Raw genomic sequence first — 245,747 nt, 5'->3', positions numbered from 1 at the left:
GTGGGGCCTCCATTGTCTGAGCTGAAGGATACTGGAAGCAGCAGGTGTGGGAGCAAGCCAAGTGTTCCCGTGTTGGCTGGACCAGGTTTGAGACTCCCCTGCTGCCTGCCCCGGCCCTCCCATGGTGTGACCCCCACCTCCTAACTAAGCAAACCCCCCCTTGATGTCCTCTGGCTGCTCACTGATTCCAAACCATAGCCCACCTTGGCGTTTTCGCTCCCATCCCTTCTAGATGCCCCTGTGCTGGCCCCGGGATTCAGTGGCAGCTGTGGCTACAGGCGGCGATTTTGAGAAGAGAAGATATTTCTCTAAGATTCTAGGAGAGGAAACTGAGGCACCCAAATGAAGATCTTTCCCTGGGATTGCTGAGGGCGAGAGGTTTGGGTGGGCTTCAAGAGAACAGGGAAAGATCCTGGGGGCTGATGCCCACCGTGAGGTCAGGGAGGCCCTTAGCGGGCAGTACGTGCACCAGGCTGGTTTCCTCTGGCCTGGCCTCCTAGCCTGAATGAGCAGCCCGGAATGAGGGTGTGAAAGATAGGGACGCTGTATGGGTTGAATTGTCTCCCCTAAAACTTATACGTTGAAGTCCTAACTCACAAGACCATAGGGTGTGACCTTATTTGAAAATAGGATCTGAACCCAATTAAAATGAGGACACCAGGGTGGGTCCTCATCCAGTAGGACTGGTGTCCTGATTAGAGGGAGAAATTCAGACACAGATGTGCACGTGGGGAGAGCACCACTTACACAGGAAGCCCCGAGTCTTGGTGTGGCGGGGAAGCCAGCAGGGCAGCTGGAGCAGAGCCTTCCCTGGCTCCATGTGGGATTGTGGCCCTGCCAATGCCGGGAGCTAGGACTCAGGACTCCAGAACTAGGAGACCATAAGCTTCTGCTACGGAAGCCACCAACCTGTGGCCCCTTGTTATGGCAGGAGACTGACACAGCCCCCAGAGAGAGTACCAAGGGCAGCTTCCGGTGGGAAGGAGCCACTGTCTTCTCATTCCTCCTGGACATAGGGAAAGAGGAAGTGAAGGGATGGAGAGGAAGATAGAGGTGAGATCCTTCAAACTGCTTCTGATACTAAGATGGAAACTTCCTTCCCTAAAATGGAAGTGGACAGACTGGCTTTTCTGGGTCAACTCTGATCAACAACATGTGGCTTTTTTGGGGGGGGGGGAAGCCTGGGGTTGGGAGGCATCTGAGTGGCTCAGTTGGTTAATCATCTGACTCTCAGTTTCGGCTCAGGTTGGGATCTCAGGGTGGTGTGATTGAGCCCCGTGTCAGGCTCTGTGTTCAGCTCGGGGTCTGCTTGAGGTTCTCTCTCCTTCTCTCTCTGCCCCTCCCGCTCATGCTCTCTCTCTCAAAAATAAATAAATCTTAAAAAAAAAAAAAAGGAAAAAAAAGCCTCTGAGATGATTTCTATCTGGAACCATTTAGGGCTATGATTTCTATTTGGAACCATTAAAAATTCTTGATCTGGTGCTACAGTGAGTACTTGTCGATATTTGTTCATTGCATCACAAAAGTGAAGCCTGTGCTCACGTGAGCACGCAGAGGAGCGTGGCATCCGTCGGGCTGAAGGCTCTTACAAATCGGTTTTAGTGCAGCCAGGCTCTCAGAGGATTTCAAAGCTGCTCCAGCAAAAAGTTGGAAAACACACCCTGTGCTGGGAGGCAGAGGGGTTTTGGTGTCTCTTCAATTTTTTTTTTAAACTATTTGAGCCCAAGTGGCATCTGCAGATCCAAGTGGGGGAGAAATGCCAATCTGTTCACTTTCGCACACATGGTCCAGTGCAGCAGAACCTCCAGGAAGCGAGCAAGCCGAACCAGGCTGCAGCCGGCTCCCCGCGTCTGCAGCCAGCTGAACACATGCCCAACACACACACAAAACACTAAAGATACTTAGACAAGCGAGTACTTTATAATTAGAAAATAATTGTTGCTTCTTTTGGCATTCTTTTTATTTTTATTTTATTTATTTTATTTTATTTTATTTTATTTTATTTTATTATTTTATTTTTGCATTCTTTTTACCATGAATCTATTGCAATCCTTCACTAACCTGGGGCTTTATCAGAAACGTTGGCTGGGGAGGTGCCGGCACACTAAGGTAAGGTGAAATATTACCGCGAGCCAGCCATCCGCACATCCACGATGAGCCTCCCTCCAGGACATGATGCCCATTGGCAAGAGGGCATCGGCTCTGCCATTCTCATTAGTGATAAAACCTGCTGTTGAAAACATGAGCCCGTTTCAATGAGACGTTCATTTATTTTTGTCCTCTGCCCGTCGCAGAGGTCCACAGTCGGGCCCTCTGGGAAATGGAGACACTCAACGTGTATGAGCAGCCTGAGGGCCTCGGGGGCAGAGTCGCCGGCTGGGCCCACGAGGCTGGCCCAGCTCAGTGCCTCAGCTTACCCACTTAGGAAGACAGGCAGGAAAATCATGGAAACTGAACGTGTTACAAACAGACCTAAGCAGGCAAGCAGGTTGGGTACTTGTGAGAGCCCAGGAGAGTATCTTTGCTGTATGGGAACCCGCTGCACACTTACCGTGTTCGTGCAAGGGAAGCAGCCTATCATCTCAAACAGAAGGTCAGGCTTTGGGTGGTGGACAGACGGCCACGCGGCCCCACAAAGGCCATCCATGGGAGCCCTGGCTGGGACAAACCCCACCGCGGGCTCCCTGGGCGCCCCTTCCATCCCTGGTCCTCCCAATATTTTCAGACAGATGAGATCAGATTATACTAAACAATAATGACTCTTTGAAAGAAAAAAATCTAGGAAGGAGGAAAGGACAGCTCCATCCAAGAGAGCTACCCGTGGGCTGACTGTGAAATGCAAAATCTGGGAGTAGAAAAGCTTTCCCTTCAATCGTCCAGATGAAACTTCAAAGCCAGCCAGAGGGGAAGAGGGTTACAGGGGGACTTTGACCTTTCATTTTGTACCTTACTGTAATTTTTTATTTTTTATTGCTTGTGTTGATGTGATGTGTGGGTTTTTTGTTTTTTTTTTTTAAGATTTTGTTTATTGGGCAGCCCGGGTGGCTCAGCGGTTTAGCATCGCCTTCCACCAGGGTGTGGTCCTGGAGACCCAGGATCCAGTCCCACGTCGGGCTCCCCATAGGGAGCCTGCTTCTCCCTCTGCCTGGGTCTCTGCCTCTCTCTGTGTGTGTGTCTCTCATGAATAAATAAATAAAATCTTTTAAAATATATATTTTATTTATTTGACAGAGACAGCACAAGCAGGGGGAACAGCAGCAGAGGGAGAGGGAGAAGCAGGCTCCCCGCTGAGCCAAGGGTGCCTCATGTGGGGCTCCATCCCAGCACCCTGAGATCATGACCTGAGCTGAAGGCAGACGCTTAACCGACTGAGTCCCCTAGGAGCCCCCCGATATTATGTTTATAATTCTAAATGATCACTAAAGGACGTATCCTGGTCTGTTGAGAGGGCTCTGGTCACACCACTAAGTCGATATGTGCATATATATGCATACACTCATTCTGATCAAAATGCGCCCTGTGCCCTTCTGCTGTTGTAGAACCTTCTAGAACTCCGTGGCTAAATGCACCTGTAGGATCTCTTTGGGGAAAGCAGGCTGCAGGCTGACTCATACAAAAATGAGCATTTTAGGATCTGTAGCCAGGGAATCACTTCAGAGGGATGGCTGGAGATGGCAGATTGTCTGAAAACATGAGATGTGACTGGTGGAAGGATTTTCTCCAAATCCCTTTTCAAAACAAAAATCTCATGTATTTTTTTTTTTTAATCCAAAGCTTGTGCCCAAGAACAGTATTTTAGAGCAGAAGCCAGGAGTCTTCTGTGGAGGCCGCGCTGGCCCATGGGGTGCTCGCCAGGCCCGGAGCCATCACCTCCCTGTGGTCAAGCTGCTAAGAAGTAGCTGGTGCTCCTCCAGGGGACTGTGGTTGGAATTCTAGGAGGTCCAGCGCTCCCCTCAACATTTTGGGGCCCTGTGGTAGTAGACACCCTCTCTGAGTGGGGTCCCTGGCCAGGGTGGAGAGCCCCTGGGAGTGTGCTAGAAATGCAGAGTCTTAGGCCCCACCCCACACGTATTGAGTGAGAACCTGCATTTTCACAAGATCCCGGGTGACCCGTGTGCACTTGTTTGAGCAGCGTTGGTCACGCAGCTTAGAGGTGACCCAACGGCAGGGTCAGGGAGGAGATAAAATCATCTTCAAAAACAACCATCTAAGAAGGCTGCGTGCTCTGGATTCCAACTACTGTCTACAACATTCTGGAAAAAGTGAAACTACAGGGACCCTAAAAGACCAGTGGCTACTGGAGATTGGGGTGGGGGGCGGAGGGAAGATGAATCGGTGGGGCACAGGCGGTCGGGAGGGCGGAGGAGCCGCTCTGCATGACGCTGCAGCAGTAGATGGACGTCCTTCCGTGTGTGCCAGGACCCAGGGAGTGTACAGCCGGAAGAGTGAGCCCTAATGTAAACCCTGGACTTCAGTTAATCACAACGTATTACACTTGCTCCTCAAGCGTGGTAAACGTGGCCCACTGATGCATGATGAGAGTAATAGGGCCAAACAAGGGAGTGGGGGAGAGGGAGCCTACGGGGACACTCTACTTGCCACTCGTTTTTCTGTAAGCCCAAAACTGCTCTCAAAAATAATCTGTTAATTCGACAACCTGTGCAACCAATCGGGGTGCGGGGGGCAGACATTCTCAGCTTGGGGTGCACAATCCCATCCCTGAGCTGTCTTTCTGTCATTTCTTCTTGCCTGGTGTCAACTGGTAGGCCCTTCTGCCCTACAGCCGGGTGGGATCCCCACTGGCAGGGAAGGAGACCCTGTGGGACGTGGGGCCCCCATGAGCTGGGGCGCGCGCCCCAGGCTGTGCACCATCCCCTGGTGCTACCCGGTGGGCTCAGGCCTGGCTCCCCAGAGCGAAGCCGTGATGCAGGAGCGGGGAGGAAACACGGATGCACCTATGTCCTGCTCCAGTAAACGGAGGACGAGGAGGGTATTACCAAGTTACTGAACCTGGAGGAATGTGACCTGGGGCACAGATGCCAAAGAGCAAGCGTCTGTGCCAATCTACTCATCTCACCCATTTTGTTTAAATGTGAATTTAATTAAACAGAGAGCTGTAGCCACATGTGTGATAACGAAGGAAATGGCCTTATGTCTTAGAGGCCGCCTGTGGCAGCAAGGGGCACACTCAGCACTAGCGTGACGACCTGACCCAGCGGAGGAATTCATGTTTTCTGTTGATACAGCAGCTGGATGCGGCTGGGAGTGCCCAGGTTAGGGACGGGGGGCGGGGAGGGCCTGGGCCCTGGACAGACCCTGCTCAGCACTGAGTCCTGGACAACACAGCCACGTGCAAAAACACACACATAGACAACGCGAAGTCGGTAAAGCTGGGCACAAAGATGGACTGTCTTTCGGGAGTGACAGCCGACTCTGTCTCTCCAGACGTCTGGTCACGAGTCCTGCCCCCCAAGTCATTTCAGGGAAGACAGCAGGTGATGGGTTTGGAAGCAGCTGGAAATCGGATTGTCAGATTGTCACACCACTGGGCAGGCTAGTGTCCTCTTCTTGGGTGTTTCCAGATTTCCGCCCACAAGACTGTGCTGTTAGCCGGCGGCCCTTGGTTCACAGGGGATGCGAGCTTCTCTTCTCTGCTGGGGTCCCGGACGCCAACTTCTTTGTGGTTGTGGAGTTTGGCTGAGTTTTGCTTTTGCTGACACCCGGCTTCTTCTGTTTCTGGCTGTTGTTTTGAAGGGATTTCAGCCCCAGCATTTTACAATACTTGTTACACTGGTGTAGTGCTTTAAACTGATCGATGAAGGTCATAGAACAGTTGCCTTTAAATCCTTTGTACCTGCGAGTTTGGGTAGAAGGACACATACTTTTTTTAAAAACAGGACACTTCACCAGTTTTAACGGGGACACTAATGGTACATGGAAAATATATTGATTCCCACTCTAGGCAGGAACGGCCCAATGTTTGCCACAGCTATTGACAGGAAAAACAAACCCTGTGGGACTAAGCAAAGGCAAAGACCCACTGGCATGCACAGGACGGGCCAACTGCCTGCGATTACACAAGTGTTCTAGATGCTTATGGTTCCAATAAAACAAAATATCATTGCCCTTTTATGTTTAATCATGGGGACTAGTGCTGGACCATCTTAATAAAAAATTAGATCTCTCGGTGGTCTGAGAGCGATCCCATCCCACCCAGAAGTTCTGAATAAAAGATTCTACAACTCTCTGGGGCTGGAAGAAATTATTTAGGTTAGACCTTTCAATTCATAGTTAGAGGAATGTAGGCCCAGAGACTCTGGCAGCAGCCCAGAAAACAAAGCAAGTTAGTACAAGAGCCAAGTGAGGATGCAGCCCCCTGAGTCTTCTTCTAGAGAAGATCTTGGTCCTGTGTCACCACCCCCTCTGCTCCCCAGCAGGAGAAGAATCTGGGCCTTTGTCACTGGTGGGCTCTAGAAGGGGCTATGCTGACCTGCTTCGGAGTAGTCTGAGGGGTTGCTCCTTTGGGTGGGGACACTGAATACTCAAACTCTAAATGACTGTTTTTTCTCATCCCGATCATAGAAGGTTAGTGTCCTCCTTGAGGGGACAAGGCCCTCAATCTCCCCACCCATCAAGAAAGCTGTTTGATGGGTTGTTGTGAGGATGAAATGAGAAAATCCACATAGACCACCTAGCTCAGTGCATGACATGCAGTACAGACTCAATGAACATTGGCCAAGTTATTAAATGATCAATATTATAACATCCCATCCCGTGGAAGGGATATTGAAGCCAAGACTGAAGGGTGAGGGAGAATGAGGGAGGTATAAATGGGGGAGCGGGGGTGAGCCCGGCACACAGAATGGGGCCGGCACAATTTGTAGGGTCCTGTACAAAATGAAACCAAGGGTTCCTTGTTCAAAAATTATGAAGACTTTTAGACAACAGTGGAGCATGCATTCATTCAATGAAGCCCAGGGCCCTTTGGAGTGCAGGTCCCGTCGCACCACACAGTTAGCAAGCCCATGAAACTGGCCCTGCTGGGTGAGAGAGAGCTCTGGCCACGTCTGATTAATAGGACCAACGAGAAGTCCGGCCTCTTCCATTTGCTGGTAGAAACCACAAAGATGAACGAACCTGGAATGAACGGGGACCAGGACTGTGTGCTTTTCCCTATGAAATCAGCTCTGTTAGGGGAGTTAAAGGACTTAAAGCTGCTAGGGGAGCAGTTAAGGGAGTTAAAGGTTCCTTTCATCTCTGGGGCCAGAGCATCAGGCAGCAGCTCTATCTGGACAAGTTTGTTACAAATCCCCCCTGCTCCCTCCTCCTCTTCCCTGCGAGGGAACGCTCTACCCCCGGGAGCCCACAGGCCATTTGCTTGTGAAAAATGACTCGGTTTCTAAAAGCCAAGCTCCCTCATTGAAGAAAAAGTCAGCTCGAGACAGGAGTTGAATCCAGCAGCGTAGAAAAAAATCCCACTGCCAGCCGCATCATCTTTACATCTCTATCTTCTGTAGGACACTAGAGAAAGGCTGAAATGTCAGCCCCACTGCATCTCTCTGGTCCCCGAGTGCTTCCCAGCAGGATGCAGCCAGGATGCAAGGCCCCCTGGGCCTGAGTTTGTCAGACCTGATGGAAAGCCCAACCCCATCCTTCTGCTGGAGGGAGGCCTCGCTCCTCATGCAAACTAGGAAGGTCACGGGCAGGGGCAGCCTCCCTGTCTAAAGGCCCTGGAAACACGTCCTGGTCACGTGTCTCAGGCTGCCTGGAGGCTTCTAAACATTCAGACAACATCCAGTCTCTGCAGAGGAAAATCACTAATTCACACTGGGACCTCTCAGAAAATTTGAGAGTCACTTTGTAAGCCCTGCCTGGTGGCCGAGTATGCGATGCCAGGTAACAAGTGAGCCCTTATATAGTGGTACCCAAGCTCTGGAATGGAATAGGCCGAGTGTAGACAAAGGGGCAGGACTTTTGCGCAGCCCAGCAGGGTCTGCCCTCTTGACTAGCCTCTGAGAGCTCAAGGCCTCTTTCCAGAAATCTGGTCCCTTCTTTTCCTCTACTGTCCCTCCTTCTTTAGAGTCCTCATGGAAAGCCAGAGTAGGGCAGCAGGGACTCAGATTGGGCTGATTTTTACTATGGATGGCCGTGGGCTTGCTGAGGCCCTAGAAGGATGGCTGCTTTGCTTGACCTAAGAGCCCCTCTCTCAGCCCCCAGCTCGAGGGCATTTCTGTGAAGCCTTCCCTAACCCTGTCTTCACCACGAGAAGAAATATCTCCAACCTCTTCCCTGCATCTTTAGGAAACTACATCTGCTTCTCAGAATTCAGGGAATGCCTCACATCTCTGCACAGACTGTGATCTCTCCCAGGACACTACCTGAGTCCTGACAGACCTGTCCAGAGGAGGCTCCTCAGCAAAGGTCAAGGAAACAAATGGAACCAGCTCCATCCTCAGAGCTGCTTCACCTTGGCCCAGAGGGTCCCCAGATCGCATTTCTGAACTTCTCTTTCTCTCTGGGTCTAATTTTGGACTCTCAGCTTAGCATGTCACATAATAACGAACTTCCGTCCCTTACCTGTAGAACTTTTCTGGCTACCTAGCATCTACAGAATTAAAAATCTTTCTCTGGGGCACCTGGGTGGCTCAGTTGGTTTAGTGTCCGACTCTTGGTTTAGGCTCAGGTTGGGATCTCATGGTCATGAGCTCCAGCCCCACGTTGGGCCCCCCTCCCCACTCAGTACAGAGTCTGCTTCAGATTCTCTCTCTCCCCCTCTCCTCTTGTGTATGCTCTCTCTCAAAATAAATAAATGAAATCTTAAAAAAAATATCCTTCTCCTTTCTCAGTTTGGTTTTGGTCTCAGTCAGGGATGCTGGGTTTCTGTCATGATTTCTTATTTTCTCAGACTCACAGCCATAGCTGATGCCTTAAAGGAAAAGAGGGCAACATCCTTTGTATTTCTCGATCAATTAACCCAGAGTGTTTCCAAGGACACAAAGCTCTCCTGGAACATCAAGCAATGGGCAACGCACTGCCTGTGGTCCACCTGGCATGCCATTGTGCCATCTGCCACCATCAGGAGTAGACGGTGAATCTCAAGGAGCCTGACATCTCACCAGCATTATCCCCACTGCACTCATCTCTGTTGTGTTTGTTAGACGGATGTACTAGGGCGAACGGTGTCCCTTCCAAGAGGCATATCCTTCCTGGAACCTCAGAACATATCCTTATTTGGAAATAGTGTCGATGTCTTATAGATGTAATTAAAATGAGGTGAAGCTGGAGTAGAGTAGGTCCTTAACCCAATATTACTGGTGTCTGTGCAAGAAGGGGAGAAAAGATACTGATACACAGGGAGAAAGATCACATGATGACAGGCTGGGAATGACCTTGGGAAGCCTGGAGAGAGGCATGGGGCACATTCTCTCTCCTGGTTCTCCAGAAGGAAACTACTCTGCTGACACCTACCTGAACCTTGGGTTTCTGGCCTTCCAGAATGTGAGAGAATATATCTGTGTTGTTTCAAGCCACTAGTTTGTTCCAGAAGTAGAACCATAAATTCATTCCACTGGACATCAGCCAATGGGATCTTTTCTTGAATATCTTTCCCCTCAGATGAGAGTGGTGCATGCAAATTACCCAGGGATCTTGTTCAAACAATGGTTTGGGCTCAGTAGGTCCGGGGTGGGGTCTGAGAGCCTGCATCTCCATGGAGCTCTGGGGTGGGTGGGGGATGCTGAGGCCACTGGTCCAGGAATCCCACCTGGAGGAGCCAGGAGATGAACTAAAGTGTGATGACCTCAAGTCATCCCTACTGACCTTGGAGACACTTTTATATTTAAATCGGAACACAGGCATATCATTTGTTCATGAAATTTATGTCGTACGGCATCCTGAAGCCTGTTTCTGGAGGAGCTAGGAAGCGCTCTATTTCACAATCCTGCCCCGACTCAGCACAGATTTATTCAGCACTCACTATGTGCTGGCAGCCTTGCTAGGCTGATTTTTTGCTAAAAAACGATTCCTCTTTTTCTCTCATCCTCATAATCAGACTCATACAGAAACCGCCAGCTGATGGCACGGCCGGCTCCTCTCTCGGCTCATCACGGCTTCCCTGTGCCGTGTGTGGCTTCCAAACACACCTGGGAGGGGAAGCGGGTAGAGCCAAGCAGCAGGAACTTCCAGATCTGGCTGTGGTGAGCAAATTAAGGTTTCTGTCTGGCTTCACAAGGGACCCGTTAAAGAAAACTTCATAGGGCAAGAAAAAGCAGTAGGGGATCCCCATACTTCGGGTAATCTTTTTAGAAGCAAGCCAGAGGCTATTTATAACAGAAATGTCAGTTTGATATCCCTTCTGAAGAAACTTTTAATTTATAGGGACAAAGAATTCAGATTGAGGTTGGGGGTGAGGAATTGGAATAAACCTCTAGTTTTGGGAGGAGTGTGTACAATAAAGCCAGGGCTGGATTTATGAACAGATAGAACAGATTCATGCCTACATGTACTAAAGGAGGGGCCGGGGAAGCCCCCCACTTGAACCACCTGGTAATTCCTGCAGTTCCATCAATACCCTCCATTTCTTCCTTTGTTTATTCACTGGGCACAGCTAGAGGGCAGACATGCCAGGGGGACCCCAAAGGATCAATAAGGCGCGTGGCCCTTTTCGGGAAGCTGCCCATCTTGTAGGAAAGACAGACACATTAACAAATAATTGCATTTTGCTGTGATAAATAGCTAATGAGGATCCTGAGAGATGGGGCTTTTCCCAGCACGTGGTGGGTCCTGAGGAGGACTCACAGGACGGATGGCTTAGGGTTCATGGGGCAGAGGGCCCGGCACAGGCAAAGGTTCAGAGGACGTTCTGAGGAGGGATGAGGCCAGAGGACATTTGCGGGAGGCTTCAGGAGCCGCGCTATGTGATTGTCCTTGTGGGTCAGCATTTCCCAAAATATGTTCCAAGGAGCAAGAATCCCACAAGATGCTTTGAACGAAAAATCATCCTGTGGTTTTAAGAACCGCGATCAAGGCTCTATGATCTCTCTCCCTCCCCGTTGGGCCTTGGAATCACCCACCGGCTCTTTAAACACCTAATGACGGCCCACCCTAAAGAAATCTCCTGCACTTCTCTGACCCAGGGTTCCCCAAGGTTATTTGGCAACAGGAATCTGGTTTTCACGCAATCCTTCTGAGAGATGCCTCTGTGAGAGTCCACCGAGCTCTTGGGGTGGGGATGCCGCGAGGTAATCAAATCTGCTTTTTCTGGATGAGTTGTACTCTGAGGCTGTCTGCGAGCTGATCCTCCTCCCTTTGGAGAGCTCTCCTCCCCGCCACCAACCCCTGCAAGGGCCCTGGGACCCTGGTCCAGCCGCCACCACCTCACCCCAGACCATGCTGTCCCTCTCCCACACCACCCCCGGGTAAGACGGATCACGGTCACCCAGCTGCTCCAGGGCTCCATGTCCCAGGAACTTCCCTTGGCCGACAGCCCACCCCCTGTCCGGCTGTGTCCCCGCCACCCCCGGCTCCTCCCTCAGGCCCCAGCCTGAGCAGTAGCCCAGAAGCCTCCATGGAAACCGGCCCTGGCACATTCTTCCCTGACATCCGCCCAGGCTGGAAAAAAAAAAAAAAAAAAAGGCAGAATCATAAAAAGAGGAGGGCAAAAGCAGCCCACGAGTCCGGTTCTCTGGTTCTGCTGGCAAGGCCATTCTAGAGGGAGCACCAAGCATCTACGACTGTCCCCACTCTTGAGACCATGTGGCCCATCCCCACATATGCCAGAAGCGCGCAGTCCTCTCCGTAATATCTGGAACATACACTGAAGTCAGGACACAGAGGGCCGAGGAGGGGAGCCTGGAGACCCTAAAACAGGCAGTCCGAGAGCCAGAGCCCAGCCGTGTGATTCCCAAGGCTGCCCCCCTCCTGAATTTTAGCTGCAGAGGGAGGAGCTACCTTCTAGCTTCTTCCAGACGTTTTCTTGTCTTCTATTGACGCACCTGTCGAGTCTGTGGCATCTCTGTGGCGCGTCCCCTCTTCCATCCCTCTAACCTGGCTCCACTGCACTTTGCTTGGACCTTCCTCAAGGCACGGATACCTTCTTTCTGGATGGTTCTGGCCCTCATCCCGCCTGTGCTCTGGGCGCCCCGTCCCCCTCATCGTGCATTTCCCTCCTCCTGCCTCCCAGGCTGTCCTGCAGGGGCCCGTCTAGAACCCGGCAATCTCTCCAGATGTTCTTTCATCTCTGAAGCTGGACGACAAATGACAAGGAGCCTGGCTGTGGGTCCCTCAGGTCCCGGGGGCGCTGGGCCGGGGGTAGCGCCGAGCAATGGGGAGAACACGGCTCCAACTGTAGTCACTTGGACAAAGTGTCCTTTGCAGACCTTTTGGGCACAGCCCAGGAGACTGCCGTGCTTTTCCCACTCGGTGGAGGGGGTATGTCCTTGCTGACGCGTGGGCCCAGGGGACTCTGACCACATGCCAGAGAACAGTGCTGGTGGCGCCAGCCGGCCTTGCCAAAATTATGAAAAAGGTAAATGCTCCCTTCATGGGCCTCCAGACCTCCTCGGTGGCCAAGAGTGGCCAAGCACAGCAGCCCCTGGCCAGCCCGCTCTCCGCGTAATGGCTCGATCAGATTAAAATGGGATGCAGGCTGCCTTCCAGGGCAGATGCCAGTGGGGCCAGTGGGAGAAAGCCGACAGCTTAGGGGGTAAAGTGTCTTCCTCTGGTCCCTTAGGCCTCAGAGAGGGGCCTCCGAAGCCTGCAGTGGCAAGTCGGCTAGAAAGTGTGGGTTCTGCTGCGAGAAGCACTTACAGGATGTCAGGAAATTCTGTGCCCAGGTCCCTTTGTTTCTTCCCCTCCTGGCAGATTCATGCATTAAGGAGTCCGCCTGGAGTCACCATGCACACACACACACACACACGCACACACACAGAACACGCACACACATGTGCACCCAAGCCTGTTGTAGGACTGTGTATCTTGAATACAAATCCTTCTTTGTCTCCACAAGCCTTGGCCTCTCTTGGGGCACAGCGGGGTCTCCGACTCGTGACCGCCCGTGGGCACACAGGCCCCAGGGTGGGCTGATCTCGGCAGCGAGGGCAGCCCATCTTCTGGAGCTCGGCTTGCCTGCATGTGAGAGTCTATTTCAATCTCTCCTCTTTTCATGGCTGGTAGGATGCGAGCTGGACACACACCAGCAGAGCCTCTTTCTCGGGGCGCTCGTCCTTACCAGGCTCCTGCCTTGACATTTGGGTCGCTATCGCCTCACCTTTGCCCTTCTGCATGGAGCAGGCCCTTTGGCATTCTGTCCAGGGTCTCCTGGATTTGGTTTCCGTGTCAGGGACCTTGGACATCGCCATGCATCTCACGGCTTCTTCTTTCTTTTGAGTGTAGAAACGTGATGCTGGCCGATGGCCACCCTGAGGACTGTCCTTTGGGACTATTCGTATGACACCTGCTTTGGTCCAGTGCTTACGGACTGTGAAGAAATCTGCTCAGGGCTCTTCTTTATTTTACTTTAATCCAGCAACATAAAATGTAGGGGTTTTTTTTTTGTTTGTTTTTGGTTTGGGTTTTGTTTTGTTTTGTTTTGTTTTTTTGGTTTTTTGTTGAGACTATAAAGGGAAAACGTATTGGCTCTGGTGCCCTCTGGTGGCTAATCACAATCACGCCATCTCCCCAGAAACTCCACTGCTGGCTGGGGAGGGGCCTGTGTTTGCAGGACCTACTGCGACACCTGCCCCTCTGCTCCCCTGCACGCATGGGTTTACACCGGTTTTGGTTTGGTGACGTTAAATTGCTAAATCTCCAGTTATAGAAGTAGGCATTTCTCCTTTTTCCCCCTTCAAAGAACTCTAAATGGCCAAGCAATTTCAAATTGGAAAAATATTCAGCTGTCCCGTCAGTATCTTGGGTCTGCCTAGAAAATGGGTTGCTAGAAGTTGTAACAGTGCTATTTGCCATGCTTCGTGACTTGAAGTTTTTGCACTCACCACTGCTGAAAGATTATGGGTACCGAGGTACAGGTGATGTGTTTCCAGACCTATTCCTATTTCTGGCTCCCAGGAGAAATATGACATACTTCTGCTTTTTTTTTTTTTTTTTGAATTTTTTTTTTAATTTTTATTTATTTATGATAGTCACACAGAGAGAGAGAGAGAGAGGCAGAGACATAGGCAGAGGGAGAAGCAGGCTCCATGCACCGGGAGCCCGATGTGGGATTCGATCCCGGGTCTCCAGGATCCTGCCCTGGGCCAAAGGCAGGCGCCAAATCGCTGCGCCACCCAGGGATCCCGACATACTTCTGGTTTAAGGATCATTTACATTTGAGTTTCTTTTCAAATTTCTTCTTGTGATTTAGTTCTAGTTTCAAAAGTATTGTGGTCTGAAAATATGCAGGGGACAATCCCAATCTTTAGGTATCCATTGAGGCCTGATTTGTGACCCAGTATGTGGTCTATTCTGGAGAAAGTTCCACGGGCACTTGCAGGCAAAGTTGCATCAAAACAAGTAAGTCCTGACAGCCCCTATTTTATTTCATGAGATTGTAAATAACTGCCCTCAACATAGTAACATACCCTCTGCCTTCACTAAACAAGAGGACGGGACAGGTTGCACTTACTGGAATGTCAGCAGCCAGTTATATGGAGCAGGTTGAGACAAAAGGGGAATATTTTCTTTCGGTGACACAATAGCTTCTCTTCCTGCAAAAGATCCTGACCACTGCTGACCGGAAAAGGCGGGCCCTAAATCTGGGAGATCTTTTTCTTGCTGGTTTAAACAATGCAATGCAGTGTTTATTATTTTTTTTAAATGTTTGGTTTTTTTTCAGTAATCTCTATGCCCAAGGTGGGTCTTGAACTCACAACCCCAAGATCAAGAGTCACATGCCTTTCACACTGAGCCAGCCAGGAGCCCTGTTTAGTAGCAGTAGTAAAGTAAGTCAGATTGGCCTCCAGTGCTTTTCCCATCATCCATGCCTTGTGTTCTTTCTAATGTGGTTAAAAGACCGTGTGTAATGCTGCCTACATGGAACATTGCTTTTTAGGATGGTGCCCCTTCCCCAGGCTCCTCCCTCTCCAGCAGATGAACTAAGCCCCCCTGGGATGCTTGCTAAGAGTTAAGAGACAGTGCGTAATGGACGCTTGGCCATCAATCCTCTCTCCTGCTCTCCTGAAGCCCTCTGGCATCTACAGTGCTCCCCAGTCTTCTCTCCCCCGCCTACGATCCTCCCCACCTGGACTCTCTCAGCCCCGTCTTCGAGCTGCCCTTGAACCAGAACCCTTTCTCAGGCTCTCCCCTTTTGAGCTCCATGTGGCAGCTCTGGCTTTCACTGGAGAGTCTCTTCAGCTGATTCTCAGCTCCGGACATGGAGGCTCTGCCCTTGGCTCAGGGGTGCCTTCTTTCACACAGCGCCTGCCTGCAGGCGGCATGGCCATTTCTCGGCACCTCTTGCTCCTCACTTGGAAAGAAGGCTGCACATGGTTGTTGGTTCTCAATCCAGAGCAGAGGGTTCCCAGGGGCCTCCGAAGGGCTCTCTCAACCACTCCTTACTTTCCAATCCAGGGTTCTCCCTTCTAGCACCTTTTTAAACTGAGCTTCTAAGAAATGCTTCTTTGGGGGGAAAATTGTGACTTGGGAAAAGTTTAAGGAAAAGCTTTTTAAAAACAATGGACATAAATAAATAAGTAAATAAATAAATAAATAAGTAAAAACAATGGACAAGATGATCTAATATCCTTTCCAAAACTCTCAGGTGCTTCAGAACTCCCTTCTCTCCCCATCTCCTCCTCTCTGACCACTGCTGGGGAGGAAAAGCCGTAAGTAACACTTTATAGACAACATTTTGCACTGGGGTCCAGCCATCTGCTCTTCTAATGGGTCTTGGGCAGCTGTCCCAGGCCAGACAAGTTACATTAAAGCTGAGAACAAAACCAAGGGATTGGATTTCTTTTCAAATTAGGAGAAAAAATGTGCAGTGAGTTCCCGGAAACTGTTAAGATGTTCTTAAAAGATATCTTAAATAATCATGCTCTTACATTTGTCTTAGTTTTTGAAGCTTCTTGGGCAGGTTTCTGTTTTGTTTTGGTAGAAAGTTGTTCTGAAGAATGGTATGAATTTTGCCCAGTCTGGTGTCAGGCTGAGGCAAGAGGAGGAAAGGAAACCGATATTTATTACCGCGTGCATACTGAGCTTCAGGGCCTGGAGGCAGATTAACGGGGCAGGGGGGATCCTCAAGACAGCCCTCTGTGTCCCCATTCTGTGGATAAGTGGCTTCCAGAACGTAAAGCCATGTGACCAGGGGCGCCTGGGTGGCCCAGTCATTAGGCTTCCACTTTTTGGCACCTGCTCGGCTCATGATCTCAGGCTGTGGGATGGAGCCCCGTGTTGGGCTCTGTGCTGCGCAGGGAGTCGGCTTGGCCCCCTCCCTCCTCCTGTGCTCCTCCCTTTGCTCACATGCTCGCTCCACTCTCTCTCTCTCTCAAATAAATAAATAAAATCATTAAAAAAAAAGTTTTTTGAAGTCGCATGACCCCATAGCTGGTAAGATGAGAACCCAGCATTCAAAGCAGGTAGGCTTGATGCTGAATTTGCTCTGAACCATGGAGAACATGGGAATCTGCCTTACTGGGGAAATGTTTCTGAGGTCCAGAGAAATCCCTTCATAAAGAGCAGCACCATATAATTTATTTCCTAAGTGGAGAACATTGTGCAGGACAAATGACTAACTAGACGGAGGCCAGGACAGCAGGCATGAAATGGCACCGTCCTGCACACACCGGGATGCACCCTCACCCACCTCACGGGCCACACTAGTGCCTGTAACGCAAGAGGCCAGGCTGCCCCGGGAGAGTCCGAAGTAAAGGCACGAGGGGTGGCTCAGTGGTTGAGCGTCTGCCTTTGGCCCAGGGTGTGACCCCGGGGGTCCTGGGATCAAGTCCCACATCAGGTTCCCTGTGGGGAGCCTGCTTTTCCCTCTGCCTGTGTCTCTGCCTCTCTGTGTGTCCCTCTCAAGAATAAATAAATAAATTTTTTAAAAAAGAAGAGGAAGAAGTGAAGGGCACAAGCAAAGTTTGAACCCAAGTCTCCCTCTACAGCCCGTTCTCCCCACCGCATCGTGCCCCTCCTGACGTGCTCTCTTTACAAGCCCAAGGCCACAACCAAACTTCTGGGCTCATCTGACTTAGGGGGCTCCCATCAGCACCGCCGACGGAGCGCGGAGAGAATCCCAACACAAAACTGCATTATGCTGAGCCGCTTTTGAGAAGGAAACTATCCAAGCTGCATCTTACTTCGAAACCCAAACCAGAAGCGCTGGGGAGTCCGTGAGAACTCTGAATCACAGTCAACGATCTGGAGGTCACAAAGCCCCTTTTCTACTTCTTTCATATCCCCCCTGCATTTCTCTCATGCTGCTTTGCTAACGTGGGAATGGGTATACCTGTTGGAAGCAGAGCTCTGATGCCCGTGGTCTGAAACCACCAGAAAGCTCCCAAGGATAAGTCCTCAGCAGTCATAGGACAGAAAGCTGTATCCATCCCGACTTTTGTTTTCTGTATTTCTGATGCTTTGACATCTGGGGTCTTGCTCACCCTGGAGAGAGCGCCCTTCCCAGGGCTAGCCGGGTCCTGGAGATGGCAAATGACTGGCCTTCATACGCACACTAACCAGTCCAAAGTCAGTTCCCACCACCTCCTCTCCTGGGGTCTCACACCTGCCCTGATGCACCAGGGCCAGACCACGAGGGCAGCCTCTCCACCCCAGAGCCTGCTGCCATTTTCCAAACTAGCCAATTCCAAGCTGGCTCTCCCTGCCTCACCCATTCCTTCCCTTGAAAACCAAATATAAGTTGTTGCTCGCATTTCCCCACACTCCTCTGCCCCCGCAATGACCTACGTGGTGCTTCTCTACGTGGACCCCACGGCCTGGCCCTCTTGGGAACCATGAGCAACAAACCCTTCTCAGTGGCTATTGTCTCCTCTTCGATCCAGAAAAGCATTGGCCTCCCTACACCTGAACAATAGCAAAACAGAAGCCATCCATCCCTTCTAAAACTCATCTCTCCCTCGCTTCGTCCTCATAACAGACCGTCTTAGTACACGGGAACGGCAGTGGGCAAATGCAGTGGCAGCTCCAACGCAGAACTTCATGCTCACCAAGAACCACAGATTGCCTGCTTTCTCCTCAGTGGTGGTTCCAGCAAAGAAGAGAGAAGCCACAGTTGTTCAAGAGATAAGTCAGTAAGATGTTACGGGGCCGCCCAGGCAGCGCCCACCTGGCACAAAGCAATACCCGACACCAACGTGGGAAAACAGCCATCACATCCCAAGGGAGCTCACCCCAGCTCCTCCCTAGCCGTTCGCGCCTTGAACCACCTCCAGGGAAATGTGGGAACCGCCCAAAGGACTTTTTGGGATAAGGTGGGATGTTGGAGGGGGGTGGGGGGAACATTGAAAATGTGCAAATTGAATTCAGGACACTCAAATGCCAAAAAAAAAAAAATTAGAAGCTTCTAATAGAGAAGATGTGAAAGGCAGAAAAATGGAATGTTCATAATTAGAAGAAATTCCAATGATGCTGGCATTGCCCCCCACCCTCCACGGCCCTCCTGTTAGTGATTAATCTTGAAATGTGTTTCCAGAGTCCTTGTTTGTTTCAAAGTTAGGAAACAAATGTGTTTCCCTGGGGGAACGAAGTCCATAAATATTTTATATAAGTCAGAAAAGTGAATTGAATTCGTCCCAAGAACATTTGTCATCCGTGGTTAGGACAAGAAATCTACTCCCCGCCCCCCCCCCCCCCCCCCCCCCCCCCCCCCCCCCCCCCGCATCAACTTCACAGCAGGTGTTTGGAAGCTCAGGATGGAACGATCTGTGCTGGGGGGGTTTTCTACTCACCCTTTAGCCAGTGTTGCTATGCCAACGTCCGTTAACTTCATTCCTACGCCTATAGGAAGAGAGAGCAGAGATGGGATTTGTGTTACCGGGAAAGCTCCTGGGGAGGCTCTGGCCATCTATTCTCGGGGAAGGGGTAGTGCCAGCCCCACCTTGCTTCCTTTCCTACATCAGCACCCTTCCCTCCCTGCTTTCACCAGCAGAGGCCTCTCTCTATGGGCACCCACAGCCTTTCAGACGTACATCCAGCTCGGTGGGGTGATAATGGGGGCCGGCCGGCCTCTGACGGAGGTCTAGGGGAGTTGTGTCTTATGGGCACCAGCGGTGGAGCCTGATGCCCCAGATGCCCCCAGCCCTTTGTAGCTCAGAAACGACGTCCTCTGTCTGTCTGGCCGCCCTCTCTGCTGGAGGAGGAAGGCCACTAGCTCTACGAACCACTCAGGTTTGTCGCTCGTCCCACCAGCTCTCTGCCTAGAAATGCTCCGACTGGGGCTTCGGTCTACTCCACTTCATCACTGAGTGTGGAAGTCCCTACACCAAGACCGGTGGTGCGGGCGCGGGCCTGGCCAGGGGCTGGGGTGGGAGAGGTCAGCAGCGAGAATGTTCGACATGGCATTTGTTCAGTTCAAAGCCACACTCCAGATACGTGATTTCCCATCTCCCTAGAGTTGGTTTCCCAATTGAGGATGGAAGATTTCCTGGGTTGGCTTTAGGCCTAAGGGAAACACTCCCGAGTTACGTGTCGACTTTTAACCACTGGCCTGAAGATGCTGACACATGGCCCCCATGGTCTAACCCTTTGACACCCACCTTGACCTCTACCCATTATGCCATCGTGGCGGGTGGCCACCAACAGCGAACAACCAAACAGCCACCCGAGCTCCGAGCTCTGGTTCAGCAAAGAGCCGTAGTGCCCCAGAACGAATCCCAAGCACATGGAAGTCTTTTCGCTTCTGCTTCTCCGGCAGGAGCAGGTCTGGGGAGCGACTGAAGAACCCAGGGATACACAGAAAAGGGGAGATCCTTCTGTCTTGCAGGGCGGGGAAGGGCAAGAGTTGCCAGCCCCTGGGGCGGTAGAGGAGAGCCATGCTCTCAGCCTGTCCCCATCTCCCTGTGCATCCTCAGCCTCTTCCAGATTTGGAGGAAGACAGACCTTTCCGACGCCCTGAGTGTGGATGGCTTCTGGCCTTTCCAGACCCTCCTTGCCAGACCACAGCCCAGTTCAGCTCCTGTCTCTCCAGGGTGGTGGCTATGGGTACCGGCTCCAACTCAGGCGGCCTCCTCTGCCTCAGGCTCACTCGTGCAATCCAGTGACAGGCCTTCTGTGGCAGAGCATGGGATCCACATGCTCCCCCCGTGCTACCCCGCTGGCCCGTCAGGCTTGCCTCCTCCTCTCCAGCTCCTAACTCTTGTCCTACCCAGGCCTGGGTTGCTGTGCTCCCCATGGCCGGCAGATGCCCCGCTCATGGAGGGGGTCACAGCACAGAAACCAGTCTAGGCTGTGGATGAAGGAACCAGCATCCTCTCCAAAGCCAACTGAGGTTAGATGTGATGGCAACCTAGCTCCATCCAAGGGTCTCTGCTCTTCCGAGCACTGTTTTCGGAGGCCGGGGAAAGGAACCCTAACGGGTTAATGCTCTGATTCAGCAGCATCTGCCTGGAGCACAGCAAAAATCCAGGCCATGTTGCTATTCAGGCTGGTTAGTCAGACAGAAGCAACGAGCCCTGCTTTTCTGCAGTGCACCTGTGAGCTAAATCAGACCCGGCACTTTGGGTGAGCCAGTGAGCGTTTTAAAAGCCTCGTTCACAGTGGGCAACTAATTCATCTCATTCTTGCAAAGCTGCTAACAACTAGAACATATGCAGAAAGGCTTCATGGAGCCTTTATTACAAGGACTGTGCTTTAAAAAAATAAAAATAAAAAGGCCCCAAATTGTAAAAGCCCTCTTTGGACATCTTGTTTTTTTGTGGAAACTTGTATTTAAAAACCACAGCTCTGAGCTGCATTTTTAGTTCAGCTTTAAAAAGTCATTTGGCAAAAGGTCTTTGACCCTGGGAATTGCTTTTCCTGCCTCTCACAATCATCAGCTATCACTTACGGTTTAGAAAAATAGGATGCAATTTTGAAAAGGAAATTTCTCTGTCTCGGTTTAGTAATTTGCCAGCAGTTCAACCAAGTCTCTATAGGATAATAATTTGAATTCCAGTGTGCTGCAGTGAAGTGGAGTTGGGGGATAACAGTCATCTACAAGTCGTTTCCCATAAAAGGAAGGAAGGAAGGACGCAGCAGCCTCTGGAACTTGCTCTCCAGAGCTTGAGTTCTTGGGTCTTTGGCGTGACGGCTTCTTACAACCCTAGTGGCCTCAGCAGTGGGCAGATCTCAGGGCCAAATCACAGGAGAGGCTTTCACCCCTAGGCTTGCAGAACCCACCACGATCCCATCAACAAGCAGATGCAATGAGAGAGGTGATGGCTTTCAAGAGTCTGAGAAGGTAACCGTTGAGTTTGGGTTGGCTTGATTTTTTCATCCTAATTCTAGTGTCTCCATAAAATTATAAAATGTAGAGGTTCTTTAGAGAAGAATGTGCCATCTTCTACACATCGGTAATGACAATGAAGAGATTTTCCCTAGCATGGTACACCGTGCCAAGATATTAAACAGCACAGAGCATTTACCGAGAGATGTAACATTCCACTAGGCTTGTTTACAAGTGCCTGGAAGCGAAATTAGCTGTGCACGAAGCTCCGGGGTGTTGCTTTTCTATCTAAGAACTATACTTATTGCAAAATTAATTCTGAAGAAGAATAGATGGAGGAGGGAATCCAGATTTACACAGCCGGAGTCTAATTAGAACAGATGACTGTGTGTTAAGACCTTGTGTGTGTGTCCAAGTGCGCGTGCGTGCGTGTGGCAGTGGCTTCTCTTTGGAAAGTGAGCAGATATGGCTGCCTTCAATATGCAGACTGTCCCCATCGGCAAGACTGTAACACCGCACCCTCACGAAGGTCCTCACTGGAAGATTTAGCTTCATCAGACACTTGGAAATCTCTTGCAAATTGGTGAATTTGTGGTTTGGTGGAAAGAGCTTGGGTTTGGGAGTTGGAAACCACAGGGTAGAGTCTTAGACCCCTCTGCCTATCAGCTGAGTGACAGAAGGCCATTAAAGCACTGTCCCTGAGCCTCTGTTTTCTCATCTGTAAAATGGATCCTAATGGCTTCCTTGTAGGGTCATCGTGAAGACCAAACAAGAATTACAGGGAAAAAAATGAATACATACAAAAGGGAGGGCGGGTCTCTCCAAACACTTTTGCAACTCCTTGTGTCTATGTGTATTTCAAAATAAAAAGTTAAAAGAATTGGGGAGCACTTATAATGTGACAGTTCTGTGCTAAATGCTTTCCCCACCTGTGTAACCCTCACGAGAACCCCACGCGTAAAGTACTGAGGCACGGAGAGGGAAGTAATTTGCCCAAGGCTAACAGCTAGGAAGCGGTGGGAACAGAACCCGGAGGCAGGCTAGCCCTTCACCACCAGGCCGGAGACAGAGCTGGAGATCCTCATATGTGACAAGGTCTGACACACAGCAGGCATACAGTTACAGTTCAGATTTTTCTTCACAGTATGATTATTTGGAAAGGAAGAGGAAAAGGAAAACCCTTGTGGTAGAAACTACTGGCGCCCCGCCCACTGCCCTCACCCTAACCGCTTCCGTGCACACAGGCTCCACCTCACTGTGCTACCAACATTTCTTGCCTGAGAACTTTCTCTGATCGCAGGAGCCTGCTTTGCTCAGCTTGGCTCACCTGTGTGCAGGTGGCAAGTGCAGGGGAACTAACACCCCCACCAGGAATAGCCTCCCACTGGTAGCTGAAGGCAGTTGGTGCATCAATACCCCTGCTCCCTCGCTCCTTGGGTGGGATGATTCTGAGAAGTGTGCTCTTCACAGGCTCCCAGAGTTTCCCCAGCAGGCAGGAGCTCCAGTAACCCACATTATAGGTACCCTACTGCCTGCCTTCCCGCTGCCTGTCACAGTTCTCTCACCTACCAGTGTTTCCTGGCATCCCCTCTCCAATATTTGTACCTGAACACTTGTGGGCAGGAAAGGATTAATCAAATAGAGTCAATCCTTGCCTAACTCCTGAGAGGTAACTTCTAAGCCCTGGAGTGACCTGCCCATAAAGAGTGTCTTTATCTGCCTGGGGCCTTGGGTGTGGGGTACCAGCTTGACCTCTGGAGAGGCTAGAGGTGAAGGACCATCTTATGGCCAGTTACGCCTAAGTGACAGACCCCCAATAAAAACTCTGGACACCAAGATTTGGGTGAGCTTCTCTAGAAGGCAGTTCTTCACGCATGCTGCCACGCATCATTGCTGGGAGAAGTAGGTGCTGTCTGCGTGACTCCGCTGTGACAGGACAACTGGAAGTTCCCACCTGAACTCCCCCTGGCTCTGCCCCATGAACCTCTTCCTTTTGCTAATTTGAGTCTGTATCCTTTCACTATAATAAACCATAACCATGAGTGTAAAGGATTTTCTGAGTTTTGTGAGTCTTTCCAGTAAATTAATGAACCAGAAGATAGTCTTAGGGAACCCCAAACTGCATCTTGTCTCGGGGCAGCCTCTATGGGCAACCTGATGATCAAATCCCCTCTTCATATGAGAAATGCATTCCCATCAATTTGTATATAAATTGAAAATGCTGTAAACTAGCCAGGGAAGCTTGAAATCCAACTGTGAAAGACCCTTTCACCTGTGACAAATGAATTATTAGATCTTCATTTATCTTTTAGTATAGCCAGATTTCTCTAGATGCTTCTGAATTGCACCTGTTGAGGATATAATAATAAAGCCAATCTTCAGTTACCTACGGTAAGAGGCAGGCATTCTTGGCGCGAGTCATTAAAGTGTACTTTATTACTCTGTCTGGCTGGTCATTTCAGGCTCCTCTGTCAGACCTTGTTTCTGATGAGACATCGGTAACACTTTCTGCTGATAAAGATGCTTAAGGGCATCCAGCAGATCTCTCCCTCTCCTCCCATCCACATCCCTAGGAACATTCCAGGCCCACAGCATCCCTGGATCCCAGGTCAGGCTGCTCTCCTCACCCTGCATGTCCGTGACCAGGAGGCAGCCACTTGTCTTCTGGTACACCCAGTGCTGGAAGGTACAACACTTCTGACCAGCCTCTGATTCTCTTCTCAAGAAGTTTATTTCCTTCCCATCCCTGATGGAATACTTCACAAATTCTCCAATCAGCTCCTCCTCCACTGTTGCATAAGGGATGTTGTTCTCAGGTCGGTGGATTAGAAAAATAGGAATTATCCTGGAAGGGAAGACAGCATGGGCACACATCACATTCTCACCTGGAAATAGAGACCAGGGGCATTCTTTCTTCACTTGGGGTAGCAGGGAGCTGCAGAACAAATCCCCGGATTCCATTAGACGCAGGCTGACCTCGACCACAACAATTGTTCATAGGTGAAAAGATATATTTCTGTCTTTCATTTGGGCTTAGAGTTGGTCAGAAACTCTTCCTTGGGATGGAGTTTGATTGCCATGTAGAAATGAATGTTTTCATTACAGTCATATCCCCGTGACCCATTGGCCATTCATCCACCCATCATATGTCCTTCCTTCTTTCCTTCCTTCCTTCCTTCCTTCCTTCCTTCCTTCCTCCCTTCCTTCCTTTCAGTCAGCAAATAGTCTTTCAGTAGTTGCTATGTCAGATAGTCTTCCAGATGCTATTCCAGAAAACAGTGAAGAAAACAGAGGCTCTGCTCTCAAGGATCTCACATTAAAATGAGGAAGGCGGGCAATAAATAAGTAAATGTAGAGTGCAATGTGCTATGTGAAAAAATAAAGCAGTGGAAAGGTGCTCCATAGCACAGGGGGCAGGGAGGGGCTGCTATTTTACTGAGGGCGGTCAGAGAAGGCCTTGCTAAGAAAGAATGTCTGAGCAGGACCTGTAGAAGGGAGATAGGGACCCATGAGGGTATCCATGGCTCTGAGTAAAAGGACCAACAAAGGGAAAAGGCACTGGGGCAGGAGCATCCTTGGTGTGCTCCAGGAACAGGGAGGGGCCGGTGTGGCTGGAGTAGAGTTAGCAAAGGGGAGGTGAGAGCAGGTGGGTGAGGACAGGGAGGCAACAGGAAGCCAGACCTTGTGGGGTCTTGGAAGGCCATTTGGAAACTCTGCCCTTTGTACCAATTTGGATAGAAAGCCACTGGAGGGTTTTGGACAGAGGAGTGCCACGATCACACACCATAACACTATGGAAGAGTCTGTCACTCTGTGAGGAAGGGGCTGTGCAGGGGCAGAGGCAGGAAGGCAGGAAGACCAGGCAACACACTGCACAACAGTGACGGTGTCTCCAGTGGACAAGGGATCACATCCCACATGCAGTTTTCAGCATGATCCATTCGTTCCCCCCCCTTCCCCGATGATTATTTCACCCCTGCTCCTCCCTCCTCACACTGCCCGCACCTCCTCCCCAACCCCACTCTCAGTGGATGACTCTGCTTCCTGTTTCATTGTGAAGCCTGAAACAGAGGAGAGCCTCTAAGAGCTGCCACTGGCACAGAGTTCAACCTCCTGGGGTCGGCACCCTGTAGCCTCCCTCTCCCTGCCTCCCTACCCCACGATGAACGAAGCCTCCTTGCTCCCACCTGCACCCCTTGTCCCACTGGTGTCCTGGGTCTGGCCAACCCCTGTAATGCTCACGGCTATTGCCCCAAGTAGGTGCTCCCACCCTCCTCCATCACCTTTTGCCTCCACAGAAGCACTGCCAGGGCACAGCGACACGCCCAAACAGCTCTAGGCAGCAGGTTGACCCCACAGCCCAGTCCACGGCGGACTCAGTTTTACCTCAAAGCTCAGATCGTTGTAGGCTCACTGTCTACAACCGTCCCCTCCCATTCTCTCTGGCACCCACCCAAGAAGGCTTTCCCTCTAATGCAGCTTCAGCCAAGGTCTCCAGCAGCACATGGGGCTGGGTCTACTGGTCTCTTCTCAGCCCTCATCTTACTTGTTCTCAGTGGCCCTGGACACCGCTGATCTCTTGAAGCACCTTCTTACTGCTTCCAGAAATTTCCTCTTGGTTTCCTTCCTGCTCCACCAGCTACATCTTTTCCTGTCTCCTTTGCTGGATCCTCATTTCCCCCCAACCGTTAGACTCTGGCATGCCCTGGGATGGCTCTTCTCTCTTTGCCCACACTGGCTAGTGACCTCCTTGCATCAAATACAGTCCGTATGTCGGTGAGTTCCATAGTTATGTCTCCAGCCCAGACCTCTCCTCTGAGGTCCTGACTCACATTTCCAGCCTCCTACTCTCTTCGATTGATGTCTAACAGGCATCTCAAATTTATTTTTTTTAAAAGATTGATTGATTTATGAGAGACAGAGAAAAAGAGAGAGAGAGGTAGAGAAAGAGGGAGAAGCAGGAGCAGGGAGCCCCAGGTGGGACCCAATCCCAGGACCCTGGGATCACAACCCAAGTCAAAGGCAGATGCTCAGCGTCTGACTCTTGGTTTGGGCTCAGGTCATGATCTCAGGGTTGTGGGATTGAGCCCCACTTTGGGCTCTGGGCTCAGTACGGAGTCTGCTTGAGACTCTGTCCCTCTCCCTCTGCCCCTCCCGCTCATGTTCTCTGTCTCTGTCTCTCTAAAAATAAATAAATAAATCCTTTAAAAAAATCCCACTTGCTAAGGTCACTCGATCTGATGGCTTTTAATGATTGCCTGGGGTCTTTCTGCACCCCCTGAGCATTGACCCTTTTTCCCCCTCTGGAATGACCCTCTCCTCTCTCCCCTTGACCCTGGGACCCTGCCCCCTCCTGCCTGCCGTTCCACTGCGCTGGCCTCTGAGGCCCGTGGGAGAGGTGACACGTACTCGCCACATACCCTGACCCCCGTGTGCTCGCGTTTCTCAGGGCTCCACCCCTGGGCCTCTCTTCTTGTTCTATATTCTACCAGAGGACTCCACCCTTTCCGCCGCTGCGATGACCACCTTCACGCTCGTGTCCAGCAAACCAGCTCACTGCTTTCCTTCCCTTTCAGCTCCAGCCTCAGGTGAACAAATGTCTGCGGGAGTCCGACGGGCCACGGCGCCCGCCCACCTCGGACTGGGCATACGCGGAGCTATCTCCACACCTTGCTGCACACCTGCCCGGGCCCCCTCCCTGCTCTAGTGGCAACGTCATCTCACTAGTTTCCTGAGCTAAAAGCCTTGGATTTATATCCCTCCTCCTCTCCCTTCAGTTTTGTTAACTATACCCACCTACCGAATGTCCCAACTCCCCATGGCCAGTGACCAAGTTCCACTACCACTGCCCTGTCCCTGGGCTGTAGCAACACCTTTCGGCCTGGTCTCAGTGCATCCAGCCTCTGGACCTCCTCTCCCACGGGCCTCTTCCTTCCTTCCACCCCCAGGTGGAAGCGTCTTGGTGGTCCTTGCACACGGAAGCATCTCAAGGCTGAGAAGCATCTGAATCGTCCCCACCCCAACACATACATGCTCACGTTCACTGTGCCATCTCCTCTAAAATCTTGCTTGCGTTCCTCTTTTCTAACATGGTTTCAAGTGTAGAACCTTGAGAAGGCAGTGTGTGTGTGTGTGTGTGTGTGTGTGCGCGCGTGTGCGTGTGTGTTTCCCGGTGTAGAGTCCTCTGATTTTGGTTCAATGAACACGGACTCAGGAGCAGATGCCTTTGTGAGGACCCCTATCCTTCCACATGTTATTCATGCGCTCACAAATTCTTCCACCGTAAGGAAGGGAAAGGTGTTTACACATCAAAATGTCCTAATCTATCTTGAGGCCACTGGCATATTTGGGGCGGTGTCAATGATGCTAATTAGCCCCTGTGTCCCTCACATACACAGGCCCTTTCCAAGTCCCTGCACCAATCTTTATAGTCACAATTTTGTGTTGTTCTCTTTAGAAAGCCCCCAAATTGTTGTGTCAAGTCACGCAAAACTTGGGTGTACCCCGCCTGAGGGTGCTGCCATTCTGCCCATGTGGACGGCTCACCCGGTTGACCCTCTTCTTCCTTGAGAAGAACTGAAGGGGGCAGAGACTGAGAAAGGAGGCTGGAGAAGAAAGAGAACCCGCAAGTTCCTATAACAAACAGTAACTCACCCCACATTTACCGGAAAGGCAATTGTGTATTTTCTTTGCATTATGTAAATTGATCTAGAACTTGCCAAGAAATGTCTGTGTACTAAGTAAGTCTGCTAGGCAATTCTTGTCATAGAGCAGAAAGCATTAGACTTCCTATATGATCTGCCCAACACACCACCTCAGGGAGAGAACTTTTCCCCCTTTGTGAGCTGACAGGGTCCATGGAAGCAATAACGCCTTCCTTCTTTCCTCTCCCAGTTTCTACTGATACACAAATGACTGTTTTGTTTGAAACTTCCAGTGTGCCCTGGCATACCTCTTTCTTTTTCCACTTGAACACACACATACGATCTCAACCAGATAAGCAGACCAGCAACCACAAGCTGCAGACACCCAAACAACTGCTTGGGTTAGTACATATTTAGTCAATGAGTAGATAAAAATAATCCATGTTATTTGTCTTTGTGGGGTTCCAGGAAGTGGGTACCATGTCCCTACACTGCTGCTACCCAAGTCACTCTTCTTAGACACAGCATCGTATTTTATTTTCATCATAGGGTGATTGTTTTGTGATATTCTTGTATTCTCTTGTACTTGCTTATTGTTGGGATAATGTAATATCCACGAAGTAGACACTCTTTCTCTTCTATTTAACATGATACATTTATCCAATTCATTTTCTATCCAATTCTTTTCTATTTAATACGATACATTTATTTAATTCATCCATCCGTCCATCTCCCCATCCTTCCATCCCTCTTACCATCTGTCCATCCATACATTGATTTAAAGAATATTTATTAAGGACTCCTGGGTGACTCAGTTGGTTAAGTGTCTGCCTTTGGCTCAGGTCATGATCCCAGGGTCCTGGTATCAAGTCCCATATTAGGCTCCCTACTCAGTGGGGAGTCTGCTTCTCTTTCTCCCTCTGCCCCTCCCACTCTGCTCATGCTCTCTCCCTCACGCTCTGTCTCTCAAGTAAGATAAGAAATAAGTAAGTAAGTAAGTAAGTAAATAAATAAATAAATAAAAAATAAAATCTTTTTAAAAAAGTATATTTATCAGGTATCTCTCTGTAAGCTTCTGGCAACCTAGTGAGGAACAGGATAGGAGCCGTCTGTGTGTGTTCTCATAACTCTCAGCCAAAAAGCTCAGGTGAAATACTTGTCCTATTGGTCTTTCTCATCCTCTCCTCTCTCCAGGTGCTCTAGGTCCACAGCAAACCAGGGGTGATGATACAAGAGAGGATAAACACACTTACTCTGGCACTTCTCCAAAGCCTTCCAGAGGCTGTGCTTCAGCAGCATAGATCTTGGCATAGTGTCTGGCAGTATTTTGGACATAGCATTCCTACATCACCCACACACATGGGAAAAACAAGTGATTAGAAGAAATTCAGAGTTGCCGGGAAGGCTAATCAGATTTCCTGATGTGGGTCAAGCCAATGGATTCCCCTGGTTGGAGGTACAGAAGCAACAATTATTGCATCCTAGAGGTATCTACCTGCAGAGGAGCTCTGAGACCCGAAGGAACTATCCAGGTAAAACTCAAGAGGTTTCTGGGGCCCTGATGTGCTGAACTATAAAAGTTCTAGAACTGCATGGCTGAAACTCACCCTGGGCAAAGGGACTGGCCCCATGGCAGGATGCCAGGTAAAGCTCGGGACCTGCAGGGCTGTGAGCTCTCCCATCTAAAGTCCTTCTTCAAGGGTGTAATGAGAGCCTTGGGTAGTGAACATCTCAACAAGACTTAATGGAAAGCAAAATGGACTCTGCTTCCCCCTCTGCAGGGCCTTTCCAAGAGGGAGTCTGGATGTTGGGAGGTTTTCCGGCTGGACCAGCTGGCACTAGAAATGGGAAGAATATGCAGTGAAAGAATAGAAAAAAGAAGGGTTGATTTGGAGGTGAAAGGAATACAATTGGCAAAATGCTATACTCAGAAGACGGGCTGCCTTCATGGGCACCAAGTGTCACATGCCATCAGTACATCTGAGACAATCGCAGATGGCTAGTGCTTGACAGCACCCAGGACAGTCATCAAATTCTAACTTATTGGGGATCCTTGGATGGCTTGGCGATTTAGTGCCTTTCTTCTACCCAGGGCATGATCCTGGAGTCCCGGGATCAAGTCCCTCATCGGACTTCCTATGGGGAGCCTGCTTCTCCCTCTGCCTGTGTCTCTCTGCTTCTCTCTCTCTCTGTGTCTCTCATGAACAAATAAATAAAATCTTTTTAAAAATATAACTTATTCATTTTACAGGTAACAGTTTTAGGAGGGCACCTTGTTTGTGAAAAAGCTAGACCCAGCGCTCCTGAAAGCTTGGCGAGTGCTGGTGGTAAGAGTGAAATACGTGGGCCAAAGTGGGAGGAAGGGCAGGGAGGGAAGCCCATGCTCCCTTCTTGCCTCAAGATCTTGTGACTCAATAGCACAGGGAGGCGGGAACTTAGCTGGAGTCTTGGCTCAATCTCCCATCATAGCTTATAGGCTGACATTGACCCAAACTCAGAAAGGCAGGAAAAAGGACAAATGTTGAACCTTCTGAATATATCCTACCCCCCTCCATAAACCAAACCAAACCAATCTAGAAGCTGCTACCTTGGGAATGTGTGGGAATCCTGGCATCCCACGCAACTTGGAATCTCCACTTTCCATAACATCCTGTGTCCAAGTGGTCCCAAACCTTCAAGAACCTCACAGGGCTCCCTCAGAGTGGAAGTAACCCCAGCCGAGGTCAGAACAGGTGAGGGCCCTCCAGACATAGGCTGAATCCCTCCCATCTGGCTGGCATGAGGGCAAGAAATTGCCCCCAAGAACTTAGCCAGGGTTCCCGGCTTTCGGGGCTTGGTCAGGGGCTCCCTTACAACCGCACCCCAAAGGGAGAGACACTCCCAAGAATTCTGAGTCTGACTTTCATCCCAGGCTCTCCCACATCCCTCTCACGCCCCCAGTGACTCTTTAGGGCAGGGGGCCCCACCTGGGCGGCGAGTCTGTAGTTCCTCTGGATGAGCTCAGCGTTGTTCCTGGTCCCGTAGGCAACGGCGTTGTGCACCTTGAGGACACAGGCGTGGCCGGGCTGGAAGACGGGCATGAGGCCCCGCATGACTTTGCTGCGGAAGGCTTTGCGGTGGACCCCTTCTCCAAAATGCAGCTCCTCCGTGGCGATCTGACCGCGCAGGTGGTCCCCAAAGTAGCTGTCGCTGAGGAAGTCTTCCCTGAAGATGAGTTGGCTGAATTCAATCTCTTCACATCCTAAAACACAGCTCACCTTTAGCCCCACGGAATACCCCCCCGCCCCCCAGCTGCTCCTTGGCTAACGGGCATCCTCACGCAGAAGACAGAAGGAGAGGGAGAGAGAGAAACCCAAGTGGGCTTTGTGCTGAGCATAGGTTCTGACATGGGGCTCAATCTGAAGACCCTGAGATCATGATCCAAGCTGAAACCAACAGCTGGTCGCCCAACCAACTGTGCCACCCAGGCGCCTCCCAGGCAAATTTTAAGGAAATCATTGTATCATAGGTTTCAGCCTTAGTAGTAGAACCAGGAAAAAAATTAATTTATGGAGAAAAGTATTTTTTAAGTTAAATTTTAAAATTGGATCACAAAACAAAGAAGGGATTCTTTTTATATAACCCAAATCTTCTCAATTCTAGTTACAGGAGTAATTTCATGTTAAAAATTTGGCCCTAATACCACTTAAAGAAAATAAGAAGTGTTCTATATGGACACACCAGAGCCCAACAAATATGAGCTATATTTACCCCATTCTGTTTTTCTTCATAATCCCCCAAATTTCTAAAACTCAATTATTCTTAACAGAAAATTGTGAACTGAGTGCTTACAAATGCATCAAATTTAACACAAAAGTTGTTCCAGACTACATGCCTAGAAATAAGAAGGGAAATTTTTTGTATATTACTATATTGGGTATAATTAACAGTCTTATCTATAATTTCCAACAAAATTGGCTCCTTAGCAAAGATAAAACAATGAAAGGGAGAGAAAAATAAATCTTAGGGCTTTTCTTTGAAAGCTCTGTGTGCTATCATTAAATTGGGCTAGCTTGTGTTTTACTTGGACCATCATTCATTTTGGGCTTTCCCACAAGCTTGGTTTTATTAGTTTCTTAATTAGAGACCAACTTGTAAAATATTATTTGTTCGTCCTCTGGAGAACTCAGCTAATGAAATGTTTAGTGAGAGGGACTCCTCCAAATAAGAAAGGTGGTAAAGAAGTTGTTTGAAGTTTCTTCACATGAAAGATCAAGGGGACAGGGAGGGAAGTATGGGCTCCCCAGTCCCATGAGACATGAGACTGGACCCCCCAGTCATAGGGGGTCTGATACTGGGAATAGGTAAGGTCATTGGGTCTAGACCCAAGCCCTCTGGTTGGAGTCACAGCGCTACACCTGCAGCACCATTTCCCCCCAGGTGGCCAGCAGCTCATCCCCACTGGGGTCTCATTCCTAACTGGTAAAAACCTAGAAAAATGAGTTTATGTGAACCTGAATATGAGCGGGGTCATAGCAAGTATCTGGAATGTGAGTGCCAAGCAATGCTAAGAAGCTGATGAAACAGAGAAAGCCTTCTGAAAGTCATTTTGTTTTCTTTTCTCTAAGGAGGAAAGACATCTTTTTTTGCATATTTAGACTTCTGGGGAGATGGGGGCAGACATGGAAAAAGAATCTAAAATTATACAAGTACACTGCATAGTAAATACATTTGAATAGGCTTACAAAGATCCCGTATGTGTTGTGTTGGAAAAACACCTTGATGCGTATTTGTTAGACCATTTCTAAGTCAGGATCCCAGCTTCTTGGTGTATGATCTATGATGCTCCCCCATCATAATTGCATTTACTGCTTTTTCTTCACAAGGATTTCAGGTGTTTTGTTCATCTAAAAATCCCTCACATGGGGTAAATTTCTTTATGACACTAAACCAACCGAGTTGTCGGTTTTCCTCACATCTCCTCTAAAGGACCAAAGCTCCTATGAGGTACTAAAAGCTGGGGTCGCGTGGGTGAGGGTGAGGCAGGCGTGCAGAGGGGGCTGCGGCCGGCTCACTCCAGCTCCTGAGAGCTGCTGGGGGTGCATCTCATCCTGGCTCCATGTTTTCTCGACATCACACTGGCAGTTTAAAATGGGCTGTGGTGAGAGTATTTACATCACAGAAATTAGAAATCAGGGCCTCCCCACCCTCACTTAACAGTGGGCAGGTTAAGCATTTCCCAGCACACCACTGGGTGGGGCTGGGCATGTGGGTGGGGAGACAGGTAGTTCTCCCTAAGAGGAAATCCATGCCAACCAAGCTTGGACTCCACCAAGCTGTACTCAGTGGGTGGCCCAGTGACGGTTCAGGAGCAGTTGTCTCCCTGTTGCCACACCAGCACCAAACCGCCAAAGGGATGCACCAAACCCCATCTTTCATCTTCATTAAGATGCAAATGAATGGGGATGCCTGGGTGGCTCAGTGGTTGAGCATCTCTATCTGCGTTTGGCTCAGGGTGTGATCCCAGGGTCCTGGGATGGAGTCCCACATCGGGCTCCCTACAGGGAACCTGCTTCTCTCTCTGCCTGTGTTTCTGCCTCTCTCTGTGTGTCCTCATGAATAAATAAATAAATTCTTTAAGAAAAAAGATGCAAACAAATGGAGATACTCTCCTCCACACCTGGCTGTCTTTGGAATCTGCTCTGTTCGTCAAACTACAAGGTAAGACACAAAAGCCTGACAACCCCCTGCAGGGGGGCTGGATGCAAATCTGAGGCCTAAAGGAAGACATCTTACCCCAAAGCCCCACCAGCATGCCCTCACTACTGCACACTACAGTCAGATCATAAACACTATACTTCTGGATATTTGTAGCCTCGTGCACTGACTACTGGCCTTTTAAGTAGCTTGAATTAGCTCATGAGTGGTCATTCATTTTCTCGGTCATTCCTTCGCTATCTCCTGGTTAGAAGAGGCGATGGGAAGACTGCTTCTACCATTGATCCTAGGAGCTATTACATGCTTTGGTGGAGTGCCCACGTCCTTGGATATCTAAATCGGGTTAGCTTACCTTTAATATCCTGGTGACTCTTGAGTTGTTTCAGAACTAGAAGACAAAGAAGAGAGTGCCTTTAGTAGGCATGGGCATTCTGAACTGGAGTGGGGGTACAGCTCATGGTTTTCGCCTGAAACGGAACATCTGAGGCTTACCTTCAGCTGTCAGGTTGAACTCAGTGGTCACCTTTCCATAACTGTTCTTGATGCAGCAGTAATAGATGCCCTGGTCCTTCTGACCAGCTTGAACGATGGCCAAGGACACAGTGGAGTTGTCGCCTGCACTGCAATAGGAGACATGAATATTTGAATGCTTCATCGTTCTGAGGTTGGATTTTTCTAATATATTTAGGGAGAAAGAAACACATGCTTCCCTGTCCTAATGGTTTGGGCCAGGGGGCTGGCTAAAGAACAAGATCTCGATAAGCTGTTTAAATAATTCATTTATCTGTAGGGGATGATGATCAGTCCAATTTTGGTTTAACATCCTCACTCACTCCAACATACAATATTAATACAGAAACATTTGGGATGTTTGGCTGCTGCTAGTAGAGCAAAGAACCAGAAATGCGAATTCTGGGAGCTGTCATTAACGTTTCTGGCTCAGAATTCACCTCAGTTATGTTACTAATCCCCGTGCCCTGTGCTTAAAAGAAACCTAAAAATTCCAAACCCAAATCTAAACACAGGGCCATAGGGATATAAGGGACAAAAAAAGGGGGTCTCTGCTGTAAATAAAGACACGTGGCTGAGGGCATTTTTTAAATAGGGAACTCCCCTAGTGAATCAATACCGTCTATCCATCCGCCCTCCCACCCACTCAACATTATTAAGTTCCAGACACTGCGCTATGAACAAAAAACCCAGCAGTGGTAGTGATGATGACAATGACGATGACGATAGCTAACGGGTACTGAGCGCTTGGTACGCGCCAGGCACTGTGCTAATGACTTACACGTCTACTTCATGTCATGCACAGATCAATCTAATGAGAGAAGTAGTATTACTATTCCCACTTCCCAGACGAGGGAACTGAGGCATATAGAGACCAGGTATATGACCTAAGGTCACATAGCTGATAAGGGTTGTGCTGAGACTTGAACCAAGAAAGCCTGAGTCTGGAGTCCTCATCTTGATCTCATTATGCGGCCTCCCCAGGTGGTTTGTGACCACCGCCCTCCCCACCTGGGATAATGGGAATTATGGCTAATGCTCCAATCTTTATTCCAAAGTCACAAACTAAAAACTGACTTGTAGCCCAAAAATTACACTAAATACAGCTGCAGCTTTGTTCTGTGTAATGAATGTGGTTAAACATTCACCAGGTGTGTGTGTGTGTGTGTGTGTGTGTGCGCAGGGTCTGTTTCAGTTTTGGATCATTTCACAGTTCAACCCCACCTTCCACTTGTCATGACTCTGTCTCAATGTCTCATTCAACAGAGTATTCACTATCGCTTGGTTTTTCAAGGGACATCAAGTCTCTGATTTACCCATGTTTCCTGCACCAATGGCTTAAAACAAATCCATGAATTCATAATACATTGTCCAATGTGGCCTCTGAACACAAGCTGAATGTATGGTTGGAAGAGGACGAGTCCAGTTATGAGGGGAAGATTTCCTGTTGGGCTGGGAAACACTGAGTCACAGAAGGGCTGGGGCAGTGTCTTTCTCTGTGGCCTCCTGGTCAGCACAGCATTTCTGTCCCCAAGACCCACCGGAAAGGCTGCGGGCTGAACTAGAATTGCCCCATGAACATCTTTCTTCTGACCCAGAAACTCCCTGATTCTCTGATACTTGATAGAGAACCTTGGAGGCCTTTTCCTGCCTTTCATATGTCACAGCTTAACGGGCTCACCCGAAGAGAATTTAATTATGGGAGAATGATCCTGTGGGGGACTTTGCTATTTAAACAGACGCCCTCACCACCAGGGACGTTTTTAACTTGCAATTTATAGGTTCTGTCTAGGAGAAAAGACAACCCTCAAGATTTATTACCTGTTGAATATTAACTAGTTTTGTATCTGTTTGCAAAAGTATTATTTATTGCAATTTGTTTGCCTGACTATACAAATCTCCATGCCTCAAATGCTCCTTTGAACAGCCATACCATCTTACTGGTTCTTTATTATCTAACCAGTTGAAAAAGATCTTTGCTGCATGTTTATATGATTCTTGTTTGAGAGATTTCAACTTCTTTAAAATTACGTTTTGACAAGGCAGTGAGATGCTTCTTGGAGGGACATGTAAAGGAAACACTCACCTGGAACTACGGGTGAGAGAAATTTGAAAACCTTTAAAAACCCACTTGAAATGATATAAGTAATTTCTTGATATACAGAGGATATAGGACTCCCAAATATTCTCCAGTGTCACCAGAGAAAACACAAATGAGTGCACCTGAGCCAGTGTTGCCAAGAAGAAACGAAGCCAACATCGCAACGAATGTAAAGGCCTGGCCACGGGTCATTAGCACGTGGCAAGCCTACTACTGTCATATGCTGCTCGGAGGGAGGGTAGGTTTTCTAAAAACATCTCAAATGGAAAAGGGACCCAGAAGATTCAGGTGCCAATTCTGAGCTCAGAACAAGACTGCGACAAACCCCACTGGTTAATTATCCTCGGCTGACAGCGAGAGAAAGTTCTTTAAGTGAATAATTAGTGCTTCTTTTCTATAAAGCTCTAGGGAGCGGCCTTGATTTAAAAATCAAGCCATTTCTTCTGCATTTCTATTATTCTGAAGCCATACATAAGCAGGATAATAGCAACATTTGGGGCAGCAAGGCCTTATTCTCATTCGTCACAATCCAGTTAGCTTTCCTGGAGTGATGTCAGGGAAAAGAAACTATAGCTCAAATCTGCCGGAGTTGCATTTGGGACATAATTTCCAGACATATGCTCCAAGCAGACGTGTTTCATTTAATTATACATAAAGCTCTTCAATTTTTCTTGCTTTTTCAGGCTACTTGTAATGAGATGAAGGGGGTAGGATCACCTCCCATGACTTAGAGCTGAAGGGGAGGGGGGGACCTCCTTTGGCAGAAAGACGCATCTGAGGACTGAGTTATAGTGGTTTCCCCTGAACCAGGTGATGTGTTTGAGAATGAGCCACGTCCCCTCAAGTGTGTCCGGTGAAGCCCAAGGTCACAGAAGCCATGCATCAGGTTCATTCCACACCAGTATTCTGGGCAAGGATTCGCACTCTCCTCTCTTCCCCCACCCCCCCACTCTCCTTTTACATCCCAGGGCCCCAGAAATAAACAGATTTTTCCATCTCAGAAATGGCTGCTTATCACCCTCCAAGCTGCCACTTTTTATTACCTCCTGGATTGATTTTTTTTTTCCTTTGGATTCACCTTCTTGGCATTGAAACTTGCCAGGCTTACAGGAATTTAAACAGAAAACACAGTCAAATTCACAGAAATACAGAAGAGAGCTCTGTAATCTTGGGACCACGGAGCCTCAGCCTAGAAGATGATCTGACCTGATCCTGATTCTAAAAACATCATGATCAAATATAAAAGCTCAAAAAAAAATAAATAAAACATTGAAAGGCTTCCTGGCTTCCCGAGGCCAGAAAACTCCGGGAGGGTAGGGCCCCAGGTAGGAACCCTCCACTACCTGTCCGGCCTGGACACCTGTCTTTGCTTACTTACTCGTCTTGGATACTTTGGGTGTGGGGTTTCGGCTTCAGCTTTCCTTTTTACTTCCTATTATTCTTTCCTTTTAGAACTACGTTGTGAAACAAGCAACAGCTGTGAAAAGTGACCGGGCAAATATCGCACCTTCTCTGCACTTGGGCTATTGCCTTTGAATCTTTTGTCCACCAGATAGTCGAATCTTCATGAATTTCCGCAAACTGGCAGCTTAATTTTACATTCCCGGAGAGGTCAGGGTACATCTCGGCTTGGATCTTTTTCAGTAATATCGGAGCTGGAAACGAGAGATTTGCAGGTCAGTGTCCTTACGACAGTCGTGACAAGCCTCACAAATGGGGAAAGGGCTTCCCCATTCCATCACGTTTCATTCCAACAACAATCCCAAAAATTGGGATAATAATAATTATTACCCTCAATTTATAGATGAAGAAACCAAGTGTCTGAGGGCAGGTGTGGCGGGCCTAACGGAGAATGAACAAATCAATCTAACAGAAAAATCTCACTTTTCATTACTTAAAACTCCCCAAGTGAGATCTATAATGCACAAAGTGGAAAAGAATATGAGAAAGTTCTTCTTCTTCTTCTTCTTTTTTTTTAAAGAAAAGGGCAGGGGACTGTGGATACGTAGTCTATAAAACCTGGGCCTATCAGGGATGCTTTTAAATGATCACCAGATGGTCCAGGTCGAAGTCAGATCTGGGGATTAGGGAGCAGAGTAAAATCCAGAGCGTCCAAGTAATTGTGGGTCAGCCCCAGACACGAAAGGCAACTTATCAGTAAGTTATTTATGAATAATATCCCTCCATCTTTCCCCTAATCGGCTGCCTTCGCTGAAGAGATCCTAATGGATTGCGGTGGTGTCTGATACCAACTTCATTAGCAGGAGAGAAGTGTCTTCTAGAATGAAATAGGAGCCAGCAGGAAACCATTCCCAGGGGGTTAGCTGTGCTCTTTGAATACCACCTTTTTAAACCATGGGTGGGAGCACCTCGGCCTGGTAAACGTGCCATTCCTCAGGGCAGCCCCTGGGCAGCAGCACTGACACTACAGCAGGACAAGGGAGGGCCGACCCCACCGGTGGGCTGAATGGTGTGGCACTGAGGTTACTGGAAACGTGGTGTCGGTCTTCTATAGACCAAGTTCCCCAACTCCGCAGCTGTGGTAACCCAAAGCATCACCTAATCCACTGTCAACCCGGGAGTCCTCAACACTGATGCTTTGTCTGTCCCTTTACCTCCGGTCCCACTGGCCGTGAAGTAGCCTCTCGTCCCTCCTAGAGGCCAACAGACACTTGGGCAACAGGATGCACACTTATTTATTCTTTTTAATTTTTATTTATTTATTTTTAGATTTTACTTATTCATTCATGAGAGAGAGGCACAGAGAGAGAGGCAGAGACACAGGCAGAGGGAGAAGCAGGCTCCCCACGGGGAGCCTGATGCAAGACTCGATCCCAGGACCCTGGGATCCCGACCTGAGCCAAAGAGATGCTCAACCCCTGAGTCACCCAGGTGCCCCAGAATGCACATTCAGAAGCTTATTTTCTTCCCAGGACATGGGATAATGGGCTCGGGAGGCAAACCTCTCAACTAGAAAGCAGCTGAAGATACTAACAATATGATGGGAGAGAGAGAAAAATCTACCAAGTGCTTATTGATGGCAAGACCTGCTTCAGTTCACACAGCCGTACGGGGTTAGCTGTGCTGGGCACCGAGGCCTTCAGCCTCAAACTCTGGGTCCAGAGCCTTGACTCAGCCTGCCTCCTGCTCCTGGCCCTTCCAGCACTATGTGGTGGCAGTCCTCACGATGATCTGTGGATACCTAAACGTTCCTGAGGCTGCCAACCCTGTCCGCCGCCCATTCTAAGTTCTGAACACAGAAAGTTGGGGGGACAGTGGGTAGGGCATACAATGGGCAGCAGAATGAAATGCGGGTCTTGGACAAGGGGCTGTAGGAAGATACCCCTGTTAGTGCGGGACAAAGAGGGGAACGGAGATGAAGGAGCTAGAAGGAAGCCCTGGGAGTGTGGCTAGGTTTTTCTTCTGTGCATATTCTGGCCAAGTGTTGAGGAGAAAGGCTAGAGCAGTCCCTGGTGAAAACAAAGCTTTGAACCCAGGAAAGGTTACTCAGCTTTATTAGTGGAGTCCTGAGTCACCCTCCAACCACCCCCCATACTCACTCCTTCCCTGTGGGGTCTCTGTATGAGAGCACCCCCCTCCAGAGCGCTGTCCTCACGGAGGCCGAGCAGACACCCCGTGCAAACTCCACCACCTGTGCTTTCCTGGAGAGTCCTTGCTCCTACGGTCCCTCGGATAACCACGGACAAGGATTCCAGATGGACCTTTCCCTTTGGGCTGAAACCACTTTAGGGATCTTTTAAAATATTGCTTCATTCTCTTTCTAGTATATATATATCATACTAGACACACACATGCATATATATATGTTTCAAACATTGAAAGAGTATAATATATATTATAATTATAATATATATAATATATATTAGAAATGTGTGCAAAAAATTAAATTAAAAATCCTTTAAAATATTGCTTCATTCTCTTTCTAGTATATATATATTAGACACACACACACATATATATGTTTCTAACATTGAAAGAGAATGAAGCAATATTTTTAAAGATTTTTAATTTTTTGTACACATTTCTAATATACATATTATATATAATATGTATATTAGATATCTGGCTGGATGCCCCCAAACTTTCAGAAGGGAGTTTTGTATCGAGTCCTGCGTGCAGCAGGGGCTGAGGGCCAGTGGTGTGCATGGGGAATAAGGAGCACCGGTGTGGAAGTCTGAAAACGGTGCGGGAGGAGCAAAGCCCTCGCTCCAGGTTAAAGGGGCCCCCGTTGGGCTCCTGCACACGCAGAGGGCATCACCTTGCTGTATGTGGTGTCTTCTCTTTTGACTCCTCCTACCCATGAGAAGGGAAAGAAAAGCTCTGAAATAAAAGAGGCTAACATTCAGGCTCAGGGATGGAGGTTGGGGCAGACGTGACACCCCCCACCACCGCCCCAGCAAAGCAGAAGTGACTGCAAGTCACAAGGGCCCTGAGCCTCACGCGGTCAGAAACCTGGACCGGAGACCCCTGGGCACTTTAGACTCAGCAAAAGAGGAGGGTGAGTTGGAAAGAAATCTTATGCTCAAATTTGGAAGAAACCCCAAGTTTCCATTAAGCAGTTTTTAATGAAAATCACCAATTAAAGAAGAGAGTCCCAAATTGTACCTAAATGTTTATTTCTGTAAATCCTGCTTAGCGTGTGGTCTGTTTAATTATACTAATTAGCTGCACTGATTAATGCTTCTGTTTATCTTTGTAAAATATTTTTTTACAGGATAATTAAACAGAAAGTCATCTTAATCACGCTCCCTCGATGAAACCTACCTCCAGGCGGCCCCTTCCAGTGGTTCTCTCTCCAGATCACCTGGGGAACTTGTTGGAAACACGCTTCCCCGGCTGGCCCCGTGAACCCGAAGCTCTGGGGGTGGGAGCCTGGCAATCTGCATTCCAACGAGCCCTCGGCCTGCATGCCAAGCCCGCCGGTCGCTGCCGTAGTATCTCCACCCGCGCTTACCCAGGGGACACTCACCTTAACCGCAGGAGGACTTGGAAGGACACAGGCACCGGTCGGTCATCTGGTTCACAAACCCAAGCTTAACCACAGAAAGCAGCAGAGCCTCACCTTTTCCTTCTCTTTTGCAAGGTGGTTTTTTCGCATCTTGCTTCTCCTCTGCACACGATGCCAATGTTTCAAGGTTAGGAATCCTTTTGAGAAAGCCTGAACTCCTTCTGACGTTCTCCTTCTCCTCCAGTCGCAGCCTCAGGGCGGCCACCCTGGACAGGATTTTCTTCTTCACCCCCTCAGCTAAATGTCCACTCGCTGAGGATTCTGGCTTCTGGACCTCCTCGCAGCCACTCCCCGCTGGTGGGGCCTCTGGGCGTCGGAGGGTCTGGGCCCCCAGGCGCCCGAGCATCTCCTCCCTTGGGTCTCGCCCACTGTCCAGGGGGGAGCCCTGTGGACGTGGGGACTGCAGGGTCTCGGCAGCTTTCTCTGCTGCACGTTCACCTGCAACGGATGCCAAGGCCACGGCCGGGCAGCCGGCTGCGCTTGCAGGCCTGGTCTCCCCGGTGCGGGGCTCTTCCATTTCCCAGATTTTGTGGCTTTTTGAAAAGTTTGTGATGTTTCCCTTAGATGAGGTAAAAGGCAACGGAGTGAGACTGCTGGAAGAGGCTGCATGTTTCCCACGCTCACTCTCAACGGCTCCTCTCTCCTTTGAGTCAGAAAATGGATATTGGCGGTTTCTGGGCTCAACGACGAGCTCGTTCTCAGGGACGTCATGACTCGGACCTGAGGACTTGTGAGTGTCCACTCCAACAGATGCGTGAGTTATCACTGCGGGGCCATGAGAAAGAGGTGCAGTGGGAGAAACGGATTCTGCTGTGTTGTTTTTGCCTTGCTCAGCCTCCCCCGAGCTTCGCTCGCTGCCGTCTTGTATTTGGCTTATTCTGCGTCGGCGTGCAAGGCTTTCCCCACCTTCGTCAGGACTTGGGCCTTGCAAGTTGGCAGGCTGGACTTCCAGGCTCTGGCCCGTGTGCCCAACACTCCGCTTAGCCTCCTCCCCCGTGGCAGCCTGGCGTGGATGCTGAAGGCCCTGCTGCCTCAGCCCCGGCGCCCGCCGTCACGCCTGCTTCGTCCGTGGGATCTACGGAGGACTCTACAACCTTAGAGCGGGTCAGAAACTGTTTAAAGAAGGCAGCATGATCCACCTTGATTTGGCTTTCCTCTTGGTTTCGACTCACAGTGTCAACATTTTCCCTCTTTCCGCTTTTGGAAGCCTCTGATGGCACATCTGTGTCATACATTTCCTTTTTGTCTACAGGATCCACAGATGACTCCAGGAGTCTGGGTTGGTTCAAATACTTGGGAGAAAGACTGCTCCAGTATGCACGGCTGACTGGTCTTCTGGTCCCATAAGTTTCTCTGTTTTTAGCAAGGGCTGAGCCAGACTCGGCCTGAGGGCCGTGAGCCTTGAGAACGTCAGATGCAGCCCGGACCCTGTCGGGAATTGTGGGACCAGCTTCCAACTCCTTGTACTCAGGACCAGTCTGTTGTCTTGGTGGCCAAACTTCTGGAATGGAAGCTTCCAGAGTTATAATCTTCAGCTTGCTGCCTGTTTTCCAAAATCCTGGCCCGCTCCCTCTGGACCCTTCCAGGGGGAGAGTAGACAGAGGCGGAATGTGGCGTGGAGCCTGACCCCCATCTTCCACGGTGGCTTCACCCACCTTGCAAATGCTAGTCCCCTGGGCCTGAGCTCTGTTCCTTCTCCTCCCTGGAGGTTGCTGATAAGTGGTCCAAGGACACTAGGTCTATTTCCCCTTGTGCAACAGATGCCATGGGCCAACTTTCTCCGCAATCATCTTCAGGAGGAAAACCCCGTTGGGGTAAGCTCTCCTGCTGGATCCTCTGTGTTGTTTCACTTCCTTTGTCTTGGAAATTCTCTTCAAGGCTCCTACTGTCTGCTGTGTCCACAGTCAGGCTCTTATCTCCAGAATGGTTATCAGTCTGAAGAGGGGAACTGGTACCGAAGCCCTCCACCTCTGGGCGCTGGGGAACATGGACGTGGGCTCCTGGTCCACCGGGAGCCATGCAAAAGGGCTCTTCTAGAGAATCGGTTGTGGAATCATTTAAAGTATGACCCAACTGTGCATTGGAAGGAAGCTGGCAAATATTTTTGTCTGGTGTTGGAGGTGAACTCTCCTCAGGACCATCTGTGTGACGGTTCTCAGCAATGGAAACAGGGAGGTATTTGGCTGGGTGGACTTTGGTGGCCATGGTGACTGTCGATGTGTCCCCACTCTCCCTGGTCACTTGAAGACACTCGAGATTAGCAGTTAAAGTCATTGGCTTCTCCTGAGGAAACATTACAACCGAGCCATTTCGGGCTGGTGTGGCTGTGGTGTCTGGGGCACTGGTACTGGGCCTCTTGTCACCTCCTGGAAGCTGCACAGAAGAGCTGTTCTCAGAACATAGAGGCTGTCTTTCCAAGCCTCCTGGGCCTCCGGGGCTTGGCCTCTCTTGGCCAGCCGGGACTACGGAGACCAACGTGGAGGTGGAATTCTCCATCTCTGCTAAATATTCCCCTGGGCCACCTTCACTGGCTTTTTGCGAAATGTTCCAGGTAAAAGTACTGGTAAAAAGAGGGGGCATGGCAGGGCTTCGCTCCTTGCTGCTCTCGCATGGAGCCCGTGGGAGCTCGGAGCCTTGTGTTTGAAAGTGAATACCTGGCGTCTCATCATCAGGAGAACATAAATCAGAGGGTTTGCTTGGCCGCTCGGCCAGCTCTAAGTCCAGGGAGCAAATTTCCTGAGGCAAGTATTTATCAGCTGAGGCTCCAACAGGAGAATCCACGGTTTCACATGTTCCTTGGTCACATGCTTCAAGATGCTCCAACACACTGGCCGCTTCCCCGGCCCTTGCCCCATGGCATGGGGCTTCCAGGGTGGAGCTGGTATCTGCGGGTTCAGGGGCAGCAGCAGAGAGAGCCTTGGGCTCCCTGGGGTCAGCACTGCCCTCCCGGGGGAAAAGCACTGACAGCTCCCAGGGGCATGTATTTCCCTGATTGGCATCTGGGATGCTCAGCTCATGTCCTGGGTCTTTCCAAGAACCTCCGAGTGCGTGGTCTTTCCTGTCTTGCTTTTCTCCATGCTGTGGGCATCGAGGACAGCTCTCCAGTTCCAGGTATTGGGCCAATGACACATCTTCCTCGTTGATCCCCCCTACGTCGGGGAAGGGATTTATTGTGGTCCCAGCAAATGCAGACAGCTCCCCAGCAGGCTCTGAGAAAGCAGGCAACTGGCTGAGAGAGTCCCTCTCCCCGAGCATTTCCTGAATTTGCACCTAGGAAGATGAAAGTGATATGAATAGACTTGTTCTGAGGAGAGCCCACAATTGGGCATCACTGCAAACCCAAGAATGTTAATCCTTGACTGTAATGATGGATAAGAGAAGTAGTGGAAATGACTAAACTCTAAACACTGGTCCCCAAACCCTCTCTAGCTGATAGGGACCTCCTGGAGAAAGGCTCATTTAAGCAACTATGTGTTCCAGGGGACTCCAGGTCAAATTCCCCAGTATAAGAAAAAGCCTTCTGACAGTCATTATTTAATGCTTTCTTTAAAAAAAAAAAAAAAAAGATTTTATTTATCTCTTCGAGATAGAAAGAGAAAGCACAAGCAGGGGCAGCAGCAGAGGGAGAGAGAGAGAGGCAGGCTCTTCATGCAGGCCTCAAACCCAGGACCCTGGGATCGTGACCCAAGCTGACGGCAGACACTTAACCAACTGAGCCACCCAGGCACCCCCATTTAATGCTTTCTTGTCTCTCTCAGGAAAAAAGATGGAAATAAATTGAATATAAACTTTCTTTTGATAGATTTTACTTATTTATCTGACAGAGAGCAAGTGAGAGAGCACAAGCAGAGGCAGAGGGAGAAGTAAATTCCCTGCTGAGAATGGAGCCCAATGCAGGGCTCGATCCCAGGACCCCAGGATCACGACCTGAGCCAAAGGCAGATGCTTCACTGATTGAGCCACCCAGGTGCCCTGAATGTAAAGTATTTTGATCAAATAAGTCACCAGAGCTTGTGTGCATCTCTCCAGAAAGGTACGTTTCACATGATCATAACAAATGAAATATACAGTGCTTGTAAGGTAGCAACGAACAACCTTTGTCCCCAAAATATGACAGGCTTGCTGGTTAATTATGTTACTAAAGAACAGAGAATGGCCTGTCCCTTGAGCCTGCCTCTAACGAAGTGACAGGGTTATGTCTGGCCACCAGCACTGCCAATTATTTCTGCCCTGGGAAGGTTATAAAATCCTAGAAGGCCTCTTCCACTTTAAAACAAATGCCCTGTGGCAGGCAGACCATGTCCGTTGAGAAGTAGAAGATTCATGGCAAGAGAGACACAGAAAGATAAAAAGGGATGGAGAAAAGAAGCAAGCAAGGAAGCTCACATTGTGAGGAGTAAACCCTGGCTGTTCTGGGACATCAGCTGTTGTTTAAGGGAAGCAATAGGATCTTGGACCACATTCTTGTCTCTTAAAACTTTTAGCTCATCGATTTTTCAACACACATCAAACTTATGCCCAGCCACCAAAAAGGGGAATTGCTGCTAAATTTTGGCAAGTACCTCCATCTCTGCCCCCAGGACCCCTGCTTTGGAGCAGCCCCCTTCAAATGTGCAGAAACCGATCACTGGGCTTATAGAGGGGAGGAGGCCGAGCCCCCCAGGGTATGACAAAGCAGACCTGGAATGTTCCTGTGCACAGTGTGGCTCCAAGTCCTGAGGCTCATTCCCATAAATCACACGAGAGAATCTTGGTCTTCTGGCCCTGCAGTCAATGCCTTTCCTTACTGCCAGGGGGAAACAGGACAACAGCATGACCACACCTTCCTCTGTACGGCACCCCCCACCCAAGGCTGCCTGCTGCCACCAGTGATTCCCCTCTCATCTTCTCCTTTAGGCTACCCCGGTGTTCATTGAATTCTGATCTTCTTGGCACACAAGTGCTAAATGAACAAGAAGAAATTTAGTATAATTTCCTGCGCTATAATCTCTATGAGGGCTGGGGCCATTCGTCGACTCAACAAACATTTATTGAATGCCTGCTGTGTACTAGGGGGCGTCCCAGGGGATGGAGATACACACGGGCAATATGCCCACCCATCCAGAAGGAGCTCCCATTCTAGGTTGTATTCAAGGCCTGTTATAGCAATTAGCGCCCAGCAGCTGTGCCACAAGCACCTGTTGAAAGGACTGAATGAACCACGCACCAGTTCGGACAGCTCAACCCAATGTCACCCATTAGACCTCTCAATCTTAAGGGCTTGGGACTTCCATCAGATCCTGACGTTGGGAAAACTTACTTAAAAAAAGTGGGGGAGGGACTTTTAAACCACAGCAGGGGGCACTACTGGTTCACATACTGGTGTTTCTAAAAAGAAAAATATATTTACTTTCTCTTTTTAAAAAGATTTTATTTATTTATTTATTTATTTATTTATTTACTTACTTACTTACTTACTTACTTGTTTATTCATGCAAGAGAGAGCATGAGAAGGGCCGGGGGGAGGGAGAAGCAGGCTCCCCACTGAGCAGGGAGCCCAAGTTGGGGCTCCATCCCAGAACCCCGTGATTATGACCTGAGCTGAAGGCAGACACTTAATTGACTGAGCCACCCAAGCATCACTGTACCCAGGCAATCATTTCTATATCCCCATCACATTAACATAGAAAAAGGAAAACAAGAAAGATAGCTTCTGTGAAATAAGAAACAAGGGTAGGTTTTTTGTTTTGGTTTTAGTGTCAAGGAGTTTTAAGCTGTATATGGTTTCACCTCCATCCGTGAACATCTATAACACATATAGAGAATCCTCTTTTCATCTCCTTTTTTGGATCATTTTTTTCCTAATGAGCTGTAGTACAAATATAATGAAATATTAAGCATAGAAAGTGTGAGCAGCTTCCTGGTCATGATTTGAGAAATGAGGAAAAGACTGTCCAGTTCAAAACACTGCGACCCTCTCCTGAGCCTTTTTCCCTGGCCAGAATTTCTACCGCCTATGTCAGTCCTTTATTTTAAGATCTTGTCATCATTGCTTTATCATCAGTGCCAACAGACATTTATGGAGTAGCTGCCTTGTGTAGAATTCTCTGGCAGGCACCGGACAATTTTTTTCCAAAGGGCTCCAGTTAAAAAGCCACTATGTTACTTATCGGCATGTTACCCACCCATTATTGCCTTTTACCAAACAACAGAGTTAGAGGCTGACACTTAGCAGACACTAGCCTCTGGAGAGGGTGAGTCACAGGACAAATAAGTTCTGATCAGAGTGAGTCTGGTCACTGTAATATATCAGCATATCCATGGTATTGTGCTTTGGTTTCCAAAATAGTCATGTTCCTATTAAGGTATACTCTCTCTTCTCTTCTCTTGCTTTGAAAATAAAATCCCACTTTAAAATAGCCTAGTGAAGCCCCACATATGTAAAAAAAAAAAAAGTATGGCAAATCCATATAAATTCATCCCCTTGACAAGCATTTACTGAGCATCTACTACGTACCAAGTTCTATTCTAAGCACCAGGGAAACATAAGACTGCTGGCTTTTCGGAAATTATGTCCAACAAACCACACCAAAGGTGTGCTGCTGATGTGAAATCCCATAAATCTGATCTGAAACAATGGAATTTTCTGAAAGTGGAGACTTTAACAGCCCAGTATGTACTTGTCAAGACTGAGACTCCAGGGGCAGGCTCCTTGGGTGTCATTCAGAGGCTGACTCAGAGAGAGAGGGAAACCACAGACTCACACTTTTCAAGTGAGTCAGGCCTTTCTTTTAGGAGGAGATCTCTCGGTGAAGTCATTATGAAAGAACTCCAATAAATGATTCTCTGGCTGCTCGGCTCTTCTCATTATCGACTGAGTGCTGGGACTCAGGAAGTTCTGTGAGTCAGAAAACTGTTCTCATTCAGGTGGAAAGAAGGGAAACGTCTGAGGTTCCAGAAGAAGGCCCAGTGTGGTGCATGAAGGGTGGGCTCATGAGGACTGGGCCCCTGAGTTCAGTTCAGTACAGTATTGTATATATGACCCCAAGTAATGTCGTGGGCCTCTCTGACCCTCTGTCTCCTCCTCCAAGGCTAACCACACATTTGTCCGTATCATCCCCTCCAATCCCACCGAACTTTGTTTGCCTTGTTCTCTGCAAAAAGAAAGAAGTGGCTAGGACAAAGAAAAACTGAGCCACACCGATTAGCAGAGGCTAGAGTTTCTCACTGGGTTGGCCAAGTAAATCTGAAATACTGATGCTATCATCTCTTCCTGAATAGCCTGACTCCAATCAGGAGACAGCAACCACACAGTACATCAAGTAAAGGAAGTTGAATATAAATAATGGTTAGCTACGTAGAAGGGTGACAGTACGATACAAGGAAACCCTACTGTACTCTAAGGGGAGGGAGAGTACCAAGGAAGGACAGCTTGCAAGGTGCTCAGACCTAGCTGGAGAAGGTGTAAACAGGTCACCAGACGACAGAGCTGTTCACTGGGTTAGCCAGGCCAGGGTTGGCCTGGAATTGCTGGGTGAGCAACGGATTGCCCTTCCACATGCAGGTGGGGAGCAGCCAGTCAGCACCCGGTGCGTGAGTGTGCAGCAGAAGTCCAGACACTGGCAGGGGCAGAGGCTGGGGCCTTCAGAGTGCATGGGCTGGGCTACATGTGGTGGGAGTAGGGATGGGGAGTGACAGCCCTGCGTATCTGGGGCCACGGGAGTCTGGATGTTGGTGCAGACAGGGGCCCTTCAGAGAGGAGGCCAGCAGAGCTCTGGTGTCTGAGTAGAAAGGGCTAGAAGGCTGCAGATGGGCCATGTTCTGAGCCCTGTGGTTGGAGCAGGTTCTGTGGGGTGGACACACACACACACACACACACACACACATCATGCTCAAAATGCCAAGGATCATCCTCCTCCTGCAGTGTCTTTTTGGCGCCTTCTGCTGAGAGCGCTCTACACCGGGCTTACTAGCTCAGAGAAATGGTTAATAAAATTCTGTTCCCAGTAAGCCTACATTGAAGGGTGCATGAGGACTGAGAGGCTGTAAACTGAGAACTGACACAGGAGGTCGCTGATGTGCAGGGGTTAGAAAACTCCCCAAGGTCCCCGAGCCAGTGGCAGAACCAGGCCTTAAAGCGAGTCTTTCTGGCTATAAAGCCCTTTCCAGTTCAAGGTTCCTAACAAGAGAAGTTAAAGCAAACACCACCCAAAGGCTGGGAACTCCCCCTTAATTCGAAAGCCAGCATTTCTGGGCTCCTCAGACACTTTGGGTAGAAGATTGTAATGGTCCCTGCTCTGCAACATGACCACTTGTTTATCTGTCAGCTTCCTCACAGGCTCTAAGGGGAGGGGCTCTGTTACTCATTTCTGAGTTTCCAGAACTTTAGTAGCCCATAGTAGGGGTTCCATTAATTTTGCTGAATGAATAAACATATGAATGAATACAAGGTTCAAGTGAACACATTTGAACCGAATTTAGTAACACTTCCAAACCTGTTTTTGAAAGCAGCACCGGCCTTGAAAACCTACCCTCTGCTTGCGCTGCACTTTCCAATCCCCTTTCTATTGACATGCCTCTGACTCTACAAACACATTGTTTCATTTGTTGGCCTTTGCAAAACTTTGGCCTCCTAAGTATGCCTGTCACGGATTCCACGGAAAGGTGTGTCATCTCTTCACACACCCCATGGTGTGCAAGGTTACACTCCTCTTCATTAACGGGAGCGTCCTGAATGCCAACAAAGTGCATGAGACTAATTTGAGTCACTAACAATAGAAGGTGGTATGAGATAAGATCCCTCTTCTCAAATAGCTTATAATCCAGCTGAAGAGACAAGATGTACATGGAAAAGATAAATAACAATTCTTGACAAGTTGAGCCAACGGCCAAATGGATGGATTTTAGCTATCAGTGCTGCTCTGGGAGAGGAAACAAGGTCACCACCGAATCCTCCTCTCCTACTCCACAGGTGCAATCCCCACAATACAAAAACCAGATGTTGCACTCTCTCTCTCTCTTTTTTTTTTTTTAAGAGAGAGAGAGTGTGTGTGGGATGGGGATGGGGATGGGGAGAGGGACAGAGGGAGAGGGAGAGAGAGAACCTCAAGCAGATTCCCCGCTGAGCACAGAGCCCGACGTGGGGCTCCATCTCACAACCCATGAGATCGTGACCTGAAGTCAAGAGTCAGATGCTTAACTTACTCCTCCACCCAGGTGCCCCCAGACGTTGCACCTTTATGTTACTTATATCAACTTTTAGATAGTTCCTGTACATTTCTCTGAAGTCTCAGGAAACCTCTCTACTGAGCAGAGTGTGGCAGATGTGGTAGGCACCGTGGTTGACTAACTCATCAGCACCCCAGTCCCCTTCTCCCTTGAAACCTCCAACCGAAAAAGCTGGAAGACCACATACCCTCCCATTGCTAGATGGGGACAAGGGTCAGTTCTTGCTAATGAGACACAAGGAGAATTCTGCTAAGGGACTTCTAAGGAGGCTTTGCTTTCCTTGGAGAAGGCACAGATATGGCAGGTACCTTGCCTACCCTCATCCTTCCTCCTGTAATGGAAGTGTGCCACCTGGGGCTGAGTTGTCATCTTCTGGTCAAGAGGCAACAGTCACACAAAAATGAAGGCCAACACACTGTGGCTGGTGGAGCAGAATGAGGGAACAGACTCGGGAGCTTGCAGGCATCTTTGAGCCACTGGAAGAACACTGACACCTTCTACCCAGACTTCTGGTCAAGTGAACAGCAAAGATCCTGTATCTGAGGCCGGTAGTTGGTTATGCCGTTAACTGCAGCTAAAAGCACTCCTAATGGATACGAGAGGAAAATATACTGCCGGGGGTTGAAGAAAAAGGCATATGAGGTTGGCCCTGGAGACCTTCTGGAGGCGTGTGGGTGGCTTTGGGTGGCTTTAGGTAGAGATTAGTCTGATGGCCAATGTCACAAAGGGCAAGGGGGGTGGTTCCTGGAAAGGGGACTCAAGGGACTAGTCCAAATGCCAGGGGATCAAACCGGCCTGAGGCAAGGTGAACTTGAAGTTGAGGGAGGGAGGGAGAATGGGGAAATGTGAGAAGATAGATCATCAAAGGAGAGGCCAAGGTTCTAAAGGCCAAATACAACCATGGGGGGGGGGGGGGGCGTCGAGCCACTTAGATCCTTGCTTTAACTGGGAACACTGCCAGAGCCTGATGTGTGCTCTGGCTGGTGGCTGGGGGGGTGGGGGGTGGGGTAGGGGGTGGGGGGGGTGGGCGCTGTAATTTTCTTTCTCTAACTCTTCTTTCCTTTTAAATGTTCTTTGAATGTTCTTTCTTCCTTATCTGGACTAGTCATAAATAGCACCATGTTCTTTGCCAGTTGTCTGCACATCATCAATCCCCCTCCCCCTGCCGTGGTTCCAGGAATCTTTAGGCAGGACCTTCCCCACTCCCAGCCATCCTGGGTGCTGCAGCCTCGCCCCACGGCTCACCTTTCCTCAATATCTGCTGAGCCCTCACTAGGCCACAGCGTCATTCAGTCATTTGTCATCCGATAGAGCAAATCCATACCACCTGTGGCGGCAACACTGCAATCACCCGGCTGCCCGGCCAATGCAAGCTTCCAGGCAAACTAGAATATTTTAGGAACTTGAGTTTATTTTTAGGAGCTGCCGGGTGGCCCAGAAAGGAGCGTCACTTAAAGGTTTTGAAGGGTAAAATAACAGAGAAGAAAGTGGAGGACACTCGTCTAAAATCTTCACCCTGAAACCTGATCCCGAACACCCCCTGTCACTTGACCTGCCCCTCTTCATTCCACTCTCTCCCAGGAGACAAGAAATCTTCAGCCAGCTGGCTTTACAATCCGGTCCTGATTTCTTGGAAAAGTGGTAGAGTCTGTTAAATGTCCATTTGATCCCTTATTGGGAGAGGCCTGGGTCTCCAAGATAAATGTCCTTTCCTGGGGCTGAGGGCCTCTTGTGAGATCAGTGGAATCTTTGCCTGGAAACACGGTGTCAGGGAAGGACCATTAGCTTGTGAGCGGAGCAAGTGGGGGGCAAGTGCCATTACTACTACCAATCCCTAAGCCCAGTGTAGCCCTTCACAGGGGGCAGATACTATTCTAAGTGCTTTACGTATGTTGATGTAGCTGACGTCTGTAAAATGCCATAGCAAAGCCCACCAGTGGGACTTTGGGTTGTATAAAGTTAAGGACAAATATACCAGCTACCCCAGCACACGAGACGACCTAAATGGCATGCACCTGCCAAGTACAATGGGTCCGAAAAGCAGCATTCATCCTTCCCCGTGCGCATTGGGGAAGTTGGCGGGGAGATACGCAAACATAAGGAAAACAGAATTGGGAAGGCCGGCGATTTTTCTCGGATTCCTTTGCTGAGTAGTCTCTTGGTTTGCTGCTGTCTTGGAGAGACTGGGATTGGACCAGGAGGTTCCAGGAAAGCGGAATCGGTGGTAGGTTGAGGAGTGAGCCTCAGGAACCCCGGGGCTCTGGTCCTGGAGCTGCTGCACCGTGGAAAGTGGCTTTGGAGAAGTCACCGGGGCTCTCGGAGGCTGTTTCTTCCACAGGAAAGTGAGAGGCTGCAGAGCATCTCTTGGCCCCGACGGCCCTGGTGTTCTGTGTCCCGCTGCCATGTAACCAACACAAACACTGGAATGGGCCTTAAAGCTCACCTCCTCCTTGGAGGGGATTTCTCTTGGACTCCTAAGGCTTCCAGACCCAATCCTCTCTATGAACTAGAACTATTAGAGAGAAAGACGCAGCCTGTCATCATACCCACCTACCCGGCCCAGAAGGAGCCTGTGGGGACCCCAGAGAAGGCCAGGAAGGAGAGGGTGGGCTGGGCACCGTGGGGCCCCATGTCCTCATTCTCGTCCTGCCCCCCCACGCTGCTGCCTCTCCCTCCCTGCCGTGAAGGCCTCGTGCATCCAGCAGGCTGCACTGTGCCGGCGGACGGCTCCTGATCCCCACCCTGCAGAGCTCTGGAGCCTCCCAGGCCTAGTCCAAGCCAATGAAAGCCTTCTGGTCAGGGGCTGTCAGTCCCCAAATCTGCTCAGCCTTTTTACAGTTGAGAAAAGTTATGGGCTCTTCCCCTCCAATTTTGTTTTACCTACACAACTTTGCAAATCATTTCAGGGGCTTCCAGGCCCCCTGGAGCCCAGAGATCTCTCCTCCTCGGAGCCCACGGGGCCACGGACTGAATTCCTGCCCTGGGTCTGGAGCTGGGGGTGAGTCGTGGGGTTTACTTCCCACAGCCTGAAACTTCTAAGTAGATTTCAGGTTGGATAACAGGGGGGGATTAACCCTTAGTCAGGTTCTAGGAGCGCATTTTCAAATCAGTCTCTCTCTTCACAGTTTCTAGAATTTGTGAGCAAAATCAAAACCAGCGTAGTAGCAATTACTGTACTCCACCGACAATAATACATGGTACAAAGCAAGTTCTTGTCAACTTTAGAAACAGGAAATACCTGTCATGGTTATTACGCTCCTACCCTGCCTGTTCAGCGTGGCTTCGTGATGCACACCAGTGACGGAATTTGGCGCTTGGAAAATCTGAATATAAACGTAAATATGGGCAGGTCACTTGTCTTGGATGATCATTGCCAAAAATGAGAAAATGCAAGCCTGGGGCCTGAAGAGTCCCTTCCCTTCCATCTGTCTCTTCTAGTAAGTAGCAGGATAGCTCTATGCTCACGTTTGGCTTCGAGAATGTCCCTCCAGAAAGTTCAGTTCTAGAAGGATAGTATAGAGACTCAGCAGGCAATACAGCTCCCCAATTAGATTCAGAGACAGCCTGGTTCAGCAGGAGAAGCAAAATTTCCTAGGGCGTCTTATTCACCTTGGTGCAAGGCACCCAGCGGGTGCTCAAAAAATAGGCCGAATGAGTGAAATCCATCGAATTTGTTCTTGGGCCAGTGCTTCTTTGCCAACACAGGCAGGAAAATTTTGCCTCTTCGGAGTAGGGTTCTCTTCTTGGTCTCTGTCGAGATGATTTGCTACCTGAATAGTTGCTCGAGGGGCCTGTGCTTTGGTTAATATATATATTCTCCTAAAATTTAAGTCTTCTTTGTCTCTAATCATTTGTTGCTTGCTCGGCCTCAGTCTTCTTTTGATCTAAACCGAAGCCAGCTGCTTTTTTTTTTTTTTTTTTTTTTTTTTTTTGCCAACTGCTCTTTTTTGAGGAGAGAGAGAGAGCAGAGAGCAAGAAGCACCTCTTGTTTCTACCATGAGTGACTGAGGTTCCAAATGCAGATTGCCGGGAAGACATCGGTACGTGTGCACCAGTGGGCACCAGGCACTGAAGGGGGCCACGTCCACGTGCCACGGGCACGGAGTTGCACAGTTACACCGTGCGCTGGAAGGCTCAGGTTGAAAGCCTCCGCACTGTGAAGATGAAGGGGATCAAAGGCTGGGTGGAGGGCAAGGAGGAATGTGGTGATAGGACCAGAAATTCACGGAGCCGTCAAAATCACCTCTCCCCTTGTAGCAGGGGAGGAAACAGAGAAGTTTCGGGAAGCTGAAGTTGTTAGGGAAATACTGGGAGACCCAAGAAAGAAAGACAATGTCTGGGGTTCAATGCAGTGATTTGAACCAGGAGAGCAGAAAATATGCTGAGCTGATATTTGCACTGATGACGGCTTGCAAATTCATATATTTCTTCCCATAGGCACGAGGAAATGCAAGCCCTGTACTATTATTTTTTTTCCCCTGGAACTGACCTTGTCTTCCTCTCTTTTTTTTTTTTTTTTTTTTTGACCTTGTCTTCCTCTTGAGCTCTCAATCACATATAGGAATTTGAGGGCTGTGTGGGGAGTCACAGCTTTCTCTCTGCCTAGGCCTGCCTCTGAGCCAATCACTTGACCATCCCTTTAAGGATGCCCGGGCCCTTGGTTCTGCTGGGCCAGGTGGGAGCTGGCGTCTGAGTTGTCCACGCTGGTAGGTGGGTGGTGGGCTACTCCCCGTGTTCCAGAGTGGAAGCAGGGGAAAGATCTGTTCTCGCTGTTTCCCTAGCTCGTGCTAGCTCGATCCTGACGCCAGGAGACGTGAAGCCTGGATAATGTGCCCCTCGAGACCCTGACTCTGTCAGCTTTGTTTGTCCCAGCATCTCCAAGGGCCCTTGCCGTGGAGGCAGCAAGGGCGTACTCTTGTTGAGACCCTCACGCACTCCCACTGATCGTGCAGACATAAGGCTCCCTGGCCTAATAAGAGGAAAGGAATTTAGAAAAACCCCTCTCTCAACAAAATCCAACTAAAAATTCTTGTCCTGCCTCAACAAAAATAAGAACAGACACCTTTTTCTTTCCATCTGTTTGCTTTCCTCTCCACAACCCTTATGGCCATCTTCACCTCACCCTTGAGGCAACCCTGGTCTCCTGAGCTACTTTGGAAGTGGACCCAGGAGGCAGAAATGGAAAAACAGACATTTTTCTTCCTGACATATCCCTGCACACACTGTTGGCAACCGTGTTCGTTTCCTGGAGCTACAGAGACAAATGACCACCAACCGGGTGACTTAGAACAACACACATTATTTTCTGGGATCTAGAGGCCACAGGCTGGAAATCAAGGTGTCCCCAGGGCCATGCTCCCTCTGAAGGCTCTAGGGAAAAATCCTTCCTGTTTTGTGACCTCATCTTTTTACATCCACAAAAACCCCAGTTCCAAATACGGTCACATTCTGAGGATCCAGGTGGACATAAATTTGGGGGGACAATTTTCAACCCTCAACAGCATCCCATTCCTTTCCCAGCCTGTCCTATGGGCCTTCCCTCCCACACAGTCCTCAGTTTGCTCAGCAGTGACACTTTGTCACTTGACGAGATGGTGTGCACGTGAGGTTTAGAATGAAGTCCTAGCAGCAGGATCTTATGGGAAGGCTGGCTCTCGCTTGGAGGTTCTGCTTGCTTCTGTGCCAAGTGGCCTGTTGGGAGAAGGGAATTCAGTACAACCAAAGGTCTAGCCCTCATCGCTGCCCGGCTTCTGGACCCTCTGATGGGTGCCAGCCGCTTGAGGACGTCCTAATGGGACCAGCCCAGGCCTGAGCTGGATGCGCTCCCACCTGCTGAGCGAGAGGCAGGGACTGGGGAATTCCTTATGTGTGTTGTCAGATGAGCTAGAAGTGTAACAGATGGGGCCACCTGGAGGCTCAGTGGTTGAGCATCTGCCTTCAGCCCAGGTCGTGATCCTGGGGTCCTGGGATCGAGTCCCGTATGGGGCTCCCTGCGTGGAGCCTGCTTCTCCCTCTGCCTGTGTCTCTGCCTCTCTCTCTCTGTGTCTCTCGTGAATAATAAATAAAATCTTAAAAAAAAGAAATGGAACAGATGAAGTACTAAGCGGTTCTCAGGAAGATTATTTTCCCTACCAACACCATCAGTTTGATGGTAAATGTGAAAGCACTTGTTTTTAAGCCATCACTTACACACACACACACACACACACACACACGCGCCTGAAATCTCAAGGCAGTATCAAAATACCTATGCTGACTCAGAAAGATAATTTTTCAAGCATCAGCAGAAAGGGGAACTTACAGAATTTGCAATTTTACCTCCCGCCCGCCCCCACCCCGCTCCTCAGCTCTGCAACTGCCGTGGAGGCAGCACATCGGAGGGGGTGGGAGAATGTGATTTTTCATGTTTGTCTTGCCTCTTTAATGAGATTTAATTCAGTTGAGCAGATCATGGTGACAGGCACTGTGTTTGCTCTGGACATTCACAGATGAATCAGACCCAGAGTCTGCCTCCACGTGCCTACGGGGTAGCAGCCCAGCTGAGCAAGCAAACAGGCTAGCAGAGAGGTAGGAATAAAGCATGATGGGGGAGGGCGCCTGGGTGGCTCAGTCTGATAAGTGTCTGCCTTTGGCTCAGGTCATGATCCTGGGGTCCTGGGATCAAACCCCACAGTCTCAGGTCACGATCCTGGGGTCCTGGGATCAAACCCCGTGTCTCAGGTCACGATCCTGGGGTCCTGGGATCGAACCCCGTGTCTCAGGTCACGATCCTGGGGTCCTGGGATCGAGCCCCGTGTTGGGCTCCCTGCTCAGCTTCCCCTCTACTCCTCCCCGCTGCTCGCTCTTGCTCTCTATTGTGTCCACTCTCTCACATAATAAATAAAATCTTTTTTAAAAATGTTATGGGAGAAATCAATTCTCCTTCAGGGAGAGGGGAAGGGACAAACATATGAGGGAAAGATCCAGAATCCATTTATTTGCTGCCTCTGCATTGCCATGCCTTAATTCTTTCATTCCTTTATTCAGCAAACACTTATGGAAAGTTCTCCATGTGCCAGGCCTCATCATAGCCGCTGGGAAAAGAGCATGAGCAGCCAAGGACTGTCTTCTTGGAATTTACTTTCTGTGTAAGGAGGCAAAGAAGGTTAAGGGTGGTCAGCAAATGTTCCATCAGGAGGGCAGTTCAAGGAAACAGCACGAATAAGACAGTGGGGCAGGGAACCCCCGGTTATCTGGAATGACGAGAGTATGGGGTTCGTGGAAAGGGCAAGGTGGCAAGGAGACAGTGGCAAGAGCCTACAGGCTGGGGACGCCTGGGTGGCTCAGTGGTTGAATGTCTGCCTTTGGCTCAGGCAGTGATTCTGGGGTCCTGGGATCGAGTCCTGCATCGGGCTCCCTGCATGGACCCTGCTTCTCCCTCTGCCTGGGTCTCTGCCTCTCTCTCTCTCTCTCTCTCTGATTCTCACGAATAAATAAATAAAATCTTAAAAAAGGAGAAAGAGCCTACAGGCTGGAGATGGAGAGCCATATGTGTTGTGCAAAGCATTCAGATTTAGTCCCATAGAGAGAGGTTCAGCAAGGTTTGGCCCGGGCTGGGAAAGTGTTGTCCTTTTAAACAAGGGAATGATAGTCCCAGATTCAGGTTTCAGGAAGATTGCTGCAGCCGCATGTGGGGAGTGTCTTAGGAGAGGATATTGCCTACATTCCCCGAGGGTGGGAAGGCTATGGCCGGAGCCTGAAGAACCTTCACCATTGCACCAATGATGTTGGAGGCCCAATTTGGAGAAAGATATCTGACCCCCTTGCCCTGGGAACTGGCCTGATACTGACCCTATATTGATGTATGGTTCTGACTGTGAAGGCCATGGGCTTATTTTTTTCCCCCATTCTTTACTTTATGTGAGTAGGTCATACACACACACACACACACACACACACACACACAGTAAGACCCTCACAAGGTGCACGAGGAAAGGGTATGAGTGACAAGCGTCCTTCCTACCCCTGCCACCTATTCAGTCCCCTTCACCAGAGGCAGCTACAGTTATCAGAGTTTATTTTTGTCCTAAAGACAGTTAAGGAACTCAGACCTAAAATGGAATGAGGGGACGCCTGGGTGGCTCAGTCGGGTAAGCACCTGCCTTCAGCTCAGGTCATGATCCATGTCCTGGGATCGAGTCCCACATCAGGCTCCCTGCTCAGGGGGAGTCTGCTGCTCCCTCTCCCTCTGCCTGCTGCTCCCCTCCCCTGCTTGTGTTTTTTTTTTTCTCTCTCTCTCTCAAATAAATAAAACCAATTTAAAAAATAAAATAAAATGGAATTAGGGGGCTATGTAACATGGTGAGGGCAGAGGGCCTGGAGTCAAGCAGACTCTGTTCAAGGCCCGGCTGCACCACTTCCCAACCCAGAGCCCAGATAGCCACAGGATTTATCTGGTTGGGTTGTTGAGATAATTAAATAAGCTAACCTACTGAGGTCTTAGCACAGTGCCTGGCACATATTTAAACTCAATAAACATCAGCTATTATTAACTACTGGGCAGTTGACTGTGATGGGGGAGGGTGGAAGGGAAGGCCAGGGGACATTGAATACTTTCTGGGGGAAGCCTTGGTTGCTCAAAGTGTGCTCACTGGAAATCCCTGGGAACTTACTGGAAGTGCAGGATCCCAGGCCCTTCCCTAGACCTGGTGAATGAGAAGCTGCTTTCCAACAACCTCCCAGGTGACGGGCATGCACGTGAGAGCATGAGAAGCACTATCCCACACAAGCCCAAAATCCCTGAGGGAAGGGGCCATAGATTCCCTGCCTCTGGGCAGATGCTGATGCTGAATCTTGACCTTCAGACCTAAGCCCTTTGATGTTTTATGATGAAAACTCACTTTTAAGGGAAATGCAGGCCCTCTCCCCTCCAGCTTTCTATTCCACATCTGATTTCCCAAGCCCAATAACCTGTGACCTCAAAGACAACTGGAATGTGTCCCCTTTTGTCCTGACGGTAACCTGATAGATGGCTCAGGGGCGGGGTGGCATGTTGTTTTTAAAGTGATATAAGAGACACAGTGGAGCCTGCCCAACAAGCAGCAGGGCTGCCAGGATGCCAACTGGGACGCAAGGCTCTGGCAGTGGGGGGCTGCCTTAGAACCTGGCCTTGAAAGTAGAGCCTACTTGGGGTTAAGGCTGGGAGGCTGGAGGGGCTCGTGGGGTGACAATTGCTACTGTTTGCCACTTGTTCCAAACTGGTAGACCACGGCCAGAAATATAGGAGATACAGGAAGCAGCCCTTTCTTTTAAAAATAGAACCACAGGGACACTTGGGTGGCTTAGTCGGTTAAGCGTCCAACTCTTAATTTCAACTCAGGTCATGATCTCTGAATCGTGAGATCGAGTCCCAGGTCTGGCTCCACACTGGGCATACAGCCTGCTTAAGATTTTTCTCTCTCCCTCTCCCTCCGCTCTCTCTCTCTCTCTTTCTCTCTCTCTCTCAAAAAAAAAAAAAAAAAAATAGAACCACACACCATAATGGTGGGTGCATGTCACTATACATTTGTCCAAACCCACAGAATTTGTCCAAATCCACATCAGATTTCACCAAGAGTGAACCCTAATGTAAACCATGGACTCTGGTGATAATAATGTGTCCGTGGAGGTTCATCGATCATAACCAGCCATGCTGGTGGGGGATGTTGATAGTGGGGGAGGCTGTGCTTGTGTAGGGGCAGGAGGTATATGGGAACTCTCTCTATCTTCTGCTCAATTTTGCCAAAAACTACCCTGAAAAAGAAAACTTAATTTTTTTTAATAAAAGGAAAATTATAATTTGTCATTGAATCAGTTTTAGGAGAGAAAAAAAAAAAAAGAAACCCAGGTTGAGGCCTGGGGCAGTATGCTTTTTAAAAATCACAATTGTAACAAAAATAACTTAGAGCTGAGATGTCCAATCCAGAAGACATCAGCCATTTGTGGCTAATGAACACCTGAAATGTTCCTAGTGCAACTAAAGGAACTGGATTTTAAACTTTATTTAATTTTAATTAATTCACATGTAAATTCAAAAACTGACATGTGATACAGTAAAATTTCTTTTCACACAGTAAAATTTTTAAGTGGGTTTGGAACAATTTGGGTATGTGAATTAACTCTTTCGATTGCTAATTTCATGAAATCTGAGTATAGCTCATTTCCAGTGAATAGTTAGCATCCAGATTGAGATACAATATAAGTGTAACATTTTGAAAACGTAATACCAGAAAAAAAGGATGTAAAATATCCATTTGTGTGTAGGGATTATATATTGAAATAATATTTTGGTTATATTTAATTAACAAAAAATAAAAGCTTACTTTACCTAGGTCTTATAACTTCAAAATATAGCTTCCAGAAAAGTAAAGTTATGTGTGCGGCTCACCCCTGTACACTACCGTAGGAATATAAAATGGTGCAGCTGCTTTGAAAACCAGTATGGTGGTTCCTCAAAAAGTTAGATGTAAAGTACACCTAGCAACCCCACTCTTGGGCATTCGCTCAAGAGAACCGAAAACATATGTCCACACAAAATTGCTACAAAGTGGAAACAGCCCAGATGTCCGTCAACTGATGAATGAATTAAAATAAATGTGGTATGTCCATACAGTGTGATCTTATTCAGCCCTAAAAGAGAATGGAAGTACTGATAGATGATCGGCATGGATGACCCTTGATAATAATATTCCAAGTGAAAGGAGGCAGACACACAAAATCCACATACGTACAATTGCATGTACATGAAATATCCAGAATAGGCAAATCTGCAGAGACAAAAGCAAATTAAAGTTTGCCAAGTGCTTGGGGAAGAGCAGAATAGGAAATGACTGTTCATGAGTATGGGTTTCTTTTGAGGATGATGAAAATATTCTGGAATTAAATGGTGGTGATGGTTGCTCACTGTGTGGACATGCAAAAAATTATGTGTATGTGGCTTGTGTTAGGTCTCTGTTGGGCAGTGCAGACTGAGATGACCTAGCTGTTCCTCTCCTGTCACTCTTGAGGGGATAGAGTTGAGCCACAGCTAATGGCCATGGGGTCATTTTTGCCCCTCCCCCAGGGGATATTTGGCAATGTCTAGAGGTATTCTTGGCTATCAGCTATGGTGGGGGTGAGAAATGGCCAGAGGGGTGAGAGGGTGAGATTGGCCAGAGATGCTGCTAAACATCCTACAGTGTGCAGGACAGTTGTCCCTAATACAGAGCTGCCCCGCTCCCAAAGTCAGTAGTGTCCCATTTGAGAGGTCGGGCACTAGAGCTGCTCAGGGGTCCACGCCTCCTCCAGGCTGCCCTGCAGTGGGCGTGGCCTTCTCTGGAGCCCAGCCCCGTGCAGGTGTGCTCTGCTCCTCTGGACACCTGAGGTTGTGCACTTGGAGATGTTCTAGGGCCCAGAGAGTCCAGGAAGGGCCCAGGAGTCCCAGAGGGGATTAGCTGTGGCATCCATGGCTCTGTCCTCACTCTCCGAGGCTTCCTGAGTTCCAAAATGTCATACTCATTTTAAATGAAGCTGGCCTCATTCTGGGTAGATTGCCATGGTTCTTGTTGTTTTCTCTTCCACATCAGATTTCCTAAGCCAGAGGCCACTGGAATTTGCAAAGCCTGTGTCATGAACGGGTTCCCTCTCTGATATCTAAAGTAAAAACCTGAAAAAGGACATCTCCAGACTTGGCTTTGAGGTATTTTGTTGTCGTGTTTTTTTTTTTTTTAAGATTTTATTTATTTATTCATGAGAGACATACAGAGAGAGGCAGAGACACAAGCAGAGGGAGAAGCAGGCTCCACGCGGGAAGCCTGATGAGAGACTTGCCCTGAGCCAAAGACAGATGCCCAACCACTTAGCCACCCAGGTGTCCCCAAGGTACCTTGATTTTAAGTTACCTTCTCTGTCTGCAGTAGTGGCTTGTGGCTGCTGCAACAAATTACCACAAACTCAATCCCTTATAAGAATACATATGTCTTACCCTACAAGAATACATACATATTACCATACAGTACATATGTATTACCTTACAGTTCTGCAATTCAGAAGCCTAACATGGATCTCATGGGGCTAAAATCAAGGTAGCAGCAAAGCTACATTCCTTCTAGGGGCTCCAGAAGAACATCTCCTTAACTTTTCCAGCTTCTGGAGGCTGCCTGCATTCACTGACTCATGGCCCCTTCCTTCAAATTCAAAGCCAGCGGAGTGGAGGTCTTCAGATCTTTCTTGGACTTTGACCTTCTTCTCTCCCTCCCACTTAAGAACTCGTGACTACACTTGGATCACTGGAGAATCCAGAGTAAATTCCCCAAATCAAAATGCTTAACTTATGTCTGCAAAGTCCCTTACACCATGTATGATAATATATTCATGAGTTCTAGGAACGGAGGTGATGGACCTAATCTTGGGAGCCATTGTTCTGCCTCCCACCGTGTTACCTGGGTCTGGACAATCTGCCCAGGTGGCCCCTCAGCCAGCATCCAGCCATCCTCATTTCATAAGAAGAAACTGGGCATATTTGCTTCTCTGGAATTGTGGAGTTTCCCAGTCTGAGTTCTGAGATATTTAAGTACTTGACTTTCCAGATCTTCATTCTTTTTGACGTATGCCCCAAAATGGTCTGTGAGAGATTTATAGACTCGTTCTGTGCTAAAAATGTCCCCTTCCCCAATTCATATGTTGAAGTCCTAGTCCCTGTACCTCAGAATGACATGATTTTTGTAGAGAGAGCCTTGAAAGAGGTAATTAAGGTAAAATGAGGTCATTCAGGTGGGCCCTAATCCAATATGACTGGTGTCATTGCCAGAAAGGGAGATTAGGACACAAACAGACACAAGACACCAGCAGGGAGAAGGTGGCCATCCTCAAGCTACAGAGAGAGGCCCGAGAAGAAACCTACTGGACCAACTACCTCCTTGGCTTTGCATGTCCAGCCTCCAGAACTGTGGGGAATCTAATTTCCATTGTTTCAGCCGGCCAGTCTGTGGCATTTTATTATGGCAACCCTAGTAAACTAAAACACCACTTTCCCACATTTGTACCACTGTATGGTTTGAGATGAATTATTACAATTCAAATCTTCTCTTATTACTTTGGTTTACAAAGTTTCTGAAGTTCTTGTCACACTGGCTGAGTTGGAACCCCCTTTCACAAGTGGGTTGTGATCAAATGCTGGGTTCAATGCAACGTTTATTGGGCATCTCTAACCATCGGGCACCAGACGTTCTCAATACGGCTTGTCCCTGACCCCTGCAGAATCAGTGTACTGTCCATCTAATCTAGTGTGATTTGCAGCAATAGCTCTAAAGTCGGTGAAATGAAGAGCCATAGGGCAGATCAGGGCAGGATGGTTAGGCGGGGACATTAGGATTCCGGAAGTGTTATGAAATGAGTGGCATTTGAACGCTAGGCCTTGAGGCATTGGCCAGACGCCTTCACACTCAAGCCTTTAAAGAGAGTTCCCTCTGTGTTCCAGGGACGGAAGATTGCACGTTAACTGGAGGCTTTAGGAGTGGTCTTCATTTGAGTCAGCCCTCCAAAACGCTGACATGAGACAAGAACGGGGGTGCAGTTAGTTTCTCAGAGAGGTGACGTCAGGGAGCACGGGAGAGGAGGAGTGTGAGTTAGGGGAGGGAGGAGCCAGCACAGGGCTGAACATATTGCAGCCGTGAACACAGGGGCCCGAATCCACGGGCCCTGCTACAACACTGTGTGGCACATGCCTTAGAGTCATCCTACGGGAAAGTGAGGTTTCCTCCTTCCAGCTGCCTTGTCACGTGTGGCCAGACAACCTCCCCAGCCACGAAGGAAATCTTCAGGCAGTGAGTAGCTGGAACCTGTCTTCACTTGTAGCTGCAGGTGACTCGGGTGACAACTAGATAATTTCATAGACCATCTGGATGTTGGAGTCAGTCAGTGGGGTTCTTTGACCTCAACGTTTCTGACTCTCCTGCCCATCAGAACACACTGGCCCTCACAACCATCAGCCTCAATTTGTGCTTGTGCTGATCTGCTTTCCTCAGAATGTGAATTCCAGGTTTATCACTTAAAATAGATGTGCTGTGGGCCTGTTAATTAAGCTCTTTGAGCTTCGTGGGCCAGCTCACACTCTGATCACAGGGATTAATACCAAACGTAGGGCATTGGCATAGTAGCTGGAAGATGCAAACACTCTATGAATCGTTGCTATTTTTATGGCTGACAACCCTTGTTTCTCTCTACAGTCAGTGCAGACGTTGGACCAGGTACAGAACTCGAGATGACGAGTTCTCCACAACAAGAAGCTCCACAACAGCTTCATCTTGATGCTTTTTAACTACACAACTGCCTGGTATGACTCGCTTATTGCTTGGTTTTGGTAAGTAAAAATGCCATTTCAGAAAAATGCCTTACTAGAGTGTCATGGAAGTGTCATGTCATGAACACAAAAATACCAAGATCATCATTCATAAGAACTTACAGGGGCACCTGGGTGGCTCAGTGGTTGACCGTCTGTCTGCCTTCAGCTCAAGTCGTGATCCTGGGGTCCTGAGATCGAGTCCTTCATCAGGCTCCCCACAGGGAGCCTGCTTCTCTCTCTACCTGTGTCTCTGTGTCTCTCATGAATAAATAAAATCTTAAAAATAGAAAACAAACTTACAAACTTACAGCCTCCCACTGAATAACCTCTGGTTTAGTCTACTGTAGACTATAGGGATGATTTTTGGTAATTTATTACATTAATGCACCAAGTAGTTCCCAAATTACGGGGGGCTCTGAATTCTGAGGGTGACCTATGTCTCAGTCTGTTCGGGCTGCTATAACAAAATGCCATAGCCTGGGCAGCTGAAGGAAGAGGAACGCTATTTCTCACAGTTCTGGAGAACCAGTGTGGTTCCAGGTGAGGACCCTTTTCCTGGCTTGCACATGTCTGCCTTCTCACGTGGCACAGAGGGAGCGAAGCAGGGGGGAGAGAGGGGGAGAGAGAAAGAAGGAGAGAGAGACACACACATATATCCACACTCAAACACAGAAGGAGAGAAAGAGAGAAGGAGAGGAAGGGAGAGAGAGGGAGAGAAAGAGAGGGAGAGAGAGAGAAGAGGGAGAAAGAGACACACATATATACATACACATGGAAGGGGGGAGGGAGAGAGGGAGAGATAGTAAGAGAGAGGGGGATAAGGGAGGAAAGGGAGGGAGAAGGAGAGGGAGGAAGGGTGGGAGGGAGGGCCAGCTGTGGTCTCTCTTCCTACGAGGACACTAACCCCATCATGGGGGCTCCACCCTCACGATGGCATCTAAACCTAATTACCTCCTGAAGGCCCCACCTCTAAAATCCAATACTGTGGGAGTTAGAGCTTTAACATATGACTGGGGGGGTGGGGTGGAGATATAAATATTCAGTCAGGACACCTTGCTTATCATCATAGAGTACTTCCACCCCCCCCCCCCGCCGCCCCCGGGTGTAACATCTCACCTAGTGCAGTCTCACCACATACGGTTCTAGGAAAGTGGTAAGAAAGGGGATTTTATCTATATTTACTGGTTCTATTTTTAACAATATTTAGGCCCCTTGGATGCTCATGGGGCCTCTATGCAGTATCTAACTTTCAGCATCAAAGAGAACTACTTTTCACTGATCAAAGAGAAAGGTTCTCTTGCTAGATTTGGGGCAGCCCCTTAAGGGATTTAGAAAAGCTGTAGTATTATCATATATACATACATCGTCTTTCAAGGAAAATGGAATGGAGCTTATTTATGTTGCAAAGTAGCTGGAAGACAAGAAGAGATTTTTATTTATTTTTTTTATCTTTGAGAGAGAGAGAGAGCTGATAGGGAATGGGGGAGGGGCAGAGGGAGAAGGAGCAGATTCCACGCTGAGCGCAGAGCCCAACTCGGGGCTCCATCGATCTCATGACCCTGAGATCATGACCTGAGCCAAAATCCAGAGTCGGACACCTAACCAACTGTGCCATCCAGGTGCCCCTGAGGCTATTTCCTTTTACTTATTTATTTTTAAATATTTTATTTATTTGTTCATGATAGACACGGGGGGGCGGGGGCGGGTGGCAGAGACACAGGCAGAGGGAGAAGCAGGCTCCATGCTGGGGAGCCCGACGCAGGACTCGATCCTGGGTCTCCAGGATCACGCCCTGGGCCAAAGGCAGGCGCCAAACCGCTGAGCCACCCACGGACCCAGCTCTTTCCTTTTAAAAGCCACCAGGTTTTGTCAGTTCTCTTAGGGAAGAGCTCAGTAAGTGATTTTGAGACTGACTCGTTTATGCTAGAATTGCAGCAAGGTGTAAAGGCACTGGACAGAAAAATGACCAGGGGTTTCCCTTAGGGTCTGGGGGAGCACAGGGGAAGAGCTGGAGCTTCCTCTCATGAAACCTCATTTTTCCAATAAAGAGACTAACACACACACACACACACACACACACACACAGATTGCTTCGTCATTTGTTTACAAGCATCTTTTCACATCCTTAAATGTCTTCAAAGCATGATCTGTGATGGCTGCGTGGTGTTCCAAAGGATTTTGTACCACAATATTTAACCATCCCCACCCCGCCTCCGCTCTTAAATATCTAGATTGGTCCCAAAGTTTCCTTATTACAAGTCAGGCCGCAATGAGCATTTTTGTCCACCTAGCTCTGTTGATAGCGCTGATCACCTCGTATGGCGAATTACTGGGCCAAAGTTCGCATTTTAAAGGTATTAGTAAGTATTGCCAATCTGCCACCCAGGAACAGGATAGCAATTTGCACTCCCACCACCAGCAGCATAGAAGAAAGCCTGATCCTTCACAGTCTTATCAGCTGGTGATATCATCTCTTTAAAAGCAAATCTCTGAAAACTGACGAAGGAGGGAAGGCAGGAAGGAAGAAAATCAGTTGATAAGTTTATGATGTAATTGTACTTTTTTTTTGTGAACTATTTGATTCCTTTGCCTATTTTGGATCAGATGTTCATCTGTTCTTATGCTGCTTTCTTTGTCTATACACCTCCAATATGTACTTTTCTAAATTTTTTATTTGTTTTTAAATTCTGCTTGGGGGTTTTCAACATGCAAAATTCTTACATTGTCAAATTTATCACTTTTTGCCCTTATGCTTAGAAAGGCTTTCCTCCTCCTTGAGATCCACATTTTCTTCCATTCTATTTGACATTTATTTGGGTAGCTGATGTGGAATTAGGGATTCACGGGACTTTAGAGCCTTGGAAACTTAGAGATCAAGTTTAACGCCTTCAGTTTAAGGAAAAACTGAGGTAAGAGGCCCAAGGAAGAGGAGAAGTGGACTCAGGGACACAGAGCTGGTTAATGGCAGAACTAGGCCCCAAATCACGGATTCCTAGACCTCAGTTTATTCTCTTTTTAAAACATACTGGTTTTCAAGAATACAAGTAACAAAGGAACAGTGTCCTTAAAAACTATAACATTACTAAACACCTATCCGAATACTAGTTTTCTATTCACATGCCCTCTCCTGCCAGAGTTATCGTGGTTGTCATTTTGGTGTGGATCCTTCTACATTTAACGAAGATAATTTTATGTACTTCTCTGTGTATGTACAAATGACATATATGATTATGGGTTGGTTCAGGGGGGAGCATACCTGGTACCATGTTGTGTGAATCATTCTGTAATATACTTTTCTTGCTCTACTTCATGGTACGTGTCTCTTGGCCCATGAAACTGCAGTATAGTGGGTAATGCCCCTTTTAATTTTAGAAGATATTAATTAATTTTAAAAGATATTAATTTTAAAAGATATCACCACGTTACACTCTTGTTGACAAAGTACCCATTTCTCCATAGTCTCAACACCTTGATATTACCTACCATCCTGTAAGTTTTTTGCCTATCTCATGGGTGAGAGATACTTTTTTAATTTATATTTTCCTAATTACTCATGAGGCTGAACATCTTATGTGTTTAGCAACCATTTGTATATTCTCTTCTGCGAACCTTGAGTTTATTTACTTTTACCTTTCCTTAAAATTCAATTGCTAGGAATATTTTTTCTTATCTGTTTTTTATATACTTTGGAAATTAATCTTTGCCTATTACGTGTAGTCCTACACATTTCTTCCAGTCTGTCACTTTCGTTTACTTTTGTTTCTGACATTTTTTGTTATATAGACATTAGCTCAATGTAACCAAAATGATCAATGTTTTCTTTCTTTCTTTTTCCATTCTTTGTGTCCCAAGAAGATCTCATGGTTTTCAAGTTCCTAAAAATAGTTTGCAATATTTTTTCTAGTAGCTTATAGCTTGGGGGTTTTAAATATATATAACTCAGAGATCCATCTGGAGTTTATTTGGGGTCCACTGCAAGATACAGGGCTTATTTCTTCCTCCACCCAGATGACTAATCATGTCAGCATCGAAGATATTGTTTCTTTCCTAAAGCTTAAAGGATATTTCCATCATAAACCAAATTCCAATATATTCTTGGGTCTAATTCTGTACTCTCTACTTTGTCTGGTTCATCTGGTGATCTACTGGGGACTGCTCCCACCCCTTTCTGCCACAGCTTTATCATTTATATTGACAGAGGGATGGTTAGTTCAACATCTTTCCTATCCCATTATCAGCAAAGCCAGTTCACTTTCTGTCATAGCCAAAAAAACCACCAATAAAGCATGTCTCTGGCACCTGGCTCCCACCCAAAGAACTGATGAGAGTTTTGCTACAGGGACTTAAACCCACCCAAGCAGCCAAGCGACCCTCCTCTCTCCGGCCTCCACTGCTACCCCTCAAATTCCTGTCACTGAACTCCTCCTTAAAATAAAGCTCAGCTGTAGATGGCACACCTGTTCTGGATTAGTTACAAGAAGTCAGGATCTGTATTTATTTCAGCGGCCGGACAGGTGAAGAACAAGCTGCGTTTATAGCAAGCCAACTAGAAAGCAGAGAAACATCCATCAAGAGGTGTTTTCCCCCCTCTTAGGGCAAAGGGGTTACCCTCGACAAGCCCTAAACTTCCTGTTGCTTCCCAAATCCCGTGATTCTTTCCGGGAATGCCTCAGGTGGTAGTAGTCACTCGGGGTCTCTATCTAACGAAGCTCACCGTTGGAGTTTTACTTGCGCAGGAGAACCACCTACGGTGCTCATTACAAGCGCAAATCCAACAAGCCCAAGGTAAAATTTAGAGATTTGTGCTCCTAAACAAGCACCATTGTGGATGATCCCAGTGCAGATAATCCAAACCCTTGCAATGGTGATGCGTGGTGTTGCGCCGCCCTGGGCCCCTGGGCCCCTGGGCCCCTGGGCTGGGGAGAGGCCTTGGGCCCCCTGTGACCCTGCGCTACAAGCACCTGCTCTGTAGGGAGTGCTCCCTAAGAGAGGAGTTAGTAGGGGGATGGTGTCGGTATAATGCAGATGCTACACTGCTTCATTCTTGATTTCTCCTAGGCCCAGGAGCCCTGGCATAAAGTAGAGAATCTTGAGCAGGAAAGGGTAAGAGACTGCAACCCAACTTTTGCATTGGCAGCAGAGACTCTCTGGGTATATTCGAATAAAGCTAAAAATGAGGCCTGTCCTGGCACTCCTCTCTCCTGAGACGTGCACTCCAGGCCTGTGTCTGAGCTCAGGAGGCACTCCCCACCCCCACCCCCAGGCCCAGCTCCCCAGCAGTTACCCACAGACACTCACTTCTGTCCCTGAAGCTGGGGCACCCTCAGACTTGCCCTACTAGAGGGCTACCAGCCTTTCCACTCAGTTAGCTTGTGTATTTTTTTTTTTAAGATTTTATTTATTCGTGAGCGACACAGAGAGGCAGAGACATAGACAGAGGGAGAACCAGGCTCCCCGTGGGGAGCCTACCAAGACCTGGATCCCAGGACCCCAGAATCACGACCTGAGCCGAAGGCAGATGCTCAACCACTGAGCCCCCCAGGTCCCCCTCTTGTGTATTTTTAATATCTGCCCCAGCAACCACCGGCCAACCTGAGCTGCCTCCCTGGACAGTCCAAGTGAAGGAACTTCCTGTGCACATGTTTTTGCTTTTGTCATTGGTTTTCAAATGACCTGTTTCTGAAGTGACCGGCAGGGACTGCTATTTTCCCCAGAGGCCCTGATAATTTAAAGTGTGTGATTTTTGCAGAATATGAGGTGTTTCAGGAATGTGGACATTGCACGAGAGCAGCAACATCTTATGTGCGGAGAATACTCATTGTGTGTTTGAAAAGGAGTGAATAACCTGGGGCTTTGTTACTCAGCTAAGACTGGAAGGAAATCAAGGGCAGGGGGCTCAAGAATCCCTCAAAGAATGCTTTCATGAAGCCTATGACCTTCAGCTCCCTGCAGCCCTGCTCTGTGGGTCTTCAACCTTCAACCTCCCGGGGGAACCTTCCAAGGGGACCCTTCCAAGCGGACCCTTCCATTTCCATTCCACTAAGGCAACAGGTGTACAAGCCTGACTTCAGGACTTCCAGGGGTGGGGCTTAGGCATCTCTACATGTAGAAAATACAGGGATGGTTCTAAAGCACAGCTACGATTCTCAAATTTGTAGATACAGAGAACCACCCAGGAGCTTTTAAAACCCCCAATGCCCAAGCCATACCCAGACCAAATTACCTTAGAATCTCTGGGGGCTGAACTCAGGAATCAGACTGTTTTAAGGTCCCAGCCAACCAGCCAGGCCACTGCTTTAGAGTCTTTTTTTAATCTGAGAAAGACCTCCTCTCTGTAGACCAGAGCTTCTGGAACTTCAGTGTGTATACGAATCACCTAGGAATCAGGTTAAAATGCAGATCCTGATGTAGCAAGGCTGGGGCAGGATTTGAGATTCTGTTCTTTGACAAGCTGGTCTGCAGACTGCACTGTTAGTAGCAGAGCTGGGGCTTCGAATGACTTTCCATTGATTATTTAACAATCACTGAGTACAATTACTGCGGCCGAGCCAGGGCACCCGCTAATCCTGCAGGTGCAGGGCAGTAATGGCATTTGGCAGAAGCAGCACAGCAGGCTTTGTGATTAAAAACAAAACAAATGTTTGTGTTACTTGCTGGGTCAGCCATGGGATGGTGTTGACAAGAGGCCTGACTGCTGCGTGCTAAGAGATGAGCGATTATAAACTTCGGCCCTTCCTCTCATCAGTAGAGAGCTGGCTTATCAGCCTTCTGGAGTCTGTTTTAATAGTTGCTATTGGGTGGCGGAGGAGGTGTTTGGAGGTGTTTGCATTTTATTATGCAGATGAATTCAAATCTCAGGTTGCTCTGTCCCAGAGATGAAAACTACATTATAAAGACGCTTAGAGGGCAGCCCTGGTGGTGCAGCGGTTTGGCGCCGCCTGCGGCCTGGGGTGTGATCCTGGAGACCCGAATCGAGTCCCACATTGGGCTCCCTGCATGGAGCCTGCTTCTCCCTCTCCCTGTGTCTCTGCCTCTCTCCCTCTGTGTCTATGAATAAATAAATAAAATCTTAAAAAAAAAATAAAGAGGCTTAGATTATCTGCTTGGTGTTTTCCTATGCTAAAAAAAAATTTTTATTGGAGACCTACTGTGTGTCCTGCCTGTCACTGGATGGCCATGCACATCTCAAGCTGCCACATACTGTGTTATGGTATCGCCTGCCTAGCTACGAGGCTGAACTCCGATTAGCATGAAGTGTCACACTGCATTTATCACATGAGCCTACACAGGTGATAAATTTTGGTAGACACACAACAAGTAAAACTGGGAAAATTTGAATGAGATGGCTAGATGGTATCAATGTCAATATTTTGGTTGTAATATTATGCTATAGTTTTTCAAAATGTTACCATCAGGGGAACCTGGCAAAGTGGGAAGGGGGCAAAGTGTATAAGGATCTCTCCATGTGGTTTCTTAGAACTGTGTGTGCATGTACAAGTGTCTCAGTGAAAATTTCAATTTAGAAAGGTATAAAACTACTCACAGCCAGCCCTCAAATATGTCTTTAATATGGGGAGGGGACATATGTATTAAGAAGGTAAATAATAGGGGGCCTGGTTGGCTCAGGCAGTAGAGCATATGACTTTTGATGTGGGGGTTGTGAGTTTGAGCTCCATGTTGGGTATAGAGAGTATTCAAAAATAAAATCTTTTTTAAAAAGGTAAATATTAAAATAAAAATGATAATACTTATTACATGCTAACTGCACCATAGGTACTGTGATAAGCATTTTACATGGAAGCCTTTAATCCTCACAACACCCTATCAGGCATTATTCTTATTTCTGTTTTCTGTATTTATTTATTTATTTATTTATTTATTTATTTATTTATTTTTAAGAAATTTTATTTATTTATTCATGAGACACACAGAGAGAGAGGCAGAGACACAGGCAGAGGGAGAAGCAGGCTCCACGCAGGGAGCCTGACATGGGACTCGATCCCGTGTCTCCAGGATCACGCCCTGAAGGCAGCGCTAAACTGCTGAGCCACCCAGGCTGCCCTGTTTTCTGTTTTAGATGAAGAAAGTGGACCCGGGAGAGCATAGGTGGTTTTTCCCAGGGTCACAGAGTCAGCAGGCAGTCAGGCAGGACTCAAACTCAGGCCCAGAGCTCACTATACCACACAGAGTATGCGAATAAGAATGCTATGTTTTGGGATCCCTGGGTGGCTCAGCGGTTGAGCATCTGCCTTCGGCTCAGGGTGTAATCCTGGGGTCCTGGGATCGAGTCCCGCATCGGGCTTCCTGCATAGAGCCTGCTTCTCCCTCTGCCTGTGTCTCTGCCTCTCTCTCCCTTTCTCTCTCATGAATAAAATAAATTAAAAGTGTTTTTAAAAAGCTGTGTTTCTCTGGAAAGAGAAATCATAGTGAAGGGTGAGGACTGTGCTTCAGGAGTGGGGTGCAAATGGAAGTACCTTGCAGGATCTTGGCCTTGAAAGAAGAAAGGAGTTGAGCTGGCAATACACAGAGCGAGGGCATTCCAAGGCAAGAAGACAGAAGAAACACCACACGTCTGAAAGAATGCTCCATTTTCCAGGTGAAGAAACCAGTGAGTTTGTCTGCTTTGCCACTCAGAGGTAGATGGAGGCAGTATGGCAGAGGGTCTTCAATGCGAGGGGCACGTGGTAAGGTCTCCCTGGGTCTGGCCAGCGATCTGGGCAAGCTAACAAGGCACTGATGGGACCAAGTTATATGTGAATCACCAGCACTCACAAGGGAAGCCGCGTGCAAGGTGTTTACAGTTTAGTACGTAGTAATCCATTCCCAGGGCCCAAAGAGCAATGGGAAGCAATTTGGTAGTGGAAAATTGGTAGGTGAAGGGAACCAGAGGGTCTACTTATAATACCAAAGGCCATAAAGTGGTTGAAACCATTGATCATTATGGAATTAATGGAATTAAATCTCATCTCGTATGGCTACTTACTCTTCCGACTACTGAGTGCCTACTACGTGGCCAGCCCGAACCCAAGGGCTTGGGACATAGCAGTGAACAAAATACAGTGACCCAACTCCCTGCCACCAAGGAGCTCACCCTCTGTGCTTAGTGCTGATTCCTGATCAAGAGGATGCTTAACTCTCAGAACCGAAGATTACACTTTCATACTGTACACTTGAGATCCCATGAGCCCAAAGAGAAATGCAAATCTCCCTGGGGTGAAGCTGGGCAGCAATGCAGAAGGACAGACACAGCACTTCTGATTTAAGAGTGAGGATGATCTTACCCCAGTGTGGCTACAAGGAAACTTAAGATGGGTGGGTCGTCAGGCCATGCCTCTGAGTTGGATCATAAAAGAAGAGCAAAACCAAGGTGAAGGATTGGGATTGGCAGTGTGACCCTTGAAGATGATTCAAGTTAGCCTGGGGTACCCTCTCAGTGTTTCCACTCCCAAACTGGGATTAACTTTGGAATCTTCCATAAACGTAGAGAAATTGGGGGCTTTCCAGTCCCAGCCTGGGTAAGTACTATTTCAACACAAATCAGAACAAGATGGCCTTGCAACATAAAAGCAGGAGAGGAAGACCGGAAGTAAGTACACCTGGAGACCTATGTTTAGGCAGGAGATACTCTACAATCTAGTCTTATTTTTAAAATGCAGAATTAGAGGTATGGACCCTTCCTCGGAATGCTAAAAGCAATATACAGATGAAGACAAACGACTAAAAGATAAGCTGGTGGTCACTGTTTCTACAAAAAGACACCTAAAGGTAAGTGCATCAGGCAAGAGTCAAGAGTGGGCAGATTTGTTAATATTACCCCAACCGAGGATTTGTCACCGTTTCATATCTTAAGTTCCCACAAGCTTCAGTTGCCTGAGAATAAATATTTAAAATATCTTTTCGACTTAGTTATAGAAAGATTCACCAATTTTTTTCTTCAGCAGTATTTAAGAAAATTAAAAGTCTGATTTAGCTCCCAGGGGCCTTCTCATGCTTTTGTATCACGTTTCCAATGATATTTAGCCCTTTGCTCTAGATTTGGCCATATTGTGTATGCGTGCAAGAAACACAGGCATCTCCTACAGTTAGATAGTAACTTTTTGCGTGGGTAAAAGCATCTGCACTCACTATGCCACTGGCCCTGTGGCAAAATTTTCCCACTTTAGTTAAGGGAAGATAAATGGCACAGATACAGAGGCTGCACAGGACGGTCCTCCATAGACAACTTCCATTCATGTTTCTGGGTGCCCTTGAGTGAGAGGCTGGCTCTGCCACGGAGCACAGCAAAGGGAGAAACAGTCCTACTACCTGCAGAATGCAAGCTTTCTAAAAAGTCACCTCTATCCTCTATGGGTCGGAGGCGATTGCTTTAGTTATGCCACAAAGCACAAAACACACCTTGGACCTCCAGCCGATGGCTGGGGAGGGGAGTGAGAGTCGCACAAGAACTCCGCTGGAGACAAGAATCTGCGTGAGGCAGCTGCCTGTGGTCCTGGAGATGGCCTGTTTTATTTTTTTATTTTTTATTTTTTGATGGCCCTTTTTATTTAGCTGCACTGAGCCTGCTGTCCCCAGGACTTCGGATCTCAGAATTCAGCTTAGGGTGTAAGCTGAGGAGGACTAAGAAGGCTCCTTCCTTTAGCTCCTCTCATTGTTGGCAGCTGAGGAAGCTAGAAAGCGCTTCCCCCAGTGGCAGGTCTGAAACTATCATTGTCACTAGTCTCCACGTACTCCTCCCCGGCCACTTGACCCCCTCACCCCCCTCCCCTGGAACCTTTGATAATGAGGATAATTTGCCCAGTGAAATGCTCAACGTGGATAAGCAACTGTAAAAAGGTTCTTAGCTGATCCAGGAAGAGCATTATATGAAAACAAAGGGAAATGCTATGTTTATGGATGTGAAAAAATGAACACTGCAACCTAATTTCATATTAGTATTGGGCTAAACCACCTCCATAAACTTATCCTGGGCACCCATCTGTGGTCACTGGCATGTGATCACCCTATGGTAGGTGTTAAACAACCAAATAGGATAAAGCAGGCTCTCCTGCAAAAAGTAAAGTACAAATGTGACTTTTATGTGGTGAGTTTGGCCAGCAGAGCAGACAATTTGCTCAGGAAAAAGCTACCTCAGATCTGGAGATTTTTAGATTGGCTTCTTTAGGACTGGGTCATTAGAAACCAATGTAGTACGTGTTTACTTTTTCACAGAGAGAGTGCAGTAACTGTGAGTGCATTTGGGAATATTCCGTCGTCTTTGGAATATGTCTAATCTCTAGGTTCCTACTATGAAGCTGAGGGGAGGGAGAACACAGATCTAGTAAAAATAATTGAAAAACCTTTTCTTAGGTAGTTATTTGCAAAAATAAAATCTTGGCCTCACAGCACAACATCAATGCAAAGCCCCCTGGGGAGCCTTTAAGACATTCGCACATCAAACACAGTATCTTTGGTGCATTAATTATTCCTGTTAATCTCTTTCAAATATACCCCCCAATCGGTAATAGGGTGAAACAAATTTATTCCCCGGCGGTACCTTCTTAGCCTCTTTTATACTTTGTGATCTAAGAAAAACAAAAACAGGCATTCGTTGAAAAATCTACTTTGATTTGTTGGGCGAAGGAAACCTGACTCTGTCTACTTCCTCCAACACCACTGAGTGGGTTCTACAAATCTTTGAGATGCACCGAAATCTTTCATTTTACGATGAATTCTGACTAAAACCAGCGCTTACCATTTTCAAAGAGCTCCCTGAGAAATTGCCAAAAGAGACTTTTCTTTTTCTTTTAAGGTCTTCACCCAAAACATTTGCTTGAGAACCCTTCTGAATAGAGACATTGCCTAGTAAAACACATGCGGTAGACAAAATATCAAATTTCTTTGTCCAGCTGTCCAGAATCCCATTAGTGCCTCTTACTTCTATCTGTCTTTTGCTATAATTAGGATGGCTTAGGGTTTATCTGGGCCTTTTTTCAAAACCAGATTTCCTTCCCAGCAGCAGCAGCTGTCATTCACAAGTACCCTAATGGTACTGGGAGACTTCTTTTGATTTACACTGTGGTAGAGTGATCAGGAATATGAAGGGAAGGGAAACACACACACACACGCACACACACACACACAAATACCTTTCATCTAGCAATTTTTAAAGAGAGGAGTCTTACCTGAGGAAGAGCACTCCAGCCTGGAACTCCGCTTGTTTCAAACAGCCTATGGACCGGCACTCCTTCCCCCTGGAAGTCTGAGTTCGCTCCTTGGGGGCCTGAGCCCAGTGGAGTTTGCAGGGTTTTTGCTCCTTGGTCTGCTGGCGCTGGAACAGCACCTTCTCCTGCAGGGAACTGGGAATTCCAATCAGCAGCTTCTGCTTTGGCACGAAGACCGGCTCTTTTATCACTCTGGGTTAGTGGGTGCTTAACAGGTTCTTTGGGATAGAGGAGATTAAGGGTGCCTTCTGTTGCACTCTCTTTCAGGTTGGGGCTCAGCTTTTTGGGTTTTCCTCTCACGCCTGGCCGCCTCACCCTGGGGGGTTTCTCAGAGCCCGTCTTGGTCAGTGACCCCCCATCCCCTTCCTTTTTGTCTGCTGCGATCTCCATCCACTGGCTCACCCCTGGCTTCTCTAACTCACCAGACAAGCGCTTCATCGCCGTCTCTATCACTGCTTTATCCATGTTTAGCAGATTGTCACTGGGGAATTCCTCTCCTGCTTGGTGGCTGTCTCTGGTTTCTCCTCGAATTCCTGGATAATCATTTTCAGCGGCCCCAGAAGCAGTGGGTGGTTTATGTCTCCCCTGGTCTGTCACCGTAGATGTCGTGTCTCGGTGAGGCCCCCAAGTCAGAATCATCCCCGTTTGCAGGGATGAGGGACTGTGGGTGGAGGCTTGGCTGCTCCTCACCCCCACTTCTTGGGATTGTGAGTGATAACCACAGAAGCCAGTGGTGGCATCCATAGGCCCCGTGTCATCCGACACCGAGGCCCACAACCCATTTCACTGAGGAGATGCTCACACCCACCCAGGCAACACGCACCGAATTCCATCTCTTCGTCATCGCTTTCTAATAAAAAAACATGCTCAGAGTCCTGCAGGTTCCTTTGCCAGACTGCATTAGAGTAATCCGTCATAACGTCGGAACATTCCAGATACTCTAGGTCATCATCTGAAAACTCCTCGGTGCAGGTTAGGGTTATCTCTGGGCAAAGTTCATAGTCACTGTCAGAGTCTTCGCTGGACACCTGTGGGCTGCCTTGCTGGTTGATCGTGTCCCTGTCACCTGGGCAAGCGGATGTGGTCGCCTCTGACAGTGGCAGGCTGAAGCTGATGTACTTCTGCGCTTTAGGATCCGGATGACCAGAGTCTGAGACTTCCTCCTTAAGGCCATCACTGCCTGAGGCACCATCCCTTAGCCTCGATACTTCGGAATGCGCTGTCCTGGGGTAACACACATTTTGTTTAGTGGGGATTGTACTTGAATCAGAAAAAAGCAACCCAACTGCAACTTCCTCTGTGTCATCCGGACCAGGCGCCTCTTCCATTGGCCTCGTTCCCGTAACATCCAAGGGATTTTCAGACCTGGATGCATTAGTGTCACTGTTGGCCAATAACTGGAGGGAGCACGAGGGGCTGAATTTGGAGGAGGGGGAGTCAGCAGACACGGGACTACCTGCCGAGACATACTCTTCGCCCTCACAAGGAGGTTCTTCCTCCCCCAGTTGATTTGTCTTGCCCTGCGCACACGCCTCTGTTGCAGGTGGCCAACCTGGGCCCCTGCCATCTTTCAGGTTAAGAGAGAGCTGCGAGTTCTCTGCTGAGCACCTGACTTCAACAGAAGCAGAGCAGCAAATCATTCCAGAACAGTTTTTAGCAGAGATCTGATACACGGCAGCGTCATCAGGGGTACAGCTAGGATGAAGAGAACACACAGGTAAGTTTGCCATGTTTTGGATGATGGACGTGCCAACATTTGTCACGTCATGGCATACAGAAAACGACCATGGTTTTAGCTGCACCCTCCAGGAGATCTTCTGTGGTCTCCCTGGAAGGGGGCTTGTGGTCAGAGGCAACCAGCCCCTGGGCTCCAGCTGCCCTCGAGCTGAGAATCCAGGAAGCTCAGCATTTTCCCTTAAAACTTTCCACCATCTTACCCCAACTTGAAAAATGCTTGAGAATTATTCAGATGAATGGGGAGACATCTTATAATCTGGTTTCTTCATCTCTCCTTTTAAGTCCTTTTTATGCTATGGGAATTTGAGAAAAACACAATTTTCTGGAGTGAGTCATTGTACACGAAGGACTGAAGAATCCTACTTCATGCAGTGGGAGCAGCATGAGCAATAACTCTGTGGAAGCCCATGCTAGGAAGGCCTGGCTCTTGCCAGGAGGGTGTCAAGGTATCACGCCGGGATTATGTGTATGGAGGATAGTGCCATTTCTCTTAATTTTGCATGACTCTGAAGTCTAAACCTCACCCCGTGTGCCCCTCTAGCTGGAAACCCAGGTCCACATGCCATCCTGACTTACACAGACGGAGCCAGGTGCTCGGCTTTGGCCCAACAGGGAAGAAACTGAATCCTGGATCATGCTGAGCCTGCTCTCCCTCCACCAGGAGAGACAGTGCTCCCGTGGCTCCTCCCTTTATTTTATTTTTTTTTTTTTATAAATTTTTATTTATTTATGATAGTCACACAGAGAGAGAGATCGAGGCAGAGACACAGGCAGAGGGAGAAGCAGGCTCCATGCACCGGGAGCCCGACGTGGGATTCGATCCCGGGTCTCCGGGATCACGCCCTGGGCCAAAGGCAGGCGCCAAACCGCTGCGCCACCCAGGGCTCCCTTTATTGACTGGAGCTCCGGGTAGCCTCCAGCCTGACCGGCTTCGCTGACCTTTCCCACTAGGGCTTGTCTCCAGGCTCTGCAATCCTAATAAAAACCCATTACACTTGCTTTATAATTTGCACTCATTTATCTCATTTGACCTCAGTGTAGCTATAACATTGCTGGTCTCACCCGATGCATTATCCAGCTCTTAAGTCAAAAAGCACTTTTCAGAAAGCAGCAGCTGTGGGTCTAGCCAGAATTAGAGGTGATGTTTAGATATTTATTGACTGATCTGAACAAAATGTGCACAAATACATAACCTGGAAGGATTAGTGTCAGGCCCTCAGTGGCACACAGTCTTTCTTGTTCTCTCTCTTCTCACTGAAAGCATCGCTCTGTCTCCCCAAGCTCACATGTGCTCGTAAGCCCTCAATCGTCAGATGCCTGCTCAGATACGCCTCATTTTCAAAAATAATAGACTAATTCCAATTTTGTTAATATCTTAGTTTTTTATAATCTGATTCGCAAGCAGGAGCCACCCAGGAGTGGCTGAGGCTGGCCACAGCCCATGTTCGATTTGCCTTGGCCAACAGCATGGGGAGATGAAATTTAGGGTCACTTTCTAGAGGAAACAGTGCCTGCCCCTCCTATCTGCTTCACAATGTTATTCTGAAGTTCCAATGAGAAAAATCAATGTGAAGGGGCTTTGCAAAACAGAAACCTTATGTCACATAAGAATGTGGAAATGATAATTATGTGATATGATAGAGATATTAGCTAACACTACTGTGGCAATCAGACTGCAATATAAATGCATCAGATCAATATGTTGTACACCTTAAAACATGCACAGTGTTGCATGTCAAATATAACTCAATTTTAAAGGGGGGGAGGAGGACACCTGGCTGGCTCAGCAGTTGAGCCTCTGCCTTTGGCTCAGGGTGTGATCCTGGGGTCCTGGGATCGAATCCTGGATTGGGCTCCCTGCAGGGAGTCTGCTTCTCCCTCTGCCTGTGTCTCTGCCTCTATCTCTGTGTCTCTGATGAATAAATAAATACAATCTTAGAAAAAAAAAAGATATGAGAGTGCTAAGACCAGATTACCTCTGGTTTTCAAGAAGTGTGCAGAAGAATCATCAAGAAACTAAAATTTTTGAATCAGAATCCACGGGTAAAAGGCCTGAGAATCTGTTTTTAAAGGTCCCAAACAGGGGGGCCTGACTCTTGGTTTCGCTCCAGTTGTGATCTCAGGGTGGTGGGATGGAGCTGTGTGTCAGGCTCTACGCTCAGCAGGGGTCTGCTTCTCTCTCTCTCTCCCTCTACCCATCACTCTTCCCTCCCCCTAACCCCACTCACCCACTCTTGCAGGCTCTCTCTTAAATAAATAAATAAATCTTAAAAAAAAAAAGGGGATCCCTGGGTGGCGCAGCAGTTTGGCACCTGCCTTTGGCCCAGGGCGCGATCCTGGAGACCCGGCATCGAATCCCGCGTCGGGCTCCCGGTGCATGGAGCCTGATTCTCCTTCTGCCTATGTCTTTGCCTCTCTCTCTGTGTCTGTGTGACTATCATAAATAAATTTAAAAAAATAAAATAAAAGACACACACACACACACATTCTGCTATAAGTTGTCCTTGGCCTGCCCTTGGAGACATCCTCATCCTCATCCTCATTACTTACATGTAGGTCTCCTCAATTGAGCTGAATTAAAGCTGAATGAAGACAAAGAGGCCTTTGTTTGAGCTTCACATGGCCCATGCCACTGCCTGCTTGCCTCTTTTCCATTAGTCCTTGGAGACCTAGCCTCAGTTAGGAACTTAGAAAGAGCATAAAACAATACCATGGGTTACTGGGAAACCCCAAATAATTGTGATTTCCTGATTTATCCAGACCAAATCCCTATGCCAGAGAAACCACCTGCCAAGACTTGTGTGGAAAGAACAGAAAGGAAGCGAGGAAAATAAGCTGGAGAGGCCAAGAGACCAGGCGAGAAATTAGCAAAGGCAGAGAACAGAAATAGTTCTCAAGAACCAAAGAGGGTAAAACCAAACAAATTTTAGAAAAATATGGAGAAAATAATGGGTTAAATAAATAAGCAAATGGGAGAATGTTATGATTTAGTAATGTATGATTTTATGGGGTATGTGTTTCAGGTGATAGAAGATTTACAAATCATCCTAAATCTACTAGAGAGAAAAAGCATAACTGACCTCTAAGAAGTAAATTAAGTATGATTCTTCTCACTAGCTAATGACCTCTTTTCAGAGACTTATGGTTTGTGGTTGACATGTCCTTGATCATTATCTCTAAATATCTTAAAGAAGAGAGGGAGAAAATCTGGCCAGGAGTACTGTGCTTGTTGACCATCCCCTCTAGTAAACAATGTGCTATGCTGCTCCCTGCGTCCAAGTGGAGACACAAAGGGGTTGATTGATTTCCCTGAAGTGACAAAGCTGGTAAGTGGTGGTGCTAGGCTAGGAAACCAGAGCCTTCTTCTCTGAGGTCAAGCTCAGTGTGTCATGTTAGAAAATTCACATTCAGAAAAAGGAAGCGACAAATGTAGAGAGATCATTTTTGCAAATAAAGTGTTTCTGTCCTAAGTCTTTATCTTCATTGGTCAACTGACACACTCATGAAGAGTTTGTTCTGGTGCCCAGTGTCAGGTTGAGTGCTGAGCGAGAGTCAAGGAGATGTGTGCCATGTCATGTCCAGCCCTAAAATGACTAACAATCTACTGGGGGAAACAATCTGAATCTCTGTGAGAACCTTGTAGGTCTGCTCTGTGCTAAGTTGTTCAGTGGAAACTGGAAGAACAAGAGAAGCTCAAAGAGGAGACTCCAGTGGTGGCAGCTGAAACGATGTCAGTAGGCTTGGGCTTTCGAATCTGCAAGATGCTGGCAGAGTGACCTGTGTGCCCCACAGTGATTTGACAGGAATGCAAAAGCATCCCGGAAGAAATTCCCTGAACAATTAATTGCGTTCCCTGCTTGCATATCTTTCCTTTTGGCTGAAGGAAGCAGCAGCATTCCTCTGCCTCGCTGTGAAAGTCTTGCTGGAATGCTCTACATTCTTTCTAAATTAATCATTTCCATATTAAAGAAAAAGACGTACATGTGACCTTAAGTGGATGGGGCTTCTTCTAGGCTTGAACCCCCTGGGTTGGTCTAAATCAGAGGTTCTTAAATATTTTGGCAGCAGGACCCCTTTATGCTCTCAAAAACAATTGAGGACTCCCAAGAACTTTGTTTATGTGGGTTACATCTTTCAATATTTACCATATTAAAATTAAAGCTGAGAAAAATTGAAAACTTTTGTTCGTTTTAAAATAACAAAAATAAGCCCATTACATATTAGCATAAATAGCATATATTTACGCTAAAATACCCATATTTTCCCTAAACAAAGTAAAATTTCACAAGAGTAACATTGTTTTACTTTTTTTTTTTTTTAGATTTTATTTATGTATTCATGAGAGACATTCAAAGAGAAGCAGAGACTAGGCAGAGGGAGAAGCTCTTGATCCCAGGACTCTATCCTAGGACCTCGGGATCATGACCTGAGCCAAAGGCAGAGGCTTAACCACTGAGCCACCCAGGTGCCCCTGCTTTACATTTTTTTCACACAGCTACTATCTGGCTTAATAAAAGACAGCTGGTCTTTTTTTTTTTTAACCTGCTTCTGTATTGTAATACGATAAGGCTTGGTTGAAGTATATTGAGAAAATCTGGCCTCACACAGATATGAAGTTGGAAAAGAAAGAGTATTTTAATAGTCTTTTCATATGATTATAGATCATCTTCTTTGTAACTATACAAAGAGTGGTTGCAATGTGGAATCTGAACCCCTATCAACTAGTTACATAAAATCCATTGGTTTAGACTACATTTTACAGGCATCTTTACCCATATATGATTTTGTAACATCATGTATTTGTTCATCTGGAGGAACTTGGTTCATGAGATCTTCTAAATAATACCTTTTTAAATCACATGCATTAATATTCCTACTGTTGGTTCCAAAATAATTTGGGAAACTGTTAAGCTTCTGATGAAGGATACAAGTTTTTGAAATTTCTAGTTAGGGAAATAATACAAATATTAATTAATCATAACAACATAAGTCAATTCTGTGCTAAGTTGCTTGGTAGCAGTGGAAGGGTGAGGGACATCTGTAATGGCAGAATTAAAACTTCTGGAAATTTTCTCCTCCATAAAAGCAATGAGAACACTGACACAAAATTTGCCAGGATCAACTTTTTCAGAATTCTGAAAATTAACCAAAGACAAATCTGAAGATTTATTCAAGAAAAATAACGGAATCGCAAGGAAAATAGCAAATTTTCTGGTGTTTAAACTTTCCCTAGTCCAATCCCTCATCCCCACCTCCATGTAAACCAAGTGTTCACAATCATGGCAGAAGTCAGGGGTCTGGCAGCCACCAGAAGGGGCAGAACAGGGTTGGAGCAGCTCCAAAGCCCCATTCTCAGTGAATTGTTATCCCACCTCTCTGGTGGCTCCCTGAAAAATCATACTCACAAGACTGTCTTTATGTGTTCTGATTCAGAGTTCAACTAGAGTGAACAACCTTTTTCCTGAGACATTTGTCAGGTAAAAATTCAGAGGCAACTGTTTCACATCACAGCTGCCTGAGGCACTGGATCACTGGTGAGACAAACAACGGGCTAACCAAAAAGATTAAGAGGGAAAGATAGGGAATGAGGTGCCCACAGGGGGCATTGAAAAGCTCCAACATGTTTCTGGGAATCTAGTAGGCTATGCACATGTGTGTGGCTTAGCATGTCCAGGGCTGTATGCATGCTCAGGAAAGACTTAAGAAGACAGTAAGCACTCAACTCTAACTGACCTGAAGGCTCTGTGCTAGCAGGAAATGAAAGCTAAGACAGAGTTGTCTACTGCTTGGCTGAGTGTTGAAGGCATGTCCCAACATGTGCACAGAGCCTTTCAACAAAAACTGAGAGACTTACTGGTTCCAGGCATCTAAGGAAATCTCTGTCTAATCATGAGTCAACTACTAAGCTAACTGAGCAGAGATTTCAGTGACCACAAACAATAAGGAATACTGGTTTTAAAGAATTAGTTCAGAAAAGTCACTAAACAAACACCAACAAGCACTGTGAAAGGGAGAGAATCTGCTTTCCAGAGTCGCCACATTATATGTTTAAAATGTCCAGTTTTTGCAAAACAATTAGAGACATGCAAAGAAAGATTAAAGCATGGCCCATACATGGGGGTTGGGGGCAAGGAAAGTAGTCAGTAGAAACCATCCCTGGAATTGCTAAAGACTTTAAATTAGCTATTTTAAGTGTGTTCACAGAAGTAAAAGAAGCTATGTCTAAAGAACTAAAGGAAAATGTGAGAAGAGTGTCTTAATAAAGACACAGAGGCTATAAATAAGAACTATATAGAAATTTTGAAGTTAAAAAGTATAATAATTGACATGAAAAAATTTACTAGAGGGCTCAAGAGCAGAGGTGAGCAGACAAAGTTGATGAACTTGCAGATGATTGATTGCATCTATCTAGTCTTCAGAATAGAAAGAAAAAAGAATGGAGAAAAGTGGACAGACTCTCAGAGACCTGTGTGTGTGGGATACCAGTGAGCTCACAACATATACATAAAGGGGGTCCCCGAGGGAGAATAAAAAAGCAGAAAGAATATCTGAAGAAAGTGGAAGTCCTTAGTTCAGAGAAGGGACTGCAATGATAACTTGAAAGCTTGGATTTTTTTTAAATTGAGGTATAATTGACATATAGCATTGCATTAGTTTCAGGTATATGACATAAGGATTCAATATTTGTATATGTTGTGAAAGGATCACTGCAATAGATCTAGTTAACATCACTCACTAATGTTGTAGTGAGTTACAAATTTCTTTTTCTTATAATGAGAACTTTTAAGATCTACTCCCTTAGCAACCTTCAAATACATGATACAACATTAGTAACTATGGTCACCATGCTGTACATTACATCCCAGACTTACTTATTTTATAACTGTAAGTTTGTACCTTTTTTAAAAGTTTGGATTTTTATCACTAGCACCAGATACTGTAAGTTTTCCTTGAAGTGGCAGGCCTACTTTGCTTATTTCCAAGACAATATTCACCAAATATCCAAGGTTGGATGATCATCGTTTGTCCATTGTTCTTTCAAGTAAAAAAATTGTACTTCATGAAAAAGTGGCTAGTTCAGCTTGTAACTTAAACAATAATATATATGCTTTCTCTCAAGACGACTATCATCTCAAGGAAATCCACCAGAGATGGATGGGCATATTTCCCATTTCCCATTTCCTTACAAGGCAGTAAAAGTGCTTCATCAAGATTTAATGAAATTAGCAGTTTTTACTGATGCATCAGAAACATTATCAAGTAAAATGTTTTGATTTTTAACTATGGCTGCATAACAGTGAACAATTCTATGACAACTAGTATAATTTGGGACCACTGCCTAGATTCATGCTAAGCCACCAACAGTTTTACCATCCATTGCTTTTTATCATCACTACATATGTCAACACAGTGAAAAAGACAAATAATGTTTCAGTACTTCTGTGATAATAGTTTTGATTTTGCAGATCCTCCGAAAGGTCATTAGGCACCCTAGGGGTCCCTGGACCACACTTTGAAAACCACTAATTAAAGCTATTCACCAAGGGAAGCTTTAAAATGCTCTCAGAAATTCTCTCACAACAAAACACCTGGCAGAGAAGTGCCCTTGCACTCTGGAAAATGGGCAACAGAATGCAGGGCTGACACGTTGCTCAGTATAATCATTTAGGTGCTGTCTTAGGCAGATGACTTCATCTCTTTGGGCCTCAGTTTCCTGATTTACAAAGAGGAAGAAGACCTATGTCTGGGTCCCACCCCCTAAAGATTCTCATTTAATGCTCGGTACATGGGTCTACACGATGTAATTTGGGGCTGGAGAAGGCTCGATCAATCAATACAGGAGTGGGAGGGGGGTGCTAACCTTAGATTTTCTAGAGATCTTGCACAAAAGATCATAGGATGGTTTTGTGCTTTGGGAACAAGGATTATAAATGCGAGTGAGAACTAGAACAGGGCAAATAAGAATATGAAAATAGGGGGTTGAGGAATAGAATGTAACAGGTGCAAAAAGAAGACAAGGAATCAATTTTTTTCTCTAGCTACCAGCAAAACAGACCTATCAGACCTGGTATTCTTTGAAATCCCTACAACCCCCCAAAAAATTAAAATAAAATAAATTAAAAATAAATTTAAAAAATAAATAAATGAAATCCCTACAACCCCCACCATTACTGCCCCCTCGGGGTGTTGGATTTGCACATTCATTCCTTCATACATCTATTCACTCACCATTCCACTGACAAATAAAATAGAATGACTTACTCCCGTGCAGACTGAAAAGTGGATTTCCCCGGCTCAGGTTGCTTCTCTTCTCCCTTTTGTCTCCTGGAGGTCATTCCCCTGCTCCCCAGAAAACTCTCCCAACCAAGATTAAAATTGCTGAAACAAACCCTGCAATCTGACCAGACACCCTGAGGACAGTGTTCGTGAGAGACAAAGCTGAAGCGATTGGCTGGAGGTAAGACAGGAAATCCTCCCTGGGTTTCAGGTATTGTTCTATTTTACTATGCTCTCCACTTTCCAGTGGAGGGAAACAAGACCTGGGAACAAAATGTCTGCAGTTGTCTTCCCTGGGGCAGCCAGGAATTCGGGTGGGGGGGTGGGGGGGTGGGAGGCCTCTGAAGCCCCCCTCCCATTACCTCCCCACCCTGCAGATTTTCTGAGCCTTGCCTGCAGCAGAGGGGAGGGAGAGCACAAGGCTCAATAAATACTTACATGATGACATCCATGTCCTTGCCCCCGTCACAGCACCAGGTGAAGGTCAAAGTATTTTCTTACACTAAGTGTCCATATCTTGTTACTTGCCTAACTGCTACTATCAGTTTGATTGATTGAATTATTCAGGATAACTAAAGGAATAAGAAAGGCTTGGGTTTTTTCGTGCCCCAAAGCTATGTTTGTTGAAGAAATGGGAGAATTCTAATTCTAGGAACACACGGAACTTCTTGATCATACTTTCTACGAGCTAGATACACCTCAGAACTGATGAGGAGTTTCTGCATACATTTACCTGTTCACTCATTTCTCCGATGCATTTATTGAACCACAAGTCTGAAGACTGAAAGGGGACTTGGAGCTGTGCCGCCCCTGGATCCCCGGTTCCCAGGACCACTGGCTTCCTGCTATATTTGATTACAGGGCAGCAGGAGATTGGAGAGGGGGAGGATGGGAAAAGTCACCCTCGGGTGGTCTTTCTTTCTTTCTTTCTTTCTTTCTTTCAAGATTTTATTGATTTTTTTGACAGAGAGAGAGAGAGAGAGCACAAGCAGGAGAAGCAGCAGGCAGAGGGAGAGGGAGAAGCAGTCTTCCTGCTGAGCAGAGAGCCCCACCCAGGGCTCTATCCCATGACCCTGGGATCATGACCTGAGCCAAAGGTAGACGCTTAACCAACTGAGCCACCCAGGCTCCCCTCAGGTAGTATTTCTAAAAGGACATCCCTTCTGTCCTCTTCAGTAGCTCCAGGTCTCACAGGACGGGCCCACCAGGGTTCCAGCTTCTGTCCTGTGACCCAGAACTAGTAGTCCCGCCACCTCCCTTTGACTGAGCAGCCTAGGGAATGATGGCTTCCTGCTGATGCTCATCTCTGGGTGACCTGGTGGCTCAATCACCCACACAATCCCACACTGAATGCGTGAAAATAGTTTTTGTCTTCCTGGTTAGACCCTGACTGATAGAGGGTGATTTAGTTCACTGACTCAGTTGGAACTGAGACCCGAGATGTGACTATCTTAAGTAACACAGTTAAGAAATTATAAGAAATGTCTACCATGCATAAGGCACCGTGTTAGGCTCTATGTAGAAGATAAAAATGGTAAATTCCTTGGCTCTTCCTAAGAGCTTCTCATCTAATAAGAGAAATGAGGCATCTATACCAGCGACTACAATACAGGACAGTACGTGCCAAGGGCTATCAAAAACATGCCTAACTATGGAGAGCCAGGTCAGGGGACACAAGATAATGAGAGAAGGTTTCCTGAGTATACAGGAAACAGGACATACACAGAAGGATTTTGGCGGGAAAGTTGGTATATGCCTGGGGTTGGGGAGGGAGCTGATCATTCCAGGCACAAGGAACAGCCTCAAGGTGAGATCCTAGGGGAGTGGTGGGCTAAAAGCTAGGGCCACTGCAGTATTCATTATTTAAACAGAACAGTTTTGAGAATGAAAAGGGACACTATTAATACTACACCAATACTGCAGGCAGAAACCAGGGCCATGCCAGGGAAATAGAGACTGACTCAGATAAATCAGGAGATGTGGTCACCCACCAGGGCTTGGGCAGGGCCCAGACTGTGGGGGATTTTCCACCTGAGACTGGGGAGTTTGGACCTCAGGCTCCAACTGGGAATCCCTGGGAATCAGATCAAAGCAGCCATTTAGAGGGGAACAGAAACCATACTGTAAGATGCTCAGCACACGCTCACAGTGTGCCAGGGGGAGGATGGAGGGCTCCTGCTCTCCAGACCTGACATGGGCTGTGGTCCCTGCTGGAGCAGAAACACCTCATTCTCCCATATGTCCTATTGGACCTACCACAATACATGCCCAGCCAGTGTGTGGGACTTGAGAAAGGGGAGAGAAATCAATGGTATATTGATGGTCTCCTTCCCCAGGGGAGCTCCAATTTTGCGGAGAGATGAGACTTTCAGGTGTTACACAGGGGGCAAAATGCAATTTGCAAACCCTAGTGTCACTGAATCCCAAAAGGCCCAATTAAGGCAAGGGAGCATTTCTGGTGCTAGGAGGGGAGAGGTCAGGGTGGCCTGGATCTTCAGACAACATGCCAGGAGCGTGGAACTTGAGCGTAGTGGAAAGGATTAAATTTTGGCTCCGGGTTTGGGGGGGGGGAAGTGGCAAGGGCATTCGTGGCAGATGTACCAGAGCTGAAATGAGCAGGTCATGTGGAAGGGACAGTAAAGAAATGAGCTGGTGGGGAAAGGGCTCTAAAGACAGAAGCTGTGAGCTGAAAGGCACAGAGTCCTGCTCAGGAGAACAAGGCACATGTGAACTGCAGTGGAAATTCTACTTTTCCTCTTCACCCGAGTGCAATTCTGAGCAGACGGGAGAGGCAGATGGCAAAGCCAGTATGGCACAGCAGTTAATGGACAGACTTTGCAGCAAGACTGCCTGGGTTCACACACTGCCCATTCACTGTGTGATGTTGACAAGCTACTAAAGTACTGTGACTGTACCTACAGCAGGGGATGACCTGAGGACTATAGGAGGTAATTCCTAGAAGTGCTTAAAGCAGGGCCCAGCACACAGAAAGCACTAAATCAGTAGTTCTCAGCCCAGGCTGAATGTTAGAATCACTAGGGGTGCTTTTCAAAAATAGCAGGGCCAGAGGATTTTTAGGGCAGTGAACAACTCCGTATGAGACTATAATGGTGAATACATGTCATTATGCATTGATCCAAAAGCATAGACTGTGCAACACCAAGAGTGAACCTCAATGTAAACCACAGATTCTGGGTGATAATGACAGCTCCACATAGGCTCACTGATGGTAACTCTACCACTCTGGTGGGGGATGGAGATGGTGGGGGAGGCTGTGTGTGGGGTGAGTCAAGGACGGGTATGGAAACTGTACTTTCTGTTCATCTTTGCAGTGGACCTAAAAGTACTCTAAAGAATGAAGTATTTAAAAGGAGGGGTGGGAATACCAGTGTCAAGACCCCTCCCCCCCAAAAGCAATTAAGCAGCATCTCAAGGGTGAGGAGCTTCACCATGCATATTTTTGCAGCTTCCCAGGTGATTCTAAAGGGGAACCAGAGCTCAGAAGCACTGAGCTAAATGAATGCTAGCTCCTGTGTGGCCCTGAAGGAGGTAGAGGAATTGGTAAGTTGATGGGAGAGGAGGGATCTTTGCTTAGGCATGTATCAGGAGTGATTTCTTGGCTCTATTTTGACACAAAAGTGCTAAGCTTTTGACAGCTTTCTGAGCCTCTGGGAGCAATGTAGGCTGACCAGATATTCTTTAAATAGGAAACAAGCAAACTGACTTCAGAAAGGAGAAAAAGAAAAACCTCCAGCATTACTACCATCAGGCTTAGTAAACAGACAACTGAACCCTCTTTTTTTTAAAAAAATTATTTACTTACTTGAGAGAGAGGGAGAGCTCAAGTGGTGGGGGGAGGCACAGAAGCAGACTCCCCACTGAGCAGGGAGCCCAACACAGGGCTTGATCCCAGGACCCCAAGATCATGACCTGACCCGAAGGCAGACACTTTAGCAACTGAGCCACCCAGGCGCCCTAACAGCTGGACCTTCTTATCAAATGAAAACCCAAGGGTAGTTAGAAACGGTCCCTACATTCCACCCAAGCTAGCAGAATGCCCAGAGTGTGTCCAGAAATCTCAAGGCACATTGTGACAACAGAAGAACTCCTATATTAAATTATAAATCTGTCCATGAAAGACATGGCATCTTGAGAACAGGCCAAAAACAGCACACCACTAGACACTGGAAGACCCAGAGTTCTTTTATAAAAGCCAGTTAGCTTATAAAGACCAGTACTGCTAACTCGTCAAAAACCCAACTGACCGCAATCCAGGCCTGCTTCTTGTCTCAAAAAAAATTGTGATTCCGTTCTACTAATCATTCATGGGGCACAGCTCAGAGTCCCGTTTTTCACTTCCCCTCGGCATCCAATCCAGCAGGAACTCCTGGCAGATGGATACAGAACCTGGTGGCTCCTCGCCATGCTCCAGGTCCACCCTGGATTGGGCCATTTCCTCTCTTGTCTGGATAATGGCTTTGCTGCTTGTGGGTCTTCCCCACTCTGCTCTATCTCCTCTGTAGCTGCAATGACCTTGCATGCTCCCACTTCCAGCTTCCTTCTGCCCCTGCTGGTCCTTCTGGAGAGAACATTCTGCCCCAGGATAATCCCAGCCCTCTCCTGCTCTCACCCTTCACACCCCTGCTCCTAGCACCTCAGCAGAGACCCCTTCTTCCCAAGACTCCTTCCCTTCCCCACCTCCTTTTCTGTTTGTCACCTGACACTACTGGTTTTGCTGGTGTAACTCCTTCTTTACCCCGCCCCATGAGATCAGGACTTCACTGTGCTCCCTACTGGGTCCCCAGGGTCTTGAATGGTTCTAGTGTACCATAGGCCCTCCATTAATCCTTATTTTTTGAAGGCAAGCCTCATGATCACTTCGTTTTGAGTTATAATCCAGCACACATGTTAGTAGATTTTGTTTTAGAAGACGGCTGATAGAGAGTAATGCAGTGAGAGTAATATAATAGGACACGAGTCCTAGGAGACAGACTTTTTCACTTCAAATAGTGGCTGTGTTCCTAACCAGTTGTTAAGAACTTTGAAGAATCCCATGATCTTTCTGGGCCTTGGGTGATCTATAAAGTAAAAAACCAATTGGGTTGGATTAATTAAATCAGCCATTCTTAGGTGTAGGACCTGAGCATCAGTATTTTTTAGAGTTCTTCGTGTGTCACAGAGAGCCAGGTGTGGGATAATCCTTAGAGCTGGGCTTCTCATGTGTCATTGTGCACAGGAATCTCCTGGGATCTTGTTAGAATGCAGAATCCAACTGGCAGGGGAAGGGGTCAGGACTTGGGCATTCTAGAGAGCTCCAGGGGCTATGGTGGCGGCTGTTGCTATGGCTCTGAAATCACCTTTGAGCGGCAAGTTCTTAGAGTTGCTTCCAGCTCCAGGACTCCAATGTTTCTAAAAAGTGAAAGTCCCTTTATTAAATTCTCAAAAAAATATCAGCTGTCACTTGACTCACTGCTCAATTTGAGCTGAGTTCCCAGTAATTGCTTGACAAGCTGCCCCCACATCCAGCTCTGTGGGTGTTGGAGCTAGTTTTGCTTTTTAAAAAAAAAACCAACCCCTCCACCCAGGCACAAAACCAGACCCGAGAACTTCTCTCTCAAAATCAGTCTGAGAGTCTGCGGTCAGGGAAGAAACTGTCACAATTCAATTGCTTCTCTTTGTGTCCTGCCCTGCCAGAGCCTCAGTGCATGTTATGTCCCTCTCTTTCATTCCTCTGGGCCATCTCACTGTGCCTCTGCCTTGATCCCATATTCTGGGACCCTGTGGCTGAGTAGGTGTGTGGCCCCAGGCAGCCACAGGAAAGCAGGGAGCCACATGGCACCTGAGAGGAGCATCTCATATTGCAGGAAGGCTGGCCTGGGCTGGAGAGCAGGAAAAACCCCTGCCTTGCTGGCCTGGCAACCCAGTGAATGGGAAATGATAAGAACAGAGAAGGGGCAGCAGCATAATGACCAGAAGAGCAGACTCCCGGGAGCTCAAATGGCCACAGGAGCTACTGACACAGTGGTCTGCTCCTATAGCTCCTGCCAAGGGCCTTTTATAATTACTTCCTATCTTCACAATCCCCTTAGACCGCACAGCCTCTAAAGTAATAGTTGGCTGACCACCAAGAAGCCATAGTAATTTAAATCAGGCCCCCCCATTCATATGGCTGCTCATGGAATGGTTCTGCAGGGGAGGAAAAAGTTTCCTCAACTATTCAGAGTCCCTGAACAGATCTGAAAATTAAACTGATGAAGACAGATTAGCAGGAGGAAAGCATACACATTTTATTGAATTTTTACAAGGGAGTCTTCACGAGAGAGTGAAGACCCAAAGAAGTGACAAGAGCAGAGTTGTTTGATACATTTTAGACAAAGAAACAAGAAGTTTGTGAAAAATTGGTAAGACAGAGGGATTTGGGCTAAAGGTAGCAAATGGTAAAGAAGTAACTAGGAAGGTAAGAATGAGTTTGACAAGGTTGTTTGTACAGATTTCCTGGCCCCAAATTGCCTGTCTCTGGTGATAAAGATGTCTCCCCTCCCCCTGGCACAGGAAATGTACCTGTCTCAGACGAGTTTTAAGACCTGTTGCAGGGAAGCAGGGAGAGGATGGTTGTGGGGGAGGGAGCACTCAGACCCTCCTCCTTCTGCCGTTTTTAATAATTCCTCAGCTTAAGTTATTTAATATGCCAAGGTGCCATATTTTGAGGTAATGTATCCTGAACCCCGTCAGCATTCCCCCCTCTCTTGGCAAAACTGTGGTGAATACAGCAAAAGCACTGAATGCATTATATAATTTATCTCATAGATCTTTACTGAATGTGTGATGATAACCAGGCACTGGGCAGGCTCTGGGGTACAGCAAGGAACACTGGACATATTTCTGCTCCCATGGAATTTACAATCCACTTGAGGGATCCTCACAATAAACACAAATACAAATAAATATGCATCATGACTGGAAACAATGCAAGTGTCCATCAACAGGTGAATGGAATAACAAATTCCGGTTGAGCCAAACAATGAAACACTGAAACACAGTTGAATGATAAAAAAGAATGAACTATTGACACAGCAAAGGACACAGATGATTCTCAAGATAATCATGAAGAGTGAAAGAAGCCAGGTACAGAAGAGTACACGCCCTATGATCTCATTTATATAAAATTCGAGAAAAGACAACTAGCCTCCAGTGATAGAAGGCAGATGGGTTGCTGTGTAAGGATGAATGGCCGAGACAGGCTGCAAAGGGACACCGAGAAATCGTTTGCGGGTGACAGACATGTTCATCTTGATGGTGGCGATGGCTTCATGGGTGTGTGCACATATCAGAGCTTACCAGATTGAACGCTTTAAATGAGCAGTTCGTTGTGTGTCAACTACACCCACACAAAGCTGTTAAGTATATGTATACACACACACACACACACACACACACATTATGTCATGTGCTATGTGAAAAATAAAGCAAGATAAGAAACGTAGGACGTGCTGGGGCAGGTAGAGCTATTGGTGACTGGTCAGAGAAGCTCTAGGTGATCAGGTGAGCTGCAGCAGATGCAAGAACTAGCCATGGGGCTACGTGGGGAGAGAACATTCTGGGTAGAAGGAAGAGCAAGTGCAAAGGCCCTGTGGGAGCAAGCCACTAGACCTCATTAACATCTTTGAGTTCCGAAGTGGCTCAGAACTTAGTTACTAAAAGTACAGGGAGGAGGGGAATGGAGTCAGAGGTAGGAGAAGCTCCCAGGCGTGATGGGGCAAAGATGGAGGTAAATTTCATGGGGGACTCTTGGCTGAGAGGCAGAAAATAAGGCTGTGCTGGCCAGGACAAGGACACATGTTCCCAAACCAAATTGTGTTCTTAGTCCTGCACTCCCCTGCCAACCCACTGCCCAACACCCCTTTCTTCAGAGTTGGAGCAAAGCCCATCCTGGGACTCATGGGGCCTGAGTTGGTTCCAGCTCTTCCCCCAAGTCGCCGTCTGTCCTTGTCAAGTAGCATCTTTATGACGTTCACCTTTAAAACGGGAGTCAGTCAAGTGATCACTAGCACTAATGCTGTGATTTCTACATCAGTGAGGCTCCCCATCTTGTCAATCATCAGAAGTGTTGGAACAAGATTCTGTGATTACGAATTAAGAATGAACCCCAGTTGGCCCCGAACTTCCTAATGTTACCGGTCTGCTCTAAGTCCCCAGAAAGTGTTGATGGAGTGGCATTTACAAAGACATTTAGCACGCATCCAATTTCCAGGGATTACTGCACTCCTCTCTGTCCCAACATTTGGGAGGGGCTCCTGACTCAGTCTGTCACCTGCTCCCAAACTAGCATCGATTTGCCCTGAGAGCCAGCACCGCAGTGGGAGCAAATGCTCAGGAAAAGATGAGTGTCCCACAGTGTGGCTCCCATAACCATTCACTCCTCTGACACACTTACCTAACCAAAGTCAAAACCAGAGTGTGAGGACAGGCGGGGGATTCTCGGCACAGACCCGTCACCCTGGGGACTAAATGGGAGTTTCTCGTCAGACCCTCAGGACTCATTCACGAAATGCTCGAGGCATGCTCTGAGGAATGCCCACGATGCTGAAATCATTCAGGAAGAACGCCCGCCTGGGCTCTGTGCTGGGAACACAGAGGCCTTCGGGGTGCAGAAAGTTCCGCCAGTCATCCTTAAGACTTGTTACACCTACTTAAGCTCACAGGAACACGAAGTTCACAAAATGCTTTCCAACCTCAGATGAAATGCCTTTTCTGTCTTAGCCAAGACATAGCAGGATTCAGTCATCTTTATTTCTACCCAACGGTCCCTTGATGAAACACATTAATTACATCTCATCCTCCAAAGGGAAATAGCCAAGGGAAAATACTGCCAAGCTCTGCTACCCGTCTTACCTCCAAGTTGCCCTATTTTTAATCAGGTCAAAAATGATAGTTCAGTGTGGGGGCATGTTCATTTGCATAAAATATTATTTGCAGAGAATTCTAAATCGCCCATCCTGATTTAATCCCCATACCAATCCCATAAAGCAGTACTATCATTATCCCCATTTTGCAGATGAGAAAACTGAGTCTTAGGCTAAGTAACTTGCTGAAGATGATACAGTATATAAGATCTGGGATTTACATCCAGACAACCTGGCTTCAGATCGTTGCTCTAAATGGTGGAAATAAAGGAAAACCTCCTTTCTTTTGTAAGTAACATTGATGGTGACAATTCTGCTGTTAGTGGGATGTGTGGCTTGAAGTGTTTCTTGCAGGGATCGAGATGTTTGAAACTAATTCTCCAATACTCATTTGCCCAGACTCATTTTTGACCAACGACTCATGTTTTTTAGGTATTTGACAAGGAGTCTGGGTTTCCCTGGGTGATCATGTCCAGAAAGAGGGTGACGGCCTCCAGAAACCAAAGTGTCTGGCTCAGACAACAAGAACTTATAAACAGCTCTTTGTGACAAACCAGAATGGCTTCGAGAATATAACAGTATCCCGGTGCTCCTGGCATCTGTCCACCCAGATGTGAGGAATAACTAAAAAGTCTAAGACATCACTACAGTCACAGATTTGACCATCTAAAAACCTTCCAAACAGGGTTTCAAGTACAAGCATATATGAGAAAAGCAGCTTCAACTTGTGGCTGGGTTCCAGCTCACCTGTTAAATGTCCACTTCTTTCCTGGCTTTGAAAATTCTCCAGGGACTCTAATGCTTTTCAAAACTATTCAGATAAAATTATCCTGGCTCTAAGTACAACTGCTGTCAGCTAGGGCAGAGTAATTCTTTCAGAGTAATTCTGGGACCACATTGCTTTCAGGGAGTGGTCGAGAAAAGGGCATCAATTATTAACTAATAACTGATACTTGTTGCATGCTTAATGCACACTTTGTTGACCATTTTGAATGAAAAATCTCATTTAAATGATCACAAAAGATCACTTTATGAAGACACCAAAGCACAGAGAAGTTAATGGACTTGCTCAAGGCCACACAGCTAGCAAGGGGCAGAGCATGGCGACAGTGAAAATGAGGACGTTGAGGCAGGACCTGGAGAATTTTGTCATCATTTACAAACACATGAGTCTGTGGGGATAAGAGATGACAGATATCCCACTCCCTGCCCCTAGGAGCTGACCTTCCAACAAAGAAGAGGGGGACATCAGTGAAGCAGAAGTCACTAACTTCGTGCAGCCAATATCGACTGAGCCCTGAACGAAAAGTCCAGGCTTCACAGAGCTTTCGGTCCAGTCAGGAGACAGACAGAAGCCAAGTAAAGGATAATGTGCAGGGGGCACCTGGGGGGCTCAGTGGGTTAAGCATCTGCCTTCAGCTCAGGTCATGATCCTGGGGTCCTGGGATAGAGCCCCTGCGTCAGGCTCCCTGCTCAGTGGAGAGTCTGCTTCTCCCTCTCCCTCTTCCCCTCTCCCCTGCTCATGCGCTCTCTCTCTCTCTCTCTCATATAAATGAATAAAATCTTAAAAAAAAATGAATACTCAATTTTTGTCCAGGTTCCTGGAACATGGCTCCTGAAACCATTGGAATCTCTGGAGTGATGTCTTTTGTGTGGTGATGGGATGACTGGTGCCTGGAAACCCCTAGGCAAGCTTCAGGAGGGGGCCTGGTCCCAGAAGGACCAAGGCACCATTACAAGGTTGGAACTTCAGCCCCAGGCCCAGACCTCCGGGAGGGAGAGGGGCTAGAGATGGTTAATCACCATTGGCCAAAAATTCTATCATTTCGTGCCTACATAATGGAAGCTCCAGAGAAATCCCTAAAGGACTGGGTTGAGAAAGGGCCCAGGTTGGTGACTATATCAAGGTTCCGGGAGAGGGGCAAACCTGGAGAGGTCACGAAGTGCTGCAGCCCTGACCCCACGCCTCGCCCTATGTATTGCTTCTGTTTGGCTGTTCCTGAATTGTGCCCTTTATAACAAAAGGATTATGGTAAGTAAAGTGTTTTCCCCGAGTCCTGAGTTGTTCTGGCCAATTACACAACCTGAAGGAGGGAGAGGAGATTGTGGGAATCCCCCGACTTTGTAGCCAGTCAGACAGAAGTGACCAGGGACCCAATACTTGCAACTAATGATGTCTGAAGCAGGACGAGGGGGTGATCTTGAGGGAGGGAGATCTTAAACCTGTGGAGTCTGATGCTACCTCTGAATATCTGGTTGTCAGAACTGAACTGAATTGTAGAACAGCCAGCTGGTGTCAGAATTGGTTGGTATCAGGAAGAAAAAAGATGACTCATTCTGCTAATTGTCTTCTTCTGTGTCTGCTTCCTCCGCTGGACTGTGAGATCACAGAAGTCAGGGGTGAGACATTTTCTTAGCCCTCTGCATGCTCCTATTTAGGGCTGATGAGAACCTACCAAGTGTGCTTGATGTTTGCAGAATAAATGAATGGATTAGGAATGGAAAGAATTGTCCTATAGGCAAAAAGGAGCCTTAGAAAGTTGTTTTCCAGCAGGATGAAGAGGCTTAAGTAGGTGATTTAAAAGATTAATTAGGTACGTGTTAGATGGAGAGAAGGTGTAGTAGATCACACACTTTGCCACAATTTCCTCCCGTGCATTTACGCGCGCCCTATTGCAATGTGACTTTGCCACTCCACTCTTAAAGAAGTGGCTTCTACTTTTGTGCTGCTTAAATCTGGTCCAGTGACTTGCTCCCACCAGGGGAATGTATTGGAATTGGTATTACGGTGGCAACCAAAAGGCCTGCAGATCCATTCCCCTGGAATGCTGCTCTGAGACCACAGCATGGGGAAGCCAGTTCTAGCCTCCTGGAGGAGGATAGGAGCCCATGTGGAAGAGAGCTGAGGTGGCCCAGACAACAACCAGCATCAACTCCCAGACCTGTTGGTGACGCCGTCTTAGACCTTCCAGCCCAACCAATCTTCAAACTCAAGTGGCCAGAGGGAGCATTGAGTGAGCCAGGCCAAGCCAGCAGAGGAACCACAGCCACCCCCACAGAACCATGAGAAATAATAAAACACTACCATTTCAAGGAACTCTGTTTTGTGGTGGTTTATTACATAGCTTCTCAGCCTCAACACTACTGACATTTTAGACTAGATAGTTCTTTGTTGTAGGGCGTTGCCCCGGGCAATGTCCAATGTCTGGCAGCACCCTTAGCCTCTCCTCACTGGATGCCAGGAGCATCCCCTCCCAGCCGCGACAATCAAAAATATTTCCAGGCATTGTCAAATGTTCCCTGGGGGCCAAAACACAAGTGACCCAGGAAATCTTCATATTGATCTTTCCTTCACAATCTTAAGTAATCAATATCCAGTTTGAGGCATAACTGGAAAAATGTTCCTTGCCCCTTGACTCATAGATGCCTCTCAGGTGGCCCAGGTGAATCCAGCTGGTATTTTGGGACCAGTACTACATTATCAGAGAAGTCAGTCACCCCTAAGTCAAGATAGGCAAATGGTAGCACTTTTTTTCCCTAAAATGTTCAGATATATCATGTTTTAGTTTCCTAGAGCTGTCATAACACACCACTATGAAGAGAGTAGCAAAAATAAATAAATAAATAAATTATTCTTTCACAGTTCTGGAAGCTAGAAGTCCCAAATCAAGGTTGTCAAGGCCATGCTCCCTCTGAAGGCTCTAGACAAGAATCTTCTCTTGCCCCTTCCTAGCTTCCAGTGGTGGGGGGCAGTCCTCAGCATTTCCTGGCTTGTAGCTGAATCCCTGGGGCTCTGCCTGTCTTCACATGGCTATGTCCCCATCTGTGTCTATTTTCTCCTTTTAAAAAAAACACCAGTTATTGAATTAAAACCCACGTCAATCCACCACCATGTCACCTTCAGTAATAATTACAACTGAAAATATCTTAATTCCAAATAAGGTCACATTCTGATGTCCAGATGAACATGAATTTTGGGGAGGACACTATTCAACCCATATACATCAAGCACAGACTGGTTCATGGTGACTGTGCGTGGCCCCCACCAGGTCCTCTGCAGGGCACGCCTCCAGCCTACCTCAGGCTGGACTGCTGAGCTAAGGAAGGGTGGGAGGAGCAGCCTCACCCCTGCCTTGGATCCAGGCTTTCTGACCAACCCCACTCACTCCAGCTTCCCCTCCCTCCCACCTCTCTCGCAATCCGTGCTCTCTCATCGTGGTGGGATGACCTCCTTGCTGAGGAGAGGAGTCTCTCTCTAGGTGTGGGTTCCTGGACAGATTATCTGTTTGGCTGCCTTAAATCGTGTTCACAAAAGACCACAATTCCTTGCATGTATATGCACTCCTCAAAATTCACTTTCTATGAGATAGAAAACATCTATTTGCATTTTCTTCTCCTCCTCCCAACCCCCACGTATTTTGAAAAAAAAAAAAAAAGTTTTCATGCTACAGTGCAAACCATGCTCTTATTAACGTCGCCCTCCCTTGGAATGCTTTCCTGGCTTTCCACTTCTCCCCTGCCAAGCACACTTGACCTGTGGTATGTAAAGGTCACAACAGCCCTGATCAATCTCCTCTAGCAATCTCACTTGTTCAAAGTACATGGTGTTACAAGATTAGAGGGGTATGTGGAGGAGAACCCAGGGACCAGGGATAGAGAAGGATGATGCCAGGTGAGGAAAGAGGTAAAATCAGAAGGTCCATTGATAAGTTCTTGACCAGAGTGGAACTGCAGATTGGGTTTATGAAGCCAGGAAAAAAAAAATCCTTGGGAAACACAGGAAGAGGAGCTTTTGAACACCTGAGAGTGAAGATTTAACGACCTAAAGACTAAACTCATGTAGATTAAAAACAAAAGTACTTTTCTTTGGGGAACTATGAGTTAATCTGGTGGTTTCTGGTGTCCTGATGATGGCAAGAAAATCTGAGACTAATATGATAACTGACAACCAGCTTTTTTTTTTAAGATTTTATTTTTTTTATTCATGGGACACACACACACACAGAGAGAGAGAGAGAGAGAGAGAGAGAGGCAGAGACACAGGCAGAGGGAGAAGCAGGCTCCATGCAGGGAGCCTGATGTGGGACTCGATCCCAGGTTTCCAGGATCATGCCCTGGGACAAAGGCGGCGCTAAACCGGGAAGCCACCCGGGCTGCCCCTGACAACCAGCCTTTAATCTTTGGAGGACATTTGCACAAAATACCATTCATTTGCCTAAGCAGCATTTAACACACTGGTAGAAGTCAAACTACACTGGCAGGTGAATGTTTTAGGATGCAAAGAATTTTTCATCTTGGGGCACCTGGCTGGTTCAGTTGGAAGAACATCAACTCTTTTTTTTTTTTTCAAAGATTTTATCCATTTATTCATGAGAGACACAGAGAGAGACAGGCAGAGACACAGGCAGAGGGAGAAGCAGGCTCCCTGCAGGGAACCCTATGCGGGGACCTGATCCTGGATCCTGGGACCACACCCTGAGCCAAAGGCAGATGCTCAACAGCTGAGCCACCCAGGCGTCTCCAAGCATACAACTCTTGATCTCAGAGTTGTGAGTTTGAGCCCCACGTTGGGTGTAAAGATTAAATAAATGAATGAATGAATGAATGAATGAATGAATGAATGAATGAATGAATAAATAAATAAATAAATAAATAAGAATTTTTCACCTTGGGCAATTACATTGGAATCACCTGGGGTCCAGAGTGAATTAGTCAAAGTTGAAGGCCAAGCATTACAGGGTTTTAAAAGTATCTTGGGGGATGCTCATGGGCACTTATGGTTCAGAACTTTACTGGTGTTAAAAAGTCAGAGTTTTCAAAAGATCATTAGTACCTAGCACATTCCTAAGCAGAAAAATACAACTGCATCTGATATCGTATTGCCCCATCAATCTTCCTTGTACCAGGACTGAATGCCTTTCCCAGAGGCTACTTTTCAAAATGGCAAAACAAGAGTTTGGAAAGAATACATTTCTTCAACTCGGGTCTTTAGTTGTTACAGTAAACCTGCTGGACTTCTGGGATGAGAATGAGGACTCCGTGCCCCGCCCACAGCTCAAGTTGTCTTCATAAATTTCTCTTCCCATTTTAACCTGCCCACCTGCCCCTGGGCTTCATCATGGTCTTCTCATTCCTCCATCCCTTAGCTCCCTTACCCCACAAACACTGGTTGTGCCTACATTTCTGGTCTTGTATAAACAGCAAATAACGTAGATAACAAACCTCAATTCTTAAGTGGCATTCCATCAGTCAAAGAACACTCATTAAGCCTCTCTCCTGGCTAAAAAAAGTGAGTATAATATTTTAGCTAAGTGTGAGACTAAAATTAATCAAGGAATATGGATTGAGTGCTCAGAGGGACAAAGGGAAGAATGGAAAACATACAAAGAGTACAGTATGTAGATACTCAAGGATCTTACCATCTAGACCAGGGATTAGCAAACTATAGCCCATTGACCAAACTGGTCCCCTACCTGTTTCTGTAAATGGTTTCATTGGAACACAGCCATGCTTAAATATATATAGTCTATGGCTGCTTTTATACTACTATGGTGTCATTGAGTAGTTGTGACAGATCATCTGGCCTTCAAAGCCTAAAATATTTACTATCTGGTTCTTTCTAGAAAAAGTTTGCCAATGTTGATCTAAATTAACATCATATATATTTATGGTACATATAAAACCATCCACACACCCATCCTCTTAGTAAATATTTATGTTGCACTTTACTAGGTCCTAGGGGATGCATTAGTGTGAAACAGAGACTGTTCCTACCCCAAGGAGGCCTACAGTCCACTGAACTGTCAATCCTAAGCAATAAATAAGCACCAAAGAGGTGTCCATGCAAAAGAGAAGAGAATGTCGAGGCTAGACAGAGCCGTAACTAGAATTACTGTGAACTATAGAGATGGATTCTAAGTTGAACAGGATGAAGAGAAAGGAGGGGAAGGCCTTGACAAAATTAGAGTGAAGAGGCAGGAATGTCTACTCCATGGATGAGGGTGGCAAGTGGCACCTGGGCTGGCTTCTGGTATACTGGGGAGCAGGGGAGGGAATGGCATGATTTGTTCACCATTTATCTTCTGTACTAGACTCAAAGTTTGATGAGAGCATGGACAATGTTTATGTTGTTCATCTCTACCTCTAGCATTATGCAACATGACTGCCATATAATAGCTGCTTGATGAATATTGTTTAAAGAATTAAATAGTAAATGGGGACACTTGGGTGGCTCAGTCGGTTAAGTGTCTGACTCTTGTTTTTGACTCATGTCATGATCTTAGGGTGGTGAGTTTGAGCTCCACATTGGGCTCTGTGCTCAGTGTGGAGTCTGCTTGAGATGTTCTGCGTCTCCCTCTCCCCCTACCCTTCCCTCCACTTGCACACTTTCTCTCCCTCTCAAATAAATAAATAAATAAAATCTTTAAAAAAGTGAATTAAATAGTGGATGAATAAATGAGCATCTTGACTATCAAGTTAGATATTCTGTAAGCCAGTTAAGAATTTCAACCATGATAAAGAGTTCTCTGATCATATTTTGATACAAAAGAATGGATAGAAAAATGAGAAAGCTAGTGTTTATTGAACAACTACTACACAGCAAGAACTTTACAAGCATAATATTATTCAATTCTCTCAGCAATCCTTTTATTTTGCAGATAAAGAAATTCAGTCTTGGAACAATTAAATACCTGGCTATGGTCAAACAGCCAGAAAATAGTAGAGCCAGAATTCAAAACCCATTCTTACTCTGTTATTCTCAGATCCAAGGCTATTGCACATGCGCATGCCTACTGGTCATTTTCATACCATGCTCTGCAGACCTGGGGCTCCTCAGAGTCCCCGTAAGGACCATCTGACCAGTTCTGTAGCACAGAGGACTAAGAGCCTGCAGACTGTCCACCCACTTTCAACCAAAGCAGTTCTTATATTTTCTACTTCATATGTGGAGCTTCCTGATTTCATCAAACAAATAGTTCTTGGGGAAACAAAAAAGAATAGAAACCATTGTACTGGACCATACTACTTCCTAAAATCAAGCCAGAAGTCATGGTTTCCAGCCTTCTGCCGTCACCAGTGTGCTATGGGATCATGGCCAGCCACTCCTCCTTCCTTCCGTTGTTACGCAAGAAACGTTGGGTGACGGTGCCAAAACCCTGTTGCATTTCTTGACTTTCCAGAGAGAACAAGGTTAAATGAAGAGCTCATTTAATGAAGGAAAATGCCCGGACCACCTTGAATAAAAGTCTAGATAAAGCTGTAATTCCATCAATGGCAGCAAATTAGAGGAGTGTGAACAGTTACCAGACAGAGTTCAGCTGGATGCCTTGGCTGACGTCTGCTCATAGCATCTAACATGGGAGTACGAAAAGCAAATAGGAGCCAATCTTTTGGCCTTCCCCGACATCAACCCGCACATGACATAATGCAGGGGCCTTGCTAAACAGTCCACAGAGGCACATTTACTTACCGATAGAGATGTAACACATGAATATACTGATTCTGGAAGAATTCATAACTGGAAACAATGCCACACTCCTCGATGGCTCGGCCATTCTTATACCAAGTTACCTCTGGCTTGGGTTGACCTGATAATGAAGACATAAGAATGTTCTTATTGGATTAAGTATTTTCAGAAAAAAAATCATAAAGCTATGAACAAGAATGGGTAATAAGCAATAGGGATGAGCATGATGAAGTATCTCGGTTGGGGAATGCCCTCTCCTGGATTCAAATGCATCACTCAATAAGCACTAACGAGCATGCTACATGCCTAAGATGATGTGATGCTGGGGTGGGGGTGAGGCATCCAAAATGAAGGATCCTCTCCCTAATCTCAAGGAGCTATTAAGAAAAATTATCTAAAACATGGATATGAGGCAAAAATGTGGATAGGATCTTCTTTCAGTGTCATAGGGGGACAAAGGTCCATCTAGAGGAATGTACTCTGTTTAATTCGAAGATTACTACTGATTAAAATTCCCAGATTTAGTGAAGCTACATGTAAACTGGTAAATTTTTATCCAGTGGAGATGTAAATGATCTCTGCCTGGCTGAAAAAAATAACTCTGTAAGTCATGGTTTATTGCCCTATAGGACATTAACCAGTATTTTACCTGGATCAGCAATCTTATCCTAACATTCTTTTATCAAGTTGCCCATAAATAAATAGTTCCTCAAATGTTCTTTGACCAGGACTTCCTACTTTCCGGTTCCCTCTCTACTTAAAGATTGAATGAAACCATTGAAATGTTCGTTTCACATTTGCAGGGAAGTCGCTTGACCTTTGGAAAATTGTACTTTAACTGTAATGGCACAGAAGAGGGAAGAACGAAGTGCAGGAGCAAAATGCCATCTCCTAAGGATGAAGGAGTCCAGGATGTGTGTTTCCCAGGCTGGGACTGTGCATACCTGGCTGGCGCCATCACAGACACTGCCCTACGCCTTCTCCCTCAGAAGGAGCCCATCGTGCCCTTGTGATCATTAACCAGATGTGATGCCAATGGACTCATCTGGCAAAACCCCAGATCACCTCTTGGGATTTTTCTACCCCATGTTACAGCCGAAGGAAGGTTTCCAGTGTGTCCCAGTGAGCTTTCCCCTTAGCCTCTGTTTCATTGAAAACATACCAAAATGTGCCATGTGATCAGAGGAAAAGCCCAATATTGAGAAACAAAACACTTTCTAGATCCATCCTTCTTGTGTTTCTGTTTAATTCATCACAGGATTTTTGGTGAGCGGCCCCAGAGATCACTATGGGAAGTGCTGGATGCGCTTCTGAGATCTGCACCATGGACAGGGACCTGAGGGTGCTCAGAGGCCCTGCCTCTCTCCCCATGTCTTGTCTGATCTGGGGCCTCCCAGCCAGGCTACCTCTGTGCTAACTCCACCAATGTGCTTGGTGGCCACTGTGGCTATCACTCCTTGCCTCTCTCTCTTTAGGCAGGGGCCTGACTAATCGGTCCGCGGAACCAGGAGCAGACAGGCCTGCGTGCAAGGACACATCCTTCTTTACCAGTGGCTTGGTGGAGTCCCTTCCAGGCAAATGACTAAACCACCAAAAATGAGCTTCCCTGAAAAATCGTCAAGGATGCTGCTGATCATAATTCATTTCGGCTTGTTCTTAGCAGCTTTGCATCCCCCTAAAATCATCTAGTCAAATTTACTAGATTCCTTCCCAGGAAGTATCGAGTTGCTCCTATTTTTATGCATAGTTGTGTGTGGTTTTTTTTTTTTAAAGACGGTACCTAAGGTATGGGGAACTCATTCTAATCGCTTGGACCCCAGTTTTCTTATTCACACTGATCAGGGCTGGTTGATGCCCGCAGTTTCTTAATGGCTGACGGGTTTTTTCCTTCTGTGCAGTATAGATCTGAATAATCAGCCAGAAATGAGACTTACACAGGGAAGTGGTATCTTATACCTTGTGGGTGGTTTTCTTTTCTCCCTCCACTTGCTGGAAACCTCACCCGAAAATCCTCCCTTGTTTTTGAAGCCTACCTGCAGGTCACATATTGAGAGCCACCTCCAGAATGTTTCACAAGCATCCGGCTAATGGGTGTGGGGACTGGTAGGCAAGTTTCGTGTATGTCCCAACACTGGGGCTTCCTGAGGAGACATGGGAGCCCCAGTATGAAGGCTCAGTGTAGACTTGTGCCTGTCCCTCCTCTGAAGGTTCAATGATGGACAAACACCGAGAAAGATGGGGGCTTGGCTCTGGCCTCAAAGGAGCTAAGCGCACAGTCATACACTCCAGCACCCAGACCAGAGAAGAGATTTTATTACGACTTTGGCTAAGGAATCGTGGCCATTTCAGAAGCTGGCTCCTCTCCTCTTCCCTAGAAAAAGTGAGCTCAGGGGAGAAGAGTTTTCTAGGTACCCTCAGGGAAGACCACCGGTGCCTCTGTCTTTGAAGGAAGAGACATAATCCAAGAAAGAAAACCCACAAGGTACAAGATACTACTTCCCTACCCTACTATTTTGCTTCTACTATTTCCTTTTAATAATAAATCCTCCTTACTACTGGGGGTACCTATTAGGGGGCCAGGTCTGGGCTATTTACTCTCCAGTCCAGGGGGAGTTCCAGTCTCCTGCTTCTCTCCATTGGGCATCCTCAGCCTTGGTTTTGCCCTCTTTACTGTTGACTAGCACACCTGAAGAAGGCGAGCAGCGGGAGATGCATTTAGCCAGTTTGGGAATGTCAGGGAAAGAGTGAGGGAAGATTTCATCAAGTCATCTGAAGTAAAGTCAATCATCCCATTCCTACGTACACAGGAAATTAAGAGTGTATTATTTGAAAAAACAACCAGTGTGGGAATCGCCTAACCAAGAACCACAATGTGAAGTGAAAAGGATCATTAAAATATGGCCACAGGGATCTCTGGGTGGCACAGCGGTTTGGTGCCTGCCTTTGGCCCAGGGCGCGATCCTGGAGACCTGGGATCGAATCCCACGTCGGGCTCCCGGTGCATGGAGCCTGCATCTCCCTCTGCCTGTGTCTCTGCCTCTCTCTCTCTCTCTCTCTCTCTCTCTCTGTGTGTGTGACTATCATGAATAAATAAATAAAATATTAAAAAAAAATATGGCCAGGAAGCTACTTGAAGAAATTCTCCAGATTGGGGGAAAAAAATCATAGAGGATTTAGTTGTTCCACTGATCACTCAGACCACGCTAGCCAGGCCATGATGTTTTTAATAATGCCTTTGTGAGCCTAAAACCCTGGGCCCCAGGAAGATTGCAGAGGGTCATTAGCCACCGAGGGTTACCAGATATTATGCAGCGAAGCACGGCGTCTGACTTCTCAGGAACCTTCTGGGAAAGTAACGTAGATAAAAAACAAAGTGTGCGCCTCTGGGGCCCTCCCAAGTCTGTCATCCTTTCATGCCACGTGAATCTGAAAAACAAAAATCCCTGACATCACCATTTGTTGGGGGATTCCTCTGACTTTCCCGGGAGTGCTGGTGGTGGCTCTTGGGGAGAGAAGGAACGCAGCGTGTCCCTGGCTTGCGGAAGGCTGGGCGGTGGCCCTCGGCAGGTGGGCAGGTGGGCAGGTGGGCAGGTTGCAAGAAGCCCGTGGGCAGGTTTTCTCACCTGCGCAACGCCCGGCACTGGGACCAGATGCTTTGTCGTGGGGGCTGTGCTGTGCACTGTCGCATGCTTAGCAGCATCTGGCTTCCACCCACCAGACGCCGCAGCCCTCCCCCAAGTCGTGGCAATCAAAAATATCTGCAGACACTGCCAAGTTTCCCCAGGGAGGGCAGCCCCAGTACAGAAGCATGCACCCCAGTGGGTTGCAAGGCAGCTGGTCCCCAGACAGAGAGCACGGCTTTACCATCTCTCTTTTCTCTTTCTTTCTGTCCTTAAAGTCTTCTCATTGCACTCAAAAAGGGTGCAAGCCACGCTTGCGTCCAAATAAAGAGTTGATTAAATGCAAAGGAATCTCCAGGTGGGAGGTATTTTGAAATTGGGAAAGTACTGCTCCCTCTGAGCCCCCAGACGAGCGCCCCCAGGAGGGCGGGGGATGGGCTGGCAGTTTTGAGCAAGCCTGTATTCATTGATACTGGAAGGCTTTTAACACTTGATTAGTCACCAGGTGTGTAATTTCATTTCATTTCTTTTAAATTCCCTGAATGGTTATTAACACCTCCTACATCTTACCCATGTGGAATCTTACCCATGTGGAATCTCAGAGAAATTCGACAAGTTGCTCAAGGTCACACAGCCCAAGTGGCTGCTGTCCTGGGGTGCCCTTCATGGTTGTGTAGGCTGACACTGCTAGCGTGCAAGGTGTCCCCGGAGTTGCGCAGTGCACAACCCACACACCCCTAAGAAGCCAGGTCTGTCTGAACCCAGAGGACCCTACCTATCCTCTCTTTCCTCCAGATACAGGCTAGCACCACTCTGCCAAAATGATCCTTTGGAGAGCCCCGCGCTTGTAAATAACATTTTGCTCTATCCAAACGGGAGGCTCCCACTCCTCTGGATGTTGGTGAACAGTTCCCATATGCTCAAAGCTCAGGAAAGGGAAAGCACATCCCACAGTGGGATACATTTAGCATGAATGGGGTGAGGCGCACTTTGACATGCAAACGGTGATTCTGGGGATGCTGAGCATCCAAAAGCAGGAGCGATCCAAGCTCTAGGCTGTATCTTAATGGTCACAACTGTATCATCGAAGGGGAAATCCCACTCCATATGGGTGGACCTTAACTATTTAGAACCAATTCCTCCAATGTGCAGGGCCTGGTTCAAGATGAAAATGAGGGGTTCGGGATCCCTGGGTGGCGCAGCGGTTTAGCGCCTGTCTTTGGCCCAGGGCGCGATCCTGGAGACCCGGAATCGAGTCCCACGTCGGGCTCCCGGTGCATGGAGCCTGCTTCTCCCTCTGCCTGTGTCTCTGCCCCTCTCTCTCTCTCTCTGTGACTATCATAAATAAATTAAAAAATTTAAAAAAAGAAAAGAAAAGAAAATGAGGGGTTCCTTGTTCAAAAATGATCGAGCTATTTGAGATGGCAACAACAGAGCCATAAACTGAGTGCTGGGGCCCTTCTGGGCATGGGGCCCTGTGCGAGGCTCACACTGTGGGATCCTGAGGCTGGCCCTGCCCGGTGGACACGGCCCCGAGAACATTCTGCTCACCAATGGCCACTAGTGCTTCCTCCCCTTTGAGGCCTTTCCTTCAGCATTTGGTGTTCCCAGGGCATTTCCTTAATCTTAAGGTGTTCTGTTTAGAAATAAGGTTAGTCCTTGAAAACAAAAAAGCACTCCCAACTGCTGCTTAGTGAAACACCCAAGCTCTCTGAGTATGGGGGTAAAAACAATTAATTTAGGAGAATGTACTTCCTTCCTTTCTTCAGGAGAATGTGTAGAAAGCAACTTTGTGCTTTGACCTGAGGTTCAGCTAACATACAGAACGGGGAGAGAGAGCTGTACAGCTGAAGAAATAGTAGGTTTGCATCAAAGAGGAAGGTAAGTGCTTAGGTCTGAGACAGAGCACAAGGGCAGGGAGAGAATCCCACAGGGCTGCGGGGAACTGGGGCAAAGAAGATTGAGCCAGAGAAACGGAAAAGAGGATGTTAAGAAGTTTTGCTCTACATTTGTTAATTGGATCCTCTCGACACCCCTTAATCAAGACTTGAATTGCATTTCTGGTGATTTTAGGTTACAGGGCATTTTACTGGATTTATTTATTTGTTAAGATTTGTTTATTTATTTATTTGAAAGAGAGAGAAAGAAAGCTCACGCACAAGAGCTGGAGGGAGAGGGAGAGAGAATCCCAAGCAGACTCCCCACTTATTGATCTCACGACTTTGAGATCATGACAGCAGCTGAAACCCAGAGTCAGCTGCTTAACCAACTGAGCCACCCAGGTGCCCCAGTTATAGGACATTTTAAATGCAACCTGTAGAGATTGGGCCCCACAGGGTTCCTGATTAATAGGTATTATATTTAAAAGATCATAAGCACCTCTTAGTCTAGATAGTAAGTTAGTTGCACAGAACAGCAAGAAATTCTGTTGGCAAGATGTCAAACAGACACCTGCACTCCAGATTACATAATAAGTACATTTGTGGTTGATGGTTCCAATCAGTATAAAAAGGCCAGACTTGACCTGCATTATTATTTACTTAGCAGTCACAGAAATGTCTAATGGAAAAACTATCTCAACTAGGTTGAAAGAAATCTCAAAGACAAATAACTCCAAAGGGCAACTTTTATGGTAGCCACTTTGCACAAGGAAGTTTACAGAAGACTTGGTGTGTGTGGCTGAATTACTGTACGAATAGATGACTAAGCCAGAATGAGTGTGGGTCCCACAGGTGCTCAGAAGCCAGGAAAAATGAATGGCAACGTGCTGTTCTTTCACTGCTGAAGAAATGTTCCCCACCCCACGTACTGTGCCTCCCCCCCACCGAAAATACACACAGAAAGAAGCAGCTCTTCGGTTAATGTCAGTATTTGCTCATCCATTTCAGAGGTCTGAGCAGGTGATGAGAGCTAGAGCTATGGAATTGAGATAAAAGTTGATATTTCTCAGTATTATTGAACAAACATTGTTGGGGCTAAATGTAAGCAAAAGGCAGTAAGAATGGACTAAGTCCACTTTTAAATTTTTTACTGTATTTCAGAACTGAAAATGCAAGTTGTATTTGTGACCTCATCTGCTGTTTTAACTTAATATAAAATATAGAACAAGGGTTGGCAAACATATCAAAGTACAGCTTCAGAAAGAGAGAGGAAAGGAAAGAGGAAAGGAAAGGAAAGGAAAGGAAAGGAAAGGAAAGGAAAGGAAAGGAAAGGAAAGGAAAGGAAAGGAAAGGAAAGGAAAGGAGGAAGGAAGGAAATAAAAGAAAGAGAAAGAAAGAAGAAAGAAAGAAAGAAAGAAAGAAAGAAAGAAAGAAAGAAAAGAAGAAAAAGAAAGAAGGAAAGAAAGAAAAGGAAGAAAGGAAAAGAAAGAAAAGGAGAAGAAGAAAGCAGGAAAGGAAAAGAAAGAAGAAGAAGAAGAAAGAAAGAAAGAAAGAAAGAAAGAAGAAGAAAGAGAAAAAAGAAAGAGAAAAAGAAAGAAAAAGAAAAAGGAAGGCAAGAGAAAGAGAGTGAGATTTAGAATCATCCTCCAAATAAAGATATTTGGAGTATTTATTACTGGTCTGGCAAATTTTCCAAAAATGAGAACCATGCAATTTTACTGTATTTTATACACCAGGTAGCATATTGGTTGGACACAGCATGTAAGTAGGTTTTACAACTCAAGAAAAGCAGGGAGTAGGAGTCAGAGCTCTTAGTTCCAATGCATCCCTTTATTGTTTTTGAGCGGCAGCATGGCACAGGTGCTAGGAGATCCAGAGCCGGATACCCTGGCTTCACACGCTGGCGGCACTCCCTACCAGCATTGTCAAGAAGCGTGTCACGACCCCTCCGTGCCTCAGCTTCCTCATCTGTAAAATGAAGGCAAAACAGTGGTCTATACTTCCTAGGTTGTTATAAAGATTAAACGAGTTACTGCTTGCAAAGCACTTCGTACAGCACCTGGCACAAAAGTAGGAGCCCGATAAATGTTAGCACTAATTATTTTTTTAAATGCGGCTTTGATTGAAAACATTAGCCCATCTGACTGGCAGCAAGGCTGAGAGATATGCAACATTTTTTAACAGCTTTAGTGAGATAGAATTCACATGCCATATAATTCATTCATTTACAGTGTACAATTCAGCGGCTTTCAATATATTCAGAGTTGTGTGACCATCACCGCAATCAATTTTAGAATAGTCTCATTTCCCCAAAAAGAATCCCACACTCCTTAGCTTTCAAGTTCTCATCTTTCTGTCCCTTCACCCAAAGCTACACACACAGCCCCGAGCAACCACTAATCCACTTTCTGTTTCTGTGGATTTGCCTATCCTGGACATTTCAGATCAACAGGATCAAATGCTACGTGGTCCTTTGTGACTGGCTTCTTTCTCTTAGCGCGACATTTCCAAGGTCCATTTGTGCTGCATCATGGGTCAGTATTCACTCCTTTTTACACCATTCTTCAACCCTTCTTGGGAGCAACTGTCGGGGCACAAGACTGACTGCCCTGGCTCTCCACATTCCTAGGACACTTACTTAGATGATTGGGGGGGGGGGAGGGAGTTAGCGGGGGGAAGGGCTCTAGAATCTGGAAAATTCTCCTGATCCAGGAAACATCACAGGACTGAGGACCGAACCCAGGCTTTGTCACTTGCAAGGGACATATCTACATCTGTCTCTGCCACTTACCTGGTCAAAGTTCTTCATCTGTAAAAGGAGATGATGCTAATGTTCTAAGGATTAGAATAATCCTTACATAAATGGCCTAACGAGAACCTGCCACATAATTGGTCTTCGAGGTGGTAATCAGTAGGCTTTAAGGAAAGACGTCACTTGGTTTCATCAATTTCCTTTCCTGCTGTGGGTTACCACAATAATTTTTTTAAGCAATACACCAATAGATGTCTAAAAATCTCTCCTCATGGAACATTCACCTGTAATAGTAATTTCAAGACATGACTCCTGCCATCCCCATTCCCAGGATCCACCCCTATGGATAGAAAGGGAAGAAAGGACATATCAAACTGCCAAGAAGAAGAGTTAGGGTGACACTGGGAACCTTATGTGTCATCTCTGACTCCTCCCCAGGTGACTGCTTCCTGACGGTGAAGTCCCACAGGTTACAACACTTACAAACATGCTATTTGACTCATAGAGACGGTTCAGTCACTGCCTGTCCCAGCCACGACTGTGCTGACTATAAAGGAGAGAGGACAGTTAAGTCAGGCTGTGGTTCATGTTTCGTGGCTTTTCTGAAGGTTAGACTCCTTGGAGACAGATTTATCATTCTCCGCTAAACGAGGACAACCAATATTGAATTACTGATATAAGCAGAGGGGGCTCTGGTGGTGTTCACAGACATGGAGAGGTAACATGTTAACTGGAAAGAGCACAAGATTTGCATGACTTTATTTTGTTTCTTTTAGCTGTGGGGTCCAGAACAAGTCATTTCCTTTAAAAGAAAAATTGGCTTGCCTTTAATTATACAGATTCTAAATGCATAGGTTACATGTATTTGTAAAAACACATATAAAGGCAAAGTTTCCCTCATGCCTATCCCTCCATCTCAATACCTTCTCAAGAGGAAGGATTTGTGGGGCAGCCCAGGTGGCTCAGCAGTTTAGCACCACCTTCAGCCCAGGGCGTGATCCTGGAGACCCAGGATCGAGTCCCATGTCGGGCTCCCTGCATGGAGCCTGCTTCTCTCTCTGCCTGTGTCTCTGCCTCTCTGTGTGTCTCTCATGAATAAATAAATAAAATATTTTTTTTAAAAAGAGGAAAGATTTGCTGTACTTTCAGGCATTTTTCTATCCATGTATGTATATCAGCATCTAAATATGTATACATTTACATAACATTTATATTTTGTTATATCTATATACTTTCTATCCATTTATGTGTATCTCATATGTGTGTTTATATATAATTTTGTGGCATGCATGGCATTAAATTGTGTATACTTCCCAGGCAGTTGGCTTATCTTACATAGTAATAACCGTTGGCTTGTTATGGATTGCCAATCCAATCCATTAAAGGCTACATCATTTTTTAAATGCTGCTCAATGATATCAATATTGCCTAGCATGGCAATACCAGGCTTAATCTGTGTGTTCTTGTGTTGATAACATTGAGCTAGGCTGGAGTTTTTTACACTTACAAGTGTGTCTCCAATAAAACTACATCCTGCTACATGCTTCCTTGGGCACATAAGTGGTTCTCCAGACTAAATATCAAGAAATGAAATTGCTGGATAAAAGAGCATTCACATATTCTATTTTGATAGATACTCCAAATGGGCAGGGCCCTTAACAGAATAGCAGAAGGATATGGTGATGAAGGGCCCGATTCCTGAGTTCAAGTCTTAGCTCTGCCACTTACTAGCTCACCTTTGCTCTGTCAAAGGTTCTTCATCTGTAAAACTATGATAATAGCAGTATCTACTTCATTTCGTTGTTAGGAAAACTAAGTGAGTATGTATAAAGCTCTTCTAAATGGTAGAGTAAGAACTCTGTAAGTGTTAGCTATCAGGAGCTTTGGGTTTTTTTGTTTTGTTTTTTTTAAAAGATTTCATTTATTTACTCATGAGAGACACAGGGAGAGAGAGAGGCAGAGACACAGGCAGAGGGAGAAGCAGGCTCCACGTAGGGACCCTGACGTGGGACTTGATCCTGGGTCTCCAGGATCAGGCCCTGGGCTGAAGGCGGCGCTAAACCGCTGAGCCACCCAGGCTGCCCAGGAGCTTTGGGTTTAATATCAGTAAAATCACCAAAACATCTTCCTCTCAAATTAGAAAAGAGATAGGAGGTTATAGAATTCTTTGAATCATTAGAGCCCTCGATGGATGCCAAGTTTTATTTTGGCCAATCTGCCCCAATCACTCGGTGGCTTGGCTGCTGTCAGCAGGAAAGCTGCTGTCAACTGACAGGGTCAGGGAAATACTCTCATCCCACATGCAGATAATAGCTAACCAGCGCCTCTGGAGCTGGCAGGAAAGCCAGCTGTCACCGTGCTTTCTCACTGGGGACAGGAGGGATTAGTTCTGATTACTCAACCTAATCCAAATGGCAATTGGTATCTGAGTTACTACAGATTTGGATGTCACATCTACTATCCCATGTTAGTTAGGGAAGCGTACGCTCCCCAAAGATGGGGTCTGGGAATTTGGGATCTGGGAATTTGGGGAAGTGGGTGAGGAGGAGGCAAACCAGGTGGGGAGAGAGAAACAATTAACATGTTTTTGGTAAGTTCTATGTGTCAGCCCCTAGGCTGGACACTTCGTAGACATCATCACTTTGAATCTCCACAGCAAAACTACCAAGGCAGGTGTTCTTTCCCATTTCATACATAATGACTTGACACTTTAAGGTAACTTTAAAAGCGTTGACATAACAAACTTAATTCCTCACTGCCTGCAAGGGACAGTGTTGATATTGCGTCCAGGTTTGTTGGAGCTCAAGCATTATTTTCTTTCTTGGGTGTGACTTTTGGGTTGTATGTGAGAAACAGAGGCAAGAAAATAAGCCCATGAAAAGATGCTCACTATCATTAGTCATTATGGAAATTCAAATTAATATAATGAATGAGATAGCATTTCACAATTACTGGAGTGGTTACAACATGATAGGCAACCAAGTGTGGGCAAGGATATGGAGAAAAATCCTCAAGCATGGCTGATGGGAATATAAAACAGTACAGACACTTTGGAAGACAGTTTGGCAGTTTCCAAAAAAAGATAAGCATGAATTTACCAAAAGTATCTCACCACGAGAAATGAAAACAAATATTCACACAAAGACTTGCGCACAAATATTAACAGGATTATTCATAATAACCTAAAATTGGAAATAACCTAAATTTCCATTGGAAACAATCTAAATGCCCACTGGAAAAACCTAGTGAACAGATAGACAAATAGGGTATAGCCACACCATAGAATACTATGGAGAAATAAAAAGGAAAAAACGTGGATACACAGTACAATATGGATGAACTCCAAAAAAATTCCAGTGAAAGAAGCCAGACACAAGAGACCACATACCGTAAGATTCTGTTTATATGAGATATCCAAAAGAAGTTATAAAGACCAAAAGTAGATTAGTAGTTGCTGGAGATGGAGGCAGCGGGAGAACACTGATTAATAATAAATGTGCATGGGGGCACCTGAGTGACTCTGTCAGTTAAGCACCCAACTCTTGATCTCAACTCAGGTCTTGATCTTGGGGTCATAAGATGGGACCCTGTGTTGAGCTCAATGCTGGGTGTGGAGCCTACTTTAAAAAAATAGTAATAATAATAATAATAAGTGTCCATGAGGGATCTTTTTGGGGTGATGAAAATGTTCTAAAACTGATCTATGATGATGGTTGTACGACTTGATAAATTTACTTCAAACATCATTGAATTGAAGACTTAGAAGAGGTGAATTATAATTGCGGGATGGGTGAGAAAAAAGGAAAAGGTGAATTATACAAAATGCAATATATGTCTCAATAAAGTTAATTTTTTAAAGATTTTATTTACTTATTCATGAGAGACACACAGAGAGAGAAGCAGAGAGACGGGCAGAGGGAGAAGCAGGCTCCCTGAGGGGAGCCCGATGCGGGACTTGATCCCAGGACCCCAGGATCACAACCTGAGCCAAAGGCAGATGTTCAACCACTGAGCCACCCAGGTGCCCCAATAAAGCTAATTTCCGAAATAGAAGCAAGGAGACAAACATGTCATAAGCACATATTGCAGTCATTGCAGTCTTACCTGTGATAGCAAAAGACTGGAAGCAACCAAAATCTCCACAGGTAGGAATATGGTTACAGTTTATCTGTTGAATGGATTTTCTATTTTTAACAGCAATGGGCATTAAAAATGAATAAGGAATTTCTGTATGTATTGATATGAAATAATCTCCAAGATATATTGTTCAGCGAAATAAAATATAGAAGAGTGGAGAGCAGCTATCACTTGTATAGGCAAAACAAGAAGAATATTCTGATACGCTTATCCATACACACAATGATTCTAAAACCTCTCAAGACACTGGTACCATGGTTGTCTCTGGATGGAGGCCCAAGTATCTAAGGAAGGGGAGTGGGAAGCCTGTTAAAAACAGTGATTGGGACGTCGGGGTGGCTCAGTGGTTGAGCATCTGCCTTCAGCTCAGGTCATGATCCTGGGGTCCTGGGATCGAGTCCCACATCGGGCTCCCTGCATGGAGCCTGCTTCTCCCTCTGCCTGTGTCTCTGCCTCTCTCTCTCTCTGTGCGTGTGTGTGTGTGTGTGTCTCATGAGTAAATAAATAAAATCTTTTTAAAAAGAATAGAAAAAAGAAAAATGCCCCTGAAACTGGCAGCTTAAGTGACTTTTCCAAGGTCCTACAGCTTATGAATGGCAGAGTCCATAATTCTTGATTCTAATTTTCAACTTACTATGTTGAGAGGACATATTCCTCTACTGGGCTTATCCCTGTCTTCTCTCCGGGCAAAGACAGGGTAGAAAGAAAAGATCACGATGCTATCAACATACAGAGCAGGACTGTACTGTTAATGAGACCAACTGCCATGGACTAACTGGCTAACATCACTTTGGTTGGAGGTTGAACATGGGGGGCCGAAGGCTGTGTCCCATGGAGGCATGTGTCATCACAGTCCTCACTGTGTTGTGAAGAAATCCTCTCTCTCGTTCCTCTTCCTCTTGTCCTCTGCTTTCTCCTAGGCTCCCTGGGTCGCTCTTTGGAGAGAATGTCTATTTTTATTTTATTTTATTTTATTTTATTTTATTTTATTTATTTATTTATTTATTTATTTATTTATTTATTTATTTATTTATTTATAATGTCTATTTTAAATTGGACCAAAATGTGTGCAATGTCAGGCATCTGTAGACAGGGGAGCACCTGGGGAAAGTTCTCCTCCCTTCTGTCCCCTCCCGGCCTGGGATGGGAGCTGGGGCTGCTACGGAGAGTGCCAGTGTCACCTCGGCCACCTTCATCCGCCATCCTTCTCCCAGCCAGTCAGGGGGCCTTGGGAGAAAATGTTGTGGTTTTGCCTCCACTTGCCTTGTTTTCTGAAGAATTATTTTTATCATTCATTATCAAGCTGTTTTTAGTAAAGTGTGCCTAAGAGATAAGGAGCACCACCCCCAAGGAAAGCAGGGGAGTAGCACTGTACCATGCGTTCACTGCAGTCACACACAGGACCCTTCTACAGGAGATTTTTTTTAAACTTGTTTGGGCTGCAGTTTAAAGCAGGCCCGGGGATCCCTGGGTGGCTCAGTGGTTTAGTGCCTGCCTTCAGCTCAGGGCGTGATCCTGGGGTCCCAGGATCGAGTCCTACATCGGGCTCCCTGCATGGAGCCTGCTTCTCCCTCTGCCTGTGTCTCTGTCTCTCTGTCGTGTGTGTGTGTGTGTGTGTGTGTGTGTGTGTGTCTCTCGTGAATAAATAAATAAAATCTTCAAAAAAAAAAAAAAATCCCAGACCTCCTTGACTGGCCAAGTTTCCCAGTCGTCCTAACTGCATTCCCCACATTCCTCTCCCATCATCACTCCACCTGGACCTCAAGGATGGGTGCGACCTCAGCCTTCCTGCTTCCTGGGCCCTGATTGGTCCAGATTGGTCCTCCCTGGCCCAGGGCGCCTGAAATTCCCACCCCTGGCCCTCCACTCCACAACTCTGTGTGGGACACGCCTTCTCCAAGCTGCCCTTCGTGTTTCGTTTTGCTCAGTGTTGTATCCTTTACACAGAAAGACCATCTTCCATCTGGTTCTTCCATTCAAGTCCCACTAGTTTTCAAACCCCAGCTAAAGGGCTAAATTGTCCTTGAAGCCTCCTCTGAGAGCCTTAGGGTGGGAGGAAAAAAGAGCCTCCTCCCCAAATGGTGGACCACTCACTTCCGTGCGCCCTGCCTACACTCAGTGTCCCCCACAGACATACTCCACTGTGAGAGGTTTGCCTGCAAGACGACTCCTGGGTTTATCTTTTGTGTTCTCCCCAGTTCTAGCATATTGTGACTGGGCCTGCCACACATCTTTTGAAAAGTAGGCAAGTTTAGTGATTGAAAGGATCAACGCAAATAGGGTTTCCCCAGAAATTACAGGCCCAAGAAACAGCTAAAGCAGTGACCCTCAGGTGTGGTCCCTGGACCACGCCATCCATCCGCATCACCTGAGGACTTGTCCGAAATGCAAATTCTCCGGACCTTCAGAGGCAGAAACTCTAGGGGTGGGACCCAGGAGCCTGTATTTTAACAAGCTTTCTGATTCTGTTGCGCTTTAAAGTTTGAGAACCACTGGACTAGAAGAAAAATCTCCAACTACTGACTGAGGAGCAAATGAGCCTGGTTATCCAAGAGCAGGAGTGAAGACCAAGTGAAGATAGAGGTGAGTTGTGGGTCTTTTTCCTCTTTTGCAAGTTGGGCATTTATTCTTTCATTTTTACCAACCCTAAGATGACATGCTTACTGTCTCCCAAGTTCCTTTACATTTCTGAATGTCTAGATTTCCTTTTTGGCAGAAAAGAACAACAAGTTTCCTTGTGAACCTGTCAGTAGCTCAAGCAAAGGATTTATCAAGCTACTCTGATGTGCCTGGGCAGAAGCTGTGCCGTAGCTCAGTCAAGACAGTGCAATAATAAAGATGTGGCTAGCATTCTTTGGACCTGTCCCATGAGGCCTACTCATGACTCTTGTCTGCTCCATCCCTCTATGCCTGACTTATCCTCACTCCAGAACGAGGAAGCACCCTGTTCATAATGCGCTTTCATCACTGACCTCGAAATTCCAGCCATGGCTCTTGAAATGTCCATCTAGCTGCTGTCTCCGCTGAGCCCCCCATGGCTAGCCCATTTCAGAGTGTTCTCACATGTCCTCACTCCACTAGGCCTCTGTCCAAGCAAAAAGGTGCCCCTAGAAAGTTTGAGGAAAGACTGGACCTGTGCCTTAATTTTCATAATAATCACAGAGATATCACTTCATATGTATAGATTTATACCTTTACTTTCCATTCTTATGGATTATGAGAACTCATATTTAAATATGGCACTGATATATATTAAAAAGTATCCTATGATGTTGATAAATCCCTACCTGTACAGGTAATAAATATACCATCAACCATCTTCAAACAAAAAATAGTTTTTCTCATTTATTGCAGGCACATTCTAAAATATAATCTTTTTTTGTTTGTTTTGCTCTCAAACACTTTATTTTTAAGTACAGAAGTTTCCTCAAAAAATCTAATTTTCTTTTTTTTTTTAAGATTTTTATTTATGCGTGAGAGAGAGAGAGAGAGAGCACATGAGTGTGGGGAGGTTTAAGGGAGAAGCAGGCTCTCTGCTGAGCAGGGAGCTGGAGGTGGGACTCAATCCCAGGACCCTGAGATTATGGCCTGACCTGAAGGCAGATGCTTAACCAACTGAGCCACTCAGGCACCCAAAAAATCTAATTTTCTACGTTATTTTGGTTTAATCATTGTATTGATGTCAAAAATGTGTTAACTTCCACCACTTTAATAGTTTCTATTGTAAAAGCATTTAGAAGTTTTAGCAAAAAAGAGAGAGAGAAGTTTTTAAATTAACCAAGGAGAAGAACTGGCCTTTGGGGAGAAGCTAGGATGTTACATATACTTTAGGTATATTTATTCATGTCCCCATCACTCCAGTCAGAGTGGATGTTGCTATCTTCATTTCACAGATGAGAACATTGGAGTTCAAACAGGCTGAAAAACTGTGCTAGACTCAGAATTTGACTGGAAATCTGACTCCAGAGCCTGTGCTTTACTCCTCAGCATCCCCGGCCCCCCACTACCTTCTACCCACATTAGAATGTCCACCGCTTCCTCCTTGCTTAGGCTGATATCTACATGTAGGTGTGCATGGGGCGCTTAAAAACAAATTAGATTGGGACAGGGGAGATTTTTGCCTGTGACAGACACAAGAATCCACATGACCTAAAAGCCTTCCCCAGAAAGTGAGTGTTTTGCAAAAACTCGAAAAGGACGATGACATTTGGCAGCAAATCTGTTTCAATTTGTTTTAAATCCTGATTTCCAAGATCTGAATGTGCTAATGGACCATCAGTGCCTGTTGATACAGGATTTGTCAATTTGTTGATTCAGAACAACATCCTGGATTTTGGTACATAAGTCTCACAGCAAAGAAGTTCTTTCAATTTACCCTTAGCTGGCTGGCATGCTGTTAAAAAAAAAAAAAAAAAAAAAATCTCTTACCTTTCCTGGTCACTTAAGCTTCCAAAATTAAGGATAACTATACTTAAGGAAAAGACTGGGGAAGGGAAATATTAGAGCAGAAGCAGCTCTAAATGCTGTTCTTGCTTTTATCTATTTTTAAATGATTGCCAGATGTCTGTAACTGACACCCTTAATCGGTGGTTTTAAAGTTTGAATGTGTTCATCAAAATGCAATGTGACAGTGGGGCCATTTTATCGATGGATTTTTTTTGATTGACTTCTTGCCTTAAATTTTTAAAGAATCTATTTAACAACTTGAGTACAACATCCTGCCTATGGTTAACGAAACTGCATTATACACTTTAAAATTCGAGAGGTTAGATGTCAAGCGTTCTTACCTCAGTTTTTTTTAAAAAGGGAGGGGGAAAGGAGAGGAAAGCAAATCTATTTAATGACTTGATGAATGTCTCCATCAGCCATTTTGAAATGCCTGATAGCTTTTCAGCAATTTGCATTCTGGGTGTCAGACAAGATACTGCTGTGTCCATCCAGAAAGTGGGGATTTTCAATCATTCATATAATCTAAGCAATAACTTTTGACTAAAATACTCAAATATTTCAGACAGAAGGATCTGGGGCTGAGTTACCAGGATGATCACTCCAATTTTTCATGTTACTTTGCAAAACCTTTGCAGATCACTCCTTCGAGTCTTTTTCATGTTACTTTGCAAAACCTTTGCAGATCACTCCTTCGAGTCATCCTGTGTGTGTGTTTTAATTGCTGAGATAGAAAGTGTCTATTTTAATTACTGCTGGGCCCAAATAAACAGACATGAAAAATAATCATTTCCCAAGAGGGTCTGAACGGACCTAAACTACAAATGGTAATTTGGCTACTTTAAAGCCTATAGAGTCAAATGTGCCAGATGGCCCCTACTTGTTCCGTCCTGTTCTGTATCATCAGGAAACCATCTGCTCTGTTCCTTATTGCAAAAATGCAAACAACTACATATTTAAAGCACAGCCATTCCTTATGTAAAAACCAAAGTCTGGATACTTACTTTTCAGTATTTTTCGTCCAAGAGACGTGATAAGAGGGCTGGCTCGGCTGTGGGCTCCCCGGGCTGTGTTGGGAGGTATTGATTGGGTGTCCCTGCTCCTGGGACTGGGCATTCAGAAGAGTTACAGGGTTCAGGGTCTTATCCACGTTCAAGTCAAAGCACAGTTGGGTCTGTTTCCAGAAAAGCTCCTATCCTCCTAAGAGGGAAAATTCTGTGCCCAGGGACGTTCTGGAAGAAGACATTTTTTCCCTGCCCTTGAATAAACTAGGTCATTGCTGAAGCTGGAGAATATTTTTTAGCATCACTGTGATGAAACTTGAGGGCTGTTTCTGCAGTAGGTGTGACACTTGTTGACGCCGCCGGGGAGGCCCTGGCAAAGGGACCTGGTGAAATGCAGCTCCAGCGAGCTGACGAAACACAGACGAGCTGTCCCCGAGGCCTGGGACACCGAACACTGCTCTGCAAGATTGTGCAGGCCCTCAGCTTTAGTGGCTTGCCTCCTAGAAAAGCAGAATCTTGCTGTCTGATAAAGTCTCTGGGGCCGGAGTGACACCGGCAGTTCTCAGACCAAGAATACCAGGCATAGGAAACCTGTGCAGGGGGTGGTGGGGGTGAAGGGGAGGTGAAAAAAAGAGGCATTATGCTGTTCGTTTAGAACTGGTATTACAGTTGTTCTCTGAAGTTCTCTGAGAAACGCAGAAGCCACAGCAAGCAGGATCCACCCTCCTCCCTCCACCCCTAGCGGTCCTCCCCACACCCTCCCCTCCCACCCTGTCTCTCTCTCTCTCTCTCACACACACACACACACTCACACACACATTCTCTCTCTTCCTATTTCTGACTACAGTAGTAAGAAGAGAAGAGAGGAAGAACACAAGAAAACCATAGGAAAAAAAAAAACGCCACAAATCTGTCAAATTGTCAAGAATTGCTCTTGTTACATACCAAGTAGAATTTGTAATGTGGGCATTTCTTTTATTGAACTGTGTCCAAATCCAAGACAGAAGATAAACAAAATCCAGGAGTATTTTCTCTGGAACTACTTTGTCTCTCCGGAAAAGTATGTGCCATACCTGGAAACTGACAGCTTGGAGAGAAACTTCTTAGGACACTCACAGAGGTGGCTAAAATTAGCAGCTCTGAGTGAGTGACTTTGAAGGGGACATAACTGGATACACTCACTCTGTGCTGGGCAGTACAATCCTCAAAAGCAGACTGTGCTTGCATAGAGCAGTGTGTGCATCACCATACCTGGATGGAATGAAATTTTTCACAAGATGAAAAAGTCATCACCTAAAGTCATTAAATATCAAGATGTATATGGTTGATGTGATCTGTTTCTCAGTTTCCTCTTCATATGAGAAGAAAGGCATTGAAAGCCGAGAGACTCTAAAATAATGACTGTCCCATTGGGAACACACCTATGAAACGCAGCCGGATGCAAAAAATTACCACCCCTTGATGACTGTGGGTATCAGCTGGTTTTATTTAAAGACGGATCCTCTTCATAGAGGCTCTTTCCAAATAAAAGCAGAGAACATTAAGAGAGCAGATAAGAGGAAGGTGTGATGATAAAAAATAAATGAAAGTTATCACACAGCAACAGGATAGGATAAAGACAAAGGGAACCAACATCCCAATGCAGTAGACAGACATATATGGTCATGAAAGAATTGTTGCCTGGGAGTTCTTAAATGGAAAAGTTGTCACTCATTATGAAACTTGCTTTTGTTCCTGACAAACCATCTGAAAGATGGACCCCCTCCCAGTCTAGCATTCATCTTCTAGTAAAATAAATGTAAGGAGCAGAGGATTAAAATATACATATAATTTATATTGGATTATAAATTTTATTGTATATATTGGCTCAGTGTATATATATACGATATATACAATATACTGTATATATTGTTTATATATTTTATTGTTCATCTCCTTAACCTGCAGCCATAGAGTTTCTGTTTTATTTATTTATTTTTTAAAGATTTTATTTATTTATTCATGAGAGACACAGAGAGAGAGAGAGAGGCAGAGACACAGGCAGAGGGAGAAACAGGCTCCACACAGAGAGACTGGCGTGGGACTCCATCCTGGGTCTCCAGGATCACGCCCTGGGCTGAAGGTGGCACAAAACCGCTGAGCCTCCAGGGCTGCCCAGAGCTTCTGTTTTAATCTTAGGTTTGGGGAGCAAGAATAGATGACAGTCAGAAACAGACCTTGGGATTAAATTCAATGAGGCCAGGACACTGTTCTGAATTTTCTGTGGTTTAAGGTATTGAAGAGAAAAAGGAGGGCATACATTTGTGCCTTTTCAATAGCATTTAAAAATACATGAGTTTGTGATTAAAAATGAAGACCTAAAAATGTTTAGTATCATTCCAGGTAAAGTAATATAGCACATAAGAAAGTATGCATAAGTTATCTCTTTTTTCTGAAGCTAGAGAAGGAGAAACAAGAACCTCCCTTTATCCATCCAGAGAGCAGAGTTGGAAATATTTTTTTATTTTTTTTTTATTTATTTATTTTTTTAGATTTTATTTATTCATGAGAGCCAGAGAGAGAGGCAGAGACATAGGCAGAGAAGCAGGCTCCATGCAGGGAGCCTGATGTGAGACTCAATCCCAGGACCCAGGGATCATTCCCTGAGCCAAAGGCAGACGCCCAACCACTGAGCCACCCAGGTGCCCTGGACATGTGTTTTTTTTTTTTTTTTTTTTTTTTATTGGATGTCCTTTAATTGCTTCTCTCAAAGACCTTTGGGGCTTTGTTATTCTCTTCGTTTCTCAAATGAGTGGGTGCCTCACAATTCCTTGGCCACTCTAGGCTCGATGGGACCAGATCGAGTCAGTTCCCAACTAATCTGAATATTTAAAGCCAATTCATTAGGTTCTCAAGCTGCTCTTCACTCCCATAAATTGGGTTTGAATTGGTACGTGAGGAGTTTATCTGTTCATTTTATCCCTGCTGGCACAGAAGGCCCTCAAATGTTCATGTCTAACTGCACTCCTAATGGTAGGAGTGATGAATGCCCTTTCCAGCAGAGCACATTCTTGGCTGAGACTTGGTACCAATCACATGTCAGGTCAGATCAGATTTTCTGCCAGGGTCCTTGGGTCAAGCCGGAGCTGAGGCAGCCTCTCCACCTTCAGGGCACAGTCTGCATTTAGGGAGAGCCCCCCACTACTGAGAGCATCAGCTCGGATTCCCTCTCTCAATAGTCCATATACCTAGGATATAGGGGTTCTCATAGTTTATGCACTGGGTGTGCTATCTTGCCGGTGGACATGACCCAAATCCAACTTTTGCAACCTTCATTCACTTCCCCATACTGCCAATCAGGTAGGTCAACCAATAGGCATTTTGAACTCTTTAAGTGCAGTGGCAACAGAAATATCAATGTAAATACAGGACTGTGTTCTCTCGTGATGTTTTTCATACCAGGTAACATAAAATTTTTCATGAGAATATGAGGTTTAAAAAATTCTTGAAAAAAGGGGCTCCTGGCTGGCTAGTTAGTGGAGCATGTGACTCTTGACCTTGAGGCTATGAGTTCAAACCCCCTGTTGGATATACAGGTGACTTAAAAGATCTTTATTTAAAAAATTTGCAAAATAATTTTTAAAATGCAGTTTTCTCAGAATTCTTATATTCAAGAAGGGCTTTTCCAACCATATGAATGTTGCTTGGAAGTTAGATTTCATTTTCCCCCAAAGGGTCAAAATAATAAATGGGAGTTAGGTTCACAGAACACCTTACAGAAGTACTAAATCCATCGTGTACCCAAAGTGCCATATTTCAGCTTCCTAAAACCGCAAGTGTCAAAACTAGGTTAAAATTCAATTTAACTAAATATGAAAGTCAGTCCGCAAAAAAACATCCAGACTTTGACTTCCAAGATAAAATTCTGGCACAGTTTATTTCAGTTTCACAAATACTAAATGAAATTAATTAGTTAAACAGTGCCTGGATATTTAAACTTTAAAAAAGATTTATGTATGCTGTTTATACTATTTTATAAAATTTTCCTTTTTAAGGCTTTACTTTTGATTATAAGAGCAATATAAACTCGTTACTGAAAATTACATACTCATTGCTGAAAATCTTTAATATTTTGATTTTGAAATCTCAAGATAGCCACCATTTTTTGGCTAATTGCCTTCTACCTCTTTTATTTTCCCTTTCTGGGTGCTTATACATTCAGAAAGTGACATTAGTGGGTGAAAAGTATGAACATTTTAAGGTTTTGAAACATATTGGCCAAATAAAACAATAGTGGTTGTATTGCATTACATTTCTAACAGTAGGTCTGAGCCCACCCATCTCACTGAGGGGGCAACTCCTGGTGCTTAGCACATCCCTGAAAATGTTTGGGTAATCTTAGAAGCAAAATTAATATTGTAATGTACATTTATTTGATTACTAACAAGGCTAAATATTGTTTCATGAGTTCATTAGTCCCTGTTTCTCTGATGGATTGTCTCTTCAAATTTTTTGGCCACCTTTGAGTATTTTCCTTTGCAACATATAAAAGCATTTCATGTGTAATTTGTTGCAAATGGGTTCTATCTTCCAATTTATGGTTTTCCCTTTTACTTGTGAAGTTCTGACATAGAGAAGTTCTGAATTTTTATTTACCAAAAATGAGCTCAGGGTCAGGAGGGAAGGAGGAATTGTTTAATGAGTTCTGAGTCTCAGTTTTGCAAGATGAAAAAGTTCTGGAAATCTGTTTCACAACAATGTGAACATACTTAACACTACTGAACTGCACCCTTAGAAATGGCAAATTCAGGGGGCACCTGGGTGGCTCAAACGGCTACAGTCTCCCTCCAACTTCAACCATGATCTGGGGTCCTGGGATCGAGCCCCCATTGAGCTCCATGCTCAGTGGGGAGCCTGCTTCTCCCTCTCCCTCTGCCCCTCTACCCTCCCAATGCTCTCTCTCTCTCTCTCTCTCAAATAAACAAATAAGATCTTTAAAAAAGAAAGAAAGAAATGGCAAACTTTGTTATTTTTTAAACCACAATAAAAAAGAAAACTATCTTTTTCCTATGGTTTCTTCCTTAGCTTATAAAGCCTCCATTTTTCTATGGACTTATCCACTATCCATGCTGCTGCAGGTAGAGCAGAGAGTAAAGTTGGGTCTGAATCAAGCTCTTCTCCTTTTTTCATGTTACTTCATCTATGCTAGTGTCCTGGATCAGTCTGTGTCTTTTTCCTTAACCCAGATATCTAAGATTCTCAGTTCCTTTCTTAGTGGCTTCCACCCTTCGCAACTAAGAGATTGATACAGATAGGATTTTGATTTGAAAACTAGATTTCCCCCCATTAAAAATAGAATGAAATGGGAGGTAAGACTTAACTGTGACTGAATAAAGAGGCTGGAAAATCTCCCTCAAAAGCAACTATAAAGATGGAAAATACAAAAAAATACAGATAGATAGATAGATAGATAGATAGATAGATAGATAGATAGATAAAATAGATAATACAGACAAGCAGCCATTTTAGTGCTCCAGATATCAACTAAAGGCATCCAAAAATTTGAGAAGCATTTATAATGGAAAAAGCTCTCCATTTAGGGTACTAACAATGAGTGTGTTTGACATCCTTGGCTGGACTTGCTCCAGTTCCCCCATCCAGCTCTGATGTCATGGAGTTCTGCTAGAGCAGGCTGTGAGAACTGGCATTTTCTCAGCCACTGTCCAAGGGGACTTACTGGATTTGGAGCAGTGGAAAACACCTATGCCCAGCAGTGTTAGCAATGGAAGTAACTCTTAGTAGCAGATGAGTGGAGAAGGCCCACTGCTCCACTAGTTTGAGAATGGAATTGAGGTTGGGACAAACACCTGCCTGGCTGAGGCTGCAGGCATGTGCAGTGGAGACAAGGGAGGACCCAGCTCTCCATCCACATGCTCCCAGCATGCACAGAGAAGACATGAAAGGGCCCAGCACAAAGTAAGTATCAGGGCAGACCGAACATGGCTGAAACTTGAATGGGTTCCCCTACCCACACACAGATACATTGTCAGAGGATGGAAGTTTTACTGGCACAAGGTATTCAACCACAATCTCTGTCCAATCATTAGCTGACCTGAGGCTATGCAGACATAGGAGTGACCCCCTAGGAAGCCAAGCTTCAAAAAATTTAAAGAGGGGTACCTGGGTGGCTCTGTCAGTTAAGCATCAGATTCTTGATTTCAGCTCAGGTCATGATTGTGGGGGTATGAGATTGAGTCCTGCATTGGGCTCCATACAGGGCATGGAGCCTGCTTAAGATTCTCTTACCCTATCTCTCTGCTCCTCCCCCCACCCAACTGGGGTACTCACAAACACTCTCACACAAAAAAGGAAGGAAGAAAGAAGGAAAATTTAAAGAAAACTGAATGGAAATATCTGTGTCCACATACTTTAGGGGAGACAGATTTCACAGACAAGTTACTAAACTAACAAATAACCAAGCAGCAGCAACAACTTGTTGGAGGTGGAGGGATGACTAGAATTCAGTTAACACACACACACACAAAAAGCATTTACCACATATTATCTAAATTTTCAAATTTTCAACAAAAAGCCATGAAACATGCAAAAAAATAAGACAGTATATTCTAACACAGGAAAAAAGCAGTCAGTAGAAACTCAGTATTACCCTGATACCAAAACCAGACAAAGACATCACAAGAAAATAAAACCAAAGACCAATGTCTTTCAAAAACATAAATGCAAAAATTCTTAACAAAATATTACTAAGTAAAATGAGCAACATATGAAAAGGACTATATCCCATGACTGGAATTTATCCTACTAATTTCAGTTTAACACCTGAAAGCCAATCATTATAATACATTTTTAATAATATAAAAGACAAAACTACAGGATCATCTCAACAGAGGCAGAAAATACATTTGATAAAATACAACTTCTATTCATGATTAAAAAAAAAACTCTCAGAAATTAGGAATAAAGGGCATCTACAAAACAAAGACCCACAGTGAATATTTTACTTAATAGTTACAAATTTTTTTAAAGATTTAAAAAATAGTTACAAAATTATTGTCATTATTATTACTTTCCTAATATCAGGGGAAATTTAAGACATGACTCTTGCTACATCTATCCAACAATGTACAGGAGGTTCTAGGCAGGGCAATGAAGAAAAAACATTAAAACATACATATTGGGGAAAAAGTAAAACTGTCTTCATTCACAGATGACAAAATCCTGTATGTAGTAAATCCCAAGGATTCAGCAGACAAACCACTACCACCAATAAACAAGGTTAGCAAAGTCACAAGATGTAAATCAATATACAAAAATCACTTATATTTCTATATATGAGCAACAATTCAAAAATAAAATTAAGAAAACAATTCTATTCAAAATAGTATCAATAACTCTTAACTCGAGGAAACAAACAAGGTGGGGGGATGGGGTAACTGGATGATGGGCATTAAGGAGGGCACTTGATGTAATGAGCACTGGGTGTTATTTGCAACTGATGAATCACCAAATTCTATCCCTGAAACTAATAATACACTATATATTAACTAAATTGAATTTAAACTAAAAAATACTTAGAAATAAAAATAAGACATGTATACAGAAAACTATAAAACACTGAAAATAAAAGTAAGGAAAATTAAATAAGTGGAGAGACATTCCACATTTATGGATTGGGAGACTCAGTATTGTCAAAGTTTCAGTTTTCCCCAAATTGATCTATAGACAACAGAATCCCCAGCAAAATCCCAGAAGGATTTTTGTAGAAATTGATAAACTGATCCTAAAATTTATATGGAAATGCAATGGAATTAGAACAGCCAAAATAATTTTGACAAAGATCAGCAAAGTTGGAGGACTTATATTCCCTGATTTCCCTGCCACATTCCCTGTGGCAAATTTGATTATTTGCCATAATAATCAAAACAGCGCAATACTGGCACACTGTCATATAGAGGGATAGTCTGAATAGATCTATCAGAATCAAGAATTCAGAAATAAATTTATGTTAACTGATTATTGGTAAAGGTACCAAGATAATTCAACAAAGGAAAGAAGAGTCTTTTCAATAAATGGTTCTAGGGCAATTAGATATCCATATGCAAAAATTCTGAACTTTGAAACTTACCTCGTATCACACTCAAAAATTAACTCAAAATGGATCACAGTCCAATGAGCATTGGACTCCTGATTTCAGCTCAGGTCATGATGTTGGGGTCATGTGACTGAACCCCACATCAGGCTTTGCACTGGAGGTGGAGCCTGCTTGGGATTCTCTCTCTCTCTCTCTCTCCCTCTGCAAATCCCCCTCCTCCCTGCTCATGCTCACTCTCTCATTCTCGCTCTCTCTCAAAAAAAAAAAAAAAAATCACAGACCTAAATGTAAATAAATATAACAATAATAAATTTCTAGAGGAAAACACAGGAGATGATTATGACTTTGGGTTATGCAGAGTTATATCACTTGTCCTTTCCATTAAGCATGATCCATAAAAGTAAAAATTAGAAAATTGAATTTCATCAAAATTAAAAACTCTTTTACTTCAAAATACATCATTACACACCATATATTGGGACAAAATATTTGTATATCATATATCTCATAAGGGACTCATATCCAGGAATATATATATATGTGTGTGTATACAAATAAACACACACACATATTCAATAAAAGAATGACAAGTAATCCAATTAAATAGGCAAAAGACTTGAATAGACATTTCAGCAAAGAAAATATACAAATGACTAATAAGCACATGCAAGGATGCTCAACATCATTAGTCATTAGAGAAGCACAAAGACCACAATGAGATACCACTACACACCCAGTGTGATGGCTGTAACAAAAGAAGATAGACAATACTAAGTGTCTGTGAGGATGTGAAAAAATTGGAACCCTCTTACACTGCTGATGAGAATGTAAAATGGTACAGCCAGTTTAGAAAATAGTTGGGCAATTTCTTAAAATATTAAACATATCCTTGCCATACAACCCAGTAATTACACACCTGGGAATCTACCTATGAGAAATGAAAACACACGTCCCAAAAAATCCTGTATTCCAAAAACTAGAAACAATCCAAGTCCCTGTCAACCAGGGAATGGATAAAACAAATTATGGTACATCCATACATACGGTAGAATACTATTCAACAACAAAAAGAAAGGACAACTGGTAGATGCTACAACTTAAAAGAAACTCAATATTTGAACTCAATATTATGCTAAGTAAAAGAAGCTAAACACAAAGGACTACATATTGAGTTATTCCATTTATGGGATGCCTGGTGGCTCAGTGATTGAGCATCTGCCTTCAACTCAGGGTGTGATCCTGGAGTCCCGGGATTGAGTCCCACATCAGGCTGCCTGCATGGAGACTGCTTCTCCCTCTGCCTGTGTCTCTGCTTCTCTCTTTGTGTGTCTCTTGTGAATAAATAAATAAAATTTTTCCCTGTCATGAAGATGGCTCTGAAGGTGGAGAAGGAAGCCCCTGCCCCTCCCAAAGCCGAAGCCAAAGCAAACGCTTTGGAAGCTAAGAAAGCAGTGCTGAAAGGCGTGCACAGTCACAAAAAAAGAAGATCCATACATCACCTACATTCCGACTACCCAAGACCCTGCGTCTCCGAAGGCAGCCCAAATATCCTCGAAAGAACACCCCCAGGAAAAACACCCCCAAGGATAACTATGCCATCATCAAGTTCCGCCTGACTACCGAGTCAGCCATGAAGAAAATAGAAGACAACAACAGACTGTGTTCATTGTGGATGTCAAGGCCAATAAGCACCAGATCAAACAGGCTGTGAAGAAGCTCTATGACATTGATGTGGCCAAGGTCAACACCTTGATCAGGCCTGATGGATATGTTCAACTGGCTCCTGACTATGATGCTTTGGATGTTGCCAACAAAATTGGGATCATCTAAATTGAGTCCAGCTGGCTATAAATCTAAATTTAAATTTTTTTTACCATTAAATAAATAAGTAAATAAATAAATAAAATCTTTTTTAAAAAAGAATTATTCCATTTATATGATATCTCCAAAAAAAGGGGACAAATTTATAGATACAAAAAAAGAACAGTGGTTCTTGAAGTCTGGAGGTGGGAGGGGGTTTAGCTGAAAAAGCCATGGAGGGGATACCTGGGGATGGCTCAGCCGGCTGAGCATCCAACTTGGTTTCAGCTCAGGTCATGATCTCAGCCCAATGTCAGGCTCCACACTCAGCGGGGAGTCTGCCTGGGATTCTCTTCCTCTCCCTCTTCCTCTGCTCCTCTGCTGCTCGTGCACGCATGCTTGCTTGTTCTCTTGTGCGCTCTCTCAAATAAATAAATAAATTTTTTTTTTAAAAATGGACATGAGGGAACTTTTCAGAATGACGGAAGTGCTATAGAACTGGATCATAGTAATGGTTACACAACTTTAGATATGCTAAAAATTATTGAAGTGTACACCAACAATGAAACAATTTTATGTTAATTATACTTGCTAAAGCTGCTTTAAAAATAGAATGAAATAGTTAATGGATCCCTTGCCTATCTTTTTAAAACAATTTTTTTTTGTACTTTATTATTTTTTAATTTTTCCCACCTTTATTGAGGTATAATTTATATATAGTTTGCAATTATTTTCTCCCATTTTGTAGGTTGCCCTTTCACTCTGTTGATTGTTTCCGCGGCTAGACAGACTTTTCTAATTTGATATAGTCTTACTAGTATATTTTTGCTTTTGTTGCCTATGCTTGCTTTTGGTGTCATATCCAAAAAAGCACTGCCCAGATCAACGTCAAGAGGTTTTTCCTCTATGTTTTCTTCTAGGAGTTTTATGATTTCAGATCTTACATTCAAATCTTTAATCCATTTTGAGTTACTTTTTGTATATAGTGACAGATATGGGTCCAGTTTCATTCTTTTGCATGTGGAGATCCAGTTTTCCCAACACCATCCTTCCTCTCATCATGTGTTCTGAGTGTCCTGGTCAAAGATGAATTGACCATACATGCAGGAGTTTCTTTCTAGGTTCTCTCTTCCGTCCCATTGGTCTGTGTGTCTTTCTGTGCCAGTATCATGCTGTTTTGATTACTATAGCTTTGTAATATGGCTTGAAATCAAACTGTGTGATACCTCCAGCTTTGTTCTTCTTTCTCAAAATTGTTTTGGCTATTCAGGGTCTTTTGTGGTTCCATATGAATTTTCTGATTGTTTTTTCTGTTTCTGATTTTAAAATGTCCTTGGGTTTTGTTTTGTTTTGTTTTTTTAAGATTTTATTTGGGTATGCCTGGGTGGCTCAGCCGTTGAGTGTCTGCCTTTGGCTCAGGACATGATCCCCAGGTCCCAGGATCGAGTCCTGCATCGAGCTTCCTGCAGGGAGCCTGTTTCTCCCTCTGCCTGTGTCTCTGCCTCTCTCTCTCTGGGTCTCTCATGAATAAATAAATACAATCTTTAAAAAATATATTTTATTTGTTTACTTGAGGGAAAGAGAGAGCAAACACAGAGGGAGAGGGAGAGGCAGGCTCTCCACTGAGCAGGGAACCCAACTGGGGCTCAATCCCATGGGATCGTGACCTGTGCTCAAGGCAGATGCTTAACCAACTAAGCCACGTAGGTGCTCCATCCTTGGGATTTTTATAAAGACTGCATTGAGGGGCACCTGGCTGGGTTAGTCAGAAGAGTCTGAGACTTGAGTCATGAGTCATGAGTTCGAGCCCCATATTGAGTGTAAAGATAACTTAAAAATAAAATTTTAAAAAATTGCATTGAGTCTAGAAGATCGCTTTGGGTCGTATGGACATTTTAACAATATTAAGTCTTCTAATCTGTGAACATGAGATGTCTTTCCATTTATTTGTGTCTGCTTTTTTTTTTAAGATTTTATTTATTTATTCATGAGAGACACAGAGAGAGAGGCAGAGACAGAGACAGAGGGAGAAGCAGGCTCCCAACAGATAGCCCAATGTGGGACTCCATCCCAGGACCCTGGAATCACAACCCGAGCCAGAGGCAGATGCTCAACCACTGAGCCACCCAGGTGCCCCTGGAGTTTTTTCTTAATTTACTTTTTAGATAGTTCATTATTAGTGTATAGAAATTCAACTGACCTTTGTATGTTGTTTTTGTATCCTGCAACTTTATCAAATTTGTTTATTAATTCTAACGGCTGTGGGTTGGGTTTGTTTGAGGAGTCTTTAGGGTTTTTTACATATAAAATCACATTATATGCAAACAGAGATAATTTTCCTTCTTCCTTTCCAGTTCAGATGCCTTTGACCTTTATTCTTGAGTCATGTCAGAAAGCATAGGACCTACTGGATTAACCTGTGACTTTGAATGATTACTTCGGATCTCAATTGCTATGAGCCCAAGAAACAGATACCTAGTGAATAAATCCTCCTGAACATGATATTCCTCATGACAGATACCCGGAGAGCCAAAAGTCTAAGACAAGAATTATCACCAGCCACCTGGTGTGACACTTGCTCATTTGACAGTGTCATTATGCCACTCTCTTATGCAACAAGGCAGCATATGAGCCTATTCTCCAACAAGTGTAAAGGTAGCAGGGAAAATGGTGTGCTCTAAGGAGCTCTGCAAAGGTCAAGAGAAAGAGTTCCTGTACTCTATTGCCACATGTTATCTGCAGGGAGGTAGCTTTGAATATCTTAATGCCCAAAATTCTGCATTAGTAACAATCTTTTTTTTTAAGATTTTATTTATTTATTCATGAGAGACACAGAGAGAGAGGCAGAGACACAGGCAGAGGGATAAGCAGTTTCCCTGTGGGGAACCTGATGTAGGACTCGATCCCAGGACCCCAGGATCACAACCTGAGCCGAAGGCAGATGCTCAACCACTGAGCCCCCAGGTGCCCAGTAACAATCATTTTAAAAGCACAGTAAAAAAACACGTGACATTAAAGCAGGGGTTTTGGCAAACTATTATGTTTCCTATTCCTACTTTTATAGTTGCGTGATCAATTAAGGGACCAGTCAATTCTACCCAATTGATGAATGAGCAGGAAAAATGTAAGCTCCTTACCATTTTGTCAAAATGTCACAAAGGAGGTTCTCTCCAAATCACAGCGTTCTGAAGTCGTCTACCCCTGTTGCCTTCTATCCCTTTCCTTTTTTTGGTTTCCAGAGCAATTTATTCATTAAAATCTATTCAATATGCCATCAACAGTTCTCCTGTGTGTATTGTGCTGATAAATAGACACTGAGAGGATTTAACAAGTTTGTCGTTTAAGAAGTATGAATTCATTTTCACCACATGGTATGTACACGGTCATCTGTTCAAACAGATTTCTTTTTAACAGATCTTAGTTTAAAAAAGTCATAGATTAAAAAAAAAGTCATAGATACTGTGAGTTCTGTATAAACTGGTGGATAGTAAGTTAGTTCCTTTGTTTTGACTTCTAAGCCTCAACTTCACCGCAGAATAAAGAATGTAGGCCAAAGAAAGCATAATCGGTCACTCGTATAGAACAGTATTGTTTCTATAATTTGAAGCTTTCTGAATGGACAGGTTCAGGCCTGATGAAACTGTAAAAAGATTACTTAATGAATAGACTATGTGGAAATTGTACAAAATGTTATTAACTTTAATCATTACTACCTGAAATAGCACTATGTTACTAATTGCTATTCAAAACCAAAAACCTGTTTTTGAATCCCTAGGAAGGTAGCATGTGTACACAACCATGTACACAACCTTGTACTTAGGGTGTGTCAATTCATATTTCAACAGAAACTTTGGCTTTAGGAAAGAGTCACAAACATTTAAAATAATGGCTTTAATCGTCATTATGAGTATACGGTAGGGGAAAGTGTGCTTTGATTAAATATACATCATACCAGTGATGCTGGCATGGTTGAGTTAATCCTAATGTTGATAGCTATAAAAACTAGTTTGTACACGACAAGACAATGAGAGAAAAAAGCAATCCCTTTGAAACAAAATTTTAAAAAATACATATGTTCACAGTGGTTTGTAATCAACAGTATGCACTTTATGACAATAACATGTACAGATTGAGTCTATCCCTTTCTGGAACTCCAGGGTCCTGTCCATGCTTCATGCAGTTCCATCCCTTTCTGTGGGTGAAAGATTTGCATGGCTGAGTTCTGAGCTCAGTTTTGCTAGTCCAGCGGAGGGCTTGAGGCTACAGCCTTGAAAACATGGCCTGTCTTTATATTTGAGAAATACTTCTCTCATAAGTTGTCCACACTGGTCTTCCCAAGGGCAAAAAGAGAACCTTACCGCAGGGTGAAAAACCATCATCTCTGACCTGCAAATGGTAGCTGCACGTGCTAGTAACATAACAACCAGTTAACATTTGCATTACACAGGCCCTTTCTCCATATCCATTTAGTTTATGAAGGTTAATTTGAGTCCATTTTTTTCTGTCCAACCCCACCCCCACCCGCATAAATGATGAGACCACAGCAGTACCCTACCAGCCTACTCTTGCCAGGTCTACCACGTTTGCCACCACTTCCCAGCACCACAGCCACCATCAGCTGAGGCTACCAGTGGATAGCCTTCAGACCAGCCTTCCAGAAACACTGTTGTTTTTCATATTTCTCCCCTGCTGATAAATCTTCAATGATAACCCATTGTTCATGGAATAAAGCTAAATATCTCAAGTGGACATTCCCAAGTCCTCTCTTGTCCCATGATGAGAACCGACCTAGAGGTAAATTCTGAGGGAAGGGACACCTGGGTGGCTCAGCGGTTGAGCGTCTGCCTTTGGCTCAGGGCATGATCCTGGGGTCCTGGGATCGAGTCCCACATCAGGCTTTCTGCATGGAACCTGCTTCTCCCTCTGCCTGTGTCTCTGCCTCTCTCTCCCTCTCTCTCTCTCTGTCTCTCATGAATAAATAAATAAAATCTTTAAAAACAAATAAAAATAAATTATGAGGGAAATGTGGGTCATGTTTCTGGATGACTCTGCTCTTCTTTGGGGAGGGTACAAGCCTTGTATTCCAACATTCATCCTGCCTGGCTTCCTCAGCTTTCTTATCCATTTCAGCCATACCATCACCCCAGTCGATGGGTAACGATCAGAGCTTAATCAAGGACACAGACTGTCAGCGGCTCATGTTGCTAGCACGTCAGAGATTTCTCAAAGAGAATTTATTTTATACTGGCATGAAGCTGGACTATATGAGCGCCTGTTGCCAGGACAGTAATACCTTGAGTGGTAGGTCAAAATGCCTTCACTGATCTCTGCTCCCCGTAGGCACTCTGCCCCTGCCAGGCCCTTCTTTTCATCCCCCACCTACACACACACACACACACACACACACACACACACACACACCCTGAACACCCCATGGTAATCTCTCTTGTACCTTTGCTGACCGGTCCTTTCACCTTCATGGCTCATGGAATTTTTTTCAAGACTGGGCAGGAAAATGGCACAAGACTGTGCCTACCTCCTCCCTGGAAATCCACTCTGGCCAAGAGGAGGAGGGTAAAACAGCCTCAGCCAGCTACATCTTGCTGCTGCCTCCGACTATGTGGTCTGTGCAGTGTCCTCAGCCACACTCGTGGCGTCCTGGAGACCTGAGGCCATCGTCCCATTTCTTTGTGGTTCCTGCCCAGGAGGGCACGATGCCACACCTGTAACCGGCTCTGCTGTGGATGTGCTTTGTGTAGATAATACCTGTCTAGACTGATCTGAGACACATTTTAGACTGTTTCCTGCTCCATTCCATTTCCAGGCTAAAGGCAGCAGAGGAACTCTCTTTTCTGGAAGAACAAAGCCCCTTCAAGGGCCTCACGATTACCTAATCCAACTTCCTCTTTTACCCAAATTACACAGGCCAACAAGCACAGATTCAGACACAGTCAAAGACGGGGGAGGGGTGGAGAGTGGAAAATAAGGCTGCTACATTCTGAGAACTGCACCATTAAAATAACTTAATTCCTGATGATGAGCAAACCATTTGTTCTGCTGCTGACATATCCTTACTTGTGCCATGATGCCCCCTTACCCACTGTTTGGCCAGCCCCTTTCACTGCACACAAAGTATCTCACACCCTAACAGCGCTGAGGATTTCCTCACTTTAACTATCCCCTCCCCATACAGGAAAGCTGAAATACTATAGCATAGCTTTCCATTTTTATCATTGATATAACAACGTATTCCCTGACTTCACTGAAGTATTGAAAACAATTATCACTATGAACCCTATAATTTCCTCAGAAGCTAACTCACCTCCACCCAATCTGTAAGCTTTATGAGAAACACCTGCTCACCCTACAGCTCCAGTAGTTAGCACAGTGCCTAGCTGGCAATGGCTCAAGCCATGGTCCTTGACTAAGTGAATGGACAGGTCTTAGATAGCAGAGCCTTCTCACGGCAGTTGTTGCTCATGCTCCCCCAAAGGACTGACTTCCTGAAAGGCAGGTAAAATCAACTACAGTTACTCTGTGAAGCCTTAGCAGGCCCAGCACAGTGACAGGAAAGACTGAGTGTTTTGAGGTACCAGTCCCTAGATACTTTCTTTTGATTCCATTTTCTCCCCCACTCCAATATTCCCTCAGCTATTACCATGCAATGTTGGGGGATTCCTGCCCATAATTTTCAGACCAGTATAGAAGTAGTGATAAAAACACAACCTATAGTGCCAGAGATTTTCATGTCATTCTATCTGGAGTTTATATTGACCTTTAAAGCTGTTCGTTTTGAAGGTCACTGTGTGCATCTGAATCTCCAGGGGCTCTTGTTCAAATGCAGGAATTAGGGGTCCATTCCCAGAGATTCAGACTAAGTGGATCTGAGTTCAAGGTCACAAATCTTCATTTTCAAAAACAACCGCCACCCCCCTCCCCAACACACACACACACCTCATGCAAGTAGCCAGTGAACCACATGACAAAAATCGCTAAGACACTGATGGGCAACCAACCACCTTTCACCACATCATGTAATTAAATTTAGCCTCATATTTCTCTCTTCTACTTAAGGCTGGAGTAGAGAAGTCTGTGATAAACTCATACGCATTACAGAGTTTAATGGAAATAAGTTTAATGCCTTAACTCTAGAGAATATTTGTATCTTAAAGAGAATGCCTAAAGAAGGCAAATGTTTACATAAATGACAGGAAACTCAAAGGGTCCACTCAGAGGCCTCACCATCATTGATGAAAATTAGCATTATGTGGGGAAAGGGCGGTAAGAGGACACCCTCTTGAATATTCAAAATACTCCTGCATTTTTTAAGGGAGACCTTTAGTGACCTGGTTAGACAGTCTCTCCGTAAATTTGTTTGTACAAAGGTATTTCAAGTGTGGGCTTCATATGGCTTAGGCTACTGGTAAGAATTAATTATGCACAAAGATATTAAACTCAACCCACTTTCATTAGTATATGTACCCCTAGATGTGTGGCTTGGACACATTTTTATCTCCCTGAAACTCCTTTGGTAAATGAGAATAATTGCAGCTTCTTCCTTAGGTTGATGTGGGGGTGAGTTACTTACGGAATGTTCCTAACACAATACTTGCTATATGGTAAGTGCCCGATAACTGTTAGTGATTGACATTGTGTAAGGGGAGGGGGTGCTGGGCACACAGACAAGCAGGAGACAGAACCTCGGACAGGTGTGCAGAGGGAGCCAATAAAGTATACAGGGCCGACTCTGAAGGAAGAGAGGGGGAATGGGGCGAAGGATGCTTCAGGGCAGTAACATCTCAGGGAGGTTTTGAAAGATGACTAGGCGCTTTGAGGAGAATGAAAAGGGGTCTGCAGAAGAACATTCTGATAGAAGTAACAGCTTGTGGGATGCCTGGGTGGCTCAGTGGTTGAGTGTCTGCCTTCGGCTCAGGGCCTGATCCCAGGATCCAGGATGGAGTCCCACATCAGACTCCCTGCAGGGAGCCTGCTTCTCCCTCTGCCTGTGTCTCTGCCTCTCTCTGTGTGTCTCTCATAAATAAATAAATAAAACTTTAAAAAAGAAGAAGAAGAAGAAGAAGCAGCAGCAACAGGGCAGCCCGGGTGGCTCAGTGGTTTATTTATTTATTTTTTTATAAAGCTTTTATTGTTTTATTTTTTTTAAGATTTTATTTATTTATTTATGACAGACACAGAGAGAGAGAGAGGCAGAGACACAGGCAGAGGGAGAAGCAGGCTCCATGCCAGGAGCCTGATGTGGAACTCGATCCTGGGTCTCCAGGATCACACCCTGGGCCAAAGGCAGGCGCCAAACCGCTGAGCCACCCAAGGATCCCCGGCTCGGTGGTGTAGCGCCGCCTTCAGCCCAGGGCCTGATCCTGGAGACCCGGGATGGAGTCCCACATCGGGCTCCCGGCATGGAGCCTGCTTCTCCCTCTGCTTGTGTCTCTGCCTCTCTCTCTCTCTCTCTCTCTCTCTCTCCTCTCTGTGTTTCTCATGAGTAAATAATAAAATTTAAAAAAAATAAAAATAAAAAAAGAAGCAACAGCTTGTGCAGAGTGATGTGTGGAAAAGCTTGGCTTATTCAAAGGAACTACAAAAGTAGTTTGGTAGAGCTGTACTACAATTAGCAGGGATGGCCTCATGGGCCTGTGACCTGTGGGGTCACATAGGACCTCTTGGTCACAAGGGCCACATGTTTGGTTCAACATTCTGCTATTGCCACCATAGAATTCTTAATTGCTCCTGAACAAGGGGCACTGCACTTCCATTTTACAGTGGGCCCTGCAAATTATGGAGCTGGTCTCAGGAGCAGGTCTGACATGTGCTTCATCAGAAAATAGAAGTGTGGATTATGAGCAAGTTACTCATTGGGAGGGAAATACAGGTAATTTTTGGAGGGGAATTCATGTAAAAATTAATGTTGGTCCCAGAAGAAACTTTGATATCTCTCTCCAGCTTTAGAACTCAGCAAGCAATAGTTTTTGTTGCAGTTAGATCTTTTCAACCATCCATACATATGTACACATACCACATCAGACATTGGCCGAGTGGAGAATTTATCTTAGCTAAGAAAGTGTCAGATGATTTACTCTTCCAGTGATGACTCCTCCCTGAAAGTCTTTCGTGTACTCTCTCCTGCCAGACTGAATAGCTTGTTCTGGAATGTTCTCATGGCATCCTTGTATATGAGTCTCATCTTTTTCAGATACATTTCTAGAGATGGAATTGCTAGATCAAACAGTAAGTGCATGGTTAAATTGTCCTTCAAAGGGTTATACAAATTTACATTCTTCCCAGCAATATGAGATATGAGGTACCAGATTTGAAGCACAATCTAGTATCAGAATTTTTATTTGCCAATTTAGTAGTGGAATTAGCATTGTTCTATTATTTAATTGCATTTCTGTTATTTAAAAAGAGGTAAAGTATCTTTTCATATATTCAAAAGCCATTTGGATCATTTTTGTCTGTGAACAGCCTATTCATTTTCTTTGCCCATCTTTAGGTTGATAAGTAATCTTTTAAAATTATCTTGCAAGAGTATTTCATATGTTAAGAATAATACCCCTTGTCTTTAATACAGTTACCAGTTTGTCACTTGCCTTTTGGTGCTATACATGCTGTTTCTCCATGAACAAAATCTTCTTTTGTATGTACACAAATATACCAATCTTTTCTTTCAAGTCTTCTGAGATTTTTTATGTTTAAAAGCCCTTCGTACTCTGAATATAAAGACAGTCTCCTGAATTCTCTGCTTGTATCTTTATGGTTTCATTTTTAAGAATATTATCTAAAATTTTGATACAGTTGGAATTTGCTTTAGTGTGATGTTTAAGGAAACAATTCTTTTCCCATTTGTCTCAATACCAAACTAGTCAAAATCAAATTTTTCCCACTGATTCAAAATACCATGTTCATTATAATTTAAGTTCTTTAACAGCACTGTATTCTGTTCCATTGATCTGCCTACCCATGTGTGGTGTAAAACTGTTTTAGTACTTAGGGCGCTTGAGTGGCTTTGCTGAATGTCTGACTCTTGATTTCAGCTTGGGTCATGATCTCAGGGTTGTGGGATCAAGCCTCTAGTCAGTCTATGAACTGAGCATGGTGCCTGCTTAAGATTCTCTCTGGCCCTCTCCCTACCACTCACTCATGCATGCATGCCTGTTCTCTCTCTCTCTGTCTCTCTCTCTCTCTCTCTCGCTCTCTCAAAAACAACAGCAACAACAACAAAAAATCAAAACCATTTTAGTACTTATAGCTTCTTAAATCTATTTTGACATTTGAAACAGCTGGTCTCTTCTCATTACTCTTGTTTTTCAAAAACTTCCTGGTTGCTACCTATTTACCTCTCCACATGAACTTTATAATCATCCTATTTGGTCCCCTCCGCCCAAACCCTATTGGTGACATGATCAGACCGGAACTTCAGAACGATCATTCTGGCTAAAGTGTAAAGAAGCATGCAGGGAGAAGACCAGCAAGAGATGCTATTTTAGGAGTTCACAAGAGAGGTTAAGGGTAACTTGGACTTCAAGGTGGTGGCAGCAAACATAGAAAGGAAAGAGGATCAAGTGCCCTGGAGGAATAAAAAGTGGCAGAACTTGGTGATGAATGTGATTTGGCAGTTCTGGAAGATGGAGGTGGTTTTCTAGTCTTGCCTAGAGCAACCCTGGGATTTAATCCAGTTCTGTAGAGGCCCTAATCCGGATCAATCCAAAGATGCCAGGCCAGGGGACCCCTGGGTGGCTCAGCAGTTGAGCATCTGCCTTTGGCTCAGGGCACGATCCAAATTCAGGGATCGAGTCCCACATCGGGCTCCCTGCATGGAGCCTGTTTCTCCCTCTGCCTGTGTCTCTGCCTCTCTCTGTGTCTCTCATGAATAAATAAATAAAATCTTTTTTAAAAAGTGGCAAGAGTGTAATCTGAGACATTCTGTAACATCACATCTGGGGCCTGAAGATCCAACTTGTGGTTAGTGAAGAAAAAGTATGATAGTTCATAAGTTTTCCTTTCTTCAGTTCTTCAAAAAGTTAAACATAATTACTCCTAGGTACATACCCAAAGAATTGGAAGTGGGGACTCCATGAGCTCCTTATACAATACGATTGGCACATTTAAGCTTTCTTTACCTTAGTCCTTCTGTAGTCTATAGGGATACACTTGTCCCTAAATACCTTTCAAAGCAAAGCAGTACTGTTCACAATATCCGAAAAGTAGAAACTGCCCACCATCAGATGCATTAATAAAATGTGGTCTATATATGCAATGCAATATTATTCAGTTTTCAAAAAGAATAACATTCTGAAACATGCTACAGCATCGATGAGCCTAGAAAGTATTTGTTATGCTAAGTGACGTAAGCCAAAAATAAAAGGACAAATATTATATGATTCCACCTTTATCATATAACACCTAGAATAGGCAAATTCATAGAAACAGGAAGTCAATTAGAGGTTGCCTAGGACCAGGAGGAAAGGGAGAAATGGGGAGTTACTGAGTAAGAGATAGAGAGTTTCTGTTTGGGATGATGAAAAAGTTCTGGGAAAGGATAGATAGTAGCTAGGGTTGCACAACACCAAGAACTTGATGGCACTCAATGGGACACTTAAAAATGGTTAGAATGGTAAATGCTTATGTATATTTTACCAAATTAAAAAAGAATACGCTTTCTTAAAGTTCTCTTTCCTAATGAGAGAATGTGTCCCCACTGAGACACATTACCCTCAGGTGGTTATGGCTATAAGTTGTATCAGCTCTCTGAGATCTAGGTATTACCCAGTAGGCAGTACATTGTATCACCCAAAACAATGCAAAATATTTTGGGAAACAAACTATATAGCCCACATCTCCGGAAATCCCCTCCCAAGTAGTTAACCACAAAGGGAGGAAACATAACAGGGTGAAACCAAAAGTTTGCAGCCAAATCTCAAGAGTCCATGGTCTTTCGTTCTGTACCAGGTAAACGCAATGCAAGTACGCACTCAGGAACAATACGATTGGAGCCTTGAAGCTTTCTCTGCCCTAGTCTTTCTTTACTCCACGTTTTAGGGATACTCTTGTCCTCAAATATCTTTCGAAGCAAATAGGTCTAAAGCATTGGATTAAACAGAAGATACTTAAAACTCACTTGACAAATCACCTGATTAATTAAGTCACCAGAATCAGGCAGTGTCTACTGAAGAGCTCTGAAGACAGCTGGGAATGAAGCTGAGTTACTGTTGCTCAAACTGATGTTACAAAGGACCTCAGGCTAGAGGCTGTTGAGCTGCCAATACTACTTACACACACACACATACACACACACAAATTTCTTCCAGAGATACCCTTAGTGGAATCTTTCATAAAATGTACGAACATCTAAATGGAATAATAAGCAATCCGTAGAGTGAATAGTAACATGCTATCCAGAAAAAGAAAAGCATAATTGGTTAATATTGTACAAATAAGTGGATGTGAATCACAGCGATAAAATTCTTTGGCAGAAATTTTCTAGAAGCAAATTTTTCTAAACACACAGTTCTCACAAGATGAAAAAATGTGCAAAGGTTCCATGTGGGCTCAGTGATAGTAAATGAATCCTCACTCATTGCTGGTAGCAATCAAATTGTATAGCCACGGGGAGAGTTTGGTGGTTTCTTACAAAACTAAACATACTCCTACCATACAATCCCATAATCACCCTCTTTGGTGTTTACCCAGAGGAGCTGAAAACCTGCACATCGATGTTTACAGCAGCTTAAACATCATTGTCAAAACTTGAAAACAAGCAAGATGTCTTCCACAGGTGAGTGGATGAATAAACTGTGGCCCATCCAGACAGTAAATTATTATTCAGCACTAAAAAGAAATGAGCTATCAAGCCATGAAAAGACATGGAAGGACCTTAAATGCATGTTACTAAGTGAAAGAAGCCAATATGAAAACACCACATACTGTATGATTCCAATGATATGACATTCTAGAAAAGGCTAAACCATGGAGACACACACACAAAAAAAATCAGCAGTTGCTGATTGATGAATAGATGGAACAGAGGATTTTTAAGGGCAGTGAAAATACTCTGTATTATAATATGGATATATGTCATGATGCATTTGTCTAGTCCCATAGAATGTTCACCCCCAAGAGTGAATTTTAAGGTAAACTATGGACTTTTGGTACTTATGATATGACAAAGTAGATTCATCAATTCTAACAAATGCATCATTCTGGTCAGTGATGCTGATAATGGGAGAAGCCATGCATGTGTGAGGGCATGGGGTATACAGGAAATCTGTGATATCTTCCTCTCAATTTTGTTGTAAACCTAAAACTTCCTAAAATATGAAGTTTAAAAATAGTATGAATTGATCATGTATCCACTTAGCGGATACAGTAAAATAGGGGTGCCTGCCTGGCTTAAATGGTTTAGTACCCAACTCTTGGTTTCAGGAGGGGTCATGACATCAAGCCCCACATCTAGCTCCATGTTCAGAGGGGAGTCCACTTGGAGATTTCTCTCCCTCTCTCTCTTCCCCTCTCCCACTCTCTCATGTTCTCTCTCTTGCTCTTAAACAAATCTTAAAAAAAGGGGGGCCACCTACATGGCTCAGTCAGTTAAGAGGTCATGATCTAGGGTCATGGCGGGGGCATCTGCTTAGGATTCTCTCTCCCTCTCCCTCTGCCCATCCCTCTACACACATGCTCTCTTTCTCAGATTAATTAATAATTAATTAAAAATCTGTTTTTAAAAAAGAAAAAGTAAAACAATTTAAAACTTTACAAGGTGTTTTGTTAAAGCATGGGCAGAAGACGATGCAAAGTGAGACATAGTACCTAGAGACAAGTAGGCTTCGACAGTGAAGGGGTTGAGAATATTCCACACCAACATATGCCACTTTGGTGTAAAGGTTATTTTTAAGCTGAAGACACTTTTGAGACTCAGCAGATGACAGTGGGGTCAGCTCTGGGAGTTTCCCTTATGTGATTAAAAGGAGCAACTTCTGGGAAATAAGACTGCCACAAATTCTTCTTCGGGGCTAATCTACAGTGGAAGGAAAAACATGAATAAAACCTCCCCCAAATCCCTTCTCCAGGGCAGTCTTATTACCCTGAAGATGGAAAGACCACTCACACCTATCTAGACATTATCATAAATCTTCTTATTCTCTACTTTTTTCCTAAAACCCATCTGCCTTTCCTTTTAAAAAAAACAAATATATATATATATATATTTTTTTTATATATTATTTATTTATTTATTTATTAATGAGAGACACAGACAGAGAGAGGCAGAGACACAAGCAGAGGGAGAAGCAGGCTCCCTGATCCGGACTCGATCCCGGATCCTGGATCACACCCCAAGCAAAAGGCAGACACTCAACCGCTGAGCCCCTCAGGTGTCCCCCCATCTGCCTTTACTAAAGAAACCTATTTGCAAAGTTACAGATCTTTTCTAAAAGTGACTTCCTTTAACATTTTTGATGCTAACATTTTCTCCCATTTTCATATTGTTGCTACTGTAAATTTTAAAAAGGTTGAAAAAATAAGAAACCTATTTGTTCTTCACCTAAGAAGCCTTTTCTTCCCCCCTTCCTTTTTTCTACTAGATTAGGGTTGTTGTTGCTTTTTTTAAAGATTTATTTATTTATTCATGAGAGACACAGAGAGAAAGAGAGGCAGAGACATAGGCAGAGGGAGAAGCAGGCTCCCAGGGAGCCTGATGAGGGACTAGGATCCTCAGATCCTGGGATCACATACTGAGTGGAAGGCAGACGCTCAATTGCTGAGTGACCCAGGGTCCCAGTATTTAATCCCTTAACTCTAATAATTTAAGAAGCCAGTTGCTTCCTTTGATGGTTCTCTTGTGCGTACAAAATAAACCTTTTCTCCTGTTCATCTGTCTTTTATTGGTATAATTTGCAGGCCCCAGGTACTGAATGGAGGAGGGTAGAAGAAACTTTCCCCCCCTCCCCTCCTAGTAACAAAAAAGGGAATTTGTTGGCTTACCCAACTGAACTGCAGAAAAGGTAGATGTGAGCCAGGCTCAGGGAGGATTACAACCAGGCACTGGATCAGCACCAGTCTTTTCTCCACCTCTCGTTTCTCTTTCTCAGTGTACCAGTCACTTTTCCCCACCGCCTTCTGGCTTCCTCCACACAGATGGTGGGGACATGACCACCAAACAGCTTGATTTGTACCTCCCAGTTTTGCCACCTGACACAGTCTGAGACCCTCTCCATTTGGTTGAAGGTCAGAAATTCCCAGCACAGGCCAAGTTTGGGGAACAACATGCCTACCTCCAGCGAATCACTGAGTTAAAGAAACATATTGGTAAGAGACTGGAGGCTCCTACTGAACCCCACACTGAGAAGCAGTATTTCTGAGACAGGAGTGCTATTCTAGGCAGACAAAACAGTAACCACCCACTGTGCCATCCTTCCAAACAGCATTGTGAATACCTCAGAAACAGTGGCTTCACGTGGCTCCCTTGGCATTCTGAATCCCATTCAATTTCTTGGGCATCCTGAATCCCTGGATTTCTCTGCTAACTCAGTTGGCAGGAGTGAGTGGGGAACAGTAGAATCCTTCCATGAATCACAGCCAGTCCATCTGGAGCCTTTTTTTTTTTTTTTTTTTTTAGCTTGTCAACAATGCTCAAGTCCCAGAGGGCTGGATCCTTCTTGATTCTATTTTGCTTTTAATCAGAGTTTCTGGAACAATATTGGCTAATATTCTAGATTCTCATCTTTTCTACTGTGTAGCTCCCAAGTTTTCCCCCCACTCTGTATTCCCTTGATTCCATGTTGTCTTAGGAACCTCAGACCCTCGGAGCACCTGGGTGGGTGGCTCCGTAAGTTGGTCGTCTGCCTTCAGCTTGGGTCATGATCTCAAAGTCTTGGGATCAAGCCCCACATGGGGCTCCCTGGTCAGCGAGGACCCCACTTCTCCCTTTCCCTCTTCCTTCCCCTCTGTTCATGCACTCTTTCTTTCTCAGATAGATTAATGGAAAGAAAAGAAAGAAAAGAAAAGAAAGAAAGAAAGAAAGAAAGAAAGAAAGAAAGAAAGAAAGAAAGAAAGAAAGAAAGAAAGAACTCAGACCCCCAACTAAACTGTACCATGCTCCTCTTCGGAGTTGATCTTGGATTACCAAATTATCAAATAATGGTAATGGGGAAGGGATGGAAGGTCAGGTCTTGTTTCCCTACTCTCTGCCCACTGCCAGCTATCTTCATCTCCCCTCTCAGCTTGGTTCCCCTTCTGCTGAGACCCATCCTGCACTGTTGCCCATAAAAGAACTTAAGAGAAGTATCTCTACACTTGTGAAGACTGTGTGACACGCCCTTCAAAACTTCAGGGAGATAAATTTAGACATAAAACAGGAAGTAATTCTCTATGTGGCTGAGAGAGATCTAAGGGAACTGACTGCCTCAAGATATTTTAAAGCCAAGATGTGGGGGAGTAGTTCTTAAACATTCAGGTGGATCAGAATCAGCTGGAAGGCTGGTAAACTATATACTGTGGGTCCCATCCCAGAGTTTTTATGAAGTAGGTTTGGGGTGGGGCCTGAGAATTTGCATCTCTAAAAAGCTGCTGCTGTTGGTCCAAGGGCCACACTTTGAGAACTACTATGTAGGGGTTCAAGAAGGGGGCAGCAAACCTCTCTAGGCCACAGGGCTCTCATCTGAAATTAAAGGTGTTGGCTAAGTCGGCCAGAGTGCTCTTTAGGACTGACATTCTGAGCTTACAGGGTTCCACATGTGTTGAATTCTGACTACATGTGTTCTTATTCAAGTTATTCTCATTACCATGAAATAATTATTGCTTACCTATATTAAGATGCCATAAAAATTCCCAGAAGCTTAAGAGCTCTGATCTATACACGGCAAAACCCCATTAAATAAAATTCATTCCGGTCACTTTTGAAAAATTTATATTACTGAATATTTAACTAAATGCCCTTTTACTCACAATGTCAGCTAGCCTCCCACAAAAAAAGGGGGGGGGGTTCAAAAAAAAGTCTTCACTGACGTGGCTTTACGGAACAAGTTAATAATTAGCATATAAGGCTTAGCATGGGACTAATATTTAAAGACCTTAAATATAATTTAAGCTATTGGTCAACTAAATATGTACTTCTCCTCCCCTTTCTTGTAACAAATAAATATTACTTGCATTTTAATGTAATGCTCTGTCTGCCTACCCTCCTGAAATAGCCGTGCTGTTCACAACATCTAACTTTAGCAAATAACTAATATGGTACCACTTGACCTGTCAGTCATTTAAATATTGCCCCTCTGCCCCACACAAATAAATTGTATTTACATGTTAATTTGCTTAACTCAATCCTGGAGCAGCTGCAGTTACCCTGATAAGACCTTGGCTGGTCTTTGATCACATGGTCTCCTCCCTCTGGGACCTTATGCCTTTCTATGCAGAAGCTTAGGATTAAAGGGGACTTCATGTCTAGTCCCCTCCCCTAATCTGAGCCACCAAATGCGTCTTCAAGGTAGCACGCCAAGGGATTCCCAGATCCAGAAGGGACAGTCCGAGCAATCAGGAGCTTTGAATGGATCACTAACATCTTGTGACAGTCTGCGAAGGTCTTCCATCAGTCACCCCAGAAAACAGGACAGGTCACCTTTGGAGGCACGGAGTAGAGCCAGCACAAATGTATTTAACCACCTTTCTACCTGGGTGTGTTCACATGCAAAGGTTAATTTCATTAACTGGGAATAGTCACAGTTGTCACATTTAAAATATATATATAAATGATACCATTATCATCCAGGAAATAATCATGCCTTCATCGCTCAGATTCCTTTAACTCTCTGGGCCCACCATTCCTAATTCCAGAAGTTTATTTCTCTTTGCTCCTGGACCATTGCTAGGCCTTTGATAAGTCTCTGGAAAACTAATGAGCTACAATGCACTAAAAATGTGGAAATCCTCAAGTTCAACACCTTCCTTTGCCATTTTTTCATGTTTATATAACTTATCTCCTTAACAAGATCATAGGTTCCTGGAAAACATGGGTTCTGCTTTATATTTTTTGTCCCTTGTTCACTGTGTCTGCAGAGATTGCCAGGATCTGGCACCCCAAGACCCCTTTCCAGTGTTGGGTTGGTTCCCAAGGGCCATATATATGGAAGAGGGGAATGTCTATAGGAGACATTAAAGGCACTTACCACCACTGGGCAAGTGACCAGCCAAAACCCTTATGGTGGGATTTTACCTTGATGAAATGACACAGACTAATGGGGAACCACTACTTTACCTCAAGGCATAGAGCAGAACTGGCCTCCTCTGCCCTCTCCATACTTCTTATCTTTAGGGGCCACCTTGCCTTTGGCAATCCCACATTGCCTTTGAGCTGCATGACTAAATCCCTGCTCCACCCCTGGCCTAGTTGGCCTTGGTTCCAAGGAAGTAGGGGTGGACTAAGGCATTCCTAAACAAGATAGCAGGATATCATGGGACCTAATAAGTAAAATGAACCATTATTTATATAGAAGAACAGAAAAAACAAATGCCACGGAAGACATAAGTGACAAAAGACTGGCTGAAGGTAAGTCAGGATCACACAGAGGATGGTGTATGTCTACCATCTCGATATTCTTTTAAGATAAGCTGGCCAGTTTTTCATGCACCAGCAATATAGCCCCTTGATTGAGATACTCTTAGCAGCCCTGGCTTTTTGGGGCCTTGGCTGAGCAGGTCAGCTCTGAGCCCCTCCTGGGGACGGAGAGGAATTCAAAGGCAGGAAGTGGGGAGCACTGCCCATGTTAGAAGCTGTTAAGAGCTAGGTGCCTACAAGAAAGAGCCTTTCTCTTAAGAGTGAGCCTAATAGATGGATCTTCACCCTTTTCTCCTGGGCCCTCCACTGGTCTTTGCTTCTCCCATTTTTAGCATTCTGACTCTGTGGAGGGAAAAAGAAGGAATCAAGTGGCCTTTGGACTCTGCCCCTGATTTCATCATTAGCATAGAGAAATACTTGTTCTCCCAAAGTGGAATGAAAGGCAGAGATCCTGGGGTGTTTCCAGAGCAAAGGTTCTCCCCTTAGGTTGCCTACTAGAATCAGATAGGGAATTCAGAAAAAATCTCGGTGATCAGGCAGGAACCCCAAGCCAATTAAATAAGAATCCTGGGTGTAATCACAGACTCCACTGTATTTTAAAACTCCCCAAATGGTTCTAATGTGTAGTCAAGGCTGAGCCTCACCGCCCTGGAGATTAAGCATCCCGTCTTCCTCCTGTCTGCGTTAGAATACCCTGAGGGATACATCAAAAGCTACTGCTGCCTAACCTGAGACCAATTAAATTTAGCATCTCTGAGGACTAGAGCCCAGGTATCAGTATGTTTTGAAGGTTTCTTGGGTGATTCTTTTTGTATATGTGGTAAACTATTTGTAACATAGAATTTACCATTTTTGCCATTTTTAAGCATACAATTTTGTATGCTTAGTTTTTTTTGTACATTTAGTGGCATTAAGTACATTCACAATGTTGTGCTCTATCCATTTCCAGAGCTTTTTCATTATCCCAAGCAAAAGGTGTATCCATTCAACAATAACTCCCCATTCCTCTCCCCCCCCAACCCCAGCCCTGGTAACCTCTATTCCACCTTCTGTCTTTATGAATTTGTCTTTTTTAGGTACCTCATATAATTGGAATCATGCAGCATTTATCCTTTTGTGACTGGTTTATTTCACTTAGCATAATGCTTTCTAGGTTCATCTATGTTGTAAACACGCATCAGCATTTCCTTCCTTTTTAAGGCTGAGTAATACTGCCTCGCTTGGACATGCCACATTTTTTTATCATTTGTTAATGGACATTGGGCTGTCTACCTTTTGGCTGCTGTGAATAATGAGGTTGTGAATATTGGTATACAAGGAGCTGTTTGAGTGCCTGCTTTCGATTCTTTTGGCTATATACCCAGAAGTGAGGCTGCTGGATCATATGGTAATTCTATGTCTAATTTTTTTCCTGTTTCATTGAGATATAATTGATGAGCAGCATAATGATCTGACTTACATATATCATGAAATGATTATCACAACAGTTTAGTTAACATCCATCATCTCATACAGATACAAAAAATATATATATGGGATGCTCCACAAATTTGCTATCATCCTTGCTCAGGGGCTATATTAATTATCTCTGTATCATTGCTATTTTAGTATATGTGCTGCCAAAGTGCACTTTAGCTCTTTGATGAATTGCCTTGCACTTATGTGATTCTTTTTTTTTTTTTTTTTAAGATTTAGTTATTTGAGGGAACCTGGGTGGCTCAGTGGTTGAGCATCTGCCTTTGGCTCAGGGTGTGATCCTGGGGTCCTGGGATCGAGTCCCATGTCCGGCTCCCTGCATGGAGCTTGCTTCTCCCTCTGCCTGTGTCTCTGCCTCTCTCTCTGTGTCTCTGAGGAATAAATAAATAAAATATTTTTTTAAAAGATTTATTTATTTCAGAGAGAGAGAGCATGAGAGCAGAGAAGGGGCAGAGAGAGAGGGAGAGAATCTCCAGCACACTCCCAACCTGAGCTTGGAATCTGATGTGGGGCTCAATCCCAGGACCCTGAGATCATGACCTGAGCTGAAATCAAGAGTCAGGTGCCCAACCGACTGAGCCACCCAGGTGCCCCATGATTCTTAAGGATAGCCAAAGATGAAGAACACAGGTGTTCCTCCTACATCCTAAGAGAATACTGATTAGTAGTTGGTGAGTATTACTGCTTGACTTCCTTCATTAATTACATTGTAGCCCAATGAAATTGTTTTTGTCACAAAGTCAAAAGACTACTGGGTAGGTTAATAGTACTCTTGAATACCCCAACAAAGCATCTCATGGCCATGAGAAATAGCACCTCAATTGCAATTCCTACCTTGAGCTGAAAAGGGTCCCCAGTGATTTGTTAGTAATGATCATTTAAGTATCAGAGTTTCTGAATGATTTGCTTTGTAGATAATAAATAAGACTTCAAGGCTTTTCCTATCAGAGTGCCGTATTTATCATGATACCTAAAATTATTTCTATCATCATACTAGCACTCAGATGTGTTTTCTTGACTCTGAAGGAAAAATGGAGATAACGACGTGATTGTATTGCACATGAAGGTCTTCCATGTCATAAAGCACTGCTAAACTATCCATTGATAGTCTCATGAGAGTTCAAGGGTAAAGGGATGAATAGGTGGGGCACAGATCTTTAGGGCAGTGAAAATACCACTGGTATACTACCATAATGGTGGATACATGTTATTATACATTTGTCTGAATCCACAGAATGCACAACACCAAGAGTGAACCCTAATGTAAACTATGGACTTAGGGTGGTTATGTGTCAGTGGACGTTCATCAGTTATAACACGTGTACCACTCTGCTGCAGGATATTGATAATGGGAGAGGTTGTGCATGTGTAGAAGCAGAGGGTATATGGGAAATCTCTGTATCTTCCCCTCAACTTTGCTGTGAATCTAAAATTGCCCCCTCCCCCAAAAAAGCCTTAATAAAAACTATCCTTTAACAGTAGTTGGCACAGAGCCTGGCACAAGGTAGGCATCAGTAAATATTTGTTAATGATCGAATGAATGAGTGAATAAATGAATGAATGAATGAATGAATTTAGACAAGTAATTGTAGTCTTTGGTATGGATGATTCATTATGATGGAAAATTATTATGACAGTTACTATTCCAAAGTTGAAATCCAAATGGGAAAGTGCCCCTAATTCTTTGGGAGATGGCAGCAAGAAGGGACTGCAGTGGGTGTGGAGAGCCTTGTTTCTGAGGGTACACTGAGTGGCCTCAACACAGAGCGGAGCCAGAGGACATGAAGGGTACTGGTTATGGAATGAGGGTGAAAGACAGGGGTGCCATGTAAGTTACAGGACTCCTGCATCCTCCCCCTCCATTGTACACCAGTCCAGGACTTGCAGGTTTCCTCCTGCACCCACGCGGCCTTTGAAAACCTGTCCAGATATGAAATAACATGTTGTCCTGGCATTTTTAGTTAGAGTACCATCTAAAGTCAAATTCTGTAAAGGAAAAGAAACTTGTGAGTCAGTTTCCAGATTTGTATTTTGAAGATTACATCAACGGATTTCCATAGAAAGAAACCACAAGCTTCTTGCAGATTGTCTGGATTCACAATGATCTATGTCACTTTTAACAAATGAGGAAGAGCTCCCAAGCATATCATCTAAAGATATGCATGAACTTTGAAGGTGCATTTAAAAGCCAGATCTCCACTCTCCATTTTACTCCTATCTGCGTATGATTGCAATGGTTAGCATAGGAAAGGAAGCGGAATTACTGCTTATTACTTTGTTCCCAAAATTAATGTGGCAGTTTTGAGAGTACTAATATACCCTGCATCTACTTCTCCGAGACACTTTTTATATGTATACATTATTTTTTCTCATTTCATCCTCACAACGTCATTTGAGGCAGGTACTATTATCTTCTGCTTTTTACAGACGTAGAAATTGAAGCTGAGAGGTTAAAGTAACTTGCCTAAAGTCATGTCTCTAATAAGTGGCAGCATCAACATTCAAATTCAGGGCTAATTCTAAAGGTCATAATTTTCCCTATTAAACCATCATGCCCCTTAAGAGAACCACAGGGGGTGAAATTACATAATAAAAATGTTAATATTTGATTAAGAGGAGAAAAAGACCAATCGTAAGATGTAATGTCAGTCCATGGCAGAGGTTGGAGGGTGGTGGGTGGGGTGACTGAATAGGTTATAAAACTGCAAGGTAGGTAGGAGGCACCGGGCTGGCTCAGTCAGTAGACCATGGCATTCTTGATCTCGAGGTTGTGAGTTCAAGCCTCACGTCGGGGGTTAGAGCCTACTTAAAAAAATAAAACGGGGGCAGCCCGGGTGGCTCAGTGGTTTAGTGTGGCCTTCAGCCCAGGGCGTGCTCCTGGAGACCCAGGATCGAGTCCTACGTCGGGCTCCCTACATGGAGCCTGCTTCCCTCTGCCCGTGTCTCTGCCTCTCTCTCTCTCTCTCTCTCTCATGAATAAATAAATAAAATCTTTAAAAAATAATAAAATAAAATAAAACAAAATTTCAAGGTGGAAAACAGGACCCAGAGTAGAATGAAATGTGGGAGGCAGTCCTGCTGGCAGGAGAAGAGTGGGTGAGGAGGACATGGGAGGGGATGGACACTGTCAGTATCTAGCTGAGCTATGTTGGATAAAGAAGCACCTGATCAAATTAGGAAGGATTCCCAGGGTGAATAAGATAGATGTGCCGAATAAGATAGATGTGCATTTGACCCCCAGGCACATTTGAAAAGCTGCATAAGCAACGTTGAGCACATAGCAGACTTAGAGAAAAGAAGCCAGGTTGAATCCCAATTTTAAAAGACTAGTTGACTAATAAAGACTAGACCAGTAAAAACTAAAAGACTTGATTTCCATAACTGGCCCATGCAAGCTAATAGATTGTCCTATATGTCCGATGACTAAGAACAAAACAGGGAGGCACCAAGAAGTGTTCGGGAAAGGTTATCAAGTCAAGCTGAGTATGAAACAAGCTTTTGCGTTTGTAAAGATAAAAACTAGCATTTGTCACCTACTACGTGACAAGCAGAGTTAGGTGCTTTAGGTACATCATCAGCTCCCTTAATTCTGGTAACAAGCTTATACACACTACTGTCTTCGGTCCCATTTTAACAGGTGAGGCAGAGAGTTAAGTAACTTATTCAAGGTCATAAAACTAGAATCCAGCAGATCTTTCCGGATCTAAAGGCACTTGGCCGTTGCATTCTCTCAACTCTGCATTTACACCGGATGAAAAAAAGTATAGCGATTGCTTGTGCTTAACGTGATGGGAGACTGCAGGGATCAACTACCTCGCCAGAAGGCTGCAAGAGTTGGGTACAGGAAATCCTGCTGCCCTGTGTGATGAAAAACCTAATGGCACCAGAAATTGGGGGGAGGGGGGCAATCTGGCTGTGGTCGCATTTCATAAGTTGCTTGCTTTTGCCCCAGGCTACTCCACAGTCTTCAATGGGGGGCAGTCTGACTCGGAGGAAACCAGACCATTCCTGCTAAAAACAATCATTTGCAAGATCTGCCATCCAGTTAAGAAAAAAAAAAGTGTAGGCACAGATTTCGAGCAAATTTCCATTAGGTATCTGATGTCTAGGAACCACTTCCCTTAGCAATGCCTACACATCAAACCCTAAACGAGGAAGCCTCCCCTGAGGTTGCCCAACGCCGCTGCGGGTGGCGCCGCGGGCCGCACCGAGTCCCTGAGTCAGCTGAGCGCGGCCGGGCCGGCGCTGGGGAGCCGGGCGCCCTCCCCGCGTCCCCCGAGCGAGGCAACCCTCCTCCCACGGCCTGGGAAGCCCCGACGCCGCGGGCGCCCTCGCCGGAGCCCAGCCGCCCGGGCGCAGCCTCCACCGCCTCCTCCGCCGGCGGCAGCCACCCGGTCCTTCCCGCTCAGCCCCGACCCCACCTCCCCGCCCCGGAGCCGCGCGTCTCAGCCCCGCCCAGGCCCGCCCAGGCCCGCCCCTCGGTGCTGCACCCGGGCCTAGCGCGCAAGGAGTGGCCCCGCCCAGGCCCCGCCCCGCCACAGGCCCCGCCCCGTCGGCGCAGCGCCCGGCCTAGCGGGCAGGGAGTGGCCCCGCCCCAGGCCCCGCCCTCTCGGCGCCGCGCCAGGTTCCCGCAGCCGCGTGCGCGGGGGGCCGGCCCCGCCCCAGCCCAGGCCCCGCCCCGGCCACGCCCCCTTGACGCAGCACCAGGTTCCCGCAGCCGCGCGCACAGGGGGGCGGCCCCGCCCCGCCCAGGCCCCGCCCCGCCCCATCCCAGGCCCCGCCCCATCCCGGCCCCCGCCCCCGGCGCAGCAGGCGGGGCGGGGCGCAGCGGCCGGCGGCCCCGGCAAAGCTGTGTCGGCGGGGCGGGCGGGCGGCGGAGCTTCCTCCTCGGAGAGCGGTGCGGCGCGGCTGGGCTCGTCCTTCCGCCCCTGCCTCCGCGGCGCCGGGGCGAGCGAGGGGGCGAGCGGAAGGCGCGGCGGAGCCGAGGCCGGCGATGCGGCCGGCGGGAGGCGCGGCGCTCGCGGGGTCGCTGTGCGGGGAGCTGCTGCAGGCCCCGCCGCAGGCCCCGCAGGCCCCGCAGGCCCCGCCGCCCCCGGGCTCGCAGCCGCCCCCGGCCGCGCCCTCGGGGCCGCCGCTCCCCGCGCCGGGCGGCGCGACCCTCAACCGTCTTCCGGAGCCGCTGCTGCGGAGGCTCGGCGGGAGCCTGGACCGAGCGCCCGAGGGCCGGGGCTGGAGGAGGCTGGCCGAGGTGGCGGGGAGCCGGGGGCGCCTCCGGCTCAGGTGAGGGCGGGGCGCGGGGCGGCGGGGGCGGCGGGGGCGGGGAGGCGGGCGGGCCGGGTCGCCTGCAGGGCCCGCGGGAGACGCCGTGGGGGGAAAGGCCGAACCTGGGACTCGCCGCCTCCCTCCATCAGACCGACCTCCCGGGGCCCCTCCTCGCGGGCCCGAGGGACGGGGCTGGACGCAGCACGGCGGGCCTCTTCCCGGGCCCGGAGCTGCCGCCGTGGGGTGTCGGGGCTGGTTTACACCCGGCAAGTACCGAGGACCCCGGAGGGGGCTGCCCGCGCGTTCCGGCTGCCGCCCGCATACCCGGGGTGGACACCGAACACGAAGCGTTAGGTATGCTGACTTTTTAAAAAAGAGTAATCCGTTACATGTTCACAGAAGTGACGTGTTCTTCTTTTTTGGAAAAAGAGGCTTTTCCAAAACAGGCAAAAAGTAGTTAGACAAGAGGCATTGCTTTAGGTTGGGAAGGTCCCTTGCACGTCGGGTCCCTGTTCCGTGTTGCTGCCTTCAGTGGGCCGCGCTGTATCCCGGGCCCTGTGACGCCGGATGCTCCAAAGTGTACGTTTCCTCCGAAGGTAGATGAAAACGGTAAATAGCATCTCAGTGTTCCTGTGAAAGACCGTTTTGACCTTGCGGTGCCAGGGTCCCAGGAACTGCACGAGAGATGCCCAGACCACACTTTGAACCGCTCCTCTATACCGTTGTTGGGATTTTGGTCTGCCTGGGAATCCCTGAGAAGTTCTTGTAACTCCTTATGTGACTAAACCTTGGCTTGTACTGTGATTATTTCTACGCTTTTGATGAACTCCTTGAGAACAGGAGGCATCAGTGAAGATTCTGTGTTCTATGCGTGGAACCTGTCTTAGGCACTTTGGAGTAAATACTTTGGAAAGGGGAGTCATTCATTCACAGTTATGTTTGTTTTCAGGGCCTATTATGAGCTGGAAGTTCCAGAGGATAAAAAGATGACAAATATTTTATTCCTATTCACAAGGGCCTACCTAGTAATGAACTGTTCTTCTGGGGCATTCACAAATAACATGTCCAAAACGCTGTGTGGGATGTAATGATAACAATAGGTTATCATCTATTGAACACTTAGAGTATACTAACGCACTAAGCATCTCCATGTGTTATCTACTTTAACCCTCACAACAACCTCGAGTTTCAGAGTTTGGGGTTAAACTGGGGTCATGATGATTTAGGGTTCTTTGGCCACATGTGAGGTTGGAATTAAGAAGTGGTAAACTCACAAAGTTGAGCGGACAGATGGCACAATTTTCTTTTCCGGGGAAAAAAAAAAGAAAACAAAAAACATGCTTCTTTTAGGGAGAGGTGGTTGTGCAAAGAAAAATCCAAAATACTATTACATTAGGTCCATAGGTTTCTGAATTTCTAGACTTAACAACAGAAAAGTGTTTTCTTCTTTGGAGATCAGATCATCAGATCTGGGATTGGTTAGTTTGTGATTCGTATGCTAGTTAGAGAAGGCTCTGGACTCTGCTGAGGAGGGCCTGGGAATGAGGACTCCTAATTTGGCAGTGGAGGAAAGAAAAGAAAGGAAGGCCCTGCGGCTGAAGAAGCTTGGCTGATGGAATCAGAAAGTGATGGATACCTGACATCACACACTCAGTGTTCCTCCCCAAGCCTCCAGTTGGGTTTTCCCAAAGGCTACAGAATGGTTCGTTTGGCAAACTAATAGAAAAGTCTGAGGCCACATCTCTGATGAAGGTAGAATGGAGAGAAGGGCAGCAGCCTCGCAAGGGGTGACAGGCAACAAAGTGCATATATTCCTAGAACCCGGCAAATTCCAGGGTGGGAGGTCTGAAAAGAAACGGATAGGGAAAAGAAAGAAGAAAGAAAGAAATAGATGGGATTTCACCAGACTTCCAGGTTGGTGAAGATTAGTTCAGAATAGGTGAGTGATGGTGGGAGTGGGGGCACCCCTGCAGGCTGGGAAATAGGAGAACATTAAAGTCATATACTTAACAAAATCAGAATTAAGTTGGCATAACAGAAGGAAACTAAGGGGCTGGAGAGTGACATCTGAGGAGCAAGGTAAGCTGGGGACGCTTTTCTCTATGTAAAACCAAAAAAAAAGCTATTTCAGAGTAATTTCATACTGGTGCTAGAAGAGCATCTATGATAGCAGAAAATCCCAAAGATATTTTTCTCTAGTGTGAGATCGAGGAATTAAAGTGTGACGGTCCAAGTGGACCACAGTTCCCATAAGGATGTGGACTTTTTCCCTAAGGTCTTCACAGGTTGCCTGTTGTTTCTTTCCACTTTTTTTCTGACTCTATACATGTTTCCTCAAATAGATGAGAATTTACTGAATCAACCACAAGAGCCCATCCTGAACGGTCTCTCACGGATTAGGAATAAATGTCTTCATATGATTCTGGGTGACTCAGAGTCCATCCAGGTTTACGCTTTAGTTTCCCACGACCGTGTGCACACGGAAATGCCCTAATTACAACCTCAGCCCTAATTCCACTCCTAACCACCCTGCTACTGAACAGCCTTTGCTGTCAGTGCAGCTAGATGCAGGTTCCGAGTGTCTTGGCCAAGCTACGTAAACTGTGTGCTGGTGTGGGACCTCGGAGCCCGGGAGGTGCCAGAACTTTCAGGAGGCTCTCCTGCTGCCTGGACTCCATGCAGAGAGCTTGGAAGGGGGCTGTGGGATGCGGGCCAAGGAGACCCATCACAGCGCACCTGCTGCACAGAAGGCGTCTTCAGCTGCAGATTTCTGCCCTCACACAGTTATAAGCATGAGAACCTGTGAAAAGCTGAAACAAATTTCTCCTGTCTCTTCAGTGTCAGAAATTTGGAGTGCTGTAGGGTTCAGGCCTTGTGTCTCCGCCTACACGTCCTCACCCAGTCCCCTTCTTGGTGTATCCTTAAGTCTCAGGGTGGATTACTCGGTTCCTATCTTTGCTTTGAACCCCCTGGATTCGTTAAGCGTATCACCTCCAAAACTTAGCACATCTTCCTCCACAGCCCTCTTTCTCATGCAGTTTTCTTTATCTCGGGAAATAGCGACTGCACCCCTCCGATCGCTCAGGCCCAAAACTTCACCATCAGCCCCGACTCCGCTTTTACACAGCACATCCGTGTTATCAGCGACCCTCGTCTGCTGTACCTCCTGTGCATCCGGAGTCCAGCCTCTCTCACCTGGATCATTCCAGGAGCCGCCTGCCTTCTCCCACTTTGCCCCTGCCCCCAGGCTGTTCTCAGCATGGCAGTGAGAATTATTACTACTTTTAAAAGGTTCAGTCGAGTCTTCCCCTTCTTCTGCTCAAAACCCCTTAACTGCTTTTCTGTTTCAGGATAAAAACACCAGTTAGCTAACCACCTATCTCTTGGACGCTGTTGTCTTCCTTTCTTTGCTCTCTGCACACTTGCTTTCTCGCTTTTGACTTGAACACGGGAGGGTCTTTGTACTTGCTGTTTCCTCCATCTGAGATAGTCTCCACAGGTGAACTGACTCCCTCCTTTACCCCTTCAAGTGTTTGCTCACAAGTCACCTCCTTCAATGAGGTCTTAAGTGATCACATTATTTAAAAACACCCAGTACGTCCACTCCAGCATTACTTATTCCCCTGCTTTGCCTTTTTTTGCTCCAGAGCACTTATGACCATTGGATGGACACACACACACACCTCTCTCTTTGCCTGCCAGTGCATGTGTGTGTGTATATATATATGTAGTAGTAAAATCCAGGCTGATAGAGAATTTTGTCTTGTTTGCTACAGTATCCTAAAGAACCTAGAAAAAATGGTTGGCCTATTTTAGATGACTAATGAGTAGTTGCTGAGTTAATGAATAGAGATTTCAAAGAGTAAATGTTCCAAGAAGAGAAGCAAAAGAACCTGAAAGCGGGGTCATGATTTGTACCCTAAGGGATGCATGATGTGTTTTATTTGGGTATATATTTTTTTATAGTGAAGATAAATAACTTTTTCTTAAAAGCAAAACCCGTTTGTTTCGGTAATAGTCTTTCAACTTAAATGAGAAATTCCAAATTAGGGCTGATAGAAACCACTTCAAAGTATAGTCTTACAGGAATGTAACTAAAAAAGGAAAGAAACGGTCTGGGTATGTAGAGGCATCATCTTAGCTGAAAGCCAGGGCCCGTGCGGAAAGTCAGTAAAAAAGGAAAGGAGATACAGAATCTTGTTTTTCTCCCGTGCCTCTTGTATTGGAAATTTTTGTCTACTTCAGCTTGGCCTCTTTCTTCATTTGGAAGAAAGAAGTCAAACTGTTTTTCTCTTTCTTCTGTATCAGTATAAACATCAAAGCATCACTTGGCTGCATTTGATGAGATGGCTTCTGAATTTTATGTACCAGATTCTGACTACCTTTCTGAATCATAAAATATATATATATATATATCATACAGCATCCTTGTTTTTATAGATCTTAATTCTAATTATTTAAAAGAATAGTAATCCTTCTATTGTCTCTAATACTGGTTTCTTGACCTGGGTGTTACAGGAACTAATGAAAGGAAATTTTACGGAATAGAGGACCAGCAGGCATCCATCCCCAGCTTTCATTGTTGCTGTCATCATAGTCACCATTATTCCATAAAAGAAAGGACACTTTAACACTAAAAATATAGGAAAGACCATCTTGAAGTAAAAGGCGGTCATTATAGTCCTTATTTTTATCATTTTACCGTGGACTTCAGATTATGCTGCCACTAGTCTACAGTCCAGATTTTGGGAACAGTTGACCTATGTAATGATGAGTCACATTTAACAAAAATAGGGTATTGAATATACACATAAATCTGAGACACTTAGAAAGGAAAACCTAGTGAATTTAGAGACAAGAGGCCTTGAACAACATGATCGGGATTACCAAACTAGTAACTACTTAAAAACAGTTTTAAGGAAAACCTAAAACAGTTTCAGAAATCAGCATAATTAGGAAATTAATGTTCTTTTAATATCTCATATTTCTACTGCATAATAAGAACTCCCTTTTTTTTTTAAGATTTTATTTATTTATTCATGAGAGAGAGAGAGAGGCAGAAACACAGGCAGAGGGAGAAGCAGGCTCCATGCAGGGAGCCCGATGCGGGACTTGATCCCGGGATTCCAGGGTCACGCTCTTGGCCGAAGGCAGGCACCAAACCGCTGAGCCACCAGGGATCCCCCAAGAACTCCCTTTTATTGAATGCTTGTTTTTTGCCAGTCACTGTTCTAAGTACTTCTAGCATGGATTATCTAATTTAATTCTAATAATCCTATGAGATAGATGATCTGGGATTGAAATTATTTTGGTTGAATACATTTTTTTCCTAAAGTTATGAGATTACCAACTTCACCACAGAATTTAAAACTTTGACCGTTAATATAAATGCTATGGTAGCCTTTTAATAAAACTGATCAAAATGAATGTGGATTAAGAATATTCAGGAGTACCTGGGTGGCTCAGTTGGTTAAATGTCCAACTCTTGATTTTGACTCAGCTCTTGATCTCAGGGTCATGAGATTGGGCCCTGTGTTGGGTTCTACACTGGGCATGGAGTCTACTTACTTACAATTCTCTCTCTATCCCTCTCTCCCCCTACCCTACCACCCCCTGCATGCATGGGCACACCTGTGCACCTGTGCGCACTCTCTCTCTCTCTCTCTCTCTTAAACAAAAAAAAAATTCCAAGTCATACAAAAACTTGCTCACCATGCATCTGGCACAGCTGTGATACTGTTGTATCTGACTCCTTCCATCTAGTCGTCCAGCCTTTTTAATTATGATTGAAATTCACTCCATAATCATTCAGATACAAATAATGAATGTGGGCAAGGCAGATTTTAGGTATTGAGGGGTTTAAAATATGGGGTTTCTGTTTTCTAGGAGTACTACGATCTGGTTAGGTAGAGAAGACATGCCTATGAAAGAAAAGCACACAGTTTTAAAGCAAAATTGTGTTAATTGAGACATAGAGAACAGAGGTCTGCAAACAACAGTCCCTGAGCCAGATTTGGGCTACTGCCTGTTTTTGCAGTTTATGAGCTAAGATTGATTTTTATATTTAAAAAATTGTAAGACAAAACAAAAGCCAGGAAAGAAAAACATGCGCTAGACTGTATGGCCCATAAAACCTAAAATATTTTCCCTCTGGTACTTTACTGAAATTTGCCAACCTTTAATATGTAAGATAAGCACCATGAGGCAACTCTGACGTGTGTTTGGGGGACTTGTGTGGTCTGGGTGAACTCCACAGAGACTCTACAGTTTATATATTGGACTATAATTTAAATTGGCAGGAAAGGGAGAGGTCGCTGCAAAGGTGTGTGAGGTACGAATTCTGCAGTATGTCATGGAGATTATCTAAAGGCTTTGGCCTTTGTTGTTGGTTATGTCTCTTTGGGAAGATTTTGGGGGTTTTTTTTGTTGTTTTGATTGTTTGGTTTAACTTTCTTGTTTTTCTTCTCTTGAATGTTTCATACTTACGCTTTCTCTTCCTATGAAATGGTTGAAGTCCATACTTCTTGTCCTGTTATTTATGACTTTCTGTTGTCTGACCTTAACCTGGCTTTCTAACCTTGTATATGCCTACTGAACACAATGACATTGAAAAGGAAATGGTATATGTATGTTAAATAGTGGTAGTACGTGATGTGATGAACACTGGGTATTATACGCAACTGATGAATTATTGAAAACCACATCTGAAACTAATGATGTACTATGTGTTAGCTCAGATTAAATTTAAATAAAAATTAATAAAATAAAAATTAGTGATAGTTAAAAGAATAGTTTTAACAAAAGGACAGTGAGACAGAGAGTAGGTTCTTTGGGACAGAGGTCAGCAAACTTTTTCTACAAAGAGCTAAATAGTCCATGTGTTTCAGCTTTGTGGACCAACTGCTCACCTCTGCTGTTACAACGGAAAGCAGCCATCCACCACTGTAAATATGTATGTGAACGAGTGAGGCTGTGTTTACAAGATCAGGTGGCTGGGTGGGTTTGACCCACAGACCAGATTTTGTCTTGCCCCTGTATTAAGGTATTTCTAGATGCTTAGAAGTACTTTGAATGTTAGTAGTACTGCTAGTCTTAAAAACGGTTGAAAAAAATGAGGACACATAGTAAGAAAAATTTGACAGTACACAAGAGTTTATAGTAAAAAGTGAATCCTCCAGCTGCCCTGGCTCTCCTCTGTAGGAGAATTACTACTACTGGCTTCTTGGCTATCTTGTCAAAGTTAACTCTGTACATATAAGAGCAAATATATATTCTTACTAATAAAAATGATATCATGCAGAACAAACACTGTTCCTTATCTTTAATCATATTGAATATATATGTAAGCACACTACTTTGCTAATACAAAATACTGTATATTAAGTTTTTTCATTTTTCAAAATGCCTCTTTCTTGGGTCATATTATACTTTATAAAGGCAGAAGAATGAGTAGAGAAAGGTATCTGGTCTTTCTAATCAGTATTCCCAAATTAGATAAAAATTTTTATTGACATCAGAGCCAAACTTCTATCCTGTTTCAAGATTTCTCTCATTTTCTAATTTAGTAGTCACAGGAGCTGAGTTGGAGAAGGGCATAAAGAGGAATCCTCTATGATGGCAGAAGAAGGAAAGGACAGGAGCATTCATAACGTAAATAACTGCACCGGTGACTTACAGTTTATCCCTACAGAAGTTCATACCAGACATGTAGCAGGCATATCATGTTGGAGAATCCTGTTGACTTGAATTAAATCTGTTGTTTGCAGTTGTCTGGACTTGGAGCAGTGTTCTCTTAAGGTCTTGGAGCCTGAAGGAAGTCCAAGCTTATGTTTACTGAAGCTGATGGGTGAGAAAGGTTGTACGGTCACAGAACTGAGTGACTTCCTGCAGGCTATGGAGCACACGGAGGTTCTTCTGCTTCTTAGCCCCCCAGGTAGGTTCTTCTCTTGGGTCTGTTCTCCAGGAGTTTGTGTAGACAAACGTAGAGGAAGATATCTCATTTGACAATGAATTGTATTAAATATTTTTGGAAAATATAAACATTTTTTCCTTCCAGGTTGAGACTAAAGAACACATGAAAAACAAGTATAATGCATAAATATTTATTGGGTTGTGGTTCAAAAGCATCAACTATAGATGATATTTTGGGGACTTGTAAAACCATTTGGATTTAACAAGTGTATTAGATATTAGGGAATTATCATATGATAATGGTATTGTAGCTCTATAGAAGAATGTCTTTATTCCAAGGAGATGCATGCTAAAGTATTTAGGGGATGGAGCACCTGGCTGGCACAGCTGGTAGAGCATGCAACTCTCACCTCAGGGTCGTGAGTTCAAGCCCCACGTTGGGCGTGAAGCCTACTTAAAAAAAGTATTATTTAGGGGTAAGATTTCTTTTTTGTTTCTAGAGATTTTTATTTATTTGAGAGAAAGAAAGCAAAATAGAGAGCATGAAGTGGGGGAGGGGCAGAGGGAGAAGGAGAAGCAGATTCCCTGCCGAGCAGTGATGTGGAGCTCGATGCCAGGACCCTGAGATCATGACCTGAGCTGAAGGCAGATGCTTACCCTACTGAGCCAACCAGGTGCCTCTACGGGTAAGATTTCTATAACTCGTGTTGAAATAGTGTAGCCAAGGCTCAGTCAGTAGAGCCTGTGATTCTTGATTTTAGAGTTGTGAGTTTGAGCTCCACGTTGGGGGTAGAGTTTACTTTGAAAGAGAGAAAGAAAAAGAAAGAAAACAAAGAATCAAAGAAAGAAAAGAAAGAAAGAAGAAAAAAATGCAGCCAAAAAAATAAGTATGTATTAATATGTAGACAAATGAGATAAAGCATATATAATAAATGTTTATTGTTTAAGTATTTCACCAACATGATGCTTTTGAAATGTTGATTGATTCAACCGTGATTTTTCTTCTGATCATACCAATATTGAGAGATTTTTCACTTCCAGGGTCAGGTGTGAGGAATAGGAAACAGCCCCTTGTCTCCACAATGACAGATAAAGTTGGTCTGCTGCAGCAGTGTCAGGCAGGAGAAACCATGTGATCTAAGTCACTTGATGGCACCAGCACCGCAGACCTTCTCTCTCAGGGGTTTGGTTCACCATTATAGGTTCCACTAGAAGCAGAGAAACCAGTCAAGATTGAGAGGTCCATGGTCTAAGGACTCATGCTCTCTATTTTACATGGTTTTGATGTATGCAGTTTTTATTACATAACCGGCTTATTTGTGATAATGTTTTGAAGTTAACATGGGGAACCTAAAATTATAATTTAGATCTTTGTCAGTTCTGGGGTTCCGGAATCTTCTAACTGAAAAGTCTTGAAGCAGGTTGGGCTTCAAGAGAGGCTGAGGACAGCCCTGTTTTCAAAGAATTGGTTTGTTTTCATCTTTGCCCCTCCTTTCTTGTTTTTGGCTTCCTTCCAAGAGTGACTTTCTACATAGTTGCAAGAGCTCTCCTGACTGTTCCTTGCATTCATCTTTGTTCCAGCAAAAATCATAATAAGATTCACTCTTGCTGGGATCCCTGGGTGGCGCAGCGGTTTGGCGTCTGCCTTTGGCCCAGGGCACGATCCTGGAGACCCGGGATCGAATCCCACATCGGGCTCCCGGTGCATGGAGCCTGCTTCTCCCTCTGCCTGTGTCTCTGCCTCTCTCTCTCTCTCTCTCTCTCTCTCTGGGACTATCATAAATAAATTTAAAAAAATTAAAAAAAAAAAAAAGATTCACTCTTGCTAACTAATTTCAATGACATGCTTGTCCCTACACCTGTCACTGTGGCGAAGGAGATGGAATGTGCCCATTTGCTGGCTTAGACCCAGGAGAGAAGTTGGGTTGAGTCAGCTTTCCAGAAACTACGTGGATTACCAAACGAAAGTGGGCCAGCATAATATGCTGAGGAGGTAACTTAAGAGTCCGCTACAAATGGAAAGGACCCTAGATTATAAGTCAGGAAACTTAGACTCTTAAGATCCTCCTCTGCTTCCCGAGGCCTAATGTAGATGATATAATAGGTCTTCTGTAAATGCCTCGTTTGAGTTACATGTTGTTTTGGATGCTTGACATCTGTTCCTTAGCCTCTTCATACCAAGAGGTATGGGGTAGGAGTAACCACTGTTAATGCAGCCCTTCTAGATGAAATCATTGTCTGTCACCAATCTTAATAAGGTGACATTTGTTAACTTTTATATCCCCACTCCCTGGACTGTTACCCAGGAATTGTGACCATTGAAATCTGCCAGTTGGGGCACTCAGCTACTAAGTTCTCACACTTCATAGAAGCAGGGTCTCTGAAAACTTAGGAAACCTCTCCAGGAAGTAAATATAACTTCTATATCTCATTATCTTTTTTCAGTAAGTACACTAATTACTGTTGGTTGCCAAGTCTATAAAATGAGAGTAAGTCTTCTGTACTTGGTAGAGTTGTAGGAGCTGCATGAAGTGATGCTGTGTGGAGTTGCCTCTAGGCAACCACAGAGGCTTCCCATCTCATTGGTTGTGGTGGGATCACTGGCCTAAGATCTCGGGCTTCCACGTTTTCTGTTTCCCACGAGTGACACTGGGCTTTACTGAAATTGAGTCCTGTGTTTATTTATGTGTAATGATCTGCCTAAAATTTTTGACAATATTTTATATTTTGATTTTTTACAAGCCAGCAGCGAATTACAGAGAGAGCCATTGGAGATGGCTGTAATAAGGAGTTTCTCTGTTTTTCTGAGAAACTGAGTTTCTCTTGTGTATTTGTTTTGGTAGCCCAAGAATAGTGGGGGCAGCATCCCCCTGTCTCTAACTAGAACGATTCCCTTGATTAGGAACCAGCCTCAGAGGTCCCTCACTTAGGATGGACTCTAAGCCAAGTGTAACTCACCCTTAAATTCTTGCTCTCCATGGGCTCTGACACAATATATTTTCTGAAGGAACCCCGTAGATTGAGGTTTCCTCTCTCTATTCTACTTTCTTTCTAATTGGGCTTTTTCATAGCACATGGATGGCTCACTGCTCCCTATCCTCAGTATATCTGGCCTGTACTTTATGTTACAGAAATCACCTATAGTTTTTGCGTGTGGATGCTGTCCATGCCCATTTCTCAGCACTGATGGCTTCCCTATTTTATTCTTTTGATCATCTCTGTGGGAATTGGAGGGAAGTGGGAGCGTTAGTGAGTGTGCTGAAATGGCTTGAACCAGAAGTCCACAATGATTTTTAGACCTTTATTTTCTCGTTAAAGCATCAAAAATTCTGATCCCAAAGCAACTGACATTGGCATCTCTGTCCTTTGCAAATGTCGTTGAGCCTCGATGTGCAGTTCAAGATGTTCCTGTTTCCTGTTGTTTTTTTAAGTGAAAACATTTTGAGTGTAGATTATAGGCTCCATCAGTTATGTAATTATGCAGATCACACAACTGCTGCCAAGGAAGTAATGCCCTGGCCCCAAATTAGTTAAGCAGAGGCCAGACAGTAGGGGATAGTTAGAATTAACATTTTATATATGGGTTTCGTTAGATGAATCCCAAGGTTCCAACTCCAGTTCTGTGATGTTTCATTTTGTTTCCTTCTTTTTTTTTTTTTTTTTTTTTTTTTTTTTTTTTTTAATTTTTTATTTATTTATGATAGTCACAGAGAGAGAGAGAGAGAGAGGCAGAGACACAGGCAGAGGGAGAAGCAGGCTCCATGCACCGGGAGCCCGACGTGGGATTCGATCCCGGGTCTCCAGGATCGCGCCCTGGGCCAAAGGCAGGCGCCAAACCACTGCGCCACCCAGGGATCCCTGTTTCCTTCTTTATATAAAAGTTAGATCACGGGCAGCCCAGGTGGCTCAGTGGTTTAGCACCGCCTTCGGCCCAAGATGTGACCCTGCCTGTGTCTCTGCCTCTCTCTCTCTCTGTGTCTCTCATGAATAAATGAATAAAATCTTTAAATAAAAATAAATAAAAGGTAGTTGACTGGGTGGGGGGATGGGGTACTGGTGATGGGCAATTGATGGGATGAGCACTGGGTGTTATACCATATGTTGGCAAATTGAATTTAAATTTTAAAAAGAAAAATAAAGATTTAACTGAAAATAAACAAAAAAATACTTCATTCTCCAGACATACGAGAAGACTCTGGCCAGGGTCTCCTCATCTGCCACTCCTCAAGTGGCATTTTTGCACTTGCCCCACATCTTTTTTGTCTTTAACAAAGGAGCCAAGGGGCACCTGGGGGGCTCCGTCAGTTAAGCATCTGCCTTCGGCTCACGTCATGATCCCAGACTCCTGGGATGGAGCCCCATGTCTGGCTCCTGCTCAGCGAGGAATCTGCTTCTGCCTTTCCCCTCTCATACTCTATCTTTTTCTTTCTCACTCTCTCTCAAATGAATAAATAAAATCTTAAAAAAAAAGGGGGGGGCAGGAGCCAAGATTGTTGAATATTATTCTTTAATTTCCAAAATACCTTGAGTTCAGAACCATCTTATCTTTACAGTTCTGTGAAGGAACAAGAGCTCTGCTATTATGAACATTTAAATTTTCAAAGTGAGCAAACATTTGTGTGGAAAATGAGATTTCCAGCGTTTATCATTTAGCCAGAGTCAGAGTTATTGACAAAAGCAGATTAGAGCCCAAGTCTGCTGACCCCAACCTGAACTCAGTGGCATTTCCATCATGCTAAGAGATTGCTGGGTCATTCCAGAAGCTTGGTGATGAATTATTCCTCCAGTTGCCTCTTTGACCTATGGACTGCAGTTCTCTTGTCCTTGCCAAATTAAAAAGTACTCATACCAGGGGCACCTGGGTGACTCAACGGTTGAGCTTCTGCCTTTGACTCAGGTCATGATCCAGGGTCCTAGGATCGAGTCCCTCATCGGGTTCCCTGCAGGGACTCTGCTTCTCCCTCTGCCTGTGTCTCTGCCTCTCTCTGTGTGGGTCTCATGAATAAATTTTAAAAATCTTTTTTTTTTTTAAAGTCCTCATCCTAGATCTCATTTATAAGGGATTTTTTTGATTGCGCGAGTGACAGAAATTACTGAAAGGAAAATATCAAGAAGTGGAAGAAGCAATGGTGGTATTGATGGGAGCAATGACAAAGGAGGAGGAAGAGAGAGGGGAAGGGAGTGATGAGGTCCGAAGGAACGTCTCTGTGGAGCTCTTCAGGTCCCTGGGCAATGTGGGAGCAGGCGGGGTATGATGAGATAGGTGTAGACAAGGGGCAAATGTCAACTGCCTTGTAGGAGGGTCATACGTGGACATGCTTTGGTTGTGTTGCAGGGAAATTATTGGAGAAAGAGAAATGGTATTTATTCTGGGACAGTATGAGGCACTTTTCAATGAAAACTTAGACATTTTCAGAATAACTATGAAAGAGTTTTAGATAGAAGCTGATGGAGAGAAATGTTTGGTTCGCAGCCTCTGAAGACAGATGTGCCATCGTGTATACAGTGGATCTGTTTCTGGAACAGCTGTTTGTAAATTACCTCAATATTTAAATACATCCTGAGAGAGGCTAACTTAATGGGGAGCTGTAGTGAATCCTTCTGTCAAGTCAAGAATGACCCTAATTTATCTGCTTTGGAATTCCAGCAGGGTTTTTAATCTTACTGTTCGGTATCATGAATCTGTGATCTGCACAGGTGTGTGTTGGACGCACGATCCTCATGTTCCATCGTACCTAGTTCAGATTCTCCCTGGCTTACAGGAAACCAAGTAACCTCTTTGACTTCTTTGCAGATGTTATCTGAAAATAGGCTTGTTTGTCAGGAAACTGTGCATTCACCCTTTAAAATAGAACTTTCATTTGTGTACCTTGGTACACCCTCCATAGCCCTGTGCCATCTTCTTTCCTTACCTTTGTTCAGCACCTTCTGACTAGTGGGCGCCCCGCGAGGGCGGTTACAGGTTGACCATGGTTCCCTGCCGCACAACACTACGTGGGAGGAAGGAAATTTGTGTGGTGAAGGCATGGGAGGTATTGTGACTTCTTGTCTTTACTACTCACCAAGGGCGGTTTCCGAATCACATTGTGCCTTTCAATTCTCAGTCTTTGAAGCATTAAGTTAATAAATACGTGTATTTATTCGCTGGCTTATTGTAGACTAGGCTACTGAAATTGATGGTGCAGGTGTAAACGGAGCTTGAATGTACATTAGAAATCATGTAGGCTTGTCTCCCACACAAAGGAGGGACACCTTTTAGGACATCCTGGCCGTATGGATCCTTTGTCCATTAAAGTCATTCATTTCTTTGTAAGACACTCTAGGGAGAAAGCCTTTTAAGTTCCATCATTCTTGTCTCTTGTCTCTTTGTATAATAGGAGAGAATATTTGCCGTGGTCCATTTATAAGCACTGCCATGGTACGAGACATTGCACTCTGCCTGACATTCTCCCTTCAGTAAGAGAGGCTCACTGTAGCAGAAGATTAGCATGGGAGGTGCGTTAAGGATCACTGAAAGGGGGGCACCTGGATGGCTCAGTCCGTTAAGTATCTGCCTTTGGCTCAGGTCATGATCCCCAAGTCCCAGGATTGGGCCCGCATCAGGCTCCCTGCTCTGCAGGGAGGCTGCTTCTGCCTCTCCCCCTGCTCCTTTCTCTCACTTGCTCTCTCAAATAAATAAAATCTTTAAAAAAAAAAAAAAAAAAGAATCACTGGAGCAGGGGCAGGGGCCAGAGCAGACTCCCCACTGAGCAGGGAGCCTAACATCAGGCTTGATCCCCAGACCCTGGGATCATGACTTGACCCCGGGACCATGACCTGAGCTGAAGGCAGACACTTAACCGACTGAGCCCCCCGGGCGTCCTTGGCGTGTGACTCTTGATTTCACAGTTGTGAGTTGAGGCCCCATGTTGAGCATAGGGATTACTTAAAAATAAAATCTTAGGGGGTCCCTGGGTGGCTCAGCGGTTTAGCGCCTGCCTTTGGCCCAGGATGTAATCCTAGAGTCCCGGGATCAAGTCCCACGTCGGGCTCCTGGCCTCTCTCTCTCTCTCTCTCTCTCTCTCTCTCTCGCTCACTATCATGAATAAATAAATAAATAAATAAATCTTTTTTTAAAAATCTTTAAAAAAATCACTGGAAAATGCTAGCTAATGTGAAGTGATAGATGTGTTAATTAAGTCAACCGTGGTAATCACTTCATAATGTGTATATGTAATAAATTATCGCAGGATATACCCTAAATGTACGCAACTTTCATTTGTCAAGCATACTTCGATAAAGGTGGAGAAAAAAAATCACTCGCTGGATTAAAACAAAAGCATGGGGATTTTAAAGCTCAAGAAAACCTAGATTGGTATTCTAGTTCTGCCATTTTACAAGGGAAAAAAATTGGTTTCCAAGAGGTTAAATAGTTTACTCAAGGTCATTTGGGTGACCTTTTGCAAATTACTTCATTTTCTTCATAGTAACATAAATTTAATGAATGTCTAACTCATATGGTTATTTTGAAAGTTAAAGATCAAAACACCTGGCATATATAAAGCAGTCAGTAAACTGCTGACGTAGTAGTTTTTATTACAGTGATGAAACACAGTCAGTCAACAAATACGTGTGGAACACTCACTGTGTCACCATGTGCCAGGCACTGTTCTGGGTGTCGGGTAAACTGGTGACCAAGACAGGCAAGGTCCTTGCTCTCATGAAGCTTCTGTTTTAGTAGGTGAGGCAGACAAGAAAACACAGGGATTTCAGATGGTTCATGCAGTGAAGACCAGAAAGTGGGGTGAATGTAAGTGAGAAGTGGGGGTGGGGGTAGCTGGTTTAGAGATGTTTCCCAGAGAAGCTAGAGACCTAGATTATGAGAAAGAACGAGCCTGTCATGAAACATCGGGGGGTTTGAGGGGAAATCCAGCAGAGGAGTAGTAAGCAGAAAAGTAGAAAATAGAAAATAGGTTGGCTTCTGAAAAGAGGACCAGTGTGGCTGGAGCAAGGAGGACAGGCAGGGACGAAGTTAGAGAAACCAGTTTATGTAGGACCTTGTGACCTACATGAGAAGTGTGCATTTTATTCCAAGTACAATAGGTCAGGCAAGGGCTTTAATCAGAGGAGTGACATGGATTAATCTGTTTTATTTGATTTTATTTATTTAGAGAGAAAAAGTGTGTGAGGGGGTGGGGGCAGAGGGAAAGAGAGAATCTTTTTTTTTTTTTTTTTTTAAGATTTTATTTACTGATTCTTGAGAGACAGAGAGAGAGGCAGAGACACAACACAGGCAGAAGGAGAAGCAGGCTCCCTGCGGGGAGCCCAATGTGGAACTCGATCCCAGGACCCTGGGATCATGACCTGAGCCAAAGGCAGGCGCTCAACTACTGAGCCACCCAGTTGTCCCAAGCCACCCAGTTGTCCCAACATCCACATTTTGAAAGCCCATTTAGCCACAAATCCTATATTCTTCAGATTTATATTTGTTTTCTTCTTTTGTTGTTACAACTTTTTTTCCTTTCTTATCACACATTAAATTTTTAAATCAGAATCTCTTGATCTTGAAGTTGTGACGTACGTCTCTCCTGGCTAAAGAATGGCATTGGGAATGTTAAAGGCAGTGCTGTGAATTTGCCAGCCAAAGTGAGAGTGCTTATCCCTTTTTCTGTCTTTGACATGTACTTTGCCACCAACACAGAGTACAGGTTTCAGAAGAACTGTTACTTCCATATTGTGCTAACTTGGCATCCACATAAAAAATTAATGAATAGGAGAGGTCTCCCTTGGCAAAAGTTTTAAATTCTTTTTTGAGAGGCAAAACCTTTACTAAAGGTTTTCTAGGGTTTCTTCAGACCCTCAAATATAGTAAGTATGCAATAAATATTTATTTATTTTGGTATCTTCCTGGAATGGTTTTCACATACCTGTTTTACCTTATACGCTATTTTTGTCTGGAAAGGTTAGTATCTTTGATATACTGTAAGATTGCTCTTATTTGGATTAACTCCTCTTCAATTGTAATCTTGTTTTGATCCTTTGGATTAGTGGCTTACAGAGGAAGAAGATTCTGTTAACCATATTCAGGATAGATGAGGAAAGAAAATAAACTAGGTGGAGGGAATTCTATTTTGCAAGTTTTAATGACCTTTTCTTCTTCCTTCCTGAAAGCCAACTAACCCAGTTTTGTGTGCTGTAAGCTTGGCAAATGTCAAATTTCCTAACTTTGGTTTTTTAGTGTGTGTTCATTATCTGTTGCATAACAAATAACCCCAAAACCCAAGACTTAATACAACAACTGTTTATTACTTCACAAAATTCTAAGGCTAAGAACCTGGAAATGGCTTAGCTGGGTGTTTTGGGCTCTGGTTTTGGCCCCAGCTGTTGGGGCAGGGCTGCAGCCGTCTGGGCTGACTGGGGTTCAACAGTCCTCTTCTCAGGTGCTTCACTTAAATGGCTCTTGGCAGGAGTCCCACGTTTCTTCCCTTACAGTTTGGGCCTCCCACAGGGCTGCCTGAGTGTCCCCATGACAGGACAGCAGGCTTCCCCAAGGGAGTAATTGAGGGGGGTGTGGGGTGAGGGAATAATTTCATAATTGATTTAGGATTTTCTTTAAAGATGTCCATGTTTTTTGTTTTTTAAAGATTGATTGATTGATTGATTCATGAGAGACACAGAGAGAGGCAGAGACACAGGCAGAGGGAGAAGCAGGCTCCCTGCAGGGAGCCTGATGTGGGACTCGATCCCAGGTCTCCAGGAGCATGCCCTGGGCCAAAGGCAGGCGCTCAGCCTCTGAGCTACCCAGGTGTCCCTAAAGCTGTCCAAGTTTTGATGCTAGTAGTTATTTCTCAGATGAGAAATGTGTGTATCACATGTGTCAGATTTATCCTGCTGTTCTGTTTCCATGCCTTTCTGCATACAGAATGTTTTTTTTTTTTTTTAGATTTTATTTATTCATGAGAGACACCGAGAGAGAGAGAGAGAGAGAGAGAGAGAGAGAGAAAGAGGCAGAGACACAGGCAGAGGGAGAAGCAGACTCCATGCGGGGAGCCCCATGTGGGACTCGATCCTGGAACTCTGGGATCACGCCCTGGGCAAAGGCAGACGCTCAACCACTGAGCCACTCAGGCATTCCTAATTTTTATTTTAATGCTAAATCATAAAAAAAAAAAAAGCTAAATCATAGCATTGAAATTAAATGTATTTTGAAGATGTTTTCAGTAGTCAATACCTAGAACAGTGCACCTAACTCAACTGAAATTCCAGCTGTATGAACATTTAGGACCAAGTATTTGAAGAGGTGGCACTGAGAACTGCATCATGACTTGTCTAGCAGGCATCTCTTATAAAGTGCATTCTGGGGGGCGTCTAGGGGGCGCCTGGGGATCTCAGTCGGTTCAGTGTCTGCCTTCAGCTCAGATCATGATCCCAGGGTCCTGAGATTAAGCCCCGTGTCGGGCTCCCTGCCCTGCGTGGAACCTGCTTCTCCCTCTCCCTCTGCCCCTCCCCCTGCTTCTGCTCGCATGCTCTATCTCTCTGTCAAATAAATAAGTAAAATCTAAAAAATAAATAAGTAAAGTGCATCCTGATTTCAGAGGTGTTAGAACATGAAAAAAATATTTCTAAGAATTGTAGAAATATGGCAAACAATTTTCTCCCCCAGTTATGGGAAGTACAGTAGATCAAAGTCTTCTGTGGATGAGTTTCTTTCCTCTTGTTTTTACAAAGCCTGGAACTCACAGATGCACAATCTGATGGGGAAGGAGATATGAATGGGCAGTTTACAACTAGGATGAATATACAGGTTATTTCCAAAATACTCTTTTTTTTTTGGTTTCAGAAATATAAACAAGGAAAACCTCTCTTCCGTGACTTAATTTAACTTTTTTTTTTTTTTTTTTTTTTTTTTTTAAAAGGAATAAAGATCACTGTCAACCCAGAATCAAAGGCAGTCTTGGCTGGACAGTTTGTGAAACTATGTTGCCGGGCAACTGGACATCCCTTTGTACAGTATCAGTGGTTTAAAATGAATAAAGAGGTAAGTTTTTAAGTGTATTTTACTTCCTCTGTCATAAGAGAGAATGATAGCAAATTATTTAACGTCATTATCCTCAGTGTGTTTTTTTGAATTTTGCTCTGATAGACCTGGCTGTGGTATTACCGAAGTAGACAATAATCATTATTTTGGTAAGACAATTCCAAAAGTTGTCTTATAAAAAAATGGTGAGCAGGGCACCTGGGTGACTCAGTCTGTTACGCATCTGCTTGCAGCTCATTTCATGATCCAAGGGTCCAGGGATGGAGCCCCACATCCTTTGCACTCTGCACTCAGCAGAAAGTCTGCTTCTCCCTCTCTCTCTGCTCATGTGTACACACTCATGCTCCCTCTCTCTCAAAAAAATAAAATCTTTTTTTTAAAATGGTAAGCGGGGAGATGCCGGTTGGCTCAGTGGTTGAGCATCTGCCTTTGGCTTGGGTCATGATCCCGCGGTCCTGGGATCGAGTTCCTCATCGGGCTGCCCGCAAGGAGCCTGCTTCTTCCTCTGTGTCTCTGCCTCTCTCATGAAGAAATACATAAAATCTTTAAAGAAATAAAATAAAAATGGTAAGCAATAATAAAATCAATTCTCAAGACTTTAAAAATTGTAGAAAATTAGGGTTACTTGGAACAACAATGTTAAAAATAGTAAATATCACCAGTACATTCTAACATGCCATACAGAATTCCTTACAGCAAGTTATGTTCCAACCAAATTATTTTTTAAATAACTTTATCTTCTTTGGCGGTGTGGGTGGACGTCTAACCTCAGAACTTCTGGAATTGCTTCTTGGTGCCAACAGTCTTTGTGACTTTGAGCACATGGAAACAGAGTCTTGCTGAAAGGCCAGCACCTGCCCACCGTGACTGTATTGCCAATCTGGCCGTCCCTGCAGCAGGGGGACAGGTGCACAGATGTGTTCTTATGGTGTTTCTCAGAGTGGTTGTACTTTCAGATGTGGTGGAGGAAGGCCCGGTGGATGATAGTGGTCTCTGCGTCTTCATCCGATCACCACACCAGACTCAGTCTGCCCTCGGATGAAGACATTACCTATAAAGGGGCATTTCTTGTTGATATAGGACCCTCAGTGGCCTCCTTGGACATCTTGAAACCCAGACCAAAGTTTTGATGGTACTGTAGGAGTGTCTTTTTGCCAGTTTCTCCAGCAATCCCTCTTCTTATTTTGAAAGCTGATTTGGCTCCTTTGGGTAGGCATGTTCAGTCTAAATGTCCACCATCTTCCCGACCACCTGAAAAAAAGGCAATCAAAATCTTTAATTGAGGTATTTTTAAGATGACATGGAAGGCAAATAGAAGATTATTCTAAACATTCCATGTAACTATTATATCAAAAGATTTAGGCTAGGAGCACTTGGGTGGCTCAGTGGTTGAGCATCTGCCTTTGGCTCAGGTCATGATCCCAGAGATCCGGGATCGAGTCCCACGTCGGGCTCCCTGCAGGGAGTCTGCTTCTCTCTCTGCCTGTGTCTTTGCCTCTCTCTCTGTGCCTCTCATGAGTAAATAAATAAAATCTTAAAAAAAAAAAATGTAGGCTATTATGGTAGATTCTGAAGTCAAATTCCAGCTAGGAGAGGGGAGCATTATTCCTCCTGTAGAAATACTGTATCCCTGCACCCTCCAGCAAGTAATGCAAAATCACACATTGGAATTCTTTTTTCTTAAAAGTTCTTTGAGCCGCTCTGCCACTGGGCATGTCCCACTGCTCTGGCTCGCCCAGGTTGTGTCTCACTTTGGTAGGCTCCTCTCTTCTCCCTCTCCACCTGCCCTCTCCCCCTGCCATCCTAGATTGTACCTTGAAACTCCATATTCTGGGATCCCTGTGTGGCGCAGCGGTTTAGTGCCTGCCTTTGGCCCAGGGCGTGATCCTGGAGACCCGGGATCGAATCCCACGTCAGGCTCCCGGTGCACGGAGCCTGCTTCTTCCTCTGCCTGTGTCTCTGCCTGTCTCTCTCACTGTGTGCCTATAAGAAAGGAAGGGAGGGAGGGAGGGAGGGAGGAAGGAAGGAAGGAACTCCATATTCTTTTCAACCTGTTAGTGAAATAACTAAGCTTTCTTCCAAATGCAGTGCTAGGTCTACATTTGCAAACCTGAAACTAAGTTAAAGAGCTATTCTAAGATTATGATCTTTCCTTTAGTGGAATTGATCCTGTGCCTTAGAAGAAATGTGTGGTTTTATACAATTTCCTATTTCCATCCCTTACACACAGGTGAGGTAGGGCGGCTGACCTGCAGTAAAAGATTGTACATAGGCTTTGGTGCTAGACAGGCCTGGGTTGGAACCCTGAGTGTCCATTATTAGTGACATGAATTTCTGTCCTCCAGGGGTATGAGAATTTAATAGGGCATTTCACGTACCTAGGCTTTCAAGAGATGGTAACTAAAGTTATCTGTAACATCTTCTCAATTGCAAAGTTGCTTTTGTCTTAATAAATGCCTTTTGAGGGAGAAACAATAGATAAAACTTGCTATATTAAGCATGTCTTATACAATGGAATATTCCTCAGCCATTAGAAATGACAAATACCCACCATTTGCTTTGACATGAATGGAACTGGAGGGTATTATGCTGAGTGAAATAAGCCAATCGGAGAAGGACAAACATTATATGGTCTCATTCATTTGGGGAATATAAAAAATAGTGAAAGGGAATAAAGGGGAAAGGAGAGAAAATGAGTGGGAAGTGTCAGAAAGGGAGACAGAACATGAGAGACTCGTAACTCTGGGAAACGAACTAGGGGGTGGTGGAAGGGAGTTGGGCAGGGGGTGGGGGTGGCTGGGTTATGGGCACTGATGGGGGCACATGATGGGATGAACACTGCATGTTATTCTATATGTTGGCAAATATACACCAATAAAAAATAAATTTATAAAAAAAATAAAATAAAGTCCAGGATAAAAAAAAAGCATGTCTTTTGTAAAGTAAGCCCTGACTTGACAAAGGTAAAAATGTAGGCAGGGGGCAGTACTTCTTCAATTCAAAGAGTTGTAATAGATTTTAAAGCCCTCACAAGGTCAAGTTTTGTCAAACTACTTTTATGGTCACGGGGTTATTTTAAGGGATACTCGTTTAACAAGTATTTGGCGAGCACCTGTTTTGTGCCAGGCCATGATCTAAGGCCATGATGACGAAGTGCCGACACACAAGGTCCTGCCTCCCTCGGTGGGGAGCAACAGTAAATAAATAAGAGAATTCTTTGAGTTAAGAACTATGAGGAATATCAGGGTGATCTAAAGTGAGAAGCCACTGACTGTCTTAAGCAGGAGAAGTAACACGATAGAATTTGTGTTTTTAAAACACAATGCTGCTACTTGAAGGGAAGCAAAAGAAAAGCAGAAAGACCAGTTAGCTAATGCCTGTACTAGACTGTCAAGAATGACAGTGTGGACCAGAGTAGGGCAATGGAGAGGGAGCAGAGTGCCCAGGTCAGGTTATGTTAGACGGAGAGTTTTCCACACCTGATAGGTTAGAGGTGGAACGTGAAGAAAAAGGGAAAGAGATCAAGGGTGACCCTTGGATTTTTTACTTGAAGCATCTGGGGACGTGTTATATACCAAGGTATTGAAGATTGGGAAAGAAATGGATTTAAGGAGGTAAATCAAGGATTTGGTTTTAGGAGCATTAAGTTCAAAGCACCTGTTAGACATTTAGGTGAATCATCTAGGCAATTTGGATATCTGGAGTCCATGAAAGTTTATGTTACAGAAGACCAACCAGTAAAGAGACTAAGAACCTAAAAGAGAGATGGGAGGAAATCCAACAGAAGATGGTATGAAGCCTAAAAGGGAAATTATTTCAAGAAAAAAAAAAGGTAGAGGAGCACATGGGTGGTTCAGCGGTTGAGCATCTGCCTTTGGCTCAGGTCGTGATCCCAGGGTCCTGGATTGAGTCCCCCATCAGGCTCCTGGTAAGGAGCCTGCTTCTCTTTCTGCTTGTGTCTCTTCCCCTGCCCCCCATGAATAAATAAATAAAATCTTTAAAAAAAGAAAAAAGAAGAAAGATGTAGTTAGCATTCAATGCTGCTGAAGGGGGGGAGTGTGGGTCAAGGGAGATTTGTTTGGGATTTTTTTTCTTATTTAAGATAAAAAGCACTAGGGTATGTTTTCAAGAGTGATACAATAAACGAAGTAGATGGTAAAGTAGAGAGAAAAAGGCAGGAGCAAGGTAAGAGAGGGTGGGATTGGCAGGAAAGAAAAAGTTTCCCTCTGCCCCCCCCTTTTTTTTTTTGAGATTTTATTCATTTATTCATGAGAGAGAGAGAGAGCGAGAGAGGCAGAGACACAGGCAGAGGGAGAAGCAGGCTCCATGCAGGGAGCCCAATGTAGGACTCAATCCCAGGACCCTGGGATGATGTCCTGAGCCCAAGGTAGACGCTCAACCACTGAGCCACCCAGGTGTCTTCCCTCTGCCCTCTTCTGTTCAGTCTCTGAGTGCTTGTGAATTAAATGACAAAGTACAGATTAACAAGAGAAAAAGTTTATTCCTTTGGGAATTTACAAAGGAGGTAGCTCCGGGATCCCTGGGTGGCGCAGCGGTTTGGCGCCTGCCTTTGACCCAGGGCGCGATCCTGGAGACCTGGGATCGAATCCCACATCGGGCTCCCGGTGCATGGAGCCTGCTTCTCCCTCTGCCTGTGTCTCTGCCTCTCTCTCTCTCACTGTGTGCCTATCATAAATAAATTAAAAAAATAAAAAAAAAATGTTTAAAAAAAAAAAAAAAAAAAAAAAAAAAAAAAACAAAGGAGGTAGCTCCATAAATGGTTAAAGTTAGAGCCTCACATACCTGATTTAGTAGGGAAAAGGGAGGAGGGAGAAAGACTTCTAAGAGAGGAACAAATGGGTTTCTTTTAGCACTACAAGGAAATTTCTAGAAGAATAAACAGGAGATAAGGAAGTTTGACCTTATGCAGGTATAAGTGGTCTTCCCATCTTTTTCATGACCATAAAACTCTCCTGGAGAGGGGGTTTGTGGTAGGTTTTTTTCTCCATCTCCTTCCTGAGTAAAGCCACCTGAAGAAGGAATTTATGGTAGCCTCATTTCCCAGAAGTGTCTACTTTTAGTTAGATAAGGGGATCTCTGTGTAAGCTGCCTTTTGGACCTGTTCATCCCAAATGTCTGCAGCTTGAATGAGGCTGCATACCTTCTGGGGTTCTGAGTGGATCCCCACAGATCCTAAGCCCTAGTAGCCTTTGCTAGGAAGATGTGTTTTCTGTTTTAACCAGAGAGAAGAGAGCAGTTATGAAGAGATACATAGATCACTTTGTGATTAGGTGGCAGGAAGAGGAGAGTTTCTATCTGAAGTCGGCAGGATTGTAGAAGGTTTGAGAGAGAGAAAGTATGCATAAATAGTCTAGTAGGAAAGCAGACTTAGTACATTAACACGGTGCCAGGTGCAGCCTGCCATCCGAGTTGTCAAGTCTTCAGCAAAATGCTCTTCCTCTGGTGCAGGTTCTGAGGGGGTGAGAGTTGAATTCCGTTGGTTGGGACTTGAAGGGGGGTACTTTTGAAAGGGAGCTAATGTACTATAACAAGGCACTCAACTGAGCGTCTTGGCAATGTGCTGGAAGTGAGTGGCACTTATAAATTGATGAGAGCAGCAAAGCAGAAAGAAATCAATGTCGTGACCAGAGCCCTGGGGAAGACCTTGGCCATTCTTTCCCATACTTGACCATGTTTATTCATGCAGGTACAAGTAGTGTTCTTTTTTTTTTTTTTAAGATTTTATTTATTTATTCATGATAGAGAGAGAGAGAGAGAGAGAGAGAGAGAGAGACAGGCAGAGGGAGAAGCAGATTCCATGCAGGGAGGCCAATGTGGAACTCGATCCCAAGACCCCAGGATCACGCCCTGGGCTGAAGGCAGTGCTTAACCATTGAGCCACTTGGGCTGCCCTACAAGTAGTCTTCTGACATGCTTTCCATAGCCCTACTCTGCCCAGACCCTGAAAGAAGAGTAGTGTTAAGGGGTCTATCCTCTTACAGAATTTTGCAGCTGAAAAAGTAGGGTCCCAAGGTGAAATATCTTGCTTATGTACTCACAGCTAATTTGACCAGAACTGAAATTAATAGCCAAGCCTAACTTTTCTGTGTTACTTATAAATTTGCTGTTGTAGGTTCTTTAAATACTAAGATGTGAATAGTTTTAAATGACAGAACAGATACTTTCTGTTAGTTTTTGGAAGATCAATGGGAGAGAGCTTAACTCTCTGCTTAATGGATTTGTAAGAGTGTGGATTTCTAAGACTTTAGTCTTAAATCATTCAAAATGTTTGTTTTTTTAAGCAAAAAATATTTTAGAACTTGGGAAAAAGTATGCTTTTGACAGCTCCAAAGAAGTCAACACATTTTTTTGCATGACACATTTCTCTAAGGTATGTTTTGATGAATCATTCATTTACATTCTCTTACTGATTCTTTCACAGATTCCGAACGGAAATGCATCAGAACTCATTTTTAACACAGTACATGTAAAAGATGCAGGCTTTTATGTCTGTCGAGTTAATAATAATTTCACCTTTGAATTCAGCCAGTGGTCACAGCTGGATGTTTGTGATGTCACAGAAGTAACAGGAAGCTTCCAGGGTAAGTGATAAATGAAGTTGAATACTGGCATAGAAATTGCCTTATTTTATTTCGAACGTTTACTTTAGTTTCACAGTATCACAAACAGTATTGGCAGCTCAGGTACATACTTACCACCAACAGAAGGTCACCAGTTGCTCACACTTTAGCCCATGTGCTTTAATCCCTTCTCTGTGGACATGTAGACAAGCAGATGCCTTCGACTGGCCCTGCTGCTGGCCCCTGCAAACAGTCTTCTTTCTTTCTTTCTACACTCTATAGCTTCCTCCCAAACTGTTATATTACAGAATCGCATTTTGGAATAAAACCTCTAGAGTTGGGGGATCCCTGGCTGGCTCGGCGGTTTGGTGCCTGCCTTTGGCCCGGGGCGTGGTGCTGGAGACCCGGGATCAAGTCCCACGTCGGGCTCCTGCATGGAGCCTGCTTCTCCCTCTGCCTGTGTCTCTGCCTCTCTCTCTCTCTCTCTCTCTCTCTGTGTCTGTCATGATAAATAAAATATTAAAAAAAAAAAAAAAAAAAACCTCTAGAGTTGCTGTTTCATGCTGTTGCCATGAAAGGGCTCAGGTAACATATCATTCCCTGCAGTAAAGCATTTCATCAGATTTTCTGTTCTCTGTCATCCAGCCTTTTAGTCCAGTAACTAGTACTGATTTAAAAAATCTGCCTGGGGCAGCCCAAGTGGCTCGGTGGTTTAGCACCACCTTCAGGCAAGGGCCTGATCCTGGGGACCCGGGATCGAGTTCTACATCAGGCTCCCTGCATGGAGCCTGCTTCTCTCTCTACCTGTGTCTCTGCCTCTTGCTCTCTTTCTCTTTCTCTCTCTGTGTTTCTCATGAATAAATAAATAAAATCTTTTAAAAAATAAAAATAAAAAAATCCGCCTATTCTAAAGAGTAGTTTTTGTTTTGTTTTGTTTTGTTTTTTGAGCTTAATTCCTTTATTTAATTATACATAAAGCTACCATATGGGTCCTTGACAATTAAGATAGAAAAGGGACAAAGTCTTCCCCAACAACAAAAAGGGAAAATAAACCATTTCTATTCCTTCTATATAGTAGTACTTTGTTGAGTACTGATGGAATATATCAATCAGAAGCAATAATTTTAATGTGTTGGTAAAATATAGTTCCTTTTGGTATATATTTTGCTTTGATATATATATAGAGATACTGTAATGAAGTTGTGTGACTTCATCTTACTCTCATTTGTAATACATTTATACAAAAAAAGAAAAAAAAAGATAAATCCTACTGGAGGAGGACCTTTATCAGAGATATGCCCGCCTATTCTAAAATCCGCCTATTCTAAAGAGCAGATGGTATTTTCTGTATTCACATTCACAGTCAAGAATCATATTCTTTGTCATTTTGCCAGACGAAAAGAGTAGGTGGGAAACAGACTTTTTGTTACCAGTCTATCTTCTGTATTCTTTGCTCTCAAATTTAGCTTTTCCTACACCTAAATAAATAATCTCTAAAAATAGTCATGATTAATTTAAAGGAATTATTTATATCTTTCTAGAATTTTTCCATGCATGTAATGAACTTTAGTATGTTTATAAATGAAATCCTGTTCATTGGAACACCTGGTGGCTCAGCAGTTGAGCATCTGCCTTTGGCCCAGGGTGTGATCCTGGAGTCCTGGGATCGAGTCCCACGTCAGGCTCCCTGCATGGAGCCTGCTTCTCCCTCTGCCTGTGTCTCTGCCTCTCTCTCTCTGTCTCTCATGAATAAATAAATAAAATCTTTTTTTAAAAATCCTGTTCATTCAGCAAAAACCAATCACTTGCAATGTGTGAGACGCTAAGTTTCATGATGGAGACTTGGTATTGTGTTAACACTAACAAGTCCTCCTTCCTCAAGGACCTTATAGCAACACGTGAGCATTCAATAAATAATGCTTTCTGGGGGCACCTGGGTGGCTCAGTTAAGCATTGGACTCTTGATTTTGGTTCAGGCCATGATAATCAGGGTCATGAGATCGAGCCCTCCATTGGGCTCCATGCTAGTTAAGATTCTCTCTCTCCCTTTGCCCCTCCTACACACACATGCACATGCTCTCTTTCTCTAAAATAAATAAATCTTTAGGAAAATAATAGTAATAATGCTTTCTGATGTCTGTCTCAGGAAGAAATGCTAGTGATAATGCATCCATATTTATTCCATGCTAATAACAAAACTTTATTTATTTATTTATTTAAGATTTTATTTATTTATTTTACAGCACGCAAGAGAGCACAAGCAGGGGGAGGGGCAGAGGGAGAGAGAGAAGCAAGCTCCCGCCAAGCAGGGAGCCCTGATGCTGATTCAGGGATGGATCCCAGGACCCCGGGACCATGATCTGAGCCGAAGACAGACGCTCAACCAGCTGAGCCATCCAGGCCTCCCCCAAAACTCTTTTTAATAAGTTAAATCAAACAGTAGAATATAGAACTTTCTGTGTTGAGTGTGAATATCACTCATGATGTTAATAAGCTGTTTGCCCTCACCAGAAAGAATCTATAATCAAACACATGTGGAAACCACTTGAACTATTTTGCCTTTTTATTTTTTTAAAGATTTTATTTATTTGTTTGAGAGAGAAAGAGGAGGGGCAGAGGGAGAGGGAGAAGCGGGCTCTCCCCACTGAGCAGGGAGCCCAATGTAAGACTCGAACCCCAGATCCTGAGATCATGACCTAAGCTGAAGGCAGATACGTAACTGACTGAGCCACTTTGCCCTTTTAAATGTACAAAGCAGGCAGCCCGGGTGGCTCAGTGGTTTAGCACCGCCTTCAGCCCAGGGCCTGATCCTGGAGACCTGGGATCGAGTCCCACGTTGGGCTCCCTGCATGGAGTCTGCTTCTCCCTCTGCCTGTGTCTCTACCCCTCCCCCCCGTGTGCATCTCTCCTGAATAAATAAATATAATATTTTAAAAATAATAATTAATAAACAAAGCATACTAACACTTAAAGCTCTGAGAAGTCCTTAAAAAAAGCTCTGAGAAGCCCTTCCAAAAAAAACAACCTGTTTAACTCTGTTTAACCCAGGATTTTCTAAGTATATTTGTCTTCAGCATCCTTTTATCCACAGAACATCTCTCAGAAGTGCCACAGCTTTATGCAACATAGTTTTGGGAGGTATTATTAAAGATCATTAAAAAATTAACTTGAAAACACTTTTGGTTTTTTTTAGTAAAGGGGAAAACAATTTTATTATTAAGCTAGAGGTTTTATTTATGTTCAGTAATGTTTTTCTTTTAATTTAAGGAAGTTCAGATGGCATCTCTGAATCCAGGTTGCAAATCTGTGTCGAACCAAGGTCCCAAAGGCTAATGCCTGGCAGTACATTGGTCTTACAGTGTGTTGCTGTTGGAAGCCCTATTCCTCACTACCAGTGGTTCAAAAATGAGTCACCATTAATACATGAGACGAAAAAGCTATACATGGTAAGAAGTTGGTAATTTGGGGTTTTTTTGTGTTGACATGTAAAATATTATAATTGAAAATTAAGACAAACATTAAAGTTCATATTCATCAGGGTGTCTTAATGTTTTCCTTTTTACTCAGTATTAACTCACTCTTATATTTACAAAAGTGCTATAACATAGCACCAGCCCATATCTAAGGGCTTATTCTAAAATGTCGTATAGGGGCACCTGGCTGACTCAGTTGATGGAGCATACAGCTCTTCATTGTGGGGTTGTAAGTTCGAGCCCCATGCTGAGTATAGAGATTACTCTAAAAATAAAAACCTTAAAATGTCGAATAGTACTACACCTCGCTTACCATGATTGGAATCATTGTATCATTTGCCTGCTTATATTTAACATAAGATATAGAAATAATCTAAGAAATGCCTAAAGTCCTCTGAAATGTTCTAGGTTTTTTTCCCTAATTCAGAACTTCTACAAGCCAATTAAATTGAAAGAAAATGTGTGTGTGTATGTGTTCTGATATTGATAATAGGTACCTTATGTGGATCTGGAACATCAGGGAATCTATTGGTGTCATGTATATAATGATCGAGACAGTCAGGATAGCAAGAAGGTGGAAATCATCATAGGTAAGCACTCTTACTCAGTGTTCTGACAAATGGATATAAGTTATGCAAGATGAAACATTGAAGCAATGGAAATTCTTTACCCCATTCTATTTAATGGGGGGTTAAGTATTCAGTTATATTGTTTATACAGAAACAGAATACATAAATTCACAATCATAAACATTTGTGGCCAAAAAAAGTATTCTTTAAGACTTTAGTTATAAGAAATCTGGTTTAAATGGGAAAAGATGTTTAATAAAACATTAAAAAAAAAAACAAAAAACATTTTAAGAACCAGGTATCCCAGGCATAGAGAGGAAAGAATGATCGTTAACCAACAGCCCCCATTATGAAGTTCGTAATGTGGTAGTTTGCGCTGTTGAAGCTTAATGCATTTATACTTAGGTTGTCACCAGTAGGAGAGTTGCAGCGTGTGTTGGTATGCAACATATTTCTGTGATATTTGTTTCTCTGTCTACCTGATGGCCGCCCTTCCTAAGATCATGAATTACAGTATATTCACATCTGTTTTCTCTGATACAAGGAAGAGCAGATGAGGCAGTGGAGTGCACTGAAGGTAGAGTAATCCTTTGGTTTGAAAGCACGTATCCTGCATGCTGGTTCCTCTGGGGATTGGTGGAGTGCTCTAGCCTGCGCGCGCAGTCATGGAAAAAATACTAGCTCTAAGAAGGGTGAAATTTCACGGAGTCTCAGGGTTTTGTAAATTGCCAAAGACACTGTTAAACTGACACACTTAAAGTAACTAATTTTCCGTTGATTTTCTACCGCACGTAAGAATAGTGTTTCTGCACATCATATGAATAGGGAGCATTTGCAGTTAATTCTTAATGTTAATTTTTTTTTACAGAATTACAAACTAATTTTTAGTAATTTGTTCAAATTTAATTTGAAATTTGTTCAAAAGACTGGTGGCATACTACCATGGATAATGGTTTAAATGATTTTAGCCATCCTTTTAGCCATGATTATCAGCTGCTCAGATGTGCATGTGGCTTCCGTGTCAGTTTCAGGACAGGCAATTTCCTGTTGAACACATGTCTTATCAAATATCTAATATTTCTATTTCAATATAAAATTGGTAAGATCCATTTTCTGAAACTCCCAAGTCTGTACATTAATCTACTATGTCATCTTTACCATAATATATAGAGAGACAACTGGGAAATCTGTTTCAACATAAACTTTTAAATTTGTTTCAGTTATGCAAAGCATTGTATAGAAGTTCTAATGAGTACATTTTAATACTTACGTTACCTTCTCTTAGTACATCACATTGTTTTACAAAATTTTGTTTGCAGATAGCAAAGTATTTTTTCAATGTCTGCTTCTTTAAACTATTGTATAATCTTGGGGTCTACTTGGGTAAAGTGAAAAAAAAACTTGAATGTTGTATTTCCTGGGTTTTCCTGTCTTTCATATCTCTGTGGTGTCACACTGAAATGCTATAATTACTATGTTCGTCCTAATGCATACGTTTGAACAGGAGTTCTCTAGCATAAGGGGGATTCCAGTCCTGTTGTCTATAGAGGCCTTACACGAGGGAAGCATATGAAGAAATCTTCAAAAACTCCTCTTCCTTTTCTTACTTCTTTTTGCCTAATTGCATGATTTCTAAACTTTTCCAAAGTTGTATATCTCTAAGAACAGATATAAAGTGGCACTGCTGTTTGGCTTCGAGGTATTGCATGGAAATTACCACCTTTGCTGTGCTGTTTCTTTCCCTGTATGATCATCTCTATAGTTTTTACAGTAGCAAACACAGTCAAATTCTCATTTTCACATAAACCTATCAGCACACTTCGAGATGAAGATCCAACTATGGAACCACTTCAGAAACTTCAAATGGGAGGATTAGATCCAACTTTTCTTTCGAAAAAAAGTGTGAAGGTTGAGATGTTTTATAATTGATGGATTGACACATACCCTTAACAGTATCCTACATCGTATCTTTTTTTTTTTCACTGCAGAACATATCACTTATTTCACTTTATGTATTTTATTGACACATACCCTTAACAGTATCCTACATCGTATCTTTTTTTTTTCACCGCAGAACATATCACTTATTTCACTTTATGTATTTTATTTTATTTATTTTATTTATTTTATTTTTTTTTTCACTTTATGTATTTTATTAAAGGTAGTCGATCAGGACAAAAGATGGGGATTGAATAAGTGAAGTCAGGGGATTTTTTTTAGGGCAGTGAAACAAGTCTGATCATTGTAATGGTGAATACATGTATGCAAGTTTTTTAAATCATTTAGTGGGAGGTCAGGGGAGGGGGAATCCCAGAATGGAATGAAGAATATGACCAAAGAATCTAAATGCGTTACAAATGTATGCAGCAACCTCAGTGAAGAGGGGAAGGAGGAACAAGGTGCCGACCTCAGTAACTAGAAATGAATGAAGTCTCTAAGACAAGAGACAAAAGAAATTGTACAGAGCCTTGTACTCTAGTTGTTGATACTCTTTCATGGGTTTTACGTTATAGATAAGAGTTAAATTCCTCTGTGACTCTTATGAACAGTGTAACATTTGTAATTTATTGCTAATGCTAATTTGCATCTTCATAAGATTTGCAAAGGAAAAATAGATGGCTGTAATGTCATGGGTATTTGCTTAAATGATTGTATCTGTCCTTTCACCAGAGAGTACAGGTTAATAATCCTGAAACCACTGTACCTCCAAAAACACATTATACCCGTCTAAGCACGAGGAAAATATCAACTAATCCAAATTGAGAGACATTCCACAAAGTACCTCACCAGTAATCTTCACAACTGTCAAGACCATCAAAAACAGGGAAAACCTAGGGACGCCTGGGTGGCTCAGTGGTTGAGCATCTGCCTTTGACTCAGGGCCTGATCCCAGATTCCCAGGATCGAGTCCCACACTGGGCTCCTTGTATGGAGCCTGCTTCTCTCTCTGCCTGTGTCTCTGCCTTTCTCCCTCTCTCTCTCTCTGTGTCTCTCATGAATAAATAAATAAAATATTAAAAAAAAAAAAAGGAAAAGCCTAAGACACTCACAACAAAAAGCCCAAGGAGACATAAGAAAATGTAATGTGGCATCCTGAATGAGGTCCCGGGGGGGAAAAAGAACATGAGTCATTTATTAGTTGTGACAAATACACCTTACTAAACATAAGATGTTAAAATAGGGAGGCAAGGTATGATGTATACGGGAACTCTTCTTTACTTGTTTCACATCTCAAATTCTTCCAAAATTAAAAGTTTACTAGAAAAAATCATTTGAGATTGTTTCTTAGTTTCACAGAGTTTTCGATTGAGGCCAAAGACCTGTCCCTTGACTGTTTTTGTCTCAAAAGACCAGAATATCTAAAACTTTGAACAAATGATGAATGAGTCTGTTCTGCTTTTTGTCATTTAACGAAAGTAGCAATAGCTCAGAAGTCCTACACGTATCAACAGTAACATTCTCTCACGCTTAGTAGTTGCATGGCTTCTCCCTGAAGGCATTTGAAAAGTTCTAAACTAATGAAATATTACAACATAATTTAATAGCTTGAAACCTACTTCTCTGATTAGTCTTACAACTTATGCTAAATTGGTGGTTCGATTATATAAAACTGATCTATTTTCTCTTCATTTTAGATGAATTAGATAATCTTGGACATCCTGGTGAGTAATATAAAACATTAGCTTGAATACAATAACTAGATAATCTTTTGCTATAGCAGTCTTAGTAATTTTTTCCTTTATTAAAATAATACAGTTTAGGGTTGAAATTAATACTTACGTGAAGGATAATTTCATGCAAGTAAAATATTAAACATTCTAGATTGTAAGACGACAGAAAAGTATACAGCAGCAGAATATATCAACGTATATTTTTATCATTGTGTATGACTCTAGGTCATAAAAAGGCAGTTAATGGAGTATCTTTATCTGAAGTAAAAGATGTGTGAGTGGGGAGAAATAGAGGGTCGTGGACCATTAGGAGACTGACACAGGGACACCTTAGAGGCTCAGTCAGTTGGTGGTCTGCCTTCAGCTCAGGTCATGATCTCAGGGTCCTGGGATCGAGTCCCTCCTCAGGCTCCCTGCTCAGCAAGGAACCTGCTTCTCCCTCTCCCGCTGCCCGCCACTCCCCCTGCTTGGGCTCACTCTCTACCTCTGTCAAATAAATAAATAAAATCTAAAACACAAAAAACCCAGAATTACCCTGTCTATAATAATGGACACATTACTGACTCAACTCCCATCTTTCCCTGCATGGTCCTTGGGGTGGGAGGTTTCTCATTCTATGTATATAGATGGCAAAGTGTGCAGACTGTGGAGTGAGGCTTACTAGTTCAATTACAAGTGACTCACTCAATCTCTCTGTGCCTCAGATTCCTTATGTATATAATGGAGGAAGTATGTATCTTAGACAAGGTGAAGCTTATTTAAATCCATTTTATTTAAAGCACATAGAACAGTTCCTGGCAAGCCTTTGGTAACTGCTAACCATTCCTGCACTGCTTATTACCACCACCCACCATTTTCAGACTACTTTCTACCTAGCATATCAAAGATTACTGCCCCCAGCTGTGGTAGTTAATTACTGAAAACATTCCCCTGCCCTCATTCTAACTCTGTCTGTCCAGGTGTGTTAATCAAAAATCTGAAAATATTAAAATTGTTAGTTAGCTGTTAGAAACCACATTCTGTCTTTTGATGCTTCTGCTATTGTTCATTTTTTCCATTGGTCTTTAACCCTGCAGATATTTGTATCATGGACAATAACACCTTATCTTTTTTCCATTTTTATCTTTTTGTAGACAATAAAGAGCAAACAGCTGATCAGCCTTTGGGTGAGTAGAGCTTTAAAATGCTTGGTCACAGGGCTCCTGGGTGGCTTGGTTGGTTAAGTGTCTGACTCTTGATTTTAGTTCAGGTCTCAGTCTCAGGATCATGAGTTCAAGCCTCATGTTGGGCTCCACACTGGACATAGAACCTACTTAATAAAATAAAATGCTTGGTTAAAATAGGGGCATCCGGGATCCCTGGGTGGCGCAGTGGTTTAGCGCCTGCCTTTGGCCCAGGGCATGATCCTGGAGACCTGGGATCGAGTCCCACGTCGGGCTCCCGGTGCATGGAGCCTGCTTCTCCCTCTGCCTATGTCTCTGCCTCTCTCTGTGTGTGTGTGACTATCATAAATAAATAAAAAATTCAAAAAAAAAAAAAAATAGGGGCATCCAACTTGGTTTTAGCTCAGGTCCTGATCCCACAGAGTCTGCTCAAGATTCTCTCTCTCTTTCTCCTTCTGCCCCTCCCAGCCCCTCTCATGAGCTTTCTCTCCGTCTCAAATGAATAAATGAAAAATATTTTTTTAAATAAATAAATAAATAAAATGCTTGGTCAAAATGCAACTTTATAGTGCTTTTATGGTGATCATGAAGGGATTCAAGATATTTTAATTTGACATTTTAAATATTTAAATGACACTGAGACCAAATGTTTTATTTTGGATATTTGTAAAAGAAATTCTAGAACAGGGAGCTTTAAAAGATTATGAATTCAGTTTCTGGGACCTAGTCAACTTCTGTGGGGTGATTTCTTTGTTTTAGCAACATGCAAGCAAACAAATAAGTAAACCAGGAACCTGCACATGTTACACAGAAGTGATTAATACTATCTCTTGGTACAGTTAGAGATTGGAGAAGCAGCAGAGAGGTTGCAATAGCAATTCTATATTTTAAAGGATGAATAGAGGGGCACCTGGTTGGCTTGGTGAGTGGAGCATGTGACTCTTGATCTCAGGGTTGTGAGTTCAAGCCCCATATTGGATATAAAGATTACTTAAAAATTAAAAAAAAAAAAACTGTTTTAAGAAAAGATGAACAGAAGGACCTTCCAGACATAGGGAGCAAATTTAGATTTCTGCATTCTTTTGAAAAGTGGTAGCTTTTGAGGGTAGCTGTGCTAAAGTGTGGCTGCCCCTTTAAACAGGATTTGTGCTCCTCTGTTTTCCTGTTGTACAACTGTGGGCCTACTTCACTCTCTCCCCTCCCTGTCCTCCTCCTTCCCCATGTGATATTGCCATGTAGCTAAATTTCTTTACATGGTGGCTGGGTCTCAAAGGTGTGAATCTTCCAAACTTCCTAGGGTTTAGATCCAGAACTGGCAAGTCTCACACCAAATTATGTTGTTCAGAGAGAATTAGGGGCTGCCCACATTCAGGGTGGGGGTGCTGGGGTGCAGTTCTGTACCCTGAGGACAAGGATAGCGTGGCTCCTCAGAGGTCCTCCCTTTTACCCCATCTGGGGAAGTAGGCTTAGACTTTACTCTGTAGGACACAGAGATTAAAAGATTGTGTGCAAACCAACAAGAACTGTATATTCAGTCAAATTTGATGCTAATACTCAATTTTTAATAGCCAAAGATTTTTTTATTTAGCAAATACCTAAATAGCACTTAATCTGTGTCAGGTTCTTTCCAGGTGCTTAAGAATATTATTTATTTTGGATGAGACAAGATGAATAACACACTGTCAGAATAATTTCTGACGTGGAATTAGTGCTGTAACATTGTGCCGGTTTTTGAAGAATACATTGCATTAAGCTTTGGAAGATGCCTAGGAGCATGTTAAAATATCTTTCTGAAGTGGTTTTATTACTCTATTGCTTGATCAACTGGCATTTATGTTTCCTTTTTCCAATAAATGGTTTGTGTTCAAGAAGTTGTGGGTGGCTCTTACAGTAAATGTTTTTCTTCAGAAGATTTCTTCCATCTATTTTATCACTTGCAAACCATCATGAATTGCTTATGTAGTTGCTATTTTGAAATTGTCTTTGATTCCTTACCCTTATCTCCTTAACTTCACATTTTACCGCTTCTTTCTCTGTCGTATCTCTAAAGTCTGGCTTTTCCTTTTCTTTTCTACAACCAATTCCTAGAACGGGTCTTTGTCATCTCTTATATTGACCACTGCGGTCTGCTTCTCTGTTCCAAATGCACCGCACTTCGCCTGTCACTAAGGAACTGTTTCACATGTAGATTGGGCAAGGTAAGATTCACTTACCCATCATCTGTATTACCATTAAACTCAAGAAAATGCATTAAGATATTTTAGGAATTGGCCATTAAAAATAGTCATTAGGGAAAATTTTTTTAAAGAGTTATGGTCAACTACCGATACATTTTGAGCCATGTAGTTTTTAAATCGTTGAACCCTGGCCTTCTGTAAACTGTGCCAAGTGTTCTTTCTAAATAGATGACTCAATCCATGAATAAAGAATTGACATTAGCAAAAACAACTTAGTTTGACAGCTGGTCCTTTACCCCCCAGACTCCAGTGATTTTTTTTTTCCTGTTATAGTCCTTATAATTGTTTTTTGCCAATAAAACTTAGTCTAGGACATATATAGCATTAAATTATCATAATATTCCATCAAAAAAACCCTCTGGGATTTACAAATACTTTACTACCTGAAAAACTTTGGGAACCCATGATTTGGGCTGTAAGGTGTAAGCCAGAGACACACATTCTCTTACTTGCCCCCCCACACACAGTTAGAGGTAGATTGCACTGAGTCTGTCACTGTAAATTCTGAGGTCTAAATTCTGAGGGGGTTGATGTGCTAACAAAAAAATGCACTGAGAATTTTCTTTCTGTGGATTAGTCAGCTAACAGTCTTGCTGGGTACTTTGGTATATAGTGGGTACTTTGGTATAAGAGTATCGATCTAGTTTATTTAAGAAGAAATTAAAACAAAACAAAACAAAACCCTAATGTTAAGTTTTATACTGCCTCCTATTGAAATCTATCCTGAGTGTCCTCAACTTTTACAATGATTCTTAGAACTAAAGCAGTTCAGTAGAAACTATGTCTGAATCCTTATGGGTTTTTTTTTTTAAAGATTGATTGATTGATTGATTGATTTATAATGAGAGATACAGAGAGAGAGAAAGAGAGGGAGGCAGAGACACAGGCAGAGGGAGAAGCAGGCTCCATGCAGGGAGCCCGACCTGGGACTCGATCCCAGGTCTCCAGGATCAGGCCCTGGGCTGAAGGTGGCGCTAAACCGTGGAGCCACCGGGGCTGCCCTGAATCCTTATGTTTTAAATAATCTTAATAATTGACCTTTTCTTTTGAATAAAGGATTATCATTTATATAGGACTTGAAGTGACTTTTACTAAAGTAGAAATGCTTAAGTATGATTTCATTTTTCTAAAATAGATATATTCATGGGAATAAGCAACTTGCAAGAAATCTCTAAGAATGTAAATATAGAATAAAGATACCATGACATAAAAGTACTGAGGCTTTTCACACAGTGGGGTTTTCTTTCACTTTGAGAGAGTCCCATTCTTTGAGTTGGTGCTAGTTTTTCTCCAGACCTTGCTTAACACTAGACTTAAATGAAATGTTCTGTGGAAAGAAAAGAAGTTTCCCCGAAAGTTTTAATCCATTTAATGATTTGAAATTTTGGAAATTCTGTTCCCTATTGCAGACATCAAGTCAGCAGTGTGATGATTTGTGCTGGTTTCAATTTCATAAGAGTAGTGTTCATTATAATTTTAAGCAGTGTTTAGGGACAGAGGTTGGTCACCTAGTCCTCACCTGTGTCAGTCAGAGGCTCACACTCCTACCCAGGGTGGCTCCTTGGCCAGTTGGCTGAGTACTGCCACATGCTCTTGCTACACCTTCTCTGCTGTTCCCTTGTGTCTCTGTCATGGTTTGTACCATAATCTGGGCTGCCCATCCCCTACTGCCAGTCTTCAAGAAAAACATCATAACAGGTTACTACTGCCATGGCCTGGTCTCAGATCTTTAACCACTAACCCCACCCCAGACTAGCAAAGGTGTAGTTCTAAAGACCAGCCTTCTACAGCCATTTTGAGACAAGCTATACATGGTAAAGCTAGCTGGTACTTTCTAAGGCATAAATGTGGATCTTTTTGCCCCTTAAAAACATAAAAATTCTTTGTATGATTGATGAGTGTACATCTTTGAACAAAGTCTCTCCACTAAGGTCAGAAAATAAACTGTTAAGATATTCATACAGAAGGTCTTCACATATCCCTAAGGTCACCCAAACCAGGGATTTTTTTTTTTTTTTTTTTTTTTTTTTAAGAAACCAAAAGGAGACAGCACATCAACTGAAAAAATACAGATAGAGTTCTTGTTAAGTCCCTGCTTTTCTCTCGCCTTTGGTTTTCCCCTTACTTGCTCTGACAAGAACTCATCCCGTTCCTCTTTTTGGTATTTCTTTTTTCTTTAGCCTCTTCCACTGTCACCAAACAACCTAATTTGACGGTAACCCAATTACTAATGTTGCTTGTTTAAATTTGCTTCAAACGTCTAGTTGAATATTATATTCTCTACTTTTGTTGTAACTCAATGAAGGTATTAATTCAATACTAGTTACCATACTGATGCATCATATGCAGCTCATAAATATCCTTTGCCTCATTCTCAAAAGCATCACTAAGTTTGGTTTCAGTTGTTTGAGTTATCAGCCTGTGTTCATCAGTAGAGTTTACTATATAAAGTGGTCTACTCTGTACTGTAAAGTGATAGTTCCAAAATGAAATTAAATAGTAATGAGATCTTATTTGTAAAGCAGACATTTTATTATAATTATGCCATTTCTATAGGTTTTGTTTTAATCTTTATGTCCTCTTCTCAATCTCTCATTCACCTCCCCCCTCCTTTTTTTTTTTGTTTTTGTTTTTGTTTTTGTTTTTGTTTTTGTTTAACAGCAAAGGACAAAGTTGCTCTTTTGATAGGAAATATGAATTACTGGGAGCACCCCAAGCTTAAAGCTCCTTTGGTGGATGTATATGAATTGACCAACTTGTTAAGACAACTAGATTTCAAAGTTGTTTCACTCTTGGATCTTACTGAATACGAGATGCGAAATGCCGTGGATGAATTTTTATTACTTTTAGACAAAGGAGTATATGGTAAGATATTTGTAATCTTTGTTTCTATAATTATCTTACTCTTCATTGCACAAGTTATGGTAAGAGATAAAAATCAAAGATTGGGTATGGTAAATACATCTCAATGAAGAATTTTATTCTTGTAAAAGTGATGGATCTGATCTTCATTCTGTAGTTCCATGTGAATAACTACTTAGCTCAATATCTTTCCTTTCATGTCTCTTGTTTTATCAAAACAATATTATTCTTATTAGAATTCTTTCCTACTTTAGGTGATTTTGTGTGTGTGTGTGTGTGATTTTGTTTTTTATTGATAAGAGCTGAAGTGCAGTGAAGCTTAATGACCAGATGGCAAATTGTGGACTCATATATGTACAGTACTGCTGTGTGTGTGTGTAGGACAAAGGTCATCAAGTGTACATTCTATATGTTTTATTCCTTTTTCTAACTATTGCATGGCATTTTCTTGTCCTTTAATGGGAGCTAGAATTTAGCAAGGATATGTTGGTGAATGGAGCATATGAAAACAATTTGTAAACTAAAGCTCTATACAAACATAGTTAAAGGTGGACCGCCACAAAAATTCTAATGGTAAATAATTTGTAATCATTTTACGCATTCCTCATCTAAATATTAAGAACACCACATGTATGGTAAAGATTTTTTAAAGACACGGAATATGCTGTCAGTATATTTCTTTGGTGACTTCCTTCTTGTAATGGGTATAAGCACAAATGAAAGGCCAGCTGGCTGGCTGGTCTGAGCCGTATCTCACAGGGTGTGCACACTGTGATACCGTGCCGTGGCATTTGACTGCAAGAGGAGTGGCATCTGCAGGCCTATTGTTAGGCATGCTGGTGATAAACAAAAAGTACCAGTTTAGCTCCTATATGTTTCGAATTATTTTACTTCAATAATTTCTAAATTTAGCCTTTAATTTATGATTAGACTAGTATGATGAGGTGAGCTTGGTGGAATTGCTAATGGGTCTCAAAAGAAAATTTTTAATGGAAGAAAAACTTTTTTTTTTCCAATATTTAATATGTCACTGTATATGAGATGGGGAGTCTTAAAATTTTAAATATTTAAATAAGTTTCCTCGTAAATAATAAGGATTGCAGTTGTGACACAACTAAATATCTCAAATTTGGGATTTCAGTTATGTTGATGTAGTAATAACATAACCTTGTTTATGAGTATTCACTTTTCTTGTGAAAACATAGACTGTACAAATGTGCCTTTTTGGCAATGGGTGTGCATACTTTTGATCTAGATTAAGAGGGTGGTTTGATTCTTTCTCTCAAATAATTTATCTCCGTTTATAAAGTACCAAGAAAAGGCTTCTAAAACGTCACTGAAAGGAATGAGGCAAAAGGGAAAAATATTAACCAACTTAGAGTTTAGGTTGGTGAAGTATTTTATAAAGATCTATTTATTTATTTGAGAGAGAGAGAAAGCATGGAGGTAGGGGCAGAGAGAGAGGGAGAGAGTCTCAAGCAGACTCTGCACTGAGCACAGAGCCTGATGCAGGGCCCGACCCCACAATGCTGAGATCATGACCTGAGCTGAAACCAAGAGTCAGACACTTATCTGACTGAGCCACCCAGGCGCCCCAGGTTGGTGAAGTATTTTAAGAATGAGGGAATTACATGAAGTATTGGGTACTTGATTATTCTCATTTCTTACTGACACTATCACCTTAGCTTTAAGCCCTTTGCCTAGCTAGCTCTTTAAATCAAAGCTTTTAATGCCCTTTCAAAGTAGAGAATCCAAAATATTAGAAAGCTGTGGCAAGAACAGCTCAGCTAATGCTGAGGCTTTGCCCCAGTATAAAAACATCATCCTGATCCTGGAGACCTGGGATCGAGTCCCACATTGGGCTTCCCTGCTTGGAGCCTGCTTCTCCCTCTGCCTGTGTCTCTCTCTGTGTCTCTCACGAATAAATAAATTTAAAAAGCCTTTAAAAAAAAAAATCATCTTGGAGTATGGAATACATGAGCATATTAAAGCAAAATAGCAGCTTAAGAAAGCTAGAAGACTTTTAAGTCCTACTGATTTGTGTCTCAACAGAGTAGCTGCATTATACTTTGAAGGATTATGAACCCCAGACATCTGGCACATGTGCATAGCATGTAAGTGTGGTGAGGCTTGAGGGCGAAGGCCTTCCTCCTGCACTGTGTCTTTACCTCCAATTGGCAGCCCCGGGTCATGGCTGTACCCTGCGGGGTGGAGGAGGCTGGGGCAGAGCCATGGGAGCTTCAGCATGAACAGCTCTAGAGGTGGAAAGCATACACACTCAGGCTTATGCCCTTTTGTCATGTTGCCCGTGGGTTTGTAAGAGGAACAAAAATTGCCACAGAACAAAAAATAGGCAATTCACTTTTAAAACATATATAAACATAGAAAACACACTCTAAGAACAGGAATAACTGATTTCTACTACATGTCCTTGCAGACAAATGAAGATAAAGATTTCCAGTTATCATATGTGGAAGGCTCTGATAGGGAGCAACTGGCCTGGTATCTCCCCCACCGGTGCCTTCCTGCACTCACTGCTCACCGCAGCTCAGCTGTGCTTTTCTGGAGAAGGATATTGGAGGAGTCTGCTCAGAATAAGGCAAAAGCCTGGTTTATTCTGGGGGAGCCGTTCGTTTCAGCAGAGCTCGGTGGTGAAGCAGGAGGCCTTAAGTAAACTCGTTCATGTCCAGCGCTAGGGCTTTTCTACTGACCAGTGTAACTAGAACAGAGTTAACTTTTATAAGCAAGAGTTTCTGAAGTGGATAGACTAACCTGATGAGGTGATTGCAGAATAAAGAAGATAAAATAATTATCCCTGTGCCTGGCCTACTAAAAGCATTGTGGCTGTTGTTACCATTTCCTGAATTCCAGTTTTCCTTCATCTTTAGGTGGGAGATTTGAACCAGATAGTATTCCACTGCAGGCCTCAATTAGAGAGACCCGGCTTTCACGTGTTGTTACCTATTAAGATTCAGCCTAAGATTTCATTTGGGGGCGGGGGAGAAGGAGTTTTCAAAATGATAGTGTAGTGAAGCCATGAAAAACCAGTACACTGACGTTTTGTATTTTCTGAGAATAAAGTTAACTAGAAAGCCAGTAGTAGGGCGCCTGGGTGGCTCAGTGGTTGAGCGTCTGCCTTCAGCTCAGGGGGTGATCCCAGGGTCCTGGGATCGAGTCCCACGTCAGACTCCCTGCGGGGAGCCTGCTTCTCCCTCTGCCTGTGTCTCTGCCTCTCTCTCTCTCTGTGTCTCTCATGAATAAACAAAATCTTTTAAGAAAGAGACAGGGAGGGCAGCCCTGGTGGCGCAGCGGTTTAGCACCGCCTGCAGCCCAGGGCGTGATCCTGGAGACCCTGGATCGAGTCCCACGTCAGGCTCTCTGTATGATACCTGCTTCTCCCTCTGTCTGTGTCTCTGCCTCTCTCTCTCTCTGTATCTATGAATAAATAAATAAAATCTTAAAAAAAAAAAAAAAAAAGAAAGAGACAGGGAGAGAGAGGGAGGGAGAGGGCAGGGAGGAAGGAAACCAGCAGTAGATTATTAAGAGACACAGTAGATTATTAAGAGACAGTATAGTGGAGCACAGTGGTTGATCTGGCCGGTGTCCAAATTCTGTTTCCATCACCTGTTGGTCATGTGGATTTATGTGAGCTCTTATATCTCTCAGTGTCTCAGTATTTCCATCTGTAAAAGGGAGATGACAATATTATCTACCTACTTATGAGAAATATATTATGAGGGTTATAGGAGGTGAGAACCATATAATTAAAGCAAGCACTTTATTCAGAAAGTGCCAGGCACAGAGGAAGAGCTCTGTAGGTGACGGTGGTGGCGGTGGCAGATGTCCTCATCAGCACCTTGCTAGGTGCTGCAGCTCAGCTCCAGTGGGACAATCTTCCATCCAAACAATGATTTTCTCTGTAGGCAAGAAGAAATATCTGTAATGAACTATATTCTTGGAAATCGTGTTCCCAAGAAATCAAATTCCCTGAAGTTCTAATCGATAGGATTATATTTCTAACCACATGAAGTTTTTTGTCACTTATGAAGATGCCTATGTTGTGTGCCTCTCCTTGAGTGATGGGATAGTCGATTCAATTAATAAGCAGTACTAGACATGCAATCCTTAAAATACCATGCTTTGATCTAATTTATTTTACATAAAAATGTTTAATCTCCCACAATGTCGTTCGGATATAGACTTTGATGCAAAATGTTTTTCATAAGTCATTTTGGGGTAGACAAAAGGTATTTTGTTCTAAGTGTCTTAGTGATTGCAGAGCAGGATTTATGGCTCTGAAATAACGGACCACACTTAGGTTTCCCTGCTCGATGGAGGGCGAACCTTCCCTTGAAGTTGGTGCTTCTCCCAAGTTACAAGTCTTGCTACAGACAGTTGTGTTCCGTGATGCAGATGCAATGGAGGCAATCCATGAGCCTCCTGGCTGGCTGGCTTATGTAAGAAAGCCAGTTGTAGAAATGGTACAATTTCTGTTGCATATCAGACCCTTTATGGAAAGTTCTCTAGCTCTGCCTCTGTCCTGATTGGTTTGCATTGTTCATTTAATGCATTCAAAAAATATGTTCCTTATTACATTATAGCCCAGATAAAGGAGTATGCTAGGTGTTGAAGGACATTCAGAAAATAAAGAACATGATTTATACTCTCAAAATTATTTTTTAAAGATTTTATTTATTCATGAGAGACCCACAGAGAGAGAGAGGCAGAGACACAGGCAGAGGGAGAAGCAGGCTCCCTGTGGGGAGCCCAATGCAGGCCTCAATCCCAAGACTCCAGGATCATGCCCTGAGCTGAAGGCAGGCGCTCAACTGCTGAGCCACCCAGGTGTCCCTATACTCTCAAAATTATAAATCCCTAAATATAATGAGAAAAAAATGCCTTTTTGGAGTCCAGACACCTATCAGCTATGTGATTTTAAGCAAGTCTATTTGATCTCTTTAGAATTTCCTCATCTCTAAAATAGGGGTATAAGTCATTTAAAGATTGCTGTATGGATCAAAAATCAGTTCATGGATATGAAGGTGCTTCCAAAACCATGAAAAAGCTATACCAGCTTGGAAGCTTAATGTCTATTATGATTTTTATCCAAGAAATTAAATATACATAGAACTGTAGGGTGTCCGTAAAAGCCAGTATGTGAGGGACGCATATTTACAAAGCTGTGCATTGGTTACCTAACTCCAGATCTCTTCCCCTACCCCAGAAAGAATCCCCATGTCTCTCCGCACTCACTCTTCATTCCTTCTTATCCCAAACCCCTGGCAACAACACAACTCCTTTCTAGCTTTATGGATTTGCCTTTTTGAGACCTTCCATAGAATGGAATCATTCCATACGTGTCCTTTTGTGACTGTTTTTTTTTCACTTAGCATAATGTTTTCAAGGTTCATCCATGTTGTTGCTTTACTATTATGGCTGGGTCATCATCCACTGTGTGGACGCATCACATTTCCTCTCATCAGCAGGTGGACATCTAGGCTGTTGAAATGGTGTAGATACTGTGAATAGCACTGCCTTGAACATTCGTGTACACAGTCTTGTGTGGACACACGTTTTCAGGCCTCTTGGGTGTATGTTCCTGGGATTGCAATTGCTGGGTATATGATAATTCTAAATTTAACTTTTTGAGGAACTGCCTAACCTCCTTCCAGGGTGCTTGCACTGTTATGTATTCCCACCAGAAATAAGTGAAGTTTCCACTTTCTCTGCCTCCTTGCCAACACTCGTTACTGCCTGTGTCTTCATTACAGCCGCCCTAGGAAGTGTAAAGTGGTATTTCATCGTTTTTGTTTTGCTCTGCTTTTTTTTTTTGTTTGTTTTGCATGTGCTTTTTTGCATTTGTATATCCTCTTGGGAGAAATGTTTATTCAGGTCCTTTGCCCATTTTTTACTTGGGGATTTGCCTTCTAATGGTCAAATTGAAGGGTTCTTTATGTACATACTCTAGGTACAAGTTGTCCTTTTAGATACGTGATTTGCAAACATTCTCCCTCATTCTTCAGGTTATCTTTTCATGTACTTGATCTCTGTTGTTTAGTGAATTAAATCCACTCCCTGTGTCATGATTTTCAGAATGCTCCCAATCAGTGCACTCTTACTCCCATTTACAATGATAATTTGATTCCTTGCCAGGCTGGTGTCCTTTCTATTAGCTGTCATTCCAGGTCCACACCTCGTTTCTCTTACCCCCTGCCTGTAATGAAGCTCACTCTTTCTCTGCCTTCCCACATTGTACCCATTGACTCTCAGGGCCTCCCATTGCTGTGTCACTGCACCCTGAGTCCTCTCTGCATCTACTCCAATCGTGCAAGGTTTCCTTAATCACACAATTTATGGTATTTTATGGTATTTCATTATTTACTGACTTTTTTTGTTTTTTGACTAACAGCACAAGCACGAGCAGGCCTGAATGAGTTGAGAGTTCCCTGGGGCAGGAACTTTGTCTTCCTTTTCTTTTGCGTTTCTTTTGGCACATACACGGTTTCATTCAGGGCACAGAGGTGGAATAAACCCACCTGAATAAATGAATGTGCCCATTCTGACTTTTTTTTTTTTTTTTTTTACCTGAAAGGTGACATGAAAAAAACCTATTTCTCATTTTAGTAGGAGTTTGAGAACAGTAGACCTGGGTCCTGCCCTCTAGGACCAAATGAAGCAAGTTGCTTAATGTTCAGAGCCACATTCTTTGTTAGGAATTGGGGCTATAGGGATCCCTGGGTGGCGCAGCGGTTTGGCGCCTGCCTTTGGCCAGGGCGCGATCCTGGAGACCCGGGATCGAATCCCACATTGGGCTCCCGGTGCATGGAGCCTACCTCTCCCTCTGCCTGTGTCTCTGCCTCTCTCTCTCTCTGTGACTATCATAAATAAATAAAAATTAAAAAAAAAAAAAGAAGTGGGGCTATAGATAAAAAGGATTAGCTTTCCTGTTGTTCCCTGTCTAAATCCCATTTTATTGTTGACATTAGAGTATATCCTAGAAAGAAGTCATCATATCCAGAATACTGAGATAAAAAAATTAGTGGGCCCAAAAGACCACATGCTCAGGGGAACATGTCTTCACAAGTATTTCTGTCAGATATTTTTATAAAGAAGCCCATACTGATATTTTGGGTGTTGTTGTTGTTTTACAGCCAAAACAGACTTCTTTTTAAGAAAATGTTGAGTTGGGCAGCCCAGGTGGCCAGTGGTTTAGCGCTGCCTTCAGCCCAGGGTGTGATCCTGGAGACCCAGGATCGAGTCCCACGTCGGGCCCCCTGCCTGGAGCCTGCTTCTCCCTCTGCCTCTGTCTGTCTGTCTGTCTGTCTCTCTCTCTCTCTCTCTGTGCCTCTCATGAATAAATAAATAAAATCTTGAAAAAAAAAAAAAAGAAAATGTTGAGTTGTTTGGTGCAGTTTTTATAGTATTTCTCGGTATAGAAATAATGACTCATCTATGAAATACTTTAGAACCCAGACTTTAGATTATTAATTCAAGAGACTCTAGATGGAAAATTAATGATATTTATATCTCATAACAGAAAGGAAAAAATAATCCATGAAATCAGATTTTCCTTCTCTGCTTAGAAAAAGCTACATTTATATTTTTATAGCCCTTACTAACATTATGTGGAAGTGCCTGCAGAATTTCTTATATTGGATATTGCCATTGCAGTATCCATCTGAATTGTGTTTATTTGTTCATCTGTTGAAACTTGCTAAGCTCCTGCTGTGTCCCAGGAATACACAGATAAAGATAATACTGTCCTTGCTCTGGGGGAGCTCCTGGTCTCATAGAGGAGACAAATGAGTCACCAAAGAAGTCTTAATTAAGCCTTTTTCTTTTTTATATACATCATGAGATAAAATTGTATTCTGTGTTATACCATTGGTTATAAATGTGTTATTTTTATGAATTAAAATACACTTTAGGGGTCACCCGGGGGACTCAGCGGTTGAGCATCTGCCTTTGGCTCAGGTCATGATCCTGGGGCTCCTGGGATCGAGTCCCACATGGAGCATCCTGCAGGGAACCTGCTTCTTCCTCTGCCTGTGTCTCGTCTCTCATGAATAAATAAATAAAATCTTTTAAAAAATAAAATATACTTTAGAACAGCATCTCAATGTTGGTCTTGAAAACCATTGTCAAAATATTTTTCCATGCAAGGATGCCTGGGTGGCTCAGTGGTTGAGCATCTGCCTTTGGCTCAGGTCAAGACCTTGGGGTCCCGGGATCGAGTCCCACATCAGGCTCCCCAAAAGGAGCCTGCTTCTCCCTCTGCCTGGGTCTCTACCTCTCTCTGTGTGTCTCTCATGAATAAATAAAATCTTTTAAAAAAATTTTTCTGTGCAAACTTAGTTAACATTGACTGTGTTTATAATTGAGTATCTCTTAAATAAACTTGCATTAACTTGAAGAAAACTAAAGTCTAGGTTTCTCTCTAAAGAGTGCTCCATGCATGTTCAGAGTGCAAACTAGAATTAATTTTTACATCTTTTCTTTTTTCCTTTCCAGGATTATTATATTATGCGGGGCATGGTTATGAAAACTTTGGCAACAGCTTTATGGTCCCTGTTGATGCCCCAAATCCATATAGGTCTGAAAACTGTCTATGTGTACAAAATATACTGAAACTGATGCAAGAGAAAGAAACTGGACTCAACGTGTTCTTGTTGGACATGTGTAGGAAAAGGTAAACTGCCTCATCTTTGTTAAACAAAGTTCCCTGGAGTTAGGTAAATATCAGCCTTGAGAGTTAAATCTGAGACAAACCTGGGAATTCTAAGGAGCACTTAAGCTTGTGAGTTTGTAATTAGATTGAAACCGACTAAGAAGGAAACTAAGGGAAAAATACATGTTCTATGTATTTAATTACTTTAACTTTTTTCCTAGTTGTTAGAGAACAGAAGTGAGAAACTCAGAGGTGTGGGTATTTATTCATACCTCAGAACACCTGCAGATGTGTCTAGTAATTGGTGCATTCATTTCTCCAGGAATTGATAGAAGCAGCCCCCGCAGAGGGGGGGCCTCTGGCAGTCCTGGGCTCGCATATACAGAAAGGGTTTGGGTCCCAGTTGTTGGCCACCGTGTTACTAGGGAATAGAACCAGTGATTATCCCTCTCCGAAATATGGTTTTGTACTTGCTCAGCATTTACCGATCAAAAACCAGTGCCAGAGTTCAGATATAACTCCGGTTTTGAAGCAAACCAGAGAGCGGATGATGTGGCTGTTGGCTGTCTCAACAGCAGAGGAGCCCTGGGTTATTTGGAGCAAATATGTGCCTGATTTGATAATAGGAATTTTGAATCTATAATCTTAATTTATGTGTAATTGAATAGCATTCTCAGATTTTGCATCATATTATTATTTATGCTCTCTTTAAATACTGCTTAATTTTTTTCACATTTGTATCTATCCTCCTTCCTCCTCCCTTTTAAATAGAAACGACTATGATGATACCATCCCAATCTTGGATGCACTAAAAGTCACCGCCAACATTGTCTTTGGATATGCCACGTAAGGAAATTTTGCATTTGTGTTCAAGATGCCTTCATTTTTCAATGACTTCCTTTTGATTATAGGTTAGAAGCCTAGATATATCTGTAGAAATGTAGGCATACATTTTCGTCCCTAATATTCTTTTTTTTTTTTTTTTAATTTTTATTTATTCATGATAGGCACACAGTGAGAGAGAGAGAGGCAGAGACACAGGCAGAGGGAGAAGCAGGCTCCATGCACCGGGAGCCTGACGTGGGATTCGATCCCGGATCTCCGGGATCGTGCCCTGGGCCAAAGGCAGGCGCCAAACCGCTGTGCCACCCAGGGATCCCCGTCCCTAATATTCTTAATAGGACAAATGAGTTAAGTAATTGACTTTTACTCCTCGTATCTTGGCATCTTCTTTTTACTAAATGCGAGAGCATTTAGTTCCTGCTTAAAAATTAACTTTTTTTTCCTAAGATTTTATTTATTCATGAGAGACACCGAGAGAGGCAGAGACAGAAGAGGGCTCCCTGTGAGACTCTATCCCAGGACCCCAGGATCATGACCCAAGCCAAAAGCAGCCGCTCAACCACTGAGCCACCCAGGTGCCCTAAAGATTAACTCTTTAGGGATCCCTGGGTGGCGCAGCGGTTTGGCGCCTGCCTTTGGCCCAGGGCGTGATCCTGGAGACTCGGGATCGAATCCCACATTGGGCTCCCGGTGCTTGGAGCCTGCTTCTCCCTCTGCCTGTGTCCCTGCCTCTCTCTCTCTCTCTCCGTGTGACTATCATGAATAAATAAATAAAAAAAAAAAAAAAGAAAAAAAAAAGATTAACTCTTTAATGAGAGTGTCATTCAAAAGGCAGAGAGGCAAGCAAATGAGGCTCATCAGTATTTATATAAGCCCCACGTGGCAACTGTTAACTTTTTAAAAATTTTCTGTCTTTTTGCTGTGTTTAAGGTGTCAAGGAGCAGAAGCTTTTGAAATCCAGCATTCTGGGTTGGCAAATGGAATTTTCATGAAATTTTTAAAAGATAGGTTATTAGAAGACAAGAAAATTACTGTGTTACTGGATGAAGTTGCAGAAGGTAAAATAAATAAAGAGAAAGCTACCCAGGGTTCTCTGATAATTATTTTATTCCTACTGTTATTGTGCAGGTTTGGAATTAGTATTTATTTTTGTAAAACAATTTTTTCTAGAATGTTCAGCAGCACTCCTGTTTTGCTTCTTCCTCCCTCCTCCTTTCTCTGGTGACTGAGCTCTGTGCCATCTCTGCAGCATGATCCAGCTGCAAAGCTGGTCCCAGGCAAGACTGGAATCTGTGAAGTTTCATCCTCACTGCTCTGTGCTTCAAGCCTAGTGCAGAGAAAAAAAAAAAAAAAAACATCCAGAGAGCATCCTCTCCCTGTAACAGACAGATACAACTTTATAGAAATTTTGAGGCCCTAGTGGAGAAGCCTGGGTTCATTTTTTTCATGATGGACTTATGGGTTTGTTTGTTTTTTTAAGATTTTATTTATTCATTCATGAGAGACACACAGAGAGGGCCAGAGACACAGGCAGAGGGAGAAGCAGGCTCTTTGCAGGGAGCCCAAAGCAGGACTTGATCCCGGGATCATGCCCTGAGCTAAAGGCAGATGCCCAACCACTGAGCCACGTAGGCATCCCGACTTAGTGTTTTTTTTTTTTTTTTTAAAGATTTTATTTATTCATGAGAGACACACACAGAGAGAGAAAGAGAGGCAGAGACACAGGCAGAGGGAGAAGCAGGCTCCATGCAGGGAGCCTGATGTGGGACTCGATCCCAGGTCTCCAGGATCAGGCCCTGGGCTGAAGGCGGCGCTAAACCGCTGAGCCACCCGGGCTGCCCCTTAGTGGTTTTTAAATTCTGCTTTCAGGACACAATCCTAGATGGCTAACATCATGTCTTCCATTTCCTTCTCTGCCTTTTCCTTCTCGGGATAATGTTATGCTCCCATCGGGTGCTGAACAAGTACATACACTACTATACCAGTAGACTGCCAGGTATTTTTTTGAAATGCCATTTTAAAAACCATACCCAAAGGCAATTCTTTTATGAACTAGCCCATGGAAAATGGAGTTTCATGGGTGTTCCAAAGATGGCACGTAGAGGATAAGGTATGTGAGTATTTCACTAAGAGCTGTGAGTCACCTTTGTTTATTTTCATATTTTTATCTGTGTGTAGATCTCTTAGCTGGATCACCTGACTTAACCACTTTCCCATTTAACATAGCCAGATCTTTGACCTCCCCCCACCATCCTGCTTCAACCGGAAAAGTTCTGCTTTCATCTGTTTTTTATATTTAGCTTCTATTTAAGAATAGATTCTTCTCTTTCAGAATCTTAGTTTTACCTCTTTTTTTTTTTCAGATAAGTAACTACATACCAGGGGCCAGATATTATTACTTTATGACTTTATTAATTAATAATAATAATAAATAATAATAAAAATAGAAGTAAGAGAAACTATAATTTATTCACATTAAAGAATATGATATATATGGCTTTGTAAATTTAAATTGATGTTTATCAATTGTCACAAGTCCTTGCCTAAAACATGTTGGGTGAAAACACAAAGCATGCATACAGCATAACATTTGTTAAGCTTAAAACCTAAAACATTGGCATAAACTACTTACCAGTGCCTATGCATGAGTGAAAATTAAGATATGCACGGGAATATACATACTACATTGGATGGTGCTTATTTTGAGTCAGGGGAGAGAGGACTTATGGTGATTTAGCCATATCAGTGGTTGTAACACATTATTTCTTAAAGATATCTGAGATAAAGATGGCATGATATCTTCCTTTCTCATAGATAAGTAGACATTTGTTTACTAAATACATGTATTTCTCAGCAGAGTATAGACATAAAATTACCATGTCTACCCTTGTAGTAAAGAATATACTTCTAGATCTTTGTAAATGTTAAAGCTTCAAATATTAGGGATACGATAATAGAATTATAGAAGATAAAAGCTAAAAGGGGGCCTTTAGAAGTGGCCTGGCCCAATATTTTCTCTGTTTGCTCATTACTTTGAACCGTGCCTGGCACATAGTACGTGTTCAAGAAAATAGTTGTTGAGTGCGTGAGTGATACTGAGGCCGTAACTGGATTTGCTGGAGAATTCTTGACTTAAATATTTTAAACACAGAAAGATTGTGGTCTTAATACTTATTTCTTATCTTTCAGATATGGGGAAATGTCACCTTACCAAAGGCAAACAGGCTCTAGAGATCCGGAGTAGCTTATCTGAAAAGAGAGCACTTACTGACCCGATTCAGGGAACAGCCTATTCCGCAGAATCTCTGGTTCGGAATCTACAATGGGCCAAGGCACATGGTACGGTGACGTCTGGCTTTTTGTGAGATTTTTCTATACTATGCTGCATTAAATGATGAAGGAGATTTTTTCTCTCCTGAATAAATAGTTTTCCTCTTGATTTTGTAGTGAAAATATTTTAGCCTGGTGGGCAAACCCAAGACTAAACAACTTATGTAATATACAGTCCCTTAGATCCTATTCTTTTGTGAGCTGTTGGAAGTGTGCTATTTGAAAAATCAGACAGGTTTGGGTTCTGATCCTGTCTCTACCACTGGATAAGCACGTTACCTATAAATGGGGACAAGAAATAATACCTGGTAAGGTTGCTGGGCTTGAATGAGATCACACACGTAAATAGAGAAGCACGCTCGTCAGCAAATACTACGTGCTCATAAATATTACTGAGTATTCTCTGTCTTTGACTCTTGAATCCATGAGTCAGTGAGCAAGACAATAGAAGGTGAGGTGGAAATCATACCTGTAACTTCATTACCCTGGGTAATTCTATGTGACTTAGTGAAAAAGTAAGTTTAAATTATTGACCGAAATGAAGATTTTAGATTTGTTGTGAGTCCCAAATATCTGTATTATGTATCCCTTACTGTAGATAATTGAAAGTTGTATTCGTTGAACTTCTATATAATATCTTTCCTTTTCTAATAGTCTGTTCTCTAAGATATATTTTTGGTAAATATGTTAAAGCACATTAAAATAAAATGCCACAAATATAGTGTCTTGGATTTTCAGATAGTTGGATAAGTAATTGAAATGAAAAAAAAAAGAAATTGATTCTTTTCCTTTAAAAAAAGCCCTAAACAACAACAGTAACAAAATCGTGGTGGTAAAAATCAACAGTAAATACAACCTTTATGAAATGAAACAAAGAGAGAATTTCTTTACTTGCTGTATGAGATGCTGCTGAATTCATGAATTGCCTGCCTAATAAAGCCAATTAGGACTTCGCATTAAAAAAAAAAGAAAGAAAGAAACTTTAGACGTGGGCTCGTCCAATATTTTTATCTGTTCTTTACTTTGAACTATGCCTGGCACATACTAGGTGTTCAGGAAAATAGTTGTTGAGTGAGTAAGTGATACTGAAAACATCACTGGATTTGCAGGATAGTTCTTGGCCTAAATATTTAAAACATAATGAAAAAATTGTGGTCTTAAAATAATACTTAATTCTTATCTTTTAGATATGGGTAAATGTCACCTTACCAAAGGCGAACAGGCTCTAGAGACGTGGAGAGTTTGTCTAGAAAGAGCTTTTTTTTTTTTTTTTGTAACAGATTTGGTATTTTTTATGTTAGAGCGCACGCAAAGTGGTAAAAGGAAAAACGTTAAGACTCCCTCAGTTAATCATCAAAGGATGCAAATTCAGCCTACACAATTGAGAATATATTAATAATTAAGAAACAAATACAGAAAATGGTAAACTTAAGTAGTAATTAGAGAAAATAAAATTAAAACTATGATAGTACAGTTTTTCCTTTTTAATACCATCAACTAGGTACACACTTCGAAAATTAATGTTACTTCATTTTGGAAATGTTATGGTGAGATCTATTTATATTCTATATAAAAGGAGATGTCACATGTGTGAGGGACCATCGAGTAGCTGTATCTAATAATCCTAAAGCATTAAGTACATATATATTCGAAATAATGACTATGATAGAAAAACAATAAAACCCAGAAATACCACAGATACTCAAGAGTAGTAGAATTGTTCAAAGTAACAAATATTCAGTGACATTATGCTTTCTTAACTGTTTTCATGAAGATTGAGGCAACAGTGAAAATTTATCTACAACTGTATGGATACTTTCGATTCCCACTGTGAAAGTTACATATGCAGAGGGATGAGAACTATAAGGAAATAGTCAATGAAAGATTCTTATTTGCTTGACCAGCAGAACATGGGGCTTTTTTTTTCTCTTTCTTTAAGTGCATGCATGTGTGTCTGTGTGTCTTTCAACAATGTGTTATAGAACATTTTTAAGCGAAAGCAGAAGCTCTCACTATATTTTGTCCCATAAAGAACAATTGCCTGTTGCTTATCAGAACACTTACCAAGCACTTCTCAAATAAGTTGTTCTTTTTGTTCTTTTTCAGAACTCCCAGAAAGTATGTGTCTTAAATTTCAGTGTGGCGTTCAGATTCAGTTAGGGTTTGCCGCCGAGTTCTCCAATGTCATGATAATCTACACGAGCATAGTCCACAAGCCACCCGACGTGGTGATGTGCGACGCCTATGTCACCGATTTCCCTCTTGTAAGAACCCCCTTTCTTCTTTTACTCAAAATTGGACGGTATAGCGTCACTTACTAAAGACTAAACATATGGAAACTTAAAGTTGATGGTAAATTTAAAGGAAATATGAGTACATATATATTCCATTTATCTAAATACTTATTTGTATTTTAGTATTATTAGTATTTAGCATTAGTCTGTTTTTCATATTTAATATATATTATATTACATTTAAAAACTAACCCCCCAAATATGCTAAATTTATCAAATTTAGGAATGGCTAAAGTTCACCTAGGAAAGAAGCCTTTAATTTCCTTAGCCCTGAGGAGGATATCAAGTGTGAAGAAGTAAAATTATAGTATATTGGAAGCATAGAAATTTAGTTGTTTTTTCTGAAAATTAAGATATCATCATTTATTTCATTTATTTCCGTTGGCCTAAAGAAGCCAATAAATAGTGCTCCTCTTTCCTACATGACTGTAGTAAATTGAGAAGTAAGCAAGGAGCAAGACAAATCCAGAACATCACCCTTGCTACTGATAAAGGCTTCACAGAGGACACTGCTTTGTGTGAGAGCAAACGGTCCAGCCCTGAACCCCAGATTAGACAGGTCTGTCTACCAACCCTGACAGTGCTGGACTCGCTTGGGCCTCCTGGGCGTTGGGCAGGGAGAGCCTGAGGCCTTCTCTCTGAAGTTCCAGAACAGATCTCCCGCTCTCAGCCAGGGCTTGGCTCTTAGAGAAGAAAAAGGGAAGGGCTGCCTGTATGTACACGTCCATTTATTCTTTTTAAATATATGAATCATGTAAATCCCCCTACACCTTCCCAAAAGTGTTGAGTGAGCAGGAAGAGAATCCAGGAGTCACACACTAACAGGGCTGGAACCCTAAAGGAAGCTCAAGTGGACTAAGAAGTACTCCTAGGGGTAGTTTGAAAGTAACTAGCCTTGCAGAGCTAACTTTTTAAATGTATCTGTGCACAATTTAGAATTCCTGTTAGACTCTAGAATGTCGTTCTTACAGTTTCTTTAGTCCTAGCAAAGGGCTCACCTCTCAGGCCAAAATTCATGAGAGAGCAATACCTGTTCAGATAGTTTACTGTCATAGACTACGTTGTGACCTAAGTGATTTCATTAATAACGTCTGCTGATTTTCACAGGATTTAGATATTGATCCAAAAGATGCAAATAAAGGGACGCCTGAAGAAACTGGCAGCTATTTAGTATCCAAGGATCTTCCCAAGCATTGCCTCTACACTAGGCTCAGTTCGCTGCAAAAATTAAAGGTTATTACTTGTCCTGTTTATAACTACTAACTTAATGAAAGTGAAAGTTCATGTTGGTGTGTGACACTTGTATTAGTTTATAGATGAGCTGCTTCATTGGTATTAAATTGAAGTAGAGGTAAGTGATACACAGTGCGTCTCATCAGTGACCCTTGCATATTCTGTTCTGTCCCTGGTAGTGGCCTGAGGGTTTTTGTGTGAGAGCACATGTGATTACTCTCCACATTTTTGAAAACTTAGAGATACAGAGCATGGTCTGCTTTTAAATACCTTCACATCGGGCAGCCCTGGTGGCACAGCGGTTTGGCGCCGCCTGCAGCCCAGGGCCTGATCCTGGAGAACCAGGATTAAGTCCCATGTCGGGCTCCCTGCATGGAGCCTGCTTCTCCCTCTGCCTGTGCCTCTGCCTCTCTCTCTCTCTCTCTCTCTCTCTCTTTGTGTCTCTCATGAATAAATAAATAAAATCTTTAAAAAAAAGATACCTTTGCATCTTCAAGTAATCATTTCCTAGTTAAGGAACAACACAGACTATTGTCATCCTATTCCTAGCTAATCTACCTGCAGTCTCCTTTGTCTTTGTAATAACCCTAATGATCGGATTCAGTGGTATTTCTCCACCTGGGACTGTGGATTATTATTTCATGTTTTTTAAAACAGCTAAACTTCTGGCCTAGGTGTAAAGCCAGATTTTTTCATTAAGGGATCATTCTCCATCTTCACTAATAGGGAAGGGTAAGTTTCTCAACCCCCACTGCTTAGAAAACACCTTTCCACTGTTCACCCAGAGTATGGTACAAGGGCGCTGTGACTCTGGCTGCTGTCAGGAGCAGGATCTAGAGTTCCACCAGTTAGTTGAAAGTACTGAATGAGGGAAAGGGAAGGCGATTATAGCGGGCCTTCCTGAGTGTGGGGAAGGGGTAAACGGGCCTTGGGGATTTAGAACCTGGGAAAGGGGAGTGAGAGTGGCTGCTGTTGTTGTGTGATCATGTGTATTTGTATATGTCAGTAAGTACTCTTAAGATTGAGATGCTTTCACAATTGATAAAAATAATTGTTTCTTTTCCCTTTCAGGAACATCTCATCTTCACAGTCTGCCTGTCATATCAGTACTCAGGACTGGAAGATACCGTAGAGGAGAAGCAGGAGGTGAATGTTGGGAAACCCCTCATTGCCAAACTGGACATTCACCGAGGTTTGGGAAGGAAGACTTGCTTCCAAACTTGTATTATGTGTAATGGCCCTTACCAGAGCTCAGCATCCACCTCAGCGGGAGGCGGCCACTACCACTCGTCTCAAGACTCATTCCACGGGGTTTACCATTCACACCTTGGCAACTCAAGTAACATCTTGCCATCAGATGGCTGTCGCTGCAGCCGGACGGCAGATGCATTTATGTCAAGTCACCACACCCACCACTATCCATGCCAGTTCGGTAGGAGCAATGTGCCAGTGGAGACAACTGATGACGTGCCATTCAGTCTCTCCGATGCACTCCGAATTTCTGAAAAGTGACCTCCTTGTTGTTGGAAGTTGTCATAATTACCAGATGCCTCCTGTGCAACAGGACTGACATGAAGGGAAGCATCATGAAGAAGCAAATACCTATTCGAAGAGAGAGAAGATTAGTAAAGATATTTCATAGCAAACTCAGGACTTTCAGGTGTTGGAATTATATTATTTACCCACGGACCCTCTTCTTCTCTCTTAGGAGCTGATGAATTGGTTGACTTGTTCTGTAAGAGTAAAGGATGGATGTGTATATGTTCGTGTGTTTATAACAAAAATATTTTCATTTTGAGCACTCTGAAGTAAGAACGATGGGAATGACGTTATTGTAGAGTGAGTCATTGTATTTTTAGAATCAGGGCAAAAAACCCTGGTGATGATCACACTTAACCCAGTTTCATCAGTGGGAGAAACAGATGGAGGCATCTTGTGTACGTTAGAGCTGGCACCAGAACTGAGACCTCCAGGTTTCCATTCCAGTGTTTATTCCACTACACGCTACCTTCCTGACAGGTTCTGAGGTGTTACATTTGTAGATGGATTTAAAGATAATATGTAAATATGCAGGTCTGTATATAATCTTAGAAATGTATAAACCTTACTTTGTGATTATAGGACGTCACTGCAAGCATCAGTTACGAGGTTTGTATATAAATATAAATCTTATGTAGAACAGGCGGAAATTTATGGTTCCTAAGGTCAGGAAAGCACATGGAGAGGTGACGAAATGTTTGTCTGTCTTAGAGCAAGACAGCAGGATGCTTCTGCCACTGAATAATCTTGGCAGCTGCTTCTCTGAATCTTACCAACACTGGATATGTCCTCCTTGATAACATTTTCTTTTTTTTCTTCTTCTTCTTTTTTTTTTTTTTGAGAACATTTTCTTAATGAATTTTACTGGCCTTAAGAGAGAATCTTACCACCTTTTGTCCTACCTAAAGCAAGTTAAAATGGCAAGTGCCAATAACAAAAATACTGAATTAGTAATCTTAAAACATTCCACAAAGAAAATACCAGCCTCAGGTGGCTTCGCTACTGTATCCTACCAAACATTTAGAGAATTACACCAATCGTTTGTAAACTCTCTCCCAAAAATGTAAGGAGAGAGAACACTTCCCAACTCATTTTATGAAGCCACTATTACGCTGATACAAAACCAGGTGAAGACATCGCAAGAAAACAGATCAAAAAGTTATCAACAAAATACTAGCAAACTGAGTCTGGCAACATAATAAAAAGGATCATATACCATGACCAAGTAAGATTGATCCCAGGAATGCAAGGTTTGTGTAACATCCAAAAATCAACGTCGAATGCAAATAATTCTCATTATTCACAGTAGTTATAATCTAGGAAGTCACAATGAAAACTGAACCAGTGAATGCAGAGCCATTGCTCCTAGGGGAAATGTGTGCGCACGTATGTGTGTGCATTCATATCTCAAATAGATTATATATAATCTTAAATCCTGAGAACAATTTATCCTGGTGTATATTGTTTTATTTTACAAAGAAAATGAGGTTCAAAAATATTAAGTGACTTCCTGAGGCTACCCCACTAATAACTGCCAGAGTTGGGATTCATACCCGTCCAGCTGGCCCCGGAGCCAAAGCTCACACAGCCCTGCCCCTGGCCCCTCATCTTCTGGTCATGTCTGGGGTGGAGCTGGAACAGGAAGGTGAACCATGGCCTTGTTCTCCCCCACTGGGAACATGCATATCAGCGAAACTCAAAATTTTCATAGGTCTGCACATATATATGAGTGATCATTAAAGTGCTGACAGTTTTGATTTGGGGATTACACATTTTACAAATAAACTGGTAAATTCACAAATATAGGCTCATAAATAATGAGTATCAACCATCCCATATTCATAAAGGACAAAACTACTACATTGACTTGCTTAATAGCTGCAGAACGTATAAAATTCTGCACCCATTCATGATTAAAAATAGTTAACAAACTAGGAATAAAATGGAAATTCCCCAATATGATAAAGAGCAACTACAAAAAGCCCACACCTAACATCATTATTGGCAACAAACTGAATGCTGAATGTCCTCCCCCTAACATCAGGAATAAGAAGACAAGGACATTCACTCTTGCCCCTTCTATTCAACCTTGGTTCTTGAGGTCCTGCAGGGCATTTAGGCTAGAAAAAGAAAAGTTAATCCTACTGGAAAGAAGGAAAACTATCTATTCACAGATGACAATCTTATTAGATAGAAAATTCTAAGAAGTTTCATTTGAAAACTACGAAATGAGTTCACCAGGCTACAGGATAGAAAGATCAATATACAAAGATCAGTTTTATTTCTGTGTCAGCAGTGAATGTTCAGTGAAATTGAGATTTTTAAAAGTTCTATCTACAGTAGCATTGAGATGAATAAAAACTATACAACATTGTTGAAAGAAATTAAAAGAAGACCTAAATAAATGGAAATACATTTTTGCTCATGGAGTGAAAGACTTTACATTGTTAAGATTGCTCCCAAATTGCTCCACAGAGTTCCTGCAGTTCCTATCAAAATCCCAGCTGCCTGGTTTGCAAAAATTGACAAACTGGTAAAATTTATACAGAAACACAAAATTGATAAAATGATAAAACTCGCATGGAAAATACAAAAGCCAGAACAATCTTGAAAAAGAACAAAGTTGGAAGATTCACACTTAACTAATTACAGAAATTAACTACAAAGCTACAGTAACGAACAGTGTGACACTGGTATGAAGATAAACATGGATTACAGGGATATAAATTGTATCTGAGAATCCAGAAATAAGCCTATAATGTTTATGATCAATTAATTTTTGACAATACTGCCAATAGCATTCAGTAAGAAAGAGTAATCTTCTCAACGAATAGACCTAGGACAACTGTATAGCCAAGTGCTAAAGAACCCCCCTCCCCCATACTACATACAAATTTCAACCCAGAAAGGATCCTATACCTAAATATAAGAGCTAAAACTGTAAAACTGACAAGAAAACATACAAGTAAATCTTAGTGACCTTGGACGAAGCAGTGGTTTCTTAGCGACAACACCAAATGCACAAGCAACAAGGAAAAATAAATAAATTGAACTTCCTCAAAATGACTCTTCTGTTTTAGAGAACACCATCGAGAAAGTGAAAAGACAACCACAGCACAGGAGAAAGTGTAAAACTCATGTCTGATAAGGTACTTGTGTTCAGAGTATATGCAGAACCTCTTATAATGAGCCATGTATATACTAGTGCTTAATTATGGTTACTGTAGGGTGGTAGCCAGTGAACTGCCCAGTGGGCCTTCTGTAATGATGGAAATGTGTCCGTGTCCTCCGCTGGTGTGTCCTCCGCTACCCTCCAACCCCGTGTGATAACTTGAACAATGGAAATCCAGCCAGTGGCTTCCATACTCAACTATGCGGTTGTTTATCCTGTATATTTGAATTTTTTAAGGCATGTATTTATAATTTTAAAACATTTTTTAAACTAACAGTCGTGTATTTTTTGTCTCTTCTATATGCCAGTTGCTTTATAACATTAGAGGGCTTTATACATCAGTAGAATTTAGGAAGGGCAACCCACTGATACCAACGACAATGGGAGGAAGAGATTAGGATAGTAAAGGCTCACCCTAAATCCAGAGCTAATATTTGATCCTGGGGAAGGGGTATTTTCTGGAAAGTAACTTCAAAGTCCTAAAGTTAGCAATGATAAGTTACATGTTTTCTAATTTTAAAAAAGTTAAGTCAGGGGTGCCTGGGTGGCTCCGCTGGTTAAGCATCTGCCTTCAGCTCAGGTCATGATCTCAGGCTCCTGGGATCGAGCCCCACAACGGGTTCCCTGATCAGTGGGGAGCCTGCTTCTCCCTCTCCCTCTCCCTCTGCCTGCTGCTCCCCCTGCTTGTGCGTGGGCTCTCACTCTCACTCTGTCAAATAACTAAGAAAACCTTCTTTAAAAAAAAAAAAAAAGTTAACACACGGATCATCCAATAGAAAACATTAGCGGTATCCAGCTGAAGTGAACAGGCCAAATAAATCACAACCTTGAGAAGGAAAGTCTTTAAAGGATACTGACATACAAAAGGGACAATAACAGTCAGTACACACACAGTATAGACCTTTCCTGGTCCCCCCCCCTCCCCGTGCTGATTACTTTTCATACCTCTTACTTGCACACAGAGCAACCATGAGGTGGTCTCTTCAGTAGTCAAAATTGTTTTTGACTTGTTAGACTCCGTAAATCCAATCACCTAGCCACAGCTCGGATCGTCGACACACTGACACGTAGATTCGGCACAAGTATGGTATCAGGATGAGATCTGATTTTTTAACAAAAGGCCTAATAAATTTTAAATTGTTTCCTGTTATTTGAATATTCCCCTAGTATTTTTTTTAAGATATTATTTACTTATTTGAGATGGCGAGAGAGAGAGCACAAGCAGGGTGGGAGGGATAAGGGCGGAGGGAGAGGGAGAAGCAGGCTCCTGGGTGAGCAGGGAGCCAGACTCGGGGCTGGATGCTTAACCAACTGAGCCACCCAGGTGCTTTTAGCTATTAACTAATAGGCTTTTAGCTATTAACTAATTAACTAATTTAACTATTAACTAATGCCAAACACTCAGAATTTGCACAATACTTTTAGGTTACCTGGGCGATGCAGTTGGTTAAGCATTGATCCTTGATTTTGGCTCAGGTCATGATCTCAGGGTCTTGAGATCAAGCTCTGTGTTGGGCTCTGCCCTCAGCATGGAGTCTGCTTGAGATTCCCCGCCCTCCTCCTTGTGCTCTCTCTCTAAAATAAACATTTTTTTTTAACTTACACGTTACTTTTGTGCAATTTCGACCTGTCCTTCTATTTTGACATTGTGGGCTTTATCCAGGCCTAATTAAAAAATATGTTTTTAATACTTTCCCTTATATGACCTACTTTTCATATTGATAAAAAAATTAGTAAAGAGAACAATACCCAGAATATAAGAATGTTTGTATAAGCATATTTAATTCTTTTTGCAAGTTGACAGCATTAAAAACACTTCATTTTAAAATTTTTTTTTATTTTTAAGATTTTTATTTATCCATGAGAGACACATAGAGAGAGGTAGAGATATATAGGTAGAGGGAGAAGCAGACTCCCTGATGCAGAACTCGATCTCAGGACCCCGCAGGGAGCCTGATGCAGAACTCGATCTCAGGACCCTGGGATCACCACCTGAGCCAAAGACAGACACTCAACCACTGAGGCCCCCAGGTGACCCCCCCATTAAAAATATTTCAGCATCGGACACAAAGTGTGACTTTACTAAGGAGGAGTCTGCTTGTCCTCACCACCCAACAGTAGTGTGGCTTGAAGTGTGCCCTACAGCTTGTCTGTGCTTCTGTTTATCTTCTAGTACTTTACAGAACGAGCAGCACTGAGATGCTAAGTCCTTTCAAGAGCCAGCGCTTTGAAAAGGCTCCTCATCCTTGGAATCTGGCTTTCTCAAAACCATAGCAGTCAGTACACACACAGTATGGTGTATATTATTTGTTACTAAGGTGCTTCCTACAAAGTACTCCTAATAGTTGGCAATGAGACGCCTGGGTGGCTCAGTGGTTGAGCGCCTGCCTTTGGCTCAGGTCGTGATCCCGGGGTCCTGGAATCGAGTCCTGCATTGGGCTCCACTCAGGGAGCCTGCTTCTCCCTCTGCCTCTCTCCATAAAATAAAATCTTTATTTAAAAAAATAGTATTGGCAATGTAGTATCACCTTCTAAAATAAGTTGTAATTGGGATAGCTGGAGGGCTCAGTTGTTGGGATATGCAACTCTTGATCTTGGGATCATGACCCTCGGGTTGCTCAATGGTTGAACATATGCCTTCAGCTCAGGGCATGATCCTGGAGTCCCGGGATCAAGTCCCACATCGGGTTCCCTGCATGGAGCCTGCTTCTCTGCCTATGGCTCTGCCTCCCTCTGTATCTCTCATTAATGAATGAATGAATAAAATCTTTTTAAAAAAAAAATTTTTAAATGCTTAAAAATAAGTTGCAATTGAATGTTGTTTACTCCAAAATCACGTTTCAGAAAGCATGGAAATTTAATGTCACCAGTTACCAGTATAAAGTATATTATGACTACACAGAAAGACAATTGATGAGCAGTGTTTCTCTGCTGAAATTATTTGTCTTTGCTTACCTGGATCTTCCAGTTTTTATACAGGAAACAGATGTGTAATTTACAAGTACAGATATACACACTGTACAATGTAAATATGCTAAGCTTCAGTGCTTTTTATTCTGTTAAAAAATAGCTAAGTCTAAAGTAATTACCACAAATCTGAAGGAATTCCTGTTTTTTCTGCATCGTGTTTGAACGGCATTTAAGTAGTAGAAGTAGTAGAAACAGATGGCTGAGTGTTCCTACATTAATAAGTCACTAATACTTCGACTTCTTAAAATTTTTTTGACTTTTTAAAAATTTTGAAACACTTTCAAGCTTACATAAAAACTTCAAAACTTGTACAAAGAATTCCCATATTCCCTTCACCCTGATTCCCTATGTTAACATTTTTCCATGTTTTATCATTTTGTCTCATAAATGTGTGTGTGTGTATATATATATATATTTGTATCTATGTCTACATCTACAAATGATCTTTTTCCCAAACTGTTCAAAATGTTGCCTTTTTGCCCCTAAATACTTGTGTGTACTGCTTAAAAACAGGAACATTTTAACTAACTAATTAATTTTAAAAACCAGGAACAGTCTCCTACATAACCACAGTAAACTGTCCAAACAGTTCCAGAACCTCCCTCCACGACAGCCCAAACGCTGAGAACCCACAGTGCTTCCCTGTCTCGCTTCTCTCACAGATCGTGACCTGTGACCTTTGTCCAATGTCTAAAAACTATTGTTTCTGAAAAAAAAAAAAAAAAAAACTATTGTTTCGTACTTTGAGTATGGCTTCCTACTTGTTCGTGGTGGGAGAGCGAATCCAGTCCTATCATCACATCGTGGCTGGAAGTGAACATTTGCAAGTGATTTTCAAAACTAATCACATATTTGAAAATAATTTTGGATTACTTTGCATACACTGCAAGAAACACCACTGTGGGCAAGCTATTCCCTTTCCTAGTCACGATTCCTCCCCCCACACTGATTTTTTTATTTTTTTCCTCCAAACTGACTCTTTTAAGGGCAGCTTGCATCCACTATTTTTGTAGAGCAAGTGGTTCATCAACATTATCGAATGAATACATGGGAGCTTCAGCGGTACACGTTTATGCAAAGGAAGGAAGCAAGGCTTGGGGTGGGGTGCTTTACGTTCTACGTGCTACGTACAAACATTTTACACACAGGCCTCATTTAATGTCTCAACAACAGAAGAGGAAACTGTAAGGCTAAATCAAGATGCTAATTCACCCTGGATAGCTGACAAGTGGCAGAGGCAGGACGACCCAGACCCAGAACAGAGCCCATTATTACTCTCCAGTGCTGCTGCTTATTACCCGATGATGGGGAGATACACAATCATTATTGAGTAATAAGTGCTGAATCAATGCAAAACTGGCATGACATTAAATGCTCATACTTGACGGAGTATCAACTATTATATCTAAGAGATACAAGTCTTTGAAAGAAGTTTGCAAAAAACCATCCTACTTTGTTTTTTTAAAAGATTTTATTGCTGAGTGAAGTAAGTCAGTCGGAGAAGGACAAACATTATATGTTCTCAATCATCCGGGGAATATAAATAATAGTGAAAGGGAATATAAGGGAAGAGAGAAGAAATGTGTGGGAAATATCAGAAAGGGAGACAGAACGTAAAGACTGCTAACTCTGGGAAACGAACTAGGGGTGGTAGAAGGGGAGGAGGGCGGGGGGTGGGAGTGAATGGGTGACGGGCACTGGGGGTTATTCTGTATGTTAGTAAATTGAACACCAATAAAAAATTTAAAAAAATAAAAATAAAAAAAATAAAAGATTTTATTTATTTATTCATCAGAGAGAGAGAGAGAGGCAGAGACGTAGGCAGAGGGAGAAGCAGGCTCCATGCAGGGAGCCTGACGTGGGACTCGATCCTGGGTCTCCAGGATCACACCCTGGACCGAAGGTGGTGCTAAACTGCTGAGCCACCCAGGCTGCCCAACCATCCTACTTTGAAAACAGAAGGAACGGCATCTTGAATTTGGTAACTTAAACTTGCTGTTTTTCCAACATAGCAGAAAATGAGCCAACAGGGGTTGTTGAAGATTGATTGATTTGAGACATGCAGGGGTCGGGGGGAGCAGAGGCAGAGGGAGAGAGAGAATCTTCGAGCAGACTTCCCACTGGGCGCAGAGCCTGATGCAGGGCTTGATTCTGGGGGCCCCAGGATCATGACCTGAGCCAAAATCCAGAGTCAGCTGCCTAATTGAGCCACCCAGGTATCCCCCAACAGTGATTTTTTTTGTGAAGTGTGTTAACAGTGTGGCTTAATACTTAAACCTTCTAAGTGTTTGAAAAAAAATTTTTTTTTAAGATTTTATTTATTTATTCACGAAAGACACAGAGAGAGGCAGAGACACAGGCAGAGGGAGAAGCAGGCTCCACACAGGAGCCTGACATGGACTCGATCTCGGGACCCCAGGATCATGCCCTGGGCCAAAGGCAGGCACTAAACCACTGAGCCACCCAGGCGTCCCTGAAAAATATTTTTTAAACACTAAAACATTATTCTTAAAGGAGAAAATATTTGACCATCTCTAAAGATGAAAGTCACAGGTCACATTCCAAACATTTCTGAAGGAGTTGACCTAAAAATTAGTAATGTCGCTATAATATGCTCAACAGAGTTCTAACAGGGGAAGATGTTAAAATATATTTTTAAGTATTTTAATATAAGCTTTGGTTTCACCCACTAAACTAACATTCTTTGTGTAGAATGTTCAGTACTCTATTGCAAAGATTTAGTGTCTTCCTCGAAGATTGATAATTTTTATACCATATTTCTCCTACGTGCACGTGTTCCCCTTGCTGCTAGACATGGGTTCTGACCCTATTATCTGACCTCGATGTCTTCTGTCCTGTGCCCCAGCTTGTGTAAGTGGCCCCGTCGCCTTTCCCAATTTCCTTTTGTAACACTTGACCTCACACCTGAGTCTGGTGGTCTTCAAACTGTTAAGAACAGCTCCTGTTTGGGGGGTGTTTGGGGGACGCAGTCAGTTAAACATCCGACTCTTGGTTTTGGCTCAGGTCACGATCTCAAGGTTGTGAGATAGAGCCCCACGTCAGGCACAGCACTGGGCACGGAGCCTGCTTAAGATTCTCTCTCTCAGAGCGCCTGGATAGCTCAGGCCGTCACGCATCTGTTTGGGGGATCCCTGGGTGGCTCAGCGGTTTAGCACCTGCCTTCGGCCCAGGGTGTGATCTCAGAGTCCAGGGATTGAGTCCCACATCGGGTTCCTCGCAGGGAGCCTGCTTCTCCCTCTGCCTGTGTCTCTCATGAATAAATTTTTTAAAAATCTTTAAAAAAAAAAAAAAAGTATCTGCTTTTGGCTCAGGTCACGATCCCAGAGTCCTGGGATAGAGCCCCACATCCCATCGGTTCCCTGCTCAGTGGGGAGCCTGCTTCTCCATCTGTCCCTCCCCCTGCTGGTGCTCACTCACTCTCTCAAATACATAAACAAAATCTTTAAAAAAAAAAAAAAAAAAAGAAAAAAAAGATTGTCTCTGTCCTCCCCACACTTGTGTGTGCTGTCTCTAAAAAAAAAAAAAAATAGCTTCTCTCTGGCAGGTGGGACTAGGTCTCTGCACCTCATTTCATCTGGAGCATCTCTACTTTCATCTGCTTACATACCTCCTTCCAAGTTACCTTCCATTGGCATAAAAAGTTTCTCAGTGAAAACAATGGATCTCATCTCCTCTCACTGGAGCCCACCACCCGTTGGGGACCGTCCCCTCAGCCACAGCCGTCCCGCCCCGGCTGGCGACCTGGGCCAGGCTACCATGCTGAGAAAGGAGGGGAAGACCAAAACCCAGCCCAGCCGAGGGCTTCCAGCTTCCTGGTCCAAGGGAGGAGTTCAGGAGGCCAGTCTGAGCTGCTGGTGACAATGGCCTTGTGAGCAGGTGCAGGTGACCTGCTACCGCTGTGCTCGCCTTACTGTGCTCCGCAGACACTGGGCTTCTGACAAATGAGCAGTCTGTGGGAACCTCACAGGGGGCAAGTCTATAGGGGCCATTTTTCCAACAGCATTTGCTCACCTCCTGTCTCGGTGTCACATGTCACTCCTGCAGCAGCTCAAACTTCTTCTTTATTACATGTGTCCTGGTGACCTGTGATCAGTGATCCAGTGTACTGAAAGCGCAGGTGATGTGTAACCTTTTTTAACAGTAAAGTATTTTTAATAGAGGTACGTACATTTTTTTAGACATAATGCAACTGCACACTTCCTAGTTGCCGGGCCAGGGTATGCCGTGTGGGCCCAGTGCCGCTCCATGCTGTCACCCGCTCGGAGAAGGCTGCTGTCGTCCTCAGATGCGCGGTCTCCAGAGCCCCCGTAGGGATCGGCCAGCAGCCCCTGAAGGGAACCCTGCGCTGGCAGGCCGAGGCGCCCTGGGACCGGCCTCCCGCAGTCCTCAGCACCAGGGCAGGGGCGCCGCCTTGCCCCCCGCGCTGGCCCGCAGGGAGCTCCCCTCTGCCGCTCCCGCCTGCGCACAGGGCAGCTTCTGGAGCGCGGGGCCCAGGAGCCCGGGGAGCAGGCACCTGCCTAAGGTGGACGGACGGGGGACGTGCTCCCTGGGAGCCCGCGCCGACGGCTCCCACCCAGGTCCGTGGGCCTGCGCGGGGGCTGCTCGCCCCCACCCGGTACACCTGTGCGCCACACATGCTCCCTACTCCCGTCGGCCGCGCGTGCTCCCGTGCACTTGCGGCCACACACACTCCCGCGCACCTGTGCGCCACCCGCGCTCCCGCACACCTGTGGCCACGCTCACTCCCCGCACCCCTGTGCCCCACACAGGCTCCCGCACACCTGTGCGCCACCCGCGCTCCCGCCCACCTGTGGTCACCCGCGCTCTCACACACCTGCGCGCCACCCGCACTCCCGCCCACCTGCGGGTCACCCGCGCTCCCGCACCACCTGTGCGCCACCCGCGCTCCCGCACACCTGTGCTCCACCCGCGCTCCCGCCCACCTGTGGCCACCCGCGCTCCCGCACACCTGCGCACCACCCGCGCTCCCGCCCACCTGTGGTCACACGCGCTCCCGCCCACCTGCGCTCCACCTGCGCTCCCGCCCACCTGTGGCCACCCGCGCTCCCGCCCACCTGCGCTCCACCCGCGCTCCCGCCCACCTGTGCTCCACCCGCGCTCCGGTGCCGGCAGAGGTGCGCGGCGGCGCTGGCGGTCTGGGCGGCCGCCTTCTCGGAGGCGTCCCCGCCCGGTGCTGCCGGCACCCAGGACCCCCCACGCCGCAGCCTCCCACCGAGGTGGTCCGCGCTGCTTCCGACGCTTCGCCTCCTCCATCCCGCGTGGCGCCTGCTCGGCCTCCGGGTCTCGGGCCGCCTCGGGCCCCGCGCAGACGGCACTGCCCGGCCCGGGGCGCCCCGACGACGGCCTCGGCGGGCGCTCAGCAGCCGCGACCCACACGTTCACCGAAACAAACCGAGCGGGCCCCGCGCTGGGGGCGGAGGAGGGTGAATGGTGACCCCAAAGAGAGATCCCTACCTTCTAACCCCCGGATCCTGAACCGCGACCGGTTGGTATACGGGGGGGGGGGGGGCCGTAGCAGGTGTCCTACGGGGATCTGGACGGGCGGGCCGCCGCGGGCGGGGAGAACCCTCAGCCCCGGGCCAGGCGTCCTCACAGGCACCGACGAGGGGAGCCCGGGGACGCGGAGGAGGTGCGCGCTGGGGGCGGGGGGGCGCGCGGCGCAGCCGCAGCCGGGACCGCGGCCCAGAAGCTTCCAAGGGAGCGTGGCCCTGCCAAGACCTCGATCTCTGCCTGCTAATACAATTTGGGATTTCCGGCCTCCAGCGCCACCCCAGGGAGCCGGATGGAGGCTGGTAGCGAAAGCGGCTCGCAGGCGCCCCGGGGTCCCTCTCGGCTGCGGTCTCCCGCGCCCCCTCCCGGCGCGCACACAGAAGTGCGCCCCTCCCGCCCCAGAGCGGTTGGAGGCCTGGGGTGCGCTTGGGAGAAGGGGCATCTCTATCCCCTCCCTGCTGGTAGGGGATCCCCGGGGGCTCAGCGGTTTGGCGCCTGCCTGGGGCCCAGGGCCTGATCCTGGGGTCCCGGGATCGAGCCTGCTTCTCCCTCTGCCTGTGTCCCTGCCTCTCTCTCTCTGTGCCTTTCATGAATAGATAAAATCTTTAAAAAAAAAAAGAAAAAGAAAAAAGAAACCTCTTTGTAAGAAAACATCCTTAAATAGCACGTTCTCGGCCCCACTCCGTCTTGAAAAACACTGGTCCCAAGCTCTGCCCTGTGCCCGTCATCTTTCCCGGGGAAACTCAACTCCCTGTTGATGGCCCTCGCCTTGCTCTCCTTCCCGTGACTTCCTCATCAACAGAGACGTTTCCTGCAACCCCACCCGCCTCCCCGGAGCCAGCCTGGACCTTGTCACCCCAGAAAGTGACTTGAACCATCCCCGCTCTGATCCAGTCTCCCCTGTGTTCCGCTCCCCTCCTCGAGTGCCCCCTGGATGGTAACTATTCAGCCCAATCCAGACTGCTCACCTGGGGGCATCTAACCTCCGGGGCATCTAACTTCTCTCTGGACTTAACTTACTCTCTCTCTTTTTTTAAGATCTTATTTATTTATTTGAGAGAGAGAGAGAGAGCACATAAGAAAATGTGTAATAGAAAATACATTTATAGCAAGATACATATATTACTAAAAAAAAAATATTACTGTAAGTAGACCTGTGCAGTTCAAATCCAGGTTGTTCAAGGGTCAGCTGTAATAAGGAAAAGCAACCAATAGAATCTTAAGAAGTATTAGGATGCGTTCACAAGTAGAACAAATAACCCTATGTTATCAACGTAGTTTGTAACTATTTACAAATTATGATTTTCTTCTAAAAAGGATTTGGATAGGGCAGCCTGGGTGGCTCAGCGGTTTAGCGCCACCTTTGGTCCAAGGCATGATCCTGGAGACCCCGGATCGAGTCCCACGTCGGGCTCCCTGCATGGAGCCTGCTTCTCCCTCTGCCTGTGTCTCTGCTTCTCTCTCTCTCTCTCTCTCTCTCTCTCTGTGTGTGTCTCTCATGAATAAATAAATAAAATCTTTAAAATAATAATAATAAAATTAAATAAATAAATAAAAAGGATTTGGATAAGATAAACTTATTTGTCTTTAAGATACCTATTAACATAACTGAAATCTAAATCCGATCTGGACTGTATTTATATAGCCAAGTAAAAGTAATTCTTATCCTTAAAAGAAAACTTAACTCTTACCAATATTTGTGTTTAAGAAGACATCTTTCTTCTTAAAGAAAACACACACACACACACACACACACACACACAAAAGACCATACAAAAAAGTTCTGCTTTAACAGTCTGGAGAATGCTTTGGAGGTGTTAGGAAGCTGGTGAGATCATGCAGTCCGACAACTGCAAAAACACTTTTAATCCCACCCTCTAGTAAGTCATCAAAAGCCTGAGTGCAGGGCAGGGGCAGAGGCAGAGGGAGAAGCCGACTCCCCGCTGAGCAGGGAGCCTGAGTGGGGCTGGATCCCAGGACCCTGAGGTCATGACCTGAGCTGAAGGCAGACGCTTAACCCGCTGAGCCCCCCAGGCGCCCCTTAATTTACTCTCTTGTCTAACCTGGACTCTCCAATTCGTTCTACTCTGACTCTCACAAACACCACCCCGTCTTTGGACTGCGGGCCCTCCTCTTGTTTAACTGCCAAGGGTCAACCCCAAGTGGCTTTCACACACATTTTCTTTCTCCGCAGACCTTTGTTCCTCCTGCCACCCTCTTGTCTAGGCTGAGAACCCGGCCTCGGCCCCCAGAGACAGTGGAAGCCCCACAGCCCCCACGAGCATCCCCACCTCCACCTCCACGCCCACAGTTCCCTGGCTGCTACCACCAAGGGCATGACCCCCTCCTGTCTAATCCCTCCACGGACCCCCCAGGGTCCTGCCTCCTTTCTTTCTCCCCCAAGTTTCATTTCTTTGGGTATCCCTTCTCTCCTATGGCATTGAGGTCTCTGTTTTCTTTCTTTCTTTTTTTTTAAATATTTTATTTATCTATTCATGAGAGACAGAGAGAGAGAGGCAGAGACCCAGGCAGAGGGAGAAGCAGGCTCCATGCAGGGAGCCCGATGCGGGACTCGATCCCAGGACCCCAGGATCACGCCTTGGGCCAAAGGCAGGCGCTAAACCTCTGAGCCACCCAGGGATCCTGAGGTTTCTATTTTCAATAAATTATTCTTGTCTGCTTCTCCCTCTCCCTCTGTCCCTCTCCCTGCTCCCCCCTCTCTCTCTCTGTCTCTCTCAAATAATAAAATCTTTAAAAAATAAATAAACTCAGCAGGGAAACTTGTACTAGCTCAGAGGATCTGATGGGCTGAGAAATGAGGGGTCGAACTGGCTCCCCTGGGAAGGAAGCCAGCAGGTTTGAAGGCGGTGCTCACTAAGAGAGCTGGAAGGGTGACAGGTGGATGCTTCCAGAAGGTGGAGGGCTGACGTGTCAGGTTTCAGAGACAGTTCTGGAGAGTTCTAAGTCCAGACTAGTTGCGGGGGTGGGGGGCAGGTCTGAGGATGGGTGCTTTAGGTAAGTTGGAGGGTGAAAGTCAGGAGACAGGAGGCAGCTGGGTAAGTGGCTTTACGTGCGTAAGCCGAGGTGATAGCAGAAGTTGGAGTCCACGGAGGGACTTGGCCTAGATTTTCAACAAATAAATGGCCACCACTTACAAGGTGCCCACCAGGTGCCACGTGCGCTTCCAAGTGCTTTCCACATTCGTGTCCTTTCGGCGTTGGCAGCCGCCCATCAGCCCCGCTTTACAGATGCGGGAACCCAGGCGAGGGAGGGGGCAGGGTCAAAGCGCCAGCAAATGGAGCTGCAGACACCAGGCTGCCTGTGCCTCTGGTTCCAATGACAAGAAGACGCCACCCAAGAAGAGGTGATGTTGGTGTCAAGCACGGACAGGAAAGGAAGGCCTAGAGCCAGATGAAGGCCTTTGTGTTCCGTGCTGTTCTGGAACTGCCCTGGACAGCCGGCCGACTTCGCAGGAGTCAGACGAGGACAGGACAGTCATATAGTCATTCAGACTGGCGGTGGGGAGGGGACACCTGAGGGCGGGGGAGGGACTCTGACCCGATGCGGCTGGGCAGCACCTAGAACTGTGTTCTGGAAGGAAAACAGGAGCATGTGGCCGTGGTGGTCAGACCCCCAGGGCAGCCAGGAGCCAGAGCCCACCCCAGGGAGCACTTGAAGCTCACCGAGCCCCAAGGGGGAGAGCTCAGGGCTGGAACCGGCCAACGAGGAGTAACACCTGCCTGCGTCCACACCCGGGGAGGCGGACCGGTGAGGCCAGCTGGGGCCCCAGCCCAGGGGCGAGGACCAGCTCAGAGCCTGCACCAGGGCCCCCGGGGTCCCTCTCAGGCCTGCAGCTCTCCAGGCCCTGCCCCTGCTCCCCCTGCTCGGGGCCTCGCCTTGGTTTCCCTCCGGTGCCGAGCCGGGCACTGCCGTGGGCGGGGGAAGCCCAGCAGAGGGCAGCACAGGCCTGGGGCTGTCGGGGCGCCCGGGGTGGGACCCGGTGGCCCTGCCCTGCTGGTCTGCGCGAAGACACAGGATGGAGCAGGCCTGCGTTTCTGTAGGAGCTTCCACACCACTCAGGGCCTCCCCAGCCCGGCTGGTGGCTCAGTGCGATGACAGGAAGTAGGGCCCCCCCCCAGGTTTACGAAAGCAAACCTGGGAGATGTCATGAGTTTGGTTCCAGACCACTGCAAAACAAGTGAATTCAATGAAGCTTTTGGTTTCCCGGGGAACATACATATTTTTAAACTGTATTGTAATTTATTAAGTGTGCAGTAGCATTAGGTCTAAAAAACAGTGTATGTACCTTAAAAATACTTTACTGCTAAAAAACTGCTAAGTAGCACCTAAGGTACCCCAAGGAACGCGCCCTGATGGCTCGCAGTCAGCCTCCGCCAGGCCCTTGCCCACGGTGGGTTCCTCCCCTGTCCTGCCCTCTTGCTCCCACGGCCCTGGCGCTGAAAAGGGCAATGATGCTCAGAAGTGCTCCTCCTGGGATGCCGGGTGGCTCAGCGGTTGAACTCTGCCTTCGGCCCAGGTTGTGATCCTGGGGTCCCAGGATCGAGTCCCACGTCGGGCTCCCTGCATGGAGCCTGCTTCTCCCTCTGCCTGTGTCTCTGCCTCTCTCTCTCTCTGTCTCTCTGTCTCTCTCTCTCTCTCTCTCTCTCTGTGAGTCCCATGAATAAATAAATACAATATTTTTTTGAAATAGAAAAAGTGCCCCTCCCGGGCATGGGCATGGCCACGTGCCCCTGGACCCTCTCTGGGGGAAGTTCCTGGGGGCCCCAGTGGCTCAGTTGGTGAAGCATCTGCCTTCTGCTCAGGTCTCCATCCTGGGGTCTGCTCCTCTCTCCCTCTGCCCTGTTCCTGTTGTCTCTGCCTCTCTGTCTTTCTGTCTCTGTCTCTCTCTCTCTCCCTCTCTCTCAAATAAATAAATGAAATCTTAATCACAGATGAAGGCCCTTCCATCCTTCTCACCCCACTCTTGGGATTTTTTTAGTGATTGTATTTTTTTTTTAATTGTGGTAAAATATACCTAACATAAAATTTACCATCTTAACCATTTGAAATGTGAACAGATCAGGGGTGTTAAGAGCACTCAGGTTGTCCCCACTCTCCGTTTTTATTGTGATTTCGTTTTTACATACGGAGCCTGAGGCACAGGGAGTGAACCGCAAAGAAAAGGCAGAGATCTGGAGAAAGATTTTGCTGAGAAAAATATGGAAGGAATCCAAGCAGGGTCTGAGAGGCTTTTCAGGCCGCAGGGCCCTAAGGAACTTTCCAGGACACGTGGCCCCGGGGTTGGGGGGGCACATCCAGTAGCCTTCATTGGCCGCACAGAACCTGCAGCTCATCTGGAGGGGTAGTGAGCACCCCGAAGGGATCCCCGCCCATGTCCAGAAACAGGACCAAAAGCCACTCAAAAATCCTCTCAAATATCTCTTTGAAAATAATCTGTACAGTATGTAAATGAGAGGCAGTTAGGATTTCCTTTTTTTAATTAAGCAGTAAAATGCCTTAGATATTTGGCCTTTGATGAGCTACAAAGCTGAACAGAATTTGAACCCCTAATACTAATGGCTAATTTTTTTAAGATGTTATTTATTTATTTGACAGAGAGAGAGAGAGCACTCGGGCAAGGGCAGAGGGAGAGGAAGAGGGAGAAGCAGACTCCCTGCTGAGCAGGGAGCCCTACACGGGGCTCGATCCAGGGCCCCGGGATCATGACCTGAGCCGAAGGCAGCCACTCAAGCCCCTGAGCCCCCCAGGCGCCCCATGGCTAATACTTAGCATCTCCTGTGAGCCTGGCTTCCGGCTAACTTACTCCCCCCGCCCTCAGGCCTTTGCCCTGGAGGTGCCATTAGCAATTCCATGCAACAGAGAAGTGCAGGGAGGCCCACGGGCTGACTTGCTCGAGGTCACAGAGGAAAAGAGTGGGAGAGCCTAGATTGGACCCACACCCTGGCTCCAGTGACATGGCCTAAGGACCCCATCTGTGACCAGCACAGCTCTGGGGGCTGGAGGGCGGCCAGGAGGTGGGCTGGCGGCGGTCCTGTCCTGGGAAAGCTCAGAAATGGGTGGAAGGGTAAGTCGTGTCCCCCCTCCCCTTTGAACAATGTCAGGGTCACGGGTCCTGATGAGCTCCCATTGTCCTAAATCTGTCCGTTTTGATTGGCAAATAGCCGCATAAAACCTTTAATGAGTAGTCGGTGCAACCACAGGGCCCTTCACACATCCGCTCACCAGTCACGCCCCCTCTTTCTGCCACGTGCCTCAGTGCAGGACTAAAGTCACCACAGCAAGCAAAATAATAATAATAATAATAATAATAATAATAATAATAATAATAAAGTCACCGAAGGACCAGAGAAAATCCCGAATGTTCCTCCACTCCCAACATTTCCCCTGTGCCGCCTGGGGAAGCCCACCCTCAGCCCTCAACCTGTTCCTTCTTCATTCTTGACTTCGCCGCCCAGTCTTTAAGGACCTGGACCCGAGAGCGGGGAGACAGCCCAGGGAGGGAGGCCGTGTTTCCCGTGACCCAAAAGGGCAGAGAGAGAAAGCAGGACAGGAAAGAGGGAACGATGGTCTATTTTCCGTGCTTGGAATGCATTTTTGGCTCTTACGTTTCAAGCTAATGAGAGGTCGAAAGAAAAAGGGGTTGAAACCTCGTTGGTGCAGGTGCAGGTGCAGCGGGGAGCGGAGCACCCGGGCATCTCACCAACCTCCCCTTTCTGTGGCTCCCGGGGCCCGAGTTCTCCTCGCGGGGCCTGCAGCCACCACCTTGTCACCAGGCCGGGACCCTGGGGAGGGACCCCGCGGCCACTCTGACAACCCAGTCTGTTTCTTTCCCAGCCACCAGCCAACAAAATCCACAGCCTCCGGAGCCCCGGGTGGACCGTCTGCAGCCCCAGCGCTTCCCTTTGTCACCCGTTCATTGTGTTTTATAAAGGAGGCCCGCTGGCAGCGTGCGCAGGAGCAGGAGCGCGGTGTCCCCAATGTACTTGAGATTTAAGGGTTTCAGCAGAGGGGCACCTGGGTGGCTCAGTGGGTTAAGGGTTTGCCTTCAACTCAGATCATGAGGGATCCCTGTGTGGCGCAGTGGTTTAGCGCCTGCCTTTGGCCCAGGGCGTGATCCTGGAGATCCAGGATCAAATACCACGTCGGGCTCCCGGTGCATGGAGCCTGCTTCTCCCTCTGCCTATGTCTCTGCCTCTCTCTCTGTGTGTGTGACTATCATAAATAAATAAAAAATTAAAAAAAAAAAAAACTCAGATCATGATATCAGGGTCTGGGATCGAGCCCCACGTTGGGCTTCCTGTTCAGTGGGGGGCTTGGGGGGGGTCGGCTTCTCCCTCTCCCTTGGTCCCTGCTCCTATTTTCTCGCTCGCCCACTCTGCCTCCCAAATAAATAATTCTTTTTAAAAAGTAAGGGTTTCGGGGATCCCTGGGTGGCGCAGCGGTTTGGCGCCTGCCTTTGGCCCAGGTGCGATCCTGGAGACCCGGGATCGAATCCCACATCGGGCTCCCGGTGCATGGAGCCTGCTTCTCCCTCGGCCTGTGTCTCTGCCTCTCTCTCTCTCACTGTGTGCCTATCATAAAAAAAAAAAAAAAAAAAAAAAAAGTAAGGGTTTCAACAGAAATGGGATGCTAACACAGCAAAAGGCAAATCCAAATGACAAAAAGTGCCAGGAGCGCAGAGACAGCCCCGCCTGCTGTCCGTGAGGCCGTGGCCGCACCCAGTCCCACAGGTGCTGGTTTTCGGGCGCAGCACCTGTGCTCGCGTCCCCTGTGCTGTCGGAGCTCGTGCGTCCCCGGTCCCTCCGTGCGTCCGGCCAGGGGTCCCCCCGGTGAGGACCCCCATTCCAGTGATTACCAGCTAAGACGACTATTTCTGGCTCTCTCAGCGGACAGAATTAGATATGCATTCTGCTGGGGGGGGGGGGCGGGGATGTCATTCTCTTGGGACTTTCTCGTCCCATCCTGTTGGACCAACTATAAATGTCCACTTTGATTTCTTTAAACCAGGGTTTCCCAATCATGGCCCTATTGAATTGGGGGCCAGATAATTCTTTGTTGTGAGGAGCTGTCCTATGAGTTGCGGGATATGCCCTCGGTGCCACGAGATACCAGTCGCATCACCCCCCGCCCCCATCCCCAGCCTGGCCACCAGAAACATCTCCAGGTGTTGCCCAGTGTCCTCGGGGAGGGCAAAAGCACCCCCTGGTAGGAAGAGCTGATCTGGTGGTTAGAAGCCGAGGGTGTCACCAAACCTTCTGCAACGTCCAGGACCGCCTCTACCACAAAGAACCAGCTGGGGCCAAATGTCACCAGTGCTGAGAGCCCTGCCCTGTCTCACCTGGCATAACTCACATTTCTTGGCTTCGCATCCTAACCAATTCCTGTTTGACACAGTCCTCATTAAGATTTTTCTTCCTAGGGGCACCTGGGTGGCTCAGCGGTTGAGCATCTGCCTTGGGCTCAAGTCATGATCCCAGGGACCTGGGATCGAGTCCCACATCAGGCTCCCCGCAGAGAGCCTGCTTCTCCCTCTGCCTGTGTCTCTGCCTCTCTCTGTGTGTCTCATGAATAAATAAATAAAATCTTAAAAAAATAAAAAAAGATTTTTCTTCCTGTTCAAATAACTGAAAGAGCTGTGTGAAAGATAAGAGCTTCGAAGAGGGTAAGTATGCTTATCGCAAAGGTGGGGCTCTCCCAAGCTTTGTGGATGGAGGGAGCCTCTCCAGAGGGGGAGGGTGGCGGGGAAGCAAGGCTAGAGGGGAATTGACCCGTGGGTCCGAGGGAGTGATGGTCGTTGTAACCTCCTCGATGCTGACCCCAGGACCCTGGTTTGTAGAAAGTCCCCCCGGGGACATCCAAGCCACAGAACCAGGAGCGAAGGGCAGCAGGAAGTCTGGAGCACTCAGGGGAAGCATGGGCAGCGGTGCCTGCGACAGGGCAGGGGACTCCAAGACGCCCAGGAGCTCAGATCACATCCTAGAATCCACTACAACATCTGACAGCAGAATGGTGGGTGGCCAGGACCATCCTGGAGGTCCTAGGACACAGGAGCTGAGACACATCTCAGCAGATGAGAACTCTTGCTTTGAACGTGGTTCTCTGGGAAGCAGAAGGAAACGCTTACATGTGGTGGTTATGGTTTCCATCAGGGTTCCTCTCCCCAACTCAAAGCCAGGAACAGCCTCCTCAGAGATGCTCCAAAAGAACTGGATGAGGCTTGGTTGTTATGAAACCTGTTTTCCATTCCCTGTCGCTGCTGTGGCCAAGGGCATCTCCCCAGCAACCCGAGTTGGGTCTGCCCAGCTGGTAACTGAACCTTAAACAACTTCCTTCGCTTTCTGGAGGAAGAAGCTTGAGCTGCACGACTGTCTCAGCTCCCCTTACCCAGGAGAGTCTCAGGAATGACCTCTCTTGTGCCCAAGGTGGGAGGCATGTCAAGAAGCACAGCTCACCTTGGCACATTTCAGAACTCCGGAGGCAGCTCATGGATGAGGCATCCCATGGTCCTTGGCCTTAGAGAGACTGGTGTTAAACGGAGAGATTTCCACATTACAGGAATCCCTCCTTGCAATGCCATTCAGTCTCTCTGCCCTGATTTCCCAGCGAGGGAGGAAGAATAACAGCCCCCAAAGTCGTCCACATCCTAATCCCCAGAACCTGGGAATGGGATCTTGTATGGCAAAAGGGATTTTGCAGATCCAACTAGCAATCTTAAGATGGAGAGATTGTCCTGCGTTTTCTGGGTGGGCTAGTGCCACCACAAGGATCCTTATAAGGGGAGAGCTGGAGATGAAAGGTGATGGGTGACAGAAGCAGAGCTTGGGGGGATGCTCTTTAAAGATGGAGGAAGGGAGGTACTTGGGTGGCTCAGTTGGTTAAGCATCTGCCTTTGGCTCAGGTCATGATCCCAAGGTCCTGGGATGGAGCCCTGCATCAGGCTCCCTGCTCAGCGGCAAGCCTGATTTCCCTCTCCCTCTGACCTTCCCCCTCAACTCGTGCTGGCTGTGTCTCTCAAATAAATAAATAAAATCTAGAGAAAGGAAAGAAAGAAAGAAAGAAAGAAAGAAGAAAGAAAGAAAGAAAGAAAGAAAGAAAGAAAGAAAGAAAGAAAGAAAGAAAGAAAGAGAGAAAGAGGGATCCCTGGGTGGCGCAGCGGTTTGGCTCCTGCCTTTGGCCCAGGGCGCGATCCTAGAGACCCGGGATCGAATCCCACATCGGGCTCCCGGTGCATGGAGTCTGCTTCTACCTCTGCCTATGTCTCTGCCTCTCTCTCTCTCTCTCTCTCTCTCTCTGTGACTATCATAAATAAATAAAAATTAAAAAAAAAAGAAAGAAAGAGAGAAAGAAAGACTAGATTAAGCGGTGATAGGCCAAGAAACCCAGGCATTCAGTAGGACCTAAAAAGGCAAGGAAATGGGTTCTCCCTCCACCACCCCCTGCAGGCGCTCTGTCCCTATGAGCACTCCTATCTGGATCCTCCCCCTTGAAAGTCTCTAAATACTCATTTTAGCCCAACTTCACCTGTATTCATAAGTTGGAGAGGAGAAGGGGTGATGTGACCCTCCGTCTCCTCTCTGTTGTCCTGCTTGCAGACTAATCCAGAATTATTTTTCAGAGCTCTATTCTTTCCCTGCCTCGAGCCAAACAAGGAGTCTCCCTTCCTAGCAGGCACAATGCAAAACCAGGTTGTTTACCAGGGAGTTTTACTGCTCCAGGCTTCGAGGGAGGACGATTTGAAGAACTGCTTGTTCCCTGTCCTGACTCTACCTCCGTGGTACTCAGATTAATGATTCGCTGGTGGTGTTCCCTTTATGGCCAGGCACTTCCAGGGGATTTTGCAAGGATCCATGAGTTAATATTTGGAAAGAACTTCTCGGACTCCTACATAAATAAAAAATATTGCAAGTCGTAATCTTGGTGCCTTGTAATGAGTCCCTTTAAAATCCCAAAGCAGGGGCGCCTGGGTGGCTCAGTCTGTTAAGCGTTTGGCTTGGGTCATGATCCCAGGGTCCTGGGATGGAGCTCCCTGTAGGGCTCTCTGCTCAGTGGGAAGCCTGCTTGTCCTTCTCCCTCTACCCTCACCCTTGCTCGTGCTCTCTCTCTCTCTCTCTGAAATAAATAGCCTTTTAGAAATAAAAAAGCAATAATATTCCAAAGCACTGAAAAATCTGCATTGCTCCCTAGTCATAGAAATTAGTCGCACACACGCACATAGTTCTGTGCCTACTTGGTCCACTTACAACAGCAGTCACAGGCACTCAGGAGGTACCAGGCAGGGAGCTTCTCAACAACTTGACGATCTCGTTGACTTAGGGATGTAAAGATCACACGAGTTCCTGGGAGGAAAACAAAGCCCCGGGGGTGTGCTCACTTCTGCCCTGACGTCACCAGCCATGGGAAGGGCCCCCCTGCACAGTACCTGGCACAGGGTGGGAACTCGGTGTTGCAAATGGGTGGCGTTTCTTATAATTATAGCAAAGTGGGATGAGCCATTACTGGAGGGACCAAGGCTTGAGTCAGAGAAGCAGAAATGGAGGCCGCTGGTAATAAGGCTTCTCTGCTCTTCCAGTAATTTACAGAGGTTTAAAAATGCAGTGTCTGTCCGACGGGGGCTGGGGTCTGCTGCGATCAGGACTGGGCTTCACAGGGGGTCCCTGGGCGGCTCAGTGGTTTAGCGCCTGCCTTTCGCCCAGGACGTGATCTTGGGGTCCCGGGATCGAGTCCTGTATCGGGCTCCCTGCGTGGAGCCTGCTTCTCCCTCTGCCTGTGTTTCTGTCTCTCATGAATAAACAAAATATTAAAAAAAAAAAAAAAAGACTCAGGGCAGCCCGGGTGGCTTAGCAGTTTGGTGCTGCCTTTCAGCCCAGGGCCTGATCCTGGAGATCCTGGATCGAGTCCCATGTCGGGCTCCCCACGTGGAGCCTGCTTCTCCCTCTGCCTGTGTCTCTGCTACTCTCTCTCTCTCTCTCTCTCTCTCTCTGCCTCTAATGAATAAATAAAATCTTAAAAAAAAAAAAAAAAAAAAGACTCAGCTTCACATAGCTCTGCTCCTCAGGCCTGTTGCTTCCTTCCCAAATAAGCACAAGGCCAGGGTTTTCAGACCCCAAGCACTCGGAGTTCTGCGGGGAGGCCCTCTTCTGAGTACTGTCTCTCTTGCCCAGAGCACCGCCGGGGACGCTGGAAAGCGCTTCTCAGAAGCACGTGCATGGCTTGGCTCCCTTCCTGAGAACAAGGCAGGAGGGTGAGGAGGGGCTGTCTGCTGGGGGAAACCGCAGGGAGCAAGTAGGGGACAGTGCAGCTGCGGGTTCCGCAGTCAGGGCTCCAGGAGTCTCTGCACGTGGGAGCCACCAGGTGGCACTGTGATTCTCCAAAAATGCTGCGGGCGGTGGGGGCGCGTGCGTGTGCAAGTGTGGACCTGTGCACACACGTGTGCTGGGTGAGAGACCGCTTCGCTCAGCTAGGCAGATGCGCCCTCGTCCTCCTCCTTCCTCCCCCCCCCCCCCCCCCCCGCTGCCCTCCTTCTTTTCTGTTCTTGGTCAAAAATCTGCAGAGAGGAGCAGGACAGCCCAGCAGAGATCCCAACACAGACGTCATCACATCAAAGGTATTTCCCCACGTGCCTTGGGAAGAACACTGAGGTCCTCATACCGCCCCCCCCCCCCCCCGCCCCGACTCCCCCATCCTGGTCCCCGTTCCTCCCCAGGCCTGGACGGGCAATGCTTTGCTGCCTTCCGGGAAGTTGGCCCATCATCTGCTGCATAGTGTAGGCTTACTTGTTTCTAAAAAGGACTCTAGACAGAACAAGACCTCAGAAGAATGATTTAATGTCTCTCTTCGGGGGCATTTTGTCTCACACACTCTAGATCTAGAGAATACGCCCATGGGGAACGGTCCTCTTCCCCTAAAATCACACCAGCATGGGAAAACCCACCTGCCCCGTCTTTGTGTGAAGCAGTTCTCCTCGGAGGCCTTAAAACCCCGGGCTCCTCCTAGACCTGGGAGCACAGACGGGGCTACAGCCCCCAGGAGGGAGCCTCAAAAACATCCTCTGCATCGCATTGATCTTGTTCTCTCTCCACCTGCTTACTCGGCACTAAAAGCCCCCCGCCGAGGCCTGCCTCCCACCGATTCCAAATGCATCGACATAATGGACTCGTCTCCCCAGGACAAACCTCCAAGGACTCAGGTAAGGCAAGCCATTTAGAAAACCGGGGATGCAGGGGAAGCGGTGGCTGCTTTGGAAAGCAGCCCCCCCCCCCCCCGCCCCCGGGGTTGCTGAGCGCTTGAGCCCAGATCCAGACGCCACCGGCTAGGCGGCTGGGTGGCCAGGTTACGGAAGCCGCCTGGGCTTCCACCTCTAGGCCTGTGAGCTGGGATGGATGGCCCCGTGCACTAGCTCATTGCCAGCGGTGGCGATAACCTAGGCACACTCCCAAGGCCAAAAGGCCAAAGACCATACTACCGTGCCCGCGTGTGGGCAAGTACGCCGCCTGTGCATCTGGGCCCCGGGCTCCCTGCTCAACACACGCCAATTTTCTTGATCCTCGCAGCGACCGCATGTTCAGACGTGGAGAGAGGAGCCTAAGCGAGGAGGGGCGGCACAGGATGCTGAATTGTCCGAGCAAAGCTGGTGGCAGGGGATGACCTGGGACCTTGTCATCTGTGTGGGGTTTGAGGGGGCCCGGCCTTGGGAGGGCTGGGAGTCAGGCGCACGGCCCCATTCTTCCCCTCGCTCTGGGCCGGGGAGGCCGCCAACGATGAAGAGACACCCCAGGAAGCTGGTGGCGGAGTCTCCGGGGTCCTTAACATGACCCTTCCCACAGCACCGCTTTCCAGGTGGAAACCATCGTCCCTCAGGAGCCGGCGTGAGGGGCATTACTCACACACACTTGCACACACTCACACACACTCACACACATGGAGGGGTCTCCCTCCAGGAGACGCTTATTTTTAAGGGATGTCGTTAAATCACACGGGTCATATCTGACCCTCGGGTGTGGCCTGGGAACGTTCAGAGTGGCTGCCGTTTTACATCTGGAAGCTCCCACGTCTAAGGACCGAGGGGACTGAAACCCCGCGGCCCTGACCCCTTCTTGGGGTTGCATCCGGGGAGCCCCCAAACAGCACCGGCGGCTCTAGGCCGTGCCTGTTTTCTGACCCCCCTCGAGGCTGCCAAAGCCCTTATTATCCTCACACAAAAGTGGGCCTGGAAAAAGGGACGGGAGATGTTCGTGTGCTTTTGCTCTGCATGCGTGCGTGAGTGTGGGAACGAGGAGTGCGGGCGAGGCGGGCGCTGCAGCGGGGTTGGATGAGGCTCGCGGAGAGGAGGCCACGGTGGGGAGGAAGCCATGGTGGGGAGGAGGCCACAGTGGAGAGGAGGCCACGGTGGGGAGGAAGCCACGGTGGAGAGGAGGCCACGGTGGGGAGGAGGCCACGGTGGAGAGGAGGCCACGGTGGGGAGGAGGCCACGGTGGGGAGGAGGCCACGGTGGAGAGGAGGCCACGGTGGGGAGGAGGCCACGGTGGGGAGGAGGCCACGGTGGGGAGGAGGCCACGGTGGGGAGGAGGCCACGGTGGAGAGGAGGCCACGGTGGGGAGGAGGCCACGGTGGAGAGGAGGCCACGGTGGGGAGGAGGCCACGGTGGAGAGGAGGCCACGGTGGGGAGGAGGCCACGGTGGGGAGGAGGCCAAGGTGGGGAGGAGGCCAAGGTGGCAAAGAACCCAGGGAAGAGTGAGCGGTGGGAGGGTGAGGGCCGAGGTCCCCCCCGCGGAGGACGATTCAGAGAGGAGCCTTTAGGAAGTTCTGGGAATAGAAATGCTAAAAGGAATACTTGGTCTGGTCGGAAGATGCCAAGCGTGCAGATGCAGGGGTCAGGCCGGGACCAGCCCCTGAGCCCAGGCGGCCCGGCCTCTTCCTCCCCTTCGTGAAGGGGAAGGTCCCTGCCCCAGGACTCCTTCCAACACCCCTCCTCCCAGCATGTAGCCCGGCTGCACCCTCCTTTTCAACCCTCAACTGTGGCTCTGTCCTACCCACAGGCCCATCTCCGGCCGCCTCCACCTGGGCAGGGACCCAGGACCCTAAAGCCTTCCCCTTCCCTTCTGGAACCGAGGGCTTCAGGGTGTCCACAGCTTCCACCAACTCAGAGAAGGGAAGGCCCTAGAAAGACCGGGCTCCTCCCTTCCTTCCCCCACGGATTTTCCCAGCTGGGGCCCTCCTCACAATGGAGCGGGGCCAGGCCCCGTTGCTGAGGGAACCAGCGGCAGGCCCAGCCCCCTTCCCCGCAGAAATAACCAGAGAGGAGCAAGGGATTAACTGGCCCTCATCTCCAGGGCTCAGAGGCGGCTGGGAGCCCGGCCAGCGCGCAGTGGCAGCTCCCCATTGGCCGGAGGAAGCAGGAGGTCACCGGCCGGGCCTACCTCTCCCTTACCCCACCTCCACCTCTCTCCTCAACCACAAACTCCCCAAAAAGGGAGACCACCAGGTCGCTTCCCTAACACAGGAAGGGAGGGCCAAGGCCACCTGCCCCGGCCTGGCTTTACCCACCTGAGCTCTCCCGCTCGAGGAATGGGAGGGCCTGGCTGCCCTGGCCAGAGACGCGATTTTGTTTGGGTCTGACTCACTGTCTGCCAACGTTGGCGGATACGAATCGAGCCCACCCTCCACCTGCAGCTGAGGCACGGCAGGTACACAGGTAAAGGTGTGCTCGGCACGGCACCTCCTGGCCCCCGAGATGGCCCCAGCGCGGCAGGGCTGAAGTCTCCAGCATGGCCTGGAAGGACGGTCCTTTAGTTCAGGGGTGTTCGTTCCTGAGTCTCACATGACGGTTCATGGGTCATTTGTTCCCAAAACCCCAGCTCATGCAGTTTTGCTTGGTCTCGGGTAGGACTCCGGGAAAGGAGGTTGAGGCGCCCCGGTAATTGAGGGAGCCCCTTGCTGAGACCCCCCCAGCAGCTGTTTCAGAGATGCCACTGTCAGCAGGGCACCTGGGACAGCAGTTTCCTGGCCTGAGCACAGTGCTCTTCCTGCAGGGTTGCTTTTACAGCCTTAAAAAAAAAAAAAAAAAAAAATTTTTTTTTTTTTTAAGAACTATGTAACCCGGGGATCCCTGGGTGGCTCAGCGGTTTAGCGCCTGCCTTTGGCCCAGGACATGATCCTGAAGTCCCGGGATCCAGTCCCATGTTGGGCTCCCTGCAGGAGCCTGCTTCTCCCTCTGCCTGCATCTCTGCCTCTCTCTGTGTGCCTTTGATGAATAAATAAATAAAATCTTAAAAAATAATAATAATAAAATAAAATAAGATCGGGGGCGCCTGGGTGGCTCAGTTGGCTCAGTGACCAACCCTTCATTTCTGTTTAGGTCATGACCTCAGGGTCATGATCCAGCCCCACGATGGCTCCTTGATCAGTGAGGAGTCTGCTTGGGATTCTCTCTCTCCTCTCCCTCTACCCTCTTCCCCAACTCTGCTCTCTCTCTCTCTCTCTCTCAAATAAATAAACCAAGTCATACGGGGGTGCCTGAGTGAATCAGTTGGTTAAGAGTCTGACTCTTGGGATGCCTGGGTGGCTCAGTGGTTGAGTGTCTGCCTTTGGCTCAGGTCGTGATCCCGGGGTCCCTGTGGGGAGTCTGCTTCTCTCGCTACCTCTCCTCTTGCTTGTGCTCTCTCTTTCTATGTCAAATAAATAGATAGAGTCTTTAAAAAGAGAGAGAGAGAGAGAGTCCTGACTCTTGATTTTGGCTCAGGTCATGATCTCAGGGTCTTGAGATCACGCAGGCTCCATGCTCAGCAGGGAGTCTGCTTAAGGCTCTTCCTCTTCCTCTCCCTCTGCCCCTCCCCCCTCTAACATAAATAAATAAATCTTTAAATGATTTTTTTTTTTAATTTTTATTTATTTATGATAGTCACACAGAGAGAGAGAGGCAGAGACACAGGCAGAGGGAGAAGCAGGCTCCATGCACCGGGAGCCCGACGTGGGATTCGATCCTGGGTCTTCAGGATCACGCCCTGGGCCAAAGGCAGGCGCCAAACCGCTGCGCCACCCAGGGATCCCAAATAAATAAATCTTTAAAAACAGAAAGAAGATCCTACAACATAGGCAGCTCTATGTCCTCTTCTCATTCCATTCATTGCAAGCTGAATGGCGGGATGGGCCTTCTACATGCTGCTGGACAACATGTGGATTGGCAGTGTTTTCAGCAGCCTATTTGGCAACAAGTATCAAGAATATTTTCAAATTATCACCCTTCAGCCCACTAACTCCATCTCTAGGAATCTGTCTTCAAAGAAAGATCAGACGCAGGCAAAAATGTATTTACAGAGACTTTTGTTGTTGGTGTCATTTATAGGAACCAAAATTATCAACCTCATAAATGCACAAAATGTATAGGGAGAGTTTAATAAACTGTGGTTATTCATGAGACCGAATACTCTGTTGATGGTTAAAAATCACTTTTTAAAACAATGTGCTCTGGCTCTGAGAATGATCCTTTCCACAGGCCCTCCATGCTTATCTTAGAGGAAGATCCTTCTACTGATTCTACTGTAACACTTTTGGATGCTCGAGGCCAGTGATCTTTCCTCTCTAGATCACCCATAGCATTTATTCTCCGTTTTGGCAGTTTATTCTTTTTATTAGTTTTTGTTTTGGTTTGTTTTGTTTTGTTTTGTTTAGTATTTACTATGCACTACTTCTACTTGCTGTCTGGCGTGCGCGTGTACTAAGAATGCATGTCGAGGGTCCACGGATAAGGCAGTGTATATGGAAGATGGAGAGAGAACTCCGTAAACCACCGAGGGCCTAGACCATGAGTTCCACATCTTCACTCTCTGTCCGCTCATCAGTGCCAGCTTGTCTGAAACCGAAATCATCTTCTTCAAATCCATTCCAATTCCACAAATCGGTGTTTGAGGATGTGCTTCCCTCCCCAGCAGGGCTCTCCTTCCTGCATTACCACTTGCTAGAGTCATAGCACCTAAACCATTCTCCTTTGGGACATTCAGGTTCGAATTCTGGAGCCACTGGCCATCAAACCCTATCACTGTTCCAATTTTTTGTAAGTCTTAGTGCGGGGCCTCCCGTTCCCGTCACTGGCAGTGCCACACCGTGAGCTCATCGCTTCCCTCCTGAACAGCTCTCTTTGCTGGGCCATCCACTTACAGCCTGTCGTCCCTTCAAACTAACCTGTGTCCAGCCACTTGTCAAAGTCATTTTTATCCTGTCACTTCTACGCAGAAGCCTTCAGTGGCCCCTTTCAACGGGCCATTATTAAATGACATGCTAACTTATCCTGACACATGGGTCTCTCTTTAATTCAACCTCAACCCATCCATCTTGTGGGTTTTTTGTTTTTTTTAATCACACAACTTGTTATCCCTGCCTCCTTTTGAAGTGTTGCATGCACCAACTCCTGTATTCTGGTGACTTCTCTTGCTCACTGGGCCATGTTGGATAATTCACATAACCTCTTTCATCTCAGCCCCATCATCTACAAAGTGCGGATAATACTAATAATATCTTCTTTGAAGGATTGTTGTGAGAACAAAGCAGATGCATGAATGCAAAGACCATCATTGATTTGTTCAGTTTTGCAACCAGGACAGAGCTTGGCCAGACAGCCCGCAGCTGCACCAGGCAGCATCAGCTGAGGTGGGTCAGTGGGGTGGGAGGATCTATTTCCAGGATGGCTCGCGATGGCTTGCTCCCATAGCTGGCGGGGTGGGGTTGTTGGCAAACTCGGCTGGGGTTATGGTCCTGGAGCCTGAGTCGTTCTCCCATTTGGGCTTCCCATGTCATTTCCTGTCAACTGGGTTTTGAGAGTCAAGCAGAAAATGCCAGTCTTCTTAAAGGCTAGGCCTGGAAATAACTAGCACAGCATAATGTCCTCCACAATAATGCATTTGTCAAAGCATTGGCCCAGCAAAGTCATGGGCCAGCTCAGATTCAAAGTGTTGGAGCAGGAGACTCCACCTCTCCAGGAGGGCCGGGCCTGTGCACCCCTGGGGAGGAAAGAAGTGATGGCAGCCATCTTTTGAGACAAGATACCATCATACCATCTTTGTGATTCCATACTTTGGTTTTTAGGATTTTTTATTCATCCGTTTGAGAGAGAGAGAGAGAAGGAGAACACTCGAGAGAATGAGCGAAGGAGAGGCAG

General features: G+C 45.2%; 2 protein-coding genes, 2 long non-coding RNA genes, 1 other non-coding gene and 1 pseudogene across 8 annotated transcripts in view; 2 read left to right on the top strand and 4 right to left on the bottom strand.

Moving 5' to 3' along the window:
• Positions 1-2,250: 2,250 nt before the first annotated feature.
• On the bottom strand, positions 2,251-147,349 carry ALPK2 (alpha kinase 2). The gene is given in 18 exon segments (XM_035712423.2): positions 2,251-5,854; positions 18,897-18,945; positions 23,998-24,215; positions 29,268-29,356; positions 30,981-31,255; positions 34,064-34,099; positions 34,204-34,331; positions 37,830-37,977; positions 41,406-42,348; positions 42,350-43,027; positions 43,029-44,621; positions 77,058-77,860; positions 77,863-78,791; positions 104,484-104,601; positions 107,779-107,906; positions 122,320-122,910; positions 123,265-123,570; positions 147,206-147,349. Coding segments are annotated over 15 exon segments (6,345 nt in total). The 5' UTR covers positions 107,888-107,906; positions 122,320-122,910; positions 123,265-123,570; positions 147,206-147,349; the 3' UTR covers positions 2,251-5,625.
• Positions 147,350-152,299: 4,950 nt separating this feature from the next.
• LOC112645702 (U6 spliceosomal RNA) lies at positions 152,300-152,403 on the bottom strand. Its single transcript, XR_003127203.1, has one exon. It is a non-coding gene; the product is annotated as a U6 spliceosomal RNA (small nuclear RNA).
• Positions 152,404-157,128: 4,725 nt separating this feature from the next.
• MALT1 (MALT1 paracaspase) lies at positions 157,129-218,348 on the top strand. 2 transcript variants are annotated; one of them, XM_035699200.2, is made up of 17 exons: positions 157,129-157,529; positions 165,278-165,444; positions 176,318-176,439; positions 182,882-183,041; positions 186,288-186,466; positions 186,987-187,083; positions 187,607-187,639; positions 190,698-190,724; positions 191,867-191,899; positions 196,795-196,998; positions 205,507-205,684; positions 206,435-206,509; positions 207,437-207,564; positions 209,696-209,845; positions 211,943-212,100; positions 213,238-213,363; positions 214,435-218,348. In XM_035699200.2, the coding sequence occupies exons 1-17, from the start codon at positions 157,243-157,245 to the stop codon at positions 214,873-214,875; spliced, it is 2,565 nt and encodes an 854-aa protein (XP_035555093.2). In that variant the 5' UTR covers positions 157,129-157,242; the 3' UTR covers positions 214,876-218,348. The 2 variants fall into 2 exon arrangements, with proteins under 2 accessions (XP_035555093.2, XP_048967226.1); XM_049111269.1 differs by lacking the exon at positions 187,607-187,639.
• Positions 177,102-177,678, bottom strand: LOC112644061 (40S ribosomal protein S11-like; annotated as a pseudogene).
• On the bottom strand, positions 207,604-225,742 carry LOC125755274 (uncharacterized). Its single transcript, XR_007411258.1, has 3 exons — positions 225,077-225,742; positions 219,020-219,176; positions 207,604-207,833 (listed from the first exon to the last, which is right to left on the bottom strand). It is a non-coding gene; the product is annotated as an uncharacterized LOC125755274 (long non-coding RNA).
• A 13,280-nt stretch (positions 225,743-239,022) lies between these two features.
• LOC125755252 (uncharacterized) overlaps positions 239,023-245,747 on the top strand; it is a 25,429-nt gene continuing 18,704 nt past the window's right edge. The window contains exons 1-3 of one of the 3 annotated variants that reach the window (XR_007411182.1): positions 239,023-239,201; positions 239,698-239,783; positions 243,495-244,878. This is a non-coding gene — a long non-coding RNA (uncharacterized LOC125755252). Of the gene's footprint in view, positions 239,202-239,697; positions 239,784-240,147; positions 240,941-243,494; positions 244,879-245,747 lie in introns of those variants that run through there. The other 2 variants (XR_007411204.1, XR_007411185.1) reach the window with 2 other exon arrangements.

This window comes from Canis lupus, chromosome 1 (assembly GCF_003254725.2).
Source record: "Canis lupus dingo isolate Sandy chromosome 1, ASM325472v2, whole genome shotgun sequence".
Classification (NCBI taxonomy): Eukaryota; Metazoa; Chordata; class Mammalia; order Carnivora; family Canidae; genus Canis; species Canis lupus.
The sequence above is the reverse complement of the archived record's forward strand: the minus strand, read 5'-3'. Positions and strand labels throughout refer to the sequence as shown.

What these genes read in the sequence shown, in the direction of transcription:
- MALT1 (XM_035699200.2), top strand. Translation starts at nt 157,243, where the DNA reads ATGCGGCCGGCGGGAGGCGCGGCGCTCGCGGGGTCGCTGTGCGGGGAG. An exon ending in GAAGGTGGAAATCATCATAG is followed by an intron (nt 187,084 to 187,606) that starts GTAAGCACTCTT and finishes CTCTGATACAAG; the next exon opens with GAAGAGCAGATGAGGCAGTG. An exon ending in AACAGCTGATCAGCCTTTGG is followed by an intron (nt 191,900 to 196,794) that starts GTGAGTAGAGCT and finishes TTTGTTTAACAG; the next exon opens with CAAAGGACAAAGTTGCTCTT.